At 38.8% G+C, this 288358-nt stretch overlaps 3 protein-coding genes across 6 annotated transcripts; 1 reads left to right on the forward strand and 2 right to left on the reverse strand.

Moving 5' to 3' along the window:
* Positions 1-30341: 30341 nt before the first annotated feature.
* On the forward strand, positions 30342-117609 carry GLS (glutaminase). Of its 2 annotated transcripts, XM_068966998.1 has the most exons (18): positions 30342-30739; positions 47260-47356; positions 47710-47831; positions 52196-52325; positions 53286-53365; positions 58125-58288; positions 62300-62358; positions 69957-69989; positions 70074-70132; positions 74056-74122; positions 74674-74724; positions 77229-77405; positions 83393-83524; positions 84434-84526; positions 113664-113725; positions 114335-114411; positions 114497-114560; positions 117247-117609. In XM_068966998.1, exons 1-18 carry the CDS (start codon positions 30342-30344, stop codon positions 117401-117403), a joined length of 2022 nt encoding a protein of 673 aa, XP_068823099.1. In that variant the 3' UTR covers positions 117404-117609. The 2 variants fall into 2 exon arrangements, with proteins under 2 accessions (XP_068823099.1, XP_068823100.1); XM_068966999.1 differs by lacking the exons at positions 113664-113725; positions 114335-114411; positions 114497-114560; positions 117247-117609 and adding an exon at positions 85568-85904.
* A 3602-nt stretch (positions 117610-121211) lies between these two features.
* On the reverse strand, positions 121212-161916 carry STAT1 (signal transducer and activator of transcription 1). 2 transcript variants are annotated; one of them, XM_068967436.1, is made up of 25 exons: positions 161790-161916; positions 161336-161488; positions 158283-158411; positions 157267-157411; positions 155900-155998; positions 153541-153630; positions 152448-152526; positions 150848-150939; positions 150507-150658; positions 145970-146128; positions 144194-144286; positions 142159-142218; positions 140166-140195; positions 139979-140072; positions 138651-138692; positions 137044-137127; positions 136318-136416; positions 135116-135251; positions 133678-133727; positions 132882-132976; positions 131650-131795; positions 129958-130143; positions 128630-128705; positions 127654-127753; positions 121212-123611 (listed from the first exon to the last, which is right to left on the reverse strand). In XM_068967436.1, exons 3-25 carry the CDS (start codon positions 158408-158410, stop codon positions 123597-123599), a joined length of 2250 nt encoding a protein of 749 aa, XP_068823537.1. In that variant the 5' UTR covers position 158411; positions 161336-161488; positions 161790-161916; the 3' UTR covers positions 121212-123596. The 2 variants fall into 2 exon arrangements, with proteins under 2 accessions (XP_068823537.1, XP_068823538.1); XM_068967437.1 differs by lacking the exons at positions 121212-123611; positions 127654-127753 and having other exon boundaries at positions 128626-128705.
* Positions 161917-173862: 11946 nt separating this feature from the next.
* Positions 173863-275854, reverse strand: STAT4 (signal transducer and activator of transcription 4). Of its 2 annotated transcripts, none has more exons than XM_068967039.1 (23): positions 275727-275854; positions 274306-274450; positions 217763-217861; positions 215158-215250; positions 214163-214241; positions 211413-211498; positions 209555-209706; positions 207581-207739; positions 206694-206786; positions 203841-203900; positions 203517-203534; positions 203335-203428; positions 199742-199786; positions 189934-190017; positions 188196-188294; positions 184364-184499; positions 182558-182607; positions 182226-182320; positions 181075-181211; positions 180550-180741; positions 178844-178910; positions 177805-177913; positions 173863-173949 (listed from the first exon to the last, which is right to left on the reverse strand). In XM_068967039.1, exons 1-23 carry the CDS (start codon positions 275852-275854, stop codon positions 173923-173925), a joined length of 2247 nt encoding a protein of 748 aa, XP_068823140.1. In that variant the 3' UTR covers positions 173863-173922. The 2 variants fall into 2 exon arrangements, with proteins under 2 accessions (XP_068823140.1, XP_068823141.1); XM_068967040.1 differs by having other exon boundaries at positions 177805-177922.
* Between the last annotated feature and the right edge of the window lie 12504 nt (positions 275855-288358).

Here is a 288358-nt window from a genome sequence, read left to right on the forward strand (position 1 = left end):
ACAGTGACCCTGCTTCGAATTCAGGAGTGCATGGACCATGCTGGTATTACTCTGTCTCCAGTGACTAGGCACATGCTGAACACATAGAAGGCCCTCGAAGGAATGATGAGTTGAAAAAAAATTCACTCCTTTCTTCTAGTGTGATAGCCACAGCTCTTGGTCATTCTTCCTCTGAACCATATTCAATAAACTCTGATTGTTAATAACAAGGCATCAGTATGCATTTATTGTGTGCTAGGTACAAGATGACCATTATTTCATTTGATTATTAAATCAATCTCATGGCACCAGCATTATTACCAACATTTTCAAATAAAGAGGCTGGATCTTAGGTCAGTAATTTTCTCAGGATATCATGGTACTGAATAGCAAATCTAGGTCTCTAAGACCTGGGTCTACTTATTGAGTGCCTGGTAGGAGTGAGGCATAAAACCAGGAGATAGAGACTTCCATAAGACAACCCTCTGCCCTCTAGTGGGAGAAAGGGCCACAAGCCATTTCTTTCATTATTAAAGGGGCTGTAACAGAGGTAACAAGGTAGCAACTAGCAGAATTTAAGGACTTAATCCTATAATGATAGAGGGATCACAGGATTTATATGTTGGTTCTCCAGATTCCCAGAGGCAAGCAAGTTATGTAAGATGAGCAAAACCACCATATCTGGGTGTCCACCACTCCTGACCCCAGGCATGGGTTCTCCTCAGTCAGCAGGCCAGCCAGTGTATATTGAACAGCGCTCCTGAGCCTTCACACAGCTTACCCCGAATGTCCCCAATACAACTCTTGCATGATGGCTTTACTTCACACCCTACTGCCACCAACTTGAAAATCTCCCTGTTATTTTCAAAGAGTAACCGAAAGGAGTGCCTCTCATGGGAGAGACAAATTAAGTCTTTCTTCTCCTGTTTGGTTCCCTCCTGCTGATGACCATGGCAACTGAAAAAACCTGGTTTCCTTAAGAAACCTGCCACCACCAGCTCTGAAGACAGTCAACCATCAGGCAAGTCAGGGATGCCACTCTTAATCCTACCTTTACCCCCTGCAGAGCCATGGGAAGGGGAGGAAGCCCCCTTCTACAGTAAACTGGTCTCCAAGACCCCCCACTGCTAGCACTCAGCATCCCTCAAAATAGAATTTCTTCTTCTCTTTATCACCTTCAAGCAAAAGCTTTTTTCAACAGAGAGAATAAGCAGCAATTCTCTGTGTGTTCCCTATTCTGTTTATATGCACCTAAGAAAAATGTTTTCTTCCCCTACTGCTGAAATACAAGTAAACGTGTACACACACACTCCCATAAGTAATTTAGAGATAAAAGCTAGCCCAAAGCTTACAAAATCAGCCTTTTCCTTTACCAAACCAGAGTGCTTAATGTCCCATTCAGGTTAATGGTACTTGCTCTTTATTTGTGTAACTAAAAGAAACAATTCTGTTTTTTACCCCTAAAACAAAGAGACCATTTACATTAAAGATGAATGAATATTTTTACTCATAAAAACCAAAAACACAAACACACACAAAAAAAAAACAGTTCACAAATTTTGAACTTCATTCTCAGCCAAGACACTCAATTACATCTAGGTAAAGAAATGAAGAATTGGGACTATTAAGTTTGGTGGTTAAAATCATAGGGTAGCAGAGCCAGAGTTAGAATCTAGGTTTTCTGATGTCTAGTCCAATGCGCTTTCTTTGGGGAGAGAGGGGGAGGAGGTTAAGAGAGAGGTAGTGTGGTATTTTTTCCTCTTTAGGAGAAAGAAGAATGGATTTCTCTGTTCTCATGGTTAGTTTTTGGTTAGTTTTTGGTCATCTGCTTGGTATGTGTCATTTCTGGCTCTTGCATTTTCAACACAGCCGACCCTTGTATCCTGAGCTAAGAGGGTCCGTGGTTTTCTGGAATGCTCAACACGGGCCTCCTCCGGAGGGAGAGCTGCACAGCTCTCCTTGTTCTAAAGTTTAACCATTTTGTTGAAATAGTTAAACTCTTAAAGCTTGTTTTACTGTACCCTGAATTGTATTTAAATTACTTTCATTGTTTTCCTTTTCACTTCCTGTGTTCTGGTTTTTTGAAGAAACTGACCATGCAATGCTCCACGTGGCCTAGACTCATTTACTTACACTCCCTTATAAATCACAGTTTCTCCAGATTGTCATTAATGTTCAAACCTTTTCCCTTACTATGGTTGCTTACATATACTACCAGAGGGCCTGGAACATTTCGCCAGTACTAAGTGCAGTGTTAATATTCTGCTCAGTCTCCCTCTCCTAGGTACAGAGAATGGTTTCTTTTCCTCACCTTCATTGGGAAATAGAAACCTATGCATCTGCCAGCTTCACAACACTCTTGGCCACTCTGAGTGTGATGTGGGAAAAAAAAAATGTTGAGGGTAGGTTTGTAGCAGCTGTTTCATCACATTCTTGTGAAAATGCCTGCAGGCAAGGACTGCTCCACTCAAGGCACAAAAAAGCTTTATTCAGTCCTGGTAAATTTGCCTTGGGAGATCCCTGTTAGAACGCAGGGTCTCAGACTTGACCATGCACAAGAAACACCTGGGGGTGCAGACTCCTGCATTCCATGCACCCCCCAAGAGTCCAGGATTCTCTCCAACTAGGGGAGAGCCCAAGAACCCTTCAACAGCACCCAGGTGACTCTGACGCAGTCTGCACAGAGCATTCTTTGAGAAATACTGATTGGGGTTTTAGAATTTGGTTCATTATTATTTTAAAAATCTTTTTTTGTAAAACTGTGGCTGGATGGCCAATTTTGAGGAATGTTAGAGGCAATTAACAAATAGATAGGGGAGTGGGCTATATTTCTCAAGTCCCTTCCTTCTCACCTCTATGATTCTACTATTCTGTACTTTTGGGGATTATATATTCTACATCTGAATCCAAGGTATTTAGCCACAGTATGGAGAGATTTCTTGGCATCTTTTTCTCCCTGCTGAAACTCCTGCAAGATGAAGGGTTGAGCTAAAGTATAAGAAATGTGTGAATAGAAGCATTGATACCTTACTGGAGTTACTCTTTGCTTACTAAATAAAACCACAGACTATGGTCTCTCGTCATTCTCATCTTCTGGGCAGTTTGCTTGGTTTTACAAGATTAGGACTGAAGTGGGTAGTTTCTGTAAATAGAAGCAGAGAAGGAATGTGCCCTGAGAAGTGAGGTGAGTGTTAGAATCCAAAGGGGAGGGTTTGGAACATCAGAACAGGGCAGGACTCACTCACTTATGGGTAGAGCAGACAGATCCTCTGTGGTGTGATTTTTAGAGGAGACAAAGACACTTTGGTATGAAATTTCTTTATAGGGGTTTAAATGGCTGAATGCCAAAACCTTGTACTTTGTAAAGATAAAACTTAAAGATATCTGCCTGAAAGATGATTTCTTAAATTAATACGATTATACACAAAGACTTTCCATGAAAGTTTCCAGAAAGCTATTTTTAATGTAGAGAGGGGAAAACTGCCATAGAAAGTTGGAGTGGAGGGGGGAAAGAAAATGAATGAAGTAGAGTATTAAAAAAAAATAGATCACTGTTATACCATGACTGTTCTGATTCTGTTTACCTTATTCAATAGGAAAGACACAAAGCAGAACTCTGGAGACAAGGACTGGACAATGTGGACACCTCAACCAGTGGAAGAATAGAAATTCTGAGTAAACTTAAATTACAAATGGCCCTGACAAAACAGATGCCACTGTGCTCTCATACTTCAGAGGAAGGGTCTCAGATCCTCACTCAGAGGAGCCTCAGACCTGATGGTTAAATGCTAACATATATTTAAACACAAACATGGAAGTCTCTCCAAGAACGTCCCTAGGACCTATCTTCCAATTTGGAAGTTTTGAAACAGAGAGAGTCTAAAGGATGATGTGAGACCAGGATGGGGAGATGAGCTTAAAGAAAAATCAAAGCCAGATAAGAGGGAAGACTCAAAATGGATAAGAAAATGCAGGAGAGACTGTCAATCTAGATAGACTACCAAGACCAGAGAATGCAGAAGGGATGGTACCCAGCACAATGTTTGGCACTTAAGGACATTTCATTAAGGACCATGGAAGGAAGGAAGGGAAGACAGGGTTTCCTATTACCAGCTTCCTGAGTTGTTGGAAGAGGTGGCAGGAATAAAGTGTGCTCTTGTGACTAAAAGCAAAATGGGGCCAAATCTAAAACCCGGACAGAATGGGATATTAGTACTTCCCTTCAGAGACCTGTGCAAAAGCAGAAGTCCAGAAACTAAAACAGGTAGCTTAGCTCATTGCTAAGTGATCCAAAGCACATGTCACACAGACTAGATGCTAGGTACAAAGATAAGCCTGGCAGGGTCTTCTCTGCTGAGGGCTTAGGAGAAGTAATACCTTTGTTGCAGGAAGGCGGACCCCTTCCAGGGCCCGAAACTGGGCTCTTGTCTAACACTTGGAAATGAATTGTCCGAGGAGACACATGTGCTGACAAAGCAAGAGATTTTATTGGGAAAGGGCACCTGGGTGGAGAGCAGTAAGGTAAGGGAACCCAGGAGAACTGCTCTGCCACATGGCTCGCAGTCTCGGATTTTATGGTGATGGGATTAGTTTCCGAGTTGTCTTTGGCCAATCATTCTAATTCAATCTTTCCTGGTGGCGCACGCATCACCCAGCCAAGATGGATGCTAGCAAGAGGGATTCTGGGAAGTGGACGGACACATGGTGTCTCCTTTTGACCTTTCCCAAACTCTTCTGGTTTGTGGTGGCGTATTAGTTCAGTATTCCTTACCAGGATTTCCTGTCATAGAACAGCTCATGTGAATGGTTACTAAAGGGCCTGGCCAAGGTGGGCCGTTTCAGTCAGTGTGCTTCCCCTAACACATTGAGGAAGTACTTGTGACTTATCTCTTCACAGCGGGGCATTCTTGCACTTTCTGTGACTTTCTGTAGAAAGAGGAATTCAAATTTGAACTTCACAGAAAGAGGAGTTCAAATTCTGTAGAAAGAGGAATTTGGGAAGGAGGAGGTACTGGGGCCACCAACTATGAAGAGAAGAGATAAGCCACAAGTGCTTCTTCAAGATATTATTTCTCCCAAGGCCTCAGCAGAGAAGACCCTGCCAGGTGTATCTTTGTACATAGCATCTAGTCTGTGTCACATGTGCTTTGGATCATTTACCAATGAGCTAAGCTACCAGTTTTAGTTTCCCGGGTTGTGCTTTTGCATAGGTCTCTGAAGGGAAGTACTAACATCCCATTCTGTTTGGATTCTAGATGTGGCTCCTTTTTACTTTTAATCACAACGGCACACGTTATTCCTGCCACCTCTTCCAACAACTCAGGAAGCTGGTAATAGGAAACCCTGTCTTCTCTTCCTTCCTTCCATGGTCCTTAATGAAATGTCCCTAAGTGCCATGGACTGTGCTGGGTACCATCCCTTCTGTATTTTCTGGTCTTGGTAGTCTATCTAGATGGACAGTCTCTTCTGCATTTTCTTGTCCATTCTGAGTCTTCCCTCTTACCTGGCTTTGATTTTTTCTTTAAGGGTCCTCTCCCCAGCCTGGTCTCACATTGTCCTTTAGCCTCTCACTGTTTGGAAACTACCATTGTGGAAGGTAGGTCCTAGGGACGTTCTTGGAGAGATTTCCATGTCGGTGTTTAAATATACATTAGCACTTAACCTCCACAACTGACTGGTCCCAAATTGGGAAAGGAGTACGACAAGGCTGTATATTGTCACCCTACTTGTTTAACTTATATACAGAGTACATCATGTGAAATGCTGGGCTGGATGAAGCACAGGCTGGAATCAAGACTGCCAGGAGAAATATCAATAACCTCAGATATGCAGATAACACCTCCCTTGGCAGAAACTGAAGAGGAACTAAAGCACCTCTTGATAAGGGTGAAAGAGGAAAAATGGCTTAAAATTATCTTAGAAACTCAACTCAAAAAACTAAGATCACAGCATCTGGTTCCCATAACTTTATGGCAAATAGATAGGGAAAAAGTGGAAGCAGTGACAGACTTTTTATTTTTGGGTGCCATAATCACTGTGGACGGTGACTACAGTTGTGAAATTAAAAGACACTTGATCCTTGGAAGGGAAGCTATGACAAACCTACTCAGTATTATTAATAAGCAGAGACAACACTTTGCCAACAGAAGTCTGTATAGTCTACAGTTTTTCCAGTAATCATGTACAGATTTGAGAACTGGACCATAAAGAAGGCTGAGTGCTGAAGAATTGATGCTTTTGAATTGTGGGGCTTGAGAAGACTCTTGAGAGTCCCTTGGACAGCAAGGAGATCAAACCAGTCAATCCTAAAGGAAATAAATCCTGAATATTCACTAGAAGGACTGCTGCTGAAGCTCAAGCTCCAATACTTTGGCCACCTGATGCAAAGAGCTGACTTATTTGAAGACTCTGATGCTGGGAAAGACTGAAGGCAAAAGAAGGGAGTGGCAGAGGATGAGATGGTTAGATATCATCACCAACTTAATGGACATGAATCTGAGCAAACTCTGGGAGATAGTGAAGGGCAGAGGAGCCTGGTGTGCTGCAGCCCATGGGATCGCAAAGAGTCAGACACAACGTAGTGACTAAATAACAACACATTAAGATTAGTTTTTCTCTAGAACCATTTGTTGAAGTACAGTGGGCAGGACAGAAGAAAGGAATTGAGTTAAAGAGGAAGTATAAAGAGGACAAAAACAAAGGTACAGTTTTTGATGGAGGTATTTTCTTTCTCTTTGCTCCTGTCTGTTGGCTCAAGAAGAGCCCTCAAAGTTTTACATCAGGCTGGCTACAGCAATGTGCTTCAATTTTTCAGGGACAGATCTTCCGCTGTATCTTTGTATGGACTTTATTAATTAGTAAATCTTTAACTCCAGCAAAAAGCATTCCTTCTCTACATCAGACTATGGCCCTGAGGGGAACAGTCATGCTATCCTGGCTCTTATGAACCTTAGAGTCCAGTAGGGGAGAAACAGTCACGTGGAAGTGGAAGTATTAGTCACTCAGTTGTGTCTGACTCTTTGTGACCCAATGGACTATAGCCTACCATGCTCCTCTGTTCATGGGGTTTTCTAGGCAAGAATACTGGAGAGGGTTGATATTCTCTTTTCCAGGGATCTTCCTGACCCAAGGACTGAACACAGGTCTCCTGCACTGGCAGGCAGATTCTTTACCATCTGAACCACCACGGAAGCACTGAAACAACTTGTAGCCCACCACTCAGAGTCAAACTGTTGCCTCTAAGGCCCTCCTAAATTGTAGTTTGGAAACTGTCACTGCTTTTGCACATACTATTCCCTCTGCCTGAAAGCCTCACCTTTCCTGTTCATTGCTGATGAAATTTTACTCTTTAGATTTCAACTTAAATGTCACCTATTCAAATATGTTTGCTTGTTAAGAACTCTCACACACCTGTTTTTTCTTTCAAGCAAATGGATAATCCCATGTGACTGTTTAATACATATTTGAGTATGTATGAAAGGCAGCAGTTTGACTCTTAGCATGGGCAAAAGCAGTGACAGTTTCCAAACTACAATGTATGAGGGCCTCAGAGGCAGCAATTTGACTTTGAGTGGTGGGCTATAAGCTGTTTTTGAATAGCATTTTACTTATTTATAATATATCAATTGTGCATATATATATATATATATATATATATATATATATATATATATATATATAAAATGGGCTTGATGCATATTAAAAGATAAAGCCCACAACTCTCCCCTTGTGCTACTACCATGCAGGAACCATGAAATAGGTCTCGCTTATTTGGAGACCTGAAAGAAGGCAACTGTGGCCAGAGCATAAACCTCAGTGGGAGGCTGGCTGAAGATGTAGCTATAATTTCAGTGCAGTTCACTTCAGTCCAGTCACTCAGTTGTGTCCGACTCTTTGTGACCCCATGAATTGCAGCACACCAGGCCTCCCTGTCCATCACCAACTCCCAGAGTTCACTCAAACTCATGTCCATCGAGTCGGTGATGCCATCCAGCCATCTCATTCTCGGTCGTCCCCTTCCCCTCCTGCCCCCAATCCCTCCCACCATCAGAGTCTTTTCCAATGAGTCAAATCTTCACATGAGGTGGCCAAAGTATTGGAGTTTCAACTTTAGCATCAGTCCTTCCAAAGAGCACCCAGAACTGATCTCCTTTAGAATGGACTGGTTGGATCTCCTTGCAGTCCAAGGGACTCTCAAGAGTCTTCTCCAACACCACAGTTCAGAAGCATCAACTCTTCGGTGCTCAGCTTTCTTCACAGTCCAACTCTCACACCCATACATGACCACTGGAAAAACCGTAGCCTTGACTAGATGGACCTTTGTTGGCAAAGTAATGTCTCCGCTTTTTATTATACTATCTAGGTTGGTCATAACTTTCCTTCCAAGGAGTAAGCGTCTTTTAATTTCATGGCTGCAGTCACCATCTGTAGTGATTTTGGAGCCCCCCCAAAATAAAGTCTGACACTGTTTCCACTGTTTCCCCGTCTATTTCCCATGAAGTGATGGGACCAGATGCCATGATCTTCGTTTTCTGAATGTTGAGCTTTAAGCCAACTTTTTCACTCTCTTCTTTCACTTTCATCAAGAGGCTTTTGAGTTCTTCTTCACTTTCTGCCATAAGAGTAGTGTCATCTGCATATCTGACTGAGGTTATTGATATTTCTCCCAGCAATCTTGATTCCAGCTTGTGCTTCCTCCAGCCCAGTGTTTTTCATGATGTACTCTGCATATAAGTTAAATAAGCAGGGTGACAATATACAGCCTTGACGTACCCCTTTTCCTATTTGGAACTAATCTGTTGTTCCATGTCCAGTTCTAACTGTTGCTTCCTTGTCGGCCTTGTAGGGAAGATTGCAAATTTTTAAAAAAGTTCTATCCTGAGTGTAATGGGAAGCCATTAAGGGTTTTAAGCTGCAGAATAACATGTTCTGATTATTAGCTTAAGGAGATCACTCTGGCTTCTGGATAGAAATGAATTGCAAGGGACAAGGAGCTAACATCTGTTGAATTTCTGTGTGGGCCTGTCTCTGAACAATACACGTGCGTTACTCACTTAATTCCCACAATAGCCCCACAAAGTGAATATTATTATCTTCAAGTTACAAGTAAGGGAACTAAGGCCCTCTGAGGTTATATAAACTGCCTGGCATAGCACAGAGAGAAGCAAAGAGATGAGTGCAATTTGTTTTATTATTGTGAAGTTAATGCTTCAGGCCTATTGTACAGCCAATAAAATCTCAACTATTGTTTTGTCATAAAATTCTGTGGGTAGTTGATAGTCATATCCAGAATGCAGTGATCATGGAAAAATTAATATCAGTACGTGTTATTTTTTTCAGTAAGGGTATTCCTGACCCTGACTATTCATCTGAGAGAGAGTGGATTGAAGCTATTATAGGATTTTGCTCTTAAAACCTCTCTTATCATGGGCAAATGTGCAAAAGACCTCTTTTTACTGTTTTGATCTTTTTGTCAGATTGTTTTCCAGGAAGTGGTTGCTAGGAGGGAAAAGTTTTATTATTTAGAGATAAGTGAAGCCTAGATATCCCAGCACCTTAAAAAATACAAAAAAAAAACCAAAAAACCCTACAGTAATTGACTTGAAAAATATTTTTGTGACACCATTTGCACCAGTCCACCTGCTTTCTATTTACTTGTGGTTATCTCCTTTCACTAATGATTCTCTGAAAGCACACACTACGGTTTGCACCAAAATACTGTCCTGGAGGCTGTTGGAGGGCTCTGCAGGGCTCTGTAGGGCTCTTCAGAGCCAACAGCTGCCTCTAATGACAGTGAGCACGTGCATGCTGAGTGACTACAAGCCCCCTGAGTGTGAATGTCAGATGGCTACACAGTACACGAATTGCCCTTGAACATAGTTGCCTTTACATTCTGATAATGTCTACCACTGGGGGCGAAACCATTGAGATTGAAGTTGTACCAACCAGGTTATAGAGACACTGTTCCACATACTGGGACAATTTTCCACCCAGGCCTTGAGGTTCTTAGCTGTGTATCCCTTTTCCCCTTCCCACACCATTCCTTTAAAGATCTTTGATTATTAACCTAAATATGTATGAACCTTTTATTGCTCTTTCAAAACTGCCATATGCTAGACTCCTTTTATTGCTCTTTCAAAAACTGCCATACGCTAGACTCCTTATATAACTTTTGTCTGGTCACTGGACTTTAAACATTCTTTAATCTTGTTTGACGCTTAATAATGTGTCACCTGCAATTCCCATAATATCTGTTGGTGAAAAAAATAGATAAGGGATTTCATCAGTAAGTGATCAATAATCTCCAGATAAAAGCCATAACTGCTAGTAACCAGTGCTTAGAATCACAGTTTGGATCCAGGTGATACATTTGAGGTCACTTAGGCTAAGCCTCTGGGGGTTCCCAGTTGGCTTAGTGTGTAAAGAATCCTCCTGCAAGGCAGAAGAAGCAGGAGATGCCTGTTCTATCCCTGGGCTGGGAAGATCCCCTGGAGGAGGGCATGGCAACCCACTTCAGCATTCTTTCCTGAAGAATGGACAGAGGAAACTGGCAGGCTACAGTCCATGGGGGTCGCAAAAAGTTGGACACTACTGAAGCAATTGAGCATCCACCACCCAGGCTAAGCTTCCACTTCATAGATGAGGGAACTGAGGCACTGACAGATCAAGGGACTTCCTAGGTCAGCCAGTGAGACAGGCAATGGCCAAGATGGAGCTAAATTCCAGTTGCCTCTTAGTTCAGAAAGCCTTTAGAGAACCATATACATTACTAAACTTTTTAATAAACAATCTGTGAAATGGAGTATTTCCTGCCATATAAATAGACAAGGATGTCACAGCCATCAACTATTTCAACCTTCCAAACATGAATTTCTGAGCCCAACACCCAGGAAAAACAATGCCTGATAACTGGCAGCCATTGAGCTCCTGGCACTCTCTGCTGTGAGCACTGAGCTCAGGAGAATGTGGAAAGATGCAAGATAATAATGTCAGAGAGCTGAGAGGGATATGAAAGGAATGATTCAGTAAGCCCAGACTCTTGCATCCTCCCATACATAGAAAAGCGCTAAATTCCTTGAGATATGTGGTTTTCCTTAATTAGCAATAAATTTCTGATGTTCAGACTACCTGTCCCTTGTTGCAAACTTCTATATAACCTGACTTCTCCCCCTGCCTCCTCGGAACAGCTCTCTCAGGGGCACTTGAGATGCTGTCTCCTGGGCTTGAAGTCCTAAAAATTCTCACCAAATAAAATATAACTCTCAACTTCTAGGTTGAGACTATTTTTTAACTCAATAAACCACAAATTTAGCCTTCAAAGTTGCAAATTTTATTTATTGAATTTCTTACTGTACAAGGACTTGATATTCCTTTCAATATTTGGGCAGATCCTAGCAGGTGAAAGCACTTGAGGAATTTCATTTGGGCTATGTCACAAACTATTTGGGACAAGCAATGATCATGAAGGAGACTAAGTTTATCTCCGGAGTTGCTTTTACTCCCCATCCTCTCCCTTTGGTTTTCCTCTTTTTCTGTTGTCTTAAGATGTGTATCCCAACCTATTCACTGCCCCTTGGCCTTACATACTGACAATCTAGGATACCCCTTCACATCTAGGCCTTTTCTGAACTCATTTTCTCCTCTGCTTACATAAACTTATCTATAAGATATATGCTATCCTCTTAGCTCACTTCTTTCAGGTAGTATGTTACAAAGCTCAAGTGCAAATGAACACAAACGTCCTCCTGTTTTTGTCTATCAAGAGGTAACAAGTTCTCACTATTTCAGTTACTCTCTTGGATTAAGACATTTTTCTAGAAACTCCTGCTAAAATGGAAACAGTTTTAGCTGGGAGGTAAAATCTATAAAGACAATATTGTGTGAAGGCCTACAATTGCACTAGAATTAAGACAAGCCTGTCCTCCTCCAAAATTGTAAGCATTGTCCTTTGTACCATGCCTCTTGCAGTAGAAATGTAATAGTGTTCAGTCTTCAACACCAAATGAAGCTAATATATGCCAAGGCTGCAGATGCCTCTAGTTATTTTTTCTCTATCTGAAACACTAATTGGAGTAGATCATTTATTATGTAACTGTGAGATTAAGATGGATTATGAAGACATCTTTTTCTTGATTCAAATCATATATATCAACTTCAGAGTTAGTTGTGGAAATAAGAACACCTAGTGAGAAGTGGAATTTAATGGAAAAAGCATAAAATATATTTATGTGAATTTATTGATTCCAATATTTTGTGCACACACTTTTAGGTAAATGGTCATTTTATATGTTGACTTTTATATATGTTGCCAATAGGACTGGCATCCCTATGAGCCAATGCATTTTCTCTCCTATCTTCCTCTCATATTAGATGAACTCATTAGGATAGCGCAGCCCCCAAAGCACAGAAGCTTAAAGTGACTGTTTGTTTCTCTGAACTCAGACACAGATAGCAGCCACAAGCTTTGAGCGTTAACAGAATGCCATAGGGATAGAGAGAGTAAAAGATTATGCATTGGCTTTTTAAGCTTCTAACCACATTTTTCTCAACCAAAGCAAGTTGCACTGATTCATCCAACTTCTAGGGAGAAGGGACATGCAATCCTACTCAGGAGGAGACTGGAAATATTTAGAGATTGATACCACAACAGATTGCTCTGAAGTTACCATTCAACTTCACTCTTTTCTATTCTTGACAGAATGCCCTCGTTAACCTCATATAAATAGCAGATACTTTCTAGACTATTCCATAATCTCCTTGAAATAATTTATTTTATATTATCATTACCCACTGAATATACATATGTAAATAATATTCACAGCATCCAGAATACGATATTTTTAATTAAGAGTTCATATATATGTATTTTGTCTACTTCCTTAAACCAAAAGATTATGCCTTATTCATCTCTGCAATCTTAGCTCCCATCATGATGGTTGGCACAGGTAGACCTGTTGCAGGAAAAAGTCAAGTCTAATTCCATGTTGGAACTGTTTCTCTGATTTGCTTTCCATTGCTTTTGTTATTATAATCACACATAATGGTCTGCTCAGAGAATACTGCCCTTCTGCCTGGCTGTTAAAATCAAAGTGCCTTTGTTCAGAATGATGTCCACCCGTAGATGGCAGCAAGGAAGAAATTAACACATTCGCCTGCCTGAGGCTTGCCATTCTAGGAGATATTTGCAAGATTAATGGCCTTTATACTTTGTTTCCTCACCTCCCCACATCTCCGATCTATAAAAGAACCTGGCATCCAGACCCAATAAGATGGTTATTTTGAGACATTAGTCTGCCTTCCTTTCAGTCAGCCAGCTCTAAATAAAGTCTTATTTCTTGCCACAATACCTTGTCTCTAATTCATTGGCCTGTCATATGGCAAGCAGAGTGAGCTTGGACTCAATAGCAGTCATTAAAAAACAGGGTGTTTATAAAGTCCTTTGGCAGTTTGAATTTTTATTAACCATCCTCCTCTTTGTGAAGTATAATAGAGGAGGAATTTACTCGAGATTCAAATAAAATTTTGATTTTTTACTTGTCCTAATATATTTATTTTCCAATTAATAAACTCTTGTGTTACAGTAATCAGCCTCAATTATGTTACTGAAAATGATATTATGCAAAATGATAGTGGTATGTTGAAAGCTAAAAAATTTAAATCATCCTGCCCATTTGGGAGAGATGCACATGAATAATTAGAGTAATAGAATAAATGAAGATATTAACAAAGAAGCCCTGATACAGAATGAAAGAAGCCCTTAACTCTTCTCAGAAAGTTCAAGGAAGGCTTTGCAGAGGAGACAATATTTAAGCTGAGTTCTTTAGGAAACAGATGATACATCCAGATGGGAATGGTCAAGAGAAATAGCAAGGATAAAAGCCATAGAGTTATGAAATGTGTGATACTTTTAAGGCAAGTCATTAAAATATTGAACAGATTATTTCATGTTTCTGTGTCAGTTTTCTCACCTGCAAAATGAGACTGTATGTACCTGGGACTGTAGGTATTGTACGTACCTGCACATCTCAAATGGCTATTGCCATTTCCTTCTCCATCCAAATCATGAAAGTGAAAAGTGAAAGTGAAGTCGTTCAGTCGTGTCCAACTCTTAGCGACCCCATGGACTGTAGCCTACCAGGAAGAACATTCAGGTGCCCAGAAAAGCAGCCCATTGTCTTCGAAAGGAGGTAGGGAAAAATATAAAAGACAAGAAAAAGAGACAAAAGAGGTAGGGACGGAGCTCCGTCCTGGGAAGGGAGTCTTAAAATAGAGAAGTTTCCAAACACCAGGAAACACTCTCACTGCCGAGTCTGTGGCAAGCCTTGGAAGCACAGAGGGCAACATAACCGGAAGGAAAAATAAATAAATAAATAATTAAAACCCACAGATTATGAGCCCAACTTTAACTCCCCCAGCAGAGAAGCAGTGCAGACACCTGCATCTGCCACTAGCAAGCAGGGGCTGGGCAGGGAGGTGCAGGCTGCATTGCTTAGAGTAAGGATCTGGCCTGTATGCCCCGAGGACAATCGGAGCAAACTAACTTGGGCTAGCAAACCAGAGACTGTGGGATAGCTACCACATGAAAAGCCCTAAGACACTGCCAGGCCCAAAACAGAACAAAGGACTGAACAGAACTACCTGGCTGCAGACCATCCCCTTCCGGTGACAGGAAACCAGAGCCGGAAGGGGGCAATCGCAGCCCCAGAGGGACATTATCTACCAAACTGCAAGCAGGCTTCTTTGCTAAGACTTCTTGGGGTTCTGGACAGTCAACATCCTCCTGAGGTGTGCCAGTTGTACACCCAGAAAACCAAGTGGCAGGGACGGGGGAGGCAATAAGTCGCAGTGACTGCGCTCGCCGAACACCTCATCACCTGAGCTGCTCGGACCTGGGAAGGGCACAAAACGCAGGCCCAACCGAGTCTGTGCCTCTGAGGACTACCCGAGTGCCTGAACCTGAGCAGCTTAGACCTGGGAGGTGCATGCAGCCCAGGGCCAGCCTCAAACGGTTCCCGGTGGAGCAACTCAGATGCTGAGAAGTGTGGACAGGGAGGGTACACACGCCATGAGCAGGGGCAGGCCCAGTGTGGCTGAGGCACTGCAAGCACACATCAGTGTTATTTGTTTGCAGCGTCCTTACCTCTCAACAGCACGACTGAACAAGTGAGGCTAAAAAAGGTGTCCACCACTGCCCTCTTTGTGTCAGGGTGGAAATCAGACACTGAAGAGACCAGTAAACAGAAGAAGCTAAAACAGAGGGAACTGCCTTGGAAGTGACAGGTGCAATAGATTAAAACCCTGTCATTAGTACCGACTACATAGGAAGGGGCCTATTCAGTTCAGTTCAGTTCAGTTGCTCTGTCATGTCCGACTCTGCGACGCCATGAATTGCAGCACGGCAGGCCTCCCTGTCCATCACCAACTCCCAGAGTTCACTCAGACTCACGTCCATCGAGTCAGTGATGCCATCCAGCCATCTCATCCTCTGTCGTCCCCTTCTCCTCCTGCCCCCAATCTCTCCCAGCATCAAAATCTTTTCGAATGAGTCAACTCTTCGCCTGAGGTGGCCAAAGTACTGGAGTATCAGCTTCAGCATCATTCCTTCCAAAGAAATCCCAGGGCTGATCTCCTTCAGAATGGACTGGTTGGATCTCCTTGCAGTCCAAGGGACTCTCAAGAGTCTTCTCCAACACCACAGTTCAAAAGCATCAATTCTTCAGCGCTCAGCCTTCTTCATAGTCCAACTCTCACATCCATACATGACCAGAGGAAAAACCATAGCCTTACTAGACGGACCTTAGTCAGCAAAGTAATGTCTCTGCTTTTGAATATACTATCTAGGTTGGTCATAACTTTTCTTCCAAGGAGTAAGCGTCTTTTAATTTCATGGCTGCAAACACCATCTGCAGTGATTTCAGAGCCCCAAAAAATAAAGTCTGACACTGTTTCCACTGTTTCCCCATCTATTTCCCATGAAGTGATGGGACCAGATGACATGATTTTTGTTTTCTGAATGTTGAGCTTTAGGCCAACTTTTTCACTTTCCACATTCACTTTCATCAAGAGGTATTTTAGTTCCTCTTCATTTTCTGCCATAAGGGTGGTGTTATCTGCATATAGATCTTGAGAAATATAAGCCAGAAAAGGAACTCTCCAAAAATGAACTGACCCCACAATACCCACAACAACACCAGAGAAAGTCCTAGATATATTTTTACTATTTTTATGATCATTCTTTTTTTTAACTTTTTAAAAATTTTAAGTCCTCTATTACCCCTTTAATTTTCACTTTTATAACCTACTATTACTTTGCAAAAAAAAAAAGACTCTATTTTTTAAAGCAAACTTCATATATATATATTATAATTTTTGTGACTTTGTATTTTTTTAATTTTTTTTCTGCTTTTCTTTAATATTGTATTTTTGAAATTCCAAACTCTACTATAGACTTTTAATCTTTGCTGTTTGGTATTTGTTATCACTTTTGTACCTTTAAGAACCCAATCTTCAGTACCCATTTTTACTGGCTTGACTGCTCTCTCCTCCTTTGGACTCTCCTTTTTCTCCACCAGGTCGCCTCTGTCTCCTCCCTACCCCCTCTCTTCTCTACCCAACTGTGTGAATCTCTGTGTGTTCCAGACGGTGGAGAACACTTAGGGAACTGATTACTGGCTGGATCTGTCTCTCTTCTTTTGATTCCCCCCTTTTTATCTTCCTAGCCATCTCTGTATCCTTCCTCCCTCTTCTCTTCTCTGTATAACTCTGTGAACATCTCTGAGCGGTGCAGTTGTGGAGTGCACATAAGGAAGTGATTACTGGCTAGCTTGCTCTCTCCTCTATTGATTCCACCTCATCTCATTCGGGTCACCTCTAACTCCCTCCTCCCTCTTCTCTTCTCCATGTAACTCTGTGAACCTCTCTGGGTGTCCCTCACTGTGGAGAAACTTTTCATCTTTAACCTAGAAGTTTTATCAACAGTGCTGTATAGAAGGATAAGTCTTGAGACAAATGTAAAAATAAGACTGAAAACCAGAAGCAGGAAGCTTAAGTCCAAATCCTGAGAACATCAGAGAACTCCTGACTCCAGGGAACATTAATTGAAAGGAGCTCATCAAATGCCTCCATACCTACACTGAAACGAAGCACCACCCAAGGGCCAACAAGTTCCAGAGCAAGACATACCACACAAATTCACCAGCAACACAGGAACACAGCCCTGAGCTCCAATATACAGGCTGCCCAAAGTTACTCTAAAACCATCAACATTTCATAACTCATTACTGGACACTTCATTGCACTCCAGAGAGAAGAAATCCAGCTCCACTCACCAGAACACCGACACAAGCTTCCCTAACCAGGAAACCTTGACAAGCCACCTGTACAACCCCACCCGCAGTGAGGAAACTCCACAATAAAGAGAACTCCACAAACTGCCAGAATACAGAAAGGCCACCCCAAACTCAGCAATATAACCAAGATGAAGAGACAGAGGAATACCCAGCAGGTAAAATAACAGGATAAATGTTCACCAATCCAAACAAAAGAGGAAGAGATAGGAAATCTACCTGATAAAGAATTCCAAATAATGATAGTGAAAATGATCCAAAATCTTGAAATCAAAATGGAATCACAGATAAATAGCCTGGAGACAAGGACTGAGAAGATGCAAGAAAGGTTTAACAAGGACCTAGAAGAAATAAAAAAGAGTCAAATATAATGAATAATGCAATAAATGAGATCAAAAACACTCTGGAGGCAACAAATAGTAGACTAACAGAGGCAGAAAATGGGATTAGTGAAATAGAAGATAGAATGGTGAAATAAATGAATCAGAGAGGAAAAAAGAAAAGTGAATTAAGAGAAATGAGGACCATCTCAGAGACCTCCAGGACAGTGTTAAACGCCCCAACATTCAAATCATAGGAGTCCCAGAAGAAGAAGACAGAAAGAAAGACCATGAGAAAATACTTGAGGAGATAATAGTTGAAAACTTCCCTAAAATGGGGAAGGAAATAATCACCCAAGGCCAAGAAACCCAGAGAGTCCCAAACAGGATAAACCCAAGGTGAAACACCCCAAGACACATATTATCAAATTAACAAAGATCAAACACAAATAACAAATATTAAAAGCAGCAAGGGAAAAACAACAAATAACACACAAGGGGATTCCCATAAGGATAACAGCTGATCTTTCAATAGCAACTCTTCAGGCCAGGAGGGAATGGCAGGACATACTTAAAGTGATGAAAGAAAATAACCTACAGCCCAGATTACTGTACCCAGCAAGGATCTCATTCAAATATGAAGGAGAAATCAAAAGCTTTACAGACAAGCAAAAGCTGAGAGAATTCAGCACCACCAAACCGGCTCTCCAACAAATGCTAAAGGATATTCTCTAGACAGGAAACACAAAAAGGGTGTATAAACTCAAACCCAAAACAATAAAGTAAATGGCAACAGGATCATACTTATCAATAATTACCTTAAACATAAATGGGTTGAATGCCCCAACCAAAAGGCAAAGACTGGCTGAATGGATACAAAAACAAGACCCCTATAAATGTTGTCTACAAGAGACCCACCTCAAAACAGGGTACACATACGGACTGAAAGTGAAGGGCTGGAAAAAGATATTTCATGCAAATAGAGATGAAAAGAAAGCAGGAGTAGCAATACTCATATCAGATAAAATAGACTTTAAAACAAAGGTTGTGAAAAGAGACAAAGGACATTACATAATGATCAAAGGATTAATCCAAGAAAAAGATATAACAATTATAAATATATATACACCCAACATAGGAGCACTGCAGTATGTAAGACAAAAGCTAACAAGTATGAAAGTGGAAATTAACAGTAACACAATAACAGTGGGAGACTTTAATACCCCACTCAAACCTATGGATAGATCAACTAAACAGAAAATTAACAAGGAAACACAAACTTTAAATGATACAATAGACCAGTTAGACCTAATTGATATCTATAGGACATTTCACCCCAAAAAAATGAATTTCACCTTTTTCTCAAGGGCACACAGAACCTTCTCCAGGACAGATCACATCCCGGGCCATAAATCTAGCCTTGGTAAATTCAAAAAAACTGAAATCATTCCAAGCATCTTTTCTGACCACAATGCAGTAAGATTAGATCTCAATTACAGGAGAAAAACTATTAAAAATTCCAACATATGAAGGCTGAACAGCACGCTGCTGAACAACCGACAAATCACAGGAGAAATTAAAAAAAAAATCAAAACATGCATAGAAATGAATGAAAAGGAAAACACAATAGCCCAAAACCTGTGGGACACTGTAAAGCAGTGCTAAGGGGAAAGTTCATAGCAATACAGGCATACCTCACGAAACAAGAAAAAAGTCAAATAAATAACCTAACTCTACACCTAAAGCAACTAGAAAAGGAAGAATTGGAGAACCCCAGGGTTAGTAGAAGGAAAGAAATCTTAACAATTAGGGCAAAAATAAATGCAAAAGAAACAAAAGAGACTATAGCAAAAATCAACAAAGCCAACAGCTGGTTCTTTGAAAAGATAAATAAAATTGACAAACCACTAGCCAGACTCATCAAGAAACAAAGGGAGAAAAATCAAATCAATAAAATTAGAAACGAAAATGGAGAGATCACAACAGACAACACAGAAATACAAAGGATCATAAGAGACTACTATCAGCAATTATATGCCAATAAAAAGGACAACGTGGAAGAAATGGACAAATTCTTAGAAACGTACAACTTTCCAAAACTGAACCAGAAAAAAATAGAAAATCTTCACAGACCCATCACAAGCACAGAAATTGAAACTCTAATCAGAAATCTTCCAGCAAACAAAAGCCCAGGTCCAGACGGCTTCACAGCTGAATTCTACCAAAAATTTCGAGAAGAGCTAACACCTATCCTACTCAAACTCTTCCAGAAAATTGCAGAGGAAGGTAAACTTCCAGACTCATTCTCTGAGGCCACCATCACCCTAATACCAAAACCAAACAAAGATGCCACAAAAAAAGAAAACTACAGGCCAATATCACTGATGAACATAGATGCAGAAATCCTTAACAAAATTCTAGCAATCAGAATCCAACAACACATTAAAAAGATCATACACCATGACCAAGTGGGCTTTATCCCAGGGATGCCAAGAATTCTTCAGCATTTGCAAATCAATCAATGTGATACACCCCATTAACAAATTGAAAAATAAAAGCCATATGATAATCTAAATAGATGCAGAGAAAGCCTCTAACAAAATTCAACATCCATTTATGATAAAAACTCTCCAGAAAGCAGGAATAGAAGAAACATTCCTCAACATAATAAAAGCTATATATGACAAACCCACAGCAAACATTATCCTCAATGGTGAAAAATTGAAAGCATTTCCCCTAAAGTCAGGAACAAGACAAGGGTGCCCACTTTCACCATTACTATTCGACATAGTTTTGGAAGTTTTGGCCACAGCAATCAGAGCAGAAAAAGAAATAAAAGGAATCCAAATTGGAAAAGAAGTAAAACTCACTGCTTGGAGATGACATGATCCTCTACATAGAAAACCCTAAAGACTCCACCAGAAAATTACTGGAGCTAATCAATAAATACAATAAAGTTGCAGGATATAAAATCAATACACAGAAATCTCTTGCATTCCTATACACTAATAATGAGAAAATAGAGAAATTAAGGAAACAATTCCATTCACCATTGCTATGAAAAGAATAAAATACTTAGGAATATATCTACCTAAAGAAACTAAAGACCTATATATAGAAAACTATAAAACACTGGTGAAAGAAATCAAAGAGGACACTAATAGATGGAGAAATATACCATGTTCATGAGAAGAATCAATATAGTGAAAATGAGTATACTACCCAAAGCAATCTATAGATTCAATCCTTACCGAGCTACCGATGGTATTTTTCAGAGAACTAGAATTTAATAATTTCACAATTTGTATGGAAATACAAAAAAAAAAAAAAAAACCTCGAATAGCCAAAGCAATCTTGAGAAAGAAGAATGGAACTGGAGGAATCAACCTGCCTGACTTCAGGCTCTACCACAAAGCCACAGCCATCAAGACAGTATGGTACTGGCACAAAGACAGAAATATAGATCAATGGAACAAAATAGAAAGCCCAGAGATAAATCCACACACATATGGACACCTTATCTTTGACAAAGGAGGCAAGAATATACAATGGATTAAAGACAATCTCTTTAACAAGTGGTGCTGGGAAAACTAGACAACCACTTGTAAAAGAATGAAACTAGAACACTTTCTAATACCATATATAAAAATAAACTCAAAATGGATTAAAGATCTAAATGTAAGACCAGAAACTACAAAACTCTTAGAGGAGAACATAGGCAAAACACTCTCCGACATAAATCACAGCAGGATCCTCTGTGACCCACCTCCCAGAATACTGGAAATAAAAGCAAAAATAAACAAATGGGACCTAATTAAACTTAAAAGCTTCTGCACAACAAAGGAAAATATAAGCAAGATGAAAAGACAGCCTTTGCAATGGGAGAATATAATAGCAAATGAAGCAACTGACAAACAACTAATCTCAAAAATATACAAGCAACTTATGCAGCTCAACTCCAGAAAAATAAACGACCCAATCAAAAAGTGGGCCAAAGAACTAAATAGACATTTTTCCGAAGAAGACATACAGATGGCTAACAAATACATGAAAAGATGCTCAACATCACTCATTATCAGATAAATGCAAATTCAAACCACAATGAGGTACCATTTCACGCTAGTCAGAATGGCTGAGATCCAAAAGTCTACAAGAAAGCTGTGGTACATATACACAATGGAGTATTACTCAGCCATTAAAAAGAATTCATTTGAATCAGTTCTGATGAGATGGATGAAACTGGAGCCGATTATACAGAGTGAATTAAGCCAGAAAGAAAAACACCAATACAGTATACTAACACATATATATGGAATCTAGAAAGATGGCAATGACGACCCTGTATGCAAGACAGGAAAAAAGACACAGCTGTATATAACGGACTTTTGGACTCAGAGGGAGAGGGAGAGGGTGGGATGATTTTGGAGAATGGCATTCCATCATGTATACTATCATGTAAGAATTGAATCGCCAGTCCATGTCTGACGCAGGATGCAGCATGCTTGGGGTTGGTGCATGGGGATGACCCATTGAGATGTTATGGGGAGGGAGGTGGGAGGGGGGTTCATGTTTGGGAACACATGTAAGAATTAAAGATTTTTAAATTAAAAAAATAAATAAATAAATAAATAAAAACAAAAGTCTACAAGCAATAAATGCTGGAGAGGGTGTGGAGAAAAGGGAACCCTCACACTGTTGGTGGGAATGCAAACTAGTACAGCCAGTATGGAGAACAGTGTGGAGATTCCTTAAAAAACTGGAAATAGAACTGCCTTCTGACCTAGCAATCCCACTGCTGGGCATACACACCAAGGAAACCAGAATTGAAAGAGACACGTGTACCCCAATGTTCATTGCAGCACTGTTTATAATAGCCAGGACATGGAAGCAACCTAGATGTCCATCAGCAGATGAATGGATAAGAAAGCTGTGGTACCAATACACAATGGAGTATTACTCAGCCATTAAAAAGAATACATTTGAATCAGGTCCAATGAGGTGGATGAAACTGGAGCCTATTATATAGAGTGAAGTAAGCCACAAAGAAAAACACCAATACAGTATACTAATGCATATATATGGAATTTAGAAAGATGGTAACAATAACCCTGTATGCGAGACAGCAAGAGAGACACAGATGTATAGAACAGTCTTTTGGACTCTGTGGCGGAGGGAGAGGGTGGGATGATTTGGTAGAATGGCATTGAAACATGTATAATATCATATTGAAATGAATCGCCAGTCCAGGTTCAATGCATGATACTGGATGCTTGGAGCTGGTGCACTGGGACGACCCAGACGGATGGTATGGGGAGGGAGGAGGGAGAGGGGCTCAGGATGTGGAACACGTGTATGCCTGTAGCATATTCATGTTGATGTATGGCAAAACCAATACAATTTTGTAAAGTAATTAACCTCCAATTAAAATAAATAAATTTATATTAAAAAAAGAATACTGAGAGACCTACATTAAAAAAATCTTATTTCTAACAATCCGAAGGTTTATGTAAATGTGCCTGCATTTCACTTAGCTAAAATTGGCTCAGGTGGATTAGCTACTGCCCCTGTATACAGAGCATTTCAATTCCAACTTACTGGGCTAAATCATTCCCTAATATAGCCTGGTCTGTTTTATTCAAGTTACCTACTGAGCCTCTGATTGGGGAAATTACTCTTAAAGATTTTTAAGTCATGTGATGTTTTTGCTCCAGGGAACAGGTCTCATGTAGTTACTTGTTCAACGGTTCAAAAGAAATGAGGGCAAGGGCCTCATCTTGCTAGAGGTGTCATCTTATTAACTTATAATTTCTGTAGTCATAAAATTTAACAATTAATATCTGTCCCCAACAGGAATGTTACAAAGATAAAGAACTTCTTTAATTTCAAAAGAAAAAAAATATGTTTTTATTCATATTGTATTACAGAACTACCTTCATATTTATCTTTGATACAGTCAAACACCAAATAATTTTTTCTATCAGTTTTTCAGTTAAATGTTAGTCATTTATACCTTTTGTAAAGCCTTTTTTGTTGGATACATATGTGAAATATATTTACAAGGTAGCTATGTTGTTTTACTGGGCTCGCCCAGTGGCTCAGCTAAAGAAACCACCTGCCAATGCAGAAGACACAAGAGACATGGGTTCAATCCCTGGGTTGGAAAGGTCCCCTGGAGAAGGAAATGACCAACCCACTACAGTATTCTTGCCTGGAAAATTCCAAGGACAGAGGAGCCTGGTAGTCTATATATAGTCCATGGGGTTGCAAAGAGTTGGACACAGTGCAGCATGTGCATGTGTGTGCATACACACACACTTTTTTTTTTTTTTTACTAGTTGTATCACTCAGCATTGGTTAGGCAAAATTTAAAAGGGTTTAAAAGGAAACATTAAAAATTTAATATTAGTTTAGAATATTTTCTACACAATATTTTTAGAGAAAAATATTGGCTTTCAACATTACAACAAAGTGCCATTTCTTTAACTGTGAAATATTTCAACCACAGAGAAAAAGAAAGAGAATATAACAAATACTTGTATATCAACTACCCAAGTACCATAGTTGCTTCAGATTTTAAAAATTATTTTTTAAAAATTCAGTCATTGCAGATACAGCTGAAGCTCTTTGTACATTTCTTCAATCCCATTCCTTATGATATATACACAGAGATAATAACCCCTGAACTGAATTTGATGTTTATCATCCCTATGCTCATTTGAAACTTTAAAAATCACATATGTATACATCTGTAAATAATATATTGTTTTGCATGTTTTACAGTTTTATAATCATATCCATCTGTGATCTGTTTTTGAGGCTTATCCACTTTAAACATATACTGGGGCCATTAAGTTTAGACAATATAGTTTGCCACATGTAAAATGTAGAAATATGATAATTATTTTAAGCCATTCTTCTACTGATAAAACATTTAGATTGTTTCTACAGAGATTTTTTTTTATATATATACATCACACTGTCGTACTCTCTGGGGTGCCTATTGAAACTCTGCCTCATGGTATTGTCACTATGAGAAGCAGTGCTATCAGAAGCCAACCTTTCTTTTGTTGAGTTCCCTCTTGTGACTTATAATCAGACAGAGGGACTCACATGCCAACTGTAAAGGTCAGATGCTTGAAAAGTAAATTTGAAGGAACCTGCTCTATACAGAGAATGAATATTGATTTCTCTTTACCCAGAACATCAAAATACCTTGCTGTGGACTCTGATGCTTTTCTCCCAAGTTTTTGAATTTTGCATTTAGCTCCATAAATAATTATTTCAGCAGAGTTTAATAATTGTTTTCCAAACTGGTAATATGATCTTACCATTTGAAGAGCAGATTGACACAGTCTGGGTTCATTTTTCTTTTTCAGAGCTTAGAAAATGTGACAACTTTCAGATGTTGAATCAACATTAGATTTCAGAGCATAAATCCAACATAGCATAATTGGTATGGAGCTCATTCCTCAAGCTTATTTTCCCCAAAGTGTCCAAATATAAACTTATAAATATCGAATATCTCCTGCCTAAACTTTAGTTTTAATTGTCTCTGAAAAAGAATGCCTATTGTGACTGTTCTCTCAGTGGTACTGTTTCAACTGTGCTAGAGATCGACTGCCAGTTTCCAGAGTTCTCCAGTACTCTCTGTAATTAATATTAGTCTCATGGCTGCCAAGTTTTCATTCAACCTGGATAATGTACAGGTCAACCTAAGTCATTCTATGACAATAACCCCCAAGTTGAAATTACTTACAGTACCGTTTATTTCTCTTTGTAGTCTTTGTTAGTCACAGTCATCTTCAGGTTTGTTCCATCAATCTGGGACCCAGATTAAGGACTCATCCACTCTTCGGACATGCTCTTCATATACCAAAAGGAAAAGAGAGATGACAGAAACATGTGATGACTCCTAAAGTTTCTGCTTAGCAGTGGCCTACATCACTTCCTTTCACATTTCATTGAACAAATCAAGGCATAAGGCCAAGCCTCCCATTCAACAAGGTGAGGAAGTAAAGACTTCCTATTGGGAGAGACAAAAATACTTGGGAACAGTAATACAACCTACCACAGAGGTTTTCAGACTCAAGTAGGTATCCTTTTGACTGACTTTTTGGCCATCTATAAAATCAAACTTTTTAAGGTTTTGCTAATATACAACTTGCTGATATCTAGGATGGGATTTAGTCTAATTTAATATTTTCTATGAATCTACAAAAAAAAAAAAAAAACCAAGAAAATCGCTTGAAAAATCAGTAAACATCTCGAGGCTCCAGGCATATAATTGTGACCTAAGTCTAAATAATTTATAAACCAAACTAACTGAAATCTTTACCATATCACTCTAAATGAAGAAAAATAACTGATTACCACCCCAACTCCTATCCCAGCCATCAGGGGACTCTCAAAAAGATTTCCATATGGTTAGTATTTTAAATGAGACCATTCAAACAATCTCTTCAAATCTGATTAAAATTTTTCTTGCCATTTTTGTGTGATACTGCAAAGAACAGATATTCATTTTAATTTACATAGATGGCAAATGATAGATTTTTAGGTTTAATTGTATGTGACATGTACATTCAGGCCGGTTTAGTTTTGTTTTGCTTTTTGGTCTAGCAATTCTTCATTTAGTACTATTTCTTTTCTAAAAGTTATTTGTAAATAGGTGGTACCCCAGGCACTGAGCCTAGCTTTGCTTAAGCTGTCTTTGTAGTAGTCTATTTTAAGATACTTTGCAAATTATTGCTTTGTTTTCTAAAAATGAAAAAAATTATTTTATTTTGGGACGTTAGCGTCTTCTTTTGCAATAAAGAGCTCATGATCTGCCCTACAGTCAGCTCCACATCTTGTTTTTGCTGACTATGTACAACTTCTCCAACTTCAGCTGCAAAGAAAGAGTTGGGCCATCAAGAAAGCTAAACACTGAAGAACTGATGCCTTCGAACTGTGGTGCTGCAGAAGACTCTTGAGAGTCCCTGGGACTGCAAGGAAATCAAACCAATCAATCTAAAGAAAATCAACCCTGAAAATTCATTAGAAGGACTGATGTTCAAGCTGAAACTCCAATACTTTGGCTACATGATGAAAAAAGCTGAATCACTGGAAAAGACCCTGATGCTGGGAAAGACTGATGGCAAAAGGAGAAGAGGGCAGCAGAGGATGAGATGGTTAGATAGTACCACTGACTAAGTGGACACGAATCTGAGCAAACTCAGGGATATAGTGAAGGACAGAGGAGCCACATGCTGCAGTCCATGGGATTGCAAAAAGTCAGAGATGACTTAGTGACTGAATAACAACAACAAAACTTCTTCTTAAATGGTATTTTATGATTACATGGTTTAAAACAATTGCCTATTTGTATTTACAGTAATAGATGTGACAACTAATCATACTGTATAATAAAATTTATTCACTCATGGGAAAATAATAATAATTATAGCTAAAACAGAATTCAACTAACATTGTTCTAAGTGCCATACATGTATTGATTCATTTAACACTCACAACAACCCTATAAGATACCAGTGCTACCTGTATTATATAGATGAAAGATTTATAATACTTCAATAAAGATCTAAGTTCAGCTTTGGAAAAATAAGTTATGTTTGGCAAGGTTCATCAGTGAGGCTAGGAAGTTGGCCAGTTAAAGCAGGAAACCAAGAGAAGAAAGGGAAGTAGCAGCAGAAGCTTGTTTAGAGGCTTCCTGAGCCTTACTCCATTTTCTAAATAGAAGAATTTCAAACAAACCAACAAATCAAAAAAACTTAGGCAACTCTTTTAAGGTGTTAGTCAAAGGAAAACTATTTTCTATCTAGCTCTAGGTCAACAAATAATACCTTTTAGTTTTTGTGAAGGGCAAGATGTGGAACTTATATATATATTTTCATCGTGAAACATTAGCCTTTTCTAATCTTCAAAAGAGTACAGAAGTTCAGGAACTGTTCTAGTTAGAACAAACACAAAGTGCAAAAATTCCAATTTTTCCTTTCTATGGTTGACTATCTTCTCAATGGCTATGAGACCACACCCCATGGTAGGATAACTGCACCTGTCTAGTAGCCAAGAGGATGTCTAGGAGTAGTCTGACAACCCAAACACATGCTAAACTAAAGAGTCATTTTGTTGGTAGATATTTTGGTAGGCTATTGTATGTGTATAAAATGCTCGTACAGGGATAACTATATATGTTATATGACTTAATAGTCGAATAATTAACCTAATAGAAATGGTAATTAACTCATAGTTCCAAGAAATCATTAAAGATTTTAAAAATTATATAAGATGAAGAAAATAATCAAAAGTATTAATGAGTCACATTTTAATTCAATTTGCTGTCTAACTTTGTATTGGTCTTTCCAAACAAGGGGTTATATTTCAGTGGACTTGAAGCTGTTCTAAGTATTAGGAGTAACATCTGTCCACTCTCACCAGCTCATCCTTGAAAGTAGAAACTCCAGAAAATAATCTCTTACTTGGTTTACTTTCTACATGTGTTAAGTATACTATAAAATATATAAACCTTTAAACACTGGAAAGAATTTTCATAGGAAAAATAGAGAAACTAAGAAAAACCAGGAGGAAAATAATAACTGAATTTGTCAATAGCTTGGATGTCATTCTGAGAAGGGAGGCAGTCAAAACTGATAACTAGTTATATCTGACAGATAGGACAGTATCCAGGTTTATGACATTGATAAGTCAGACTGGAAATATTAGGGAGATGTAGTATTTGCTACTTTTCCTCCAAACCTAATTTCCCTTTTCCTAAATATATTTACTTTGACTCATCAAATTTAGTGACAGGTAACACTAAGTAGTAATAAAAACCATCTAAATGATTTGCAATTGTCTTAACTTGAGGGAAAAAAAAGTATACATATAATAATAGCTTACTCCATATTCTTCTGGTTAAAGAGAGATAAAAAAAACTTAAACACAAGACTGTGACATGCCAGAGGTCACATACTGGTAGGTTCAGCCACATTGCTTAATTACTAATCTAGTGCAATATTTTAAGATTCATTACATTACTAAATCTGATGATCCGTTAATGATGCATGCCCCTGATATACAACATTATTCCGTTAAACTTTGTGGTGGTGGTTTAGTCACTAAGTCATCTCCCACTCTTATGACCCCATGGACTATATAACATGCCAGGCTCTTCTTTCCAGGCAAGAATACTGGAGTAGGTTGCCATTTCCTGCTTTAGAGGATCTTCTGGACCCAGGGATCGAACACCGTCATCCTGCATTGCAGGCAGATTCTTTACGGATTGAGCCACCAGGGGAGCCATATTAACCTTTGTGAATCTATGCATTTAAAACTAATTGTTTCAGGGTATCGCCTAAAGAATTTGGGGGCAGGGGGAGCTGAAAGTGGACTGTATATAGGCTACATAGGCTCAGAGAAAAAGTCAGAGATTATCAGATCCACAGCTCTTTTCCTACAGGTCCCAAAGTAAAAATGGATAAAATTATACTAGGCTGAAAACGATTTAGAGAACAGGATCTGGATGCTTCTATTTTACAACGATGAGGCAGCTTTAAAATAGAGAAGCATCTACAATTTTGCTCTGAAGCAAACTAGTATTAGGGGAATCATTGTTGTTCAAAAGTATTTTTGAGATGTCACTGCACATTTTTAAAAGCAATTTTTCTAAAAGGAAAGCTGTCACGTTTTGGATTTTCCCCTTCTCTTTGCCCTCCCCCGAACTCCAATCCTCCAAATGGCTAAGCCGCATAGCTGAAAGGATTTTGCTCATTTTTTCCAAAACACTTCACATCTGGGCAGTCGCCAACCATGGAAAGTTTCAAGTAAATGTAACATTTGGGAGAAGGACAAGCTCGTCTGGGGCTGCCCTCGCGGGTCCGCGGCCCTCAGAGGCGTCGCCACACGCCCTTACCGGATAGCCGGGGGCCAGCGGCAAACTTGGACAGCCGAGCTTCGATGGCCAGGCCAGCCTCCAGCCACGACCAAGCCCACTGATGGCCGGCCCCTGGGCTGCAGGGGCTCTTACCCATCAGTTGCCCAAACAGTTTGAGGTCCCAGAGTCCAGGAGCCTATCCGTTTTGAAAAGGACGAGACCACTGGCCCCCAGTTTCTATCTGTGGCAGCCTCGGTCCTGACCAGGCCAGAGAGAAGGGGCTACTCTGGAGACCTGACTGCCTCTCCAGCCTCATATGTCAGCTTGATTCCACGCCCCGCCCCTCCCCCTCCGAACCACCCCCACCCACCCCTGCCGCCCATCAGCCGCCTGACACTCCGCGCACCAGGCGCCGAGAGAAATTTGACTGCATCAGTCACCAATCATAAGCGAGGTCGAGGATCTGAGCCAATCGGAGCTGGCGGAGGGGGCAGGCCGTCGGCGTCCTCCCGCCTCCTGGAGGGTGCGCGCGGAATGTCTCGGGCCCGCCCCTGCGCCTCAGCCTCAGTGCGGAGCCCTACGCGGTGGAAGGAGAAGCGGTAGCGGGCAGTCTGAGAAGCAGCGGTAGCGGGCATTCTGAGGAGCAGCAGCGGCGGCGGCGGCGGCGGCGGCGGCGGCTGTGGGAGCCGGAACCACACCCACGTCTCTGCCCCTGTCCTCTTTGCCCTCTGGCCGTCGCACCGGAGCCCGCATTCTCGGAAAAGAGCGGCCGCCCACGTCCGGAGCATCCTCCCCTGTTGAGCGGACGCTGACGGACCCGGCGGTATGATGCGACTCCGAGGCTCGGCGATGCTGCGGGACCTGTTCTTGCGCCCGCCCGCTGCCGGCTGCGCGGTTCTGATGCGGGCGCAGCCCCTCGTCACCCTGTGCCGGCGACCTCTGGGCGGGGGACGAACGGGCCAGGTGGCCGCCGCGCGGCTCTACCCGTGGTGGGGCGGGGGCGGCCGGTCGGCGGGGCCCCTCGCGAGGGGCCTGTCCAGCTCGCCCTCGGAGATCCTACAGGAGCTGGGCAAGGGGGGCACTCAGCAGCAGCAGCAGCCGCCGCCGCAGCCTGGGGCGTCGCCGCCCGCAGTCCCGCAGGCGCCCGGCCCCAAGAACGGCCCGGGGGAGACGGACGCATTCTCCAACAACGAGGGCAAGGAGCTGGTGCCTTCAGGCGAAAAGTGAGTGTCTACTCGAGGCGCAGAAGGCTTCGTCCCACCTGGGTCCCGGGCCCGGGAGGGGCCTCCGGTGGGGCGGGATGGGAGCGGAGGTTCGAGAAAGAGAAAGAGATGCCGGGCGGCCTGCGCCTTCTGCGCCATGTGATTAGGCCCGGCCCCGCCCGCGCCCCTCGCTGGGCCCTTACTTCCCTTCCCAGCCGCCGGGTGGAGCTGCCAAGGGTCCGGAGGACCCCTCTGGTGCCCCCCTCCCCTGACCCCCGTGCTGGAGCTGTGGCTGCGTGTCTGTCCCACGCCGCGCGTGCTCAGCGCCCCGGCTCCGGGCTGCAGTGCCTGGCCGCCCGCCCAACCCTTGGCGGTGATGCCACACGAACATCACCAAGTGACATTTAGGAGTCTGGCGATGGGCAAAGCCTGTGCCTTTCTGACTCCTTACTTCTCTGGGCTCGAGTTTCCTCTCTGCGTATCCCTCCTTCGATCTCTGCCACCATCTCTTGAGAAGCCTAGTGTAGCAGAATATTAACATTTCTAAAGTGGCTTCTTAAGGCTTGTGTAGAGCCATCTGGGGCACCGGAAATAACGTTTCCGCAATGAGATTAGGAGGAAAAGGGTCATGTGGCCTAGAAGACGGGGCACGCAGTACAGACCACCTGTTTGCACGGGGGGCCAACCAGCTTTGGCCCGTCTTGACATCTTACATGAGATGGGCGAGTTTTTGAAAATACATGTGAAAATAGCCAGGATTGAATGTGACTGGTAAAATGCTAACTCTGAAAACGAATTAAGTAGCTTTTGTGGTTTAAATGAATTGTGATAGGGTGATAACTCACCTATTGTGCACAGCACTTTAATCTTTAAACAAAATTGGGGTTTTTTTCTACGCAGTACGTGAGGCAGTTTCCTGGATATTTTGTCTTGCGTTAATATAAATGAACACAGAGCTTTTTTCCCACTGTAGGTAAATATTTACCTGTTTTCTTTTTATCTTACTGTTTTTCTGACTTTGTGCTGACCCTATGTGATTTGTTTTTTGCTCCTGTTCTTATATTGCTATCTTAAGTCAAACTGAAAGTGCCATTCTTATGCTTTAAATCTCAGACCTGGCTTAATGTTTCCTGTAATTGAAATGGGCACCATCCTAAAACATTCGAGCTAAAATTGTTTTCCCAGACTGAAAAATGTTACTTTAAAAAAAATCGCTTGGTGATGGGCCACATTTGTGATATTCTGTGATAAGGATTTTGCGCCCTTATGATTATGGGCAAGTCATTGAACATCCTCAGTTGGATGACCCAAATGTGGACACGTTCTGAAAAGCTAGACTTTTGTCATATCTCTGCATCTTTAACGTTTTTTGGAGACTAGAATTGTGTTTATTTGGTACTCACTTTACTTTTCTAAATTACCAGGCATGTAACTAGTGTAAGTACAGATGTCCAGAGTTACAGAATTGAAAGAAGAATGTGGGTTGTTCGATGGGAACGGCTTTCTCGAGAAAATGTCTTCCATCCTGTCTCTTCAATGGCTCTAGTGTCCCTCTTTTTTTCCCCTTTTTTGAGAAAATTGAGCTTTTGTGATTTACATGTTTTCTAGAAGCTTGTACCGCCATTGCCTTTGAAATAAATCATTTCTTAGCAGTAATTTTGGAACACTTACTTTGTCTAATGCTTATTGACAATTCTACATAAAAATGTCCCTTCCTGTTCCTCCTAGCCCCCAAAGAAAACCAGTCTACTGAGGGACTCCTTCAAGAATATTTGCTCAGATGTCCTGGGAGTTTGAATAGCCAATAAGATAACCTTGTTTACTGTATAGTTCAAAAGAGTCTGTTTTTGACACCAAAGTTTGGAGTAATAGCTAGATAAGTTTAGTAGCAGTCCAAGTATATGATAAACCTGAGAGCTTTCAATCAAGGATTTCAAGAGTGAACCCCAGCTATCTCCTATTTACAGATAAAGTGAAGATTACTGGTTTCAATGATTGTGAAAAAAATTTTAATCAGTTTAAAGATTCTATTTCTTGACTGATCTGGTTTCAAAATGTAGTTTCCTTCCCTTGACTTCATCCATTTTGCCTTTATGAGGTAAACATTTCTCTTATTCTGTGAGGTAAGGTTTCAGTTGATGCTTCCTTTCTTACATTCAGCTTCCAAAGTATAGATCATCCCTCAGTCAGCAAGTCACCTGGGATGCCAGCACTCACTCAGGATTCTGCCAGTTTCTGTAGAGGATTATTAAAAGAAATACCCATGTGAAAAATAAAAGGAGTTTAACATTTGTTATGTATAATTCTTCATTTTAAAAATTACATCATTTATTGTAAAACCTTACAAGGACATTAGCCTTTGAATTTCAGGCCAAATGAAAATTTTTTGTTTGGTTTCTGGAAAAAATTTATGTGAAACTGTGTGATATTATCTGTTTACCCTTTTGCCTTGCTTACCAGTAAGCTCAGAGTGAATTTAATTCTTAACCATAGTAATTTTATTAGTTCACATGGCTGGGATATTTGCTTTTCCTCCTTTCCTTGGTCTTATATTTTATTATCCATGCAATGTTACATTCTGGAAGGAGGTAGAATGTGAGTTATCTTTTTTCATAGTCAAATTCTGAACCATTGTCATCCAAGGCTATGCTATCTCTGTCAACAACTTCAATTCTGGTTTAGGTTACTGATCAAGGTTAAGATTTTACTACTGTCCTAAGTATGTTACAGGAAAATGTAATGATCTCTGCTCAGTTTTCCCTGCAGTGCTCTTATTTAATTTTGTTAGTAGTATTCCATCATTTTGGAAACCGCTTGACACAACTCTTGACTTTTTAAATTGTTCTCTTTTTCTGTGGCTTTTTTCTGGTTTGCTCACTGGGTATAAATCCTGAGGCTGTAAGGCCTCTGCTTTTCCCCCACTTGTCTGCCTTCTCAGCAGCATATCCTCTAATCTTTGTGTAGGTAATAGTTCATTTTTCATCCAAGCTTTGGCTTCCCAGGTGGCCCAGTGGTAAAGAATCCACCTGCCAAGTAGGAGTCCCAGGTTTGATCCCTGGGTAGGGAAGAGGCCCTGGAGAAGAAAGTGGCAACCCACTCCAGTATTGCCTGGGAAACCCCATGGGCAGAGGATCCTGGCAGGCTATAGTCCATAGGGTCACAAAGAGTCATATGCAACTTAGCGACCAAACAACAGTTTGATGACTTCAGATTTAAAATCTTCACCATATATCTGTTCTTTTGTCTCATTTCAACCTATTTTGCATGTTGTTTCAAGATTAATTACAGAGTTATAATCAAAATACCACTGCTTCCAGAAAACCAGTAGTGGATTGGGATGCACATTATATCAAACAATGCTATGTAGCATTTGAGATTTTTGATTAACTTTTATTTTATGCCAATGCTTGCCCAACATGAACATTTTTATCATACTGTCTTCTCTCTCAAGAATGCCATACTTCATTTCTGCAAAATGTAGATGTGTATATTCTCTTAGTGAAGGATCTCTGGGAAGGGTTAGCGGGTGGAGAAGAGGGAAAGTTTTTTAAAGTTACTTTTTGTTTGGGCATTATATTATTTAATTAGAAAAAGAGAAGGATGATTCTGGGAAAGTGTCAGTAGGTGTATGCCCTTTAGAAAATAGGTAATGCATACAGGGTACAATATCAAAAGTACTCCATTAAAACAAGATCATTTTCCCCCTATCAGATTGATAGATGTTAAACTAAGTGATGGAAAGGGTATGGGAAATAGGAACTCTTTACATTGCTGGTGGAAGTATAAATTCAACTATCTTGGAGGGCAGTTTGGTAGTAATCTGTTAAAAGCTGCACATCTTTGACGCAGTAATGCTGTTTGCTCAACTGTATAATTAAAAATATATTAAAAGTGAAAGTGCAAACAGATAATTTCAGTTAGCTTCAAATAGTATGATTTTGTTTTTGTAGTTCATATTTATTCTTAATAAATGGTAGCAGGGAAAGAATCATTACCTCATATTTTGTACGAATTGAATTTCAAAGTAAGGTTAAGTACTTAAGCATTTCAGCAATGTTGAATTAGGTCTACTATGTAGAATAGTACTGATGATGAAGTTGAAGCAATATTGGCATCCCATTCAGGTAATATATTGTTAAATAGAAAGACAGAACCTCTGTTTAAATAGGGGACAAATTCTGTTATGATCCTTTAATCATTTGCTTTTAATTTGTAAAAGTGAACATATTTATAATTCATTTAAATTGAAATCAAGATTAAAAATATATTTAATTCAGTCCCTGGGTCGGGAAGATCCCCTGGAGGAGGGTGGGCAACCCGCTCCAGTGTTCTTGCCTGGGAAATCCTATGGATAGAGGAGCCTGGCAGACTAAGAGTTGGACACCAAGAGTTGGACATGACTGAGCTACTAATAATTTACAATACAAACTTAAAAACCTTCCTTCATAACGAAAATATATTTAATTTTGGGTGTGGGACTTTGCAGTGAACCTTTCATTTTATTTGTGATTTGCTAAATATTTTTTTCTAGATTACAGTTATCAGTGAGTTGTAGTTTTGTTTGAATGCCCAACCATAATATACATGTTAAATTTTTTTGTGGCCTAATGTTTATTTTAAACCACATGCATCTATTTAGCTGTTGATAATACCGGGACATAGTCTGTAATAAACTGCATGCTCTTAATTAATAATATTTAGATGTCATTCACTAAAGGAGTTCCTGAAGTTTAGTCTACTTGAGTTTAGCTTCTTGTTTCTAGGCTTTATATTTTTTATAAAGTCTGCCTACCTAAAAATCAACTAACTTAGGGAGTTAGTCTTTTTTGGTGAAGACATTTGTATGTAGGGAAAAGTGGTGGTGGTGGGAAGTAGACACAATTTTAGTCTGAAAAAGATCAGGGTCACCTTGAAGAGAAATTTGTTGAAGATATATGTGGGTGTCTTCAAGTTTAAAGAAAAAATCAGTAAAAAAACGGCACTACTTCCTTCTTGTGATTTTGAAGTGCAGAAAAATTACAACTGTAGAAACCGAAAGTCTGCCTGTAGGATTTGCATTCTTTAAGCACCTCAGTCTTCAAATTCTTTATAAACCAAGGAGTTGCCTGCGTGTGCCATTTCACCATTGAGTCATTTGATACTAAGAGGAATGTTTAAAGCCAAATGAAGTAACTATTTTTATAAATAAATATCTAACTGTAGATTTCTCTAAGTAAGGTAAATAGTTTTCAGATAGAGATGCTGTTGCTATGATTTTATCCTAGAATCTACTCTGGTATAAATTACTTTAGTTGTGAAACACAGGTGCATAGAACCGAGAACGTCCCTTGGTGATTTTTAAACTTTAGAAAAATTTCATATTTGTACCTTTTTAGGAGTCCAGGTTAACAAAACTGAGGTGTAGATAGATTTTTCGCTAATATTTTTGGCGCAGTATCATGCTTAGAGAAAAGTGGGGAAAAAACTTGTGTTCCATAGAAGTGGAATGGTTAAGTAAATTATGGCACATCGACATGAGAGTTTATTATTCAGTCATTTAACGTGAATACAGATACTTTTTAGGAATATAGGAAAATATAATGTTAAGTCAAAAGTTATAATACAAAATTTTCTATGCAATTTGATGTCAAGTCATCTTAAGCTTTTAAAAAATGCTTAGAAAAAATAGTAGAAATAAGCCAAAACGATGTTAGCAGTTGTTGGTTTGTGAGAACACATGTTTTTCCTGCCTCCATATAGTTAACTTTTAAGATTTCTCATTATGATAACTTCTAATCAGAGAAAGCATTTTAAGTTTGTGTATCTCTACCCTGCTGTCCTGGTTTGCTATCCTGATATCCTTTTTTCTAGTATATATAACAGTATTATTGATTGAAAAATGTTCTGAAGAAGATTGTGAATGGGTTTGTAAAGCTCCTATTATCGGCATTATCCAGTTGTATTCTCTTTTATCCTCAAACATCAAAGTTTTAAATTTCTTAACTGTTTTAGGTGTAAGTCTCATAAAATGTTGCCTGTTTTTCTGCCATATTAAAACATTGTAATGAATAGAGTTTAACATTTCTTAGGTTCACTAGAAGGGGATATTACTATACTGTGCTAAAATACAGTGATGCTCCAAGGCAAGTGTGGCAAACTTTCTCTCAAATAGTGTATATTTTTGGCTTCACAAGCTACCTGGTCTTATTAAAGGTATTCAAAGCATCTGTTGTAGCAAAGAAGGCATAGACAGTAGATTTGAGTAGGCATGGCTTTCTTGCAGTAAAACTTTATTTACAAAAACTGGTGTCCCTTACTGTAGTTTGCTGTTAGTAGCGCTTACACTGAACTGTATTTATTTGTGCAAGATTTTCTCTAATACCCTGGTTTTAGTTAGAATGGTTTGCTCTTCTGTGAATTATTGTTATCAGTTGCTACATTTTGTTCTTGGCCTCCCTGTCTCCAGTTCAGCTATTTTCCCTCATTCTCACCTTCTATACCCAATTCCCCTTACCTTTTCTTAAAAAAATGGGGTAAAATTAATGTAACATAAAATGTACTGTTTTGACTGTTTTTAAATGTACAGTTTCATGGCATTAGGTACTCCCATTACTTTTTTAGAGAACCCAGATAATTAAGCTTTATATGTAAAATATATCTAAATCCTTTATGTCTACATTATGTAGTCCTGAGTGAGTAAAAGTTTATGAGTTTTAGTATAGGAACTTAGGAGGAAATTTATAGGAATGTAATTTACAGGAATTTTGAGTAGCTCAAAAACTGAGAATTAGAGTTGGAAGTGATTTTAAAGACATCTATTTCCACCTCATTTTACATAGGTTATAAACTGGCTATAGTTATTAAATGACCTAACCAAGGTCATGCAATGTTAGGACTTACTTTGTTTTTTCTTCCAGTATTAGGAGATTAATATAACGCTTTATAAGTTTTTAGGTTTAGTATTGAAAGAGACCTTAAAAAGCCATCTCCCCAGCTGACGTTTTTTCCCTACTGTTATACTTGCTACAGGTTGTTATCCATCTGTTTGAATACTCACTGATAAGAGAATTTATTACCTTTGAAGGCAGCACATACCATTTTCAGAGTTACTTTGTTTTTCCTTATGTGTAGCTGAAATCAGCCTTTTGTTAACTTTAACCTATGTATTTTAGTTATTTTGAGGAAGTCATCTCTTGTGTGGTATTAGGGTAATTTCAGTGATAGAATTCACATATCTGTATTTTTACAACTAGAATGACTTGTTAACAGATACTTCCAACCATGGTTGGAAGAACAAACAGAGCTGGACATGTGGGATTGATCTGCCCAGGTCCTCACTCTCACATTGAAGGCAAGCAGATTGTACCCTTGGGTTAGACTCATGAAGTTGTACATGTGGACACTTTGGCAGCCTGGCCACTTCTCACATAAAGCTCACTTTTGTGTTTCTTACTTTGACTTGCTTTTGAATAAATTTAAATAAAGTCCAGCTAAAACAGCTGCCTCATCTCATTCTTGCTTTGTATTTTACAAGATGCAGTTTTAACAAGGCAGAATAACAATTTGGTCATCTAATGTAAGTCGTTTCCCTGTTAGCATTTTGGTTTGAAATTCTTCAATAGGTAAGGAATCTCACCTTTCTTTATTTTGAATAAACTCCAGGTATTCCTCCTAAAATTGAGTGTAACAGCTCAGCACAGCTGGTGTGGCATAGCAGAAAGAGTCTGGGATTAGGAACCAAGTACTGACTTCTAGGACTAAATCTGGTCCACCCACTTGAGTTGTGTGACATTGGCCATATTACTTGACTTTCTCTGTAATTTGGGGACAGTTTACCCACTTTGCTTTATCACTTGGAGTTTTAAGATGAAACAATAGGAAGTCCTTTTAAAGTAAAGCTTTAAAAAATGTAATTTTTTAAAAAAATTCTCTAATACTTAGCCTTGGGGAGAAATGATTTAGAGGTATCACTTTATCAGACTTCAAATGGTATATGATCAGCCACTATGATTTCAGCTTTCAACCTCACAGTTTCAATCTGCCAGTTTACTGGTGTTATGGATGTTTATATTAATCAGATCACTCTAAAATCAAAATAATAAACTGATTTAAAAACAGCTCTAAGTATTTTTTTTCAGATAATTGTTTTAAAATGAAGCTACAAGTAAAAACACCAAAGCATTCTTTTTATTCTATTAGTAGGCATCCTTTTTTTTTTTTTACTTAGTTGAAGAACTTTTTGATTATCTAATAGGTTTACTATACTCTGTTATACATTTGAGTTATATGGAGTTGACAAAAGAGATATTACCCCAGCCTTTATAGTTTGGAAAGGTGAAGTAATATGAAACATTATTTAACAAAATAAGACAAAGTAAGTTGTTTTCTATTTTTTCCCCCTCTTGTTTTGAGTTCATTTTCCTTCTTAGATTTGATAATGGAGTTTTTTTACTTAGAAACTTTTGATAGCATAGATAGTACATAGCCAATTTATAAACTAAATATCAGACTAAGGAGTTTTAATTGTACTTTTGTATTGAGAAACTGGTTGAACAGTAGTCAGAGACAGTGTGGCTTCCTGTTTGCAGAATTGGTAAATTTATAAATTTCTTGATCAGTCAGGCAGTCAGTTCAGTCGCTCAGTCATGTCCGACTCTTTGCGACCCCATGAATTGCAGCATGCCAGGCTTCCCTGTCCATCACCATATCCCAGAGTTCACTCAAACTCATGTCCATCGAGTCAGTGGTGCCATCCAGCCATCTCATCCTCTGTCATCCCCTTCTCCTCCTGCCCCCAATCCCTCCCAGCATCAGAGTCTTTTCCGATGAGTCAACTCTTCGCATGAGGTGGCCAAAGTATTGGAGTTTCAGCTTTAGCATCAGTCCTGCCAAAGAACATCCAGGACTGATCTTCTTTAGAATAGACTGGTTGGACCGGCTTGCAGTCCAAGGGACTCTCAAGAGTCTTCTCCAACACCACAGTTCAAAAGCATCAATTCTTCGGCGCTCAGCTTTCTTCACGGTCCAACTCTCACATCCATACATGACCACTGGAAAAACCATAGCCTTGACTAGATGGACCTTTGTTGACAAAAAAATGTCTCTGCTTTTGAATATGCTATCTAGGTTGGTCATAACTTTCCTTCCAAGGAGTAAGCATCTTTTAATTTCATGCCTACAATCACCATCTGCATTGATTTTGGAGCCCCCCAAAATAGAGTCTGACACTTGTTTCCACTGTTTCCCCATCTATTTCCAATGAAGTGATGGGACCAGATGCCATGATCTTCGTTTTCTGAATGTTGAGCTTTAAGCCAACTTTTTCACTCTCCTCTTCACTTTCCTCAAGAGGCTTTTGAGTTCCTCTTCACTTTCTGCCATAAGGGTGGTGTCATCTGCATATTTTGAGGTTATTGATATTTCTCCCGGAAATCTTGATTCCAGCTTGTGCTTCTTCCAGACCAGCGTTTCTCATGATGTACTCTCCATATAAATTAAATAAGCAGGGTGACAATATACAGCCTTGACGTACTCCTTTCCCTATTTGGAACCAGTCTGTTGTTCCATGTCCAGTTCTAACTGTTGCTTCCTGACCTGCATATAGGTTTCTCAAGAGGCAGGTCAGGTGGTCTGGTATTCCCATCTCTTGAAGAATTTTCCAGTTTATTTTGATCCACACAGTCAAAGGGTTTGGCATAGTCAATAAAGCAGAAATAGATGTTTTTCTGGAACTCCCTTGCTTTTTTGATGATCCAGCGGATGTTGGCAATTTGATCTCTGGTTCTTCTGCCTTTTCTAAAACCAGCTTGAACATCTGGAAGTTTACTGTTCACCTATTGCTGAAGCCTGGCTTGGAGAATTTTGAGCATTCTTTGGCATTGCCCTTCTTTGGGATTGGAATGAAAACTGACCGTTTCCAGTCCTGTGGCCACTGCTGAGTTTACCAAATTTACTGGTATATTGAGTGCAGCACTTTCACAGCATCATCTTTCAGGATTTGAAATAGCTCAACTGGAATACCATCACCTCCACTAGCTTTGTTCGTAGTGATGCTACGTCCATGAATCAAGGCAAATTGGAAGTGGTCAAACGAGATGGCAAGAGTGAACGTCGACATTCTAGGAATCAGTGAACTAAAATGGACTGGAATGGGTGAATTTAACTCAAATGACCATTATATCTACTACTGTGGGCAGGAATCCCTTAGAAGAAATGGTGTAGCCATCATGGTCAACAAAAGAGTCCAAAATGCAGTACTTGGATGCAGTCTCAAAAACTTCACGGCAAACCATTCAATATCACAGTAATTCAAGTCTGTGCCCCGACCAGTAATGCTGAAGAAGCTGAAGTTGAACGGTCCTATGAAGACCTACAAGACCTTTTAGAACTAACACCCAAAAAAGATGTCCTTTTCATTATAGGGGACTGGAACGCAAAAGTAGGAAGTCAAGAAACACCTAGGGTAACAGGCAAATTTGGCCTTGGAATACGGAATGAAGCAAGGCAAAGACTAATAGAGTTTTGCCAAGAGAATGCACTGGTCATAGCAAACACCCTCTTCCAACAACACAAGAGAAGACTCTACACATGGACATCACCAGATGGTCAACACTGAAATCAGATTGATTATATTCTTTGCAGCTAAAGATGGAGAAGCTCTATACAGTCAGCAAAAACAAGACCGGGAGCTGACTGTGGCTCAGATTATGAACTCCTTATTGACAAATTCAGGCTTAAATTGAAAGAAGTAGGGAAAACCACTAGACCATTCAGGTATGAATGACCTAAATCAAATCCCTTATTATACAATGGAAGTGAGAAATAGATTTAAGGGACTAGAACTGATAGAGTGCCTGATGAACTATGGAAGGAGGTTCATGATATTGTACAGGAGACAGGGATCAAGACCATCCCCATAGAAAAGAAATGCAAAAAAGCAAAATGGCTGTCTGGAGAGGCCTTACAAATAGCTGTGAAAAGAAGAGAAGCGAAAAGCAAAGGAGAGAAAGAAAGATATAAGCATCTGAATGCTGAGTTCCAAAGAATAGCAAGGAGAGATAAGAAAGCCTTCCTCAGCAATCAATGCAAAGAAAGAGAGGAAAAGAACAGAATGGGAAAGACTAGAGATCTCTTCAAGAAAATTAGAGATACCAAAGAAACATTTCAGGCAAAGATGGGCTCAATAAAGGACAGAAATTTTTGGTAGTCTCCTCATTTATTGGTTGATTTATATATAACTCTCAACCCTGAAAATTAGGTATTTTAACAGCTCGTGGGTAGAAACAGGCACCCTAAGTCATATATCCTATGCTCTGGCTATTTGCTGTTCTTTGTAAATACCTAGTGAATGTTTACTTTCATTGCTGTGGGCATTCTGTTTCCTTTGCTGATAGTCCTCTTCGGTTGCCATGTTTCCAGCTCCTACCCATCTTTTAAGTCTAGCTCAGATTCCATCCTCCCCCGAAACCGCCTTATTAGTTCATAGTGACTAATTTTCCAGTGATTGGATCCCATTGTTTGTTTCTTGTAATTCCTCATTATGTATGTCTTCTCCTTCCTTTTTAGATTGTAAGCAGGGACTAGTATAATGCTGTACATGTTACAAATGCCAGTTAAATACATGGGATTGTTCTTTTTTTTTTTTAAAGAAATTTCTATGTTTTAGGCAGATATTTTGAGAAGGTAAAGTATGAGAAGGAAGGGGTAAAAGAAGGAACAAAATGATGGTGAAAAGATCTTAAAGGCAGAAATTAAAAAGGACAGAAGAATAAAAGGGAAGAACTTTAAAAGTATAGAACAAGGACTTCTTTGAATTTGCACATCTTCTATGTATACCCATTTTAGTTGTTGAGTGTTATAACTATTTCATGTTGGTAAAAATTCATAAAGGCAAAAGTCGAAAAGTAAATGAGGGAGAATAAAAGGGAAAATTTTTTAAAGTATTAAAAAAGAACTTTTCTTGGAATTTGCACATCTATGTATACCCATTTTAGTTGCTGAGTGTTGTAACTATTTCATGTTTTTTCCCCCTACAGAATCTGAGGGCTTATCACCAGTTGTTGGTACTATAATTTGAAAACCTGTTCAGTTCAGTTCACTTGCTCAGTCGTGTTCGACTCTGGGCGACCCCATCAATCGCAGCACAGCAGGCCTCCCCGTCCATCGTCAACTCCTGGAGTTTACCCATACTCATGTCCATTGAGTCGGTGATGCCATTCAGTCATCTTATCCTCTGTCGTCCCCTTCTCCTGCCCCTAGTCCCTCCCAGCATCAGAGTCTTTTCCAGTGAGTCAACTCTTCGCATGAGGTGGCCAAAGTATTGGAGTTTCAGCTTTAGTTAGCATCAGTCCTTCCAATGAACACCCAGGACTGATCTCCTTTAGGATAGACTGGTTGGATCTCCTTGCAGTCCAAGGGACTCTCAAGAGTCTTCTCCAACACCACAGTTCAAAAGCATCAATTCTTCGGCACTCAGCTTTCTTCACAGTCCAACTCTCACATCCATACATGACAACTGGAAAAACCATAGCCTTGACCAGATGGACCTTTGTTGGCAAACTAATGTCTCGGCTTTTGAATATGCTATCAAGGTTCCAAGGAGTAAGCATCTTTTAATTTCATGGCTGCAGTCACCATCTGCAGTGATTTTGGAGCCCCCCAAAATAAAGTCTGACACTGTTTGCACTGTTTCCCCATCTATTTCCCATGAAGTGATGGGACCAGATGCCATGATGTTCTTTTTCTGAATGTTGAGCTTTAAGCCAACATTTTCACCCTCCTCTTTCATTTTCATCAAGAGTCTTTTTAGTTCCTCTTCACTTTCTATCATAAGGGTGGTGTCATCTGCATATCTGAGGTTATTGATATTTCTCCTGGCAATTTTGATTCCAGTTTATGCTTCTTCCAGTCCAGCATTTCTTATGATGTAATCTGCATATAAATTAAATAAGCAGGGTGACAGTATATGCAGTCTTGGCATACTCCAGTTATGATCTATTTTTTTTGGTCATTAAAACTTAAACACTTCTCAAAAATATCTTATTTACTATGTATTCCAAAAACTACAGTTTTTAGCATTTGAGTTTCAGTGGTGAAGTATAATATCATTAAGCAGTGCCACAAAATGGTATTAAATTTGGGGAAAGAAAGTGTTAGTTGTTCAGTTGTGTCTGACACTGCAACCTCATGAACTGTAGCTCACCAGGCTTCTCTGTCCTTGCAATGCTTCACGCAGGAATACTGGAGTGGATAGCCATTCCCTTCTCCAAGGGATTTTCCTGACCCAGGGATTCAACCTGGGTGTCCTGCATTGCAGGCAGGCTCTTTACCATCTGAGCCACCAGGGAATCCTGGGGAAAGAAGTGGGGAGGGAGGTAATAATGTCAGGAAAGGTCTTTGGGGTAATTTATGTATAGTTGAAAGTTTGGGGAGAACCTTTGCATTTGTTCCCCAGACTATTGAAGTAAATTCATTTTCAGATCAGAGTCTGAGCTTTTAAATGCTCAGATTGATAGATTTTTTTTTTTAATCAATTTTGAACTCTTTTATACATTTATATTTATTATTTATTTTGTGAGCATAGTATTCTAGGGATGACTTAAATATCTCTCCAATGGATAACAATTACTCTCTTGTCCAAAAGTAAGTAAATATTTAGCCTTTTATGTTAGCTGTGGCAATAAACATGGTCATTTTAAATTCTTTGCCCTATCTACCATAAGCTAAAGAACTGTATATTTTATGTTACTTACATAGCTTTTAGGCAAAGCAAATACCATTTACTGGTGGTGTAAATACGTGGAAAGCTTATTCTGCAGTTTTTTGAAGTGATAACTACCACTATCTGAAGTTTACTTAACAAGCCATTTTCTGTAAATAATTGGTATGTTATTTTCCACTGATTGTTTTTGACAGCTGGCTCAATTTTTCTTTAAATATTAAGTCATCAGTACTGTTGAATGCTGCTTAATGGTTTTAGATCAGGTTTGAAGATCTAGAAAAATCATACCTTATAACAGTAATTGCTAGCTAGTAGGTTTGAGAGCCAGCAAAACTGTAGAGGCGTATATTTTGGACTCTGAATTCAGAGGAACAAGGTTTCTAAATATATCTCTACCACTGTGCAGTCTTGGAAAGTTTGTTGACCTGTCTGAGCCTCTGAGAAATGGGGACAGAGTCAGCCTGGTTTTTTTTTTTTTTTTTTTTTTGGTCAAACAGTAAATATATTGAGCATCCACTGTGTACCAGGAACCATACTTTATTTTAATACTTAATAGTATTTTTTGTCATCATTGTAGGGATTGAACTAGAATGCATGTAAAACAGCTAATCAGAATACTTAACAAAAGTTATCCATAATTTTTAACTCTTATGATTAAAATATCCCAAATATATTTTAAAAATTTCTCTAAGAGCCAAGATTGTTTTAAGGAGTAATTATATATCCAGGATATATGTTTAAATTACAATAATCCTATATATTTTTTTTAAAAACATTGGCATGAAATTCTTGTACTTTAGGGTTGACTTGAAAAACAAGAAGCTGGTATGATAGCTTTGAAAACAGTATAAGTGACATTAATGCCAACATTAGTGTTTCTTTGAGGATAAATTTTATATGTGCATGTGTAAATGTACATACACTGTGAGCCGACGCTGTATTCTGTTGTCTTTTAAAATAGAAATATATGGACCACTCTCTAATTTTCTGTTTCTTGAAATAAAGGTAAAGCCCTTTCCAGACATTTTATATACACATACATACAAATACATGCATATATTTGTACCTTTGATTTTAATAAATAGTGATGGGTGGGGAGGGGATTGGTCTACCCTAGATCTATAATTCTTATCACTATAATACATATGACAGTCATGAATGTTCAGAATATTAAACTGTGTTCATTTCAGTTTCAGAGCTCCCCAAAAGAAAATATTTATAGGTTCATTATAGTTTTATCTCAAAACTTTGCAATGAATAGGAAAAAAATTTTTCTCAATCAGTTTGGTTAATCATAGCATCTTATACCCGGAGAAGGCAATGGCACCCCACTCCAGTACTCTTGCCTGGAAAATCCCACGGACGGAGGAGCCTGGTAGGCTGCAGTCCATGGGGTTGCTAAGAGTTGGACACGACTGAGCGACTTCACTTTCATTTTTCACTTTCATGCATTGGAGAAGGAAATGGCAACCCACTCCACAGTGTTCTTGCTTGAAGAATCCCAGGGATGGTGGACCCTGGTGGGCTGCCGTCTACGAGGTCGCACACAGTCGGACACAACTGAAGCAACACAGCAGCAGCATATTATACCAGTTTATTAGTTAATCAAGATTTTAATATATTTTTTATGGTAGCATATTTATTCTAACAGTCTTTATGATTTGTGGCATTTGATGTGTATATGTAAGCCTAGGTCACTTTATAAATAGTCACTACAACTATTGACAATTGAGTACTTTCTGCCAAGCAGGGCACTGAGGGTATTGAATGTGTTAAGTCAACTCACATCTCTCTTTCTCAAATGAGGAAACTGAATCACAGAAAAGTTAAGTTTACCCAAGGTGACTTGACTAGTAAATATAGCTTGAGAACTTGTACACTAATCTTTTCTTAATTACTCTGTTCCTCAGATTTTACAATCAGGTTAATTATTCGAACTATATCTTTATATAACTGTTTATAACAAATATATGACTATAATATATGCGTTATATTCAAGGATTCCCTCAAAGTTCAGTCAGTAACAAATCTGCCTGCAATGCAGGAGACCTGGGTTCACTTCCTGGGTCGGGAAGATCCCTGGAGAAGGAAATGACAAACCAGTGTTCTTGCCTGGGAAATCCCATGGACAGAGGAGCCTGGCAGGCTTTAGTACATAGAATTGCAAAAAATCAGACACAATTTAGCAACTAAACCACAATCGTGTTTTACATATGTATGCTGCTGCTGCTAAGTCTCTTCAGTCCTGTCCGACTCTGTGCGACCCCATGGAATCCCGTCCCTGGGATTCTCCAGGCAAGAACACTGGAGTGGGTTGCCAGTTCCTTCTCCAGTGCATGAAAGTGAAAAGTAAAGTGAAGTCACTCAATCGTGTCCGACTGTTCGCGACCCCATGAACTACAGCCTGCCAGGCTCCTCCATCCATGGGATTTTCCAGGCAAGAGTACTGGAGTGAGTCACCATTGCCTTCTCCGTTACATATGTATAATCATCCTATAAAAAAACAGTGATAACAGAATGAAATATTGACTCTTACTTGAACATTTTCTAGGCTGTATTGGGTGATTGTATATTAGGCTGTACAGGAAGAAATCACCATAACAGATGATTTAGGATTACAAAATATCTGTGTAAATTAATGAACATGTTTTAAATGTGCTTCTCAATGTGGTTTCAGTAATATTGTTTGATTTTGGTAAATCGGCATTTATTAATATGATAGTAGGTCTTGAGGAATCGATCAACTGTAGTCTGCTTCATTGATTATTTTTAAATGGATGTAGCTAAAATCTACTTGAAAGTTCACATAAGAGTTAATTTTGTGTTTTTTTTTCCTCTTTAGTAAAATAAAACAGGGTCTGTTACCTAGTTTGGAAGATTTGCTGTTCTATACAATTGCAGAAGGACAAGAGAAAATACCTGTTCATAAATTTATTACAGTAAGTTTTTACATTTTTCTATCCTAACTTTTAAAAATCAGTAATATGAATCAATATATGGTGATATTGCAATGTAGTTTTAAAGTCATCTGACATGTAGATTCTGACTGACACTATTTCTCTTATTTTCAAATTTTCATCATGCTCATTTCAAGGTAATCAATGAAAGGAAATGAAAGAAACAATGAAAAACTTTTCCAGAAAGAGGGTAATAGTGACACTAAAATGCCATATATATATATTCAGGTCTTGGGTAGAAGTTTTTAAATACAGGAATTAAAAACTTGTAATTGGAATAAGCATATACATTATTTGCACTATGTATTTACAGACTCTTATTTTTTTAAAAACAGGCACTCAAATCTACAGGATTGCGAACGTCTGATCCCAGGTTGAAAGAGTGTATGGATATGTTAAGATTAACTCTTCAAACAACATCAGATGGTGTCATGCTAGACAAAGATCTTTTTAAAAAGTAAAAATTTCTGCCAAACCATTAATGGTCATTTGCTATGCTATGTGGTGTTTTTTTCTTTTAAAACAAAATTGCATCTTTGAAAGCCAGTGCTTCCTGTGTAATTGAAAAAAGAGGGGAGGGGATTTATAAACATGAGTTGCTTAGAACAACTTTGTGCACATTAAAGTTCTGTAATATACTGGGGCTAAGAGTATACCTTGAAACTGTTCTGAGGAAATGTAGCCATGGATGTTTCCAATTAATAATACCTGGAGATTGCATTCAGTTTGAATGGAACACACTCTGTCCTGTTTAAATTGATCTCTAATTCATCTGCATATCTTGCAGCCTTTCTCAGCGTGGTCTCTGTTTCTTTTCTACAAGTTGATTTAGATGACATCATAAAATGGGAAGGCAGCCTGCATTCATTAGGTTTACATGTCTCCATTGTCTGCTTCTCTCTTTGCAGCAAACATAGGCTTACTGCATAGGCTTTTTTTTTTTTTTTTTCAGAATATCTAAAAACTTAATGCTAACTTTGGACATTAATGCCTTGATTTGCTTGAATGAAAATATTTTTATTTTCCAATATTTGCCAATCTTTATTTTCTTTAATGTGTTCCTACTAGTTTGATTGCTTAATAATTTGATAGACAAGTTTGTCATGGAACCCAAGGAAATATATGGTATTTTACAACTAAACTTGAGTGAGAACTAAAATAAAACTGTAAACACTACTGTTAAACCTTGGCTTTTTCCTGACTGTAGGCTTAGGTTGAAAAGAATTCCAGCATCTACCTTGAAAGTTTATTTGTATGTATGTATTTTTATATATTTTTTATTTTATTGTCTTTGGGGGGCTAGATGATTTGTTCTAGATATCTGCTGAAGTATCCTAGAATATTAAGTCATCTGAAGGTATAAGTATTTAACTGAGATCCTTCCAAGTGTCTTGGCATACCATGAAGCAGTGAGTGCTGCCAATTTTAGATCTCTGTCTTTTCACCACATGGTTCTTGATGCTATTAACTCTGCTGACCTTATAAAATGTAGATTTTAGGTTCATGTTGGAATTGATGTTAGGAATTTTGGGTCTTCTGAACCTGTTCTTTGTGAAGGGAAGGAAATAATTTCTAGTTAGCTGTATTTTTGCAGTAAGATTATTTTATTTTTAGTGATCATGAACTCTGTGCAGAGTGCCTTCTGGGGAGTTATTTCGGTATATCTGAAAATAAAAGTTGTCAGACTTGATTCAAAGACATGGTAGATAGGTATATTGATTGTGGGTATGAGGAATTGCTTTGAATTCCTACATGAAAGCAGTATTTTATATCTTTTCAGTACTGGTTAAGGTTTTTTTGTGCTTCATAAACATACTATTGTGTTTAAATATGAAATTTGAAAAAGTAATTTAAATACACTGAGTAAACGGAAAAGCATAAAGTTTTCTACTATATTAAAAATAACAATTAGCATTATTTTAAACACTAATCCAATTAAAAGAAAAACCTGACAATTGTAATATAGGCAGTTCCTAACTTGACAGATGCTTAGTAGTCTATGTGAGCAGGCAGTGGAAAAGTTTGTGTCTATAGGCATATGATTTCTCTTTTCATTCCTAGAATGAGATTCAAAACCTCTGACCGCAGGTGATTGCGTCAGAGAAGTATTTTCTCTGTTTTCAAAATAAGTTTTCTAGTTAGTGTTGCCAGAAATAAACTATCTCAGTTTCATGCAACTGGAAAAGCAGATGTTCCAATGGAATTCATTTTCCCAGAGAAGTTATTTATAAAGAAAGATGAAAAGGTTTGGTTGAAGTCAATGTGTTGACATTTTACCTAAAATACCTTGTTGGTAAATATATATATTCAGCCTTTGAGGGTAATCTGAGAAGCATGTAGAATTTTTCTTTAAATGGGAAAATAAGTTCTATGCATACTTTTGGGGGCATAGTCTGTTTGAAAGTTGGAGACTGCCTGTACCTATCTAGATACTTGATTGATTTTAATGCTAATAGTCTTAGTAGAAGTAGAAAATGTGTGTTGAAAAGGAATACTTTATTTATTCATATATTTTTAGCCATGTAAGTATTAGAAGTATTATCATGTGTGATCATAATTTTTTTTATCATCTTGTTTTGGAGGAAATGAGTGGTAGTCTTTGTATTTATTTGATTTTTCTTTGAAAATTCTTATCGACTATGTTATTTTACTAATGAGAAATTATATTTGAAATATTCTATAAAACAGATGTGCATAACAGTTGTTAATCATAAACATTTAAGTTAAAAGGAAAAGTAAAATTATTTTTACCAGTTTAGGATGAGAAAACTGAACAAAGAAAGCATGAGAAAGATGTCACTTGTTGAAAATCATAAAACACTTACTCTTCATTCTACTTTATATGACTTCTGATTTTCTAGTTAGATTCATGACATCCATATTAAAATAACTCCCAAGAAAAAATTACAGATTGGAATGCTCATCATCATGCAGCTAGACACTCTTCTGAGTGATATTGCCTTGACTGGCCACAGTAATTCACCAATGAAGGCTGTTAGCACGGCTTTACCAGCACCTTCTCATAGAGTAAAAAAAAAAAAAAAAAAATCCCAGTTTCACTGACTGTACAGTTTTTGTATAAAACCTCCTTTTAAAAATGCTGATTAATTTTGAATAGGTAAATAGTAGTAAGGTTAATAATTTTTATTTGTTTGAAAGTCCTTATATTTTCTCATGCAACAGTTCTTGAAAGAAGGAGGATGTAGATTTTACTTGATACAGAATAGCCATTTAAGATCAGGAATTATCAAGTTTTTTTCTTCTAAGAAATGTCTTTCTTATATATTACTTGTAACTCTCATGTGCAAGTTGAATTACTGTTTGATGCATATTAAATATTGTCAGTGATAAAACTCAATATTAGGTAACATTGAAACTATCATAAAATTTATTAGTTTATTGAAGTAAATATTATCTCTTGGATGTCAGTTATTTCTACATGTATAGCTTAATAATGGAAATTAGGATTGTAACTTTTTCATGTTGTAATTAAAGCATGTGTTTATCACTGAAAATAACCTATTTTATTTTAAATCAGTGTTTAATTTTATGTTGATCAAGTGAGTATATATTCTGGATTTTTGTCGATAGTTAAAATGTGATTATCTGGCTTTTAATTCTAATTTGCTATTTCATTTAGAACATCTGAATTCAGATACTGAGATAAAAACTTATCATTTACCATGGACTGAAAAATTGAGAGTGTCTATTTTCCAGCTCTCCTTCTATAGTTAGTGCATGTATTTACTTGCAGGTTACACGGAGTTTTCTTATCTGTAAAATGGGGAAATTAGCTTCTTAAAGGGTTCATCTTTTGAGGGTTAAACAGGATAAATAGTACTTGAAGCTTAGTACTTTTTAGTCTGTTATGGGCTTAGTCTTAGTTGGTAGAACGGCTTGATGCTCAAGTCTACAGTGTCTTCCTTTATCGATTAAGTGTTCTATTTTTCAGCTTTTGAGACTCACTTAAGATGAGCTTAGAGTATATGGTTGGCTATTAACCTATTTATAAAACTCTTCTTTAGGGTTATATTAATAATTGATTTTCTAGCTTAAACTCTTTTAAAACAAAGCAGAATATTGATTCAGATTATTAGATTTCATGCTTTGTCATCCACATGGTTTACCATATCATTTAAATAGTTTTTAACAGGGAAACATTTTTATTCTACAGTGTATTACACATCTTAACAGTGCATAGAATAATGTAAATATTTTAGGTGATTCAAGTAATATAAAGTTATTATACTATTATATATATTTTTTAAAGTTAAACATTATTTTTGCAAGCATTTAAATAAATATTTTATGTTAGAGACAAATCTGACTAAACAAAGTTTTTAGCTTAGAAATGCAACATTTTCAAAATTAATTTATAGAAAATATGTTAAAATATGGAATGTTTAGTTTTTTGTGAAGTTTTTTCTTAAGGGACATATGTCTGAGGTTATTTCATGGAAAAAATAAAGAGGATCTCAGCTATATATTAAGGTCTGATTTTTGTTAACCAGATGTCATGCTGAATGCTTATCATATCTGGTAGGTGAAAAAGTCTTGTTTTTAGATGGTCTTGGTACTTAACCTGGTGGAATGCTCTGTTGTTTTAGTCTTTGATGCAGTTTTTAGGCTATCTAATTTATTTCTTTAATTTGTTCAACAGCTTACAAGCAGCTACATGAAAGGGTGCTTGGAGGAAAGAAAATAATGTAGAAAGAGTATAATTTCTAGAATTTGCTTAAAATGTTGAATTTCTTTATTGTTTGAGTATTTTCCTAATATTGTTATTATTAGCAAGTACTAATTTTTTCTTATATTCCACAGATGTGTTCAAAGCAACATTGTTTTGTTGACACAAGCCTTTAGAAGAAAGTTTGTCATTCCTGACTTTATGTCTTTCACTTCACATATCGATGAATTATATGAGAGTGCTAAAAAGCAGTCTGGAGGAAAGGTAATGTTTTTGACGTGAATATTTTCCTAAACCAATAATTGAATAAATTTAGCTAAACTTGAGGTGTAGAGACTAAAATTACGTGGTTTTGTGTTTTGCTAAGTAAGAAATTTAAGTGAAGCCACTGGATTAAGTTCTTTTAGAGTAACAGAAGTAAACAGAAGTTTAAATTGCTCAGTTTGTCTGACTCTTAGCAATCCAATGGACTGTAGCCCGCCAGGCTCCTCTGTCCATGGGATTCTCAGGCAAGAATACTGGAGTGGGTAGCCATTTCCTTCTCCAGGGGATCTTCTGACTCAGGGATTGAACCAAGTCTCCTGAATTGCAAGCAGATTCTTACTGTCTGAACCACCAGGGAAGCTTAGTGCTTTTGTATTTTTTTTAAGTGCTTTTAAAATATTTCAAATATTATGGTGGTTATTTTCATTAAAAAGAAATCTTTGATTTTCAAACGATTAAGGTGACCTTTATATATTTAATTAATTAAAAAATAACTTCCTGGGAATTTCTGTAGGTATGATATCCTCAAATGTTAAATAAAATGTTTACAGTTTTTAAAATCCTCTACATAATATAAGGGCTATTTTATTTATTCTCGATATTGAAAGTTTTTAGATTATGAAACCATATTATCATGACCCTGATTAAATAAATTTTGTTTTTTTCCTCTTTAAAAAAAATTAATTCGTAGTTCCTCTTAGACTGTGTTTTTTCTAGGAAGAGAGAATGCAATAGAAAACAGATGGTGACAGAGACTCTGAGAGGTCACTTAGATCTCACTTGTAATACTCAAGTCTGTTATGCCCTTAGTTTTTATGAGTATTGTTATAAAAGATACACTACAAAGCCACTGAGTACTATAAAATGTTCATTAGTGGAAGCTAAATTAAGATAAATTTTTTTGATAGAAAAGAATATTTTATATTTTATCTGTTGATTTCTTCCCACTGTTTTGGATAGGTTGCAGATTATATTCCTCAACTAGCCAAGTTCAGCCCTGATTTGTGGGGTGTATCCGTTTGTACAGTAGATGGACAGAGGTAAGTTTATTTCAGATTCGTCAAAACCAGCTCTAAAACTTCAATTTGCTCACTGCATAACAATGAGCATGAGGTAGAGAGGAGTATCTTCTCTAATAGTAATTAGCCTCTTGAGATGACATGAATTCAAGAAGGCAGAGAAGTTTAAATTTTAGTTTAATTTTAAAAACTCAATTGAAATAATACTTTTTACTACATTTTATGAGGCATTTCAGCTACATTATTCACAGTTGTAGTCTTTTTATTTGAATGTTTATTGTTTAAGGAACTAGAGTTACAGATTTGCTTAGGAAAAATAGATTTGGCAAAATATGAAATTACTCACTAATGAACTGACCCCTAGTAGAATTAGTTCACCTTTCTTCACTTAACTTAAGTGAACTGAAGTTCACTTAACTTCACTGGTTACGCATACTGTCATCATTTTTGTTCCTCTTGCTGCTTATATGATTATCATGGTAGTTAAGACAATATAATGTAATGTATAGTCTTTTGCCCATCAGTCATTTGCAAAAGATACAGGATTTCATGAAGCCTATGAAATTTGATTTTCAGGATATAATCACACTGCAGGTATAACCACTGACATCTAAGGATCCAGCAGAATTTTAAAAAGGATAAAAATATGAGGGCACCTCAGAGAGAATAATTTGATTTTAAAAGTCAGTCAAGAGAGGCCCTTGGAAAAATGAACAAAGTTCTGAAATATTTTTTAAAGAATGACCTTTTTATTATGCTGTAAGTCAGACATAAAGATTTATTATGTTTCAGTTTGGTCTTGTCAGTCAGAAAAATTATGCCAAAAAAAGAAAATCATATTTTTTACTCATTTAAAGACTTCAGCTCAGAAATAAAATATTCTGGTTTTTTGTTTGCTTTTTACTAAGGTAATTATTTCTTTTTACATTAAAATATAACTTTACATAAAATGAGATAAACAACTCCTTGGTGTATACAGCTTGGTAAATTTATGTTAGATAATTTTATCCTAAATTTTGTTAAAACTACAAATCATAATATCCCACTTAAAGCTTTTATATGTCTCAAGTGCCTTCATTCTAATAATACTTTTATCAGAATGTATTAGAAAATAAATACTTTTATTTTTTTACTAAATCTTTCTCAAGTATTTACAGTTTTTTTAAAAAATGTGATTTAGTTCATTCATACTTAATGATAAGGAATCCGAGGCCCAGAATTTGTATAAAACTGGCAGAGGTGAACCTAGCACCTAGGTCTCTAAACTTCTAGTCCATTATTCTCTGCGTTATGACATACTTTTATTCTCATCTGGGCCTGTGAAATGAATTAAACACTCATGTGTTGTATTAAATGTTGGGTGCCATGAACAGACACGAATTCATGAGAAGACATGGCTTATCCTATGGAATAAATTCCAGTAGGGAGTGGTATTCCTGTTTTCTTGTATTTGGAGGAAATGGTTTATCATGTAGTAGAAATTTTTATATTTGGAGGAAATTATTATTAGCTAATTCTCATGCATGTCCTTTTTCTTCTTAAACATATTTTGTACATATAGGTGATTCTTTTAGTTTAGCCTTCTTATCCAGAGAAATTTTGAGACAAGACTTTGGACTAGATCATAGGTATTTTTAAATCCAAAGGTAGTAAGACAGGCTTTTGTCAGGTAATAGAATGATTGCCAAGTTGAAGTTATAGGCTGAATTACAAGTTATTCATAAATTTGATAAGAAAAATATTATACTCTTTTACTTAGAAGTGAGGTGTCCCTCTGATGTCTCCATTAACTTCTGATTGTCGAGGGGTAGTTACTATAGTGCCCAGTTTCACTATGAATACGTTCCACTAGAATGAATGTGTGCCTGTATTGTGTTGGCTCATTGATTGGGACACCTGGGATACTTGAGCAAATTAAACAGAGATTGCTGCTCTTGGGGTCAGTCACAATTTTTTCATTTTCAAAACAGTTCTATACTTCATCTGCATCTTAGCAGTTTGGTAACATAAAAAGCTTTCTTTTTGTTCTGTTGTTTATCTCCATGGTGAAATGATTGCCTTTGGTGCCAACTCTATCAAGTTTGTAAAACTGGATGCTATTTGTTTTACTGGGGCTAGAAATTATCAATAGATATGGTTCACAAGAAGAGGCATTTTTAGAGAGGGGCTCAGAGAATGATATTGAATAAACTGAGCCCCATTTAAAAACTAACCAGTTTCAGTTCAGTTCAGTCACTTAGTTGTGTCTGACTCTTTGTGACCCCATGAATTGCAGCACGCCAGGCCTCCCTGTCCATCACCAACTCCCAGAGTTCACCCAAACTCAAGTCCATCAAGTCAGTGATGCCATCCAGCCATCTCATCCTCTGTCATCCCCTTCTCCTCCTGCCCCCAATCCCTCCCAGCATCGGAGTCTTTTCCAGTGAGTCAACTCTTTGCATGAGGTGGCCAAAGTATTGGAGTTTCAGCTTTAGCATAAGTCCTTCCAAAGAACACCTAGGACTGATCTCCTTTAGGATGGACTGGTTGGATCTCCTTGCAGTGCAAGGGACTCTCAAGAGTCTTCTCCAACACCACAGTTGAAAAGCATCAATTCTTTGGCGCTCAGCTTTTGTCGCAGTCCAACTCTCGAATCCATACATGACCACTGGAATAACCATAGCCTTGACTAGATGGACCTTTGTTGGCAAACTGTCTCTGCTTTTGAATATGCTATCTAGGTTGGTCATAACTTTCCTTCTAAAGAGTAAGCGTCTTTTAATTTCATGGCTGCAATCACCATCTGCAGTGATTTTGGAGCCCCTCCTCCCAAAACAGTCTTGACAGTTTCCACTGTTTCCCCATCTATTTTCTATGAAGTGATGGGACCAGATGCTATGATCTCAGTTTCCTGAATGTTGAGCTTTAAGTCAACTTTTTCATTCTCCTCTTTCACTTTCCTCAAGAGGCTTTTTAGTTCCTCTTCACTTTCTGCCATAAGGGTGGTGTCATCTGCATATCTGAGGTTATTGATATTTCTCCCGGCAATCTTGATTCCAGCTTGTGCTTCTTCCAGCCCAGCGTTTCTCATGATGTACTCTACATATAAGTTAAATAAGCAGGGTGACAATATACAGCCTTGACATACTCCTTTTCCTATCTGGAACCAGTCTGTTGTTCCATGTCCAGTTCTAACTGATGCTTCCTGACCTGCATATAGGTTTCTCAAGAGGCAGGTCGCGTGGTCTGGTATTCCCATGTCTTTCAGAGTTTTCCACAGTTTATTGTGATCCATAAAGTCAAAGGCTTTGGCATAGCCAATAAGGTAGAAATAGATGTTTTTCTGGAACTCTCTTGCTTTTTTGATGATCCAGTGGATGTTGGCAATTTGATCCCTGGTTCTTCTGCCTTTTCTAAAGCCAGCTTAAACATCTGGAAGTTCACAGTTCACGTATTGTTGAAGCCTGGCTTGGAGAATTTTGAGCATTACTTTACTAGTGTGTAAGATGAGTGCAATTGTGCAGTAATTTGAGCATTCTTTGGCATTGCCTTTCTTTGGGATTGGAATGAAAACTGACCTTTTCCAGTCCTGTGGCCACTGCTGAGTTTTCCAAATTTGGTGGCATAATGAGTGCAGCTCTTTCACAGCATCATCTTTCAGGATTTGAAATAGCTCAACTGGAATTCCATCACCTCCACTAGCTTTGTTCATAGTGATGCTTTCTAAGGCCCACTTGACTTCACATTCCAGGATGTCTGGCTCTAGGTGAGTGATCACACCATCGTGATTATCTGGGTCATGAAGATCTTTTTTGTACAGTTCTGTGTATTCTTACCACCTCTTCTTAATATCTTCTACTTCTGTTAGGTCCATACCATTTCTGTCCTTTATCGAGCCCATCTTGCATGAAATGTTTCCTTGGTATCTGTAGTTTTCTTGTAGAGATCTCTAGTCTTTCCCATTCTGTTGTTTTCCTCTTATTTCTTTGCATTGGTCGCTGAGGAAGGCTTTCTTATCTCTTCTTGCTATTCTTTGAAACTCTGCATTCAGATGGTTGTATCTTTCCTTTTCTCCTTTGCTTTTCACCTGTCTTCTTTTCACAGCTATTTGTAAGGCCTCCCCAGACAGCCATTTTGCTTTTTTTGCATTTCTTTTCCATGGGGATGGTCTTGATCCCTGTCTCCTGTACAATGTCACGAACCTCCATCCGTAGTTCATCAGGCACTCATATCTATCAGATCTAGTCCCTTAAATCTATTTCTCACTTCTGGTATGTGTCATAAGGGATTTGATTTAGGTCATACCTGAATCGTCTAGTGGTTTTCCCTACTTTGTTCAATTTAAGTCTGAATTTGTCAATAAGGAGTTCATGATCTGAGCCACAGTCAGCTCCCGGTCTTGTTTTTGCTGACTGTATAGAGCTTCTCCATCTTTGGCTGCAAAGAAATTTAGCCTTGATTAAAGCTATGAGTAAAAAGAATGGTGACTAATTTCTAAAAGCACTAGTTCAATTTTTATGTTAGAATCCAGATAGAAGTAAGGAGGGTCATACCCCCTTGTCCTCAGAGGTCCTCAGAGGCAGTTTTTCACATTACTTATTATATAATAATTTTGAGCCAGTCTCTTACTTGAGTACTTGTAAATGTTTGCATTTTTTAAATAAACATATTTATTCTTAATTATTATTTAATGTTCAAGTAAACTTGTAGTTGAATTATGGGAAAGCTGTTGTAAATTAGAATTTAGTTATTACATTTTTTCCCAATGATGTAAATTTTTTATAAATCTACTTTTTAATAGGCATTCTGTTGGAGATACCAAAGTTCCATTTTGTCTTCAGTCCTGTGTAAAACCTTTGAAATATGCCATTGCTGTTAATGACCTTGGAACAGAATATGTGCATCGATATGTTGGGAAAGAGCCAAGTGGATTAAGGTTCAACAAACTGTTTTTAAATGAAGATGGTAAGAATTATATAAAAGTTACTTGGAAAAAGAAATATCTCATTTTCCTGTGTAAATCTAAGTAGTTTTGTGTTTTTTTGGGGGGGGGAGAAAAAAAGTTGGAACATTCATACTTTTTCATTTGTCATGAAAATAGTTTGAAACCCATAGAGATAGTTTAATCACTTACTTTAAAAAATAGTTTTATTTGGGCATTTTTATACCACTGGAGGGTGAGGTAGAGAGTTCTAGGGCAGAAAATAAGACTTTCACTATACAGTTACCCATAGGGGAATATCTTACAAAATCTCAGTGTCTGGAATTTGTTGGTTAGCATTGAAACTAAATGGTATTGGTTATAAAAAATATCATTCTTGGTTATCAATATCAATGTTATCAGTATTAGTTATCATTGAAGCTAAATGATGGGTACATGCACACTTGTATTCTTTTCTTTCTACTTTTGTATATTATATATGTTTGAAAACTTCCATAATAAAAAGTTTTTATGGTGGCCCTTGTAGAGATGATGTTTTTGTTTTTGCTCTTCCATAACATTTAGTATATGAAAGAAATATCTTGTTTTAAATAGTTGGATACTAACAAGTCTAAATAGTTTACTGGAATCCAAAAAAAAAGAGGATGACAAAGGTAGATAGTACTTTAATCTGATAGAGATTTTAAATCTAAATACCAACATATAGATTGGTTTCTATTTTTTAGTCCTTTGGGTATATGCTAGGTTCCGCATGTGCTGAGTTAAAATAGAATTGAAGACAAAAGTAAAGGAATTCAGTGATTGCGACCACTCTTATAGTTTTTTTTTATGCTGGATAAAAAATGAGCATATGCCTTATACTCATTGTTTTATTAATTTTTTTAAGTGAAGCTACAACTGGTATTTTCTTAGGCTTCTTTTTCAGTTTGTTTTGAGGGCAGTTGCATTTTCTTTTTTATTTTACCATAATCTTTTTATTCTGTGGCTTCCCTTGTGGCTCAGCTGGTAAAGAATCCACCTGCAATTTTGGAGACCTGGGTTCAATCTCTGGGTTCGGAAGATCCCCTAGAGAAGTTTCAGAAGTTTACCCACTCCAGTATTCTGGCCTAGCGAATCCCATGGACTGTATAGTCCATGGGGTCGCAAAGAATTGGACACAACTGAGCTATTTTCCGGAGAAGGCAATGGCACCCCACTCTAGTACTCTTGCCTAGAAAATCCCATGGATGGAGGAACCTGGTAGGCTGCAGTCCATGGGATCGCGAAGAGTCGGACAGGACTGAGCAACTTCACTTTCACTTTTCACTTTCATGCATTAGAGAAGGAACTGGCAACCCACTCCAGTGTTCCTGCCTGGAGAATCCCAGGGATGGGGGAGCCTGGTAGGCTATGGGGTCACAGAGTTGGACACGACTGAAGCGACTTAGCAGCAGCAGAGCTATTTTCACTTTCACTTTCAACCTTCTAGAGCCCTAGAGACTGAACCTGATAATGTCAAAAATGAAAGGACAGATACTTGAATATATACAAATACATGTATAAACTAATTTAGCACAGCCTGATTTCTGTATTTTGCTTTCTGTCTGCATGTGGTTTCCCTTTCAGATGGATGTAATACTGGAGATTTTTTGGTTTTTGGCTTCCCTTTGGCTGTGTACTGTTTTTCTGTGACAATAATAATTCTCATTTGGTGTGATCTCAAAGAAAGCAGACTTCTCTTAGCATAATTTGAAATAGGTGAAATCCTCATTGTACTACTTAGACAGTATTCCTGTACTAAGTTTTATTTTAACTTTTGTAACTTGCCATTCAGTTCAGTTCAGTTGCTCAGTTGTGTCCAGCTCTTTGTGACCCCATGAATCGCAGCATGCCAGGCCTCCCTGTCCATCACCAACTCCTGGAGTTCACTCAGACTCACATCAATCGAATCGGTGATGCCATCCAGCCATCTCATCCTCTGTCATCCCCTTTTCCTCCTGCCCCCAATCCCTCCCAGCATCAGAGTCTTTTCCGATGAGTCAGCCCTTCGCATCAGGTAGCCAAAGTATTGGAGGTTCAGCTTCAGCATCAATTTTTCCAGTGAGTACCCAGGACTGATCTCTTTTAGGATGGACTGGTTGGATCTCCTTGCAGTCCAAGGGACTCTCAAGAGTCTTCTCCAACACCACAGTTCAAAAACATCAATTCTTCGGCACTCAGCTTTCTTCACAGTCCAACTCTCACATCCATACATGACTACTGGAAACCTTGTCATTATCATAATCCAAAATGTTAAAGCAGAGCTAGCTACTAAATCACGTTATTGATCTTATACTGAGGAGAATAATGTACTGTTAAGTTACCCAATTTTTTGTCATTATTGTTTTTTAATTAAACATTTTCAACAGTTTTATTGAAATAGAATTCACCTACCACATAATTTACTCATTCAAAATGTACTATTTAATGACTTTTAGTATATTCATAGAGTTGTATAGTCATGACAACCAATCGTGGGATGCTTATCACCTCAAATGATACCCTGTGCCCATTATTAGTCAATCTCTATTTCTCTTCTGTGCCTCGAAACTAGTAATCTACTTGCTGTCTCTATGGGTTTGCCTATTCTGTACGTTCTATGTACATGGAATCCTTATATTTGGTCTTTTATGACTGGCATATTTTACTTTTTTTAGCATATGTTTTTAAGGTGCTTTCATGTTGGGCATATGTCAGTACTTCATTTTTAATTGCTAAATAATATTCCATTGTATGGATAATAGCACATTTTGTTTACCCATTCATCATTTGGCAGGATTTTGAGTTGTGGGTTATTTTTCAGGTTTTTTAACTATTACCAATAATACTGCTGAGAATATTTGTGTACACATAAGTTTTTATTTTTCTTGGTTATATAGTGAGACTGGAATTCCTGGGTTATACAGAAATCTTCAACAGTTGAGAATTTCCTTGTTTAGCTCTAGACTTATCTCACAGGAGATAACTTGCTTAAAATTCAAGGAGACAAATAATGTAGCAATAACTTATGAACTTTGCTAGGTTTGTTAAGTTAGATAGGATCTTGTTCCCAAAGAAGTAAGTTACTACCACAAACAGATAGATTAGGAATTATGCTTTCAAATAAATGTTTGTAGTGCCCCTGTTTGGCATTTGTGCTGTACTGTAAATGACAATATAATCAGCTGAGACTTTGAAATTCTCTTTGTTGGAAGAATTAGAAGAGGTAGGATTTTGGGTGAAGTTAAATTTTAAGTAATTTTTTAATTATACAAAATACTTCCTTATTGTCAGGAAATACAGAAAGCATGGACAATACAACTTAAATACCCTGTAATATTTTTATCCTATATGTATTACTTGTTTGTGTTTTCTTTTTCTGCATGTGTATGTGGAGAAGAAAATGGTAGCCCACTCCAGTATTCTTACCTGGAGGATCCCCATGGACAGAGGAGACTAGTGGGCTGCAGTTCATGGGGTCGCAAAGAGTTGGGACATGACTGACTGACTGAGCATGTACATATATATACACATAAATAAGAAAGTAAAATATTTTCTAAAAGGAAAATTGGGTCCACACTAGATATGCTTTTTCCAAGGTGATTTTTAATAGTAATACTATTTGATTGCTTAGTGATGTGCCAGAACATTTCATGTGTTTTAATTCATTCAAGTACTATGATTTGCTGAGATATTGGTGCTGTTTAGAGATGGGAGAATTGAGGCACAGTGAAATTCAGTTACTTGCCCAGGATCAAATAGGTAGTAAATGGCATAGTTAGGAAATTTGAATGTGCTCTTATACCACTATTCACTGTCTTTTTATATCTGAATCTTTGTTTGCCTGTATAATTATAGTAGCTTCTGAGAAGTGTATTACTGGTTTGATGTGTAAAGACTTAATTGCATTCTTCTACTTTCTACCTCCCACCCCCAAAAAGAATTGTAATAGTGGCTTATATAAAGAAAATAGGTGTATGTTCATGGGAAGTGGTATCAGGTACTTAACATAATTCCGTTGCTTTTATATTTTTCAGACAAACCACACAATCCTATGGTAAATGCTGGAGCAATTGTTGTGACTTCATTAATAAAGGTAAACTGTTGATGTTTTAATCTAGTAATATTTTTAAATACTAAGGCATAAATATGAACCTTATGTAGAACTGTGAAAAGTTTTCTTTTGGTGTTAATCTTACAGTATGAGGTTAGAATTTTTATTTATTTCCAAATAAATGATGTAATTTCAAGGGCAAAACTGAAAACAGATGACTCATTATAAATTCTGACACTCTTGACCTGAAGATCTGGCAGAAATTCAAAAAGAAGTTTCTGTTGAACAGTAGTCACAGTTTTTCTTCTTAAAGTTTTAATATTTTTTTCTTTCTCTTTTTGGCTCTTCTAGAATGAACAGATGTAAACAGAATTAACAGCATGTTACTGTTTGATGTTTGTCATCAGCATATGTAGGGACAAATGTTCTGGTACTTTGTGTTAAAGACAAAGTACATTTACCCTTGAATATTCGCAAGTCCTTGACTTTCATGAACTGTAATCACAATTTTCATTTGAACTTGTTTCATTTGTTTTACTTGAATCGTAAACAAGATTTATTCCAATTATTAAGTTATTTTATTTTATTTTTCCTACTCTTTGGTTTGTTTACACTGTATGTTTTCTTGTTAAGTGTCTAGTTTGCCTTAATAATTGGAAATACTAATGTTGTATTGAATAAGTATTTGAAAATGGTTCTATTTTGTGATACTGCTTAAGTTTTTAATTTCTAATTATAAGTTTCATTTATATTCAATTATGTTTCATTTGTGTTTGCAACATTTATATACTTTCTTCAGTAAATCTGTGCATATCTATTCCATGGTTGAAGATAACATAGCTGTATGGCTTTGTAGATGCATTTCTGAATATGAGATACCTTGGTTACTCAAGGAATGTTTGAATATAAGTTATACCCTTGGCCCAATTAATAAAATTTCATTTAGTTTGTATGCTATAAATTCTCTTAACTCTCATGAATTTATTATTGTTAATCATGAGGGAAAGCCTTTAAAATAGAAGAGTAGTATCTTAAGAATGTATATGTTGTTATTTTGGAGCAAATGCTTCGTAAGTACTGGCCACTTAATCCTTGTAACTCCAGTGACGTAGATATTACATAGCCAAGTATTATTTTTTAATGTAAGTAATTTTAGGCTATGAAAATTTTCAGTTTGCCCATTATAACCTCTAGTTATTTGTTGCTGTTTAATAGAAGAGTTGTCAGTTTGAGATGAACGAAACTATGTTTATTATAAAGTTATGAGTATATGATAGGCATAGTCATGCCTTCAGGTAGCTTCCAGTACAATGTGAGGTATACACCAGTAAATGCACCCTTACAATGAAATACTATAGTGAGAGAAAAGTTTCAGTAATAACTATTCAGATTTGAACATGTAACTTAAACTAGAAGTAAGGAAAGTTATGATAATAAAAGGTATGCATTAGTGGTTAATGAGAAAACCACTAGAATGGTTCTAACCCTTTTTTGGGCCTTCCAGAAAAAATGTTCACATACCATGATTTTATATGAACCGTAGGGAGTTCACAGACCCTTTGAAGCTGACCCTGGATCTCAGTTTAAGAACTTTTACACTGGAGAGAGATTAACATAGCACACCAATAGTATTTTCAAGAAAGGACATATGTAAATGATTAATAGCAGTCTTGCTTAACTGCATGCAGTTAAACATCTTTTGTTTAATGATTCATGGGCTTAATATACTACACTGAAATGCTGCATGTGAGAAATGCATGTCTGGTCATACCACATCATTACTTTATAAGTTTCACTTACCATGTTCAATCACATGCCATAAATTATATATTGAGCCACATTAATGTAAGTACTGAGAAACAGTTCAAAAAACACACATACACAGCATAAGTGTGGTTGTATGTAACTGCATTTAACTGAGTCATCTTGTCTTTACAAATTTGATCAGAAATTTTAAATTTAGAAAAATTTACTGACAAAGTTGGAAATGAAGCTTTGGGGTATGGTTCATATTTAAGGTCACTTTCTTTGAATATTTTTGTTTTATTTTTAGATGGTGTTTCACAAGTTTTATGTTTTTTTTTTTTTTTTTTTTTAAAAGAAGTTCATCTAAATCTTGGAGGAGTAAGCTTGACATACCTCTGTGTAAAATTGTCCCAGAATATAATACTTTTCTTGGACTCTTTTTAAAAAAGAAGTCAAAACTTTTATAAACACCTGTCTGTGATCTCTGCAGATTATATGATCACATAATATTTATGAATTGGTAGTTGAAGCTCAAGTAATAAAACCATAGCTGAAGGGGTTTTCAAGCTCAGCCCTCTTACTAAATAGGTAAAATGAGGAAATAGACTTGATAGGTTCTAACAGCAGTGGACTTGGCTTAAGCTAAATCTCCTGATTTTCTGTTTGCTGTTCATTCACATTCACTCTGCCATTTTTAATGTAACTGTTTGCTGTTTTCTTGATGACATCTTCGTCTTTACCTGGCATAATTAGATTGTCTAAAAAGTTGAGAAATATTATTTTCCTTATTTCACTTATACAGAAGATACCAGTTTATTGAATTAGAAGTCAGTCTCATTTTTAGTGAGTGTGTATAGTCATTCTTTGGACATTAGTCAGTGCTTGTTATCTGTAAGGAACTAGGCCTCTTATCAAGGAGCTTACACTTTGAGTACCTGAAGTGTGGCTCTTATACAGTGGCTACTCAATGTGAATTTTGTTTTTTAACTGATGACCTTAAGGTTATTCTTTCTTTCAAAATTCAAGACTTTATTATGGTGCTATTAAAATATTTTCTTCATGTTATCCCCCTGCCCCCAAACACATAAATTAGTAGAGTCTTTAGTAAGACTCTTTATTTCATAATTTTGTAGTATTGATATTTTTTCCTTGTAGGATTGGTGGTGATCCTCAGGAAATGGGGGAAGAGGCAGAGCAGATGTTCAAAAGGATTAGCAGATTGTGGAAAAAAGGAGGATTTGGACAGAAGGAACCTGTTGCATAAATTCTTAACTACTAAACTTGTAGGAAAACTCCAATATTTAAAATTTTAAACAAAGCTATATAGGTAAATACCTTCATAAAAGAAAATGTCATTTTTGTACTTAAAATGCACATAATTTAAAAAACCATGAAGGTGCTAACCTCTTTCTCTCTGTGGTAGCTGCTAAACTTAAAGGAATACTTTTTGATGCAGTTTGTTATATTTGATGATAATGATAATGTGGTTGTTTGACTTAAAGGAAACAGTAAAAATAAATTTGAAAGCACAGTTGTTCTGGAAGAAACAGCAGTATCCTTACATTATTTTTTAATCTCAGTTTCAGTTTGAAAGTTAAGATCTTGTAATAATTTGATGGCTGGGTGGGAAAATTAGGGCAATGTATTAAAATTATCGCACTTCTGCTTTTTTATTTTAAAGGTAAAGAGTAAATTGCATTGTCTTATATGTTTGTATCTCAGTTCTACTGGTAGTTTCTGGTTTTTGTCATTTGAATAACTTGATTTCTCTTTTTTTTTTTTAGTCCAAATTATTTTTGAGTTTAAAATTTTGGAGGTTTTTTCCTGTCTTTTTTTTTTTCTTTAATTAATCATGCTCCATTAAAAAATCAAGGCAAATTTAGTTAGTATGTATGGAATGTTCAGTTTAGTCATGTTGACCATCACTTGTTACACGGGAGGCAGTTTGTGACTCTGGGGTGCAATGGACGATGCCTTGAACTTGGTAACATTAATAAGAAAGGATTGTAACTGACTTATATTTGCTTTATGTTTATATCAGTAGATACGCTTGGGGTTGGTAATTGGTGTCAATATAATTCACTTTTCTGTTACTTTATTTTTAGGGTTAATCCATGGAAGTACTAGATTTAGAACAGTATTTTTTACATGTAATCTATATTAATCCTCCACATATTATTTAACTTTAAAGCATTTTCTTTGGCTAGATTAAGCTAAATGTTTTATAAAATTTTTAGTTACCTCTTTTTGCCTTTTTCTTCTATGTCTTTTTTCCTTTTCGATTTAATTTTCAATTGGCTTCTATACCTCCATACTTCATGAATGAATCAATTGATTTACAAAATTGTGATTAATGTGTTGACTTTAAATGAGTAATATTAAATTTATTGGCACATGTCCCTGTTTTTAGTGATATTTCACCTATATTGTGATGTATAGTACATGATTCAGTTCATGAGTATATTGCAAAAACAGGTTATAAAACTACTCCAATATATTTATATTAGTTCTTTTAATAGCCAGTGTTAAAACTCTTTATCAAATTTTAATGGCCAGTGTTAAAACTTCTTTATTAAATCTTTATTCATAAAAGTTTTCCTCAATGGAATGTAAATTCTTTAACTTGATAGGTACATTTATCAAAAAATTTTCTGATCTCAGGGTCTGATTACTAACCTTTTCAAACCACATGGCTTGCTTTTTCAAAGTCTTGGGGTAAATGGATTAGATGTTTTGGTAAATGTATTTTGTCCAATGTATCTTTTTTATGTTTTCCTACTGTATATAATATAAAGATATTTATCTAATAATGCTTGTACAGTGACTTAACACTGAAATAAACATGTCCTTGGGCATGGGAATATTTTTCCAAGATATAAAGGGGCATTGATACTAAAACTATCAGTTTCCAAGTCTGTTTCCTTTTGTGCTTTTTCTTAAAATTAATCTGTCTTTGGTCCAGTTTTCCCCACATTTTCCAAAAGAAAGGCATATTTTTCAGGTCCCAAATTTTACTGTGGTACACTGCCTCAGATTGTAAAAACTTCTTGGTCACCATCAGGAGAGAACATTTTGAAAGACTGTAGTTATGGTATTGCTGATGTGAATTACTGTAATCACTATAATGACTGGGAACAAATCTTATATACCAGGTTGTTTCCAGTGTTTGGTGTCAGCAAAAGGGAAGAGGATCTGATCAAGTTGTTAGTTAATAAGAACATTAAGTGTAATTTTTGAAGATATATTTTACTGTGTGACCTTTGTGTGTAATGAGATAGATGTGCAAAGGATTGAATGACATTGTTAAAACCTTTCTGATTTCCGTCTACTCATCTGTTGTCAGCAAGATTTCTCAACTTTTACATCTACAAAAATTCAAAATGAGAGAATTAAACTTTTTATTCTAACAATTAAAATATCCACTATTATATGAACTAATTAAAAATCAGTTACTATTTAAAAAATATTTTAAAGGAACAGTTTTGTAATTATTGTGGGGAATTATTAACAAATAAACATTTTTCCTTTACCTTTATATGAAAAATTTCAAACATAACACAAAATAAACAATAGTATAACCAGCTGCCATCCACCCATTCCTGGCTTTAATTTTCATAACATTTGTTCCTTCAACCCACTGTATCCCGCTACTGAGAAATGATTTTTTTTTTAAAACAGTTTGTTTTGCTTTGGCGGGATGGTACGGGGGTAGGATTTACTCTAGGTTATTTGGTATGTGTATGTGTGTTTTTTTCTAACAACTGTGCAAATAAACTTTATACTGTAAAATTTTCAAAATTAGAATGACATAATGATTACTAGATTGCATATATCCCTGGGGTACATGAAACCTTTACAAGAGATGACAGGGCAAATACATCTTATCAACTTAGATGCTATTTCTAGGTAAATAATAAAAAGAAACATTAATCAAGTACTTTTATGATTAAATGGGGAAGTTTTGAGTAGAGATTTCTTGAGTCAACACAATCATTTAGATATTTTGCCTGTTTGCATAATCTGCCAAAACATTTCAGATAGTTTACCCAAAATGTTATATGATGATAGACATTGACAAATATCAGTTGCTTCTTAAAAATACCAGTTGTTTCTGAAAAATAGCATAGAAGTAAAACCTAATTGTACATTAGTTTAGTAAGCTGCAAAGTAGATCAAGAACATGACTGTAGTCAAAGAGTTGAGACAGTGTTTGTTTTTTTAAAAATTAAACATGACAGCTAAACAAAGAAAGTACAGTTTAGGTCAGAGAATGATAGTTCAATATAATTTGTTTATTTTACATTGATTAATTGTATAACCAGTAATTATCCATGTGACATCCCAATGCAAATGCTGACAATTTTTTCCAAAAGAGTTGTTTTTTGTGCTTTTTCAAAGGTTGAAAAGGTTTTTGTGGTTTAAATGTTGTTACATATTTTACAGCATTAGGATCTATGGAATATTTTGACAACTGCAACAGTTCAATGAAGTTGGTAATTTCTTCTTTTAATTATTTTTCATTGAACAGCTTTGGAGTTACATTTCTACATTTTGATTTCTGGTGTATTATAAAGAAACAAAACTTATAATATGTCAAAGGACACTTTAGAGGAAATACATAGATAGTGATTACAGTATGGCTGTAACTATATTATCCTTAGCTTGTTGAAGCTTTGTTAATTCCTGATTTTGAAGAAATAGTGTGGTGGTCTTTCCAGCTACTGATTTGTATATGTGATTGCACATTCTTTCTCAAATAAGTTGATTTGTTAAGTTTTCAGATTATCAGCCACATCCTAATCCACTTGTACAGTGGAGAATGAACCTGGCTTTATTCAATTAAATAATACTCTGGTACTTCCCCCCATCCCCTTGTAATAAAAGTTTAAATTGTATTGTTTTGGGTTTTTTGATGGCAAAGTTAAAATTTTCCAGTTTTCAAATTTAGTTATCAAATTACTTCATTTTAAACTTGTTTTGAAAATTAGAGATGTATTGTTTCTTTTGGGTGCATATCACCAATTAATACGTTTGATTTCAGATCTACAACTTACTGCTTTGTTAACTTCGCCGAGGTAAAACGAAACCATTTGGCTACTTGAACTGATCTACATTACATAGATTTTTCCTGTTGACATTTGCAGTAGCAGCTAACTTGTCAGAAATAGAAGTGATGAAACAATACATCCTCCATTCTCTGAATTGGCATAATGCTAAATACAAATTTAGCTAATTTTTTTAGACTATGAAATAGATTTTTTTAGTTCAAGTATTGCTATAACAAGTGAGATATTAAAGGTAGAATCTCTCTACATTAGTAAAGTGTACCCAGAATGTATACATATGCTAGCATTGTAAAAGATTAGTTTTGCAACATAACTTATTTTCTAACTCTAATACTGGCTTAAGGTTTAAGAAATACAAGTATTTCTACTTATATTTTAGAAATATAAGTAGGTTGTTCTTAATTGAAAACCATAATATATATATGCTTAATTCTTTGCTAAGGGTGAAACTTTATTTTAAGTCTTTTTTAAATGTGAAATCAAATAATAACATACATTCTAGCAGATTATGGTATTATGAAAGATAAGGGGATTTGAGGAACTTGTATTGAAAATTCTGTAACTTTGGGTTGGGAAGTTATACTTAAAATAAAGCATTCCCTTTGTAATTCAGATCCATTCTCAACATGCAGGTATTAATGTAGGGACATGTTAAAAAAAAGTTTATATAAATATTAAATTTCCTTATGAGTATTACCTAGATTTAAAAGTACTAATGCACAGAATATTAATTATAAAGATAGCAGTTTGGAATTTTAATAATATATTCACTTAAAAGCTTAACTGTGATGGAGTCTATATTAACATTTATGTCTCATTTCTTTGCAGCAAGGAGTGAATAATGCTGAAAAATTTGACTATGTAAGTATAATATAGACTCAGTTTTCATGCTACATTCTCTGTTTTGTTTTTTGATTACTAATAGTTTCTCATTTTGGTTTATAGGTAATGCAGTTTTTGAATAAGATGGCTGGTAATGAATATGTTGGATTCAGTAATGCAACGTGAGTCTGGTTTTTGATTTAGGCTTTTGTGATAGGTTAGATCTCATGAAATTTTTAAAATCTAGGCCACAGTATTTATTGTAAATACTCTTTTCTGACTTAATGTATATATACTTCAGTGTGTTCCCTGGTAGCTCAGATGGTAAAGAATCCTCCTGCCAATGCAGAAGACATAAGAGATGCAGGTTCAATCCCTGGGTTGGGAAAATCCCGTGGAGGAGGGCATGGCAACCCATTATTCTTGCCTGGAGAGTCCCATGGACAGAGGAGCTTGGCGGGCTACGGTCCATAGGGTTGCAAAAAGTCGGACATGGCTGAAGGAGCTTAGCACGCATACACACACACACACATCAGTGAACAAATACTTACTTAGAATTTGGTCATTAGAGAGAAATGTGTGATTTCTAAATCACCTGAGGGAGAACACTTAAAATACCTTTAACTACTTTTTATAGAATTCTTGTGAGAAAGGATATAATTAGAAGAGACCCTTAATTTATGTCTACTGACTGGCACTTTCTCGATTTTTTATTTGCCTATAATGCTTATCTTCCCTCTTGTAATCTCTCTGTGCCTGGCTAACTTGATTTTTGCCCCAACATTTTATTTTGTAATTGAGAAATCAATAGAAAAGTTGAAACAACAAATGATGAAAATCTGGACATCGTTCACTTATATTTTCTGATCCATATTTTGTCTCATTTGCTTTTTTCTCAACCTGTTTCTCTCCTTAGATGGACAGTTTAAAACAAGTGTGCATCTCTTCACACACATACGTGTCAGTTCAGTTCAGTCTCTCAGTCGTGTCCGACTCTTTGTGACCCCATGAATTGCAGCACGCCAGGCCTCCCTGTCCATCACCATCTCCCGGAGTTCACTCAGACTCACGTCCATCGAGTCCGTGATGCCATCCAGCCATCTCATCCTCGGTCGTCCCCTTCTCCTCCTACCCCCAATCCCTCCCAGCGTCAGAGTCTTTTCCAATGAGTCAACTCTTCGCATGAGGTAGCCAAAGTACTGGAGCTTTAGCTTTAGCATCATTCCTTCCAAAGAAATCCCAGGGTTGATCTCCTTCAGAATGGACTGGTTGGATCTCCTTGCAGTCCAAGGGACTCTCAAGAAAGTCTTCTCCAACACCACAGCTCAAAAGCATCAATTCTTCGGCGCTCAGCCTTCTTCACAGTCCAACTCTCATGACCACAGGAAAAACCATAGCCTTGACTAGCCAGACCTTAGTCGGCAAAGTAATGTCTCTGCTTTTGAATATACTATCTAGGTTGGTCATAACTTTTCTTCCAAGGAGTAAGCGTCTTTTAATTTCATGGCTGCAGTCACCATCTGCAGTGATTTTGGAGCCCAAAAAAATAAAGTCTGACACTGTTTCCACTGTTTCCCCATCTATTTCCCATGAAGTGATGGGACCAGATGCCATGATCTTCATTTTTTGAATGTTGATATAAATATACATATATGTGAGATAGTTTTTTGTCTTTTTAAAATGGAACAGTGCTCCTAACCTAGACCCTTGCTTTTTAAAATTTTATTAAGTGGCTTTTTTTTTTTTTTTGTCTTCTCAATGGAATATAAATTAACTTTTTCTGTGAAGGAGGACTAGATAATAAATATTTCGTATTTGTGGGCCATACGGTCTCTGTTGCAACTACTCAGCTCTACTGTTTTAGTAGGAAAGCAAGCAATAAACACTGTGAGGATTTGTTTCAAAAAACTTTATTTATAAAAGCATGGACCAGATCTGGCCCATTGGTATTCCCCATTTTGAATAGGATTGTTTCCTAGTGATTAGACAAGGCTTAAACATTTTTGGCATGAAAACTAAACTAGATGTTGCTTTGTATTTCATGTTGTCTGTCTTAACCAACTTTTATTCATCAGCTGAGTGTCTTTCCCAGGAAGTTTTTTTATTAATCTCATCTCACCTTTCTTCTGTGCTCTCATATTACTGTATTTTATTGAACTTATTTTACGATTCTCTCTCTCTTTGCCTCATCATTGCCATTAGACTTGGACCTCCTTAATTCCTGGATAGAGTGTCTTCCAAATCATTTCTGTATTCCTGTTACCTAGTGGATAGTAAGTACCTGATACAATGTTTGATGAACAGAACTATGTGTTAGGCACTTCGATCATTCCTGAATATAGTTAGTCGCCAAGTATGGCAAGTTGACAGGTTCATTTCCAAGAACTTGGTCATATCCAGCATTGTTTTTCTGACCATGGAAATATTCAGATATGGAGTTAGAAGGAGCTGTCCACCCCTGATCAGTAATAAGAATGTCACATACAGTTCTTTAAGCAGCAGGCTTCTGAACTCTTCGAGGTTGAGCTTTCAAATGTACCACAGACAAACGTGGTACTTCCCAAACTGCTGTTTTCTCTAGGGATCCCCATGTCAGTTGGTATTGCCATCCTTTCTGTAGACTGTGCTAGAAATCTAGGATTTGTACCAGACTTTACCCTGTTTTTCCTCTTCCCATTTGGTTGGAAGATTGCCCAAGTGCTCTTACATTTGATCGTACCTCTCCTTCCACTCCTATCATCAACTGCCTAGTTAAGAGCTCCTGTAGCTCTCGTTAACAGTAGTCTCCTAATAAATCATTCCCCTTTCTTTTTCTCCTTTCCCAAACTGATAGCAGAATTGTCCTTCTAAAATGTAGACCTGATAAGGTAACTTGAAAGCGTTCAGGCTTTCATTTTGTAGGCAATCAGGAGCCATTGCACTTTTTAGCATTTATCAGTTTTGATATTAAAAGACGCTTACCTCTTGGAAGGAAAGTTATGACCGACCTAGACAGCATATTCAAAAGCAGAGACATTACTTTGCCAACAAAAGTCCGTCTAGTCAAGGCTATGGTTTTTCCAGTGGTCATATATGGATGTGAGAGTTGGACTATAAAGAAAGCTGAATGCTAAAAGAATTGATGCTTTTGAACTGTGGTGTTGGAGAAGACTTTTGAGAGTCCCTTGGACTGCAAGGAGATCCAACCAGTCCATCCTAAAGGAGATCAGTCCTGGGTGTTCATTAGAAGGACTGATGTTGAAGCTGAAACTGCAATACTTTCGCCACCTCATGCGAAGAGCTGACTCATTTAAAAGACCCTGATGCTGGGAAAGATTGAGGGCAGGAGGAGAAGGGGACGACAGAGGATGAGATGGTTGGATGGCATCACTGACTCAATGGACATGGATTTGGGTGGACTCCAGGAGTTGGTGATGGACAGGGAAGCCTGGCATGCTGCAATTCATGGGGTCGCAAAGAGTCAGACACGACTGAGCGACTGAACTGAATTGAATCTTGATAATTTGGGTTTAGTCTCCTTTGTTGGTTTGGTATTTTTCCACTCTTTTCCATGAAACTGTTTCCCAGACACATCAGAATGCTTGCATCCTTCAGTGAAGTCCTGTCTTTTATAACTTTGTTCCTACTGTATTATTTGCCACTGCCCAGACTCCCCAGAAATTTGTTAATCCAGCAAATGCTGTTAGGCCCAATTCATGTGTCTCTCTTAGTTAAATGTCCATAGATTCCCTGAGTTGAAATTGACTACTGTTCCTTTAGGGGAGCCAGAAGATACTAATAGTAAATTTTAATAATTGAATATTTGGTAATTTAAAAATTAGCTTCTTAAGTCACAAAATATGAAGACTAGAAAGGGCCTAGTTCATTTCAGTTCTTTTACAGCTGGGAAAATTAATGCAGAAAGAATTATTACTTAAATGACATGCCCAAGGCCACATAGCTGCCCTTTTGACAGAACTGGGACTAGAACCCAGCAGCCTTGACTCTTTCTAAGGGTCAGTGTTCTTTATACTGCACTTTGCTATACAGATTAACCTACAGAACAATCATGCTTTTACAGAGGGTATGTATATAAATAGAGCAAATGTGTTTTTTTTTCTTCTAGGTTTCAGTCTGAAAGAGAAAGTGGAGATCGAAATTTTGCAATAGGATATTACTTAAAGGAAAAAAAGGTTTTTGAATTTTGTTTCTTTTTCAGATTACTCTTTCATTTAATAAAATAGAGATATATACTAAAAACAATAGCTTTTAAATAACCACCTATAACTAACATGCAGAAGGTTTTGCAAAACACTCTTGAATTAATACTATCAAAGTATAATATTATTCAAGCAGGTTGTATTTGGTACCATTCAAATATTTGTCTAGTTACATTAATGCAGATTTTGCATAAGGATTGGTTTATTTTTCAAAAGTATGACCCTTGACTGTTGTCGGTTATACTTGATTTTTAAATTTTAAGTGTCTGGTCCAGTAATTTGGTTCATGAATAATGAATCAATTTATTATTGTCAGTTAAACTAGTATTTTGAAATATATATGTGATATTATTTTGATTTATTCTTCATTATTTTGTCTTTGCACTCTTTTATAGATTGTGTCCTATTTTGTTCTCAATTAGAATGAAATGTGTGTATATTTTAAATGTAATCTCCATGTATCTTGTTTGTGTGCATTTTTTTCCTGTGTGCCTGTGTTTTCAATTGCCCATTTATTTTTTCAGTGTTTCCCAGAAGGCACAGACATGGTTGGTATATTGGACTTCTATTTCCAGGTAACTTACATTTAACTGTATGAACTATGTATATAAGCGGATATATATATATCCACTATGTATATATGTATATAATATGTCACATTTTGCAGAATAGAGATGTCTCTGAAATCTTGGCTCTAGGCTGAGAGAAAGTCATTTCCCATTAACTTTAGAAAAAAAGTCCTTGTTAAATGCAATCTTATGCCTGTAATATCTCAGAATGTAACAGGGAAATGTTTTTTTCTATAAAAATGTTACATTTAAGGAGTATTAAAACTAATGTACAGCTCCAGCAATTGCTTCTTTTTCTTATAAACTGAGCACTGTTTTCTTAGTTTTAAATATTTTTTTGAAAGAGTTACTTGTTTCTTTATCAAAAAGTTTACATTCAGCATTCTAAAGTGGCATATTCTCAGTTTGTGTAGTTCATTTCTACAGTGTCACATAGTGGATTTTCTAATAAGTTAAAGTAGCTTTCCATATTCATGGGGGAGAGGACCGTTTACGTATCTTCCGTGGTATAGAATTGAAGTTAATATAGTCTTCCTTAGAAGAAGGAATCCTTTACCTCCTGTCATGTTTTCAGTTCATTCTTACAGATTTAATACCATTGGTACTTCTATACTTGATCTTAGCCAAGAAGTGATCCATTGGTGTTTCTAATGAGTTTGTAGTGTACTTAGTAGCTACATAGTAACTAATTATTGTTAATTTCTGTGTCACCTAACATTTGCCTGGCTTTACTTTTTAAGCTTCTTTAATTTTAACCTTTTAGTAATCTTAAAGAACAAGTAAGGAAAGTTGATAATGTAGATCTTGATAGAAATCTAAGTCTCAGCTTGTCACCTGCCCAGTGTGAAGAACTATGACTTGGGAATCCAGACTGTCAACAGAAAATCAAAATCTAACCTGGCCACTTTTTAGCCATGTGACTTAGTTTCAGCTGCTGAACCCTGGTTTCATTATCTGTGGCATAAGCTTGATCTAATTTCCTCTATTACATGGATGAGTTCATAAGATGTATGTGAAGTTTCTTTGCGGCTATAACATGTTATATTGAGTTCAGTGTCATATTTATCCAGTGGCCCTTATTTTTTCCCTAGCCTGTATGGATTTCTTCCATATGTTAAAGTTTCTTTTCCTTTGTTACACATATTTGACTGTTACAGCTTAGGTACTAGTAATCTACTGTGAAATTTCATACTTCAGGGCACAAATCAGGAGACAGCCATGGAAAATTTAATTGCTCTTTTGGACAAGGACTGCATCTAACTGAACATCTGTCAGGGTACCAGGAGAGTACTCTTAAATTGGGTTTTGTCAAATTGGAAGTATCACCTTATGACAAACAAAATTTCCATTAATACTAATTATAAATTAGGAATTGGTCATTTGAGTTCAAATATTTTTTTCTTTTAGAAAGCTTTTCATTATTAAATCACCTTTACTAAAAGTTTGCTGTGTGGGTCTGTGTTATAGGTAGATTCAGTAGTTTTGGAGAAATAGAGAAGGGGTTTTAATATAATGAGGCAAAAGTAAAAACCAGTCAAAAAGTGGCCCCTAATCAGTTCTCTGATTCATTGCAATTAATTAGTTTCCCTTATTGCTATTTCCAAACCCTTTTGTGCCTCTGATAGATCTTGAATTATGAGTAGGAATATGGTAAGTTGAGAGGTCAGTCTTTTCTTCTTCCTATCTTCTCTTTCTCTTCTACTTTCGCCTCAGTTTTGGTTGCTGTTAGTGAAATTAAAGCAGCATTTATTTATTGTTTTAGTTTTATGGGTAAATTAGGATTTGGTGTGGTAAACTATTTCCATTATTTTGATTATATTGGAATGCAAAAATTTTACCCTACAGTGTGCTTGGACTTTGCTTTTTTTAATTCATTATACCATATCCAGGAATCATAGTCAATATCAAACAGCTATTTAAATGTTACTAAACAGTGTAAAAGCAACAAATTTGGTTTAGGCACACAGAGCATTCAGGCTAGAACTTAGATTTTTTTTCCTGTAGTCCTTTGTGTGTTGCCATGTGAGAATACTGAGCTTTATTATAGGCAAGATGTCAGACTTTTTTTTCCTTAAAGTAGCAATTTTTCATGTAGATGCTAACTATCATAATACTGATATATGTTGCTTTATTTTAAAAATAGGTCATCCTTTTTTTCCCTGTTGAGTTAAAAATAATTATGTTTATATATCCTACAGAAAGCATTAATATTTAAACAAGCTTGAATATCACACATGAGACAATTTACAGTTCTTAGTGCTAAAGGTCTGGCTCTTCCTATCCTAGCTCTGCCATTGAAAGACTGAATAACTGGTGAATTAGGAGAAACGTTAAAGGGCCTGGAACATTGTTCATATTTAAATCTTTGTGTAATGACATCAGATTATCCCTTTGGAGAAAAGATTTCAGATCTCTATGAAATACTAGATAAAATAGATTGTCTTAGAGGTCAACTGTACTAAAATAATGTGAGTCTAAATTTTTAGAATTTATTTTTTTCTTTCTTTTAGCTATGCTCCATTGAAGTAACTTGTGAGTCAGCTAGTGTGATGGCAGCAACACTGGCTAATGGTGGCTTCTGCCCAATCACTGGTGAAAGAGTACTGAGTCCTGAAGCAGTTCGAAATACACTCAGTTTGATGCATTCCTGTGGCATGTATGATTTCTCAGGGCAGTTTGCTTTCCATGTAAGTAATTGTTTGATCTTAATTTCTCTGGCAGGAAACTAGTCTAGACTAGCTTCTTTTTAAGATGCAGTTTGAACTTTGCCTCTAGAGCTGTCCATTAATTTTAGAGAGAGAGGCTTGTTCTCAAGGTTAATTTGTTACAGAATTAGTAAAAAATAGAGTTAAGCAGTCTATGACATGTTCTTAAGAACTTGAAGTTTAATCTATAGGTACTTTTCACTTTTATTTTAAGGCATTTCACTATAGAAGCTTAGTACAGACTTTACTTTTAGTTACTAGTATTTAATATTGTGGTGACTAGGTACCTCAGGAATTCTTTAAGTTCAGAAAGAGTGCATGCATAACTGTGGTGTTCGGCATCTTTGTTTACAACCATAAGTGTTTTAAAGGATTTAAAGTGTATTCAAGTTAAAACTTAAAAATATATTCCTTTGAGCTCTGTTGTGCATTTGCCACTTGTGAAATGTTAGAGACTTCTCTTATTTCATTCTATATCAAGTTGTAATGCCCTAAAATTTTATTTTGAAAATGTTAAGCATAGAAAAATTAGTGCAATATCATATGATACCACTTTTGTATAGAATCTTAAAAAAAAAAGATACAAGTGAAATTGTTTTCAGAATAGAGAAATAGCCACATAGACACAGGACCTATTTACTGTATAGTACAGAGAACTATACTCAATATTTTATAATAACATATAAGGAAAAAGAATCAGAAATATATACACACACAGACACACACACAGTAAGTCCCCTACATGTGAACAAGTTCTGTTCCAAGAGCAAATTTGTGAGTGCAACAGAGATAGCGTAGGTACCCAAGTAACACATTTGGCTATATAGTACTGTACTATAATAGGTTTATAATATTTGTCATACAAATAATACATAAAAAACAGAAAGTAAAACATTTTTACTCTTACAGTACAATACTTTAAAGTGTAGTAGTACAGTACAACAGCTAGCATACAGGGGCTGGTGTAGAGTGAACAGGCAAGAAGAGTTACTGATTGGAGGAGGTGGGAAATGGTAGAGCTGAAGGATTATCGGCAGTAGGAGATAGAGGGCAAACTGTAATTTCACTCACGTTTGACGTTGATGACACTGGTTCTGGCTCCTTGCTGGAATCAAATGCACATTCACATCTTTGAAAGCTTCCAACTTGAAGGTTTGTATGTAAGGGCCTTACTATATGTATATCTTAAACAATTTGTTGTATACCTGAAACTAACACAACATTATAAATTAACTATTCTTTAATAAAAAATAAGTGTACCTGGCACTCAACTTCAGTAATTATCAATACATGAGCAGTCTTATTTCAGCTTTATTACACCTACTTCCCCTACCCTTTTCATAGTTAAGTATGTAATTCTAAATGATAAGGACTCAAAAAAATCCACAGCAACATTATTACCTATAAAAACCTAAAAAGGATTTTAACCTTTAATATAATGAAAATATTTAGTCAATAATAGAAAAGAATATGAGAAAGAATATGTATATTTATAATTGAATCACTTTGCTGTACAGCAGAAAATAACATTGTAAATCAACTGTACTAAAAGTTTGGTCAGTGTTCAGATTATCTGGATGATCTTGAAAATCATTCCATAGTTTATTTCACTTGAATACAAATAAGGGCTATCCATACATTGTGATTGTTGTGTCTCTGTTATTTTTTTAAAAATCTATACCCTCCCCCTTAACCTACCTCTGTTTTCTTATTTTTAAATGAAAAAAAACTGGATCATTTTTCATGTAGTTTGTCAGAGTATTGATTTTGCTTACTACATCTCTTCCATTGTCCCTGGTATTTGCTGTAAATTAGTAGGTTCCATTCAGGTAATTATTTTGTTTTGCTACTTTTGTGCAAGATTACTTCTAGTAAGAGATCCGAATTGTTAATAAACCATTAGTAAAACACTGTCCTGATGACAGTAATTTTGTCTTGTATCATAGTTGGTGTCAAATTTTACATAATGTAAACTTAAATGTTTTGAAGAGGATTAATTTGAATTAGTACCATCTTATCTCTATTCTTTAGAATTTCTCTCCCAGTATACCACAGAGAGTCATGTTGGAAGAGATAATTTCTCGTTGTTTTAGTCATGAAGTATTTTTTGAAAATAACTTACACTTAAAAGCAATACATGTTTACTGTAGAACAATTAGAAAATATAGCCAAAAAGAGTAAAAATGTGAATGTGTCCACAAGTTAAATTCCTTAGATTATATCTTTCAAATTTTTTTTCCATATTTAAATATATCCCAAGTGTTTTGTAACTGTCTTTTCATTTACTATATTACAAACGTATTGGTAAATATTAGGTTGGTACAAATGTAATTGTGATTTTAGACCCTGAATTTTACATCGTTATAATTAGGCTCAAACACATCTTTATTAATCAAAGTAGGAACCATTAAAATCAACACATTTTTGCCAATGAAAAATAAGTTCATTCCTGTAGTGTAAAAATCCATGCACTGGGATTTGATGAACATTTGGAGAGCATTTTCTGCTTCCTGCTGGTTGTGGAAGTGTTTTCCCTGCAAAAAGTCAATGAGATGCTTGAAGGAGCGGTAGTCTATTGGCGAGGGTCAGGTGAATATGGCGGATGAGGCGAGATTTTGTAACCCATTTCGTTCAAATTTGAAGCCTTGGTTGTACAACATATAGTCAGGCATTGTCATGGAGAATTGGGCCCTTTCTGTTGACCAATGTTGGCTGCAGGCATTGCAGTTTTCAGTGCTTCTTATCCATTTACTGAGCATACTTCTCAGTTATATTGATTTCACCAGGGTTCGCACGAGACCACCAAACAGTAACCATGCCCTTTTTGTGGTGCAAGGTTGGCTTTGGGAAGTGTTTTGGAGCTTCTTCTCAGTCCAACCACTGAGCTGTTGTCACAGGTTGTTATATACAATCCACTTTTCGTTTCATGTCAAAATCCGATCAATAAATGATTCACTGTTGTTGCATAGAATGAGAAGATGACACTTCAAAACAGCGATTTTTTTGATTTTTGATCAGTTCATGAGGCACCCATTTAAGAAATTTTTTCACCTTTCCAATTTGCTTCAAATGCCGAATTCCATAGAATGGTCAACGTTGAGTTCTTGGGCAACTTCTCGTGTAGCTATGAGGATCAGCTTTGATGATTGCTCTCAGTTCAATTCAGTCACTCAGTTGTGCCCAACTCTTTGCGACCCCATGGACTGCAGCATGCCATGCCTTCCTGTCAATCATGGACTCCCAGAGTTAATCCAAATTCATGTCCATTGAGTTGGTAATGCCATCGAACCATCTCATCCTCTGTTGTCCCTTCTGTTCCTGCCTTCAGTCTTTCCCAACATCAGGGTCAATTAAATGAGACAGCTCTTTGCATTAGGTGGCCGAAGTATTGGAGTTTCAGCTTCAACATAGTCCTTTCAGTGAATGCTCAGGACTGATTTCCTTTAGAATGGACTAGTTAGATTTCCTTGCAGTCCAAGGGACTCTCTCAAGAGTCTTCTCCAAAACACAGTTCAAAAGCATCAATTTTTCGATGCTCAGCTTTCTTCATAGTCCAACTGTCACATCCATACATGACTACTGGAAAAACTATAGCCTTGACCGATAGACCTTTGTTGGCAAAGTAAAGTCTCTGCTTTTTAGTATGCTGTCTAGGTTGCTCATAACTTTCCTTCCAAGGAGTAAGCATCTTTTAATTTCATTGCTGCAGTCACCACCTGCAATGATTTCGGAGCCCCAAAATATAAAGTCTGACACTGTTTCCACTGTTTTCCCATCTATTTGCCATGAAGTGATGGGACTGGATGTCATGAACTTAGTTTTCTGAATGTTGAGCTTTAAGCCAACTTTTTCACTGTCCTCTTTGACTTTCATCAAGAGGCTCTTTAGTTCTTCACTTTCTGCCATAAAGGTAGTGTCATCTGCATATCTGAAGTTATTGATATTTCTCCCGGCAATCTTGATTCCAGCTTATGCTTCATCCAACCCAGCATTTCTCGTGAAGTACTCTACATATAAGTTAAATAAGCAGGGTGACGATATACAGCCTTGATGTACTCCTTTTCCTGTTTAGAATTGAGAGATAAATTTAAAAGACTATATCTGATAGAGTGCCTGATGAACTATGAATGGAGGTTCTTGATATTGTACAGGAGACAGGGATGAAGACCATCCCCAAGAAAAAGAAATGCAAAAAAGCAAAATGGCTGTCTGAGGAGGCCTTACAAATAGCTGTGAAAAGAAAAGAAGTGGAAAACAAAGGAGAAAAGGAAAGATATACACATTTGAATGCAAAGTTCCAAAGAATAGCAAGGAGAGAGAGGTAAGAAAGGCTTCCTCAGTGATCAGTGCAAAGAAGTAAAGGAAAACAATAGAATGGGAAAGAGTAGAGATCTCAAGAAAATTAGAGATACCAAGGGAACATTTCATGCAAAGATGGGCTCAATAAAGGGCAGAAATGGTATGGACCTAACGGAGGCAGAAGATATTAAGAAGAGGTGGCAAGAATACACAGAAGAACTGTACAAAAAAGATCTTCACGACCGAGATAATCACGATGGTGTGATCACTCACCTAGAGCCAGACATCCAAATGCAAAGTCAAGTTGGCCTTAGGAAGCATCACTTCCAACAAAGCTAATGGAGGTGATGGAATTCTAGTCAGGCTATTTCAAATCCTAAAAGATGATGCTATGAAAGTGCTGCACTCAATATGCCAGCAAATCTGGAAAACTCAGCAGTGGCCACAGGACTGGAAAAGGGCAGTTTTCATTCCAGTCCCTAAGAAAGGCAATGCCAAAGAATGCTCAAGCTACCGCACAGCTGCACTCATCTCACGCTTGTAAAGTAATGCTCAAAATTCTCCAAGCCAGGCTTCAATAGTATGTGAACTGTGAACTTCCAGATGTTCAAGCTGGTTTTAGAAAAGGCAGAGGAACCAGAGATCAAATTGCCAACGATCATCAAAAAAGCAAGAGAGTTTTAGAAAAACATCTATTTCTGCTTTACTGACTATGCCAAAGCCTTTGACTGTGTGGATCACAATAAACTGGAAAATTCTGAAAGAGATGGGAATACCAGACTACCTGACCTGCCTCTTGAGAAATCTGTATGCAGGTCAGGAAGCACCAGTTAGAACTGGACATGGAACAATATAGACTGGTTCCAAATAGGAAAAGGAGTACGTCAAGGCTGTATATTGTCACCCTGCTCTCAGTTGGTCATTGTCTATTTCTGATGGCCAGCTACTGTGCTCCCTCATCCTCAGAGCTCTCATCTCCTTTGCAAAACTGCCTAAACCACCACCATACTGTACATTCTTTAGCAGTTCCTGGGCCAAATGTGTTGTTAGTGTTGCAATTTGCAACCCATTTTGAACTCGGATAAGAAAATCACTGAAATTTGCTTTTTGTCTAATGTGATTTCCCCTGTCTAAAATAAACAGCAAGTAATAAGTCATTGGGGCTTCCCTGGTGACTCAGTGGTAAAGAATTTGCCTGCCATATAGGAGCCACAGGAAATGTGTGTGTTCAGTCCCTGGGTTGGGAAGATACCTTGGAAGAGGGCATGGCAATCCACTACAGTATTCCTGCCTGGAGAATTCCATGGACAGAGGAGCCTGATGGTTCCTGCAGTCCCTGGGGTGGCAAAGAGTCGGACGTGACTGAAATGACTTGGCACACATGCATGCTGTAAGTCATTAACAACAAAAAAAACCATAAAGCAAGAAATGTGCATTAACATGATGTACAGCATTACCACATTTAAGAATTCCAATATCAAATGGCAGAGTTCGACAATGCAAAACTGCAATTACTTTTGCACCAATCTAATACTTATCTACGTTTTAATGTTGGAATGCTACTGTATGGAAATACACTGTAATATTTTAACCAGTTCCCTTATTGTTGGATATAACTTTTCTTATTTTAAAATGTTAATATAAGTGTCTGTTTTTTCAAACTATTTCAGGTTGGTCTTCCTGCAAAATCTGGAGTTGCTGGTGGCATTCTTTTAGTTGTCCCCAATGTCATGGGCATGATGTGCTGGTCTCCTCCTCTGGACAAGATGGGCAACAGTGTTAAGGGAATTCACTTCTGTCATGTAAGCATATTTTCTTAATGAAAATAGTGATCATGTAAGTTGAGCCGTCTGATGGTTCTACTTTATTACTCATTTCCATAGTTTGACTGTTTGCATTCTCACTGCCAGTCTGTCAGTTACTCAATAGCCATGTTAGTGTTTGCAAAGGAGCTTTAAATTGCCTTTACCAGACAGCTCCCATATAATCATCCTCACAAATTACAAATTTGTTTGATGCTTAAGTTTTAATTTCATGGTTGTAATTAGTTTTCAGTTTCTAAAAGCTCAGCAAAAGACATTAAACTTAGAAGAGTCATTTAGCCCTCACCATAAGTGAAAGATTGAGTCTCTTTTTTTTTAAGGAAATAAATACTGCAATTTAAAATGACTACTACTGTTAACTAGTTCAGTATCTTTATATTCTGGTTTTATTTACATTTACTAATTCCTAGAGTCTGCACTGAGTATTGTAATTTTTTCTGCAGATCTTCCCATTTAAAATACCAGTTTATTTTTCAGTTTTTTTAATATTTTACAAAAACTAGAGAATGACATTGGAGTCCTTATAGATTAAAATACACTGTAACCATAGTATTTCTTTATATTTTTGTGGTGCTATAGTTATTTGATAGAATAACTATTCATGTGGCCTATTATTATAATACCCATTTTACAGAAAATGAAAGTTACGCATTTTGAGTGCCTGAGCCCTAAGGTTATGGTAGTAAATTTTCAAATACCTGTAGTCCATGTCTTCTCATTTTGACTTCGGTCTTCTTGATACATCATGCGGCTTTATTAACATGCAGTGGTACTTTCTAGGAGATAGTAGTTAAGTTGAACAGTATTAGTGAAATTTGTTAAAATATGGAAAAACAATAGCCATTGACTAAGTCAGTTTCTTATTATACCTGTTTTGTTTAATTACAGGATCTTGTTTCTCTGTGTAATTTCCATAACTATGATAATTTGAGACACTTTGCTAAAAAACTTGATCCTCGAAGAGAAGGTGGTGATCAGAGGGTAAGCAAAATTCTTCTTTAGATTATCATGTAACTTTTTTTGAGAGAGGAAATGAGGTTCACCAGTTTAAATAAAACTTACTTTAATTGTTAGTGGCCTCATATTTTTACTAATAACAAATGAATACTGTTGAATTGTTGATGTTATCATCCTGGACATACATAGTAAATATTACTGTTTTATTTAAATTGAAACTGGTTACCCTAGGAGCAGAGTTTCCTCCCCATTTTTCTGCTGTTTTAGCAGTATTTTTAAGAATTGACTCTGTTAAAAGAAAACATATTGGAAAGTGCTGCATGCTATAAAGAGAAAACCTATTTTTGCTCTTAATATTTGTCAGTTATAGTCTCAAATTGAAGTTTATTTTTATGTGGATGGATATGTAAGTGGAAAAGGATTATAGTATTAGTGATAGGCCTTACAGAGCTTCATAGTAAGTTTTATATGTCACTATAGATGAAGTATTTTTCTTCAGAAAGTGTCTAATACAGTGTTCTGACACTGTTATTTTTTTTTTTTTGACACTGTTATTTTAAAGTGATATTTGTTTTTTACCAGTGTGTTTGACTTCATATTTTTGCACATATATACTCGTTTTTAAAGGAGTCAGGACTTAATTTCAGGAACAAGATTTTCTTTTTGTCTTTGTTGTTGTCTACTGCATTAAGGGACTTGTTTTGAATTTAAATTCCTTTGTATCCCAAGTGGAAATGTTTAGAATAAAATTACCTAACTAGACTTGAAGCTAATATATGCAAAGCACTTATAAGTAGAAAAAAATTTTAATACATACCAAGTAAATTTTCCTATCATTAGTTTCAAAGTGACTTTTAATAATACATGAGAATTATTCAAAGCTGACAAAAATAGAAACTTCCATGGGCGTCAACATGAGTAACATGGAGCAAAACATCAGATGGTGGTGGGTGAAAATGCTAACAGATTTTAATAACATTCATCATTGAAAAATACCATTTTATAGCTTGGACCTTTCTTCACTCAAGTGCACTAATAAATTATGTATGTTGCTTGAACAACTAGCATTCCTTTGGACCATTGGACTATGAAAGTCTCCAACAAGAACTTGCTTTAAAAGAGACAGTATGGAAAAAAGTGTCACCTGAGTCAAATGAGGACATCTCTACAACTGTAGTATATAGAATGGAAAGTCTGGGAGAGAAAAGCTAAAGATATGGGTTCTAGTTTCAGAATGTTCTTCATTTAACCTTTCAAACATCTTTAGTTTTTTTTGCATACTATATTTATTGAGTTTTTTGTGCTTTCAACCTTGGGTACTGGAGCCATAAAGCTCTTTTTTTTTTTTTTTTTAATCTTTGTGTAAAGTTAACAGATTAAAAAGTGGATTTGTCAGTCTTTTAAAAAGTATAAATAAAGCAGATTTTTTTTTTAATGAAAGGAAGAATTTCTTTAAATTTTTTCTTGGTGTAATTAAAATTTTAACTATATGTAGTCAAATAATCCTATTTTAAAATAACAAGAGAAATTTGTAATTTCTTGGTTCTGAAACCCACACATTGAACTCATAAATTTCATTACATTTCTTTATTTTCCAGTTTTAAAATTGACATGGTGTCTCCAGTAGCAATACAAAGTATTTCTGTGCTAAATACAAAAATAAAAAGACATAATTATGATTTCCAAATTATTTAATATAGCAGCAGATAGATTTGCTTTACTCTTTTTTGGCTTTAAATTTTTAAAAATTTTATTTAAAATTTTATCAAACACTTTAAAATATCTTTGCTTTTTCACTTTCAACTCCTTTGTTCTGTCAGAATTGTTATGTACAGGAGTGTCTTATGTTACTAAAGCATTCCAGCCAAAGAATTTCCGATGTAAGATAATGACATGTTTCACTGTTAAAAAACCTATAATGGTTACTCAGAAGGAGCAGCAGTGACTGTCTTCAAGTGAAATGTTTACCTGAACAGTTTTATTTTCATATTACCCACGTAACTTTTTCTGTGTTATATTTAAGTGTGAATGGTGAATTTTGGTTTTTAGCTTTTAATAATTATAATAATTTCACAAATGCTAATGAACTTTGCAATAAATTATAATTATATCTCATAAAGCTTGTTTTATTTGAAAGTAGTTAGGAAATGAATTCAGTATGAAGGTAGTAAGTATGCTACTAAAATAAACCTGTTAGATTTTAATCCTTTTGTTTGGTTATAATAATGCAATATTGAGAATCAAAACTTGTTTTTAAGAGGACTGTAGGTTCAACACAGCCTAAATTTGAAATAATTCACAATGTTTAAAGTCTGTCTTGGCAAAGTAATTGTAAAGTTTTGTAGGATCCTATTCATACTTCTTCCTTCCTCCATATACCTCTCTGTTTCTCCCCACAGTTCCCAAGAGCTTCAAGATTTTGGAAGGACAGGGATGGAGTCAGAAGGAGAACTTAATAGTTTCTTAGTATCATGGCATACATGTGGTATAGGGTAACGTCTAAAATAGTAATTACAGTGTAGCAAAAAAATATTTTCCTCGATAGTTTAGATGCAAGTGCAAACACAGATGTAGAAAATCTTGATTATATGAGTTTGAAAACCATGATATTAGGAAAAGAAGTACTCTTCCAAATTTGTTTAAAACCCTTTTGGCCCAACTGAAATATTAAACATATTTTTAAACTAGTTATACAGTAAGTTTTAGAAGATATTAGCCAAGGATTTTATGGCTAATTGTTCCTCTGATGTACAGACGCATATCCTAACTGGATGTTTCTGGTTTGGCCATTTACATGAAAGTGGTGTGTCTGCTCTCTCCATACATTTATACCTTAACTCTGCTATACCTTTGAACAGTGTGATTCGTATTACTTCACAGAGCTGTTTGTGGTTTGGGGACTGAATGTCTTTAATTGGTAGTTTCCCAAAAAAAGGCTCCTCTCTCCCAGGCTCTAATTGTTACATTTTACTGTTTCATTTGGAGTGGGTTTTACTTTATAAAATGAAAATTTCATGTTTCATATTGTATCCACATTTGTACAGATTTCAAAAGGATGTTAATTTGTGCCACTTACTATGTTGATAAGGCTTAAATACACACCAGTAGAGAAGGGTTTTCTAAGCTATTCATCCTGTTAAAGATGAGCATTCAGAAGTTTTTGTAGGAAGGTATAAATGGAAGAAGAGAGAAGATATTGTGAATAGGTCCTCAAACTTTACTTTTTAAAAAAAAGAGGAAAATCTTTGCCAGATTTAAAAACATTATTTTGATTCTTTCAGTATTTTAAATACCTTTTCAAATAAAGTTATTGAAAAGTACCCAGTATTGTTGAATTTAATGTTTTATGCCATTACTGATTCTTGATATTCAAGCATTTTGAAGTTAGCATATTTGTTTTTCTTTTTTTGCCATCATTAACATTTCATTTGAAATGCATATCCTTTCTGAAATACTTTATTTTTAGCATAAATGTTGTGCATTTTATCTTAGTGTTTGGATTAATCCATTTGTGTTATTTAGCTTTCTTTTATTTGCTTTGTATATTAATGTACCTTTTATTTTCCAGTATGCCTACTTTTTGTATTGTACAATAAATTTATTTTAAGCTGATTTTATTGGTTTTTTTTATAAAAGCAACTCCAGCATTTTAAGTATAACAAATGGAATTTTAACTTTAAAAGTCATGCTTTATGAAGATATAATAAAAATGCTTTATAATTTTAGTTAATTCTGAGACTTCTGTGAAGAGAAACTATAGAAATACTCAAAGGCTTCATTTGATTCTATTTTTTAATGTAGTATAGTGTTGGTGGTTTTTTTTTTTTTTACTTTCGGGGAGGATGTTTTTCAATTGGTTGTATTAGAAGTATTTGAATAAAGACTTTTTTCCTAATTTTTTTTTTGTTGTTTTTCCACTTAACAACTTAGGGAAAAAAGCTCTCCTCCATTTACAGATTCTTTCTGCTTTCTGAGCAAGAACATCACTGATTCACTATGTAATTGCTGCTTTATCAGTTGTCCAGAATAGGAGAAATGTTGCTAAAATCAGAGTATTATTGCATTAGAATAGAATTGTAAACCTCAGTAGAATTTATATTGAGTAGAAAAACTGTAAAACTGAAATTCACCTTAACTACTTTATAAGAAATTTAACTTTCAGAAGGAACTTAGTATAGTTCTACAGCATGGTCCAAATTACAATGTATGTGCATCGTAGGTCAAATACAGTACTTTAAGTTTTTGTTTGATGAAATTTTCCATTCATATCCAGAGAAACATCCCAAATATATTGGTGAAGTTTTTAAAACTGTTTGAAGGGGAAATACTGTTGTTTATAGGAATTTCTATTTATCTGTGAGATTTTTTTCCATAATGTTCTTTTGGGACTAGTAAATAGGGAGATCCATTGTTATGATATATTCAGTTTGTAAGTTTGTGATCAGTAGCTTTGAAAGATACATTTGGGGTTGTTTTGTTGGTGTTTTTAGTCCCTTAGAAACAGGTAACTCAAAGAGCTTGGTCTGAAAGTGTAGTTTCATAGGCATGTACTGAATGTATACTGATATTGTCAGTCTGTATCATGATAATTTATATAAATGTATGTGAATGTGTATATAGTAGATGTCTGTTTATTTATGTGTCTTCATCTATGCATTCATATTCTGAAAACCAGTAGCAGTTATTTCTACATAGTATGTCCTGTATAAATGGTTCTTTGATCTAGGTTTTGTTGTAGAAGAACTTGGAATTTTTGCTGACCCAGAACTTATAAAATATAGCATATTTTACTTTTTTCAGTTTACCTTTAAAGATATGTGGTTTCTGTTTTGCTCCCATTCACTACTAGCACTGTCAGAGAGGAGAATAATGATACTGGAGAACTACACAAAAGGGAAAGCAAGAACATCAGATTTCCTGTGGAAGCTGACTTTAGTTTCCAAAATTATTATATGGAAGGATTGTATACAACTTAAATAATGGACTTCTTAGTTACAACAGTTTACTCTATGGAATAATTTTATTCCAAAACTTGTGCACAATTTTTAGTTTTTTAACAAATAACATGCTTTCCATTCAGTTCTTCCTTTACCATTTTATATTCAGTGTAATATTTAATTAAAACCAGATGAATTGGAGGTGGGGCTTGTTATGATTCATCATGCCCCATCCCCCAGATTTTTACTCAGATTTTTTCATAGTAGACTTGTCCATTCACTGTCATGTAGTTCAGAGCCAAAATTATGCGTGAACATATATTCAGGTATATCAAGTTCAACCACTTTTATTTTAAATTGTAACACAGTTAACATTTGCTTTCTACACTGTTTAGAAATGGAAGGAATTTAATTGGACTAAGATTCTTTTATTCCTTTTTTCCCTCTCTCTGCCCCAGTTGTAGTTTATCAGTGTGAATAGCACACAGTGCACATTGAAGAAGTTTAGGAATGGACTGAACTTCTCTGGTGGCTCAGATGGTTAAAGAATCCACCTGCAATGTGGGAAGCCTTGGGTTTGATCCCTGGGTTGGGAAGATTTCCTGGAGAAGAGAAGGGCAGGAATTACACTTAGTTTAGAATTCTTAAAAATACTGTAAATCTAAGACAAAATCTATCCAGTATAAAACAGAGCTCACAAAACTTGATTTTTTTTAGAGTCCTTAAATAGTAATAGAAAAGGTACTTACTTAAAAAAATATTAAATAGACTGATATAAGTCTTTATTTAATGAATTATTCTCTTCCTGTAGTTTTAAAATGTTCCTTTCTAAATTTATGTTTTGTGAGCATATGAAAGAAAGTTTAAGGTTGATTTAGTTTACCTAGGTGATTTGTAGATGGTTTATCCTAGTAATTTTAATAAGTTGTAGCTATGGAGATTTTTGAGATATGTAAAAGATGTAAAACCAGTGAGGATCAAAACTTTTATAATGGTTTCCTAATCCATTTATCTTTAATTAAAATGAATAGAATACTAATTAGCACTTGGCACATTGCATTTTTGGTATTTTGGGCATAATATACAAAACACTTCTTGTTGGGAACTCTTACATTGGTTACATTTTAAAAAAAAGAAGAAGAAGTAATCATCCTTGATTCCAAGTACTTTGATGAACTTGTATGCAGTCCAGCATGGAGGCACAAAGGAAAGAGTAATGAAATGACAAATTCTGGCAGTTGATCTCGTAATTTGGGTATTATTATTAGACTTTAAATTTCATTTACTAATTTGGAAGTATTTTAGTTAAAATCTCAGTGGTAAAGAACAATTTTGGTATACTTAAGTGAGATTTTAATATCTGAGGATCTTATTTTTCTGGACATAGTATTATCAAAAAATAATGATTTAAAAAAAAATAATAATGATTTTTGTTTCATTAAGTATTTACCTTGCTAAAATATTTTCAATCCTAATGTCTCAGCTGGTTGAAATTACCTGTTTGGAAGGCTTAGCTTTTAAAAGGAAAAATTCTTACCTGAAACCGTTTTAAATTTCTATTTATTATATATCTGGAGATTTTTTATATAGTGAAAATCTCTCCTGCCTAACAATTCTACTTGAAACTCTTAGTTATAATTTTAATTCATATCCTATAAATAGCTGAAGAATTCCTTTTATTTTTAAAATACAGTTCAGCTGTTCTAGGTCTTTGTTCTTTCATTTACTGTAGTCTTGTAATTTATTAGAATCACATGGTTGAGCTGGAAAGGAATTGAGGGTTATCTTACCACAAACTCCCATTCCTCCCAACCCTCTTTTCCAGGTAGCACCTTGCTTTCTCAATTAGCACATTACCCCCCCCCCCCTTCGATAGGGTTGGTTTATTTTATGTATTTTGGGACAGCCTTTTATTTGTTGGTTGTTTTTATCCAGTGTGTGTGTGCATGCGCATGCACACTAAATCACTTCAGTCGTGTCCGACTCTTTGTGACCCTGTGGACTGTAGCCCACCAGGCTCCTCTGTTCAAGGAATTCTCCAGGTATAATTGGCAGTACTGGTTAATATGATTGTAAGTTATTTACAAACTAATCATCCCATCATTGTTTATTAAAACTAATTGTATTTTTCTAGTATATAGTTATATGCCACATTTATAAAGACTAATAAAGCTAGAAATGTATGTCACAAGTATACAGTAGTTCTAAAAATAAATCATGACCCCAGAATCTTTGAAAAAACTAAAGGGTAACAGAAATGTGACTTTAAAAATAAATATTGCACCCTTGGCTTTTTAAAATAAATTCCTTTGCGATTAGGCTAAATATATAAGTAAAAAAGATTTTCAAGTAGCAAAAAGGTTATTGGAGTTCCAAAAATATGTTTTCTGGAAAAAAATTTTTTTCCAATTAGCTTTTCCCAGCACATACTGTGCAGAATACCTAGCTCGTTCCATTGTTTCTGCGTTAGATATTTGGTTCTTTGAGTGGCTTCAGAAAAAGGCTCCGTAGTTGCCTGATACTTTATTGTGTGTATTATCCTCAGTATCAGTATACTTCATAGTTGTGGGATTTTTTTTTTATGAAGCAGATATATATTGCTATTCTTGAAGTGCATTAATTTTTTCAAGAGTTGATTTAAGTGTTAAAACTTTATTATTATTCTTTTAAAAAAAAACTACTATTTCTTCTCAAAATTTAAACTTTTCTAGGAAACTCTTCCCCCAAGTTTGTATAAGTGAGAACCTGAACTTTTAAGAGACTGACTCATTCAGTATAAGCTTGCTTGTATTGAATGCTTGCTTTCACGTTATATCTATTAAATTAGAATGATGCTGAAATACTAGCATTGGTTATGCAGATATAACTATTCATGTTCGGGTATTCCATTGTAAGATCCAAATTAAAATAATGATCTTCGGTCTCTTGTTAAACTTTTCCTTAGCTTCAAATGACGAGTTTTCATTATTTTGTGTGTGCCTTTCATAAATCATCACTAAGGATCACTACAATTCGTCCTTTGAGGGGATAACATAAAACTTAAGTCTTTTATCCATTAAGGGAGATTAATGATGTATAGAATTATATCAGTTATTAATTTAATTACACCCAAGGTCTGTTTTGTTTCTTCTTGTAGTCTCTAAAAATTAAAGAATCCTAATTGGAAAACTCAAAATCTGTTAATCTTGAGTATTGTTTCTTTTTCATCCTTTCCTGACAGTAACTCATTTTGGGCTTAAAATGAGATAACTTTAAAAATTATATCAGAGTTGCTCATAAAATGGGCTTTCCTTTTCAGACCTTCATATTGCTGGTAGGTTAATTTCCAAATTGTTTCATGTTGTTAACATTTGTCACTCTACTTTTACTTTCTTTAAAATGTTATTTTTTTAAATTCACAACTGATAAAGTATAAACTTATTATCAATATGATATAACTTGTTGGTAATTTATTTTACAGTTGACTTTGAATACATGCATCTGTGGGTCCAGGTCTGTGTAGAAGATTTATAATTTAAATACAGAAATGAACTAAATAATATTTTCTGCTTTGAGTTAAAATGAATACGTTACAGTTTCTGCAGAATGGAACTTTATTGATATCCTTTGAAATTGTAGGACAAATGATTTTGTTAAAATTCTTTTAACTAATACCATTAACCCACTTTAATCATACCAATAAAATATTTCTGCCTTAATGTTTCCTCTTTTTACCTGAAAGGAAAACTTCAGAGAACAGTTTTCATGAAGCAGGAAGTAGAGCTTAACTTTCTATTACCTGTTGTTGAAGTGTTTCAACTAAAGCATGCTATTACAAGAGTCATTGTATGACATTTTTTCTTTTTCACCTAAAGGAGAAACAAGGGAGAAAAAACTAATTGCAGTGTTTTTAGCCAAGTAATAAAAACTGGAGAAGCTTTGATTTTTGTCTCTGTTGTGCAGTTTTATTTTATATCCACCGTATATATCTGCCACAGAACCATCACTGTTATTTATTTTGTATCCCTTACATGTTGGACTTTGTCCTGTAATGATCTTCTTGCTTTCATGTTAGTATAGATTTACCGTGTGTGTAGGGCCTTTTGGATGCAGAGCTGCTATTGCTTGCATACTGTATTTTGTAGTTTTTGCTATGCAGAAGTTCTTACTCACTGCCATTGTGAGGCTTAGAATTTTGTGTTAGTTAAGAATTTGGGATCTTCTGCAGCAGTTTTTGATAATTGAAACTTTTGGTTTACCTAGCATTTTTTTTCACTTAAAAAACATCAGTGAATGCTGGGCAGTTAGTTGGGCATACAGTTTAAGTGGGTAGCCTGATGTGATATCCTGTGGGCATGAATTTTGAGTTTTGATTTGCTTTTATTTTCATATTTACACACACACTATTCAGGCAGTATGTTAGGTGTTAGAGATGCTGCTGTAAGAGGCAAGGTTCTTCTCCCTATGGTGATCACAATCCATAGAAGCAGGGAGGCTGCCTCCGTTCTCTTAACTCTAGGATTGACAGAGTGGAGTTTTCTGTGCTATATATGAGCAAGCACATTAAACGTCGCTGGCATCTGAATATCCTTGAGCCCTCAAACAAACTTCTAAAACATTTCAGATTTTCAGTTTTATCTATTGTAAGTTTGGCTCCTGTACAAAGAAAAAAATAAAATTGCAAATGTTTTAATGTCACTGTCAGCTTTTTTTCAATAAGTAATGATTATAGATGTTGACTTGTCTATAAATAATGCCAAATGATTTTGACATACAATTTTAAGGCTCAAGTCTAATGTAAGTAAAGGAGGTTTTTGTATATTGACTCAGTCTACCACTTATTATCTAGTATTCTTTTAAAAGTCTCAAGTATTTTCAGTTTGATCAGTTAATAAAATTCACCCTTCAAATCCTGACATCCATTTAAAAATACGATTATCTGTTAACCCACTCCTGCCAAATAGATGACTAAATGTAAGCATAAGAGTCTAAACACATGAATTTTTTTTAAGTTCACTTTAAAACCATCTCATTAAACTTGTTTACTGTATATGTTCAGCAGAATATGTCACTAGGAGAAAGGACTGATTTCAACTATGAAGTAATTACTTGTGTTCCTTCTGATCAGGAAACTCTGCAATAGCGATCTTCATTAAGTTGCTGGCTACAATGCACAAAAGCAAACAGGTTTTACAGAACTTGGGGCCAAATCTAGTGACCATGTTGTAATTAATTTTGCCCTAGACAGCTTCTTTTGTAGAGATGCAATGAAAAGGTAGGAAACAGGTACTACCAGAGAAGTTTGAAAGTGTTTTACAGATAACATACAGAATAGGTGCAGAAGTTTATTCTTTTGTTCATTTGCTTTCATGCAGTAATTACGGAGCAGCCACTACAAGCCAGGAATTGTTTTGTGTTCTGGGCAGGACCACGAGACACAATCTTTTAGACCGTATATACCAGGAGTTAGTATAGCAAAAAACAGCCTAGATAAGTAATTGCATAAGGTGATTTCAAATAGTGTTTTATCTACAAAAAAGAGCGTATGTCACTGTTCTATCTTAATAATTTGAAAATCTCAAACTTTGTTAAGCACTCCCCCAGAAAGCTAAATAACTTCAGTCTGTTTCATTACATTGTTAATTGTTGAATGAAGTAAAAACCTTACCTGGATATCTGGGAATTAATGACCACCTGGACCGCTTGACTTATTCATAGACAGCTCTTTTATTTTTTTAGAATGTTAAAAAGAAATTTTTAAGTACAGGAAGCAATAAAGAACTTCTTTAAGAAGTGATACTGTGATAATAGCCCATCTGCAATATTTCTGCCTGATTCTGATAGACTCTTTTTTTTTGTTTCAGAAGTTGGTTTCGGGGCTCAAGCACAAACTTTTAAAATTTTGTGTCATATTTTTGAAAAAACATAATCAGATGTATATACAGTTGATCTTTAACAACATGGGGATAAGGGTCCCTGATCCTCCCATGCTGTTGAAAATCCACATACAGCTTTACAGTACACCTTCTCTGCCCTTGGTTCCGCATCCATGGATTCAACCAACTGGCAGATTCTATAATACTAAATGCAGTATGTATTTATTAGTGGGGGGGACATACAGATGTTAACGCACACAGTTCAAACTTGTGTTGTTCAAGGGTCAACTGTGTTCACCCATTTTCCCCACCCTCCGCCCCCACCTCTTGGAACCATCAATCTGTCCTCTGTATCTATGAGCTTGTGTTTAGGTTCCAAATATGAGAAAGATTATAGTATTTGCCTTTCTCTGTGTGCCTTCATGTAGTATAAGGCCCTTGAAGTCCATCTATGTTGTCTTAAATAGCAGGGTTTTTTTCTTTTTTATGTTTCTGTAATATTCCTGTGTGTATACATGTGTGTGTCAACAATTTTATATCCACTCATCCATTGACAGACACTGTGTTTCTGTGTTGGCGATTGTAAATAATGCTGCAATGAATGTGGGGGTGCATGTATGTTTTCAAGTCAGCACATTTTCTTCAATAAATATCCAGAAATGGAATTGCTGAATCACATGGTATTTCTGTTTTTAATTTTTTGAATGACATCCATGCTGTTCCATAGTGGCTGTGCCAGTTTACATTACCACCAACAATGCCCAAGGATTCCTTTTCTCTGTATCCTCACCTACTTCTGTTTCTGGTGTTTTTTGTTTTTTTTTTTTAATAATACCCTCTCTGTCAGGTGGGATATTTCATTTTGGTTTTGATTTGCATTTCCCTGATCATAATGCAGAACACATTCTCATGTACCTCTTGGTCATCTGAATGTCTTTGGGAAAATGCCTTTTTAGATCTCATTTTTTAGTTGGACTTTTTAAGTGTACTGTTGAGTTGTATGAATTCTTAACATAATTTGGATATTAGCCCCTTACCACACGTGGTTTACAAATATTTCCTCCTGTTAAGTAGTTTGTTTTTCATTTTGTTGATGGTCTCCTTTGCTGTGCGGAAGGTTTTTAGTTTGAGGTAGTCTGGCTTGTTTATTTTTGCTTTTTAGTGTCAGATTCAAAAAGATCATTGCCAAGACTCATGTCACAAAGCTTACTGCTTGTTTTATTCTGGGAGTTTTATGATTTGGGGTTTTAGGTTCAAGTTTTTAATCCATGTTGAGTTCAGTTTTGGGTATGGTATGTGATAGTGGTCTTCTTTTATTCCTTTGCATGTAGCTGTCCAGTTTCCCTAACACCATTTACTGAAGAGACTCTCCTTTCTCTATTGTGTATTTTTTTGCTCCTTTGTAAATTAATTGACTATATCTGTGTGGGTTTATATCTGGGTTCTACTCTAGTCCATTGATCTCTGTATATGTTTTTATGCCAATACCACCTGTTTTAATTACTATCCTTTTTAATATGGCTTGACATTAGGGACTTTCTCAAGATTGCCCTGAATATTTGGGATCTTTGTGGTTCTGTGAAAATTTTAGAGGTGTTTTTTTTCTGTTTCTGTGAAAAATACCATTGGAATTTTGATAGGAATTGCATTAAATCTGTATATAACTTGGATAAGTATTGACATTTTAACAGTATTTTAGTCCTTGAGCATGAAATATTTTTCTGTTTTTGTTCTCTTCAGTTTCTTTCATTAATCTTGCAGTTTTCAATGTATAGGTCTTTCATCTCCTTGGTTAAATTTATTCCTAGGTGTTTTATTCCTTTTGATGTAATTGCAAATGAGATTGTTTTCTTAATTTCTCTTTTGATAGTTTGTTATTAGTGTATAGAAATGCAACAGACCTTGGTGTATTGAGTTTGTATCCTACAACTTCACTGAATTTATTAGTTCTAGCAGTTTTCTGATGGAGCTTTTAGGGTTTTCTATGTATAATATGTCTTCTGCAGATAGTAACAGTTTTACTCTTTTCTTTCCAGTTTGGATTTCTTATCTGTTTCTTGTCTGTTTGCTTTGTCTAGAACTTCAAGTACGATGTTGAATAAAAATAGTGAAAGTGCACATCTTTATTTTCTTTATGAACTTAGAAGAAAAGCTTCCAACTTTTCACTATTAAGTATGGCATTAACTGTGGACTTGTCATATATGCCCTTTATTATGTTGACGTACATTCCCCACTTGGTTGAGAGGTTTTTTTTAAATCATAAATGGATGTTGAATTTTGTCAAATGCTTTTTCTGCATCTATTGAGATGACCATATGATTTTTATCTTTCATTTTGTTAATCTGGTATAACACATTGACTGATTTCTGTATGTTGACCCATCCTTGCACCCCTGCAGTAAATCCCACATGATCACAGTGTATGACCCTTTTAGTGAATTGCTAAATTTGCTTTGCTAATATTTTGTTGAGGATTTTTGCATCTGTAATCATCATGGATACTGATGTGTCATTTTCTTTTGTTGTGATGTCTTTTGTCTGGTTTTGGTATTGCGGTTATGATAGCCTTGTTAAATGAGTTTGGAGGAGTTCCCTCCTCTTCCAGATGCAAAAGATGCATTTTCATCCTTTTGTTTGCCTTGTCTAAATGTCTGTTAGCTAAACTCAATTTATTAAAACTTTTATAAATCCTGATTTTTCACAGAGATCAAAGTTCTGGGCTTTCATTAATCTTTTTTATGTATAATTGTTCAATGATCTGGAACTTAATTATGCAAAAATGAATGTATCTTTGTTCATATCTGTACTTGTTTTTAGTATAAAGATTTTTTTTTGGAAACCAATAGAATGAGAATGATTCAGTGATTTAAAAAATGAAATATTCTATCATCATTTAGAGCCATTTACAGTTGTCCTTCTATACGTTTGATTTTTAGTTTAATGACAATGTTAAATGTAAGCAAAAAAATCACAAAAACATGCCATTTATACTAGATCATGAAGAAACAACTTTGTTATTAAAGTGTATTTTAAAAAATAGCTTCTTCCTTTCCCAGTGCACTTATTCAGGCAGATGAGTGGTAAATGAATGCATTTTCCATCTGTTTTCTCCCAGAATTGCTTTTATAATAATGTATTATGTATAATGTATTTGTACCAGTAGTGTGGTGCAAAAGTGGTCAGACAGTCGATTTTTTCTGTGAAGTTGCTTTCCCACTTATGTAGCTGTAAGAAAGTGGCTAAGACTCTTCTGGTCTCTAGGTTTTCTCTTCAATATTGTTAGTCCCTGTTTTACTTAGTTACCAAATAGTTCTACATGTCTTCTCCACCAACAATTTTGTTTTCCTTTTATGTGTGTTTTCTCCTCTTTCCTGCTGCTGTATGTAGGTCCCCCACCAGTGTCCAATATTAGATCCCTTTATATAAATTAATATATAACCTTTAAAATTATTTTTTTGTTCTTCCTATTAAGAACTGATTATCTCAGTATTTATTAGTTTTTGTTTAAATCGCGTAACAGAGTTAGTTCAAGGTATTTAGCCGACTTAACTTGGTGGAGTAGCTCAGATTTTATAAAAACCAACATCAGCATTATCTTATTATTCACTCATGAATTAGTTCTTCATTCAGCCAATGTTTATTTATTGCCTATTATGTCCCAGAAACTGCAAAGTGCTTAAGATAGGCAGCAGTTAATGAGACAAGTATGATCCAGCTCTTGGTGTTTGCAGTCTATAAGGGGATGCAGATATTGAATAAAGAATTACTAAAATAATTTAATATAATTAATTTCTTCATACTGATACATGTAGTTCTAGTTTATTTTAACTGCTGTAAAGAAGGTGAAATGGTATATTCTGTGACACTGTTTTTATATACCCATAACAGACTTGATGAGACAAATACACAATGTAGTTAAAGTATAAGAACATACACTCCAGTCTTCAGTGAAGCTCACCTCTGGGCAGAAAAGGAATGGATGCAGGAGAAACATCAACAGTTAGCGGTATCTTTATCTTTTAAAAATACTAATCAAATATGATAGAATAAATGAAAGAAAACTACAGAGTAGAGTGCTTGGAGAGGGTATAACATGAAAACCTCATTTTACCTGGATGATTCAGTATGGTTGTTCTCCATGGAAGGTGATAGTTAAATTTAGAATGAGTTAGAGGAAGAGTTGTTGTTTGGTCGCTAAGTCAAGTCTGACTCTTGATGCCACCCCATGGACTGTATCCCGTCCAAGACTCCTCAGTCCATGGGATTTCCCAGGCAAGAAACCTGGATTGGGTTGTCCTTTCTGTCTGCAGGGGATCTTCCTGACCTAGGGACCAAACTCCCATCTCCTGCATTGGCAAGTGGATTCTTTACTGCTGAGCTACCAGGGAAACCCAAGAGAAAGGGTAGAGTAGGGTTAATAGGATAGTCTGGTTTTAGAAAGGCCCCAAGACAGAAAGGAGTTTAGCACATTTCAGAAAGTGAAAGTAAGCAAATATGGTGAGGCGAGGTGAGTGGAGATAGGCCGTAGATGTGTCTTGGATCACATTATGTAGGTTCACCCTTCTCATATTTTAATATGCATCTGAATTGTTAAGTGTCCTAATTATGAAGTGGAGATTCCTAAAGTCCAACACCGAAGATTGCTTTTAAAATCTGCGTTTTTATTAAGCACCCCAGGTGTTTCTGCTGCAGTTAGTCCTCTGAACACAGTTGGGCAAAAATCTATGTAGGGTTTTATATGCCATTTATATATAGGGTTTTATATCCATATTGGACTATTCATAGTGCAGTTGGAAACTTGAAGACTTCTTAGAAGAGACATGACATGACACTGCTCTGTGGAGAACAAATTAGAGGAAGGCAGGAGTTGAAGTTCTGAGCCCAAAATGAGATGTGGTAGTGATTTAGGATAGAGCATTAGAAGTGAAAAAGGTAGATAATAGGTGTTAGAGATGAAATTGGCTAGCATGTGTTGATAGTATTTGGTGGATGAAAAAGATGAGATATCAAATTGACCACCAGGTTTTTAGTAGGAGCAATAGGGAGGATGCTCCTGCTTTTACTGTGATGAAGAAGTGAACTTTGTGAGTACAGAAAAAAATTAATTTTGGTTTTGATAGTTAAGGATGTTTGACTCTAGAAATCAGGAGTTGATTAACAGTGGTTTAGACATATGGGATTATTTTTCTCATATAACAAGTCTGGGGGTAGACAGCCAGTACTAATACCATCAGAAAGGTATGCTCTGCTGTGACCATCCTTAGTGTCTGGACATTAGACCTTATAGTTGCCAGATAGGTGTTTCATTTTTGGTCTCTCTTGTATGGTCAAAGTAGAAGAATAAAGGAAAGAGTGACACCTAAATCATGTGAAAGAAATTTCCCAGAAACCCATATACTCACTGGCCAGACTAGATATAAGGGAATTTAGGGGGCTAGTTTTTAGTTAAGACTCATAACTATCCCTAAGGAGTAAGAGATTCTATTAGTGCATACTGACAGGGTAGGAAATGGATAATGGGTAGGCAGTTAGCAGTGTGTGAAAGGTAACATCTTTTTGGCATGTCTGTATTTGTGAGATGTCTAAGTAATGATATTGAGTAAGTATCAGATATAGGTCTGGAATTTAGAAGGGTGGTCTAAGCTGGAGATAGAATTTCATGAGGGATCAGCCTGGAAGAGTAGATTCAAAGCTGTGGGGAGGTATGTGAGATTGCTCCAGGGGACAGTGAAATGAGAAGGAACCCTAAGAAACTCCCATTTTAAAAGTAGGATAGAGTAGTTCGGTTCAATTCATTTCACTCACTCAGTTGTGTCCGACTCTGTGACCCCATGGACTGCAGCATGCCAGGCTTCCCTGTCCGTCACCAACTCCCGAAGCCTACTCAAACTCATATCCATCACACTGGTGATGCCATCCAACCATCTCATCTGTCGTCCCCTTCTCTGCCTTCAATCTTTTTCCAGCATCAGGGTCTTTTCCAATGAGTCAGTTCTTTGCATCAAGGGGCCAAAGTGTTGGAGATTCAGCATCACTCCTTCCGATGAACATTCAGGACTGATTTCTTTTAGGATTGATTGGTTGGATCTCCTTGCAGTCCAAGGGACTTTCAAGAGTCTTCTCCAACACCACAGTTCAAAAAAGCATCAATTCTTCAGTGCTCAGCTTTCTTTATAGTCCAACTCTCACGTCCATATATGACTACTGGAAAAACCATAGCCTTGACTAGATGGACCCTTGTTGACAAAGTAATGTCTCTGCTTTTTAATATGCTGTCTAGGTTGCTCATAACTTTCCTTCCAAGGAGTAAGCGTCTTAATTTCAGGGCTATAGTCACCATCTGCAGTGATTTTGGAGCCCCCAAAAATAGTCAGCCACTGTTTCCATTGTTTCCCCATCTATTTCCCATGAAGTAATGGGACCAGATGCTATGATCTTAGTTTTCTGAATGCTGAGTTTTAAGCCAACTTTTTCACTCTCTTTCACTTTTATCAAGAGGCTCTTTAGTTCTTCACTTTCTGCCATAAAGGTGGTGTCATCTGCATATCTGAGGTTATTGATATTTCTCCCAGCAGTCTTGATTCCAGCTTGTGCTTCCTCCAGCCCACATTTCTCATGATGTACTCTGCATAGAAGTTAAATAAGCAGGTTAACAGCCTTGACGTACTCTTTTCGCGACTTGGAACCAGTCTGTTGTTCCATGTCCAGTTCTAACTGTTGCTTCCTGACCTGCATACAGATTTCTCAGGGACAGGTCAGGTGATCTGGTATTCCCATCTCTGTAAGAATTTTCCACATTTTATTGTGATCCACACACTCAAAGGCTTTGGCATAGTCAGTAAAGTAAAAAAGTAGATGTTTTTCTGGAACTCTTTTGCTTTTTTGATGATCAAGCAGATGTTGACAATTTGATCTCTGGTCCCTCTGGCTTTTCTAAATCTATCTTGAACGTCTGGAAGTTCATAGTTCATGTACTGTTGAAGCCTGGCTTGGAGAATTTTGAGCATTATTTTGCTAGCTTGTGAGGTGAGTGCAACTGTGCGGTAGTTTGAACATTCTTTGTCATTGCCTTTCTTTGGGATTGGAGTGAAAACTGACCTTTCCCAATCCTGTGGCCACTGCTAAGTTTTCCAAATTTGCTGGCATATTGAGTGCAGCACTTTCATAGCATCATCTTTTAGGATTTGAAATAGCTGAAAAGTGGCCAGAGAAGAGAAAATCCAGCATAGTATAGTATCAGAAGTCAAAGGAGGGGAGTATTTCAATAAGTTTTGAACCATCATCTCTATCAAAGCCAAATGAGTGTTAAGATAAGGGGTGTCCGTTTACATCAGTTCCTTCCTAATTTTCTTTCTTTTGGTGTTAAACTGTCTTTTTATTTAGTAAATGATAATAGTAGATGGTTGGATTGTTTTATTGTTTGTACTCGGAGAGTAAACTGTTGGTAGCCCATACTGGTGACTTCCTTTTCACCTTTTAAGAATATTTTGTTGGCTTTGAGATTTAAAGGTCAGAGAACTATTTGGAGTAGAGCACGTTTGGCAGCTGATAGATCCAGTAAAGAAGGAAAGTTTGACGTAGATACAGGAGAGTAGAAAAGGCCAATAAAGTGAGACCCCTGGAAAGAGATGGAGCTCTCAGTGCAAGTGGTAGATTAGGCTTGTGGAAGGAGGAGTATCTTCTCCAATAAAGCAGGTCATTGAGCAGCAAGTGGGTAGGTTTGTAGTCATGGTAGGAGGTTGAGAGATTTTCTGTCCATTGGTTTCCATCTTCCTCAGGCATAGGAAAGAAGGCTTTCTGCTAAGAGTGAGTTGTGGGCTTGGCATGAGGCCATGAGATTTCAGAGCATGGAGACGATAGGAAATGTTTGTTCTTGGAGATTGGGAGTGAGAGCTCAGGGAACCATGGTGATGTCAGAATACTATTGAGGTTGGTAGCTGTGGATTTATAGTGATGACAGTCTGTTCTGTCGGGCACCCTGCATCCTATGGCTGCATCCCAAATTTGGGTTGCAGAAGATCAGGCAGAATTTTTAGAGCAATTACCAGAAACATTTTAACAACAGAGTTTGAAATCTACTTTAAACCCTGCCTACATAGAAGGCAAGCTTTTAGGGTCTTTTAGACCTAAAAGGTCTTTTTTTTTTTTTTTTTTAGAATTTGGTTCTATTTAAAGAATTTTCAACTAATATAGATTACATTAACAATTGAATTCTGGGTATAATTTTGTCATGTCCATCCTCTGCCTCACAGAATAAAGTATTACTGATAATTATAAATGTTTTAATATAGGTAAGGGTAAGCAGTCTTATGATATAGTCTAATTATGTGTATATCTAATGTTACTTACTTTCGAGGATTTTGAAAAATCCTATTCTCCAGGAACTACTTATATTGTATGCTGGAGGAACATTGTCTCATAACTTGAATAGTAGTCAAAACATCTGTGAAAGCATTTTGAAAAGTTCAAAGTACTAGAGAAACAGATATTGTTAATGTATCTGTTCTCTGTTGTCTATAAACACACATCTTGAACTTTTCACAATAAAAGTGTGAAATGAACATTAAAGAATCTAGAGAATTAAATATGACTGGAGACCAATGAAAATGACGGATTTTTTTTTTCTCTAATAGCAGTCAGTAAGAATGTATTGTGGTTGGAATAACTGTAGAATAATCATTTATGTGTACATTGGTTGTGGTAGTAGTAGTCAAGGCATGCAAAGGAGTGACAGGTCCTTTAATTCTAAATTGAAATAATTCTGTCTCTTGCTGCCAAAACTTTGTTTCAGTCCTCATCAGAAAGAGAACACTGTCTGGGAACTTGTTTGTATTTCCTTATTTTTAATTTATACCAGTGTAGCATCTTATAATTCCAGTGGCCCTGATCCTGATTTTTTTAAAAGTAATATATACAAACATTCAGTGAACAGTTTATTTCCCTTTTATTCTTATTCTGTTTCTAGTTTCTTTGATTCTTTGGGGTTTTACATACTTGTCTTTTTAGTTAATAATAATTGTAAATAAGCATGACACTTGATCATGCCACAAGTGTGGCACCTTGTTTTCTATCTAAACACTAACGAATGCTAACTAATCTTTGTGGGGTTTTCTAAATATTCATTTGTATAAGGGAAGAAGAGACACAGGAAGATCGTGAATATAAATGAAATTTTGATAGTTTTCAATGCAGTGCAAATACTCTTAGGTCTGCCACATGGAAAATGCACTTTGTTCTTCAAAGGCATAGCTGTCTTTGCCCTGCTTATTTCTGTTTTTCTCCTGTTTGCTGCTTGCTTCTTAATTAGAGTGCTCTTTGTCAGCCCACACAAAGATAGGCTGTGAGTTACTTTTATACTTGGATATAAAAGGAGGGTTGCTTGTGAGCCCAGTGATATCATTTTAGACCATTCATTGGCATTTACCGGAATAATACGAGCCACTGAGATAAGAAGTTATTTGCTGCCAGTGCTGTCTGTAGCAGTCATACTTGCTCTATTCGCATTAACCCAAAACTCATATTTCATTTTTAGAGACTTGAAGAATAAGGATACCTTGTTTTTTTTTCCCCTTTTTTGGCATTGATGTACTGAATTGAATGATTTGTCTTGTTCCCTTATTTTGTCTTCAGTTTAAAAAAAAAAAGTACCTCAACAGAAAAATAGTATCTCTGATTTCTCTATAAATTGCTCTTTAGTTGCTATTTTCTGATTTTCTGTCACAACATATTTTAGTCTTGGTTCCATATTGGTGAGGAAATCTCATCTCAGGTGTTGTCAGGAAATCTCTTGGCCCAGGGAATACTGAGTAGAGCTTGAGAGAACACTGACCCTGGCGTCAGGCAGTCTGGGCCTGAGCCCTCTTTTTGCCACTTGCCAGCACTATTCCCTTGCTCAAGTTCCTTTGAATAATAATAGGACAATAACCCTTTAAAGCACTTATTTCAGTCGAAGGAGAGTAGGTGCTACATATTAGCTGTTTTGCTATAAGTAATACATAATCCTAATTATTTTTTCTCTTTGATATAATTGTGACTTCTTCATTTAAGTGTAAGTAAAATTACTTCAAATTATTCTCCTCATTGAGAAATTTTGAAAATGGTATGTTAAGAGAGTTTATCACTTGACTGATCAAGAGCAAAAATGCAGTGTTTGGAGCTGCCATTTAGAGGTTATGTTTTGTAACTGAAATGTCTATACTCTTTTTTTTTTTTTTAGAGTAAAATTTGTAGTTTATTCTTGTCTACTGAAATTATGGTATGAGAATCTCCTGCATTTATGTAGAAATTTGGAAATATGGACAGGAAATTACAGAGCTGTTACTCACATGAAGGATTTTCTCTTATCCTCTGATCCTGTCAGTTGGATTAGTTCTGTCTCTATATATAGTAGCAGTTGTCCCTTGGTGTCCTCGGAGATTGGTTCCAGGATTCCTCCTTGTCCCACTGCAGATACTAAAATCCAAGGATACCCAGTCCCTTATAGTCAGCCCTTTGTATCCATATATGCGGAACCCATGGATATGGAAGGCCAACTATATATTAATAAATGTGTCTGAATAAGTCATTGGAAAGCTTAGGAACATGTGGCCTCATACTCAGCCCATAATTTTATTTTACACATGCGTATGAATGTTAAACTCAGCAGTAAGAGAAAGAGAATATCTTTGATCACATACATGTTGTAATGGTTTATATTTCTACCCTCGTCAGCAAGTGATTAATTTACATTTGCTGGAAACTTAACGTTTTTCCTCAGCTACACTATATAGCAGGCTTGTATTTTTTAACCTGATCTTAAAAATATTTATGAAAGAAGGCTGAAAATGTATTTTCATTTAGAGGCTATAAAAGGCCAAGTTGGAAGTAAACTTTTAAAACAAAATTGGAGGTGGAGTGATGATGGTTTATTTAACAGATGGAGAAGAGTATCTGTTCCACAGCAACAGATACTGTAGTGAGCTAGAAATAAGAGAGCAGCTTACATCAAACCAAACGTGGTAGCAACAGAAGGATGGATTTTCAGTTACCTGCTTTTTTCATTAAAGCCTTTCCAAAAGGGTGACTTTGTTCTCTGTATGAAGACAGAGACTAATGATAAAAAAAAAGGGGGGGGCTAAACCACAGTTTTTGTGGTTGGTAATAGAATTGGAAATAAAATACTTGGAGTAAACTGTCATGCCAGTGTTATCAGTCTTCCCTCCCTCTCTCATCATCTCCTTTCCTGTCCCTGCTCCTACCCTTCCATGTTTCCTCCCTTCTTTCCAGTATTTAGCAGAGAATCTTTATGGGTTAAAACTGGGTTGCTGGTTAGTCTCTTAGTTGATTTGTATCCTTTGGATAACAGTTTGTGTGTAAGGATTCACGTTATCATGGTCTGCTTGTACACAGTTGGGAATGTATCCCAGCTACATTACTAATTCATGTGCTGTATGGCCTTGAGCCGAGGCCTTTAACCTCAGTGGTAGTAATAAATACCAGTTTATCTATAATATTTTACAAACCAGCCCATCGGAGATGTTTGAAACAATTATAATTTTTTTAATATTTATTTTTTCAAAGTCATGCACTCTATAAATACAAAGTAATATGTAATTCTCATAATTGCTACTTGTACAGAATCAGGGTATTTGGGAGACACAAAAGCCAGACAATTCAGCTTTTAAATAGGCTCAAAATAAATAGGAGAATGATAGGGCTGAAGAGAGGAATGTCATGTTTTAGGCTTGTAAAATTGATAGAATCTATAACTGCTTCTAGCTTTTTTGGGAAAATGTATGATTTTGATATGTCAAGCATGCCTGTGTTAAATGAACTCATGTGAACTGTAACATTTTTGTTCCACTCTTGTCATAACTTTGTACAAATAAACTAAGAAGGTTGTCTGGTTCTGGCAGGTTCTGAGGAAAGATATTTGATAAGGAAAATGTAGTAGTACCGGAAAGTCTGCAATATGAAAGAACTTAACATTTAATTTCTAAATTTTTAGTGGCTGCCTGCCCAAGTGAAGTTTCTTTTTAGTAGGGAGAGGCATACATGAAACAGTCCTTGATTTATATGGACCACTGTTCTGCTGTATAAGCTGTTTTCTTTGTACTGAAGAATGATTCGTCAAAGAACAGGTTCCATGCCTCTGGCAGTTACTGTTAGTTAATTCACTGTTTTGTGAACCCTGGCCTTCTTGACAGGTATTTTAAGATTTACATAACACAGGTATCCATTGGGAAATTAGAATGAGGCTTGATCAATGGTTAGCACACCTGCATCCTTCACAGCAGTTGGCTTAGAGTTGGATGAGTCATCTTTTTTTTTTTCATTTTATTTATTTATTTTTAATTTTACTTTATTTTACAATACTATACTGGTTTTGCCATACATCAACATGAATCTGCCACGGGTGCACACGTATTCCCAATCCTGAACCCCCCTCCCATCTCCCTCCCCATATCATCTCTCTGGGTCATCCCAGTGCACCAGTCCCAAGCATCCTGTATCCTGCATCGAACCTAGACTGGCGATTCATTTCTTATATGATATTATACATGTTTCAATGCCATTCTTGCAAATCATCCCACCCTCTCCCTCTCCCACAGAGTCCAAAAGACGGTTCTATAGATCTGTGTCTCTTTTGCTGTCTCGCATACAGGGTTATCGTTATCATCTTTCAAAATTCCATATACATGCGTTAGTATACTGTATTGGTGTTTTTCTTTCTGGCTCCAGTTTCATCCACCTCATTAGAACTGATTCAAATGTATTCTTTTTAATGGCTGAGTAATACTCCATTGTGTATATGTACCACAGCTTTCATCTTACAGGATGTCCTCCTCCTCTGGTTTGGTTTGTCATAGTAGCCTTTCTAGAGTATGTCCGTTTGAGGAGAATTCATGGAATGCTTTTAACAGACCACAAAGTGGACTGTCCCTAAGGGAAATAACACTCCATCTGCTGTCTCAATACTGTTAAGCTGTTCCATTTTCTTTCTTGGCATTCTACTCATACCTCATTTATGGAAACCTTAAAAATATAGGTGGTTGGTTATTTGCTAGAGTAAAGAAGTGTTTGTACTTCCAATTTTAATTGGTGTTCACTGTACCTCCTAGTGTTTTTCTCTCTTGGAGTGAATGGCACTTGTTTTATATTTCCCTCTGAGCTGAAACATGCTTGTGAATAAAGTGTTGGTAGCATACCCTCAAGAAATTGATTATACTCTAAAATCAGCCTTTCTTGGGCCTTATTAATAAGCAATTTTCAGGAATTCCCCAGTGGTCCAGTGGTTAGGACTCTGTATTTCCACTGCAGAGGACAAGGGTTCAATTCCTGGTCAGAAAACTAAGATCCCGCAAGCCATGCAGCACAGCCAGATTTAAAAATAAATTTTCTTTTAGCACTTTGGAAATATTAAATAAGTGAATAAGTGGTACCTATTACATAAATAAAATATCTTCAAACTTGCTTGGTCTAAATTCAGAATTTTAAAAGGATGTGGTTCATGCAAACAGCCACGAAATACATCAAGGGTTTATTGCTTAGGATAATAAATGTTAAAGCATAAGAACAGTGGGTAGTTAGCATATCACTGGTATGCTCATTGGAATTCTGGATTACTCTTGAGTAGTGGGGGAGATGAGAAACAAATACACTATATGTGATAGTGCCACGGTGAGGCAGATACATGGAAAGAGATGACTTCTGATTTAAGAGATTGGCATGGGTCTTACAGGGAAGGGGTTAAGAATAACACTGCAGTGAAAAATGGGTGGAGAGAAGATGCTTTCAGGAAATTAGTACATATAGCAATACTATAGTTTAGTAGGAGCAGAGGTATCTAACTGATTACGATTACTCCTTGGCTCATGCTGTCACAAAGCCCTGCGTGGGTAACCGGCAACAAGCTACATGGGTAGTAGATGCTAGATGGGATGCTTGGGGAAGGGGCTTTCACGCTAGCCCTTGAAGAAAGGGAAGGATTTGATTAGAAATCTCGATGTTCCAGTGAAGGGGGCATAGGCATAAGATAGAAACAAAGGTAGTAAAACAGACCAGTTTTACTCTGTTGAGTATGAAAGAGACAAAGCCAGCTACATTGAAGAATCTTGAATGCAAGGCTAATGAATTTAAATTATCAGGAATGATTTGGGAACTTCTTTTAATACTCCCTTGCTGAGAAACATTTAATGATCACAGCAGTGTTTTGAGAAGATGATTAGACATATGTGTGAAAGTTTTGGAGGGCGAAAGAAGGATTAGAAGCAGAGGCACCAGTTGAAGTGAAATCGCTCAGTCGTGTCCGAATCTTTGTGACCCCATGGACTGTACCCTACCAGGCTTCTCCATCCATGGGATTTTCCAGGCAATAGTACTGGAGAGGGTTGCCATTTCCTTCTCCAGGGGATCTTCTGGACCCAGGGATCGAACCCGGGTTTCCCGTTGTAGACAGATGCTTTACCATCTGAGCCACTAGGGAAGTCCAAATAAATGTACTGATATTTAAGAAGTAAAAGTCAAGGAGGTAGAAGAATCAATAATGATTATAATTTAATCAAAATGGTGGTAATAATTTGAGTATTTGCCTTGGGAGAGAATATTAATTTAGTCGGTCAACACTTTAAATTGAAATACAATTGACATTTAGCATTGGGTAAGTTTAACTCGCACAGTGTGTTGATTTGAGTCAAATGAGTACTTACGTGTAATAGGCACTGGGCTATAATGAGGAAGGGAAAATACAGGGTCTCTGCCCAGATGGACCTTTTGTTTAGTGAGGGAGACAAGAAACCTCTGTGTGTGAGAGAGAGAGAAAGTACTCTGAAGAGAGAAGTGAGGTAAGGGATAGGAGTGATGAAAAAGAGGGCAGTGTTTTAGGGTGGGTGGAGATACCATTTGAGTAGAGACCTGAGTTATAAGTGAGGAGTGGAGCCTTCTCACCACCTGGGGAAGGAGTGTCCCCAACGGCAGCACTGCACGTGTAGGCCTGAGCACCCCTAGGACCAGCAAGACCACCGCCTGGCTGGAGACAGCTGCAAGGGGCAGCGCTGTAGGGAACGAGATGCACAGTGTAACCAGGGAGTAGGGCATTTAGTGTCCTGAAAGCCATGCTAGAGAGTTTGGATTTTATTCTCGGTTTGATAGAAAGTCACTGGAAGTGCCATGTGTGCTTTCAAAAGATCCCTGTGGCAGCCAAGTTGAACACGTGGAAACAGGAGGCAGTCCTCCAGGTGAGAGAAGGTGGTGACTCAGAGCCTAGGGTGATAGTAATGGAGGTGGTAGGAGTCCAGATATAGTTTGGAGGTGGAGCAAAATTACTTGAGCTAGGTATGGGTTATGTGAAGTGGAATCCAGGAATACCCACAGAGTTTATGTGGTTGGTTTGTGGAAGTTAGAGAAAGCTAGTTCTGCCTGTTGTGCACACCCCTCAGCACATTTGTTTGAGGAGGGCTCCCTTCCTCCCATAGACATACCTGGGCACTGGGCCCCACAGCTGGGGGAGAAGAGCACGAGCTGAGTACCCCTGCTTGGCCAGGTGTACTTGTGGGAGGCTCAGTGCATGCTATCCAGTGCAGCAGCCCTGAATCATGACTGTTTTTGGCCTGAGCAACTAGGTGAATTGTAGTGTCATCTAAGGGACTCGGGAAGAGAAGCTGACTTGAGGTGAGGGAAGGTGGTGGAAATCAAGTTCTATCTTGAGCTGATGTCTGAGATGCATATTAAACATCCTAGAGGCAATGTCAGGTAGACAGATGGATATGGACTTGTGGAGGCCAGGTAAGGAGTCACCAGGGATGCAGACAGGTTTGTTGTTTTTGAGTCTGAAATGACAGCATGACAAGCAAGTGGAGCTCTAGAATTCAGGTTTGAGAACAAAGATTAAAGATGCAGACTGGGAAGTCATTCTGCCCAGAGGGATATATGAAACACATTTGAGGGAAATTACAGTGAAAAACAAGAAGGTGGAGACCACTTTTGGAGTGTTACCAGGCAGTGAAAAGTGGGAAATGACTGCAGAGCGGCCAGCATGGGGGAGAACCTGGTAATCAGCCTGATGGAAGACAAGGAGTGAGGGTGGGGCATGTTGGAGAGATCAGAAAGAATCCAGGCTGAGGGAGGCTGCTAAAGCTTGAGAGTACTACTAAGAGGGAATAGTGGGTGTGAAGGTAATTTGCAGGGAATTAAAAATATACTTTCAGAAAATATGCACTGAGAGGAGGGAACAGTGGCGTTGTGTATTGGTTTTTCAAAATAGGATGGTTGTGTCTGATTAAGGCAAAGATAAGGGAACCAGTGAAGGAGGGACAGAAGAGAGCATAGATACTCTAAGCCAATATTTTGCACAACAGAGGAAAGAGAGGTGAAAATTTATCGTCTTTAATAAAGTTGTGGCTAGGGTCATCTGTTATGGGGTCACCATTGATATTAAAGATCTGAAGAAAGTACGAAAGGGAACCAATAAGGGGGAAGAAATGGTCAAGCAGCAATAAAAGACTGGTTGGAAATGATGGAGAATCATTTGTAATAGTCCATCATGTTTTTCTGTGGGCCCAAGAGCACGAGGGAATTGAAAATTACAAATTGATCCAATTAAGAAAGAAGGGCACCTGGAACAGTGGTTCATAACCCATAGGAGTGCATATCAGAATCACCTGGAAACTTTTTTCAAATTATATCAAATTGAGGTGTGGGAATAGCAAGATTGCAATAGGAGGAGAGATGCTTATATATACTTTCAAAACCTTTTGGGTGATTGTGTTAAACTCCTATCCTGTCTCCATCCCCTCACACACACACATTTGAAAACCATTCTGGACTTGAAAGTAGGTTGACATAGTGCAAGCTGGGTAGGAGTAGTAAAGAGTAGCTGGAAGGGAAGCAAATAGACTGAAAGAGTTGAGTAAGGTTTTCTGGAGGGATCTTAATAACAGTAACTACTGGTGCAGAGGTTAAAGTGTCTGCCTGCAATGTGGGAGACCTGGGTTCGATCCCTGGGTCGGGAAGATCCCCTGGAGAAGGAAATGGCAACCCACTCCAGTATTCTTGCCTGCAGAATCCCATGGACAGAGGAGCATGGTGGGCTACAGTCCACGGGTCGCAAAGAGTCGGACACGATTAAGCGACTTCACTTTCACTAGTAAAATTTATAGGTGGGGTGTGCTTAGCTGGTTAAGTTCCTGTTCTGCAGAACTTTACAGAGCTTTTCATATGCACATGAATCTCTATGAAGGAATTTAGTATTTTAAGAAAATAGCTAACCATGGAACCCTTTTTTTCATGGTACCTTTGGACTAGTTTCTATTAGAAAACATTTTGAAAATGCTGATTAGAGAAGTCCTGCGATAGTTCGTTCCAGTTTAAGAGTTCACAGGTTGTGGGAAAGGGAAGCTGTAGTGGAAAGGTGGCCTGTCCAGGTTAAAATCTAGAAAACACAGCTCCCAGGGTATGGGATCACTGAGTTACTTCCCATTCCAACAGGTCAACTGTTTTCTACCATTGAGTCCAGTGTCAGTTGGATCATCTGTATGAATGTTGAAGTTGAAAGTAAGACAAAAGTGGGGATTTATGAACTATTTACAAACAGTGTATGTCAGTAGTTAGGTTTCTCAAAAACAGTGTTGGATAAAGTCTATGAAAGAGACCAAAATCCAATGGCCTTTTAGGGTAACTAGCCTTTCCCTTAATGAATGACAAGAAAGTGGATATTAAAAGAAGATACACTTTGATGTCTAGAAGCACTCCATGTCAGTGACTTAGTATTCTGGGAATTTATCCACCTTTTGGGCTGAGGCAGAGTCACAGGCTTTGGGAATGCCACCCTGCCCCCATTTGTACTGCCTGGGCATTGAACTGAATACTTCCCTTCCAGGGAAGTGCTTTTCTTACAGTTTGAGATGATTAATACCAAATGTTGTCTCTGAAGATTTCCAAAGAAACCAGTGATTGGTGAGGACATGGATTGTTGGCAGCAATTAGACATTTATATAGCATGAGTTAGTTTTTAGCAATGATGTGATAGGAATTTTATGAGTATACAAGTCAGCTCCCAGCACTGAGATATACTAAATGAAAAAGGTTCCAGTTTTCAGTTGTCCCAACTGTGTGTTTTCCAGGTCATAAGTTTCCATTCTTTTGTGCCAATGATAGCATTCCATTCTTTCCCTCATGTATCTTTAATGTTGGATTTCCCCCCATAATCCTCTATGAAAAAAGAAAAATAACACACATATGCCTCCTTTTTGCTTACAGCAGTATCCTTGTGATACATTTGTGTGTGTGACCCCACTGAAGTGTTCAAAGCACATGGAAATGACTTACTGGTGACAGTTGTGCATTCTACGTATTGATTTTTCTCTGGATGCCTGAACTCTCTTTTCTTCACAGGTAAAGTCAGTGATAAACCTTTTGTTTGCTGCATATACTGGAGATGTGTCTGCACTTCGAAGGTATGTCGACAGAATAGCATATGGTTTACAGATGTTAATGAAATTGCTTCTTGGGAGAGGGCCATTTTGAAGCTAAGTGAAGTTTCACTTACATTTCCCTCTAATAAAAATAATCCAAAGTTATATTAAGTTTCCCCTTCCAGTGCCTTAGTCTTGCTGTAGTCTTTCTTTTTCTACTTCCTACAAAAGCCCAGTTCTCTGTTTTCCCAGGTGGTAACTGTTCAAACAATCTGGCCAATTGGTATTAGTGTTTCACTGGAATTGGACAGTGCCTTCTCAATCTCCCATCTACCCACACTCTCCATCTTTGGAGGTGAGGGAGGTGGGCAAATAGGAACACTTGATGATCTGCAGATCCCCAGGCTGGAAAGGTCACAGAGGACTGTAAACCTGAGATGGCCAGTGTTTCCTCTTACCCAAAAGGAGCAAAAGCTAAAGAGCGGTGAAGTGGCATTTGCCTAAGGCATCATGTACTAGTTGAACAGGGGTCTCCATTAGTGAGACTAGTGAAGGATGACACCTTTCTCACAGGACCTTCGGTTGAACTGATGGAGGAAATGCTACAGAGGCGAATTAATATAATGAACAGCTATGCTTATGAATTTTCAGGTTTGCTTTGTCAGCCATGGACATGGAACAGCGAGACTATGATTCTAGAACGGCACTCCACGTAGCTGCTGCAGAGGGTAATATATGAACCACTTGTTTTGTTTTTTTTCAAACGTAATTCCTACTTAACACTAAAACCTGCTTGTTTTACTTTGTCTGTAGGTCATGTTGAAGTTGTTAAATTTTTGCTGGAAGCCTGCAAAGTAAATCCTTTCCCCAAGGACAGGTGAGCCCTCGTGTTACTTTCTAACATTGGCAGGCCAGGCTTTTTATCATACAGGGCTATAATAGTTAAATGATGGGTGTATTAAATCCACATTGTGTATGTTGGAGATGAACTTGCTTTGAAGCCTTATAAAGGCAACAAACAAAACCTTGTTTTTATTCAGTAGATCATTCTTTCTCCTAGATCCTCTTGTTTACCTAAGGGAGTTCTCTTAGAATTATCTTGGTTAGTCTGTCAGTGAGTATATTGTGTGAGAAAACAAGTCTTGGTGTTTGTTAAAATAGGAATTTTGTTCTCGTGAGGCTTTTGACTACCCCAGGCAGACAAGATAAACATTGCAGGGATATATTAAAATGTGTAAGGAAATTACTGTTCCAGAACTCTATTGGAATTTGTTGAAATTCCTGGATTTGGTTGGAGTCAGTTTTAGAAAGCTTCATGGAAGTTGAATTTTAACCATTGCTTTGGGGAAGAGATGAGATTTGAGGGCACAGAAAGAAGAGAGGGGCAGTCTATCTAGAGTGGAGAGATTAGCCTGGGTATGTTCTGTTCCTCTCTTCTTCTTCCTGGTCCACATAGCAACTTGACATTCATCCTGCAATAAGTCCTGTTCACAAGGTGGATGGTCAGGAGAGGGTTAAGAATGCAGCTTAGGTATATACACACGCTTGAAGTAAATCCTGCACTAATGCACTGGCATGTTATATAACGAGTTACATAACTGGGTGAGTCAGTAAGGAGAATAAAGGCTTAGAAGAATGGAAAAAAATATTTGGTGGGAGAGGTTTGATACGTGTGATTAGGAGTTTGGATTAGATGTTTGAGGACTATATGAAGTAACTTTGTGGAGCAAGTTGATTATTTTCAAGCTATTAGATCTTTCTGTTTCAGTAAAGTTTTACTATTTTTCAAATCAGTGGTTTAGGTTTTATTAGCTCAGCGTGCAGGAAATGCAGGCAAGTTATGACATCAGTGTCTGAGAACTGTTAGCAATTTGGTAAGTGTGGTAATGCTCTGATTACCTAAAGTCATGATCTTTATTGGTAATATTCTAAAACCTCATGTTCGGGAGACAGTTCTCCCATTTATCCCCAAATGTAATGTCCACACAAGCTCTTTCTTCAGAGCAAGGAACTGAAGAGGGTGTTTTCTCCTTGCCCCCAGTATTTATAATCCCAAGTAAAACACTGTTTAACATAGGCTCAGGCTGGAAATATTTACTGTGCTTTGCATGTTTAAGAATCAAAATGTTTTGTTTTGGTTTTTGCCCTAAATCAACCTCTAGGAATGTGAAAGTAGAAGCACCCATCTGAGAGGCAAAAGTTAGCTCAGTAACCAACGTGGTAACTGGTTATTCAACGTTTTGAGAATGTAAGCTAGATGAACACATCTTTGTTTCTCTATTTCATAGAATCAGTATCACCTCAAATTGGTAAAACAGGCTTGAGCAAATTTAGTGTATAGAGTTGATATTTTGCATTACTTCATCGAAAACAAAAAAAGGTAATAGTTTTCCCAGAAAGACAGGTAATTATATACTGTAAATGACTGAAAAGTTACCCCATCACCCTGTTTCAGGTCACTGACTCGCTAATTTAATGAGGGCTAACGTAGAAGTAAAAGGCAACTTAATTCAGCAGTTTTTTGAGAAGCATGTTTGTGTTAAATGTTACATATAAAAGGTTACTTACCTGATTTTAAAAGTTAAGAACAGGCTCTCAAACTATTAAAAAATATTTTTAAATGAGATTACTTAAAAAACTTTAAGTTCCACATTGGGACCCCACTGAGAAGGTAAAAGGTTAAGAACAAAGAAAGAAGGAAAAGCAGAAGCTTGTGAGAGTGGCATGTGAAAAAATGGAATCAGAGAGCCTACCAGCCACGGAGAAGTGAAGTGACATAATAGTAGGGAGAGGATGGAAGAGAAACTTAGTATGTTTGTGAGGAACTAGGGAGGTAGCTATCATGCTCTGTCATTTACTTGGGTTGTCACAGTTATGCAGGGTTGACTGCTCTTCCAAAAGGCAAATTAGCTGATGGACCACTGCTGGCAGCCCTTCGCTCCTCTTCAGTAGTCTTCATCTGCAGGACGCTGAAGAGCACAGCCCAGAGCACACTTCCTGTGGAAAGAGGAGCTCTTCTGGTTGTGGAGTGGGTCCAGTTGAGTCCCTAAAGTCCCATCCTTACCAGAGATGATGAAAATGTCAGCTCCTCTGAGGCCAGTCTTGTTCCTCCAATGTATATTTGAGCTCTAATAAGACTATGGTTATTTCCAGACTTTGTGGAGATTCACTGTGATTTTACATTGACAGGAACACAAATTTTCTATCAAAGGCTAGGGTGATGGATGTTACACAGCTGAGTAGGCTTTTCATGAAGGTAAAATTCAGGAATAGTAGAGGAATCTCTCCTACCTGTCAACACTAGAATTTCCCCTCCATAAACACTTAGTATGAACAAAACCCTTTTGCAGAAGATGGTTTTTCTCTTCCTCCCCATATCCCAACTTGCTCTGAGATCACTTTTTGGATTATAAATCTCTTTCTGCATTTTTTTCAATATTACTTGTAATACTGTGTAAATAGCTAAATTTGAATGGCCCTTTAACCTGCATTTAAAATCTAAGATTATCGTCTTTGTACAGAAATTCTCTAATGACCCTGTCTGTGCTGTGCTACTTGTTTAGGTGGAATAACACTCCCATGGACGAAGCACTGCACTTTGGGCACCATGACGTATTTAAAATCCTGCAGGAATACCAAGTCCAGTACACGCCTCAAGGAGATTCCGACAACGGAAAGGAGAATCAAACGGTCCATAAGAATCTCGATGGACTGTTATAATAGTCTTAAGCCCAAGATTTAAATCACTTACCTATGTAATTGTGGAAAATGATTATGAAGAACGTGTGTATTCCTATCTGGTAGTGATGTATATTTTACAACATTGGTCATTTCAGTGTTACTGGAGTTTCTTCATTGTGCACACAGGACAAATCTGATCTCTTTGGGAAAAAATAGAAATAAAAACAATCTCCCTCCATAATGTGAGCAATATTTACCTCGTGCATTGTATAATTTGATGTAAAAGATACATTTACCAATGCTCGCTTTACTGTGTGGTCTTCATGATTTTTGTGTATTTTGTGAATTTTACAGTTTATGGTGATGATCTGCTGATATGCATTTATAAATTAAACTCTATTGTACAGTCTGTCCAAATGGGTCAAGGCTACCTTTAGGCAAGACAGTGTAATTTTCATGACTTCAAATACAGATTTAGTTTGAGTGAACAACTATATGTACTTATGGTTATGTGTTTAAAATGTCTCCCATCACCCTAGCTTCATGATGTGACTCTAAAAATTATAATAATTAACAACTGTTAGTAGGATAGACCAATTCTAATTAGACTTTATCAGGGAATCTGTTTAAGGTATGTTTGGTGACCAAAACGTTATGTGTGAATGTAGTTAAAATATTTTGGAAAGAATCTCCTTTTTCTATATCCCCTTAGACCAGCTTCTTTTCCCAGACATTTAGCTCTTTGCCTCTTTTCTTTAGCTGGGAAAGTGGGTGCTGGCATACTATGCAGTTTTCATTTTTCCACAATAAAACAGAAAATGCCTCCTGTATCTGGCATCCAAGCTGTAACTATGCCATTTGTCTACAGGAGATGAACCAGAGACAGATTAGTAAGCTAAATACAAATTATTCCAATTCGTCAGCCAATAAAAGGAAGGAATGTGCTCCGACAGCTCTTTAAGAAGATATTTTTCAGCTTTCAGGATAAATTCAGACATGCTCTAAGCTACCAAAGTTATTATGAAGGTATGGGAACTGCTACAAATAACATTTGTTTTAAAACCTGTCATTAAAAGTCTGCATCACGGTATCTATTCTGTTTAGGGGATCAGTAGATTGTTCCCATTTTCTCCTGACTTTCTACTGTATACTTTTGGTGGACTTTACAGTTTAATAATAAGAAAAGGCTATTTCATTTTAAATCAAAATCCGTTATTTGTCTTGGGGAGGAATTGCACATATACATTATCCTGTCGTACCTCAGAGGTATAAAAGGGTATGTTAATGAGGATTTCTGAAATTAAACACACACACACACACACACACACACACACACACAAATGGACTTCTCTGAAGCTGTATTTAGTGAAATGAGCAGAATCCTCAGCTACATGAACGCTGGCTGTTATGTTAATATAACAAATTCCTTTTTCTTCCCCTTTCTGTCAGCACACACTGCTGCTTCCAGGCTTTATCATGCCCAGTGGCTGCTATCCCACTCCAGCAGCCTCCAAATGTTTCAATTACTGCTCCCAGTCTAAATCAGTAACTTCTGCTATTATTCCTTATTGCCTAGGCAGCACCTCGGTAGGTGGAACATGGCGGGTGTTCCTTAACGGAGCTGCATCAGGCACGAAGCCATTCTCAAGTCTGAGCTTCTGTGTGGAGTATGGTGGGTGGGCGTTCCTGCCCCATGGGTCTATCAGACATGTAGACAGGTAGTATTTGTAAAATGCTGCAGAGGAACAGCATTATTCCCAAAGATATCATGGGGTAGACACTCTGTAATTGAAATTATTTGAAATAATTGCTCCAACAGCAGCCTGCTCTCTGTGATTTAAATGAAACATTAAGATAGTTCAGTTACATGACTTGAAGACTGCCAGTGATTTTGAGAACTTTTGTTCTGTTACTTGGGAACAAAGCGTTTTCCTCTTTTCTCAGATCAAAACTATTCTGTGCAATCTTTGTTGTTTAGTTAAATGTGCCCTTATTTACACATGATGTTATTTATGACTGTAGGCTGGGTCTTGCTCTGGCTATTTGCTATTGGCTGGTAATAATAATGAACACATTTGACTTAAATGCTTTTAATTGTACTGTTAACTGCTGCCATCACTATGCTCCAAAGATCTTTTTATTCTGGCTTTAGGATCATATGTGCTTTTTCGGTACCATAGAGCTCTATATGGTGGTGTTTCTTTAAAGCTTTGTGTACACTGTTGTTTTTGCTGGTCTCTGTTCTAATCTCATATCTGAGTGTAATGTGCTGTACCCCACTGCTGCCCATCCTGCCCTTCAGCTGCAGAACTGGATCAGCTATTGACCATTTGATGCTCTTATCTGCCTGGCAGGAACTGAATGACCTGATGCTGGATTTAGATTCTTTCTGGGGATTATACAGCTATGAATGTATTTGCTTCCAGAACCTCCCAAAGTGAATCTAATCTTAAAACTATAAGTTGTAAGTATTCTGAAATTGAAAAATATTTATTTTAATTGAAATCAGGTAGTGTTGCTTTTTACAGCTTAATAAATACATGTATCAAAAAAAAATGATTCTTTAAAAAAAAAAGTTTTCTCTTACATCACTGGGTTAGGAACTCCACTGAACATAGGAACTACGTCTAGGCATTTTTCATGCCTCCTATGGACCCAGGTACCATGCCAGTAGTAGTTACTGCAGAAACTACTGCAGTAGGGTTACTGCAACGATTAGGATGAAAATTCTGTAAGCAGTTCATCCCTGAGAGTGAGAAGACGCACAGGCATGTTTCTAGGCCTCTTAGAAGCTAACACTATTGTTTCACAGGAGGTGCTCAGTAAATATTTGCTACACTGAAATTTTTCACTAGGAGGGTTTGAACCTCTTTCAATGAAAAGAGGGTATTTTCACAAATGTCTTGATGTCTGTTGGGGGAACTGAACTCAGTGCTGCCACACTCCGGTCTAAGCAGGACCAGCTGGTAGTGGCAGCCCCCACCTGGTCCATGCATGTATGGAATGGCATTCACTCCCAGAGCCAGAAAACCCTGGTTCAGGGTCACATGGTCGTCTAACCACAAAGAAGGTACATAAACACCACAAATGCCATGGCTGTCCATTTTCAACAATCACAGTTGTTTGTCACAAAGTAATCTGCTTTGCTATAGCAGTCAGTTTGTCTATATTACTGACATTTTACAACTGGAAGAGACATCCAAAATCTCCACTCACCCTTTCTTGGATGAATGCCATTACTTTGAAATTACGTATATTTTTGTATAACCTTGAAATTATTCATAGCTTTTGGCTATGTTTGCTTCACAAAAGCTTTCTTAAGTTTTAATAGGTAAGATGTTTGTACTAGACACGATCCAGTATCTCAGACCATCTTAAGTTCCACAAAACCAGAGATCTTTGTCTGTTTTACTTTGCCAACTTAGTTTCCCAAACATCTAGTATAGTTCTTAGCCCATAGCAGGTGCTCAACATATATCTGGTGAACTAATAAATGAATCTTACTAAGCAGAAGCCACTCAAGTAAACAGCCCTTACTCTGGGCACAGCATCCGAAAGTACCAGAACTTTCAAAACCATTTCTGGTTTTTTCTTGGGATAGTCAGATGTGAAAGGAGTACTTTGTTCAATTAAGACTTAATATTCCATTTCAGCTTACAGACAACAAATAGACTTCCATCATTTAATGCTATTTACTGCCACTTCAGAAAACACTTTCCTGAAAAGGGAGAAATTTGTCCTAAGTGGTACATAAAGGTTCTGTGCTTATAAAATACCGTACCAGAAATACTCTTAAAACACACAAACATCCCTTTACCAGGATCTACTCAGTGACTTCTTACAATGATCAAATACAAAGAAATACAAACATAACCAGCTAGGCAGGGCATTTATCTGTTGTACTTCATTCCCTGGAGAAATACACTCTTGATGTTTGTTATGAAAAAATTTGATATTTCCTAGATATAAGTACTTCAGACAGGGAGATGAGAATGGTCATATTCGCTATGAGGCCGGAATTCAAGCTTATACCACCATTCCCTGTTAGCTCAAACGGTTGAATCTAACCTGCCAATTTACGTCTAACCTAGTGATTCTTCTATTATACTATTTTTTCCCCCAGCACTCAACGCCTTTTAAGAGGATCACAGCTTTCTGGCTTAGAGCATCTTTGGAGAGAAAAAAAAAAAAATCCCAGCTTTTCGTGTGGGTGCAGTAACTTCTCAGGAAGTAATATCTCACCTCATCAAGGAGGTATAGGTTTTAGATGCTGCTATGGAGACAATAGTCATTTTACATGTATTTTAAAATTAAAAACACATTATAGCAGTATTGAAATTCATTTTAAAATACCAAATTATTTCTGCACTTGGAGGCAGCTGTGGTGGTCACCAAGACCAAAGGATTTTCATTTGTTTATTTATGGTACTCTATGACTTCTCTCAGTAATGTTTCTTCTCTCATCTCCTCCACTCACCTACCTTAATCAGGGTAAGAGAAGGCAACACTTAGGAAAACGATATTGATCTTTTTTAAAAATAAGGAGTGACATTTTTATGTTTAAACATATGATGAGAAAAACATCAAACCTACACACAATGCCAGGAATGTTTAAAATCTTTACACCAAATATTATTTATAACAGACTATAAGTTTAATACTTTTAAAAAGTAAATAAAATCTCTGGACGTGCAGGAAAAGGAAACTATGCCAAAGCATTTTTAGAGGCCAAAAATATACCAAATAGCTAAATAGCATGAATTAGAAACACCTTTTTAAACTGCTGTCTTTGTTCCTTTATCATTTTAATTTAAAAAGTCAATGCAAACTCAATCAGGTTCATGTCAATCATCTTATGTAAAAACTGAGAGGAGGTTTTAATTTGTGTTTAATAAAAGAAAGTACCATGTGCATATTATATTTAATGTAATACACATACTTTAGCTTTAACTGTAAAACAGACCTCAAGAAAACTTTATCCCTACCGGAAAAATACAGTATTTACATAAAAATATGATTGTGGTGGCGATAGCAGAAAAATATGATTCAGCTGCAGACAGCTGTTTGTGAAAGTTATCTAGAAGACCTCTGTCAAACCCACTCCCTAAACCACTTCTGTGTATGTCAGTGCTAGGGAAGGGGCAAGGTAACACAACACTTCACAAAACGTCGTGCAGTCCAAAACAGGTCTAGAAAAAGCACGAGAGAGAGTGGAACCATCTGTAATGTATTTGTGAGAGAAACACATTTGCCAGTGAAAATTACGCAATTCTCAGTGCAGTTACACAGGATGAGTTTTCAAATTACTGGATTCTCATAATCTCCACTTCTTAATGATTTGTCAGTTACTATTTTTTCTTCTCGATTTGAAAATTTTGACTAAACAATAAAGACAAGTGAACTCATGAAACATGCATTAAATTTCTGAGTTTGTTGACATCTACAATTAATTTCAACTTTTTGAAAAAATAATAGGATTTGCCTTAAGAGAGCTGTTAATAGTTTGGCTACCTTGATAGAACTGTGAAGACAGTTTGATTTACTAACTTCAATTTCATGATGAAGGCAGAATATATTCAACTTTGGTATTAAAAGCTGAAATGGAAGATACTACTCATGAATTTGGAAAGTTTACTTCCTTCTGTTGATATTAGGCAGCATCATAAAGCCGTAACAAAAGCTAATTCTTCCAAGAGAGAATCTCTCTCTAGTTTTCAATGGCCAGTGTGGAAAATATAATAACACACATAACTTTTATCCTCTGCCCAGATACAGGACAGCTTTGCACTATTTCACAGGCAAGCCACTGGCAAACTTAAGGCTATATGTAAAGCAGAACAAATAAGAATAACCATATGATCTATCCAACCACCTGTAATAGTCGGGCCCTGACTATGCATAGCTTCTGCTACATGCTGCTAAATGTCTCACCTTTCCTAAAGTACTCTCATTCTAGTCCTGATGATTTTGGTGTACCAGGATGTTTTTCATCTGTAAAACCCTCTATGTGGAGAAGGCCTTTCAATTTTACCTTCAATAAGATGCATGAAGCCCTTCAGAGTAACAGATGTTTCTGAATTAGGGAAAAATCCACTTGCTATCAATAGGTTGCAGCAAATCTGTTGGCCTTTCTTTAGTTTCCCTAGAAACACAGGATGTGAAGGAGCACAGTAGCAGAAGGGAATCACAGGTGGGAAGGAAAAATGTCTCCAGAGAAGAGAAAATTCATGCTCTAGACCGCATTCATCTGTAAGAGAGAAAATGTAGTGAAATTACTACACTGGTCCTGTAAAACGCAGACTCATAGCTAACATTCCTTATGTGTCCTACAATAGAAAGACATCCCCCAGCAAAAAACCACCATGGGATTAGAGGGCCTGCAGCATGTGCTATCCGTTTTCCTAGCCTAATCGAGACCTTTTATACCACCTAAGCTGATGGATTATTACTCTGCAGCCTACCGGCTTAATTCTGTCAATTCATCCAGGCTGTATAAAGCTTTCTGCTGTTGGGCAAGTCTGGGGACTGAGCAATGTGGCAAATCTGCTCATGCAAAACAAGGGTGAGGCAGTGCTGAGCTGCACGCCAGAGGGAGAGATGGACCTGGGAGAAAATGACGAATTTTCCTTAAAGGCCACTCAGTAGGAATAACAGATGAAGGAGTTTCAGGTACTGGCTAGACAAGCAGAAGGCTTAGGAACTCCCCCAGCCATGCCTCTGGCCCAGCTGCCTCCAATAGGGCCGTTCATAGATCCAGAACTGCTCATCCACAGTACACAGCCTGAAACAAACATCCCCCCTCACATCTAAGCTGGGCCCTCCCCTTATTCCAGGTGCTCTCAACCAGGGGTGATTCTGTCCTCCGCAACACCTGGAGACATTCTGCATTGGCACGACTGGGTGTGGGGGTGTGGGCTACCGGCATCTAGTGAGGAAAGGCTACGGATGCCGCTATCCATTCTGCAATGCACAGGACAGCCCCACCCAGGGAATCATTCACCCCCCCGCAAAACACCAACAGCAACACAGCTCTAGACTACATGCCTCTTGAAAACTGAGTCCTTTTTTAATCCCAAGCAGTCAATAGTGGGTGGTACATAGTGGGTTCCTAGGAAAATATTTTGGATTGAAAAGCACAATGAAGGTTTTGGCCCTATGTTTCAGTCTGGCTGAGAGTGAAAATATGTAGATGGTGGTCTTTGGAGAGACAGAGACAGAGAAAGCAAGTGAGCAAGGATTCAAACCCTGTTACTGTGTCTTACCAGCTGTGTGATCAAGCCATGTTCCTTAACCTTTAAATCCCAAGCTCCTCATCTATTTGAAGAAGACAAACAGTCCCTAACAGACTTGTTGTTGAAAGGCTTAAATTATACAGCATATGTAGAATACTTAGTATGTGCTATGTGCTTAGTCATGTCTGACTCTTTGTAATCCCATGAGCTGTAGCCCACCAGGCTCCTCTGTCCATGGGGACTCTCCAGGCAAGAACACTGGAGTGGGTTGCCATGTCCTCCTCCAGGGGATCTTCCCAACCCAGGGATCGAACCCAGGTCTCCCGCTTTGTAGGCAGATTCTTTACCAGCTGAGCCACCAGGAGAGCCCAAGAATACTGGAATGGGTGGTCTATCCCTTCTCCAGGGAATCTTCCCAACCCAGGTATCAAACCAGCATCTGTTGCATTGCAGATGGATTCTTTACCATCTGAGCCACCAGGGAAGCCCAGAATGCTTAGTATAGTCAATGGAAAATAGCAGACAATTAATAAATGTTCCTACCAATATCAGCACTGCCCAAAGGCCTCCAGGAGAGGAGCCTGGTTCTCATGTAGTCCTCACGGAAAAAGTTTACTGTACAGGAAAGCCAGACTAAACAAATACTGCAGTCAGGCTACAGAGAACACTGGTGCTCTGTCTCAGAAGGCTGTAGTCCTCCGGCTCCGGAGCGGCACCAGGCGTCAGCTCCAGTGCCTGCTGCTCCAGAGAGACAACCCCCAGACACACCCAAACACCAGCCAGCTCCATGAAAGGTCTATTTCAGAGCATACGCCCTAACTCCAAGACTGGATGCTAGAAGGAAATCGGGCCATGGTGGAGGACAATTTGGGACAGACAAGGTGAAGTCCAGCCAATTCGGAGACAGAATCCAACTGTTATTTTGTCTCACCAGTGCTGTGCCCATATGAGAGCCTGTTTTAGCTCTTAAATCTTCCATGGGTTTAATCCGGAGATTTGTATGTGTGCCTATGTGCAAAAATAGATTTTATTCTACAAATGAAATGAATAAAATCACCTGGAATAGAATGGATGGCTCCTGGGCAGGGGAAGTGGGGATCCAGAGCCATAAAGCCATTTCCTAGTATTTATTTAAAGTAAATAGCTCCCACTGTTGTTATTCCCAGGGCACAGAGAAGCACAGAGAAAGCAGTCATGCTGCATGCACAGATGGAGGGGACTAATCCATCTTATTTTCTCAAGGTCGCAGGGGATAACGGTGTGACAGAGGTGGAGTTCAGATTTCCAAATAACAAACACAAGCCTCTCCCCCAAAGGTTATGCTGCCTTCATCTTAATAAACCAGAATAGCACACACTCAGTGTCAAGTGCCAACAGCTTCCGTGGGGTGAAGGTTTTAAATGAATCAGAGATGAGCTTTCTAGGTGAGGGGGGTCTCAGGAGAGTAGACAAGAACATGCAGTCCAGAGGCAGCCCAGGGGGATTCAAATATTCATTCCCTCATTTACTGACTACCTGATCTTAGGCAAATTTGTTAATTTTGGAAAAATTTTTTGTCTACATCTATAAAATGGGAAAAATAATAATATCTAAGGCAGAATATCGGTATGAGGACTAAGTTACTATCAGTAGCATGTCCAGTATACAGTAAGAGCTTAACAAGTGTCACCTATTAATAGTGATGATGATGCAACCCACTCGGGAACAACAAACAAACACACGGTTGTTAGGTTCTGTCCATTGGTCTTACAATTTCTGAACAAAGCTTTACAGTTATTCCAGTTTTGTGCTGGGCTCACAGAGCACTTCAGAGCAGAGTGGGGAGCTACATTCCAACAAAGAATGCAACGTTATGCTTGTAAAAGTTTCGTTTTTCACTTGCCAATAGAACTATTTTGCTATTACACTACCTAAGCATTTTTCCAAGTAATTTTTTTCAGCCTCAACAATCAGGAGGGTGTAAGAAAGCACAGCCTCTAAAGATTTTAGCCCGTACTTCTGCAGGTGAGGGAAAAGGATAAGGTTACATGCCAGAAACTTGAGTCTAAACAGATACTACTGGTGACACACAAATGCATTCCCTGAACTCAAGGATGTGTGACCCTGAACGTCGAAAGATAGCGCCCTCTCAACCAGCATCTGCTCCCTCCTCCGCTTAATGCAGTCTGTGCCAGGACCACCCTCCCCCTCACCACCCCCCAAAGCCCCCACCCCTGGCCCGGGCACACAGCAATAAAGACAGACTGGGGATGACTCAGAGAGATTTTTTTTTCAATTAAGAAAAATTTTAAAAAATGAACTGGAATAGCTTCATGTGGAAAAGAGCTTAAAATTAAACAGCATCAGAAAACATCCAGCCAATAAAAAAATAAAATTTTTAAGAGGAAAGATTTCAGATTTCAGGCAGACAATACTCTTTGACACTGTGAAAAACATTCTCCCAAAAAAAGAATCACTCTTTTGGTGGCCAGCCCGGTCCTTATCCTTATACTGACCCTCATGACAGGATTTCACTCACAGTATTCATGACTGTATTTCATTCCTTGAACTTTTTACTCTTGACAAGCCCTTCACAGCTCCAGGTGTGAGCAGCACAAGTTAGCTCTCAAACATAAAGCAGGTGAAAGTGTTTCGTTGTGGCTCACCAAGTCTCTACAAAGATTGCAACTACCAAGCGTTAGTCTCCTCCCTTCCTAAAAATAACACCTCTTCACTCAGACACAGGGCTGAAACAACAGGCCAAAGGAAAACATTTTCTTATCAGGAAAATCTTAGTTCCTTTATATATGAGATTTCTACGTGGATAACTTTAAAAGGCAGAGGGTGAATTTTTAAATGTTTGAAATATTATTTTGGGGAAGGTGCGGAATTCCAGAAATAAAGATCTTGGTGACAATGTAGCTTGTTTAAACACAGCAGGCTCCAAGTTGTCACAGCTTATCTAGAAAACATCCTTCTGGGCCCCTTCCGAGAGCTCACAGAGGCCCAGGGTTGGCCAAGTGCCTTCCTGGCCTCGGAGAGCTAACACTGAGAACGTCCCTGTGTGATGGTACTCACCATATCGAATTCTACAGAGCCCACCATCCGAGACACCTCGTCAAACTCCTCAGGAGACATGGGAAGAAGGTTGTCTGTGGTCTGAAGTCGAGAAGGGTGACTAAAATGGGGGAGAAAGAAACAGGAAATGTTGACATCGAAATTGTGAAAGCAGTACCACCAGCTTGGCCATTTTCATCTCTGGCCTGTGACTGAATCAGCGCTTTAGTTTTTTATTTCAAGAGAAATGTGTGCACTTGTAAGGTACATTTGAAAAAGCAAGGATCTCAAGCGGTTCATGTCCCCAGCCCGGCCCCTTATGAAGCACGTTGGACTCTGGATATGTGAGCGAGAAATAGCCAGTCTGGGTCCTGCACCGCTTCTGCCTGGGTAAACCTGGGTGCGAGCGTGTGCAGCGTGTCGTCTACCCTGGCCCAAGAAGCGCCAGAGGAAATGTCTGGGGAGTCCCTCATCCCTACCTTGAGGTTTGTATGCAGATAAAGCTGCTCCAGAGGGTTTTTACATGAAGGCTACATCCATTCACCCCAAGACAGTGCTGCAGGCCAAATAACTGACAATGACTTTTCCAAAATTTTTTCTACCTTTTACAAAATGAAACAACAAAATAAAAGCAAGCGGACAAAAAAAAAAGGTATCTCATTACTTTGGCCTTTTCTACATTTAAAAAAACTGCTTTCCCACTCTCATCAATTTTTGTTCATTTTATTTACACTCTTTCAAAATATCAGTTTGGGGAGAACTAATATACCTTAAATACAACCTTGTTTGGTTTTTTTTTTTTTAATAAAGGCAGTGAAACGCTGACAGGGAGTGACACAAGGATCTCTAATTAGGATCTCTCCAACAAGTCCAACTGTGATGATGACAGCAGCAATGACAATGGAAAAGCAAAGAACAAGCATCTTCAACAGGCCCCAGCCAGGACAGGGGGCTTTTTTGAGGGTTTTAAGCATGTCACTCTTCTGTGTTCACTTACACTTCAGACACAGAAATCAATTCAGTCTTGATGTATCCTGTTCCTTTAGGGCCATCAAGTTCCATAGGCTCTGGGGCTAGAAGCAAACACATCGTGGACACTTCCCATTAGCAGATATCACACAAGAACAATCAATGGGGACGTCCCTGCTGGCTCAGTGGTAAAGACTCCTGAACCGGGAGGATCCCACATGGTGAGGAGCAACTAAGCCCACGCGCCACAACTAATAAGCCTGTGCTCTAGAGCCTGGGAGCCGCAACTACTGAGCCCGTGCACCCGAGAGCCCATGCTATGCGAAAAGGGAAGCCACCACAATGAGAAGACCATGCGCTGCAACTGGAGAAAAGCCTGAGCAGCGGCAAAGACCCAGCACAGCCAAAAATAAATCCAAGAAAAAGAACCACCAACTTTTTCTTTGATCAAGACTGGATTTGTTTTCCTTGGCAGTGAGGTAAGAGTCCCTGCCTGGGTCACCTGAACTGTGGTATGGATGCAGAAACAACGAGAAGAAAAGGGGAGGTACGTCCTTCTGTGCTGAGCACAGACAAGATGGGGGAGGCTTTTCTTCCCAAGGCCCGAAGCCCCACAGAAGCTGTATCTGGCTTATGGTCCTGGCCTGGCTGGTGTCACAGACACATCAGTCAAGGTGAGCTGGGGGCATCTTCTCCCCAAGTAATTGTGTTAATACTTGTGTATTAATGGTAATACACAAGTGAAATAACTGAGCCTGAAAAACCATTAACTTTGTTGGCATGTCCTAAAGCAGGTGAGTCTAACGTCCCCTTCCTCAAGTATGGCTGAGGGAAGACTGAGCAGTGGAAGACCTGTGTGCCGAGTCCAGACCTGCTCTCAGTGAGGAGACCTAGTAACTTACTGGGTCACCGTGCAGGGACCACTGCTCTTCACCTAGGCCTCCGCCTCCTCAATTTCAGGCATGGGACGACATACATCAGGTGACGGTCAAAGGTCCTTTTCTCCCTTCCACTCAGAGAAAGTAAAAAATGTAACAAACCCAGAAGACCAGAAATGGACTTTCCCAACACCCCTAAAGTCAAAGCTCCTTTCTAACTCTCTGTATCAGGCCAAACAATGTATCATGTGTCAACTGTACTATGTTTTGAAGGGCTGCTTTTACCAATTCAAAAGGGATGGGCTCGTAGAGTTTATGCCAGTGCCCTATACTTACAAGAAGGCAAGGGCAGTGTGGAGGAGTGGGATTAAAGCCTGTCTGAAAACCTCTGGACAAGATGAAGGGAGAACACAACCATGGCAAAAAGTAGGCTGTGCTATGACTCAGCAGGCAACTCCTGTGCATTCTCCCCACTTACCTTCCTTTGGCCTGGAGTAGTATTTTCCAAAGGCATGGTCTTTATCAATATTTGGATACAGAAATTTCAGGGGATTCTCTGGAATATTTTCAGCAGCCATGACTTTATAATTGCGAATAATGTCAGGAAAAGTAACCGCAGAAAGTTCTTTCTTTGTGTAGGGTTCAACCGCATGGAAGTAAGGTTCTAAAAGAAAGAAGAGCAAAGTGAGTCCCAAGGAATAGCCCAGAACAACAGAGGAAAGAGACAAAACACTGCAGAGTTTATGGATTTAACAGAACCTGGTAAGAACTAAACATAATCTAGGAGTTTCATCGCAGTGTGTGTAACTGATTCATTTCTAAATAAATTATTATCCTTTCATTAAGGCAGGAAAAACAAAGGCCATCATCACTCTCAATAACACTGCATTTGTCATTATTTACTTAGACTTGTAAGTCTAGTCAAAAAAATTTTATTAGACACCTATAAAATAACTAATTACCACTTGGGTCTTCTTGGCTCAAGCCACAGATTAGGTTAACAGAAAAGCTCACTTCTTTTCATATTGAAGAATGAAAATAAACGATGATAATACAAGAAAAACTTTTTAAACAAATCAAAAATGGACCCTATGCTATCTTTTTCTATAATTCTGAATGCAAAACCACCCAAACTTTAATTTGCTCCTGGTCTTAGTTCCAGACTTCACTGAATTCCTGCTTCCTAACTGATTCAGGATCTCACTTTGGGGCTCATATTCCAGAGGTCAGGTGCTTTAGGGACTCTGCTCCTGAACTTCAGACCAAAGCTGGTGCTGCCCTGCTAAGACTGCCCAGTTGTCAGTGGTGTGCATCTCTGCCTGCTTTGCTAGCTCCATCTCTCTGCAAGTTCCAGAAAGAACAACCAGGGGAGAAGCAGAAAAGGCAGGCTCTGCCATTACTGTCCTCCCTCCCTGGGCTCTAATCCCAGCTCTCTTGTTTTTCACCAGAAGAAAAAATAAATACAACTAGAAAAGCATCCCATCTTATCGCATCTTCTAACTGAAAGCAGAAGTTACTGGAATAGTTCAGTCTTCCCTCCAATCCTTCAAACAGAGCAAACTAGAAGTAACGGGGAAAAGTCACCAGTTTGTCTTTAACCTTTTTTCATCGCCACCGAAACGTGTTTCTTATTCCCCAGAAACCTGTTTTGTATACTTGGGTTTTCGAAACTGTTTTGCCATGGATGCACTGCATCAGATAGAAACCCAAGATAGAGCCCAGATAAACGTGCACCTGCTCTGTCTGAAGGCAGGGTGGAGAACCAGTCCTGGGACCCCCTCAAACGACCAGCCCTCATCCTAGCACATCCACATGTGATTCCCCTCAGTGGGTCTGGAAGCTTATGCCTGCACACGATGGGTTTCCTCCCAACATCTAGGTGCCAGTCATAGTGACTCACATTCTTCACCTACAGGTATCAAACCTGAACAAGAGGAAAGAATGTGACCTTGTGTTTTAAACAACCATTATGTGCACAACAGGTTCCAGGCAAAGAATCCCACAAACTCTTGGGTATGCAATAAATCCTATTAGGGAAGCTCAACTGGGGTAGGGTACAGGAGCTGCAATTTTACGTCACAGGCTCATTATTTGTACGAGCTGATCTGCAGCAGAGGAAGGGCTTGCACCTGTGGGTCAAATGGGGGTGTGTGCAGGAACCCTGGCTTACCGCCTCCATTCTGGGACCGTTCCACCCACGTGAACGTGATCGCCCCTTCCCGGCAGCTCTCGCTGAAGCGCAGCAGGAACGTCCCAGGCTGTTGGTCCTTCAGCAGGGCTCGCTCTCGCTCCTTGCTAATAAAGCCCACGATACACCTGGATGCGGAAAGGGATCAACGGAGGCACTCTGAGGTTCGGTCATGACTCTATCATTTTCCTGCTCACTTACCAACTAAGATGGCTACAACGTGACAAGAGAACACAGGATAAAGATGTATTGACTATTTTAGATGCTTTAAAATATATTTCATTGACACTTCAGGAATCATTTCAATCATACGTATATATGCTTAACTCCCCCAAAAGCTCATTAAATGAGCTTTAGATGCCAATAGATGATCAATAAATACTTTCTGGAGTAATGAGCCTTTCATTTTCACTTGGTGATTGAAAATGTCTGAATTTATTTATCTTTTACAGTGAAAAGGAAAGCTCAGACAATCCATTTTCATATTCTTAACTTCTGACCAAGTTAAAGTCTTTGCTGAAATCTCAACTGACTCTGGGAATAAATTAGAAACAATTTACTGAGTTGGGCTTCCCTGGTGGCTCAGTTGGTAAAGAACTGCCTGCAATGGAGAAGATGCACGTTCGATCCCTGGGTCAAAAAGACCCCCTGGAGGAGGGAATAACAACCCACTCCAGTATTCTTTCCTGAGAAACACCAAGGACAGAGGAGTCTGGTGGGCTACAGTCTATGGGGTCATAAAGAGTGGGACACAACTGAGCGACTAACATTTTAAACTTACTGTGTTAAAAACAGCTTTTTCTTCCTTACTGGGAGGCAACAAAGAAGATGCTCAGGAAACTTTTGTACAATGAATGCATGCATGGCACTCAGGGTTTTTAAACTCAGCTTTGAATATGGGGATATGTGTGTACCCATGGCTGATTCATGTTGAGGTTTGACAGAAAACAGAATTCTGTAAAGCAATTATCCTTCAATAAAAAATTAACTAATTTAAAAATGCATATACATTTATTATGGAAGTATAAGTTTAATCTTATGAGGGCCTACTAATGAATCCCTGAAGGGACAGCCTGTAAGCATCTGTTTCAGTGGGATGCTCACAAGTCTCGCCAAATAATGAAGTCTGTCTTGGTCAGGACTATCTCAGCCTTGCAGTAACGGAGGCTGTGCTCAACATATGCTTCAAAAATGCATCTATCTGTGGCCCTTACCCATCATTCCAGAGAGCAAGCAGGTGTTTTTTAATGAGTTCAAGGATGCTTTCGATCCAAAGCCAGAATGGAAAATTTTTATCATTTATATTTTCCTGCCAAGTAAATAGATGCACACATTAGAAACCAAGAAATCCCAAACTCTGACCTCTGGTCTCCTCCTACCCTCGGGTTTTAGTTTGCAAAGACTGCCCAGCTGCCAAAGTTAGCATTGTCTCCTACAGACCTGTCCCTCCCCTTCTTATCGGCTTTCAGACACCCAGTTCTCCACTTCCTGAGCCAGACTCTGCTTCCCTCTCCAAACATTAGTGACCCAGCCAGGGCATGACCTCTTGGGTGATCACAGTGGCTTCCCACCGCTGAACGCCAGTAGCTCGAGCTTGTCAGCACTGTCTGGTGACCGTTGTAGGGTCTGATTATCACCCCCCTGAACTGGGCCCCTGCTTGAGTAGGCTCAGGGATGGTCATCTGGCCCACAGGCTGTCCACGCCAGCACAGAGCACACGTTATGCACGGACGGGGCTAACATGCTGCCAAGCCAGGGCCCAGTGTGAGCAAACAGAGGACTCATTTCGGATGTGAGAGAATGTTATCATACAGACAGGTGCTTCCTGTCAGACTCACACTTGGAGCCTAACCTTCGCGCTGAAGGAAAGTAAACAACTTGTCCTAGGGGTTCCGTGGGCTAGAGGAACCTGCCAAAGCAAGCATGGCACAGCCAGCACCGTGTTGAGAAATCCAAGAACCCTACAGAGAGCAGAAAGTACTCAGAGTGTAAATCTGAGACAGCACCCACCTTACAGAACCTTGTCCACGGTATCAGACCATCGGGGCCGGCGTTGGGGCCTAAACAAATAAAAACAAGGTTTTTCAGGAACTGGGAATCAATTCTGAAGCTCTGGCTGGGCTGATGGCTCTTGTATTTGCTCTCAAAGAGCCAACACTCAACCAAGGCAGGGTGTATGTACACAGTCAGTAGTCTCAGATCACTAACACTAACTGCCTGTGCTTTCTGGAGAAGCCTAGGGTGGTCCCTGCCTGTGCAATGTCACTTGCCATTCCTCCCTCTCCTTCCTTACCAGGCTCCTCTCCCAGTGACCCTGCAGAGTTTTTTTCAAGTGCAAACTAAGACCAAGAATCACTTGCAGGTGATCGATTTAACTGACACAACTTTATAAGCTTATTTTAGATATTAATTAGGTATTTCCTCAACGTTCCTCCACAGGCTCAGGGAGGCAAATCAAAAGGCAAGTGAGAGAAATGAAAGGGGAAGGAAGACTAGGGGTCATCATCTGCACAAACCAAAACGGCTGAGCCATGAGAAGTGGGGAGACTGACACCGCTCTGTGAAGATAAGCCATTACAGGCAGGAAGGGTATCTGTCTTAACTCTCAGCAAACAAGGAAATGGAATAAGGTGACTCCTTACTTTTTACTAAATTGCACAAGACCCCCACTGTGACAGCTACATGCCCAAGAGAGGACAATGCTGAGAGCTATCCAGTTTTGGAAAAGTCTACTGATGCCTGCAGGACAGGCAGCTCTGCTGTACAGAAAGCAAATCTGGGAAAAAAAGCCATCTGTGGGTTTAAAAATAAATAGTTGAGATACTCCCATTCATTGAAGATCTGACCTTGAGACTGGTGGGTCTTAGATTTGCTTAGCGTAGAAGACTAATAAATCCATGACGTTAGCTACTGAAAGGGAATTCTCTATCTTGGTCTGGACCCTGCCCATCAGGCGGTGCTGATCATGGGTGTCCCCTGATGTAGACAGTGTCTCCTTCCATTTGGGCCACCTGACATAAGAGATCTGGGTGTGTGCTGTGGGGTAGGTGGCCCCAGGGCCTGATTCTTACAATATTGGGGGCTTACTTTTTTCTCCCCAAGGTTAATCAGACTTCGTCTTTCTCAGACTTCACCTTTCTCCAAGAATTTATTTTAGCCACAACTAATATATTTTACATAACTCAGAAATCTTTCCCTTAGGAGCCTTGCTCAGAAATGTTAATATGAGATAATGGGAAAATGATTCATTTAAATCTATCAAGTCGGTATCTCATTCTAAAGTGAGGCATCACTCTCACTTAGCTATAATAAATGGCAGCTGGAAAAGCCAATAGATTCCTAACACTCTCCTACCTTGAAGATAAAGAGCAAAGGGGGGAAAGGAGAAGTCAAGATATTTTTTATGAATTCTGATCGTTGGTTACATAAAAAGTGAATATGCTCATACCAAGAAGTTTCTCCCCCAGCATGTTCAGCTGGTCCACATTGAGACCTCTTTTGGTGACAGAAGAAAACTGCCAGCTCAGCACCTCTGAAAGCTGAGACCATCGTGCACAAGGTGGGTTCAGGAAGAAGGACAGATTCTAGGGAGAAAACACCGAGAAGCTAAAAGCCACTGATGAGTCACCAGTCACAAGCTCAGCATGGAAACACGGATCTGTGCCAAAGTTTAGTTCTAGTCTATGACACACATATTTTCACAGCAGAAGAGAAATAGTTCTCACTATTTGCAGACTCATATCTGTGCATTTTTCTACTCACTAAAATTTAACCCCCGAATCAATATTCGTGGCACTTTGGCACTCATTTGTGGACATACCGAGGCACAGAGCCGTGAAAACTCTGAGTCGCCAAACATGTGTTTCCGGTTGAAGTCAAACAAAGCTATGCTCTGCCTTCCTGTTTCAGCTCTCACACTACACCCAAGTGTCTTCTTTGAGATCTGTTTAATGCTGTGGTCTCTGCATTTCTGTAGGTTTTTTTGCTGGTGATTTCATTTTTAAATATGCCCCTCAAAGGTGAGTTGAAGTGCTGTCTAGTGTTCCTAAATGCCTTAAGGAGCAAACGCACATGATATATAAGTTCTGTTCAGACTGAGTTATAAAGCTGTTTGCCATGAGTTCGATGTTAATGAATCAACAAGTATGTTAGGTAAGGGATCTTTGAACAAAACAAGGTGATGTATTGATCTGCAGATGCAAGGGTTTTGCCAGAGGCTGACGGGAACCCATACTTCCCTTAGGCACAGTGATTCAGTATCCGCTAAATCAGTGTTCACAGTGACTTCAAAGAACCTAAGTACAGTGAATAACTAGAATCAATTGTAACTAATAGACCATGAGTATCCGCATTCTTAAGAACAGAGCCTGCTTGTTTAGCAAGTGTATACATTTTTAAAAAAGCATAACACAAAATCATCTGTTGCCCAAGCTTATTCACATGGAAGGAAAACCACGATTTTTAATTTCTAGTACATACACATGCTTCTGGAATGCTTCGCTATTCCAGAACTACTCAGCTCCTTAGCCGTGAGTTGAGTTGTGCCACTTTTCCCCCAACATCTGGCCCATATAGGCTCTTTCAAATATGCAGAACTAGAGCAGGGGCGGTCTTTAAACCCTGGTATGAAAGTAGATGTGTTTTCCTTACCCGGGGTTCTGCCACCAGCATGTTGTACCACAGGATAGAGGCCCAGCCACTTGGGAGCTGGCTGACATTGGAGATCACCACGACAGGTAGAGAGGTCGTCTACAAGATGACAAAGACCTTGAAATCCTCGGAATCCCAGAAACAGTACCTGCAGACTACTATGCAGCCTCACAGACTAACAAGGAACCCTGTGTACATTTGCATAATTTTATTCTTAAAAATTAAGAATGTAAAGGTACAGTCTTTGGTTTTTAGTTGAATTTATCTTTGACATATATTTTCAATTAGAAATAAATGTCAAAGCTTCTTATAAAAAAATTAACACAGGGCATCTCAACTGGAACATCTGGCTTATTGGAGCATCCCTTGTGGCTCAGCTGGTAAAGAATCCACCTGCAATGTGGGAGACCTGGGTTCGATCCCTAGGTTGGGAAGATCCCCTGGAGAAGGGAAAGGCTATCCACTCCAGTTTCCTGGCCTGGAGAATTCCACGGACTGTACAGTCCATGGGGTCGCAAAGATTCGGACACAACTGAGCAACTTTCACTTCAGACAAAGGTTAACTAAGTTCTCTGGCAGACTGAACCATGAAATTAGCATTGAGAGAGTAATGGCTGAAAACAGCAGTGTTTTTTTAGCAATTAGATAAGTATGTCTAAAATTAAAGTACATGCATCAGTTTAAAGTAAAAATAAAGTTTCCCATCCTGGAACATGTAAGTCCTACCTCCAGGTCAATGACCAAACCAGGCTGGCACAACTGGGTTTCAAAACTAAGAGAGTGAAGCTCTTCAGTGACGATGAGAGGACCCTTGAAAAAGAAAACGGGAAAAAAAAACGAACACAGTGATTGGTTCATTGATCCTGCAATCAGCAAGAAACTACTAAGCATTTTAACAAGCTCCAGAAAGCATGAACCCAATCAGGCACAATTTAGAAGATTCTAGCCCCACTCCAGTACTCTTGCCTGGAAAATCCTATGGACGGAGGAGCCTGGTAGGCTGCAGTCCATGGGGTCGCTAAGAGTCGGATACGACTGAGCAACTTCACTTTCACTTTTCACTTTCATGCTTTGGAGAAGGAAATGGCAATCCACTCCAGTGTTCTTGCCTGGAGAATCCCAGAAACGGGGGAGCCTGGTGGGCTGCCGTCTATGGGGTCGCACAGAGTTAGACATGACTGAAGTGACTTAGCAGCAGCAGCTTTTAATAATCTCTCCCAGATTTAATTATCCCAAGTATCTCAGTGTTCCCTCAAAGACCAGATTTCTAATATTCTGGCAAGGGTTATGGATTAAGGGGAAAAAAATGTCTTTAGGGAAATAGCAACTTCTAATGAGTTTATTCACAACCTAAGGCTTCCCGGCCCTCAGTCCCCTCTGCCCACCATGGACCCGCCTGGCCTGGGCTGCACACCTCAGGCTGACAAGGGGTGGAAAGTGTACACATGTTCCAAGTGTGATTATCTACCAGGAGAGCAGATTTGCATAAGCCTGGCAGGTTATAAAGTGCCTTGGTTGGTTTGGGTAGAAAGCTTATTGTGTTCCCAGTGCCTTCATACACATTATCTAATGTGAGCCTCACAACAACCTTAGAACCAGAGAGGTGTGACTCCATTCCTGCTCCCGGGAGAGGAAATTAAGTCCCTAGTTGGTTACTAAGAGTCAAGATCCAAAAATGAGGTCTGGTCAGGCCCAGGCGGGCACCTGTCCCACAGCTCCACACGCCCTCTGCTGGTTGTGGTAGGGAAGGACAGAGCGCTAGGCAGGCACAAAGAACAAAATCCAACCAAACCAAAGCAACTCCAGCCATTCTGTCCTCTGCCCATGGTTCATATCTGAATGCATCCCAAACATAGCTCTTCAAGGACAAGCTGTGACGAGGGCGCTGACAGAAGGATAACGGCACTGGACAGGGCACACACAGTTTTTGGCAGGGCAGTCATGAAGCTGGCCTCCGATTCCAGCTTTGACAATTACTTTCTGTGCATGCTTAGCTAACTCTTGCAAACTTCCTGCGGTCCAATTTCCTCACCTGTGAAATGTGAGTAACACAGGAGCCCACTGTACCTATTCTGCTGGGCTGCTGGTGAGGGTCCAGAAAATTCACAGGCAAAATCCCTTGACAGCCAGAAAGCACAAGCACAGAGTGGTTCTACTGTTGCCACACGTGCACCACGCCCCAGAGCTTGTCTGCCACTCTCGCCTGCTGGTCTTCCCACTGCTCAGCCCTCTGTGAGCTGTCCCTGGCCACCCGGGACCCCCAGGGCCATGGAGCCAAGCTCACCAGACAGAGCTGCTAGTTAAGAGACCAGTCACGACAGAAAAAGACTTACCTCATTAGTTCTGGCACCGGCATTTTTTTGTTCTTTCAGTTGCTACAAAAAAAAAAAAAATCTTAGTAAATAGCTATATAATAATCCTCAAAGTTGCTACTTCCATCTACAAATCAAAACAAGTGGGGACTTGGAATGAAGGAGGTGAAAATATTTTGAGGATGCAGAACAGGAGGTGCAGTGACCCTATGGGGGTTTATGAGGTGGAGGGGGAGTGCCTTTCCCCAGCGTCCTGACACCCTGCAAACACCGCAGGGTTCAGAAGGAGCCAGGGAAGTGGAATGCTGCTCCCTCCCCTGGGCAAGCTTGTCCTGAACCATCCCCATCACCTTCCCCAGCTGTGCCATGCTCCCCAGGCTTTGCAAGCTTGTCCTGAACCATCCCCATCACCTTCCCCAGCTGTGCCATGCTCCCCAGGCTTTGGGCACAGCTTCTCCCACCTCTACTTCCCTCAGCAGAATCTCCCAGACAGGCCTAGTGTCTTAAGCCTCTCAGACCATCGTTTGAAAAGGTCTTCAGTCATGTAGGTTTTAAGGAAGCAACTCAGAGCCCCCGGAACAGCTCTGGACACCCTCAGACTCCCCGGTTTGGACTGAGGCTCTCACTTAAGGTCCAGCTTCCTAACCATGAGTTTGCGGGCTCATGAGATGGCTGCCAGTGAGAAAAAGGGTGCCTTGAATCTCCCTGCAGGTTCCAGGCCAGGAAGTGCATAGGGCTCAGCACCAACACATCTGCAGAATACCTGCCAGCCCCGAATCTCCAGGGAGAGGGGAGAAGGCACCACCCATATAAACCCCTCTGCTGGTTTCCACTGCCCGGTGCCCGGGCCTACTCCTCTGGAGACAAAGCGGTTGAGACAGTGGTTGCAGGCAAGACCCCAGGAAGGAAATGGTGATGAAGGGGCCCAGGAGAGACCCCTGGGGTCTGCCACACTTGGAGGGGGGGAAGCACCAGTCAGGATGTGGGGGAATAACGACCTTCAGGAAGATTCCAAGAGTCTAGAGTGAGTGATCACTGAGGTCGTCGAGGGGCCACATGCAGAGAGCTTGTGTGCACACTGGTTTATGGAATATTTTACTGAGCTCACTTCCCCCCAAAGAAGGTATGTCTGAGAGAGAGACGGGCAGAAAGAGAAAGTGAAGAGCCCTGGGACAAGGAGAAGGAGCCAAGATTCTCAGACTGCTGCTGAAGTCACCAGCCACAAACTCTAGAAGTCTCCTCCCAGGGAGACTTCCCTCTACATCACATATGGCACAGAGTGCCAGTCCATTGCAAATAAGTCCTGATAAGCCAGACACAGCAGAAAAGGGGGAGATGGGTCTCCCTACCAGGTGTCGGAATTCTGCCGCCAGACTCCCGTTGGTGGACTCTTCCATGTTCATCACCTTCGTGTGAGTGCCCAGAATGTTGAACTTCCTAAACCTAGACAACACAGGCAAGGGATACTTAAAAGGCTGGGAACTGTTAAAGCAACGCCTAAACAAAGCAGAGAGCAAAACAGAGTGCAAAACGTACCCTTTTACTGTATTTCTCTCATTCACATCTCTGCAAGAAAACAAACAAAAAAAAAGTAACCATACATGTGTATTTAAAATGTGAAATTCGCATTCACAAACATATAAAAGTATTAAGATCAATAACCAATAAATCTATACCTGTGGGTTTTCTTCCCTGTCATTCACTCAGTCCGTCAATCAACCCACACCAGCACTGCCAAGTTTTGCTGGGTGACCTTGGGCAAGTAAACTGAGCCTTACCTTTTCTCTTCTGTACATCCTGCTAGCAGCACCGACCACACAGCACACCGGGAGGAGGAAACCAGTTAACGGGTAAGGACAGCACAGACACCCTCAGGAATGTAAGCCTGAGTTATCACAATTTATGAGCAGTTACTCCCTCTGCAGGAAGCAATGAGCTAAGCCCTGGGGACTGAGCAGAGAGCACTGCTCTGGGCTACAGAACTCAGAGGACCCTCCAAAGAGACAGCTCGAGTTTTATTTTTGCTCTTTATTAGTTTTAATGCTTTCATGAAAGTACCTGAATAGTCAATTATTTGGGGAAACTGCCAAGTTTTAAATCTGAGGTTAAAGTTTTGACAGACCAGAATCATATAAGTTCAGCAATAATGTTGTTATATTCTGGACAAATAATGTATGTTAGGGGCAGGCGAAGGTCAGAGACCATTAGCGCACACCCAGTTAAATGAGTTAGCTTCCTTTCCTGTCCCAACTAGACATGCAATGCTTTTGTGGCTGATAATCACTGTCAGCTATGACAGTGACCGATTTTCCTGTCAAAACTAAGAAGAAAACTCAGAACTGTAACAGACAGAAAAGACAAAAAGGCAAGAACAAACCGAAAGAGATACCGAGTTAAGCAGACTGTGGCAAAACTGTGGCAGCCACAAAATTCTCTGCAACTCTTCCTTTAAAGACACAGAACAGATTTCCTTGTCCCTTGAATATCAGGGGACTTTGACTTGCTTTTCCAGACATGATGGATGGGAGCAGTGCTGTGCAAGTTCCAAGTCTAGCCTAATAGGCCCAGCATGCTGCTGCTTAGACCCACTTGGAACACCACTGCCATGTGAGGAAGCCCATGCTGGCCACTCTGACAGCCCCACGGAGAAGGGCCCAGTTATCCCAGCCAAGACCTCGGACATATAATGAGGTCACGCTAGACCACCCAGCGGCAACCAGGCCAGCTCAGACTAGAAGGACCACCCACAGTTCACAGAATAATAGAAATAATACGTTTCTGAGTTTAAGCCACTAAGTTTTGAGGTTATCTGCTATGTAGCAAAAGCTAACTGATACACAGAAAAACCAAAGAAAATGGGAGGAAAACAAAGGTACAAACAAAGAGGGCTATAGTTACAGGAATAGAAAGAGACAAAAGCCAGAGGAAGTGACTTGGAGCATCATAAACGGTTTTGAAACTTAGTCAACACACCAACAAAAGCATTAAATATATCAAGGGGGGATGGTAGGGGCTAAGCCATCTTGTTGCTTAATGTAAGTGCCTAGGTCACTGCTAGTTTCGGTTCAGGGTCTAAGGACAAAACAGGATAGACCTGCTCCATTTAGACCTCTTGAGAGCCTGCCCATTCCTGGATCCCTACTGTTCAGAAGAGACAAGTGTAAAGCCAGCAGGCTCCATACATGCCCCCCAAAATGCCATCAGTTTCACTCCAAAAACAAGCCCACACTGGCCGAAGAATCGGGTAGCCTGGAGCCTGACCAAGTGCCTCTTCTCTGGGGCTGGCCTAGTTGAGGTGGTAGCTGCTTGGAACAAGCACATACGCATAAAATGCTCTCACACTTTTGTTCATTTGTCATCTAAAAAGGCACACTGCTACCAGCTCTTAGAGAAAGTTCCCAAGACCCAGGAATCACTGATTTAAATCTGCTAGAATCACTAACAGCCCTGCTGCATCAGTCCATGTTTGGTTAACAAAACCAACGTTTCAATAGTATATGTATCTTTGATAATATTAGAGATATCTTACTTGTCAAATAAGACTTTGACTTTCAAGTTATAATTCAGCTCTTGCAATTTCACCAGCAGCCTGAAAAGAAAAATAAAAGTCATAATTACTTTAAAAAATTATCTATTACAATTTACTTATTATGCCAATTCCATATTGATAAACATTTCAACAACTGCCACCCCATCCAGTTTTTGGTTATTACAAACAATTAAATTGACATCCTTGTATGTCTACTTGGATTTTTTTTTGTTAAGTGTATTTGTAGGATAAATTCCTAGCTATGAAATTGCTGGGACAAAACTGTAATATTAAATTCTGACAGCAAGCAACAGATTTTATATTCCCACCAAATGTAGTGAGGGCACTTGCTTCCCCATTTTGCCTCCCCAATGCTGGGGTTTATCAAAATTTCTATTTGGGGCTAATTCTGTAGGTAAAAAATGGGCTTCCCAGGTGGCTCGGCACTAAAGAAACTGCCTGCCAATGCAGACGTAGGTTTGATCCCTGGGTCGGGAAGAGCACCCGGGGAGGAAATGGCAACCTACTCCAGTATGCCTGCCTGGGAAGTCGCGTGGACAGAGGAGTCTAGTGGGCTACAGTCCATGGGATCACAAAGACTCAGACACGACTGAGCAACTAAACAACAGAGGTAAAAAACAGCAAACTTTACCCTTTACCAAAACTTGTACCTAATGCTTAACCTGTTGGGAGAAAATAAAAACTCTGACCCATAGTCAGGAAAATGAGGGTCATCTCTCTAACCACTCCAGGCAGTGTGGAAAGATGGAGGGCCAGAGCCCTGGGCTGAGACTCCAGCGTGTTTCTGTTCTGACGAGCTGGAGGCCCGGGGAAGAGCCCCTCACTGGCTGGCTCCCTTTAGTCACGCACGTGATGGGATGAGATTGCTCCCCTTGCCAGCGTGAGTTCTGGGACCTTACGGGTGTCAGAGTCTGGTGCTGGAGCACTGGTAGCCGAGACGCAACACCTGTGGGCCTAGCTCAGCAGCACCGTGGAAAAATGACTGGGGCCAGCTCTGAAGGTAAGCCCAGCTCTTCCGAGTCCAGCTGCTCATCAGTAGAGGAAAAGCTATTAATAAATGAACGCAGCCATGCAACCAAAGGAAGTAAAGCTGGACATTCTCGTATGGAAACATTTCTGCAATTTATTACGAAGGAGAAAAATAGTCTGCCAAACAACAGAGAGCAGAACTCTGGTTTTTAAAAATGAAATATATCATGTCATATATACTTTCACAAGTCTATGCATGAAAAAACACATGTATATAAAAGTACAATGTATTTATTTATATATTCCTGTAGACATGGACAAAATTCTGGGAGGACTTACACCAGGCTGCTTACTATGGTAGTCTACAGATATTGAGATCACATACAACTCTGAGAATCTGACCAAAGTTATGCACACACTCACCAGAAAAATGTACCAGTCATTTACACACACTGTATCCATTTCAGGGGGAACATAAAGCGCAGGTTATAGGCTCACGCTCAAGAGGGGATGAGGCTGCTGGGAACTTTTACTCTCTACCATGTGCAGAGTTCTGCACTTTTGAATTGCTATTTACAGTAAACATTCATTATACTTATAACTAGAAAAAATTGTGGTGTGTGTGTGTACACACACATCTTTGTTATATTTCTAGTTGAATAGAAAGACTCTTAGATATTCTAAGTAAGAATTCATATTAAAATACCTACTGCAAAATTCCTCTAAAGCACCCCCCTATATAACCATGTTGTGGAAGGAAGCTGGGTCACAAACTTTGTGATAGGACATGTGGAAAGAAAGTGAAAGTGTTAGTCGCTCAGTCAGGCCCGACCCTTCACGACCCCATGGACTGTAGCCCTTCAGGCTCCTCTGTCCATGGAATTCTCCTGGCAAGAATACTGGAGTGGGTTGCCATTTCCTTCTCCAGAGGATCTGCTCGACCCAGATGAACCCAGGTCTCCGGCATTGCAGGGAGATTCTTTATCATCTGAGCCACCAGCAAAGCCCTTAAGGAGGTGTGGGGGTTCCATCTTTTCTTTATTACCTCAGTTTCACAGTGAATTGGACTCCAGTCTTCAAGACCAATGGCCTCTGAGGGTGAGTTGGCATGCAGGGCTGTCTTTCCACCACAAATGAGCTGTAAATACCCAGCAAAGGATATATTAGCATTTCCATTAAAGTTGAGGCAGTAAAAGTTATTTTCCCTAAGGAGGAGAGGGGGCTTAGAGGGCACGATCTAAAAAATAGTTGAAAAACTTCTAACCAATTGGATGAATAAACTGAAGTTTTACAGTCGATAAAGACATCCCCAAGTCTAACAGATGCACTCAACAAAATCAGTAATTGCAAAGAGCTGTGATACTCTTCAACAATGAAAAGTCTCAACTGGATTCTCTTCATTTACAAATTTAAGAATCAAATTTGCTCACTGACCAGTGTGGTGATCATTTTGCAACATACGCAAATATCAAATCACTATTGTTGTATAACTAAAACTAATATAATGTATCTATCAATAATACCTCAATTTGAAAATAAAAAACAGTAACAAAAACAAATTTTACTATACTTGAAAATGAACCAAGTAGCATACTGCTTACCACCATGCTTTGAAACTTAAATTTTAAACATCCTTTGGAAAACTGCTATTCTAGTAAAATTATTTAGCAATATTTATTACCTAATAAACACTTCCAAGTATTAATTTTAATTTAAAAAAAGAATGAAATCTGCACTCCAAAACCCAAGTAAATGTCCTTGATTATTTCAAAATCAAGGTAGAGAGTAAAAGTTGAGTGCATCAATTTCAAAATCCAACATTTGGGCATTCCTGTCTGGACATTAGCCACAGGGAACATAAATTTTTATTATGTCAAGTTAGCATTTAAAATCTGCAATATGAACTCTACTCTTCTACTCAGGGCCATTTATTGACCTACTAAGCGCACTGGGAACACCTAGCCCTGGGTAAGGCACTACATAAGGCCCTGGTGGTAGAAGAAGATGACAGAGGCACCTCTCTGTCTACGAAGACCTTCCGGTTTGCAATAAAGGTAACAGAAATGCATAGATAATGATACAACCAAAATCCAAAACAGGAGAATAAAGAATGAACTGTGCAACTCTGGAAGGGAGATAGCATCTGCCCAGGAACTCTGGCCAAAGTTTCATGATGGGATATACGCAGAAACATTGAGGACGCAGGTTCTCAATGAGCTCCCAGAGAAGAAAGCTCTGAGGCAGAGGAAATATTGATGGGAGAGGCATGGAGAAGCAAATGTCCAGGGTGGGCACGAGGTCAAGTCGGCCTGGAAATGGGGCATGTCTAGAAGCTAACGTGGAATGGCTGGTGAGGGCCAGGCTGTGCAGGTGGGGCTTGGGTAACTGGATGAGGGGCTCCCCTCAGAGTGGCAGGTGATGACAGATCAAACAGAACTCTGCTATGGCAGAGTACAGGGTCACAGGGACGAGGGAAGAAGGGACTGGGGTGCAACCATTTGAAAAGCTACAATGCAAGAGTTCAGTAGAGAGCTTGAAATATGATGAGACCAAGGACTAGGCAAGAGAGGGCAAATACAAGTTAGACTCAACAGGTCTCGGCACAGATTGGCCAGGGAGAAGGAGACAGGTTACCAGAGTAGGAGGTCACAAGAAAAACATGCCCTTGGCATAAACAAGGGATTCAGGAAGACCTGGTTCAGGGAAGCCATAAACATTTTTACATATCCTATTAAACCCTTCTAAATTATCTGAATTACCATAAAATTTTCCTTTGGGTAAAATAACTGCAAAAGGTGCAAAAACATCTTGCTCAAGTTACCTCTGAATGAGCTGCTGGAAGAGGTTGAAGGTGCGGTCCCATAAGGCTTGCTTGTTTTTGGTGATGGGGTCATGTTCATAGGTGTATTTCTGTTCCAACTCTTCAAGCTTTTTAAGCTGCTGACGAACCTGCTGCAGACTCTCCGCCACTATAGTGAACCTGGGAAGGTACAAGCCACAGAGTCTTCATCAGAAATAGCCCCAAAGCAGTCTGGATTCAGAGAATCATGGAGACCAACAAGCACTGTTTACAGACAACACGTGATGTTATCTGCCCAGCTCTGCAGTGCAGGGAGAAAGAGAGAACAAATCTTGTCTTGGTGTAAAGTGAAAAAGTGAAAGTGTTAGTTGCTCAGTCGTGTGAACTTTGTGACCCCATGGACTGTAGCCCTGCCAGGCTCCTCTGTCCATTGAATTTCCCAGGCAAGAATACTGGAGTGGGTAGCCATTCCCTTCTCCAGGGGATCTTTCCTGACCCAAAGATGAAACCTGGGTCTCCTGCCTTGCAGGCAGATTCTTTACCATCTGAGCTACTAGGAGTCGTTATTTGTGAGAAAAAACTAACACGCACTGAGTGATTACAGCCTAAATAAAAACACCTCTGCATCCCACAGAGATAGACCTAAGGAGAGATGGGGGCAGGTGGGGGGAGTGGAAGCTTCTAGGGCAGTGATCCCCAACCTCTGGGGCCTAATGTCTGATAATCTGAGGTGGAGCTGATGTCATAGAAATAAAGTGCATGGTAAATGTAATGTGTTACTGAATCATCCTGAAACTATCCCCCCACCTTGTCTGTGGAAGAACTGTCTTCCCAAAAACCAGCCCCTGATGCCAAACAGTTTGGGGACTGCTGTCTAGTGAATCTTGGACTTCAGCTGAGTTATGAGATAACTGGGACTTAAAGGCACAGGGTAAAGGGGGCGAGGTGCAGAGGGAGGGGACAAGAAAAGGCAGACACTCTAGGAGGTGATGTGGCGGCAGTGAGGGGCCCCTGCAGATTTTATATCAGGGCAGTGACACTGTGCAGGGAGGAGCAAGAGGGAAACCTGGAATCAAGGCAGCAAGGCAGAGGGGGGATGTAAGGTGGGTTAGGAGGAGACGAGGGAACAGGGGTTATTATGTCACTAACCTGAAAGGAGAGGCAAGGTGCATAATCTAATCATTATCAGACACTCAAAATATATGTATAAACCAAGGAGGAAAGCTACCGACTCCTCTCAGGTTCCTCCATCCTGACAGTAAACCAAAGGTGATGGAGGAGTGGCCTGGCCTGGAGTGATGATAAGAGCATCAACTCCCCAGTGAAAAACATCTCGTTTGGTTGGTGTTCTCATTCCTTGAATTCAAGTCACAGCCAAGAGCAAAGCCCATGGGTGTGAAATGAGAGGCAGGATAACAATGGCAGGTGGGTGTGTTCTACAAGGATTCTAACCCAGTGATTCCCAATCCTGTTTGGGTCGAGGGACACAAGAAAATGCTGACAATTCTTGCACAGCACAGCGGGGGACAATGGAAGGCATTTATATCTCCACAAGAGATTCCATGTGGCCTAAGATGACCATAGGGTCTCTAGACAGCGGCGACCTCACCGGGCTCCCGGGTAGGGGGCTGGGGGGAACAGCAATCCAGAAAGTCATCTCATGAGATCTTTGGTCCTTGGGCCCTTCAGAGCTGTTTCAAGCCACCACCCACTCCTGCCCACTGATTCTACTGCTTCCATCTGGTCTGCTCAGATCTGTCGGACTCTGCTAATACTTTCAGTTCAGTTCAGTTGCTCAGCCATGTCCAACTCTTTGTGACCCCATGGACTGCACCACACCAGGCTTCCCTGTCCATCACCAACTCCCAGAGCTTGCTCAAATTCATGTCCATCAAGTCGGTGATGCCATCCAGCCATCTCTTTGTCGTCCCCTTCTCCTCCTGCCTTCTATCTTTCCCAGGATCAGGGTCTTTTCCAGTGAGTCAGTTCTTCACATCAGGTGGCCAAAGTATTGGAGTTTCAGCATCACTCCTTCCAATCAATATTCAGGACTGATTTCCTTCAAGATTGACTGGCCTGATCTTCTTGTAGTCCAAGGGACTCTTAGGAGTCTTCTCCAACACCATGGTTCAAAAGCATCAATTCTTTGGTGCTCAGCTTTCTTTATAGTCCACCTCTCACATCCATACATGATGGTTGTGAAAAACCATATGGTTTTAGAAAAACCATAGCTTTGACTAGATGGACCTTTGTTGGCAAAGTAATGTCTCTGCTTTTTAATATGCTGTCTAGGTTGGTCATAGCTTTTCTTCCAAGGAGCAAGCATCTTTTAATTTCATGGTTGCAATCACCATCTGCAGTGATTTTTGAACCCAAGAAAATAAAGTTTCTCACTATTTCCATTGTTTCCCCATCTATTTGTCATGAAGTGATGGGACCAGATGCCATAATCTCAGTTTTTTGAATGCTGAGTTTTAAGCTAACTTTTTCACTCTCCTCTTTCACTTTCATCAAGAGGCTCTTTAGTTCATTGCTTTCTGCGATAAGGGTGGTGTTATCTGCACATCTGAGGTTACTGATATTTCTCCTGGCAATCTTGATTCCAGCTTGTGCTTCATCCAGCCCAGGAGTTAGCACGATCCATTCTGCATGTAAGTTAAATAAGCAGGGTAACAATATACAGCCTTGACATACTCCTTTCCCAACTTGGAGCCAGTCTGTTGTTCCATGCCCGGTTCTAACTATTGCTTCCTGACCTGCATACAGATTTCTCAGGAAGCAGGTCAGGTGGTCTAGTATTCCTGTCTCTTTCAGAATTTTCCACAGCTTGCTTTGATCCACACAGTCAAAGGTTTTGGTGTAGTCAATAAAGCAGATGTTTTTCTAGAACTCTCTTGCTTTTTTGATGATCCAGCAGATGTTGGCAATTTGATCTCTGGTTCCTCTGCCTTTTCTAAATCCAGCTTGAACATCTGGAAGTTCATGGTTCACGTACTGTGGAAGGCTGGCTTGGGGAATTTTCAGCATTACTTTGCCAGTGTATGAGATTTTGCTAGCATGTGAGATGAGTGCAATTGTGCGGTAGGTTGAACATTCTTTGGCATTGCCTTTCTTTGGGACTGGGATGAAAACCGACCTTTTCCAGTCCTGTGGCCACTGCTGAGTTTTCCAAATTTGCTGGCATATTGAGCGCAGCAGTTTCACAGCATCATCTTTTAGGATTTGAAATAGATCAACTGGAATTCCATCACCTCCACCAGCTTCGTAGTGATGCTTCCTAAGGCCCACTTGACTTCACATTCCAGGATGACTAGCTTTAGGTGAGTGATCACACCATCATGGTTATCTGGAACATGATCTTTTTTGCATAGTTCTTCTGTGTATTCTTGCCACCTCTTCTTAATATCTTCTGCTCCTGTTGGATCCATACCAGTTCTGTTCTTTATTGTGCTCATGTTTGCATGAAATGTTCCCTTGGTATCTCTGATTTTCTTGAAGAGATCTCTAGTTATTCCCATTCTATCATTTTCCTCTATTTCTTTGCACTGATGATTGAGGAAGGTTTTCTTATCTCTCTTGCTATTCTTTGGAATTCGGCATTCAAACATCCCCAGAGCAGACCACAAATACAGGCCTTTCTGTCTCTATTCTATCCTCAGACTTAAATAGAAAAATCAGAAAAATGAATCTCCATTTAAATAAAGGGCCTGCCTGGCTCACCAGTGTCGACTGGGAAAGTCCTGGAGTTCCCAGAATAGTATGGGAACCTCCACGACCAGGCTCCAGCCTCTTGTCTGCTCTGCTTTCTTCCTTCCCTATCTGGCTTCTGACTCTCTAGCCATCCACTGTAAGAACTTCAGGCCTAGGTCCTTCCCTCTCTGCTGCTTCTGTCCACACCTTTCTCCTCTCTGGTCTGTGGTTTTTTCCTGTTCACTCCTGAGTCAGTGCAAGACCATTTTGTCTCCTTTATCTTTCCTGGTGACTCCTTCTTCATCCTCCATGGACTCTGAACGGTCTCTGTTAGAATCTTGGCAATCTTTCACCAAGTAGTTATTACCACATCCATCTCCCGTCTCCCCAGTGAAAGTTCTTTGCTGGCAACAACCAAGAGTCATTCACCTTGTGTCCTAGGTGCTAGCCCAGTGCCTGGCATACTGCATGTAATGAATATTTACCAGATGGATGATGGAATGAATGGCCCACAAACTGTTATTTCATGTAAGCCTGGAAAATGCCTCAAGCCCTTTCATTTTGAAAAAACACTGGGACTTACATTGTTAAATGTGTTGTGTGATGACCATGTCACTGGTGTGTTGGCAGTCAAGTGACACGCCCCACGGTACGTGTACAGCAGGGAGAGGAGAGTGCTCCACACCAAGCTGAGCGTGGCCACAGGCATGACTAACACTGTGCTTTTCAAGTGAGTGTTTCCAGGGTAAGAAGCAGCTGGATTACATCCAACTCCAAACAGAAGTTTTCACAGGGTCTGTGCAACTAACACAGCTTGAATGTTCACTCTACAAGCTTATGCAGCTCACCAGTCAGCTGCCACTCTTACCAATTTTGCAGCTGATCCAGGCAAGCATTGGGGGGCCCCCCAATACAGGCACTCTGCTGTCTCCGCTTCCACTCCACCAGTTCATCATTAATCAGGGCTTTCTGGGTAAGTTCAGTGGCATTCAACAACTCTATTATTTTAAGAACGACTTCCTAAAGGGAGAGAAAGACACATAGTGAAATAAACACATCTTTAATCACAGAATTTTGTTCTTTCCTCTCAACTGGAGCACTAAGCCAAGTGGTTATAAAAAATAATTTTTGCCTCATTTCTAAATTTCAAGTTCATTATTTACAGTCTCTGACAAAAGTACTGTGTTATTCTAGAATGTGAAATGCTACCTTTCTCTTATTGTCCAGCATTAAGTACATCTTCTGGAGTAACAACTGCTCTTGTTTCTGATCATTCTTTGCCACGCCATTGGTTTCATGTTCTGTGAATTGGGAGAGACAGCAGATAAACAAAAATGTGAGAGAAGACAAAGCCAACTGAAGGCAAGATTCACATACATTTAGGGAAAATATGACCCAAGTGCTATCTGAAGACAGGTCCAAGCTTGGTCTTCTTCAATCACTATTGAGCAAAACAAAAAAATACCAGAACAGGACACTCTGAAACAAAGTCCTTGCTTTCAATGATTCATGTAAATGAGAAATAGTACTGTCTGGTTCTTAAGTCACTGTCAGAATATTACCTCAATGAATATAAAGGACAAGATTCAAAACCTCAGTTAAAAAAAAAATGATATAAAGCATCTCCGTGGCTTTGAAAAAGAAGGAAACAATTTGGAAACGTGTCATTGAGGTTTCTTTCTCTCATATTTTTATTCACATTATTACAAATAATGTTTTCATTTTATCACGATACCCTCAAAGGACTGCTCAGGTAACAGCAGTACTCTGCACACTTTGAGGTTATTTGCAGTGGACTTCCTGTCATCATTAAAAACAAGCAACAACAACAAAAGAGAGGTACAACTGCTTTAAAACAAGGAGGAAATGCTGAACTTCACCTACGGCATGCACACACGGAGCTGGCACATTTGCAGAAACTTTGGGGATAGGGTAGGGACTCCAAACACCTACCCATTCATGCCCATCAGTAGGTGGCGCACAGTAAGTGACTGGCGCATAACCAGTGGGTGTCAAAGGGGGGTGATTTTGTCGCCCAGAGGTCACCTGACAACATCTGGAGACAGTTTTGAAATGGCAACCCACTCCAGTATTCTTGCCTGGAAAATTCCATGAACAGAGGAGCTTGGCAGGCTGCTGTCGACAGGGTCACAGAGTCAGACAGGACTGAGCATGCAGTCACACACACCGGCAGCTCTACTGCCATCTCGTGGGCAGAAGTCAGGGATGCAGCTAAACATCCTACAATGCCCAGGTTGCTGTCCTTCAGTCAGTCGTGTCTGACCTTTGCAGCCCCACAGACTACAGCCTACCAGGCTCCACTGTCCGTGGTTATTTCCTAGGCAAGAATACTGGAGTGAGTTGCCATTTCCCTCTCCAGGAGATATTCCCAACCCAGGGATCAAACCCACATCTCCTGCACTGGCAGGCAGATTCTTTACCACTGAGCTATCAGGGTATCTCACAATGCACAGGAAAGTCCCCAAAACAAGGTTGTGTGTGTGCTCAGCTGTGTCTGACTCTTTGCAACCCCATGGACTGTGGCCTGCCAGGATCCTCTTTCCATGGGACTTTCCCAGCAAGAATACTAGAGTTGATTGCCATTTCCTCCTCCAGCAGAACAAGGTTATCTGGCCCAAAATGTCAATAGTACTGAGGTTAAAAAACCCTGGTCTGGTCATCAAGAAGTCAAGACTGGTAATTAAGTCATAAAGTATTTGGTAAATATGAAGGAGTACTTGCCTTTGTTAGCTAATGTAGGCAGACAAAATTGCAGGCAATGGACACTGCTTTAAATGTTAATTCTTACCTCTGTTCTGCAAGGTTTTACATTTAAAGTCATATTCATCTTGCAAATCTTCTAGGGTCTTGATTTCATGTTCAATACTCTACAAGTAAAGATGTAAACAAGTTTTCCACCGTACTCAGAACAAAGACTTTAGGAAACAAATTATTGTTTCTATAGGACCCAGAAAATTAGGGATACAATCCTGCTCTCTCGAAGATGAAAAAGATTCGTAAAATCCTGCTCTCTCAAAGATGAATAAGATTCATAGAATTCTAATAATGAATAATTTCTACTTCATTAATAAGTATATAATAATCTTTTTAGAAAATAAAACATATGCCTATTTCTGGACTGGGCCACTTGATCTCGACTCATTTAATGAAATGTCTCCCTCAGAGGCAATAAAGTAAAGTTGCTTCAAAGAACCTGTTTGATAAAATGCCATCTGTAGCACAAAGTCAAGGTCATGTTGGTGTGACCCAGAGACCCACAGGAGAGTGGGCCTCTCAGCAGAAAGGCCGCTTTCACAGACCCAGGTCCACGGCAAAGCTGGACTCCTCACCCTCTCCACACAGCCCCACAGTGGAGGGAAATGAACACATACCACCAAGGGCACCACTCCCATAGATGGGCTGGGAAGTTCTATCTTAAAATTATTGTGGATGTTTTATTCTAATCAGAAATTTCCTTCCCTGAGATGTTTTTGTTCCCCTTCCAAGCCTTGGAGTAAAACAGGTGTTTGAGGAAGACTACATTTATCCTGGGGTTCTATGTAACCCCAGGAACATGCCAATTTAAGACGTGAAGCCATAAAGGGCAATTTAGAGCAGCAACAACTAGTTTACTGGGTGATGGGGCAAAGTCCACAGTTACTGCATGATCTTGCCAGGAAGGAAAAGATAGCTCCACGTTCGGAAGTTATAACACAGGCCATAAATATCTATCTGCTCATTGGTTGCATCAACTTGTTTACTTAGAGACTGGAATTTGGGGGAAACTTCTCAACTACTTAAAAAACTGAAATCAGTTAAAATGTTTACAGTAGGGCAACTGAAACTTTTATCCCCCCTACAAAAAGTTACAGAGAATATGTATGCACTTATTCAGCACTCACCATAACTTTGTCTTTCACATTTCTGACTTTGCTGTCAAGCTCCTTCTGTTTGTCTAACATTACAGTGCTCTGAATATTCCCGGACTGCGCCTGTAGCGGAAGGTACGCGGTTAGCAGCCATGACTTCCTCTGTTGTATTTACCTGCTGGTTAAGCTCCAAAGTCAAGTCTATACCCTGTGCCCCACCTAACTCTCAGACCTTCCAGAAGCTCCTGCAGGCTTCCCACATGAGTCTGCACAAGAAAAGCTCAGTTCTCAAGGCCCTGCAAAGTGCCGGTAAACTGTGAACAAGCCGAAAGAAAGACTAGGCTCAATTCACATCTAAACTAACCAAACAGTGTATCTAGGATTTTCCATTAGTTCATACAGTTGCCTGGGGCCACACAGGAATTTATTTGAGGGTTTTTCAAATGCTGTAGAGAAGATTATTCTTATTTACCCTGTTCTTATTTATCTCAAAGTCATGCAATTCAGTGTGGTCCCCAGATCAGCATCACCTTACCATCTGGGAGCTTGTTGGAAATACAGAATCTCAGGTCCTAATTTGATCACTGAATCAGAAACCCCATTTGGACAAGATTCCAGATAATTCAGAGGCATATCAAAATTTTACAGAGAAAGACAAATATCACAAGATATTGTTTGTGGATATGTGGAATCTAAAATAATGATCTGATACCCCCAGACATCCAGGACCTTCCCCCAAAGCCCAAGAAGGCCTTGCTTCTCTTGGTGGCTGCTGTGCAGTCGACTAATCTCCTCTGAAGGGGTCACTGATAACTCAATGTCCTCTGAGGGGCTTAAAATAAATCAAAAGCCGACAAGCCTTCCAAACACAAAGCACACCCAAGAGATGGGGCTGACCTGGCAGAGCAGGAATCACCTCCTTCACTTTCTAGCGCTGCCTCGGGGCCAAATATGAGGCGGGAAAGGTTTAGGTACCCCAAGGTGAACAGTTTACTCTCCTGCCGTCTCTGCTCTTGGCTGTCCACTCAAGCCCATCTGAGATCATAATGCTGTGAGAATGAAAAACCCACATGACAATCAAAATTTCCTGCTGAAGGTCTCCCAGGTGCAGGCCATACTGAAGAAGACACACCTCTCTCAGAGGCAGCAATGTGGCCAGCTTTTCCTCTTGACACTTCTGTTTACTAGGATGAATGAGCCAGCATAAGCTTGCAACCAATAATACGTATCTTTAAATGCTTACTGCAGCAAGGAGCTTTCGGCGTGACAGGAGCTAAACACCCAGGAAGGCAGCAGAGTCACAGGCACTGGGCAAATGCTCAGAAAGTGCATGGAAAATGGCATTCCCTGTCTCTACTTAAACTCTCTCTCTCCACCCCAACCTCCCAATCTAACAGCTCACTTTATTAGTTACTCCTTAGAGAAATTGACATAGGAAGTATTCCACTGTGTATTCTGACCTTCTCCCCCGATAATGGAATGATCTCAGCCAGAACAACTCAAACCACAGTGGTTTCACTGTCTGCTGGGTTGTTCCCACCACCCCATCAATGAAAGGCATGAATAAATGCCACTGTAACTTCAAAAAACTGAACCCTAATCACCAGGAAGGTCTGTATTAGGATTAGTAAAATTATGATTTTAAAAACCTTGGTTATGGTATAACTCTGACTCATTCACTGTTTGGATGTCTTAGATACCTAACAGATATCTCAGTACCATTCAAAAAGCTGCTGATTTCCCCATCAACCCATTCTTTTCTAAAACCTATTGTGTCCTGCCAAAAAACCCTACTGTCTCTTTCCTATCTTCCCCAGCTTAGTAAACAGTATCTCCAAGTGACAGTCACAAATCACAGTCATCCTAGACTCTCTGCTGCTTCTCACTTCCGCATCAGATCCTTCAGTGTAAGCCGTTTTGGTACCACGTGCAGAACATAATGGAAGCTGCCCACGTCTTCCCCCCTCCACTGACTGTGCCTCGACCTCACATACTTCCCCTCTGCTCCCTCAGTCTGTTGCAAGAGCCCACTAGACATCTGCTGCTTCCTTTCCTACCCTGCCACCTCAGAGATGACGCCTGACCCTGATCTAAAGAAACAACCCAACACTCCACTACTGTCCACATTGTATCATGCTTTATTACCTTCACAGCAACTATCACGACCTGAGAAGGTTTTTCAAACCTAGAATGACTTCTACTATAATAGGATCCTTTCTCAAAGTCTGGGTCTGTAACATTTTGATACTTATTTTTCCCCACTTCTTGGGGGCAATAAAATCAGAGAGCTAGTCACCACTGCCTTGAAACAGGGCCTCAATAAAACTTGTTGGATGACTGAATGAATGTTTATTGCTTTATTATCCTTTATGCTCAATTAGGAAAAAAGTACCTGGCTGATTCTCTGGGCATGATCCAAGATCTTTCTTTCCTCCTTCAGACAGTTACAGATGATCATAGACATCAGTATTGGGTCTTCCTGAAAATTATCCTAGACATGGGTTGTTAGAACAAAAGTGAATTAATCTTCAGAACGTTTAAACCACTGTGTAATATACACGGAAATGAGTTTGTTCATACTGCACTTACTAAATCCTATATAAGCTGTTTTTGGTAACATCAAAATATTCTTTACACATATTATGACTAAAACTGCTTTAACTGTCCAACTACGTGCAGGTTCCTAAATTAATTCTTGATTAAAAAAACAAGTATTTTTGTATACAGTTCCTGTAACATTTTTCGTTTTCGTTGCTCTTGGGCCCAATTCTCTTGTTACGATCCTGAGACAATGCAAATGATATAAAAGTTATCCAGATTATTCCTCAATTAATCTGATGGTCTCTGTTTTGAATTAGACCAAACACATTCTTTTCAGTTTTTCTGCTTTCTTGTCAAAGGTAGTTTGCAAAGTACTGGCAATTGTGCCTCTCTTTATAACAGGTATAATCACGTCAACTCTGTAGGAGACAAAATTTCTGTAAAGTTAATCTGGCTTTCCCACTCACTGGTATTATAAAATCATATATACATTCACAGAAGTGGGGGGAAGCTTCTAATTAAGTTGAACAGTCTGGTCGTGTGGACTAAAACAAGACAATGATAGTACTCACCTCCATTAAACAGAAAAATTCCGTTAATACTGAAATAAAAACAGCAACCAGGCTTATGGGGTGCTGAAAGTACTTATGAAGAACTCCTAAAACTCTGACGTATACTGTCTCCTGCCTGCAACTCCCTTTCACTTTTTCTTCCAAGGGAGGGCAACTCCAGCAGAAGCAAGGCAAGGCGGGATCCAGGGCCAGTTCACCACCTCACTCCTGGGCCTCAGAGGCATCAAACCTTTCTGGACTTACTCTTCATCTGTCTACCAAGCACTCAGACTGGACTCATCACTAAAGTTCCTTTGAGCTTTAACATGTTACTACAGCTCACTGCTCTTACCATATAACCCTTTTTCTTAATGACTTAAATATCAACAACTTTAAATAAGACAAGACTAGAGCACCAAATTTCTCTCAGAACTACTTATGCCTAAGTGATAGCCTGAAGCTTGAAAATTCCTTATGTTTACAAAATGAACTGATATTTTATTTTACTTCTGCTATAAAGTATTAGCCACATAAAGGCAGTTTATTGATAGTCTCTGTAATTTCCTAAATACCAATGAGAATGTACTCAATAACACTTGCTGAATGAAAAAACCTCTCTATGTAAACCTGGAAACATTTCAACTAAAACACAAAACAAAGGTCATACCTGAAGGTTACGCTTGCTTTTCCTTATGTTATGTTGCAATAAAAAATTATTCTCCAAAGAAAAGCGACTGTATTGATCATCCAACTGCGATAGTAGGTCATGAAAACGGATGGTGGCAAATGAAACATCGTTGGCAGCATGCTCCCTAGGAGAGTCAAAATGTACACATTTTATTTAGATACTACTTCCCTTGAGGCACAGTTGGTAAAGAATCTGCCTGCAATGTGGGAGACCTGGGTTCAACCCCTGGCAGAAGGGAAAGGCTACCCACTCCAGTATTCTGGCCTGGAGAATTCCATGGACTGTGTAGTCCATGGGGTTGCAAAAAGTCGGACACAACTGAGTGACTTTCACCTTTAAACCAACAAAATAAACATCGTTTTCCATAATGAAATGATTAAAAATAACTTAAAAGTGTTTTCCTGGGTTTTATTCCCTTCTTTTGAAACTGACAATGCTTTTAGCAGCAGGGAGTATAGTATTTCTTTTATATAACATTAGCATGAACAATTCTAGCATGCCAAGCTTGTGCATAAAGCTATCAATGGTGATTATCTCTGGAGGCAAAAAATCAACAGGAGTCTTCACTTTCTATGTCAAATACTTTCAGAACACTTAAAATATTTGCAATGAGCTAAACAATAAATTTTAAAACAGAACATATATCAGTTTTAAGAGCAATTTCCTTAATTGCATTACTTTATACTTCTCATAAGTGTTCTATAACCTGAATCTTACCTTGGAAAATAATTTGTATCAGCATCATGTAACTTGTCCAAAGCATTTAGGAGGATGTATAATTAAACTAAAAAGTACATCAAATTAATGACTAATGCATTTAGCTTTCTAGAGATACATGACATTTTTCAAGTCAACACTCTTTTTTTGCAACAGATAATCCCAATGGCTACTGATGAGATTCCTCTGCTAGTCAGTGTAGTTCCAAGTCATTCAGTCAACAAGTTATTTTAAAAGTGTAGAAAAACTCCTCCTTCTGTCAGGTGAATTTTCCTTACCAGTCTTGCTTTTCTAGCCACTGTGCCAGATATTGTCTGATTTCCATGGGAAAACTGTCATCATAGAGCTGGTGAACCTGCTCCAGGTATTTGGACTCAAGCTGCTGAAGCTCGTACCACTGGGACATCCTACAGGGAAAGAGAGCACAGATCATAAACGGAAGCCCACAGCTCCAAAGAAAGCATGTCTAACATTGTGCTTCTTCTATATATCTTGCTTAATCAAAACCATAATTTGTCTCAAATATACTTTTCAAATGGATGTCTATATTCTAAAACCTTTTTTATTTGCATTTTGGGTCAATATTTTTCCTTCCCCATAAAATACATGTTCAGGTCTTTGCTCAAATGCTAATGTATCAGGCAAGTCTTCTTTGGCCACCTTATTTAAACCGACCCTACCTCTCACCCCAGAAAATGCTATCCCTCCTCCTTGATGTACTTTTCTCCATTGCCCTTACCACCATCTGACCTAGGACATATTTTCTTTTTTATTTTGATTACTGTCTGTTTTTCCCACTGAAGGGAATGATTTGTCCGGGATAGTGGTAGTGCGAGGTTGGGGAGGGTTTTTCACTGAAGTATCTCCAGAACAGTGCTGGGCATATGGTAGGTGTTCACATGCCTTTAAAATGAATCTGCACTTTTATTAATAAGTGGAAGACACTATTTGCTTTAAGATAAATTGTATAAACTTTCCCCAAAACTGCTCTTAGAAATTACAGAACATTTGTAATTTAACTCAAAGGACTTTAAACTGGTATTCTATATATCATGATTCACATGATTAAAATGAATTACTTTTGTTATATATCTTTTAAAAGAGATATTTTCTTCGTCTACTGCACACAACAAAGTTGCACAAAATTCTTAAATCTCTGTAATAATTTTTAAAGACTGAAACTACATTGTTATATGCAATTTGAAAAGATAAGGCAAGAGTATCTCTTTAGATAACTGTAAATCAACTTTCAGTAGCCTTGAAGATTAAAAATTAAAACAAAAACCTGATTTAAGGAAGTCTGAACATCCATCAGGAAAATGAAAAGCCTCCCTTCATCATAGTGTAAATTAGGACTTATCAGGTTGACCAAAAGGTTCATTCAGGTTTTTGCAACCCAATATATCAGCACACAGCTGACAATATTCTGAGCAGATCTAAGTGAATCAGGCCTGAGGAAACGCTCTGGATTTTCAAGCAGGGCATGGAAGAATGTATGCATGCTTGCCAGCAAGCACATGTGTGCAGGCATGAAGTCATGTCTGCTTCACAAATTTCCTTCCACAGAAAGGTAAGCATATGGTGGGGTCACAAAACTAGTTAAGCATCACAAAACATCAGTACAAACGAACCCAAGTCCACACTTTTGGTATACTTGCTGTAGCAATTTGATTTTTCACTTCAAATTTATCTTACCTGAGTCAAAGACTGCAAATTTGCAGTGCTCTCCCTCCCTGCTGCTGCTGCTGCTGCTGCTAAGTCGCTTCAGTCGTGTCCGACCCTGTGAGACCCCATAGACGGCAGCCCACCAGGCTCCTCTGTCCATGGTATTTTCCAGGCAAGAGTACTGGAATGGGGTGCCATTGCCTTCTCCGCTTTCCCTCCCTACTAAGTATCTAAAAAGGATGTGCCTAAAGCAAATACACTGGCCAGACGGTCAACCAGCAGGGGCTGCAACACTCTTCTTAGGGTGAGTGACCACAGGTGACTCACTTTTCTATCAAGAGGGTGATTGTTAAGACTGCATGAGCTAATACAGACACAGCACCTGGCACAACGCAGGCGATCAATAAACTCATGCTAAAAAATCCAGAATCCACTCCATCTTCTCGCAAAACTTGGTACCAACACGGAGTGGCAAGACCATCCCTCAATCACCTGACTTCTTCCTTTCCAGTCTCAAGACATCCTGCCTCCATGCCTCCAACACTATTTCCCAATCTAGCCTTCTGCTGCACACGGGTTTTGACCACATCATTCTCTTGCACAAAATTGCTAGTTTGCCCACTATCCCACTGACTTCCACTCTGACACTATTTTCATCCATTCACAAAGCAACTCTGTCACCAAATTATCTACTTTTCTTCCCCTGGCTTCGCCCAACATTTCTGCTTTGCTCCAGCTGTCACTCACTCTTGAAAACAGCTTCCTCATAAATGTTTGCCTCTTTAAATTTTACTAGCATTCAAAGACAGGTACAAATGCTACTTATTCCATAAGCTAAGACATACCCAGAGACAATTAAGCTTTCATTGATTTGTGCCTCACTGCATTTTGTATCTCTGTTTGGGTGTCAGTCCCTGTTTTCCTTGGTGGCTCAGTGGTAAAGAATCTGCCTGCCAGTGCAGGAGATGCAACACACAGGTTTGATCCCTGGGTCAGGAAGATCCCCTGAAGTAGGAAATGGCAACCCACTCCAGTGTTCTTGCCTAGAAAATCCCATGGAAAGAGGAGCCTGGTGGGCTACAGTCTACGGGGTCGCAAAGAGTCAGACACAGCTTAGCGACTGAGCATGCACACTGACACCCTGTCTTCCTTAAAAAAACTCTATGATGTCTCCCCTAAATGATGTAAGCTTCAGATTTGCTGAGACTGTCTTTTTTTTTTTTTTCCTTTTTAAACATCTTCTGCATTTTGGACAGTGTCCTGCACACAATATATACTCAACAAAAGTCTGTTGAACTGAAATCTAATAGATGGAATTAGAAAGTAAAGGGCAAACCATATTATGGTACAACAAATTTTAAGTCCTGCATCAAACTGCAAACTGGATTGTGCTTGGGGCTCAAGTCTTATTTCCGTCCCATAAAAACAATCTATCCGACTTATACAAACAATATTTAAAGCACAATCAATCACACCTATTTTTCTTCCCCCAAACTTTTGGTACGAGTCAGAATTTTTTAAAGGCGAACTATATTTTTTGGGGATCTGCAGGAACTAATAGTCACTTTTACACTTCACGAGCACATTAAGTTCTTTTACCCTTAAAGAGATATATAATTAAGTTCCAAAGTCACATATTCATTCATTTCCGTTAACATTTACTAACCTTTCACCTTGTGCCCCAGAGAAGGGCTAGGGATTCAACACAAGCAGCAGCTACACACAGCACGTCAGATGCCAAGACTGTTGGGTCTGCATGCACAGGGTGCGTCTAGCTTAGACAGCTCTCTAGGGGTGGCACAGGGCAAATGCAAACTTTCTGCGGAGAGAAGAAAATACGACTCTGCTGGAAGGGGAGGGAAAGAGGTAAACGGGAAGATGCATTGTTGTGGGGGAGGGGCGGGATTCTATTCCACATTTTTTTACTACCAGGGCACGACTGACTGGGGCAACCGTGCCATCACCGGAAACAACACCTAGGATACGCGTTCTTTTCCAGATGAGGGATTCACCTGCCAGCACTTAAAGGCTTGCGCTCGTTGGGCATCCGTTTACTGGGCCCCGACGAAGCCGCTCCAGGCGCGTCCCACCCAGGCACCCGGAACCTCACGCTCACTCACTCTGCGCGCCGGATCCCGCAGAGATGGGCGAGAGCAGAGCCGTGCCTCCTCTCCCAGGTCGCCTCCGCTCTATCTGGGGTCTGACTCGCGTCGTCCCGAGTGCGGCAGGATCTGTCCGCTAACTCAGCGCAGAAAAACGAAAGTACCAGCGGAAAGAAAAGGCAGATCCTGACGCCCCGCCTCCTTCTGCTCCCGCCTATCATCGGGCTGCTACCGCGCTCGGCCAATCGGACACGGCTGTTCCCCGTGCGCATCGCCTCCCCCGGGCAGCTGCTCTGCCAACCCGCTGAGTCTTTCCTTAGCCTTCGGGTAGGGCTCGTATCCGGAGGCCTCGAAGCTCAGCTCTGTGTTGCAAGTTATGGGTTATGTTTACACATACTTTAGAGAACAGCTAAAAGGAAGTTATGTGTTTGCAGAGGCCCAAACTGGGAGATCCTTACATTAGCCCCAAATCTGAAAATTCGAGGCAGAGGACACAGGTGGGACATTGTCGTTCTCGAATCTCAGCTTAGCAGCTGACCTACCTCCACATTGCTAAACCCGGAAGACGCTTTTCTGTCCTCATGTGACCACTCAGAAACCTGCGCAGCTGACACCTCCATTCTTTAACACTTCTTCGTGGGCCATGATGACAACATATCTTCCTTGCTCCTTCCTATCTCTCTGCTATTTCTTTCTCCATCTCTGCCACCAAACTGCTCAGTGTTAAGTGTGGTCATGATACATATTTGGTCTACTTTACCTACACTTCTCAGGTTGTTCTGCATTGACCTCATCCACAGCATCTGTGTCCTAGATAATGTAGAACTTCTACACCAGTACCGTGTCCACACGACTCCTCTGAGCGCTACACCCACTGTATACAGCCCGCATTTGACTTTCCACTTGGACGTCTGGTGAGCTCTTAAAACTAATTATGTTCAGAACCATCCATCATTTTTCTTCTTAAACCTGCCCTTTTTCTAGAAATAACCCGTGCCAGAAAATTAGGAGTCACCTTTGACATTGTCTTCTCACCACCCACGCCCACACTGGACCTCAAGCCTTGTTGATTTTTCCTCCTAAATACTTTTCAGGTTTCGTTGCTTCTGGTCATCTGTGCCATTCCCCCCTTTTCTCTCATTTGGATCTTTGCAGTAGATTTCCCAAATGGCTGCCTCACTTCAGTTCTTAACTCCCATTTAATCCATTTACCCTATAGCAGTTTGACTGTTTTGTTTTTTAATTGCAAAGCAGATCATGTGTTTGCAAACCTGAAAATCCTCTGATGACTTTTTTGAATAAGATCCAAATTTCTTAATGTAACCTATAAAGCCTTGGTTTCCCTATCACTTTCTTTAACCTCATCTTGTGCCACTCTTTCCTTATTTAAGCAGGTTTTTGGGTTTTTTTTCCCTGCAAATAAGACAAGCTGTTTCTACAAACTCAGGGTCTTCTCACCAGCAGTTCTCCATTTGGAAAACCCCTTGAGCCAATGCCCTTCTCCCAACTTCTTGCTGGCACTTATTTTTTTGTTGTTAGCCACATTGCTAAGTTGTGTCTAACTCTTGCAACCCCATGGACTGTAGCCTGCTAGGCTCCTCTGACCATGGATTTCCCAGGCAGGAAAACTGGAGTGGGTTGCCAATTCCTTCTCCAGGGGGTCTTCTCAACCCAGAAAGCAAACCTGTGACTCCGGCACTGGCAGGCAGATTCTTTACCATTGAGCCACCAGGGAAGTCCCAACTCATCTTTTATGTCTCCACTAAAATCTAAATTTAAATGTTACTTCTCCAGATAGGCATCACTGAGGCAAGCCTAGAGTAGGTCTTCTTGGAAGGTATGCACATAAAATCAGTTGGTTCCTCCAAGTATTTAATAGATGGAACTTGAATCAAGCCTAGAATAATAAGGCAATTTAGGGTGGGAAAAGGCTGTAAATAATTTCCCAGACATATGTTTATATGTGGGCTTCCATGGTAGTTCAACTGGTTAAGAACCCACCTGCAAGGCAGGAGACCCTGGTTCGATTCCTGGGTTGGGAAGATCCCCTGGAGGAGGGATAGACTATCCACTCCAGTATTCTTGGGCTTCCCTGATGGCTCAGCTGGTAAAGAATCCACCTGCAGTGTGGGAGACCAGGGTTCCATCCCCGAATTGGGAAGATCCCCTGGAGAAGGGAAAGGCTACCCACTCCAGCATTCTGACCTGGGTTGCAAAGAGTCAGACATGACTCAGTGACGTTCACTTTTCATGATTATATGTGTGTCTGTTGTAGTTTTCTCCATTCTCATACCTATATGCTCCTTCTTCTTATCACATGTTCACCCTCACAAAGCCAATATTGAACTGGTGATAACAATGACTCTTGGTACCAAAGTAGCAGCCCTCTGTGTAAAAATATGCTAGGACTCCACCCTCCAAAAAGTCCTTCCCCTCCTACTTACACCCTGCACTAAGGGCCCACACAGTGTTTGAGAAAAGCTGACTCTAGGACGGGTAGATAATATGTTAAACATATATATTTTTTCTGGTATTATAAAATTTACACAGAGACTAGCTTCAGTCTTGACATGTTGATATCTGCAAGTAGGATGTTTCTCTTTGGCTCTCCACATTCTGGTTGTCATCAAATTCTATGGAAGGTTCCTTCCCTATGTCTTTAACTGCCTTAATTTTCCCATCATTGACGATACCCCACTGTAGGTCTTCCTCAATCTAGAACTGGAAGATGCCAGTTACGCTACCTTTTTCCTGTCCCTTTGCCCTCCACTGTACTCGCCAAATTGTTGTTTAGTCACTCCGTCAAGTCTGACTCTTTTGCGACCCCATGGACTGTAGCCTGCCAGGCTCCTCTGTCCATGGGATTTCCCAAGCAAGAACACTGTAGTGGGTTACCATTTCCTTCTCTAGGATATCTTGTCCATCCAGGGATCAAACCCATGTCTCCTGCATTAACCGAATTAAATTCTCTCAAACACCTCGTTTATAGTCATTCCCTGCTTAAAAGTCTTGGCAACTCTCATCGCATTTATGACAAACACAAACTTTGCCTGCTAGTCTGGACCCGCTACAGAATGTCCCTAACATGTTTCAGGGTGGTGGGTTACTTTTATTATAATTTTCTTTTCTTCCAAAAAGGCCCATTACGGGCACTAGTACTTTCGTAATCCAGACACCCTCAAGAACACCTTGTGAGGTTGTGTGCTTTCAGGCGAGCAGCCCAGGGCCCGCCCAGGATGAGGTACACTAGAGGAGGTGCCAACTGTCAAACGCTGAAAAGTTTCCAATAACAGCCTGCCTAGCGCTCGGCGGGAGGGAGGCGACTGCTCGGAAGAGCCGTCCCACGTGCTTTCGGGGAAATAGCCTGGGAGCGAGAAGCAGCAGGACTGAGAGGAAACCGAAAAGCGAAAGTAGAGACGGAGGGAGCAGTACGCAGGCGCGGCCCAGGGGCTTTCCAGCTGACCGCCCGCTGCGCCGCGGGTACCGCCCCCCTCGGCCCTCGCAGCCTCCGGGAGGGCGACATCCGTACATTGCTTAAGGGGCTGGAAAACTTACCCTATTCTCTTCCATCTTTCCTTTCTTCCGGTGGTCTGGAGCTGTCAGGTTTTTTTCTCCCTCACTTCTCTATCCACACAGTCTGCACACATGCTAGCTCAGACCTTACTAGTCTTTCAAGCTCTGACCGCCACCCACCTGGGCTAGTTCCCCTTTAACCAGAAATGGGGTGGGGATGCGGGGAGGCTGGCTGTTTCTTCAACTGTCCTTTTCTAGATCTGCCAAGAGGACTTGCCTTTTTTCCCTGGCGTCTTCTCACCGCCCCCACCTTCCCCTTTCTGGTGATTATACCAGCGGGAGTAGGAAAGAAGTGTCATGAAGGAGAACAATCTAGTCACTGGACCATGATTTCGAACCTTTGGCAGGCCCAGGAAAAATCGTTTTGGTTCAGCCTGCTACCTGTGTGACTTATTGAATGGTTCTAGGAGGCATGAACTGGATTGTTTAGACTCTGCTCAACCAACTCTTAAAGGGCTGTATCTGCTTAGGGGACCAACCTAGGACCTCCAGTGTGTGAAGGGACCCACCTGACTGAACCACTATCTCCAGACCTCCTGAGAGTGAGCCCCAGTCCCCAGAGCTGCAAGAACACTTTACATAATTCCAAGAATACAAATGGACATCTGTTTCCCCCTCTTAGTAGAGGACAGGAGCCAGTATATAATTTGCAGGCTCAGCACAAAATGCAAACAAGTAGCCCCTTACTCAGACTTATAAAGAATTTCAAGAAGGCAGGCAGAGCACCATACCAGGCGTGGAGCCTCTTGACTGTTCTGCCCTGTACAGATGCGCACAGTTGCACACCCATGAGGTTCCTAATAGAGGAATTGCGTGGAGGGGAGATTTCTTCTGTAGAGACCTCCTTACATATTTGCTTAAATGAAAACTTAGATATAGTGAAGCATTATAACACCGCTCCTTCCCAAAGCATTTGCAATAAAATCCAGTGCCTTCCTCCTTCCCTGTAGCGCCCTACACCCTCTGATCTTGTCTCTTTCTCCTGCACATCTCGTCCCTCTTTCTCCATGCTCCTCTGTGCTCCACACTCTGTAGCCTCTTTCTGTTCCTCAGGTACCCCAGCTTTTACCTGCCTGCATCCTAAGAATGTGTATGCTCTTCCTGTGTTCCCAGCTGTGGAATGAACTTGCCTCTTCTCATTCTTTAGGTCTCAGCTCAGATGTCATTGCCTCAGAGAGACCTCTGACCATTTCTTTCAGTTACTCTATATCACATTTACATTCTTCACAGCACTTGTTAAATCTGTCCTTCATTATTTACTTGACTGTTTTCATCTCTCCTCACAACCGGAGGGACTTTGCGCTGTCTCATCTCGGGTTCCGTGAGAGAATTAAGCCTAATGCCCGAGGCATCTGTGTATGACTTACCTTCTCTCCTGTTTCTCTAGAATGGCACTATGTACTATCCTTGGGAGAATTGAAAAGATAGTCAAGCAACTCACTTTGTGTCTTTGGGGCTCAGGTAGGAAACCCTAATTGCAAAAAGCAATGCCTTTTTAAATAAACAGCGCTGGGATAAGGACTCACAAGTTAAGTCAACCATTCAGACTTCAGCACAGGCTCCAAACCTTTTGAGCCAGAATTGAGGGCGAGGAGGATTAAGAACAGCTGTATTCTGAAAGATGTGCGTGAGAGCACTACTTCTCCACACCCCTCAAACTTTTCCATCTCCGCCCTGTGTGGATGGCCTCTGGGGTTCTTTCCATCTGCAGCAGCCTGTGAGACATCTAAATGGATGACGGTCAAGCCTAAAGTCGGAGAGTGTTGTGTGAGATTTTTACGGGGCTGGGAGTAGTAAAGGCAAAGAGTTTAATGAAGGGGAATTAAGGGTAAATTTCAGGAACATTTGATTCATCTGTGAGTAAGCAGATGCTTGGGATGTTAGGCACACATAAACACCTAAATTAAAGGGAAGTTACAGTGAGCTAGTGGACAGTCTGATTCCAGAGCATTTCTATTGTGTTTGAAAGTCATGAATGAGGTGAAGTAGAAAAAACGTCCTATGTTTGAGCAGTGGCAAGTGTGTTTTGATTAATCAATTTGAAGTATAATATTTGAGACTGTTCCACAATTGTAGAGTTTGAAGGATTATAGAGGAAGTTCTAGCTTTCAGGCAGATCAAGGAGCAAAGGAAAGAAAAAGAACGAAGTATTGCTCTATATTTCCTTTGGTTCAAACACTGAATCATTAACAAATATTTGTTAATACCAAGAGGCGCACTATGGTAGATTTTAGGGAAATAACTGTGAACCGGGCGTTCTTGGTCCTCGTACATACAGAGCTTGCTTAAAGTCTAATGAAGACAGATGTTTGCCAAACATTTACAACCAAGGTGGTAAGAGTGGTGCTGGGTGAGGTGGAGGATATGGAGGAGGCATGATGTGAGCTGAGCCCTACACATGTGTACCTGCATGTGTGTGTGTGTGTGTGTGTTGGGCAAGAAGGCTTTTCAAAGCCTGAAAGATGTGTGAATGTTACTGAGATGAGATGGTAGGTGGGTTGGGGTTTGAGATCTGAGAGGATACAGCAGAGGGAGGCAGTAGTAAGTATGAGCCATCAAAGAAACTAAAAGTAGTTCAGTCTTATGTATATTTTGAAGGATTAGAAGCTATTGTTGGGGAGAAATGTTGACAAATGAGTTGAAGACTGAGAAGAGACTAGAGGATATATGATTTTGGAAAGATCTATTGAGAATTAGAGCCTTCATCCAGAGCTGGGATTCTTAACTAATTTTTTTGTGCCGTGGACCCCTTTTGGCAGTCTGATGAAACCTATGAACTCTTTCAAAGATTAATATATTTTGTTAAATAAAATAAAACACGTAAGATTAAACAGGAAAACAACTACAATGAAAGAGATCAAAATATTAATACCAACTTTGCGATAAGTAATATAAATGCTTCTTTATTAATGGCATCGAGTAAGATCTAGCAGTAGGTCTGGATGAATGCAATTTCAAAATTATGCTTAGCATAAGCAATATTTTGAGATAAGTGTAACAACTGTAATGTGACAAAAATGTGGTGTGATTTATGGTTTGTTATCTTTACTCTTAATTGAAGGAAACTCTCTAAGTTTCTGTTTGAAGTTTGGGAAAATAAAGCTCTCACTTTGCCATTCAAACTCCAGAATTCTATCTTTACACCCAGGTTACAAACTGTCAACACATGGTGCCATGAGCCCTTTGAAGATCTTAAGCAGGAAGGTAAATGATCTGATTTATTTTAAGTAAAGCCCTCTGTCTACGTAGGAGGCCACCCAGAATTCACTGTTGTATTTACTCTAAGGATATTTTTATGAAATCTAGCAGTAGGTCTGGATGAATGCAATTTCATGATGTTTTTGTAGTGCCCTCTTTGTGAGGACTTTGGTGGAAAAATATTCTAGGTCTTACACATCCATACACATACAACTGTATGGGTTTATTGGAAAAGGGTGAATTTTATTATGTGTAAATTATGCTTCAGTGAGCCAGACTTTTAGAACTGCAGTCAGTCAAATCAATCAGTGTTTACAGTTCATTTGAAAAAAGTAAAAAGAGTCTGACAGAAATTGGAGTGTGTGCACATGGAGGGCAGTTTTCTCAGTCTGGACAATGATTGTCTGCTGCTGGAACTCCTAATTCCGTGCCTGCTACTGCAGGGAAAGCATGGGCCTCCTGCACCACCTGAGGGACAGAAAACCCCCTCAGCTTTCCCAGATGTGGCTCCTTCTTGATGGTTCCTTGGGGAGCCTTCCTGACTACATTACAACTTGAAGAAATCCACTGGCAGCTGCCTTCTTTAACCATTTATTCCAGATAAAGACATTGCTATTGAGTACAGTTGGTCAAAGTGTGTGTTGACATTACAAGGAGTTTGCAATGGAATTAGGAAAATGGACATCTGCGATAGGTCTTGGATGGTTGAGGGGAGAAGTGAAAATGATTAATACTTTGAAAATAAATTTACATTTTGCTTCTCTACATGCTGCTTATTTGCTACTCAGTTCAGTTCAGTTCAGTCGCTCAGCTGTGTCTGACTCTTTGCGACTGATGAATCGCAGCATGCCAGGCCTCCCAGTCCATCACCAACTCCCGGAGTTCACTCAGACTCATGTCCATCAAGTCGGTGACGCCATCCAGCCATCTCATCCTCCATCGTCCCCTTCTCCTCCTGCCCCCAATCCCTCCCAGCATCAGGGTCTTTTCCAATGAGTCAACTCTTTGCACGAGGTGGCCAGAGTATTGGAGTTTCAGCTTTAGCATCAGTCCTTCCAATGAACACCCAGGACTGATCTCCTTTAGGATAGACTGGTTAGATCTCCTTGCAGTCCAAGGGACTCTCAAGAGTCTTCTCCAACACCACAGTTCAAAAGCATCAATTCTTCAGCACTCAGCTTTCTTCACAGTCCAACTCTCACATCCATACGTGACCACTGGAAAAACCATAGCCTTGACTAGATGGACATTTGTTGGTAAACTAATGTCTCTGCTTTTGAATATGCTATCTAGGTTGGTCATAACTTTTCTTCCAAGGAGTAAGCGTCTTTTAATTTCATGGCTGCAATCATCATCTACAGTGATTCTGGAGCCCCAAAAAATAAAGTCTGACACTGTTTCCACTGTTTCCCCCGTCTATCTCCCATAAAGTGATAGGACCAGATGCCATGATCTTCGTTTTCTGAATGTTGAGCTTTAAGCCAACTTTTTCACTCTCCACTTTCACTTTCATCAAGAGGCTTTTTAGTTCCTCTTCACTTTCTGCCATAAGGGTGGTGACATCTGCATATCTGAGGTTATTGATATTTCTCTCGGCAATCTTGATTCCAGCTTGTGCTTCTTCCAGTCCAGCATTTCTCATGATGTACTCTGCATATAAGTTAAATAAGCAGTGTGACAATATACAGCCTTGACATACTCCTTTTCCTATTTGGAACCAGTCTGTTGTTCCATGTCCAGTTCTAACTGTTGCTTCCTGACCTGCATATAGATTTCTGAAGAGGCAGGTCAGGTGGTCTGGTATTCCCATGTCTTTCAGAGTTTTCCACAGTTTATTGTGATCCACACAGTCAAAAGCTTTGGCATAGTCAGTAAAGCAGAAATAGATGTTTTTCTGAAACTCTCTTGCTTTTTCAATGATCCAGCAGATGTTGGCAATTTGACCTCTGGTTCCTCTGCTTTTTCTAAAACCAGCCTGAACATTTGGAAGTTCACAGTTCACATATTGCTGAAGCCTGGCTTGGAGAATTTTGAGCACTACTTTACTAGCATGTGAGATGAGTGCAATTGTGCAGTAGTTTGAGCATTCTTTGGCATTGCCTTTCTTTGGGATTGGAATGAAAACTGACCTTTTCCAGTCCTGTGGCCACTGCTGAGTTTTCCAAATTTGCTGGCATACTGAGTGCAGCACTTTCACAGCATCATCTTTCAGAATTTGAAATAGCTCAACTGGAATTCCATCACCTCCACTAGCTTTGTTCATAGTGATGCTTTCTAAGGCCCACTTGACTTCACATTCCAGGATGTCTGGCTCTAGGTGAGTGATCACACCTTTGTGATTATCTGGGTCATGAAGATCTTTTTTGTACAGTTCTGTGTATTCTTGCCACCTCTTGTTAATATCTTCTGCTTCTGTTAGGTCCATACCGTTTCTGTCCTTTATCGAGCCCATCTTTGCATGAAATGTTCCCTTAGTATCTCTAATTTTCTTGAAGAGATCTCTAGTCTTTCCCATTCTGTTGTTTTCCTCTATTTCTTTGCATTGATCGCTGAGGAAGACTTCCTTATCTCTCCTTGCTATTCTTTAGAACTCTGTATTCAGATGCTTGTATCTTTCCTTTTCTCCTTTGCTTTTCGCTTCTCTTCTTTTCACAGCTATTTGTAAGGCCTCCCCAGACAGCCATTTTGCTTTTTTGCATTTCTTTTCCATGGGGATGATCTTGATCCCTGTCTCCTATACAATGTCAGGAACCTCCGTCCATAGTTCATCAGGCACTCTGTCTATCAGATCTAGTCCCTTAAATCTATTTCTTCCACTGTATAATCATAAGGGATTTGACTTAGGTCATACCTGAATGGTCTAGTGGTTTTCCCTACTTTCTTCAATTTAGTCGGCAGAAAAAAATATTGTGTAAATGTGGTCTAGATTCCCTTCACATTGCATTTCCATCTCATGCAGCATACCCTATCCTGATCTAAATATGTATCCCTAGGAATTCCCTAACAGAACCCTATTACTCCCACAAAGATGGTTTTTGGAATGTGAGACTCACACCCCTAAGGGTGTGAGTCTTTACCCTGGAGTCAAGAACTTGATTTTGATTTTCTGAATCTAAATTAAAAAGTCACTTATTGGACTCATCCTTACTATGATTTCTGCCTCTGTTATGGGGAGGAAACTACAAATGTTCTTGTATATCAACTAAGGTGGCTGTGACCACATATGAAACCTTGACATTCTTCTGCCAGGCTCTCTATTTACAAGCTTTTCAAAATTTCTTCTGAAATGAGCTAAGAGTCATCATACTTTTTATATTTTCCACAGAATAAAAAGATCCTGCAGCATTTTTTGATATCTAAATCCAACTATTTATGAGTATTTCCTGGTAAGGAATTACCTCCTTAAAGATAAAACTATAATGTTCATTTTATAGTTCTAAGGGCTTCCCTGGTAGCTTAGACAGTAAAGAATCGGCCTACAATGCAGGAGACCTGGGTATTCTTGCCTGGAAAATCCCACAGACAGAGGATCCTGGTGGGCTACAGTTCATGGGGTCACAAAAAGTCAGACATGACTGAATGACTAACACTTTTGGTTTCACTTATAGTTCTAAATATTTCCTCCACTTCTGCTGTCAATTAATATATTTGAATTTCAGAGAACTTGGCTTGTGGAGAGAAGTAGAGACTGGAAAATGCACCTTGAATTAGCTTGTGGTCCTACATCAAACTGACACCTTCACCCAAAGAATACTGTCAAGAGCTTGCAAAAGAGTAAGAGGAGTGGCCTTGGGACAGGTGCAAAGTTTCTCCCATAGAGTAATCTAGGATCATGTGGGTGGGTATAAAGCATCAGAGATAGGATGGAGCTCAGTTGTGTCCAACTGTTTGCGACTCTTTGGACTGTAGCCTGCCAGGTTCCTCTTCTGTGGATTTTTCAGGCAAGAATTCTGGAGTGAGTCATCGTTTCCATCTCCAGGGGATCTTCCTGACCCAGGGATCAAACCCACATCTCCTGCATTGCAGATGGATTCTTTACCTACTGTGGCATTGGAGAAGTCCAAGGGAGAAGGCAGGTTATATTAAAAGCTTTTTTTTCTTTGAAATCTTCTCCATCAAACATTAGCTTCTTCTTGTTTGACCACCTAGAAGATGGGAAATGGGTGAGAGAACTTAGAGAGGAGTCCCCCACAAGGAACTGTCATCTCTGACTGCAGTCAGGGTTTACTTTGGACACCAGCCTCGGGACTTTAGGTAGCTGGTCATGGCTGATACTTCAGTATCAGGACTTCCTCACCTGGTTCAGCAGCTTCTCTGGAGCCTGGAGACATGGAGAGCTCCCCAGGGCTCAGGCACTGGGAGGGCCCACACTGTTACTAGGGTCAGCAGCTGGGCAGTGGCACCACTAAGCATCCAGTCCCGGCAAAGGAAAGATCAAAGTAGATCTGTAGCCCATATACATATATTATCATTCAGTCAACCACTCCCTTCCTGCATCACCAAGGATGGAGCACCTCATCCTAAATTCCTTCCTCCAGGCTCAAGTTGGATTCATGAGACCAGAGACCATTAGAGCTGGGAAGGACCATAGCCTACCTAGTCCAACCTCTTCTAGAGGTGAAGAACATACAACCCAGCGATCAAATTACTAACCAAGGCCAGTGTTGTTATTTTCGTCTTGGTCTTCATTTCATGGGAGTTTTACCCATACATCTGCTTTCAGTGTAATTTGCCTGAAATTTGCCACCGTGGATGACTCTGGATCCTTCCCCCTAACAGGAGAGGTGTCCCTGGCAGTGATGCCAGCAGCTGTGAATCCTGAAGCTGGAACAGTGCTGACACGGCATCCAAGAGGCTTCCTAATTCACCTGGGAATTGCTGCTGTTAATGCCCTGTCGTTGCTTCCATCTTGTATCCAGTGTGATGACTCTTACTTGCGAGAACTCAGGACATTCGCTTATTCAGTTTCCATCAAGCCTTCCTGCTGGTTTGTGAGTAATGTGTATGTGACTTTGTTATTTTTCACTTATTGTGCAATCTTTGCACTTAAACCTTCTAGAGTCAAAATCATAAGTAACACAACAGAAAAAAAAAAAACAGAAATGAAACACATACAAATGAGTCTTTCATTAATATTATATTAACACTTGTTTCTTAAAGTGTTTTATCTCACAAGTTTATCAGAAGCTTGGGTCTCTAGCATTTCAATGACATTCCCATTTGGGTGTATCATAAGACTGAGAAGAAAGCTTCATATTTAATCATTTCCTGGAAACTGGTATATACAAAGCTGAAGAAACCAGATATGATTGTCGGCAAAGATCAGTCTTTAAAACTTTTTCATTAGCTTCCTTCTTTTGAGTGTCAAGAGTTTATCTTGTCATTCGGCAGAATAGGGAGACTTCATCTAAAATTGAAAAATGAAAAGAACCTTGGAGCAAACTATTGGTTTGCAAATATGTCACCGTTTCTTAGGTAAACATTCTCTTGTCTACTATATACATACTTTACTGCATTATCTTTCTCCCAATTAACTACAGTACTTGCAAAAGTAACTGAGGTTGGTCAATCTAAAATAAAAGGCATTTTTTAAATAAATAAAAGCTATTTTTAAGAAGGCCTATTCATCCCACAAAAACATAATGAAGAATTGAGTGTAAAATGTAACAAAAGTTCTCTTATAACTGAATGATTTAAGGATGACTATCACTGGAGAGTAAGTTTTTCATCCCTGGAAATTTTCAAGAGAAAAACTAAACACCACTTGATTTATAGCCAGATATAAATTTCTTGGGGCCCATGGTCTCTGCAAGACGCTATTATTCTGATGTACATGCATCCTCATGTAATTGGAGTTTTGAACTGCTTGACAATATTGGGGGACAATAATAGACTGCATCCTAGAGCATATAGTTGCACTTAACACTATGATTTAGTTCTCAAAAAAGCATTTTTACGCTGCTATTGATTGTTGTTCATATACTACTTGAAGAAGCTCCCAGGACAGGACAAATGAGGCAATAATCAAGAAAAATTGGCATTTTGGGTGCTTGAACTGCTAACATAAATATTATACTAGACTTACATATCTAATGACTGATATGTGTTATCTCCTAAAGGGGGGACAGTGGTAGGGACTGGTGGGGCTGATGGTGGAAGTAGGGATGAAGTGTACTTCGGTGGGGAGGTATACGGGGATATTTTGCCTTTGGGCAGCTTTTGATGGGAGACCTTAAAGCAGTTCAAGTCAGCATAGGTGTCTGCTTTCAATGCCCACAGTAAGAGCAACACACAGAACCATATAGACATCCCTTGTATTAGGTCCATGAATCAAGGCAAATTGGAAGTGGTCAAACAGGAGATGGCAAGAGTGAACGTTGACATTCTAGGAATCAGCAAACTAAAATGGACTGGAATGGGTGAATTTAACTCAGATGACCATTATATCTACCACTGCAGGCAGGAATCCCTCAGAAGAAATGGAGTAGCCATCATGGTCAACAAAAGAGTCCAAAATGCAGTACTTCGATGCAATCTCAAAAAGAACAGAATGATCTCTGTTCATTTCCAAGGCAAACCATTCAATATCACAGTAATCCAAGCCTATGCCCCAACCAGTAACACTGAAGAAGCTGAAGTTGAATGGTTCTATGAAGACCTACAAGACCTTTTAGAACTAACACCCAAAAAAGATGTCCTTTTCATTATAGGGGACTGGAATGCAAAAGTAGGAAGTCAAGAAACACCTGGGGTAACAGGCAAGTTTGGCCTTGGAATACGGAATGAAGCAGGGCAAAGACTAATTAGAGTTTTGCCAAGAGAATGCACTGGTCATACCAAACACCTTCTTTCAACAACACAAGAGAAGACTCTACACATGGACATCACCAGATGGTCAACACCGAATCAGATTGATTATATTCTTTGCAGATAAAGATGGAGAAGCTCTATACAGTCAGCAAAAACAAGACCGGGAGCTGACTGTGGCTCAGATCATGAATTCCTTATTGCCAAATTCAGACTTAAATTGAAGAAAGTAGGGAAAACCACTAGACCATTCAGGTATGACCTAAATCAAATCCCTTATGACTATACAGTGGAAGTGAGAAATAGATTTAAGGGCCTAGATCTGATAGATAGAGTACCTGACGAACTATGGGCAGAGGTTCATGATATTGTACAGGAGACAGGGATCAAGATCATCCCCATGGAAAAGAAATGCAAAAAAGCAAAATGGCTGTCTGGGGAGGCCTTACAAACAGCTGTGAATAGAAGAGAAGCGAAAGACAAAGGAGAAAAGGAAAGATATAAGCATCTGAATTCAGAGTTCCAAAGAATAGCAAGGAGAGATAAGGAAGTCTTCCTCAGCGATCAATGCAAAGAAATAGAGGAAAACAACAGAATGGGAAAGACTAGAGATCTCTTCAAGAAAATTAGAGATACCAAGGGAACATTTCATGCAAAGATGGGCTCGATAAAGGACAGAAATGGTATGGACCTAACAGAAGCAGAAAATATTAAGAAGAGGTGGCAAGAATACACAGAAGAACTGTACAAAAAAGATCTTCATGACCCAGATAATCACAAAGGTGTGATCACTCACCTAGAGCCAGACATCCTGGAATGTGAAGTCAAGTGGGCCTTAGAAAGCATCACTATGAACAAAGCTAGTGGAGGTGATGGAATTCCAGTTGAGCTATTTCAAATTCTGAAAGATGATGCTGTGAAAGTGCTGCACTCAATATGCCAGCAAATTTGGAAAGCTCAGCAGTGGCCACAGGACTGGAAAAGGTCAGTTTTCATTCCAATCCCAAAGAAAGGCAATGCCAAAGAATGCTCAAACTACTGCACAATTGCACTCATCTCACACGCTAGTGAAGTAATGCTCAAAATTCTCCAAGCCAGGCTTCAACAGTATGTGAACCGTGAACTTCCAGATGTTCAGGCTGGTTTTAGAAAAGGCAGAGGAACCAGAGATCAAATTGCCAACATCTGCTGGATCATCAGAAAAGCAAGAGAGTTCCAGAAAACATCTATTTCTGCTTTATTGACTATGCCAAAGCTTTTGACTGTGTGGATCACAATAAACTGTGGAAAATTCTGAAAGAGATGGGAATACCAGACCACCTGACCTGCCTCTTGAGAAACCTGTATGCAGGTCAGGAAGCAACAGTTAGAACTGGACATGGAACAACAAACCAGTTCCAAATAGCAAAAGAAGTAAATCAAGGCTGTATATTGTCACCCTGCTTATTTAACTTCTATTCAGAGTACATCATGAGAAATGCTGGGCTGGAAGAATCACAAGCTGGAATCAAGACTGCCGAGAGAAATATCAATAACCTCAGATATGCAGATGACACCACCCTTATGGCAGAAAGTGAAGAGGAACTAAAAAGCCTCTTGATGAAAGTGAAAGTGGAGAGTGAAAAAGTTAGCTTAAAGCTCAACATTCAGAAAACGAAGATCATGGCATGTGGTCCCATCACTTCATGGGAAATAGATGGGGAAACAGTGGAAATAGTGTCAGACTTTATTTTGGCGGGCTCCAAAATCACTACAGATGGTGATTGCAGCCATGAAATTAAAAGACGCTTACTCCTTGGAAGGAAAGTTATGACCAATTTAGATAGCATATTCAAAAGCAGAGACATTACTTTGCCAACAAAGGTCCATCTAGTCAAGGCTATGGTTTTTCCAGTGGTCATGTATGGATGTGAGAGTTGGACTATGAAGAAAGCTGAGTGCCGAAGAATTGATGCTTTTGAACTGTGTTGTTGGAGAACATTCTTGAGAGTCCCTGGACTGCAAGGAGATCTAACCAGTCTATCCTAAAGGAGATCAGTCCTGGGTGTTCATTGGAAGGACTGATGCTAAAGCTGAAGCTCCAATAGTTTGGCCACCTCATGCGAAGAATTAACTCATGCCAAAAGACCCTGATGCTGGGAGGGACTGGGGGCAGGAGGAGAAGGGAACAACAGAGGATGAGATGGCTGGATGGCATCACGAACTCGATGGACATGAGTTTGAGTAAACTCTGGGAGTTGGTGATGGACTAGGAGGCCTGGCATGCTGCGATTCATGAGGTCACAGAGTGTCAGACAGGACTGAGCTACTGAACTGAACTGTATTATGCTCATGAGTTTGTTCTGACAAATGTGTTGTCTCACTGCCCCGGCATATCTTCACCCCCCTTTAATTCACACACCACCTTCACTCCTGAGAAATGCCCTTGACAGCAGTGAAAAGAAAGGGAACATACTGCAGTTTCGATTGTTGTGGGACTCAGGTTTTCTCTCAGCACTGCATATACACTTGGCGACATGGGAAGAAGGTCTGATGGAGAATGTGGCTCTGTAGAATCACTTCGGCTTGAAGAGGTAACAGAGTAAATATTGAAGAGGATTAAACATAACAGCTTGTGGTGACTTACTGTGTTAGCAACTGTTAGGGCCCAGAGGAAGCCACCCCAAAATGTGCCTCAGTGGCATATTGGTTATTTTGAATTAAATGATTTAAGTTACTTTAAAAAGATGCAAAGCAGGAGGGACACTCAGACCCTTGTCTCTGCCTCCTGAGAAGCAGGAACTAAGTCTCTTCTGTGAGAGGAGCCCTCCCAGTTCTGGAGGTAGAAGAACATCCTTTTTGCTAGAGATAGGGGATTCATTTGGGCCTAAGAAGCCTGTACAAGCCTGGACCTTGTTACTTCTTTAATTTAATATCCCAGACCCAAACTCTGTTTAGATTCTTTACTACTTGAGCACCCAAAGCGTAAGTATCTTTTTCCTGTCAATTCCTCATAAAGTTATTGATTTTTTGGTGTGCAAAAAGTATAAAAGCTCCCTGTTTCGGCCACTTCTTAAGTCCCATTTCTATGAGAATTCTATGAACATCAATTAAAATGTTTTCCTTTTTCCTGTTAATCTACCTTGTATCACTTTTATTATTAGTCCAGTCACAAGAACTTGAGGGGGTAATTTCTACCTCCCCAAAAGAACCTTTTTAGGGTTTCTTTTATTGTGACACTGAGATTATTGAATTTCAAATAATTCATCATTTGAAAACAGAGCACTCAGCCCACTATGGAATAAATGGCATATGAACTGAACTGAAAGGGCAACATTAGAATTCCTTCATGATGGACTGTGGTATATCCTAAAGACTTATGGGTTAAAGAAAATGGGACATTGAGCATTAAAATGCTTTATTCTAATTTAGATGTATGCTGTTTTATCCTTAAGTTTCCAGCTTTTTTGATAAGTTTAATAATAATTATCTTATATGTGGCTAAGATTACTTACATTGTTGAGATGGGGATAAAAACAGAAGGGACATAACCTTTGTCTCCCTTTTCTGTTGGTCTTGAAACTGGAAAAGAAAAGCATGTTGGGGGAAAATATTATTATTGATAAAATTATAAATCTACAAAAGGTTCAGTAAATGCTAAAAGGAAGAGAGATAATATAATTGTTTCGTGATTCACATTTTTCAGTTGAATAGATGAAACAACATTTCACATGAGCACAAAATGTGCAAGAAGAGAAAAACAAATCTCTTGGCAGGCCTGATCTAACTTTACATATTAATGGTCTGAAATAAGTGAGCAAAATTGGGAATCAACTATATTACCTGTTCTCCATGTAGTATTTAAGTTTAATTATAAGGACAGATATATTCATGGATTGGGGATTTATAGCAATGTAGTTCTTTTCATTAAAACTGACTCCAACTATAATATTATAATGATACAAAGTTTTGAAGCGCAGACTTCAGTGTTAAAAGTACAATATTACTGCATTGTAGTAGCAGTAATATTGTGTGCAATCCTCACCCTCAAATTTCTCTGGTTTACTCTATTGATCCAGTTGTAAGGACCAACTGTAATTTTTCAAGTGTAATCTGTTGCATTGACATTTATTATTTCATTTGATCAGATATAGAAACAATTAAAAGCCTCAAGGTTTTTGTGGCTGTTGTCTTTTGCTAGTTTCAGAAGGGGATGAAGGAGGGTGGCAGCAAGTCACTGCCGTGAGTGACAACTGTACCATATTCCTCAAGATGATGCTCATATATTAAGTTGCTATGGATGACTGTTTTAATGTCTTGTATATACTTCTGGGCTTCCCTGGTGGCTCAGACAGTAAAGAAACTGCCTGCAATGCAGGAGACCTGGGTTTGTAACTTGGGTCTGGAAGATCCTCTGGTGAAGGAAATGGCTACCCACTCTAGTATTCTTGCCTGGAGAATTCCACTGACAGAGGAGCCTAGCGGGCTACAGTCCATGTGGTCACAAAGAGTCAGACGTGACTGAGTGACTGACACGTTCACACATTCACATATATACTTAATTTAAAGAAACAGAACAGTAAACATATTACAATTCGCTAGTTCATGAATGTTCTTTTCACGTATCCAACAAATATTTACCAAATGCCTATTTTGTCCAGGTATCGTTTTCAGCCCTTTACATACAACCAGGAAAGGCAGGCATGTCAAGACTTGTTATTGATAGGCTGGAAGGTGGGGATGAAGCATAAAGACCCCCTTGTCCCCTCCCTGGCAAAGGAACAACAGTCTCTGAGTTGTGAGACTACAGTAAGTAGAAAATACAAAGCTCATCAACTCTGAGCTTCTTTTGTAAGAAAGGAAAACAGCCTTGCCTGACTTTTAACAGCTTTCTAACCATTACTTCTTCTTTCTTTTCTCCTCCCCAGGCATAGAGGTGAAATTGGTGCCACTCCTACTTTAGAAGGGAGAAAAAGGAAACTATCGGTGGCTGAGAAGCTCCCATAGCCATGGTGAAGTCTAGCTACTGATTACTAACCACTCTGCTAGCTGGACAATCCCTGCTGTTCTTTTCAGGAACTGCTCACACACTACTTCATTTCTAAGGCTTGATCTTATAATGATCAAAGTCAAATAAAGAGAGGAACTTCATTTACTTTACTCCAATCTGAGATTGTTTTCCAAAATCTTAAGAAGAAAAAGCAAATGGAAAGAAGCTAACCTTCGCATGGCTGGGAGCTGTAGTGTTTACCGAAGGCTTTGTCTTTGGGAATATCAGGATAGAGGTACTTCAGAGGGTTTTCGGGGATGTTTTCAGCCATAATAACCTTGTAGTCTCGAAGGATATCAGCAAACGGCAGAGCGGACAGCCGGCCTTTGTTGTAGGGTTCCACGGAATGGAATCTCACTTCTCCTGGAAAAAGAGAAAACAGAGGTAATATTCAGGATCCTGCAAGCATTCTTTGTGGCCATTTTTCCAGCCTACGTTCTCTTCATGTCACTGGTTATAAAACAAGGCCAGCCCTTCTCTACATCTGTAGAATACAGATGGCCACACGATAGAGGACACCCACATAGGCTGTGAGAAAGTCATGCTACATTCTTCTGGAACAACCGTAACAATTAATATTCAAACCAACTGAACACATGAGAAATAGAACAACAGGCCACACACTTCTGAAGATGGAAAGACCAATAACCAAACTCAATGCTAATTTCACATGAATAAATAATAGTGAGCATGTACCATTTTCAGAATGGTCCACCCAGGTGAAAGTTATTCCTCCAAGGTGGCTTTCACTGAATCTTAACAAAAAGGTCCCAGGCATTTTATCCTTTAGTAAGAGTCGTTCCTTTTCTTTGCTAACAAAGCCCATGATGTACCTAAAAATAGAACATGGCACAGTTTCATCTGATCAAAGAATATAATTTGTTGCATTCACAAAGAACAGACCTGAATTTATTTTGATATAATCAAAAGTCAATAATGTCTAAAATACTCTTATACAGATTAAATATCAATATGTGATGAAGAATGTAAGAAACTGCAACTATTTTCCATTCTATGACACTAAATATGCTTACAAAGGAAAGAAAAGAAAAAGTGACTACTGCAAACAAAGAAGCTATGAACAGTGGAGTGCATGCATCTTTTCAGGTTAGAGTTTTTGTCTTCTCTGAATATAAGCCCAGGAGTGGGAATGTTGGATCACAAGGAAGCTCTATTTTTATTTTTTAAAGAAATCTCTACTATGTACAACAGTCAAGATATGAAAGCAACATAAGTGACCATCAACAGACAACTGGCTCAAGAAGATGTAGTATAATATATATATATATCATATATATAAAACATATATATGATATATATACATATGATGCAATCTTAGCAATTTAAAAATGAAATACTGCAGCAACATGGATGGATCTAGAGAATATCATACTAAGTGAAGTAAATCAAACACAAATATTATATGATATCACATATGTGCAATCTAAAAAATAATATAAATGAATTTATTTACAAAACAGAAACAGACTCACAGATATAGAAAACAAACTTATGGTTACCAAAGGGGGAAGTAGGGTGAGGGGATGGATAAATTAGGATTTATGTTGGAATTATCATATACACACTACTGTATATGAAAGAAATAACCAACAAAGACCTATTGTATAGCACATGGAACTATATGCAATATTTTGTAATAACATATAAGGGAAAATGATCTAAAAAGGAATATATATGTACAACTGAATCACTGTGCTATACACCTGAAACTAACAAGATGTAAATCAACTACTCTTCAATTTTTACAAAACTGACAGTATAAAAATAAGAATTGAATGAATTCATAATGAAAAATATAATCTTCCATATTATTCCATGGAGCTTACCCATCAATCCAAAGGGGAAGAATGTGTTTCTTAATTAGGTCTAAAATTGCTTCAAGCCAGGTCCAAAAGGTAAATGATTTACCAGGCAAGTGTTCCTATTGGAATAAACAAACATGTTAGGACAATAATTGTGTCAACAGTAATCTTGGTATGATAGTTCAAGTTACTTTTTCCAGTGAAATATTTATTTTAAATGAGAAAACACTTTTGAGGTTCTTCTTAAAATAACCTTATCAAGAAAACCCTCAAAATCTCAAATTATGATAATGGAGGCTTAAAAAAGAACACTAAAAAAAAAAATGTAAATGATACTATCCTTTCCCCATCTGTACCTTGCAGAACTTGGCCCAGGTGAGATGACCATCATTGTAGCTAGACTGGACTAAAATGAAAGAAAAGAATGAGATTGAGATTTTTATTAAACAGTTAGACTCTTCAATTTGGTGCTCAATTTGAATTGTCCTCCCCCAAGCATTTCCTAAGCACCTGCTATGGGTTTGCAGTGTGTTTAATGCTAGAAACAGTAAAAATAACATGTCATGAAAATTTTTATCCAGGAAAGAAACTCTTCGATGGAGGAGCTAAAGATAGCCTTAGGAAGTGGGTTGGTGTCTAGAACCAGGCCTCCATGAATGGATAGGATATAAATTGTCAAAGAAGGAAGAGGCCACTCCAGTAGCAAGAATAATGTAGGTTGAGGCATCGTGGATATGAACAAGGCTTATATATGAGACCATAAGAGCAGCCTAATGTTGGTAAATAAACATTATAAAATAAATCTGTGAAAGCCAGATTGCCAAGAGTCTTGAATATTATCAAGAAAAGAATGAACTAGAGATCCATTCAGCAATAAGGAATCACTACCAACTTCCGATCCAGGACAATGAAAAAAGAATTTCTGTCTAAAATTGAAGGAAATTATAAGAATAATTTGATAAAGATCTGAAAAAATATGGCTGCTATTTATACTATATATTTAAAAGCTTTATTCACTCATTAACAAATATTTATTGAATGCCTGCTAGTGTGGTTTATGAATTAAATAGGATCAAAAACAATATTTACATTAAGTAAATTTTGTAATGTTCCCAATTTATTTAAACATCAAGTGGTCAGATAGTAGATCCAAGGGCAACCCAGCATCCCTTTTAAGTCAAGTTTATCCAAATCACACATGACTCACTGCTGCTAATCAAATACATCTTTGGCTGTACTTCAACTAGAAATGTATACAAATTCAATTTTAACTCTTTTCTTGGTGCTAAATGTGTTCACCCTAGGTTTGTCAAAACATTCATATCTTCTAAAATTCTTTTAGAAAAAACTTACACTGTAGTCACTATATGGAGTACCAATGACTACTTTGCAAACTTTAGACATAGTCGTCAAAACTGAAATTTTCCTGCTATGAAGAATTAACTATGACCAGGCACTTCCCTGGTGGCTCAGACGGTAAAGAATCTGCCTGCAATGCAGGAGACCCAGGGTTCCATCCCTGGGTTGGGAAGATCCCCTGGAGAAGGAAGTGGCTACCCACTCCAGTATTCTTGCCTAGAAAAATCCATAGAGGATACAGTCCATGGGATCCCAGAGTCAGACATGACTCAGTGACTACCACTTTCACTTTCACTTTGGGTAGTTTTTTAAATTTCAAATAAATTTCCTGACCCTGGGATCAGCTGTTTTCCAGTTGGTTAATAACCACTGTAATATTAATACGAAAGATCAAGTCACCATTAAGGCTTCACAGTACATTCAGTGGAAATGGCATAAGAATATCCTAGAGACTGGAGTGCCAAGTAGAAAGGAAGGTACTTTAGAACTGGACAGTCCTGGCCTGCATCTTGTTTTTACTACGTAATACCTGTGGCAAGTCATTTAACCTCTGAACTTAGGTATCCTCATGTATAGAATGGATAGAATATAAACAATAGAATAATGAGTTATCCTCAATATTCTGCCTTAAGGAATTTCTGTGAGAAGGAAAATGTAGCATTTAGCCCTATATCCAGCAATATAGTAGGCACTCAATAAATTGTGATGAGCATTATTATTATTAATAGTAATATCACCCTCATTCTTTAAAACTCTTGAGTACCAGAAACAGGGGCAAGTCCTCCATATATGCCAGCTCTTACCTGTTAGCTTCTCGGCCAGCATGTTGAGCTGATCTGAGTTCAGGCCACGACCAACGTATGATGAAAACTGCCAGCTCATCACTTCCAGGAGTTGACTCAAAGTGGCAGATGGAGGATTATTAAAGAAAACCAAGTTCTGAAACAGAGTTGTATTGATGATTGTATGTATTAATCACACTGAATGTGATTAATTGCAGCTCAATATATAAGGTTCCTGATTTAAACTTTTCAGGTTAACCTAAGTTAACAATACAAATCTATTGTCTCATCTCTGTTGTGCTTTTAAATTGACTGATTTTGTCTTTTTCTAAAGAGTTCCTGGTTCTTTGAGTCTAATGTAATATATGGTTCTATCTTATCCCTAAAGGAATCATTGGGCAGCTCTTTAACTTTCCCTGGACTATAGACTATCAATCAACTCATACAAGTACTTAACACTGTCCAACAAATAACTAAACAGATACTCTCTTCTGAAATAATATTAATCTTTTAAAAAATATTTATTTTTGGCTGTGCTGGGTCTTCACTGCAGTGCATGGGCTCTTAGTTGCTGCAAGTAAGTAGTCTTTCTCTAGTTGTGAACGGGGGCTGCTCTCTAGTTGTGGCACACAGGCTTCAGCAGTTGTGGTTCACAGGCTCAGTTGCCTCAAAGCATATGAGATCTTAGTTCCCAGACCAGGGATCAATCCTGTGTCCCTGGCATTGGCAGGTGGATTCTTAACCATTGGACCACTGGATGAGGGAAGTCCCCTGAAATAATATCAATCTTAAACCAAACTTGTATCATGATATTTAATTGGTTTATCATGGGTTGCTGCTGCTAAGTCGCTTCAGCCGTGTCCGACTCTGTGCAACCCCATAGACGGCAGCCCACCAGGCTCCCCTGTCCCTGGGATCCTCCAGGCAAGAATACTGGAGTGGGTTGCCATTTCCTTCTCCAATGCATGAAAGTGAAAAGTGAAAGTGAAAGTGAAGTCGTGTCCGACTCCTAGCGACCCCATGGACTGCAGCCTACCGGGCTCCTCCGTCCATGGGATTTTCCAGGCAAGAGTACTGGAGTGGGCTGCCATTGCCTTCTGGTTTAGTACAAGTTATATCTTGATCAGAAGAAGCATTCCAAAGCACAAAAATAGTTAAGTCCCAGGCTAAGGAAAGGAATCCTATAATATGAATTCATAATTAACTTGGGACTCCTGTTTTAGGATTCTCTTTTCTAATATTGTTCTAGACAAGAGGATCTTTTGTATGATCAACTGCAAAAGATCAACTGTTTATAACAGCAACTGGGTCAGCAATGGCAGAACAGAAGACTTCACCTCAGATTACTGGAAAGGAGAAGGTGAGAAAGCCAAGAAAGATATTTTAAGGAAGAAGGTGGGGGAGGAATTAAGAAATCCTTTGCAATATGGGGAGAAGGCCTTTGGCAGACATGAACCAAGCTGGGCAGCAAGAAAAGAAACCAATTCAAGAGACTTCAGAAGGTGGGAATAAAAGAAGACATGGCATTCTGTAAGAAGGAGTGAGAGACAGGAGAGGGAAGAGTAGAGAGAAAGAATTTCCTTGAACATGATGATTATATCTGGACAAATGACCAAAATGCATAGAACATAATTAAGATCTAGGAGCTTAGGTTTTGAAGCGGAATAGTTAAGAGAAGCCAGAGTTAGCTGTTATGCTGAACTCTGTAAGCTGGCTGTGCATTTACGTGTTAGGAGCTGTATATGAAATACATCTCCAGGTTCCTCATCTAAAACTAGAGCAGAATCTGAGATGCTAAAGCAGACATCTTTGGTGGCTTTCTCATAGAAGAAGGATGCTGAAGAAAGCTAAGGGTGGTGGCACTGCACTCTGAGGCTAGTCCATCTCCTTCTTATATCCTGGAATTGGATGAAATATTCTAAACGTGTAGTTTCTAATGGAGACATTAAATCTCAGAAGTGTTGGCTGTTATTGACTTTACAGACCAGGTAACTTTTCAGAAATATTCTAGAAATAACTTTGGGAGAAATATCAATAACCTCAGATATTCAGATGACACCACCCTTATGGCAGAAAGCGAAGAACTAAAGCACCTCTTGATGAAAGTGAAAGAGGACAGTGAAAAAATTGGCTTAAAACTCAAGATTCAGAAAATGATTTTAAAGTCATGGCATCTGGTCCCATCTTCATGGCAAATAGATGGGGAAACAATGGAAACAGTGTCAGACTTTATTTTTTGGGCTCCCAAATCACTGCAAATTAAAAGGCACTTGCTCCTTGGAAGAAAAGCTATGACCAACCTAGACAACATATTAAAAAGCAGAGACATTACTTTGCCAACAAAGGTCCATCTAGTCAAAGCTAAGGTTTTTCCAGTAGTCATGAACAGATGTGAGAGTTCAACCATAAAGGAAGCTGAGCGCCAAAGAATTGATACTTTTGAACTATAATATTGGAGAAGACTTGAGAATCTCTTGGACTGCAAGGAGATCCAACCAGTCCATCCTAAAGGAAATCAGTCCTGAATATTCATTAGAAGGACTGGTGCTGAAGCTGAAACTCCAATACTTTGGCCACCTGATGCGAAGAACTGACTCATTGGAAAAGACCCTGATGCTGGGAAAGATTGAAGGCAGGAGGAGAAGGGGATGACAGAGGATGAGATAGTTGGAAGGCATCACCGACTCAATGGACATGAGTTAGTTTGAGTGAGCTCTGGGAGCTGGTGATGTAGAAGCCTGGCATACTACAGTCCACAGGGTTGGGAAGAGTCGGACTGAGTGACGAACTTTTCTAATGAGTTCTGTTCTTCTCACTGCAGGCTGAGAGGAAGCAAGGCACAGGACACTGTGCACAGCCTTCCTCTCTGCAGTTAATCTGACTCAGATGCAGGGCACCAGAGGATGAGAAGTTACAAGGCTGAGGCATTTTCTATGCTGTTTTCTTATTAAGCACATTAGACAAAAGGGAGGGAATGCTTGGAGCTGACTCATTATGACTATTCCTACTGCTAGGACCCGAGGTAGACAAATTCTTCCCTTTGGAAGGCACATTTACTTTGCATCAAGAAGAAATAGTTATCTACATCTGATCTATTTTCTCTAGACCTTGGTGGTTTCCAGGACAACACACTGGGGTTTTGTTAAGAGAGAATGGAGGGAAATCCTGACTCATCTTTTTTGCCACGCCCTGCCTTCGTGGTCTTAATAGAAGCTCTTTTAAGAAGTGCTTCTACTCTCTACTTCCTTTGAAACTTGAGACCAATTTTTCATCCATATCTTAAATAACCACCAGATGGCATTAGAAGCCAATTTGAGCCTAGAATGGATTTAAATCTATAATCAACTTGAAAATCTGTAGTGTTGTTAGGTGAGATTGGTGAAAATGCTAGTCACTTATTTGAAACCAATTCTCGACCTTTGTGGAAGAGCCAGTGTGGAGAGGGTGTGGCCAGAAGTAGTTGAGGAGGTAAACACAGCAGTCAGACCTCAAATTTTGGAGAAGGGATTCTCCAGAGTCCAGTGAACAGAGCAACTGGATGTCCCTAGAACCCTCTGTGATGCACAGAGTTGGGAACTGACCAGACCTCAGAAATAAAGAACATCTGTATGTCACTTCTGCTAGCCAGAACTCTCTCATGGTCCAAGTATATCAGAACATGTTATTTGAAATATGACACAAGGGAGGAATCACACAACTGAATATATTGGAGTTTTGAAATAAACAACCCACAGAGATATGCCAAAATTTATACACACACGTACACTCATACCTTTTGGGGCACATGGGTTTTGTTGACCATAAAACAAACCAAATGGAATTAAAGGGGGAGAAACAAGAATAGGGTCTCTACCTGGGAATCGTTGGTTGACACATTGTACCAAATGATGGATGCCCAAGCATTAGGTAACTGACTGACGTTGGAAATCATCACCACAGGTAATGAGCAGGTCTGGTTTTTTTTTAAAAGAAAGGCACAGTTATTACAGGTAGTAGCATCTTACATTGATTTTATACTTGGGTCTTTCCCCTAAAGGGCCGTCTCAAGTCAACCCCACTCCTCCAATACTGGTGTCTACACTGCTTTGGTGCTAAAATGATTCATGAAGGCAATGGAACCGTCTGAGCATACATGAGTCAAAGTACAAGGAGCAAAGAAGCAATAAAAATAGGGATCCTTTCAGAGTGCTTGGTCAGTCGGCTCCCATATCTTCCCTGATATTATGTAGATATTTTTAACTTTCTTGTATCATGTACTGCCAAAAATATAAGTAGAGCTTGTATTGACTTAGCAACTTTCTTAATAAGTTACATCAAAGAATCTAATTTAAAATTTATCTCTGGAATGGATTAATATATTCAAATGATGATCTAACATCTCATTAATGTCAGTATCAGATATGGGGGTTTTAGAGGGAGAGGTGCATGACCTTGGAATACAGAACACTATGGGAGATACAGCTGCTGCCTCTATTGTCATAGCACTCAGCTTAGTACTGTTGGTGCTAACGATTTCAACCTTATGGAACAAACAGGCTTCACAGATTCATCTGGGAAACTAATCAACTTACATTAGTCCCTTCGCATTAACAGAAGTTATATTGTTTGTAGACAGTGAAATGCCCACTTGAGGAACTCAACAGCTCATGGAAGCAGACATTTCGGGAAAAGGGATGAAGGAATCTCTGGAAAATTTTATAAATATGTTCACATTCATTAAGATACAAGAGTGAAGGCAGAATGCTAAGATAATCTATTCTACAAATAGGACCATATTCAGGTGTATGAAGTTGTGTTTATCCATTCATGCACTCATTCATTCATTTACTCAACAAATGTTGAGCATCTGTTATAAGTCAGGCACTGTGCTGGGCACTGGTAATGGAAGGATAAAGGTGTGATATCCTGCCTTCAAGGAGCTCATTGTTAATTATGTTCAATTTAATTCCCCATTTCTTGATTCCTTCTTTGAGTTCAATGGTGATTGTTGTCAGAGAATCAAAACAATGTGCTATTAATGTTCCTATCATTGGTCTTTGCTCATCACACTATAAATACCTTTCTTCTGAGGCAGTTTTATGTACAAATTAAAATTTTGAAATCATACATGACATGATTCAAGTATATTTACTTCTCTTTAAGCTTTCCACTGAGTATCTGCAACTCTGGGAATCCCAGAAAACAAAAAAATATACAGTCTCAGCAACAAATTATTCAATATGTATGAATTATAATGACTGAGGTTTTATCATTTATATATATATATAATTTAAAAATTATTTTTTGGCCATACCACATAGCTTGTGAGATCTTAGTTTTCTGATCAGGAAACAAACCTGGGCCCTTGGCAATAAGAGTGTGGAGTCCTAAACACTGGACAACCAGGGAATTCCCTTATCATTTATATTTAATCAGAACAATATATGCTGACTAATGAGTGAATATTTCACATATTGATTTCCTAAATTACAACAAAAATAATGAATAAGGAATGTACTAAAACCTAGAAAATATTGGGTTTTCATCTTCAAATACTAACCAATTCCTGAAAATGTTATTAGTAAATACTAAATATTCTTTGAAACACCTACCTCCAAATCTATGGTCAGTCCATAGAGGCAGATCTGTGTCTCAAATGTTATGGAATGAAGCTCCTCAGTCACCATGTGACAGCCCTAAGGGGGAAAGAAATAAATTGTTATCTTACAAATGCATACATGTGTGTGCTAAGTCGCTTCAGTCGTGACTCTCTGCCACTCTATGTATGGACTGTAGCCCGCCAGGCTCCTCTGTCTATGGGAATCCTCCAGGCAAGAATATTGGAGAGGGTTGCCATGTCGTCCTCCAGGGGATCTTCCCCACCCAGGGATTGAACCTGTGTCTCTTATGTCTCCTGCATTGACAGGTAGGTTCTTTACCACTAGTGCCAACTGGGAAGCCTTCTACAAATGTGTATAGTTGTTACCTATTATTAGATGTGCTTTAATAAAAACTAACAACTTTTTAAAGTATAAAGTATAAAATACCCTCAAACATCTTCTGTTATGGAACATTCCTTATTTTAAAAAGTCAAAGGATATACAGAGTTTGAGAAATCTTCCTTTACACAAATGAATGATATTGTTTCCAAAACAATTTCTAGCTTCAACAATTCCAGCGTATTTTCATCAGTTGAAATCCAGATAAGTTGCTCTTTATTTTTACTTTTGGAAATTTGTCCTTTTGACTTATCAGCTATTGACAAAAGAAAGCCAGATGTGTGTAGCTATAACAAAAACAAGTCAGTATCATAATGGATTTTTTTTAAGCAATATCAAACAGGGTTAAACATGGTTAAGTGGGAAAAATATGTACTTTCCTCAGCTTCTTCCAGAAACTTCAATAAAGTAACAACTGGGGTTTTGTTTACTTTCCAATAAAATAAAACTGTAGCCTAGGTCTGGGAGTGAAAGCTAGGGGAGTCTGGAGCGAGGGTGGCAGTTAGGGGCTGTTTCAGAACCAGGGGTGGAAGCATTGAGCCCCCAGAAGCTGGAGAGTGAGGGCTGAACAGGAGGGGTAGTTACTAGCCTCAGCCTAGGCAATGAGGTTCCCAACTTCCCTGACCCTGGTGGGGTTTTGGTTAGTTAATACATCCAGTGCTTGCATTACTATGATTATAAAAAAAATGTTAACAGTTGAACCATGTAACAGTATAATTGTATTTCCATTCTTATATTATTTTTAGTTTTCCCTGGACTTATTAGTTGCCTCAGACTTTTTACTTAATCAATTTGTTTTATCTACCTGTTACTAATGTAACCCCAAACACTGAATATATTAAATAAACTAAATGCTATACAATAATATTGTAAAAAATGGGTAAAATTCATGTGTATGAAGAGCTGGTATATAAGAGCCATAGTTTAATTTAAAATAGATAACCATCAAGGACCTATTGTACAGAACAGGGAACTCTGCTCAATATTACATAACAACCTCAACAGGAAAAGAATTTGAAAAAGAATAGATACATGTATATGTATAACTGAATCATTTTGCTGCACACCTGGAACTAACACAACACTCAGGGATCGAATCCAGGTCCCCTGTACTGCAGGCAGATGCTTTCACCATCTGAGCCAGCAGGGAAGCCCCTAATCAATCATACTGCAGTATAGAATAAAAAGTTTTTAAAAAAGAGAGCCACAGCTTAATCTTTTTCTAGGAATAATTCAGAAGTATAGAAAATAAAAATATCAAGAAATATCAGTATGATCTTAACATAATATTTAGAACTCAAAAAGTGATCACCTCCGAGGAGTGGGTTTGGAGTGGGAAGGAGTGGGACAAAAACTGCTGTTTTTCCCAGGATGAAATCTGACAGAAACTTGCTGTATGCCAGAACCAGCAGTACTGTCATCATCTAAGAGCTTGTTAGAAAAACAGCTTCTCTGGCCTCTTTCCAGGCCCACTGAACCAGATTCTGCATTTTAACAAGAACCCCAGGTAGAATTTATGAGGCAATTATTCTCAATATGATGTATCCACATTGTGTTTAGTCTCAAAAGGGATGTAGAAAAATTGGAGATGATATAGAAAGCTTAAATGATTTAAAAAATAAGTCCTGTGGGAACATATGAGCAGAAGTGGAATTATCTAGATTAGAAAAGTCAGGGTGGGGTTGTGGGTGGCTGAGTCAGCTCTGAAAGGGAGCTCTTGCTACTGAATATAGTTAATAACAAGCTGGAGTCCTTTTGTGTTAAATTAAAAAAAAAAGTTCTAATATGATGATATGAATGACAACTACAAGAGGAAGACTTTATTGACAATGCTGCTGCTGCTGCTAAGTCGCTTCAGTCGTGTGCAATCCCATAGACGGCAGCCCACCAGACTTCCCCGTCCCCGGGATTCTCCAGGCAAGAACACTGGAGTGGGTTGCCATTTCCTTCTCCAATGCGTGAAAATGAAGTCGTTCAGTCGTGTCCACCTCTTAGCAACCCCAAGGACTGCAGCCTACCAGGAGGAACGTTAAAATAGGATTTGTTACGGAGAAAAACTCCTCTTTCCCTTGGGCCAGAGCATTGTGGTACCTTCCAGTGCCTGGAGGTGGTTAGATTGACTCAGTGAGACTGCTTCTTACAGATTAGTAGAAAGTTATGTTACTGAAAGTTCTTTTGAAAATTCTTAGACCACCCCTAAAATTACTCCAAACTCACCAAACAACCAGCCCCCTCCCCCAATTTACTTATTATGTAGAACTAAATTGTTCTTCCTTTGATTGACCATGAGATAAAACGGTCATCTTTAGGCACCAAGTTAACAAAAACCACATTTTTTTAAAAAACAACAGAAAATCTCACTGCCCTCTGGGAGGAGGTGTTTACACTATGCAAAGTGAGGCAACAGAAGAATCCACAAGCCCATGGTCACTAACGGGTGCCACTCACATTCTCACTGAGTTCAGCGGTGGAAAGGATACAAGCCTGTGTTTGTACATTTGAACAGAACATTTGAGAGGCCTGCAGCAAGCACACAGAGGGAGACCACATACCATATGTCTAAATATTTAGCCTTTATAAATCAAGTTAACAAACGTTAAAATATGGGCTAGTCTCCTGCCTCAACAGCTAAGCTTTCACATGACCTAATTGGCCAGGTTTTAACTCCTCAAAGTCCTGCTGAAATATGCTGGCCTGGGGAGAGCATGACCTTCTGGGACCACTCCCATCCTTCTTTCTTCTTCCTCTGTGAGGGGCTGACCTGACAAGTGTGGCCCTGAGGCCTCTCCTCATGCCTGGAAATGTTTGCACTGACAGTTTCATCTGTGCTTGAGAGAGCAGACCTGGGGAAAAGGCCTTGTACAGCCCTGAAAGTGGGCTTGAGGTCTTCTGGGCTGGGAATCCTGAAGCCCTGGGCTCTGGTGAGCACATGGCCTTGACTACCCAGACATCTCTCTCTGTGGGGAGGGCCACAGTGGGAGGACTGCCGAAGGGAGGCTTTGGATTTCTTATCCCTCCTTCATTCTAATCTCTGCAGTTTAATTTGTTTAATTAAATGTGTGTGTGTGTGTGTGTGTGTGTGTGTATAATAACAATTCATCATGGATATAATTCCCTCACACCTTTGGGTTATGGCACTTGTGTGCTCACTAGTCCAAGTGGCAAGAGTCTCTCAAAGTGTGAGAAATCAGGGCTCTGCAGAGCAGTGACACACAGGGTTGTCCATTAACTTTGGAACAAGACTCTGTACTTTAAATATTACTTTGTTGAACTGTAATGTGGATGGTGAGAGGTTTACATAGGGATTCAAACTAATTTCCAGTGTTTGCTTTAAACTTTTGATGCAACTGTGAGGTACATTTAGAATGCAATTCAACAAAGAAGCTGACATCAGCTTCAACATGTCTATCAACAATATACAGGACTGGAGGAGAGCAGCTCTGACAGAAGACAGTGTCATTAGCTTTCCAAGCTTGCATGGCCACCAGTCATAGTCTTTATTATTTTATCAGTGCAGTCCAAGCTAGAGACACTATTCAATCTCACATTCCCAGGGTCCATTCCTTACAGACTGAAAATATCATAGATAAGATGTACCATTAATGTTTGTATTAAAAGCCATTTCAACCATCTGAGTTGATTATAGATTTAAAATATCCATAGTTTTGATATTTATATTAATGACATTGATGATATAACTGGATAGACTGTATGGCACTTTTAAAGAAAAGTACCCACTGGATAATCTGCTAAGAAAGTGAAAAACTGGCTAAACAACCTGACCAGGGCTCCACCTAGGGAAATATATGGAACCTAATGAAAGGCAGGTATAGATGTCACCATATTCTTTTTGTTACCTCTGTGCATGCATGTTGAGTCACTTCAGTCATGTCCAACTCTTTGCGACCCTATGGACTATAGCCAGCCAAGCTCCTCTGTCCATAGGATTCTCCAGGCAAGAATACTGGAGTGGGTTACCATGGCCTTTTCCAGGGGATCTTTCTGACTCAGGGATTGAACCCATGTCTCTTATGTCTCCTGCATTGGCAGGCAGGTTCTTTACCACTGCACCACCTGGGAAGTCCCCAATAGAGTAGGACATTGTTGTTTATCTTGCTCATCTCTTAACAAGCCATAATCTATGATAATATTGCACATGGAAAACTATGTGGAATAGAAAACAACTGCAATAATCCATTCGCTTAATGAGTATTTGCTGAGTCCCTATCATGCGTTAGACCCTGGCCTAGAACCTGGGAAACAATAATAAGAGGGGAAAAAATGGTACAGTCATATGAGAGAGAGATCTTAATCACAGAATCATAGGAAATAAATGTAAAGCAACAACTAATTCTCAATCCATAAAATAAAGGGAATGTATGGAAGGTATTGCCAAAAAAAAAAAATCTATGTTTCTAGTGTTATTTGTGCACCAGTCTTTGTCTTTAAAAAGCATTGCAACACTTAAATTAGTTCAGAAGGCAATCGACTTCCTGTGAAAATGCTTGAGCCAGTTGGAGTATGAGTGGTGGATCTGTGTTTGAGAACACTGAACCTTGAAAGAACATCTGTTTGGCTATTTTGTTAAATGAAACTCAAGTCAGCCAGGCTTTACTAATAGCTTCTTTGTGCTTCGTGACTTTCCACCACATAAACAAAATTACCTAACACCTCAGTCTGTGGCTAAAACTGTCATTTATCAGTTAAAGCCTACTGACAGAACAAACTCAAGAGACTGCAATTTCAGCCTCCCTGTTCAAATAGTTTCTGCCATTTCAACAATCACTCTCAAGCCAGATCTTAGGACCTCCAGGAAAGGCTGCTTCCTGGGAATGTTTATTTTATAGAGATAGACTGAAGCTTTCACCAAGTTTGGCAACTTGCTAGACGATGGATTCTTATCTTCAGCATGATTATTGCAAGGAAAAAACAAAGGTGGGAGGAAGAAGCAGTAATTGAAAACCTTGAATTTGTGACAGCATGTCAACAGATTCCTCATTCCAAAGAAAATCTTTTAAATTAAATGCATTTTGAAAAATTACCTGATTCTCTGCTGCACTTCTGAGGATTATAGAATCTCTGTCAAAGGAGTTTCAGACATTGTGTAGTCTAATGGTTCTAAAATCTTTTTTTTTAACCCTGGAACATGTTCTTAGAAGTAAATTTCCCACCTGGACCCCTATCTGTAAAATACTTAAAATAGGGCTGATTGATTGAAAAAGGGGTGGGAAGTCCAGAGCTCCACCGCTCACCAAACCAAAACCAAAGAGGGGACTCCGCTGGTCTTCCTAGCCTTCTAGGGACAGCATGGGTCTAGAGTAACTTCCTTCTTTCACCCAGTGCTCCTGAGAGGAGCCCCTGCGCATCCTGAAGTTCACTTCTTCCCAGATAATCTCAGAGTCAAACGCCAGGGGGCGCTGAAGTTCGAAAGAGGTTTGGATTGGCAGGCTTGAGGAAACTGTCATGGTATGTTCTCAGTCATTTAATGAGTATTCAATCTAACCTCTCTAATGTAGGAGAGGAGGACGAAAGTTGGGGAAGTTGTAGGGCAGCAGGCATTCGGAGTAGACATGCAAGCCTATAAAAGGGGTGTACATAGTGGTCTGAGGTTTCATGGACCTGGACCCAGAAGAGGAGCATGCTCAGTGGCCCTTAAAGGGAATGTTTCCAGCAGAGCACCTGGCAGGTGGGCAGAGAAGGGATGTTACAGATTCGTAGTTTATCCTAAGCCAGGAACCACCTTTAGAGTCATTTCCACACCTGTTACAGAGGGGGCAGCCTGGAGGGCTGATCAAGAAGCCCATGGCAGACAGCTGCACAGCACATTGCAGTTGACTCTCACACACTTCATCTTGTTTGGTCCTCACAACTACCCTATGAAGTGCAGATGAACATGAAACCATTTTATAGTTAAGGAAGTTGGGAGTTAGTGAGGTAAAGTAGCTGGTGTAAGGTCAGCTGCCTGTAAGAGGCAGAGCCATCGGCAGTGCGAATTCCACTACCGTACCAATGTGCACAGGAGATACAGGAGCAGCAAGAGTTTTCTTGGGAAGCATGATTTTAAATTCTTCTAAACTTTGTAAGGATTCTGGTGTGAGGTAGCTACATGATTTCTGAGCAGGTGGGTAAAGTGAGGAAAACAGTAGCTTAAACAGAGGAAAGAATGAGATGCTCTCCACAAACCTGCAGAGATCTTTCTTATAGGAATCCCAGCAAATGCGTGTGTGTGTGTGTGATGAGATAAAGAGGTCAAAGCAGAGTGACAACCATCAAGGCCTCTGTGTGTGTGTATGTGATGAAATAGGTCAAAGCGGAGTGACAACCATCATGGCCTCTATATATGTGTGTGTGTGATAAGAGGTCAAAGGGCAGTGACAACCATCATGGCCTCTGTGCATGTGTGTGGGTATGTGTGTGTGTGTGTGTGTGATGATATAAAGAGGTCAAAGCTGAGTGACAACCATCATGGCCTCTATATATGTGTGTGTGTGATAAGAGGTCAAAGTGCAGTGACAACCATCATGGCCTCTGTGCATGTGTGTGGGTATGTGTGTGTGGGTGTATGAGTGAGTGTGATGAGCTAAAGAGGTCAAAGCGAGTGTCAACCATCACAGCCTCTCCCAGGGAAGGTTTTGTGACTCCAGAGGCAGCGTGGCACAGTGGCCAAAAGCATGGACCCAGGAGCCAGATTGCTGAGGTTTGAGTCTAAGCCCGAGCACTCAGTGCCTCAGTTTCCCTGGCCAAAATAAGAATGACACTAAATCATGTAGCTACCTCACACCAGAATCCCTACAAAGTTTAGAAGAATTTAAAATCATGCTTCCCAAGAAAACTCTCGCTGCTCCTGTATCTCCTGTGCACATTGGTACGGTAGTGGAAATGGCACTGCCAATGGCTCTGCCTCCTGGCACTGTTGAGACAGTTACATCAGTCAATGCCAGCGAAGCTATTAGACAGTGCAATACAGAGTAAATGCCACACAAGGATTGGTCAAGTAAGTTCTTATCAGGCTATGAACTCCTGCTGCAGGTACATAGATAAGCGATAAGCAACAGCTACTGTTTGAAATTTGAAAATGAGGTTATAACATCCTGGCTTCCCGTTCTCCCTAAATTTTGGTTACTGCAATTCCTGGCCCCATGACTCTGTGAATCCCACTTAATCACCAGATCCTCCCCTACTCTTTCCTGACTTTCCTTTTGTCACCCCTAAGTTTGGCCAAGCTCCTGACTCCCATCTCATCTTTCTGAGTCCACTGCATATATTGTGTGACTTTTCAATGGTTCCTATAGCACATACAACAGCATTCAAGTCTATGGTTTATTTTGAATGTACCGAGGAGTCATATTAAAATTCTGTCAACAGGGGGAGCTCAAAGAACAACTTAAAATTATCCAGTTCCAGCAAACTTGCGGGGGAAAAAAAGAAAATCATTCTGATATAACTGCATGATTTTGTTATTAATCAGAAAATGAGAGGAAATAAATTCAAAATGAGATAAATAGGCAGTGTTAATGAGACATTGTTTTTCTATAGTGGAAGCTGATTTACTTAGATCTCTGTCTCTAGAGAAATTCAAGTAGATTCTGATTTTACATTCACAAAGATGACAAAGTACTGAAAAATTCAGCTATTTAATTTATTCCCACTTGATTTGTTTTCCTTAAGAAGAGTTTAGAAGCCTTGTGCTTAGTAAATACTATTCAGAGAGGTCACTGCATGAAATGCTGTTTGCAACTTCAGTGAAAATTCCAAGATTTGTGAAACAGACTTTTATTTGTAATGTGCTAATGTTTTAATTAGGAAGTTTAGAAAACCTTTATGGATTTCTCTAAGGTGGGAAGAATACCCCCTATTTGTTTGGTTTATTAGAATATTCTTAAACTCAAAAGCTTTGTTCCTGTTGTATCTGGGCTGAGAAACCTGTTTGACAGTCTGCTGTAAGCCAAGGTTGTACCTTGGGAAGAAAGCTTAGCTCATCCTTGGTGGAGTGGCAAAAGAACTTTAAGACATGGGTAAGAGAATGACGAATTCTTGGAAGGGAAAAATGTAGAGCATGAAAACTGTTGTGATGGGTCTTTGTGGTTTTGTGGGGTGGGCTAGATTGGCTGTAATCGAATGCTAGATTTATAAAGTGTATTTTCTTCCAAATAATTTGAGGAAATTTCTCATAGAGTTGTAACACTAAAGCTAGGAGATTTAATCCATACCAACCATACCAGAAATAAGCCTCATTGCTTTCTAATTGCATCATGTAGGTGGTCTTACACACGCAGTTTCTCTGAGCATGGAGCATTGGGCATTATGACTCGATCTCTTAGAGGAAAACAATGCAATATTTCTCTATCAGATCATTTGCCAAGGGTCATATTTTCAGTCACTGTCAGAATGGACTCAAGCCCAGGTTTTCTAATTCCAAATACGTAGGGGATAGAGAAATGCCCTAGTATCTGCTAAGTTGCTTCAGTCGTGTCCGACTCTATGCCATCCCATAGATGGCAGCCCACCAGGCTCCCCCGTCCCTGGGATTCTCCAGGCAAGAACACTGGAGTGGGTTGCCATTTCCTTCTCCAATGCGTGAAAGTGAAGTCGCTCAGGCATGCCCCACTCTTAGCGACCACATGACTGCAGCCTACCAGGCTCGTCTGTCCATGGGATTTTCCAGGCAAGAGTACTGGAGTGGGGTGCCATTGCCCTAGTATCTAGGTCAACTAGATAGATGATTCCCAAAGCCACTTCCAATTCAGGATTTGGCAACTCTATTATCTACTGACAAACTCGAACACCTGGGCTGCATCAGTTTGTTCTTTTAATCGATTCATCCACTGAAGTGCCAACCTTAGATATACGAGTGAAGTAATTGATACCATAAAGTAATAGAACTGTTTTTCACTTGTGATTTTCACATACTCGGTCATGATGTTCCAAGACTTACCTCTTACCTGTGGAAAATGAGTGATATTATGATATTCTATAATAATGAACTGACTAAAGAAATTACAGCAATACAATGCAACCACTTTAAATCATGTCCTCCAAGAGTAAGTTAATGGAAAACTGTTCACTTCACATTGCTATGTGATGGAAAGCAGGTTGTGAAACATTGTGTGTATATATACATTTAAAGTAATGTATACATATAAAGTTTAGAATGATGTGAACCAAAACATTAACAGTTGTTTGCTTAGGAGGATGTTATATGCAATTTCTGTGCTCTTCTTTTTAAAACAAAAGTTCTTATACAGTTGGCAATTATCAAGTTTTACATTTGTAATTAAAGAAACATGAATTTGATTTTATATAAAAATACAAAGGGCAGTTTAAGAGCTTTTGCCTTTTCATACCATTCATGAGTTTTGTAAAAATAAGACATTATAGGATTATTTCCTAGAAAAATGCCTTTGGAGAAAACATTTCCTACCTCATTTCCTTTGTTTCCAGCACTAGACTTCATTTCCTTTGGCTGCTGTGGAAAAGGAAACAACAGTGTTTGCATGGAGAAGCATTATCTGCTAAATACCAAGTTGGTTGTACCTATTATAGTGGTTTTCTCAGTCAGAATTTTGACTTCTAGAACGGTAAGCCAGATGTCTTCTAACACACTGAAACCTAACATAGCTGCCCAGATTCAACAGAAAGAGCTTCCTGTTTCATCTCATGGGACTCCATGTCAGGAAGTTTCACTGAGATAAGGGAGCAAGCCGGTATAAGACTGTTTTTCAGCCACATTTTGGAAAGAGGAAATCATATTGGGATGTTTTAGAATATATTCAGCACTCCTCTGTACCTGGAAAGTATCATCTGAGCTAAGCCATGACGATTCTCAATGCCTATGAAATCATGTCTAACACACAGGCCTGGGAAAATAGACACGGGCCAGTTCGCACATGGCGTGGTGAGATACTAAATGCCATGAGAGGAGAAGACACAAAATGTTCATGACATAGACTACTCAGTGGGAAAATAGGACAGAAAAAAAATTAATGTGTACAATCTGATCCACTTAAAAAAAAGAATATATACATATATATATTATATAGTGAAAGTGTTAGTTGCTCAATTGTGTCTGATTCTTTGTGACCCCATGGACTGTGGCCCACCAGGCTTTTCTGTCCTTGGAATTCTCCAGACAAGAATACTGGAGTGGGTAGCCATTCCCTTCTCCAGAGGATCTTCCCGATCCAGGGATCAAACCCAGGTCTCCTGTACTGCAGGCAGATTCTTTACTGTCTGAGCCACCAGGGAAGGTCTATATATATGTATACATACACATATACATATATATATATATGAATGAAAATGTAAAAATAAGGATTTCAATAGTGTTATGTCAAGGTGTTGGGATCATATAGGTGGTTTTTAATTTTTAAAATTTTGCTTCGCTGATTTTCCATATTTACTTTGGTATTAAAAATTGATAAAAGGTATTATATAAAACGTAGTATATGTGAAAATGCTTTGCAACTAGAAAAGCATCATGAAAACTAAAGTTTTGTTATTTTATATTTTATCCTTCCTGGAATAGAGACTCGACCACTTTTTGGTATGTTTCTTGTCCTTCCTTTTTCAAATGACTCTTTTGGGAGACAGGTATCTCTAAGTTAAGAGCCTTTTATGGCTTCACTTATTAGCCATCATTGGCCATTAGTGAAAGTTTCTTGAGAATAGGAATTGAACTTAAGCAAAAAGAGTGCTAGTTATAAGAATGTATACGAACAAAGCTAGTGGAGGTGATGGAATTCCAGTTGAGCTATTTCATATCCTGAAAGATGATGCTGTGAAAGTGCTGCACTCAATATGCCAGCAAATTTGGAAAACTCAGCAGTGGCCACAGGACTGGAAAAGGTCAGTTTTCATTCCAGTCCCAAAGAAAGGCAATGCCAAAGAATGCTCAAACTACTGCACAATTGCACTCATCTCACATGCTAGTAAAGTAATGCTCAAAATTCTCCAAGCCAGGCTTCAGCAATACATGAACCATGAACTTCCTGATGTTGCTGGTTTTAGAAAAGGCAGAGGAACCAGAGATCACATTGCCAACATCCACTGGATCATGGGAAAAGCAAGAGAGTTCCAGAAAAACATCTATTTCTGCTATATTGACTATGCCAAAGCTTTTGACTGTGTGGATCACAATAAACTGTGAAAAATTCTTCAAGAGATGGGAATACCAGACCACCTGACCTGCCTCTTGAGAAATCTGTATGCAGGTCAGGAAGCAACAGTTAGAACTGGACATAGAACAACAGACTGGTTTCAAATAGGAAAAGAAGTATGTCAAGGCTATATATTGTCACCCTGCTTATTTAACTTCTATGCAGAGTACATCTTGAGAAACGCTGAGCTGGAAGAAACACAAGCTGGAATCAAGATAGCCGAGAGAAATATCAATAACCTCAGATATGCAGATGACACCACCCTTATGGCAGAAAGTGAAGAGGAACTAAAAAGCCTCTTGATGAAAGTGAAAGAGGAAAGCGAAAAAGTTGGCTGAAAGCTCAACGTTCAGAAAACAAAGATCATGGCATCCAGTCCCATCACTTCATGGGAAATAGATGGGGAAACAGTGAAAACAGTGTCAGACTTTATTTTGGGGGGCTCCAAAATCACTGCAGATGGTGAGTGCAGCCATGAAATTAAAAGACGCTTACTCCTTGGAAGAAAAGTTATGAACAACCTAAGATAGCACATTCAAAAGCAGAGACATTACTTTGCCGACTAAGGTCCGTCTACTCAAGGCTATGGTTTTTCCTTTGGTCATGTATGGATGTGAGAGTTGGACTGTGAAGAAGGCTGAGAGCCGAAGAACTGATGCTCTTGAACTGTGGTGCTGGAGAAGACTCTTGAGAGTCCCTTGGACTGCAAGGAGATCCAACCAGTCCATTCTGAAGGAGATCAGCCCTGGGATTTCTTTGGAAGGAATGATGCTAAAGCTGAAACTCCAGTACTTTGGCCACCTCATGCGAAGAGTTGACTCATTGGAAAAGGCTCTGATGCTGGGAGGGATTGGGGGCAGGAGGAGAAGGGGACAACAAAGGATGAGATGGCTGGGTGGCATCACTGACTCGATGGACGTGAGTCTGAGTGAACTCCGGGAGTTGGTGATGGACAGGGAGGCCTGGCGTGCTGCAATTCATGGGGTCACAAGGAGTCGGACACAACTGAGCGACTGAACTGAACTGACTGATATATATGATCACTCATCATTACATTTAATTGATTTAGCAGTCTCATACAGAGGGATTCAAGGATTCACACAAAAAATAAAAACTGAACACCAGTATAAATTTTTGTATGCAGCTATCTTTCTGCTAACATAAATTTTATCTTTTAGAAAGTAGACCTCTTGAGGCTGCTTCAGTGGTCAACATTCAGGTGAGGTACCTTCTCAATGTTAATAAGCCAGGTAAGAAACATGTTTTTGGCTAGACAAGCAATAGGGTGTTTGGGAATCTAAGAACTATGTGACGAATTAGAAAGGAAGCAGGAAGAGAACTCCAGATTAAGAAGAAGTAGTAAAAACAAGAAGTAACAGGATGAGGCTGGGTCAGAAGCTTTCTAGAAATGCCAAGGCCAACTGTGTGCATCTCATACCTGAAACCATCCTATTTCCCCAAGCCAATCCTCCTAAAATGACAGAGATTTTAGCCAGACCTGCCATTATTGGGTATCAATTGGAGAGATTTTTAAAATGAAGCCAGGAATGCTTATCTACTTTCAGACATATTATCTCTGTCATCATGACCAAAATATTTTTACTAATTAAGACATATATTTAGGTGCAACATCACCATTGTTAAGAACGCAGACTTTCTGAGTTAAGGTTCAATTTTTTTTTTTTTTTACCACTTTGAATTCTTCAAAGATGGCATGTTTTATTTCTCAATACGATCCTTAATTCACATAAGAAACACTAAAGAACAAAACACATTAAATTATAAGGTCTATTAGTTTAGATGTGTCTGATTTGGAGGGGTTGGAGGGGAACTTGGGTCCTTTCACTACTTAACTCACCAAATGTCGAAATTCTACAGAGAGACTCCCATTGGAAGATTCTTCAATGGACATGGCTTTGACATGAGTTCCACAAAGTACAAATCTTCGATTGCTAGAGAGGAAATCTTAGCTATTTACAATGGTCTCAGGTAAAAATGTATTTATGGGAACAACAAAAAAATCTAAAGTAAATGTCTTACCTTAGAGTTGAAGCATTCCTGTAAAACCAAGAAGATTCTTTAAAATGAGTTATTTAATAGATCTGGAAAAAGACTTTTCTATGCTACTTTAGAGGATGAGGATAGTATATAAAATTTCATTTCATTTCTTTATATTAAAATTTATAAAGTCAGTCTTCATTGGAGTTCTGTTCAATGTTTGAACTTTAAAGTCAAATATTGAAGTACATTGATACATTATGTTAGAGAAGTAAAATTAAAAGTTAAAAATTATCCTATAAAATAAGGACAATTCTTCTTGAAGTCTTACAGTTTCATGTTTCAAAATGGAAATTAAAAACTTACTTGTCAATTGATGCTTTCACCTTTACCTGATAATTTAGTTCTGGTAATTTTATTAGCAGTCTGGAAAAAACACATAAAGAATTAAAGATAAAAATTTTCATGGCTAAAAGCCTTTTTATATGTAAAGATTTAAATATATTTATGCCAAATATATATAAATCAAGCTCACATTATTTCCAGTCTTATGTTCATGTGTTTTGAAAATGTCAATTCCTCTTTACTTTGTCATTTTACTAATATTGACATCACCCACTTAATAGAACACATATTTGGAAAGTATTTTCATGTTGCGTTAGTTGATGTGTGTTAGATAATACATTGGCTAGATCAGAAAAATAGCTACATATTTTGGCTAAAGCCTTAATTTGGGTTAGACATATAAATAAAAGAAAAAACTTTTGTAAATCTATTTGTGTGGATTCATTTAATTCTCATATTATTAAAAAATTGTAAGCTTAGTAAAACTAAATGTTTTGATAACTGTTTTATGGTAAAATACTGAGAAAGACTAGGACCCTGATAGAATACGGAAAATTCCACTTCAAATGCATTTGCAGACTTTAAAGATATTACATGTAAGTAACAGCAAAAATTTTATAACTGAAAAAGACCTAATTTCACACAAACAAATGATTAAAGGTCAGAATAACAATTCCTTTAAATCCTTCAGGTGTCTCCTTAGCTTTCCCCAAACTTCCTAAGCTGTACCCTCTGACATAACCTCTCTGCAGGTTCAGTTTAGTTTCAGAGGTATTCATTCAGTCACTCACTCATTCATTTACATATACACTCATCCCAAACATTGTTTATTCATGCAGCTGCATTGAGCTTCTTATATAAACCCAGTACAGCCCCAGGCAGTGGGAAACTGGCATAATGAAGATTAAGGAAGGAGCACAGTAGACATGGCGATACATCAAAGGAAGAAGTCCAGCTAAACAGATGAAATTTAAAGAATGGTGGTAAGCAGCTGACTGACATTAGAGAAATATAACCATAGATAACAAACAACCCAAACAAAACAGAAAGAATGTATCAAGGTTTCTTAAAAATCCTGCCAGAACTGGTTTTGGGCTTTGGGATATGATAATATAGCTGCTGGTAGTGAGGAAGTCATATGAAGTAAAATGAAATGATTTCCCTTTTTGCCTTCCTCTCTATCCTGTATGAAGAAGGATCTGACTCACTTTAAGTGCTGATGACAAAAGGGAGTCCCATGTCACCTCTTTCCTTTGAAATAGGAGGATGAAATGCTTTGGTAGAGTGGGGTTTTAGAAAAAATCTTCAATACTAAGTAAAGGATCAGCTGCCAAGACAGTGGGGGAATTGGGTACAGAAAAGAAGAATGGGGACTGAACAGTTAGATGGAAGAGGAGGGCAGAATACCCTTGCCAGGGACTAATGGTCTATGCCTCTGGCAGTCAGTTTAAACAACCTGCCAGGTGATGCCCATTCAAGGACCTCTTCCACTCAGAATTCTTTGTTGAGCAATCCCTACTCATCTTCCCTTTTGCCCCAGAGAACATCTTAGACTGAATATATCACATACGGGTGTCTCAAGGGGAAGCGGGATATATGCACTACCCCTCTATCCTACTTTCCTTTAGTGTTACAATTTTCTGGGTTATATAGAGATGTGGGGATGAGAAAGGAATACATTTGAAAATTAGAAAATTTTAAAAAGAAACCTGGTTTTTGTTTTCTATTTTTGTATCTTAGTGTGGTGGTGCAAATTCACACAAAGGAAATGATTCAGAATTTCAAGTAGGGTTTCTGAAATGCAAATGAAAGACAAATGCCTTCCTTTAACAAATGAAGTTCCTAGGTGATGGATGTCAACTAAACTTACTGTAATCATCATTATGCCATTTATGCACATCAAGTCTTTAGGCTTAAACTTACACAGTGTTGTATGTCAATATGTCTCGATAAAATGAAACTGAACTAAAAATGGAGTTTCAATAGTGCTCTGTGACCAAGGATGCTATCATGGGATCTTAACTACCATCTACCATGGCATCACAGCCTCCTGTACTGGTCTGGAATTTCAGCTTTTCAGAGATGACCTAGTGATTAGGAATTTAAAGCTTTGGGACTTAGAGATTGAAGCATGATGACAATATCTTTGAAAGTCTGAAGTCAAACTCATTATTTTAAAAATGTCATTAGGAAAGCTGTATGTGTTAGTTTGCTCATGAAAATGAAAAGAATCACATACATAGATAAAGCAGCAACAACATAATCATTTCTCTTTAAATCAAGTACATAATAAGGATGTGCTGAAAATCATGGTGTTGAGAGTTTTCATGGAAAATTCAGTAAGCTAGCTTCTGGGTGATCACAGGTAAAGAATGTGCCACTATATGCCTGGATAGGATATTCGAACCTTCTACAACCTGTTCCAATCCATCTTCTCAATTCTCTCTCTCCCCGCTCCCCATGCTTATAGAACAGTGACTCCTTATTTTAGAAAGTCCTTCTTTCTAATAGTGTCTCTCTCACACCCCTGCTCTTCCCTCAAGGTCCTTCCTCACAGTGACCACAAGCATTCTCTAGGCTCCCCAGTCTTCTTCTCAAGTCAATCTTCTGAGCAATTAATCCCATGTCATCTGAAATTGTGACTTCATACGTTCATGCTAATAACTCTCATGCCCTCATCTTCATTGCTCCACTCTTTATTAAGTAGGGCTCTCACGTTAATATTTCTGTGGGTATTTAATTTACCATAGCTGGGCATGCAGGAGTCACTCGATAAAGAATAGTTGCCTGAAAGCCACATTGAAAGAAATGAGCCTTAATTACACAGTGACCATAGCACCATAAATATGAAACAATAGAATACATTCTGCCTACCTTAGCTTTACTGTAAACTGAATCAGAGTCTTAAGTACCATCGGCCTCTGAGGGTGGGTTGGCATGCATGGCTGTCGTTCAACCACAAATGAGCTGGGGTCAAAGGAAATAAAGCGTGTCATTTGAAAACACTGAAGACATTGACAGGCTGAAAACCACAGAGTAACAGGATGCTGTCCTCTTATAAAATAAAAATTTTCTACACTTATAAGACATTCAAACTCCCATTAGGCTCAAATCTTTCCAAGACGTCACATAAATAATTACCTGGAGATGGGAAATGCCTAAAGATTTCCGTAAGTAACAACAGTAAATAATTCTTAATTATTATATTTAGGTCAAGAATAAAAGCCCCAGTCTCTTTTTATCATAATAAACATCAAGTAGAAAGTTAATTTCATGCCATTTTTGACCTAGATATCAGGATTTCTGGTACACAGTAATATTTTTTTCTTTAGATGAGCTTATAAACATAAACATATTCTCCACCCTTTATTTCTTGAATATGTATTGATACTTGAGTAGAAATCCTTGAAATCGTTTTTTCTAAAATATGAAAAATGAACTTTGGGTGGGCAACATGGTGACTCATGAAAAACTGGGTTAGGTGGTGGAAGAAGTGTTGATGAATAAACAGTGATGAGTAAAAAAATGTTTCTGGAACTCTCTGGAGCTTTATTCACTGCACCCTAAAGCTCATTGTTTAACACTTCTCTCCCATTCCTTCATCTGAATACCAAAACCAAACCAGGGTGTCCTCCCAACTACATAGAACTGAAGCTGCCAGGAGGCATCTAAACGGATAACACTTGACTTACCCTCTTTTTTTAAGCTGAAGTATAGTTGTACAATTTAAGTTGCAGGTGTAGAGCAAATTGTTGACTTACTTCTTAAAAAGGTTGTAGATCAAGAAGGTGACTCTTTCTAGCAGATGTGGTCTTTGCAGTGGGATAGGATCTCCTTCGTATGTCATTTTCGTAGATTGCTCCTCTAATTTCTCCAACTGCCTTCTGAGTTGGAACAGACTTTCTGCCAACAGTGTAAAGCTATTGAACAGTCAATGAAAAATGCAGATAGTTTTTTTTCTACTAAACTCCACCATTTTAACTATTTAGCAAGTATTACTAAATAATTATTAAATGAATTAGTCATTTAATTCCATTAGATTAGTGACAGTGTTTTTTACATTTATTTTCCTAACACAGTTTTTCTCTAAAATGCTGATAGATGTTAATTGTTTTCAATGTTTTAAAACTTTTACCTTCAGTTTTATACAAATCATTTAGAAAATTTTGTGAATGTCTGGGTTCAAATTCCTTTGTTTTTAAAGTATTTTTATGTATTTGGCTTCACTGAGTCTTAGTTGTGGCACACAGGGTCTTTAGTTGCAGTATGTGGGAACTAGTTCCCTAACCAGGGATCAAACCCAGGCTCCCTGCATTGGGAGCACAGAGTCTTAGCCACCGGACCACTAGGAAAGTCCCCCCAAATTCCTCTTATTATCTTTTTTAGAAGTCTATTAAACACATATATTTTTAAAAGATGGTACTCGCTAAAGGGCAAAGAGAGCAAATTTAAAACTTTAAAAATGTATTTTATGAAAAAAAATATATTTTATGAAGAATCTTATGTGTAAGAATAGTGATGGAAAAAATAATGTGACCTCCCTCCATATATATTAGTACAAGTCCTAAATATTAACCAAAAGATTGTCAATGGATCTTTCTGAAGAAAATTATCTGCTTAGAGTTTTACACCTTGGATCTCACTTAAGAAATGGAGGTGGCAGCTTGGGCTGGAAGTCTGGGAAAGGGGGAGATTGAAAGGCACACAGAAAGGGCCTCCAACTAAGAGGAGGCAGACGTCTCATCACACTTACCTAAGTCCATGTGCCCTGACAGCAGCTCTTTCTAGTTAAACTTTATTCCCCACAACATGGTAGAAAGAACTGTCAACCCCTTACTGAATTTGGCATAAACACCATTTCTGCTATGCTCTCTATTCCTCCCTTTATTGTTTATCTTGTGTTCACAACAACAGTGAGGTTAGTGAATCAAAATATTTCCCCAAGGAAATCAACAAATTTTAAAAGGAGCCCAGTTACTTTTCTTGAGAAGTAGTCCTGGAAGTGCAGAGCTTTTAGTGCAAGTGTGCCCAGTTATATGTGTTTTCATCGCATTGGATTGTACCCCTGGAAAGCAATTTTCGATTCAATCAAAATTTTTCCTTCTTTTTCATCATATTTTCTAATTGCTCCTTCACTCAGAGAATTTTCTTTTGCACTGATGAAGGGGAAAACCCTATAAACCGTTGTTTAGTAGAAAGGATAATATCTGTACATGATTGTACGCATGTGTACACAGGCAGGGGATGCCATGTTGTATTAACCACTTGAGATTTGTCATTTAACTACAAAAACAAATCATTTTGTTAAAAACACAAAACCAATGCTTAGTTTTATGTGGACATCTTAAGATACACATTTTAAAAATGAGATACAGTGTTTGAAGCCAGTGCTTCTCATACTCTTCAAGAAAGTGTATTTATTGATGATTTGAAAAAAATTCATTTGAGTCTTTTAAGACTGCATGTTGACATATTATATATGAGAAAATGAGCAATTCTTATGCATTCTATAGATTTCTATAGATGCTTTATTTTTCTCCCCCAAGGAATGGGAATTCAGAACACTTAGACAATTACATCTATTTGTATTCAAGAGTTCCAGCTGCTCATAAACCATCAACAAGCTGAATGAACTGACGCTAAGGTCTAAGCCTGCCTTCTCCAGCTCAGCGACACTGAAACTGTGTGTGTACTTCCTGTGGTTTTCACTAGAAACTAAAGTCAGCGCGTTTTACCAGTTTTGAAGCTGGTCGAGCCCATTGTGGAGTGGACCTCCAATGCAGGCGATTTGCTGTCGCCTCTTCCAGTCTTGCAGCTCCTCCACCAGCATGCTGTTCATTAACAAGTCCGTCTCATTCACTATTTGTGTCATCTTACTCAGGGCTTCCTAAAAACAAAAGTGACTACTGAGAAGATTCTTATGACATGCAACCGAAGTCACTCACAATTCAATCTAGAATACAGTCTGCCTAACCTGGGAGATAAAACTTTGGGTTAAAATTGTGACCAAATATTTTACCAAATACTACCTTCTATTTGCCATAGGACTGCCTTTTCAAATAATTTAATTATGGCAATTCAATAACATCATGAAGAAAAAAGCATGATCACAGTTACTATTCTCATAATATCTCACAATAGCCTCATGTCATTAATATAAATATGTTGAATTTGTAACTCCTGTGACAATATTGAATCCTGTAGTCATAGAAGCCATTTATCTGCTTCTTAAAAAGCCATTTATAAATTGAATTTACATTCTTATAAATATCTTAATGCATTAATTCTTAAATGTACTGACTAAAATTTGAGCCTCTCTGTGTTAGTTTTTGGGCTTCTCAGATGGCCCTAGTAAAGAATCTGCCTGCCAGTGCAGGAGACTTAAGAGAAGCAGGTTTGATCCCTGAGTTGGGAAGATCGCTGGAGAAGGGTATGGCAACCCATTCCAGTAGTCTTGCCTGGAGAACCCCATGGACAGAGGAGCCTGGCCCAGCTATAGTTCATGGGGTCACAAAGAGTCAGACACAACTCAAGCATTATAGCATACACAAATGTTAGTATTTATCATCACTTTATCTGGGTTTGGGGAAGCATAGTGGGAGAGGATAATTTTCAAAGGCTTAGGGATTAGAAGATGTGAATTTCTACCCTGGCTTGGCCACAGGCTATGTAATTTGAACAAGTCATTTTACTTTGCTTTCTCATCTATACATTCAGGTTAACGGACTGAATTATTTCTGAGGTTCCCCTTCTCCTTAAAATTTTATTTAAAGTAGAATAAGATAGCATGCATAAAATGTATAGCATAGATTCATTATGTATAAAAGTATTAAGCTTATCTTACATATTTAAAACCTGACATATGGTTGTTTAAGTTTATAATTGATTTAGGGTGAAAATAATTTTACATTTATTTGTGCTTACACAAATTCCTGCACAAAAAAGTGAAGCCAACCTTTTAGAAATAAACTATCGATTTCAGTAACTGGCTAATTTCAGTTGTGTCTCTTTTCAAAGAGAGATAGAATTGAAATTGAGATATTTCCCCTCTTTTAAAATATTTTACTGAACCAGAAAAATATCCTTCCTCTCCTTGGGAAGAGATGAGATTGAATATGTTCAGGATTCAGTGGACTATTCTGAAATCTACAAAATTATTTAGTACGTCATTTCTCATAATAGAAACTGGGACACATTTCTGCAATAAAATTTTAGTAGTCATCAAGTAATATCTTAATTATACATGTACAGTAGAACATATCTCAGCATATTAAGTACAGCAACTAAAACAGTCATGTCTGAAATAATGGCAAATAAAAACTGGGTAAAATGTTCTTGAAATTAATGGTAGCTATAGTACAGTTACCACATAAGCAGAATAAATAGACTCTAGAGACAGTCTGCTTTGTAAACTTAGGTAGAGAAGCATGGCAAACAGTATGATACTCTTCCTAGAAACATTGCATAAGTGGAACTGATAAAATCATTCAGCCTAAACAGAACTGATAAAATCAAAGAGCTTCTTTTCAGTGAGACTAGATATACAAAAAGGAGAAAAATAGACAAAAGGCCAAATTAGAGTTCTTCACTAGCCTTTCTTTTGAAGTCCAGGCTGTTCAGCATTTCCTGCAGAGTTAAAACTTCCTGATTCATTAGGGCACTGTTCTTGTCACCCTGATCTGTGAAGAAGAGATCAGATTTAGAGTCCTCTCCAAGGAAAAGGTCTTTGACGTGAAAGCCAAGCTGGCTGTAACCTGCCATCCTAAGATCCAGGATGTAAGAGCAGAAATGGGGCCATTAATGATGAGCTTGGAAGTAAATCCTTGACTGCTCATATTGCCAGGAAGGATTACATCCAAGCACGCCAGAGATGAACTCTCTATCTTACAAACCTTGAGAGAACACCATTCTTCACGATATTCCTTTTAGGGGCCGGTAGAGAGGAGATACAAACGTTTTTCTAATGGATTCTTTATTAGATCATCTCTACATTGACAATGACTTTGGCTGGTTGGCATGTGTAGGAAAGGAAGAGGCCTTTCTTTGTGCCCATGATTAAATCATATTGACCCCTCCTGATGTCTTGACTCAATCTCCTGCAAGGGTTGTACTTTTATACACAGTCTCATGAACTAATAATGACTATATCCTTTGCTTTCTCTTTTTCTTTGCAAAACAAGCTAGACTCACAGTGAAACCAGAAGTGGGAGTTGCAAATTAAGAAAAATCTCTGGCTGAAAAAACCCCAAATGATTTATCCTCTTAAATGGAAAAAGTACAATAAACATCATATTATTTAATTTGAACTTAAAAATGGATTGGTATACAGTAGGTGACTATTTATACCAACTGTTCATTACCTAAATGAAGGTCTGGAACACTGATAGGGCTTCAGTAATTGTGAAAAAAAGGCTCCTGAACAATGTTGTAGCAAATTTCTTTACAAAATAGCACTGGTCTCCAAGAAGTATTTCTGGCTGTATTAATTCACAAATTCACTAACTCCTAGATCCCATGTATAGCAAACTCTTGCTTAGACAGCATTTTATGAACTCAAAACTTAATCAGCTAATACTTTTCATTCTTCACCAGCAAGGATATAACTTGTTTCCCATGTATCTTTCGTTTCACTTAAAACATTTCCTTTCACTTATAACCAACAAAATAAATACTTGGTGATTTAAGTGATAAAATAATCATTTTTATTCTTCATACTGCTTATGAAGTACTGAAAGATATTAAAGTAACTAATTGTAAAATAAGTTCAAAAATAATGTTATTGTTATAATTTATTTTATCATATTCTAATTCATAAAATTGGTAGTTCACATATGAAATTTAAAGTGAGGCTGCTTTCGATGAAATGTAATAGTTGATTAAATGTGCAGTTGTTCTAAACCTTTTTAAGATCATGAACCCCTTTGATAATATAATCTGACGACACCTGTGTTGTGCAAATTTCTCCAAAGGAAAAAAAAATTGTACATACAAACAATTATGCACGTACAAAACTGTACACACAAACAATTGTGCATACAAATTCATGAACATACTTATAACATAATAATCAACATTTCATGGGAGTCAAGACATCCTGAAGGTGCCAGGAGAACATGTCACATCTCACCTATGCCAGGAAAAAATAATATCCTCTCTTTGAAATATTAGATAGGAAGTTAATAAGCATTTGATCACAATCATCCATATTATTTCCTTCCAGATAAATTTTAAGCTAGCATTTCAATAGTTAAGGATGATTTTGTAAATCATCTATAAAAAGAATTTATATCTAATGTGTTTTTAAAAATTATTTTAAAATAATTTTAGAATTACAAGAAGTTACAAAAAATAGTATAAAGTTCCCATATAGACTTCACACAGCTTCCTCTAATGTCTTACATAACCATAGTACAATGGTCAAAGCCAGTTGATTAACACTGGTACGTACAATCCTATTAACTAATCTAGACCTGATTAAAATTTCTCTAATTGTTCCACTAATTGCAGTGCACTTTAAGTGACCAATCTATTATTACTTGTAAATCTTAGATCTTTGTAAATATTCTCATTCTTTCCTTATATTTCTTTAAAAACACCTAATTGTAACATTGCAGGCAGACGCTTTAACCTCTGCACCACCAGGGAAGCCCCAAACAACTTCAATATTTAACCACAAAGAAATAGTGAAATAAATTGCAGTGTTCTTACATTTTGATATTTATATAATTATTGAAATTATATATGTGGAGATTCTTTTAATCTGAGGAAATATGTAAAATAAAAGTTTAGCTTAAAATGCTATTCAAAAACTATGTGCAAGTTGATTTCATTTTTTGTAAATAAATCTCTATGGATGTATTTTGAACATGTAGAAAGGGCTGGAGGAAAATATGCTAGCATTTTGATGGTGTTTTTGTGTGATTTTTAAATTTGTAATTTTTTTCTACTTTCCCAATTTCCTACAGTGAATAACATTTCTACTTTTAATTTTAAAAAATTATAGTAAAAAACTCACCTAGAGATAATATTAGTAATTTCCTGATCATAATAGACAATTATTAATCCTTTTCTTAATTATGATAATGATATTTTGATTCTACAAGAAAATGTTCTTAGCTTTTGGAGAACCATTCTGAAATAGGGGTTATTTCTCATGAGCTTTATAATTTGAATAGTTGGTAAAAAATACATATTTATATGAAGAGAAAAGGAGGAAGTAAATTAAGTTCTCTTCTCCTGCATTCTCTCTTCAAAAAAAAAGGGACTAATTTATCAATTCTTTCAGGAAAGAAGAAACCCTAGTCATGTCCCTTTGTGGAATTGTAGACAAAATAAAAACTTACCCATTGTCTGAATTGTTTTATACCTGTAATCAAATTCATCTTGTAGATCTTCTAAATATTTGGTGTCTTGTTCTGTCATCTTTTTACAAAAGAAAACATACTCTGTTGTTGCAATTAATCATGCCAATGAAATAATACCATCCATCATCAGTATTTCAAAATACACTGTTTAGTGCTTCCAATCTCCAGTAATATCCCAGACTAATTATATATTATAGAACCACAATTTCTAAAGAGCTAATTCCCACGAGAACTGAATATCTCTGGAAGAAACAGACTGAAGTTGCTCTTCCATTTTCTCTTCCTGAGTGTTTGTAAATTTCAGCATCTTGTCTCTCATTTCTCAGTAAATTCCAAAGGATGCTACTAACATATTTTTTATAATATGGATACTTTATCCACTTAGCTCCATATAGCTCTGTATTAATGTACCAACTATCTTTTTGCTTAAAGTCTCCTTTATCAAAGGACATATATGACAATACAGTCTATATTTTTTCCTCTGAACCTCTTAGAAAATATTTATGCCTCCTCTGTGTCTCCTGTTCATTTCTGTCTTTGAAATTTTTGGTTTTACTCTTCTCCAAATCTAGTGATGTTTTCTGCTCAGACATAAAGATGTCAGAATCTAAGCTAAAGGCTTTTCATATAGTATTAAATCTCATGTAGTCCTCCCAACAAGCCTGTTAGAGTGGTTATTCTTACTTCTACAGATGAAGAAGCAGAGGCTTGGAGATGTAAAGTAACTTACTTGCCTGAAGCCACATGGCTTCTCATTGATGGAGACTGGTATGACTCCAATTTTCAGTAAATTGAAGTTCAACGCTTTCCCCAAAGAAATCTTTTCTAATATGAACATAGTGTGTGAGAGATATTTATCTTATAACCAAGTACCCCATGACTTCTGTACACAGTAACTTTGGGCACACAAGAGAAAGGTGCCTAGAATGGGGACCACTGCTCGCCTTTTCTACCATCTATAAGAGATCACTCACCTGCACGCTATTTTTAATGGCAGCCACTTTGTGCTCCACATTCCTCTGTCTTTCTGAAACTGAAGAACTTTGTAAGGATTTCTCCAGAGGTCCCTGGAAAAACATTTTGAAATTTCAACATATTAAAATTTTTTTTTATATGGACCATTTTTAAAGTCTTTATTGAATTTGTCACAATATTGCTTCTTCTTCTTTTTTTTAATGTTTTGGCTTATAGGTTGCAAGGCATATGAGATCTTAGCTCCCTGACCAGGGATCAGACTTGTACCCCCTTGCACTGAAAGGCAAAGACTTAACCACTGGACTGCCAGTGAAGTCCCTGAAACTTCAACATGTTGATGAAACAGGCTTATGATGAATGTAGTATATGTAATATACTTTGAACTGAGGTCTGGATCAGTATGATATGAAATATTCTACAGCCATTAAAAACCATGCTGTAGAAAAATATTTAATGACATACGTGTATGTGTGCTAAGTTGCTTCAGTCTTGTCTGACACTTTTCAACTCTTATGGACTACAGCCCACCAGGCTCCTTGTCCATGGGATTTCCCAGGCAAGAATACTGGAGTGGGTTGCCATTTCCTCCTCCAGAGGATCTTCCCAACCCCAGGATCCAATCCATTTCTCTTGCATCTCTTGCAGTGGCAGGTAGGTTCTTTACCACTAGCGCCACCTGGGGAGCCCTTAAGGACATACGAGTAGTGTTAAAGTATGAAACAGAGCGAATTATAAGACACTATATGTTTGTGATCTTTGTTGCTTGCGTATGTATGTATTTACTTATAAATATCTAGATGTATGTGTACACATGTAAACTCAAGCACATGTGATTAGAAGAACACATACACCAAAATATAATCATTTGTTATCTTTGAACAGTGAAATTACAGATGATTTTATGGTTAAAATTTTTTTTCCTGTTTTTCTACATCAGACCCATGTGACTTTTGAGATTCTATAAGATGTGAAACTACATTATGTTGTACTTGAATTCAGAATTAAGGATGTTGAATCTGCCAGGATGAAATTTATTTTTATTTTGGAACAAAGAGAGTTTGCTAAAGAATATGTAAAAATGTTAGCCTGGTTAAGTATTAATGGAAAGACTAACCAGCTACTCCAAGCCATGTTTCTTGGCCACTCTAATAACCTATCTGAGTTTGTTCTTGAGATATAACGTTTACATAGATGGCTAGAGTTGAGAGAATGTCCATAGACCCTTCACCTTATACTTGGATAGGGAGGTATGGTTAGAAAGGGTGATGACTAAGTAGAGAATGAGTCCCCGAACCTCAAGTGGAACCCACGTCCTTAACTTTCAATCAAATGTTCTTTCAACTATATCGCATTCTTCAGATGATTTGTGAAATTGCCTCTCTCTCATTTTGGCTCCCATTATTTCTGTGTGTGTGTGTGTGTGTGTGTATGTATGTATCTCCATATATTGCCTATTGCTTTGACGTTTATAAACCAGTGCTTCTTTTGTGGTAGTATGTAGTACTAGAAGATTGAGGAATGATTTTGAAGAGCATCTATTCAAATAAATGTTTCTAACTTGGCTGATATCTGATATGTGAAGAGAACAACAACAATAATACACACTCACACACACATATATAATGACTAGAGATAAGAGGGCTACAAAAAAGGACAACTGAGAATATATGAAAATATCATATATTAGTAATAGAACCTTAATGTTCATCTAAATTTTCACTGAATCAAACTATGTTTACTTTAGAAACTTACTAACTTTAGATTCTAAAATTAAAGATGATACATTCTTATTCATATCTAAAAAATAAGAGCAAGTTGTTAAAACTTCATACTTCTCTAGAAACAACCATAAACTGACAGCAAGCAAATCTGAGAATTTTTAATAGTTGAAAAAAAGATAGTTTTGTTGGATCTTCAAAAATAAATACAATAGTGTGAATCACTAAATTATTCAGCATGACATTTGGAAAGCTGATTATCTACATGCTCTTTCCTTTTTAAGTGGAGTATTCCCAAGGCCTTCGTTAACTCCTCTACTTATCTTTGTTGTGGACTCTGAATTCATTCAGCATAATGGGATAAAATGTACTCTAAAATATGGCAGGGCAGAGCACACTGAAACAGACAAGAAGTATTTATGGAGTTTCTGTAAGACAAAATTCCTGCTTATGGACTAGTTTCGACCTGTGGTGTAAGAAACTGGGAAATACTGAAGGGTTTCGAGCAAGATTGTCCCTGAGGATAAACATGCTGAAAGAAACAGAGCCTAAATGGTACTTAGGAATTTAGCCAGGAAGTGGTTACTCTGTTCCTCAGCTGATATTGTAAGACCACAGATCCGTGTGTGAGCAGTGGAAACAGAAAAGAATGTATAAATAAGATTCTAGAAACAAATTCTGGAAAGACTTGGTAACTATCTCAGTAAGAAGGCAGAGAAAAGAGCAACTATTCAAAGATGATCCCAAGAACCTTGATTCCAATTGGCTGAACAGATGATGGCACCATTAATGTAGACAGAAGAAGACGGTTGGAAAGAAGATTAGAATTTCTGTTTTAGAAAAATTGAGTTCTTGGTGAAAAGATTGCAACTCGAGAAACCATTACCTGAACAGGCATGTTGGCAGCAGCCAATATTCTCCTCTCTTCCCTTAAACAATTTGAAATAACCACAGCTACATGCATTGGGTTTCCATGAAATTTTCCCTGAAAAAAATTGAACAAAAACAACATAAAATCTTAAACATATACATCACTATTTGAAGATTAAAATAACCTCCCAATAAATATGTGAAATTGTTTGGGATTTGTTTCAACTATCTATTCTATTATAAAGCCACAGAAACTTATATTGTGAGTGTAGACATCTATGTAACATATTGTTCTGTCTCCAGAAGTTATTCTTAATAATTAAAAATACTTCTTGAGCACCTTTGTAGGAAAGGCTCTGAACACACATTCAGAAGGATTGGTTTACCTGGGGCTTAGGATAAGTTCTACAAAAGGTACTTCTTTGTAAATTATTATAAGGAACCATGGTGGTCCCAGCTGTTCGTTTGTTAACTCTGTTCTTCATGACTTGTTTAACACATTGTTTTTGGTCCCTGTTTGATGGTCTTTGTATCAACTAGCTCATAATTATGTCAGTATGCTAGAGCAACCCTCCAGGTGGCTCAGATGGTAAAGTGTCTGCCTGCAATGCAGGAGACTTAGGTTCGGTCCCTGGGTCAGGAAGATCCCTTGAAGAAGGAAATGACAACCCACTCCAGTACTCTTGCCTGGAAAATTCCATGGACAGAGGAGCCTGGTAGGCTACAGTCCATGGGGTTGCAAAGAGTCGAACACTAGTGAGTGACTTCACTTTCACTTTCATTTTAATGACATCTAAGCATATACATGTTTTATTACCAATGCTAATGTAAACTGAAAGCCCGTGGGCCTAATTCAGCCATAAGGCATGATGTGTAAGTTGAAATATTGTAATTCCTTCAGGAGAGCTTGTACTACACCAAATTGCCATAATATCCATCACTGAATGACCCAGGCACTCATTTCCTTTACCTGCTAGGCTCCTATAGATGTCTCTGTTTTCTTGGTTTACAGGACTAATTTGAACAGCATCGTTTTAGTCAATAGTGTTAAACTTTGTTACTAGACCTCTCCATGGTAGTATTAACAGGAAGCACAATAAATGTAAACAAATGCATTTATTTTTTTATTTAGTTTCCTTCTGCCTCCTCTCTGAAGGAGGTGCTAATTATCCACAAAATGGCCAAAAGATCAACAGTAGAAAAGATAAAATAACAAACCACAAAGTGGAAAATTAATAATCAAAAGTAGATTATACAGACTAGTAAATCAAAGGGTATTTCTGGGAAAGAAATGGGGTTATTGTTTGTAAACATTTTTATGGCCTTGACCATTGCTACAATTTTATTAGATGATGCTTTCTAATTAACATTTCTATTGGTAAAGTTAGGGTAAACACCAAGTATCTGGTTTCATATTCTATTGTTTTCAAAACATTTTCCCCCTTTAAATTCAGAAAACTCCAAAAGAAATAAACAAAAATGAATTGACAAAAACTCTTAAGAAGTTAAAATTATCCTGTTCATTAAGCTGGGATACTAAAAATTCTGATTTCTGCATGCTAACAATTTCAGATTCTCCTTAGTTTGAATTTATTCCTGTTAAAATTTTCTTATCTATTGATTTTTCCCCATATACCTTCTATTGAACTCTCCAAGAAAAGCTTTGTTTTCTCATTTTGCCCTTATTTTCAAAATATTCCACTGAAAATAATAAAGGGTTTCTCCCAGGACTAGTTTGTAGGCTCTGTTATTTATGTTAAGTTGAAAGATTTTTCTATCCAAGATCAGGAGTTCCTCTAAGATCCTAAGGATCACCACTATTTGTTTTTCTCAGTGTTGTAGAAGTTCTTCATTGTTGATCATTCAGATACTATCTTTCAACATTTCTCAGCTTCTTTGTCTACATTTCTTCCTTTTTCTTTCCTACTTGAACTTCTTTTACCTTCCCTTTCACATTTCAGTTTCCCCCCTGTGAGGTTACATTATTCATTTTTTTTTTTTTCTGCTTTGTTAAGAGCAAAGAATCACAGTTTTTACCCAGGCTATCTTTTCACTTTCCTTTTGTATTTTCCCAAACCTTTATCTCACTTAAATATATGAGATGAAAACATCTTATGGAAAATTGATCACTATAGATTCAAAACAAAATTAGCACTTTTTAAAATGATCAGGTAAATTTAAAAATTTTATTTTTTATTGAAGTATTGTTGATTTACAATGCGGTGTTGGTTTCAGGTGTATAGCAAAGTGATTCAGCTGTGTGTGTATTAAAAGATGTAGTTATGTTCATTTTTCAGTAGTTACTGTGTATATGGGCCATGGACACTCCTCTTACCCAGAAAGCAACAACAAAAAACAGAAATAAAAGAACAGAAAACCCACCCCTAAGTGTATGTTGGTGGATGGAAGGAAGGAAGGAAGGAAGGGAAATTACCCTTTTTCTAGCGTGTGTGTGTGTTTCTCTTATGTGTGTGTGCTGTGTGCTTAGTTGCTCAGTCGTGTCCAACTGTTCACAACCCCCATGGACTGTAACTCACCAGGCTCCTCTGTCCATGGGGATTCTCCAAGGCAAGAATACTGAAATGGGTTACCATACCCTCCTCCAGGGACTGAACCCAGGCCTCCCACAATGCAGGTGATTCTTTAGCGTCCGAGCCACCAAGTTGGAGAGATGAAGGGAAATTACCCTTTTTCTAGTGTGTGTCTGTTTCTCTTATGTGTAGGTATTGCAAATACTTTCTATCTCTGGCTGTCTTTTCACTATCTCTTAGTGTCAATAAAAAGAAGTTTTTAATTTTAGTGAGGTCAAATTTATTAATTCTTTTGTTTATAGTTAATTTTTTATGACTTAATCTTTCCCTAATCTATAGCCATGGAGACTTTTCCATATATATATATATATAGTAAGCCTTTAGAGTTTTTCCCTAATTGTAATTCACTTGGGGCTTATTAATATGAGTGGTCCCTTTCACTTTTTTATATACAAATATTAGTTCCAATGATATTTTTGAATATTTTAATTTTTCACCTCCACTGCTGGGTGAATTGTCATAGCCAAGTGCCCATATATGGATGGATTGGCTTCTGACTCCATTCCACCTTATGGTTCTATCTGCTTTATCAACAGACCGTCTTAATTACTAGAGTTGTATAACAAGTTTTTTGATGTCAAGTATAACAGGCTTTCTCTGCATTTTCACATAAATTTTAGAATCACTTCATCAAGCTACAAACACACATACACACAACCCTGTTGAGAATCTGAATGGCACTAAATCTTTAGATACTTGGTATCTTTATAGTTGTGTTCTAATCTATTTATTTAGGTCTTCTTTAATGCCTATTATTATATCTTTCCACAGAGATCTTACACCTTTTTTTTAAGCTTATTTCTATGTAGTTGGTATTTTTGATAATGGATAGTATCTTTCTTTCTTAAGTGTTCTCACTAGTATGTAGAAATATATTTTACTTTTATATATTGACTGAATCCAGCAGTTTTGCTAAATTCCAATAATTCTAATAATGTACTTATAATATCTCTTACCAAGTATAAAAATTTATCTGTAAATTCTTTTGGATTTTTCTGCAAATACGAATCAAATCTTGTATGACTATTGATAACATTTCTCCCTTTTTCTTTATCTAATTTCCATAGAATTTCACCTTTACATTATGACTTGTTTATAAATGCATTGGTTAATTTCCAAACATAGGGATTTTCTATTATCCTTTTAACTAATTGTTATAGATTTTTTAAAAGTCTGATCAGAACAGATTTTTGAATGACTTCAGTCACAAAATTCACTGAGAATTGTTTTGTGGCCCAGCATATGGATTTTCTGTAAATATTCCATGTGAGCTTGTAAAGAATGTGAATTCTGTGGCTGTTGGGTGCAAATGTCTCATACATGTTCATTAACCTAACTTTAATTGTTTTGTTTAAATTTCTGTATCCTTGCTGATTTTTCTCTCCCTCATTAATTTTATCAAATATTGAAAATGGCATGTTAAAATCTAGTTTGTGAATTTTTCTTCTTGTGGTTCTTTCATACACATTCATACTTGTTATATATTACTAGTCAAATCTTTCATTACTATGAACTGATCTTTATCTTTAAGAATGCTTTTTGCCTTGAAACAAAAATAGTATAGGCCTAGAAGTGGGATTGCTGGATCATATGGCAACTCTATTTTTAGTTTTTGAAGGAAAATCCACACTATCCATAGTGTTCTCCATAATGATTGCACCAATTTACATTCCCACCAACAGTGTAGGAGGGTCCCCCAAATAGATCCTTAAAAGGATTAAGAGTGTGAGTTTGGATTATGCAAAGCAGTGTAAATGATAATAATTAAACACATAATTTAATTTTTCTTCAGTGGTATCATGCTGTAAATTAAGGGCATTCTGTTCAAAGGTAGCAGGAAGTTTCTGATAAATGTATATTGTACATCTTAATAATAGTCCTGTGCAATGCATGATTCATTTCCTCCAGCCTGCTATTGTGCTGATATTTTATTCATCATGAAGCATTTGGTGATTTCTCTTACCACTGTTGCTCTGTCTATGATAGGCAATCCTTTTGCACGAGTCTCAAAAATAAAATATAATTCAACTTCTAATAGTGGGCATCTTCTTCCCTTTCTTATATCTTGTAAAGTACTTTATTGTTGCTTTCTAAGAAAACATGGAATTTAGGACCATCCACCTAGTGACAATTAACTTGCTTAACAAATATCAAATTTATGCGTTGCTGATTTGTTCCTGTCCCATTCTGCATGTGAGCAAACTCCAGGAGATGGTGAAGGACAGAGAGGCCTGGCATGCTGCAGTCCGCGGGGTCACAAAGAGTTGGACACCACTGAGCAATTGAACAACAACATTCTGCATACATGAATTTCAATCCTAAATCACAGTATTATATTAATGACACTTAAACAGCAATTAAATTCATTGTCTGTATCAACAGTGCACACAGTTCAACCAAAGTGACATGAAGAGCTATGACTTAATTTTACCTCACAGGAAATGGCCATAACATTGTGACTGCTACCTGACAGTAGTAACTAGAGATGCTGTTGATCATAAGATGCATTTTGATTTCAGAGACGTTAAAACGCAGGAAAAAGTGTTTTAGAATCAACGTGCTCAGTTGCTCAGTCGTGTCCGACTCTGTGACTCTGTGGGCTATAGCCCGCCAGGCTCTTCTGTCCATGGGATTTTCCCAGCAAAAATACTGGAGTAGGTTGCCGTTTCCTCCTCCATTAGAATCAACAAATGTGCTATTTTATTATTCTTGCTGCTTTTGGCTAAATTCCTTGGCTTTCCTGCAAATTTTTCTTCTAGTGCTTTCCATTTAATCTCTAAATTCGACCTGTCATTAAACAATGACTAGTTTCTCTGCTCTCTTTTTCCCAGATAGTCCAAAGAATACCAGAGTCAGAGGTAAAGGAAGTGATAAGGCTGCTCAAAACGATCTCCTTCATTCGGGTGGCATGAAATCTGAGATTTCATCGCTAGACTTTCAGTCTTCCCAAGGATCCCCTTTAAAATGCAAAGACATAAGGGAGAGTTAACACTGCATTTACGTAATTCCCTCTGCACTGTGAAGGATTTATCAGATGTGCTCTCTGACTTCAGTGACCTGGCGCCTGCAGGCTGAGTGTAATGGATTCCAGGGCAAATAAAAGGGGAAGTTTCAGGACAGCCTTGAAAGAAGGAGGCACAGTAACTAAAGGGGATGGAGGATTCTGAATAAATGTGTAACCAACAACTGTCTGAGCCTGGGTTGATCTAGGAGCTAACCCTGAGACAAAGATGCCAGTGCAAGAAGTATAACTGAAAGTTCATCCCCCGAAACAGTTATGGGAGTGGGTCAGTGAGATGAAGAAGAGAAGGCATCCAGTAAAGGGTATGCCACCCAGCCATTGGCTCAGATGGGCTGGGAGCCTCCAGGATAGGACAGAACATGTGCCTTAGAGTTATTTGGGCTTCCCAGGTGGTGCCAGTGGTAAAGAACCTGCTTGCCAATGCAGGAGACAAGTGTAAGAGACGTGGGTTCGATCCCCGGGTCAGAGAGATTCCCCTGGAGAAGGAAATGGCAACCCACTCCAGTGTTCTTTTCTGAAGAATCCCATGCACAAAGGAGTCTGAAGGGCTATGGTCCATAGGATCTCAAAGAGTCGATCATGACTGAACTGACTTAGGACAGCACAGCACAGATTTATCTATGCCAGGGAACTGGAGTATTTTTATATCAGCTTTTGTCATTACTAGCCCTAAAGCAAAAACCCACAGATGCCGGCACTTTGAAGTCCACTCAACTGAACTAAAGCCATAAGGTCCAAGGGGCTATGGGCAGGGCAGCCTCTATCTCTGCTCTACCAGCTTTCCTCCTAACCTCAATTTCAGAAATTTTCAATTTCTTACTTTTTTAAACTACCTGCAACCACACTACAGTCAAATGTTGATATTTCTTTTTTATGGTATCTCTGAGATATGAAGCAGTTATTTCCAACTACTGGGTAAAATGTTTTCATTCATGTTTTTATTGGCAATCTGCAATCTACTGCACACTTCTGGCTGCCAGCTCACACTATCCCCTTTTATCATCCTGAATACTGCTGTTAAATCATGTTTATCCTTGCTCCTTACAAGCAGCAAACACACTGGCCATGACAACACACTCTCAGCTTCAGCTTCTTATTATTTCCTTCTCTTTGTTCTAAGCACATGATTTTTCTTAAAGGCTTTTCTTAAGATTTCCTCACTAGAATTATAAGGATATGTCTAAGGTGAAAAAAAAAAAAAACTAAATTGAAGAAGACCTAATCCAGTTGTCTTAAGGCTGATTTAGACTGGCCAGTCTAATAGATTTAAAAAGCAATTCTCTTTCATGATAATTAGAACAATAATGAAGTACCACTCCACATCTGTTAGGTTGACACTGACCACACCAAATGCTGGTGAGGATACGGTGCCACAGAACTGTCAAATGTGGAAGACACTTTGGCAGTTTCTTACAAAGCTAAAAACACCTTTATCATACAACCCAGCAATCATGCGCCTAAGAATTTACCCAAATGCATTAAAAGCTTATGTTCACGCAAAAATCAGCAAATGTTTATAGAAACATTATTTATAATTATCAAAACTTGGAAGCAACCAAGATGTCCTTGAAAGGGTGAGTAGATAAGCTGTGATTCGTACCTCCATGAGGGCTTCCCTGGGGGCTCAGAAGTTAAAGAACCTGTCTGCAATGCAGAAGACTCAAGTTCGATCCATGGGTTGGGAAGATCTCCTAGAGAAGGAAATGGCAACCCACTCCAGTATTCTTGCCTAGAAAAATTGCGTGCTAAAAATAGGAGCCTGACAGGCTACAATCCATGGGGTCGCAAGAGTCAGAAACGACTTAGAGACTAAACCACCACCACATTTCTATGATGGAATATTATTCGGTGATAAAAAGAAATGAGCTTTCAAGCTACACAAAGACATGGAGGAAATGAAAACATTACTACCTGAATACTGTAAGGCAAAACTGTGGAGACAGTAAAAAGATCAGTGGGTGCCAGAGGTTTGCAGGGTTGGGTAGAAGGATGAATAGAAGGGCAGCACAGGAGACTTTCAGGGCAGTGAAACTCATCTGTATGATACAGTAATGGTGGATAGATGGTATAAGGCATATGTTAGAACTCAAAGAACCATGTAACACAAAGAACAAAGGGTAATGCAAGCTATGAACTTTATCTAATAGTAATGTATTATTGTTTCATCAGTTACATCCAATACACTACACTAATAATGCAAGATGTTAACAACAACGGAAACTCTCTGGTAGGGGCAGGGGGAGAGGCTAAGGTAGTATTTGGGAACTCTGTACTTTCCATTTGATTTTTCTGTAAACCTAAGACAGTCCTAAAAAAATTAAAAAATCTATTTTAAAAAAACATCATTCAGAAGTCACAGTTTTCACATATCCTTATGCTTTTCCTTTGACCAAGAAAGAGAAAATTCAAATGACAATAGTTGCCTGCCTCTGTAGTTTAGCTGGCTTTACATTCTCTTGAGAGAAGTGGGAGAAAATAATAGCAAATGAAGCAACTGACAAACAACTAATCCCAAAAATATACAAGCAACTTATGCAGCTCAACTCCAGAAAAATAAACGACCCAATCAAAAAATGGGCCAAAGAACTAAACAGACATTTCTCCAAAGAAGACATACAGATGGCTAACAAACACATGAAAAGCTGCTCAACATCACTCATTATCAGAGAAATGCAAATCAAGACCACAATGAGGTACCATTTCACACCAGTCAGAATGGCTGCGATCCAAAAGGCCACAAGAAATAAATGCTGGAGAGGGTGTGGAGAAAAGGGAACCCTCTTACACTGTTGGTGGGAATGCAAACTAGTACAGCCAGTATGGAGAACAGCATGGAGATTCCTTAAAAAACTGCAAATAGAACTGCCTTATGACCCAGCAATCCCACTGCTGAGCATACACACCGAGGAAACCAGAATTGAAAGAGACACATGTACCCCAATGTTCATTGCACCACTGTTTATAATAGCCAGGACATGGAAGCAACCTAGATGTCCATCAGCAGATGAATGGATAAGAAAGCTGTGGTACATATACACAATGGAGTATTACTCAGCCATTAAAAAGAATACATTTGAATCAGTTCTAATGAGATGGATGAAACTGGAGCCGATTATACAGAGTGAAGTAAGCCAGAAAGAAAAACACCAATACAGTATACTAACACATATATATGGACTTTAGAAAGATGGTAAGGATAACCCTGTATGCGAGACAGCAAAAGAGACATAGATGTATAGAACAGACTTTTGGACTCTGAGGGAGAGGGAGAGGGTGGGATGATTTGGGAGAATGGCATTGAAACATGTATACTATCATGTAAGAAACGAATCGCCAGTCTATGTTCAATACAGGATACAGGATGCCTGGGGCTGGTGCACGGGGATGATCTAGAGAGATGATATGGGGTGGGAGGTGGGAGGGGGGTTCAGGATTGGGAACTCATGTACACCCATGGCGGATTCATGTCAATGTATGGCAAAACCAATACAGTATTGTAAAGTAAAATAAAGCAAAAATAAAAATTTTTTTTAAATGTTTAAAAAAAACGAAAAAAAAAATAAATAAATTCTCTTGAGAATCCCTTGGATTGCAAGGAGATCAAATCAGTCAATCCTAAAGGAAATCAGTCCTGAATATTCACTGGAAGGACTGATGCTGAAGCTGAAACTCCAACGCTTTGGCCACCTGATGCGAAGAACTGACTCACTGGAAAAGACCCTGATGCTGGGAAAGATTGAAGGCAGGAGAAGGGGACAACAGAGGATGAGATGGTTGGATGGTATCACCGACTCGATGGACATAAGTTTGAGCAAGCTCTGGGATAGACAGGGTAGCCTGGCATGCTGCAGTCCAGGGGATTGCAAAGAGTCGGACACAACTGAACAACTGAACTGAACTGAAATTTTCTCATCATCACAAAGATTTTCTTAATAAAAAAAGAAGTGAGGTATAGATTCTCCATGGATACAAATTATTAATGCCCCATTTCTATTTATGCTAATAATAATACATACATCTTAAACGAACTTAAAATTAGCTGTAGATGTAAATAGTTTGTCTTGGTTTACTTTTTTTGTGTGTGTTGGTTTATTTTTTAAACTAAAGAAAATACTTCTTAAAGGCATAATCCTTAAATTCTGAGTCTATTTCTGGTGCCATGTTCTGTGTCTGTGAAGGCTTAGCTTATCCTAGACAACTGCTCCATGAAGCGGTGGGAGAATTCTCTATATAAAGTCAGGGGAACCTGAGTTTGTGGTTGGCACTAGCTGTGTGACCTTAGGCAAGGGACTTCTTAACCTTCATTACTCTAATTGCTCCTTGAAAGTGAAAGTAAAGTCACTCAGTTGTGTCCAACTCTTTGAGACCCCATGGACTGTAGCCTACCAGGCTCCTCCATCCATGGAATTTTCCAGGCAAGAGTACAAGAGTGGGTTGCCATTTCCTTCTCTAGGGGATCTTCCTGACCCAGGGATTGAACCTGGGTCTCCCGCATTGCAGGCAGACACTTTACCATTTGCTCCTTAGTCAGCTAAGATAACAATACTGGTATCAGAGTCATTGTGAGGGGCATGCCAGACAATTGAGAAAGAACTTTGTAACTTGTGCATGCTCAGTTGCTTCAGGCTCCTTGCGACCCCTCGGACTATAGCCTTCCAGGTTCCTCTATCCATGGGATTCCCCAAGCAAGAATACTGGAGTACGTTGCCATGTACCTCCTCCAGGATCTTCCCAACCCACGAATCAAACCCACTTTTCTTGTCTCCTGCATTGGCAAGCAGGTTCTTTACCAGTAGTTCCACCTGGGAAGCTTGTAAAGCAGGTAACTTACAAAGTGCTCTAAAAATAAGAGAGTTATTTTTGCTGTCTCATGGGGGTGTTACTGCTGCTGCTGCTAAGTCACTTTAGTTGTGTCCGACTCTGTGCGACCCCAGAGATGGCAGCCCACCAGGCTCCCCTGTCCTGGGATTCTCCAGGCAAGAACACTGGAGTGGGTTGCCATTTCCTTCTCCAATGCATGAAAGTGAAAAGTGAAAGTGAAGTCTCTCAGTCATGTCCGACTCCTAGCGACCCCATGGACTGCAGCCTACCAGGCTCCTCCATCCATGGGATTTGCCAGGCAAGAGTACTGGAGTGGGGTGTTAGAAGAGTTTAAAGATCATAAACGGTAAATCAATGAAAAGAAGATAAAAATCTTCCTTTTAGTTTCACAAAAAGGAAGAAAACTGACTAAAAAGCCAATAAAGACCAATTTGTTTTCTGGGAAATATACTATACTTACATGAATATAAAAGAAACTCCAAAAAAAGATAGACTATGTATGGGGGACTTTCAAAACATTAAAGAGCAGGGACTTTCCCAGCATTTCTTTAGGATTAACTTGCACATGTGCACAAATACATAGCTGCTTTAAATTTTAAAAACCAATGCATACAAGCTAGCAATAAGAAATAATAATACAGTGCTCCCACCTGAGCATAATTCATAGAATCTTTGGAAGATAATAATCAATACTACATTTTCTAAGCAAATAGAAAGGCCTGAGAAGGAACATGATAAACTCTCATTAATGATCATCCTTGGGGAAAAGAAATTGGGGGGGCTGGATACTTTCATTTTATCTCGATTCTTTGGTATTGTTGGAATTTTAAAGATACTTAAGTGTGTGTTACTTTTATGATTAAAACAAAACAAGTAGTGATAAATCACTCATATATACTTCATACCAGATCTTTCTCTTGGCTTGATTTATGCAGAGGTTTTTGTAAAAGATGAATGTTGGTTTTGAAAATGTGTCATTCAGGTGAAAAGAGAAAAAAGGAGAGTCAGAGTCTAGTGAGATCATTATAGTGACTAAATTTCAATGCTCTTGGGGAACTCACAGTCTTGTAATTAAGAGATAAATGAATTGCTTAATTCAAAGTGACAGGAACAGAACAAGGTAGATGCTAACAAACTCTACTTATCATTTATATGTTTGAACATAATAATACTAGAACCTGCCATTTACTGAATACCTATTATATGTAGGGTGTATTATAAAAGGTGACAATAGTCTGCAAAGGTACCTTTTAGGAAGCCCAGAGGTCACGTTATTTGTGAACGGCACTGAACTCTAAAGTTAAGGTGAAGGAGTGCTTCAAAAGACAGGTGTATCTCATTCTATAAACCATCACCTTTCCAAATCACTACTTTTTCAAAATGCATTTCTTATTTAACTGGACCCCTCAGTCTCAGCTGCATTCAATTTTACCCTCCCTGAAAATTATCTTTATTATATTTCCCATGATAAATCTGTTCAAGGATTAACCATTCTTTATGGAACCTCAAGATAGTTGCAGTGGTTAAACCAACCAACAGAAAATTACTATGTGTTTGATTGTAAAATTATTGAATCACATTTCCTGAAATGACTTCAGTCTTCATAACCTCTGGTTACTGTACTTGCTATTCATACAGGCAATCTGCCATGGACCCTGAGTGCTCCTGTGTGATCTTGCTGGTGTGCCAAGAATACAAAGCCTTGACCACTCATCACTCGTCTCATTTTGGGGGGGGGGTGTATTTGCAGCAGGCAGCCTTAAGTTATGTGGTAATGTCTCCGTCTAGAGCAGGCTGGCCTCGCCTTGCTGTAAAAGCAGTGAATTCCTCAAGTTCAATGTTCCTCTCCTGTGATACAACCCATTGAGTGTGTTGACAATCATGGTGAGCGCCCTGTAGTACCTGTGTTACTGTTGTAGGACCCAGAGGACAAAGGAAACTAATGCAAATGAGCCTGAAGCTCTGATTACTACTTTTGCCATGAATAATAAAATCTTTATTATCCGGAAGTCTCAAGTCTTTAACTGGCACAGGAAACAATAAGCTCATTTGTTAAAGAAAAGGGTAAAATTCCAGATCCTCCATGCTTCTCAATACCAATTTGTATTATAAACTTGTAACATTTCCATTATTTGTTCCTATGTCTTATTCCAAATCTATACTGGCATCTTGCAAAAGATGGAATTGGCTTTCTTCAAGACAAATCTTGTAGCAGCAGTCGCCTTACAGGAACCTTGTAAATGCTTGCTGAATGATCAAATGAGAAGATAAGTAAATTACAGTAATTCCCTCCTAACTGAGAAAAAATAGAAAAAGCATATTATTCGATCTCAGTGTTAGCAAAGAGATTGTCTTTAAATTCTTCTGGAGTTTTTATTAATCACCTAACCCTATTAACCAGGAATAGAGTCTTGAGATTAGTTGGAAGAGGATAGCAAGGTATGAAATACTCCTGGAGATGGTGAGTTTGCTTCAAAAAGCCCTGGTGAGATCTTCATCCTGGTTGACCACTATCACTGGTAGTGAGGCTGCCTTGGGGAGATTTGAATAGCAGGGATGATGCTCTGAGAGTCTCCTGCTCTGTGTATGGTAAGACACATCCTTTACTTATAGTACAAGAATTGATGTCCTTTGCTTAGGTCTAGTAGAATCCTTTAGTCACCCTTCCACCTTTGCTCTCATGATAGCAAGAATACATCACCCTTATAATCAAAGAATATTTAGATGAGACTATAAAGACAAGAAAATGAAATACTAAATGTTAATACTGATAAAGAAGGTATACACACATCTCTCTTGTTGATATGTCTTTATCTAGAAAAAATAAGAAACTAATAAAAAATTCTAGAATGATAAACAAGATGACACTTTTTTCTACACTGGTAATAACCATCTCAAACTGAAAATGGAAATAATATTGCATTCAAAATAGTAAGAAAATATTTTTAAAACTTAGGAATAAATGTAAAAAGAAAGGTACATGTTTTACATCAATTAAACTAGGGTCATACTGAAGACTGTAAAGATCTGAAAAGGTATAAATTAAAAACAACATAAAATAAACATAACAGAATTTTAGGATGTGGGACTTTATCCTAAAAATGTTAATTATCCCAAAATGAATACACATTTTTAATGCAATTGCAGTTAGACTTCCAAGTGTTGATTTTGGAGAGTTTGGATTGAAAGAAAGAGGTAATACAATTCATATGAAAGAAATGTTTCACAACGGTTAAGAAAATTACAAAAGCTACTTAATTTTTCAGTGCTTAAAATATATCAGGGAATTTTCTAAGTGTTCTATGTTTTATTTCACTTAATCTTCACAACAATTGTTTGTGATCAATGCTATCACCCTGGTTTTACAGATAGGCACGATGAGAGAGAGAGATGAAGTAGCTTGAAGCCAAGGTTCAATCTGACTCCAGAGTGTGTGTTTTCAACCAATTAACCACCAAGTCATTGTCACCAAGTTGGGGGGAGAAGGACTTGCCATACAGGATGCTGAACTATACTACAAAATGTAGTATATTTTAAATATACTATGTAAAATACTTTATAATCATTAATTTTGACATATATCTAGACTAGCAGAGCATAACAAGAGAGTGGTAGAGAATTATAATATAAAAAATGAACATACAAAAAGCATTTCAATTCAGTGGGGAAATATGATTATTTAAAAGTCTTGCTGGTATAATTGTCTATTAATCCAGAAGAAAAGTTGGATCTTTATATAAAGAATTCTAAGTAGATTAAAGATAATTTTTTTAAAAGTAGAATAAGTCAGGAAAACATGTATAATTTAGGAATTGGGAGACTTTTAACCAAGGCTACACTCCCTGAAACTATACAAAAATATGAATTTTTCACTACATTTAAAGATTTTTTTGGTATGGAAAAAAGATGTCATAAAGCCAAAAGACATATAGTAGATTGAGGTAATTATTAGTAACTGTTATTTAACATGAAAAGTATTCTTAGTGTTTTTAATATATAATCATTTGAAACTGATAAAGGATAGCCCAATAGAAGAAAGTGAATGGAAAATTGACAAAAGAGCACATCTAAGTAACAAATAAATATGAAAAAGGATGACCAGCTTCACATGTAGTCAGAGAAAAGCAAGCAAAGTAAAGAGAGATATTATTTCCTGACAATCAGGTATGCAAGATGAAAAGAAATGAAAATTCCTACTATTAATGGAGATATGGGAAAGAGGGTCTTCATAGACTTTGCTGATGGAAATGTGAACTTTACAACCTACTTAGAAAGCAATCTTGACAATGTCTATTAAAATTCAACTATATCTTTGGACTAGAAGGTCCATTTCTAGGAATCTATCCCATAAAAATAAGGGCATTAGCCCATAGGGACACACGCACCAGGTTGTTTGTTACAATACTATGGTAGAGAAAAGCTGGAGGGAGAAGGGGACGACAGAGGATGAGATGGCTGCATGGCATCACTGATTTGATGGACGTGAGTCTGAGTGAACTCCGGGAGTTGGCGATGGACAGGGAGGCCTGGCATGCTGCGATTCATGGGGTCGCCAAGAGTTGGACACGACTGAGCGACTGAACTGAACTGAAAGTGCCTGCTCCACTCATGGGAATGGCTCGATAAAGTACAGCACATCCACTTCATGGACCATTTGCTACCATTAAGATCTAGAGATTTCTGTGATGTAAAGTTTAGAAAGTAGAGAAGTGATTAACACAGCTTCATTTTTTTCATGACAAGATCCTGTCTTCTCATTTACAAAATTTCAGAGAACATACAATGTTCATGGGGATAAATTACATATGTTCTTATTTTATTTAGAAATGAGATATAGGTATGGAATAGTGCCCATTGATGTTAACACTGATGTCTTTGCGGGGTGATGGTGTGGATGGGGGTGAGGAAAAAGAGAAATCTGTAATAAAAAAGCAGTGTATATTATATCTAATTTATGGTAGACTATATGTGAATGTGCAGTATAAAGATGAAAAGATAATGACCAAAATGATAGCGGTAGTAATTTTATTTTGGTGGAATTTTAGGGAATTTTTAGTTTCTTCTTAGATTTTTCATTATTGTCTGAATTTTCACAAAGACATGTTATTTAAGCAATTAGGGAAAAATTAGAAAGCTATTTCCATGATATCAAAAAAGTCCATTAGTAAAAGACTTTTAAATTAATTTACATATAGTGTGAAAATTGGAAAATTAGACCTCTTACATCTAGAAGTGGAAAACCATTCCAATCGGAAGAAATAAAACCATTCTCTGAAGACTGCTGACACTTATGAAGCAACCCTCAAAGTGACCATTAAACATTTTCCATTGAACAAAAATCCGGAATCTATTTGAATTGTAGCGGAGGCATTAATACTGTTCAGCTACTGAGAGAAATGGAAACTGAAGGGTTGCTAATAGCTCATGAATAATGGAAAGTGATGCCCAAGTGACTTATTACTCAACTGTGACCATAAGTTGGTTTAGAACTGGTCAGAGCCAGTTCTAAAACTGGGAATCCTAATGTTGGTTTACAGATACCCAGAGTGACACTTCAAAGTGGTCTTGAGGCTTAAAATGCAAGTCACAATAACATGTTTATATTTAAAGGGTCACTTTCTTTCAAGGCCACATTAGTAAAGATACTAACCTGGTGGAACTTGTCCTTCAAGGCCTTTAAAGCTGACTGGCTCTGACTTCCGGAACTATTTGTACCATCAGCATCCATCAAAATGTATTTGTCTCATTCCTACACTCCTTGCTCATGCAGTGCTAATAATCAATGTAATTGCCTCTTTTTCCTATCATCTTGGATGAAAACTCCTATTAAGCTGTACAGGTTTACATAGTTTACTACCTGAGGGCGTGAATCACTTGCGGTGCTGAAGCCAGGCCATTGTGGAGACATGGTTTACGCAGAAGGCACTGGAAAGTCCTCAGCATCTGAGGTCAGAATCAGGGTTTTACCCAGCCCCACCATTAACTGTGACATTAAAAAAAAAAAAAGCCACTTTACATTTCTGAACTTTGATTTTTCTCCCCTTTAAAATCTGTACCCTGCCCTCTTAAGTTGTGAGAATCAAGTGGGATGTTCAGAATATCCGAGTCAATCATTAAACAAAGGTCAATTATGTTTTGCTCAGATTGCAGAGGCAAAAATATCCTTTGAAGAGGAATTTTTAAGTGCAAAGATACTAATACTAATAAAAGATACCCATAATCACAAGATCTAGAGATAACTGGTATTAACATTTAATGTGCCATTTAGTTTATATTTTCCATGTGCAGACATTTACGAAAACAAAATTTAGACACACTTTATATATTATTATATATCTGCTTTTCCATTTAATTGATAATTAAATTACAATGTCATTAAAACATCTACAATATCATTTTTAATAGCTGATGAATGGCTACTTTAGCCCTAATCTATTGAATAAACTCTCCACTGTTGACATGTAGATTATTTATAATTTGTCACCATTAAAATGCTGTGATATATTGATTAAACGAACATTGCTAAATTACAGTATTTAGATCTTGTTCATTTATGGTTTTCCTACTTGATATGTCAGAAACTAAGAGAAGTTTATTAAAGTGTTTCACTTTGATGTCTCATTTCTTCTTGTATTTATAATTTTTACTTTATATTTTGATTCAATACTATTTGGTGCATACCGATCTGTGAATGTTACATTTCTATTTGAAATTGTCTCTGATAAAATATTTGTCCCGATTATTGCTTTTGAACTGGAATTTGACATTGTCTAACCACCTCAGAACCACCAAGAGGATTAAATGTTATACATTCGGAGTACTAAACCAGTGTCAGCTCATTTCTATTTTATCAGGATCAACCTGGTGGCTCACAGGGTAAAGTAGCTGCCTACAGTGCAGGAGACCTGGGTTTGATCCCTGGAGAAGGAAATGACAACCCACTCTCTTGTCTGGAAAATCCCATGGACTGAAAAGTCTGATAGGCTACAGTCCATAGGGTTGCAGAGTCGGACACGACTGAGCAACGTCACTTTCACTTTCATTTCTATTTTATTATTTTTATTATAACAATCTATAGTGACCATACTCTCTTTTTGTCTGCATTATTTTTACCCAAGCTTTTCCTCCTTATACCTCATTTTGGGCTTTCCCAGGTGACTCAGTGGTAAAGCATCTACAATGCAGGAGATGCAGGAGACCCAGGGTTGATCTCTGGGTTAGGAAGAGCCCCTGAAAGAAGGAATGGTAACCCACTCCAGGATTCTTGCCTGGAAAATCCTATGGACAGAGGAGCCTGGCAGGCTACAGTCCATGGGGTGGCAAAGAGTTGGACATGACTTGGTGACTGAGCACACACATATACCTTTTTAGGCGTTGTTGGTAAATAGCATGTCACTGAATTTTCTGTTTTGAAATCTGAAATTTCTGTTTCTAAATAAGAACTTTCTTACCCTTAAGAAGAGTTCAATCCACTTGCATTTACTGCCGTATTTATACGTTCAGTTGTACTCTGTCACCTACTTTTCTATTTCCTTTGCCTGTCTTTTGTTATAGATAGCCCATACTTCTTTTCTGTCACCTTCTCCACTATTTGGGAAGGTACAAATACTGTTTTACATGCTTATAGCAATTATCATTGAATTTATCAAAAGTTCTTTTGTGCCCAGTAGTTCACAGCCTAGTTTCCACCACCGTCTCCAGGCGGATTACCTCCCACCCGCCCCATACCCCTCTGTGCACTGCTGCATTGACAGAAGAGGAGGTACAACCCCCAGTCTGCACCATCTGTAATTCCACCATTTTCACTTGCACCAATCACAAGATGCCTTGACTGTATGACACTACCATTGAAACTTCATTTTAAGTATCTGAAGTAGAAGTTAATTTTCATTATTTTGAAATTCCCATGTCAAAAATTTACCATGCTTTCCATATCTAAATGATTTCTTTATCATCCCAAGAAACTATTCTAGGGATGCTGGAGCAGCCGTGAAGAGATGCCCCACCATCCAAGGTAAGAGAAACCCCAGTAAGGCAGTAAGTACCAAGAAAGGGCATCAGAGGGCAAATAGACTGAAACCACAATCACAGAAAACTAGCCAATGTGATCACATGGACCACAGCCTTGTCTAACTCAATGAAACTAAGCCATGCCATGTAGGGTCGCCCAAGATGGACGGGTCATGGTGGAGGGGTCTGACAGAATGTGGTCCACTGGAGAAGGGAATGTCAAGCCACTTCAGTATTCTTGCCTTGAGAACCCCAATGAACAGCATGAAAAGGCAAAAAGATAGGACACTGAAAGATAAATTCCCCAGGTCGGTAGGTGCCCAATATGCTACTAGAGATCAGCGGAGAAATAACTCCAGAAAGAATGAAGGGATGGAGCCAAAGCAAAAACAATACCCAGCTGTGGATGTGACTGGTGATAGAAGCAAGGTCCGATGCTATAAAGAGCAATATTGCATAGGAACCTGGAATGTTAGGTCCATGAATCAAGGCAAATTGGAAGTGGTCAAACAGGAGATGGCAAGAGTGAACATCGACATTCTAGGAATCAGCGAACTAAAATGGACTGGAATAGGTGAATTTAACTCAGATGACCATTATATCTACTACTGTGGGCAGGAATCCCTTAGAAGAAATGGCGTAGCCATCATGGTCAACAAAAGAGTCTGAAATGCAGTACTTGGAAGCAATCTCAAAAATGCAGAATGATCTCTGTTTGTTTCCAAGGCAAACCATTCAATATCACGGTAATCCAAGTCTATGTCCCACCTAATAACGCTGAAGAAGCTAAAGTTGAACGGTTCTATGAAGACCTACAAGACCTTTTAGAACTAACACCCCAAAAAGATGTCCTTTTCATTATAGGGTACTGGAATGCAAAAGCAGGTAGTCAAGAAACACCTGGAGTAACAGGCAAATTTGGCCTTGGAGTACAGAATGAAGCAGGGCAAAGGCTAATAGAGTTTTGTCAAGAGAACACACTGGTCTTAGCAAACACCCTCTTCCAACAACACAAGAGACTCTACACATGAACATCACCAGATGGTCAACACTGAAATCAGATTGATTATATTATTTGCAGCCAAAGATGGAGAAGCTGTATACAGTCAGCAAAAAGAAGACCAGGAGCTGACTGTGGCTCAGATCATGAACTCCTTATTGCCAAATTCAGACTTAAATTGAAAAAGTGGGGAAAACCACTAGACCATTCAGGTATGACCTAAATCAAATCCCTTATGATTATACAGTGGAAGTGAGAAATAGATTTAAGGGACTGGATCTGATAGAGTGCCTGATGAACAAGGGGGGAAGGTTTGTGACATTGTACCAGAGACAGGGAGCAAGACCATCCCCATGGAAAAGAAATGTAAAAAAGCAAAATGGCTGTCTGAGGAGGCCTTACAAATGGCTGAGAAAAGAAGAGAAGCAAAAAGCAAAGGAGAAAAGGAAAGATATACCCACTTGAATGCAGAGTTCCAAATAATAGCAAAGAGAGATAAGAAAGCCTTCCTCAGTGATCAGTGCAAAAAAAAAAAAAATAGAGGAAAACAATAGAATGGGAAAGACTAGAGATACTAAGGGAATATTTCATGCAAAGATGGGCTTGATAAAGGACAGAAATGGTATGGACCTAACAGAAGCAGAAGATATTAAGAAGAGGTGGCAAGAATACATAGAAGAACTGTACAAAAAAGATCTTCATGACCCAGATAATCACAATGGTGTGATCACTCACCTAGAGCCAGACATTCAGGAATATGAAGTCAAGTGGGCCTTAGGAAGCATGACTACGAACAAAGCTAATGGAGGTGATGGAATACCAGTTGAGCTATTTCAAATCCCGAAAGATGATGCTGTGAAAGTGCTGCACTCATTATGCCAGCAAATTTGGAAAACTCAATAGTGGCCACAGGACTGGAAAAAGTCAGTTTTCATTCCAATCTCAAAGAAAGGCAATGCCAAAGAATGCTCAAACTACTGCACAATTGCACTCATCTCACACGCTAGTAAAGTAGTCCTCAAAATTCTCCAAGCCAGGCTTCAGCAATACGTGAACCATGAACTTTCAGATGTTCAAGCTGGTTTTAGAAAAGGCAGAGATCAAATTGCCAACATTCACTGGATCATCAAAAAAGCAAGAGAGTTCCAGAAAAACCACCTGGGAAGCTCACTTCCCACATTACTTATTTATTCTCCATACTATCAATTATGTCCTTTCTTACGTCCAATATGTTTTTTGTTCTACTGTTTCTCTTTTTCCCTCCTTAAAATCCCTTCCTATATCTCCTTCTTTTCATATTATATGTTTGGAATTTGTATTTAAACCTGTTTATCTCTTTTATATTTCTGTTGTTATTTTATACACATGGTTTCCTGAAAAACTTCATATTAGTAGATCATTTTCAGAAGTATGTGGGTTTTTTTTTAAATACATTCTTTTGAGCTTGCCAGTCTCTTGTTATGAGGATTTTTTTCACAAGATTCAAGCATGTATCTTTAGGCAGTGTTTCGATGGATGAATATGGGGTTGATATTCCTAATTTAGTTTTATTTATGTGTCTGATACTGTAAAGATTTTACTTGTATTTTTGTATTTAACTATCCAGTTGTTTTAGGTTTTAATGTTGTATGTCTTTGTCCTTTTCTCCTCTAATGTATTTTATCCAGAAGCTTGGAGAGATTTTTATATACAATTGTAAACTTGAAGTCTTCATTACCAAAGTCAAAGGCATGATTTCCAGGCACTATGGTAAACTGGAAAGAAAAATCTTTAGGGATGTGCTGAAATTTAAATCTCTTGTCAGAGTTCCTAAAAGCAAAAATAGAAAGCCCTGTTTCTCTTGCTTATAGGGTTGCTTCTATTCCAAGCTGAAGCATAATTTGATTTTTAAAAATTGCTTGTCACTATTTTACCGTATTAGTCTCATGATATAGTAATATATCCTTAAGGTCAATTAAGCTCTATTTTAATTTGAATGAATTTTCTCAGACATTGGGGAATCTGTAGTTTTTCCCATGCATGTTTTTCATCACCCCAGTCTTTCAAATATATGTAGTTTCATTTGCACATTTCTGATGAGCAAACTAGATTTGAGAGTATGAGTAATGGGTTGCTAAGTTTTCTAAGTATCAGAGCCTCTATAATAGCTTTTTGATGTAATATACCAAGGAAACAACCATGTAATCTCCATTTTGTGAAAAAAATACATGCATCCATCTCTAATACATTTCAAAAGATAAGAAGAAAAATACCAAAGTATCAACCATGGTTGAAATCTGCATGTTAGCATTATGGATGGTTTATTCTCTGCCATATTTTTCAAACTTCTTATAATTAATATGTATTACTTATATAACCAAAGTAAAAATTACTCTATTCTAACTGAACAAAACTTTAATGATGAAGAAATTAAACCAATGAATTTTGCTTTTCCCATGTTCAGTTCCAACTAACATTAATTTTCTGTTAAAGGATAAAAGTAGATTGTGGATACAAAATTTTAGTGGTCATTTCTCACTCAGTTACCAAAAAAAAAAAAGGCATTCACAATAGGCATATGTGAAAAGATTTTGCCATACAGATTAATGCTGTGCTTTTCAGACATGAGCATTTTATGGACCAGAAACAGTAGAACTTTCGGTGGCTAATATAAAGTTGCAAACTTTTTATTCTGCTTAAATGAGTATATAAGGTAAGCTTCACAAATATTGCCATGCACATCATCAGTTCACGAAAACAGAACATTCTATCCCAAGGATACAAAATGTTACAGAATTTTTTAAAAATCCCTTAAAAGGAATAAATTTGACTTTGTAAATTTTCTTATTTTGCTGCTCACCAGTGAAGATTTTATTAAGGATGGGCCCTAACTGATGCTTGATGCTTCCTGGACTAAGACTTGGTTCTTCTGGTGACTAGACAAAGAAGTCCCAAAGGAATCTTACCTGGCTCCATAGAGATAGAGTAATGGTTGGTATAGAAGCAGGTGTTTGAGAAGGAAAGGAAAAATCAGACTTGGTGTTATTTTCATGGAGAAGACCTATCGCCCAATGTTTTTTCAGTTCCTCATAAATTCTATTGATAAAATATATCAAATACATATTTAAATCCCCATATAATAAATGATAGATTGTGGAAAAATAGTTTTCAAAACCTAACACTGTGATGGATAACTAGCTAGAATCCAAACCTCATCACCTCTACCATGACCAGCCTTGTTCAGTATGGCTCAACAGTGTGATCTTGTTAAAAACTAAGCGGGATCAAACCACTCCACAACCAAAACCTTCCAGTGGTTTCTCATTTCAAAATAAAAGCCACAGTCTTTACACTGTCCTAGCCAAGCCAAGGTCATGAGTTCATGGGTACATATGTCCCAATTATTTTTCATTGTCATTAAACAGTCTTCAAAAACATGATGTTAAATAAATGTGTGTTACTGAGTTATCTGGCAAGGCCACAGTGATGGTACTAGTTTCCTGTTATGAATATTCAGGGTGTTCCTGATTTCTAAATGGTAGTATTCACTATCCTTGCTAATCAGTCTTCCCAGGTGGCTCGGTGGTGAAAGAATCCACCTGCCAATGCAGGAGACTCAGGTTTAATCCCCATGTTGGGAAGATCCCCTGGAGTAGGAAATGGCAACCCACTCCAGTATTCTTACATGGAGAATCTCATGGACAGAGAAGCCTGGCAAGCTACAGTCCATGGGATCGCAGAAGAGTCGTACACGATTGAGCAACTGAGCGTGCATGTGTGCACACACAGGCATCCTTGTTAATAATATGAACGGAAAATAGCTAACTCCTAGCTTCTGGAGGGGGACAGTGCTGGCATCAGCAGAGAGGCTTATGATAGTCTAGGTGTATCACTGGGATTTGCTGTGAGCTCTGCAGAAGAAAGATCTCCCATCAGCTTTTCTGTTACTGAGGAATTTTGATCAGGTCATTATAGCCTCATGGGTAACATTAAGAGTTGGATTAAATGATGTTAGAATTCCAGTTCTCCTAATTTTTGTTTTGTTATTAACAGGTCTCAAGCCAAAAATAATTAGCCATCCATTAGAACACAGATATTACAAAAGCATTTGTAACCCTTGGGGTCTCATTTGTGCTTTTGTGGCTTTGCTGGCAAATAAATCACTCAGTACTGGGAACTTTTCCAACTTGGCAGAGCAGGAGACAAATCAAAACACATGCCTAATTCTGTTTAAGTTTTATGGTTTAGTGACTGCATAGGAAAAAAATTAAAATGTTTCAAATTTAAGGAGCTTTCGGAAAAAAAAATGTGTATGAGTCAACAAATCATTTTAGGAAAAGCAAACATACATCCTTCAGGAGCAGAGCAAGACTGCATTCGTGTGACAGCATGCCTATGCCCAGCATTAGAATTAGGCCAGATCCCGTTAGGAATATTACAGTATGTGGTGTGTATGCGTGCTAAGTCCCTTCAGTCATGTCCATCTCTGTGTGACCCCATGGACTCTAGCCCACCAGGCTACTCTGTCCATGGGATTCTCGAGGCAAGAATACTGCAGTGAGTTGCCATGCCCTCTTCCAAGGGATCTTCCCGCCCCAGGGATCAAACCTGCATCTCTTCTCTCCTGCATTGGCAGGCAGGTTCTTTATCACTAGGGCCACCTGGGAAGCCCACAGTATATGGAGCCACCTCATTTTTATGAGAGAGCATTCCTGAAATCCTCTAGGCGAGGAAGATATTGTAAAGCAAACTGTACAGGATGTTGCTGTCTGAAGAGGCGCCATGCTTAGAGCTCGGTGATACATCTATTGTGTCAGTCAAGTGATATTGGATTTGATAGTGATCTGCTGATCAGCATATCTGCTGAATTCAAGTACATCTATACATTTAACACCATCAGCAGAAACTTGTGACTGCACAGAATATAGGGTTTTGGGGAGGCGGGTTCTTTCTTTCTTTCTTTTTTAACGCAGTGTTCAGGGAGGTCAGTAAGACAAAAAGTGTTCAAAAGTTTCAGAGGGACTTCCCTGGTGGTCCAGTGGGTAAGAATTTGCCTTGCAGTTCAGGAGATGAGGGTTCAGTCCCTGGTTGGGGAATTGAAATCCCACATGCCTCAGAGCAACTAAGCCCATGAGCCCCAACTACTGAAGTCCACGTGCCACAACTAGAGATCCCAGGTGATGCAGTGAAAATCCCGAGTGCTGAAACTAAGACCTGACACAGTCAAATAAATGCATATTTAAATATTTTTTTAATGTATATACATAGACCAATTTTGAAAAGTTTCAGAGATCAACTTTCTTGTTCTGTGAGATCTGTAGTGTAATGCGTGCATGCTAAGTTGCTTCAGTAATGTCTGACTCTTTGCGACCCTATGGACTATAGCCCACCAGGCTCCTCTGTCCATGGGATTCTCCAGGCAAGAACACTAAAGTGGGTTACCATGCCCTCCTCCAGGGGATCTTCTTGACGAAAGGCTCAAACACACATCTCTTATGTCTCCTGCACTGGCAGGGAGGTTCTTTACCACTAGCACCACCTGGTAAGCCTGTAGTCATTTTTCATCCCCAATGTCAGATCTACTGTGATGACCTCAATATGTACTGCAAGCATGTTTATGAGCTGAAATTCCCCCAAATCATCTTTATTTCCTCTTTGTAATTATCCTGCCTGTTACTAGTCTACCGTGTCATTTACACTCAGTTCTAGATATGGCAATATTTATAAAATAACACATATTGAGGGATTTTTGAGTGCCAGGCACTGTTCTAAGCTCTTTAGATGAATTACATCCTCTAGCCCACAACAGCCCTATGATAAGGGGTGTGGCTGTACCATTGATCAGGCAGAAATGCAGATATAAGGATAGTGAGGTGCAGAGGGATTGAGTAACTTGTCAAAGGTTACACAGCTTGTAAATCAGAACCAGGAGTCCATCCAGGTAGTCTGATTCATGAATGCATATGCACTTAAAGATTATGCTGTTATTTTTAAATTGTCCCCACTTCTTAGTTTAGTTTTGATATATATATTTGAAGGGCAGTGATTATGGCTTAGCCACTTACCCAGGTTAAGCAGAAATATTCAAAGTATAATTCTGTTTTTCATTGTCTCAATCTGAATTATTATCCACCCTTCCTGCTGTTCTACTGTCTGGTCACAGAAAGAGAATCTCAATGATAGCTCTAGATTTTGATCAGGTATTTATGATGTGGGGACGTCACACATTTTCTATAGGCTGAAGCATCCCAATTTCTATAGAATATTTCTTACTTGATCTATGCCCACATATTACAAAAAGAGGTAGTTTCTATGATCTCTGAAAACAAAGAGGTAGTTTCTATGATCTCTAAATTATATAATTTATGAAGCATACAAAAGTGAAATAAAGAGATTATCATTTAATTTATGGAGATGTAACAGAAAAAGGGGAGCTTATTTATCTGTAAATGTAATGATAGCTGCAGTGCTGTTCTACACAAATATCTGTTCTTTTGGAAACAGATACTTTTTCACTTACTTGCAGTGATGCTTTGAGAAACAGAATCAGAAACTGATTTTGGTGTGTTCAGGATAAATCAGTCAAATATGAAATGAAGAGGAGGCGGTGGGGGAAGAAGAAAGGGACGTGAAATAAGGTTTATTTCACTTCAGTTTGTGCATGCAAGTTATACGAGGCTAAGCAGATGAATTTTTCTTACTTAGCAAAAGGAAACCTTTCGGTCAGCATCAGCAAAACAGGGGTGATGAACAGGCTAAAATGAGAAAACAAAATTGTGTCTTGGGACCATGATTCTGTGGTTGGACCCAACAGGTTTAAACCAGCCAAAAGGTCACAGCCAAAGCAAGTGCTATTCACTAATGGAAACTCCCCTAAAATTCTAAAACTCTGGGTACATACCCTTAAAAATTTGATAGAGATTCACTAACAAAATAGCTTTTTAAAATTGAATTTTCCATGTCTACTAAACTACCTGAAAAATAAGACTGCATGTGACAAATCTTTTTCCATTTGGCAAAAGCAGAAACCTCCTGGTTTCTAATGGAAAATTACAAAATATTAGCTTTATTTACTTTCCTATTTGTCAAAGGCACTCTCCACCTTTCTGAATGGTTCACATACTGACTAGTATTAGCAATCAGCAGTGTGTTTCTGCTCCTGAGAAAAAGCAGCGCTTTTAGATACTTGTTGAGTGGTGGTATGCTGGGTATGCAGTAAGCACTTTCCCTGATTACCTGTGGTTCTCACACACACCTTGGGAGGCAGGTGGATTTATACTCATTTTACAGATACAGAAGAGAGGCAGAAAAGAAGTTCTGATGAAAATTCAGCTTTTCAGTAAATTTATAAAATATAAAGAAATATTTTTAAAGAGAAGGAGCAAAGCCTGAATGATGTTCTCCATTTGTGCAGCTAAGATGAGGAGGCTTTTTGAGGGGCAGTCATACAACAAAAATCTGTTGAGTACTACGTGCTAAGTCCTGTGTTCTGTTTGTCTGTCCTCCGTTTGATCTCATTTAGTTCTCTTCGAAGTTTCTATCGTGTATACTATCATGTAAGAATTGAATCGCCAGTCTATGTCTGACGCAGGATACAGCATGCTTGGGGCTGGTGCATGGGGATGACCCACAGAGATGTTATGGGGAGGGAGGTGGGAGGGGGGTTCATGTTTGGGAACACATGTAAGAATTAAAGATTTTAAAATCAAAAAAAAAAAAAAAAGAAAAAAAAAAAAGACGAATGCCATGAATCACTAGTTCACAGAGGGGGAAATGAGCATCCCCAATTAAAGTGGCTTCCCTGTTCACTGACCTTGTTAGAAGCTGACCTGAAATCCAGACCAAATTTTCCTGTTCCTCCAGAAGTCTTTCTATCATGGTGAAGGGAGAAGGTTACACAGGTTGGCCATTCTTTAAGTTTTATGTTGCATTGAATTTATCTTATGCCAGCGGTTTTTAAAATGTTCTTGAGAACATTTTATTTCTCAGTCCTGTTATTTTCCATGTCCTACTCCATCCCTCAAAACAACCCCAGTAGTTGTATGTGTTTATGTTTTCATTTAGAGTTCAATTCTGGCTTTCTTGTTTGGAGTGGGAGCAAGTGCGGTCGACGGAGGCTCAGCACACACAGAACAACCATTGGCGGCCAAAGGACTAATTGTAGACCCAGAAATATTGACTAAGGAAACCTATTGATGTTGGCAACAAGTTTGCCATTTTTCACTTTCTCACTCAACATGGTCAATTTTCTAAGACTTAAAGTCTCACAGAGTCTCTTGATCAACTCCCTGGAAATAAATATTCTGACTTTGCACAATGGCAAGGTACTTGGTTTATTCATCACTGACTTTGAGGGTGTGTCAACACCCAAGCTATGCTACACGGCCTTTGATAAGCTATTATATTTCCCAGGCGGGGGGGCCTATTCACAAAGAAAGATCACAATTAGCAAACCTCTGGTTTCTAATCTGAGCAGTCACCTTCCACCAAAGATCCAACAACTAACAGCACCATCTACAAGGCCCCTGCAGCAAATGCCAACCACACAATAGCCTCAGTCTCCCCAGAGAGACAGTGCTTCATGCCTTTCCTGGCGTGGACAGTCTCTCCCAGTCCTCAGTCTGCACAACTATTTGCCAGTGCTAGGATAAAAAGGTCCCGTTCAGGCATTTATTCAACAAGTATTCCAGCCCTAGTTTTGTGCCTGTCTCTGTGACAGGTGATGGGAGGAAAGTATATGAAATGTGCTATACCAGGAATGGTAAAAGGAGTCCTTATTTTCCCTGGGCACCTAAAGAAGTCTCTAGAAAAAAGGACTTGGGACGGACAGGGAGAGGAAATATGATTTTAAAGTGGGAACATTTATTGGCCACTTACAACTATATTATCAAGGAAAAGATGTATGTTTTTCAACAGATACAACTGAAGCACTGGATCACAGAGTGAGTTTTCATAGTTCGTAGCACCATATTAGATTAATTTAATTATAAACATAATATTTCAAATGCAGAATTTTATGCACAGAATTCAAAAATACAGATTTTATGTGCATGCCTGTGAGGGTAAAATTTCAAAATTAACTTATGGCTTTGAAAGACCAGAGAGATATCACATCTGGGAGACAAACTCTTATCCATCCTGTGCTCTCTCCCCTCGTAACTCTCTATCTTATTCTTTTTCAGCTTAGACATCTACTTAATATTTCAGGGAAACATGGCATGAGTATTAAGAAAAATATAAATTAAGGATCAGAATATCACAAGTTTTAAGAACATAATTTGCTTTTGTACTTCCTGCATATTCTAGAGTATGGGAAATTATTAAAACTTATCATAGACCAAACTTATTACAATATGTCCATGCTGCTGGAATACTACTCAGCAACAGAAAGGAATAAACTCGAGTAATTACAATGCATTAAAGATGCCATGGGGTCACAAAGAGTCGGACACAACTTAGCGACTGAGGGTGCCAGTTTAAATGGACAGTACAAGGTGTGGTTATATTTACATAAAAACGCAAGGGTGTCCCTGGTGGTCCAGTGATTAAGAATCTCTCTGCCAGTGCAGGGGATGGGTTTGATCCCTGATCCAGGAAGAGCCTACATGCCACAGAGCAACTAAGCCCGTGTGTGTGTGCGTGTGTGTGTATGTGTGTGTGTGTGCATACACTCAGTTGCTAAGTCATCTCCAATTCTTTGCAACCCCATGGACTGTAGTCTGCCAGGCTCCTTTGTCCATAGGATTTTCCAAGAAAGAATAGTGAAGTAGGTTGCCATTCTCCAGGGGTTCTTCTCGACCCAGGGATTGAACCCAGGTCTCCTGCATTGGCAGGTAGATTCTTTACCACTGACCCACCTGGGAAGCCCAGCTAAGTCTGTGTGCCCAAGCACCACAACCACTGAGCCTGTGCTCTAGAGTCCAGGAGCTGCAATGACTGACCCCACTGCTGCAACTACTGAAGCCTGACGGCCTAGAGCCCATGTTTGGCAGCAAGAGAAGCCACTACAATGAGAAGCCCAAGAGCCACAAAGGAGAGGAGCTCTGGCTCACCACAGCTAGAGAAAGCCCATGTGCAGCAACAAAGACCCAGTGCAGCCAAAAATAGTAAAATAAATAAATTAGTAAATCTTAAAAAAAAAACCAACTTAATTCTATTTTAAAAGAAAAACAACCTCTAAGAAATGCAAGCTAATCTTTAGCATGCAAAAGGAGATAGGTGGTTTCCTGTGGAAGGAACCCAGGGCAGGAAGGGGTATACAGGAGGACCCAAGGAAGTTTTTAGAAGTGATGATGAATATGTTCATTATCTTGACTGTGGTAATGGTCTCATGAGTGGATACTTATGTCATAACTTCTCAAATTGTACACTTTATGTGTTTACTATATGCCATTATGCCTCAATATTATTAAAACTATCATAAACTATATTTTTCAGGGAAATATAAACTCAGAATTGGGGAAAGTACCTATGTGTGTATGCTATTTGAGGCACAGTCTTTAGAGTCAGAAGAGCTGAGATTGAATCTTAGTTCTCTCACCTCCTAGCTGTGTGACCTTTCTACGCCTCAGTTCTCTCATCTGTGAAATGGGGAAAATAACAGTAGCTACCTCGGAGGATTGTTGTGAGGATTAAAAGAGCTAATGAAAGTAGGTATCAGAATGGACTCCACATACACTCAGCATGCACCGTTATTCTAAGATGTATTCAAGAACATGGAGGAACATGTATGGACATGTAAGCAGATAATGTGGCACAATCGACATAGAATATAGGATAGTAATGAACCTAAAAGAAGCAATGAACTGATCTATGAAAAATGAGACTTTTGTTATTACTGTTATTACTTTCTCAAACATCATCTTAGTTTTAAGAGCCATGTGAGGTAAGGCTTATAAGTACCCCCACTCTATAGCTAAGAAAACTGAAGCAGAAGTGGGGTAAGTCATCAGCTAATGAATGGAACACAGACACTCTCACTTCAAGTCTAGGGCTCTCGAGCACCTTAAACCTGAAGAAATCACAAGAAGGAAATTCAAGGTCATTTCTCAAATGTAGTTAATAAGTATTCTGGGACTCAGAGTAAATAGACAATTTGTAGTCCTATGTCTATATCTATGTATTTGTAGAGCAAATATTAAGGAAAAGCATCTTTCTCCCCTGCACCCCACTGCCAGTCCCCTGTGCTCCCTCATGTGAAGAGCACACATATAGTCCTCCATTGCTCTGACCCATCTTCCCAAGACTCAAGTGCATGAGTCAAGGGTGACCACAAATCACCTAGTCCAGGTTCCTATGTCTCTTCACATTGCTTTCCTACCTCTGTGCCTTTGCATACATGGATTTGTACATCTTTCACACCTCTGTTTATGAAAATCCTGCCAATGCTTGCAGACATTACTGATGCAACTTATTTATTCATTCATTCATTCATTCCACAAATTTGTATTAAACAACAGGTATTGCCAGGCACTGATCTGGATGCTCAGAAAACCACACCAAACAAGCATCACCTCCTCCATCTTTCCCTTCTTTGAATCTGACCTTCACTTTTATACTGTGAAGTGAAATGAAGTGAAAGTGTTAGTTGTTCAGTCCTAGCCCACTCTTTGTAACCTGTGGACTGTTTCTCCAGTCCAAGAATGCTCCAGGCAAGAATACTGGAGTGGGTTGCCATTCCCTTCTCCAAGAGATCTTCCTGGGATTGAACCCAGGTCTCCCGCACTGCAGGCAGATTTTTTTACCATCTGAGTTACCAGGGAAGCCCTATATTGTAGTTGTTCCTTTAACCTTAGAGCTATGACAGGTTCAGGATATAGCACTTGAGATGTGGGAGACAAACTCTTATTTGAAATGTATTAATTTAAGAGAAAGGAAAGTGTTGAATTTGATACAATTTTTAAAAAGTTTGATGTAAACAATGCTCAGAAATTCACACAAGGGAGCCGAACCTGAACAAGGATGAACTGGTTTAAGAAACTCAAGGAAAGTTTTGGCCTCCCCAGAGAGATGCAAGAAGGCAACTAGACGTCACTGGGGACAACCCTCACCATCTCTTGTCATTTGGAAGAGGGATTAAATAGGTTAAGGACAAGAATTAAGGAGTTTCAACAAAAGAACTCGGGAAATAGTATCAAGGAAAATAATTACAGAGATCAGTATAATGAAAATCTGTGTAAATTTGAAATGTTTTTAAAAGCAGCTTTTCACAGAGAAAGTTCTCCTCAAGAGCCACAGAGAATGCTGTATGAACGTTAGAGGTTTTTAAAACAGAGAAAGTGAGTTATATAGAGAAAATGTTTTCATACGTATTTTTACGTCTTTTTCTTCTGCCCAGAACTGCCACAGACTGGAGGTTCCCCTAGACTCTAAGGCCTAGAGTTTATGGTTGATCAAATCTGATGTTTAAAATATACTGTTTCTTAAGAAAGCTGTGGTCTGAGCAAAGGTGTGATATACAGGAAGCTGCTGTTAGAATTTAGTCTGGGTCACAGTTGTTTTACAACATAGGTAGCTTTTTAGACTTCGTTTAAGCAACTAAATTGCAATATAGACAGGAGAATAATTATCAGTGAAATTAATGAAATACCCCCTAGCCTTAAGTGTTGTTGTATGTAATGCTCGGCTGCTAATAGCATTTCTAAAATTGAACAAGACATAAAATTTTTAAAAATGTATAGCCTGAAGTTTTTTCAAAGTCATGATAATGAGACCGTTAACAAACAATGTTCAAAACCAACACAGTATTGTAAAGTAAAAAAATAAAAAAAAATTTTAAAAACTAATTTTGCTGGTTATTTGTTACACACATATTCATTTTTCTTATGGTCTCTTCCATATCTAAAATATTATTTTTCTAGGATGCCTATACATATACTGTGATAAATAGATAATATAATATTCTCTGTGTATAGTATAGATAGTAGGAAAAACAAAAGAAGAAACAATATGTTAAAAAAAAAAAAGCATTTAAAAGTTTCTCTCTTACTGTTCTTTTATCACCTCCTCCATGAAGTTCAACAGGAAGTTACAACTCTCAGTTGCATAATTTGTGTTTTCCATTTTCTGTTTTTCAGCTGAGCCTTTATTAGAAATATGAAGTCAGTTCTAGTGAGAATACCACGACACAACTTATCACATATGATGTCACCTTCGTCTCAGTCAGAGCCCTGGGGCTCTCCCTACTAAAATATATCACTAAATAGTGTTATTAATAATGCCCTCTTGAAGGGTAGAGAAATTAGAGATTCCTTTGGAGGAGGAGACAGCAAATATGAAAATAGAAGAGGACAGAGTTCTGCTTTCATTCAATTTAGCAATGAACCGGCATTTTGTTGGGTCAGGGGAAGGTATGTTCCCACCCCTAATGGCAAAATTTCATATGCTTTGTTTTCAGCGTGGTCATCATTGCTACTCCAATTTTGGGCTCCAAAATCACTGCGGCTGGTGACTGCAGCCATGAAATTAAAAGACACTTGCTCCTTGGAAGAAAAGCTATGAACAACCTATACAGCATATTAAAAAGCAGAGACATCACTTTTTCAGCAAAGGTCCATCTAGTCAAAGCGATGGTTTTTCCAGTAGTCATGTAAAACCATGACATCGTGGTGTGAGAGCTGGACCATAAAGAAGGTTGCATGTGAGAGCTGAACCATAAAGAAGGCTGAGCGCCAAAGAATTGATGCTTTTGGACTGTGGTGTTGGAGAAGATTCTTGAGAGTCTCTTGGACTGCAAGGAGATCCAACCAGTCCATCCTAAAGGAAATCAACCCTGAATATTCACTGAATGGACTGATGTTGAAGCTGAATTTCCAATACTTTGGCCACCTGATGCAAAGAGACAACTCATTGGAAAGGACCCTGATGCTGGAAAAGATTGAAGGTAGGAGGAGAAGGGGGCGACAGAGCATGAGATGGTTGGATGGCATCATTGCCTCAATTGACATGAGTTTGAGCAAACTCTGGAAGATGGTGAAGGACAGGGAAGCCTGGCATGCTGCAGTTCATGGGGTCGCAAAGAGTTGGACACGACTGAGTGACTGAACAACATCATCATTGCTAGTATTATTTTTTTTGTTCTCAAAACTGATGTGGTAGTATACATTAGTTTGTTTGATTAAAAGGTAAATTTGTTGATATTTTCCTCTATATTCTACATTTTTTTGACAAGCATGGAAGTGCATTACTTTTATAAACATTAAAAAAAAAAATTACCTGGTTTTCAATTCTTCCAACACTTAAGGAACATCTGCTATGTGCCAGAGATTGTGCTAAGTAATGGGGAAGTTGAATAAAACACAATTCTACTGTCATATAAATTCAGTTCATCAAAAAACAGTTCACTAAAAGATCATCTGTTAAAGTGATTTCAGGCTGGTTGCTCTCAAAAACTCACAATCTAATAGAAAATATAGATATGTAAACAGCATGACATGTCTGCTTTATTAGTGGTGTGAACAAAGATACTTTTCAAAGCCCAGAGAAGAAAATAGCTCTTCTTAGGTGTGAGAGATTAATCCAATGAGAGAGTATGAGTTGATCTGGGCTCTGAAGCAGGAGCTGGATTTAATCTGTATTGTGTCCTCTAGTTTTTCTTCATGACTTCAAGCAGGATGATGAAAAGGGTAAAAGGCTAAACTCTAGGTTTTGTTTCAAACTAAGCACTGAGGTGTACTTCCTTTTAGTTTATGTGCTTTTACCTTGTGCTTATAAGAATTTTTTTTTTCATTGAAAGGCATTTTACTTTAAATACAGTAGTATGTACATGTCAATCCCATACTCCTAATCTATCCCTCCCCACTACCCCATAACCTTAAAGTCTGTGAGTCTGTTTCTACTGTGTAAATTCATTTTTATCATTTTTTTAGAAGTATTTGAACACAGCCTCCTCACACGTACAGCCTCACTGAAGCAAAAAGAGCAACTCCATCCTCCCAGCTCCATAATTTCTTAGTTAAGCGGACACAGCCCTGAAGTTGGATGAGTTTTAAGTCCTGACCTCACTCAATAAGATGCCTCAACTGCACCTGGAGTAGTCATGTGTACACTGGACTCTCCCTTGTGGCCAGTGGTCATGTCTTGCCTCATGATGTCAGATAGGATCATAAATAATGCTAACCCAAGAGGATGAAAAACTGGATATGTCTCGGCTGAGGAAGGGTCAGGGCTCACAGGCAGGTAGGACTTGGCACTATCCTGCAAGCCATGTGGTACGAACCAAAAAAAAAAAAAATTGTTTAAAAAAAAAAACAAGAAAAACACAGCAGCTGTTGGTCCCTAGGACGACTTACTGTGACTTGTAATAAAACAACCTAGGCAGTCTCACACCAGGACACACAGTGTCCTACAAGGGATCCCTGTTTGTCCCCCAGTCTCATGCATTTGTGCAAGGCATAGCCTGTCAACCATACTTCAAGACTTGGAAAGTTCTACTGTTTTGAAAAGCATCTGCATTGGCTTTGTGCTTAATGCTACTTTATCAGACTCCCCAAAAGCCTATGCATCATTTTTATCGTGTCTCATTAGGGTCTTTATTCACCTGTGTACAGTTGGACAGAATGATGCTCCCACTGTAGCAAAATTGCAATAGCTTATAGTTCCATGTTTCCAATGAGGATCTTAGGCTACATTTAACTCTTTGGGGGCCCAGGCTGGTACATAACCTTGGTCCTCAGAAATACTGACTTCCTACCAATGCACAGTGAAGAATTCCTTAATAAATTAGGAATCATTTTATGTACATTATACCAAGAATATAACAATTGTATACATCAATTCTTGAGGGATCCAAAAATGTACTCTGATTCTACATACTAGGTCTTCTGTTGCCTTTTCAAGCAGGATTAAGTGAAAATGCCAGAGAAGGTTGTGTCTTTTATGTAGTAGTGCTTAATTCTTGCAGGAATAAGAGATTGGTCAAATGGAATTAATGGACCTATGGTCATGGAACCCACGTTCAAATGAACCTTATGATCATGAGATAAACTTTGAATGATACTGGATTATCAGAAAAATAGCATTTGCTTGGAATGTATCCTGCTTATAATGTGAAATACTTAGGTAATGGCCGTGACTGACAGATGGAAATCTTGATGGTTCCTTCCACTGTTTCCATCCCCAAAGCAAGACAAGTACACATGTACCCTTGGTCCATTGGTGTTGACAAGAGGGAAACAGTTTGATAATGTAATAGTTTTAGACCTAGGATCTGGAATCCCCTTCTCTACAGGATCATACTGGCCACTACATTCCAACCTGGACTCAAGCCGTCATCAGCTGGTCTTGTTGATATACAATTACTTTGCAATCTAAAGTTTACATAAAGAAGAATCAGCTTAGTCATAATAAAAAAAACTATAGCCCAACTAAAGTTGAGAAATGTTAAAAGTTGAGAGTAGTATAGAAAATTATCTTCTAATAAAATAACTGATTTATAATAAAATAGAAGAAATAACCTCAAAGAATTAGAAAAGTTGTTCTTAAACACACTGCATTCAATTAAGACAAAGATGGCATATTTTAGGAATGGTCCATAATGGTTGAAGCCTACTCACAGATTCAGCTCCAGTGTAATTACTTGCAATTACTTATTTAATTTCCATCTGCTCTGGTAGATTATACACACCATGAAGTCAATATCCCCAACATCAGCAGACTGCTGACAAATAACCTCCTCAATGCATACTTGTTGGATGAATGAATAAATGAAAGTAAATTTACTCCAAGTTCTCATAACGGATGACAACGGATTTGAGGGAGATGGTAAATAAACCCTTGGGAATCATTTCCACTGGAAAAGCAACTCACTTATCCCCTACATTTAAAGTGGCAAAAAATAATGAAATCTATTATATGTGAGATCTACACCTGGTTGTTTTGCATTACTTTTGATGAGTCTCCATCTTGGCTACACATTATAGTCATCTGAGGAGGTTTAAAAAAAACCCAGCTGAAACAATCTCTGGGGTGGGGTTGGCTGAGCATGGTGAATTTTTCAATGTGTTTCTGATGATTCCAATAAGCAGGCAGTGTTGGGAACACTGATGGAAAGGCACTCTTTCCTAGACTTGTCTGATTATAAGAATCACCCAGGTTGCTCAGTCTGCAATCAGCCCGAGTGGTTTTTAAAACTTTGCCAGTTTGGAAGATAAAAAGTGCCCTCTGTTTTGTTTTGACAGAGAAGCACTCATTTCTAATTCTTTAAGTTCATTTGACTTCAAATTTCAGCTTCTACAGACTTGCAATGCTTCTAATTTAGTGTCAACACAAAAGTAATTTACTTCAGGATTATATTCCAGGCTATCCTGGGGCATTTCTTCCTGTCCTGAAACAATATTTCTACAACTTTCATAAGACTGTATCTTTATTACTGTAAGTCAATGCCAATCTATCTAAAGTAATTGCAGCATGTGATTATCAGGGTAAGTTGTTTGGACAGAAAGGGCTGGGGGAGTGGAGAGGAAGGAGAAATCAATGAGGATTTTTAATGACACAGAAAGAGGTCTTGGACTGGAACTTAATAGATGATGGAAGGAAAGGGGGGCAGAGGGCAGGGCAAGTCATGAGCAATGCCTCTATTCTAGGCATATGAAACATTCATAAACTACACCCACCATTATTCATATTGTCTTCTGTTGCTTCTGCCTGGAATGCGTTGCGCCTTTGTAAACTTTGTGAATCCTATCTTCCTATCTACATCCCCAAACCACATTCTTGACCTGCTCAGTCAGAATTGGAAGTGGGTGCTAGAAGTTTTTAACAAGTTCCCCAAGCGATTTTTATAATGGAACGCTAATTTAGCATGATGAATCTTTCTACACAATTCAAGAGGAAGATAGATGGGACAGAATGTCCCCAAAGAGAACCAAATGCAACAAACAAGTGCTTCTGTCGAAATAAATCAGATATACCATTTTTCATTTATCAGCCTGGCAAAGATTAAAACACTTTGCACCACTCAGCAATGATGATGGAATGAGCTTTTACACACTGCTGGTGGGAATGTGAATGGTACATTACTAAAGGACAATTTAGCAACTCTGATCAAGAGCCTTGACATTTTTCATACCCTTTGACATAATAATTCCACGTTTAGAAATTTACCCTAAGGCTGTGGTCTCAACCCTGCAATTTATCAGAATTCACTTGTGAGTCTTTTATATGAACTACAGATTTCTGGGCCCCACTCCAGGGAGATTATGATTCTGTCGATTTGGGACAAGGTCTGGGAATCTGGGTTTTGAAAATACTCATGTCAATTGGACTTTTTTTTAAATTTCAGGTAATAGAAAAGTTAAAAATTGCTGACAGCTCCATATTCTACTTTCCCTCACTCCCTGTGGGTAATACACAGAATATGTTGTTCTGCATTTTCTTCACCTCATAACATATATCATTATTCCACTTCAGCATATTCAGATCTAATATTTTAATAACTGTTTATCCAGCAGAAATAATTCAACTTATTTAAGAATTAAGAGTTGGACTATAAAGAAGGTTGAGTGACAAAGAATTGATGCTTTCAAACGGTGGTGTTGGAGAAGTCTCTTAAGAGTCCCCTGGACTGCAAGAAGATCAAACCAGTCAATCCTAAAGGAAATCAACCTTGAATATTCATTAGAAGGACTGATGCTGACACTCCAATACTTTGGCCACCTGATGCAAAGAGCTGACTCATTAGAAAAGACCCTGATACTGGGAAAGATTGAGGGTAGAAGGGGATGACAGAGGATGAGATGGTTGGATGGCATCATTGACTCAATGAACATGAGTTTGAGCAAACTCCGGGAGATGGTGAAGGACAGGGAAGCCTGCATGGAATGTTGTGCTGCATTCCATGGGGTCTCAAAGAGCTGGACACAACTGAGTGACGGGACGATGACAAAAGAATTGAGATTATTTAAAGATGGACATTTGAGATCATTTTCACATTTTGCTATTATAAATAACAAAACAATGAACATAATTGTATGGATATCCTTCTTTTTACCTGTGTAAGAACTTCTATAGGATAAATATCCACAAATGGAATTCATGAGTTGCATTAAACATTGATACTGACAAACTGCTTTTCAAAAATGGTTTTACCAAATGAGGCAAACACACCTACTTGTTCCCCCAAATTCCTGCTTCTTTTCTCCCCTTTGAAGTGTGAAGTGGCAGTCCATCCAGAGATTACACTGCTTAGCATTCCTTGCATGGTGTGGAAGGTGTGTAACTAGTTCGTGCTAATGGGATATAGATATACTGTGTCATTTCTGGGCCAAGGAATGTTTGATGTGGCTGTGAGTTCACGCTCTTTCTCTTTCTCCAGCTCCTGCCTATCTCTAAAGAGATCCCTTTGGAATAGCCAAGCCCTGTGTGGAAGGAACTTGGATCCCTGAATTGTAATGAAAATGAAAGCCACCCACTTATCTACAGACTAACCAATACTAAACTGTTATGCGCATGATAAATAAAATCCTACTGTCTGATAGTTTAATAAAATAACTAGTATTATTCTCATTAATATATCAGTTTACATTCATGCCAGCAGTGGGTGTATTAAAAACAACAACTCTATAAATGATTTTGATGCATAGTGTTAGAACCCACCATTTAACAGAATAATCATAAATGTGAATGAAACTTTAATAACAGATATGTGTACTTTGGGGCTTTCCTGGTGGCTCAGTGGTAAAGAATCTGCCTGCAAAGCAGGTGACGTGGGATCCATCCCTGAGTTGGGAAGATCCCCTGGAGAAGGAAATGGCAACCCACTCCAGTATTCTTGCCTAAGAAGTCCCATGGACAGCAGAGTCTGGCAGGCTGCAGTCCATGGGGTCACAAAAAGAGTCAGACACAACTCAGTCACTAAACATGTGCACTTCACTTGTTATATTGGTGAAAAATAAGGAAAAAGTAGTAAATATCCAAATAATAGGTGAATACAAATAATGCTGAAAAAGAATATTTAATGGCATGGAATGCTATTCCATGGTTGGTTGGTTGGATGATTATTTAACTGTATTAAGCTTCCCAGGTGGCGCTAATGGTAAAGAACCCGCCTGCCAACGCAGGAGATTCAGGTTTGATCCCTGGGTCAGAGAGATCCCCTGGAGAAGGACATGGCATCCCATTCCAGTATTCTTGTCTGGAGAATGCTCATGGACAGAGGAGCCTGGCAGGCTGCAGTCTACCGGGTCTCAGTTGGACACGACTGAAGCAACTTAGCGTGCACACATGCATGCAGGCTTAGGAAGGATATAAAACAATATCAATTTTTTTAAGTTAAAAGATATATTTGAGTGGAATCATTGGCAGGAAATATACTATAATATACTATTTTATAATACTAACATGTTAACAATAGTTATCAGTTAAAGATGGGATTACAGATGATTCTTTTTTCCTTTTTATCTATGTTTTCTAAACTTTCATTATTGGATATGTATCCAATACACAAATATTTTTGTGATAAAAAATAAAGTTCTTTAAAAATCAGTAGTTATAATATTGAACTACATCAACAGAAAGATATAATCTATAGGAACTCAGAGATAAACCACCTATAAGGCTCTCGATGTGTTGTTTGAGGCTTAATAACTCAGGAAAGTTGGCTGCCTCTGAGAGGAGACCTGAAGCTAAAGTGTTCACATGCTTATTAAAAGGGCTCCTATAGAGCAGATTACCAACAACTGCATGGTTATTAGTTGATTTGCAAGGTTGGAGTTTAGGACCAATATATAGAGCTAAAGAGTTAAAGACATGGGAAATTAATAGGGCCCCCAATCCAGTTTGTTTTCTAATTCATGGAGAACTATTTTTAAAAAATAAAAATAGATATTCTTCCATTCAGTGATAAGTTCTTCCATTCACTGACAAATGAACAATGGGAAAATGGGTTTAATTTATAGCAAAATGACAAAAGAAGGCATTTTCTGATAACCAGGTTGGTACTGGAAAGCTACAAAATTTGTTCATGCAGTAGCCTTCCCTAGAGATTTTAAATAACAGGAAATAGATTGAAGTGGTTCAGCTGTGGTTTTAAAAACCAAAGGGTGGGACACCATTGGTAATGTGTTTTTGCCCTTTGGCTTCTTGCTTATAGATGAGAATATAGGAGGGGGAGAATGAATAGTGTTTGATAGCAACACAGCACTTTAAGATGATAATTATAGCACTTAAAATGACAAGCAAAAAACAGACATGAGGTTTTAAATTTCATTATACTTGTAGAGATGCAATGGAGTGAAAACTGCAAACTAGATGCCCCGTTCTAGAAGACTGGGTAAAATACTGCTAAGTCACTTCAGACGTGTCCGACTCTGTGTAACCCCACAGACGGCAGCCCACCAGGCTCCCCTGTCCCTGGGATTCTCCAGGCAAGAACACTGGAGTGGGTTGCCATTTCCTTCTCCAGTGCCTGAAAGTGAAAAGTGGAAGTGAAGTCTCTCAGTCGTGTCCAACCCTCAGCGACCCGATGGATTGCAGCCTTCCAGGCTCCTCCGTCCATGGGATTTTCCAGGCAAGAGTGCTGGAGTGGGGTGACTTTGCCTTCTCTGGGGTAAAGTAAGGTACATCCATAAGATAGGAAAGACCTACAGAAGAACGTAGGTGAAAAACATTGCCAGGAGAAATGAAAGATTTAACCATATGGATGTTTTAGGTGACTGCCAGAAGTTTGGGGGTACTGGAAGAGTGGGGAAGTTGCAATTATGTACAGCAAGATTGACTATAGTGAATACTGTATCAAATAATGGAAATACACTAAGAGAGTAGATTTCTGGTGTTCTTGTCACACACACGAAAGTGATACCTGAGATAATTCTAGTTAGCTTGACTGCAGTAATCTTTTAATTATGTACATGTATATCAAATCATCATACTGTGCATATTAAATATATATATATATATATATATAAGAATTAAAACTCTAGACTGTGGTTTTGTATCCTTTCCTCAAAAGTTTCTCAGCTTTTTCTGCTTCTGGTCCCATCCAGTCCAAATTCTTTCACATGTACAACACACTCTAAAAAAACACATCTTCCCAAACCCAATCCCCTTCATCTTTAGAAACTGGTGATTTCAGCAAGAAAGTTTTATTATCAAAGTTGAGTTTAAGGATGCTAAACTGCAATCGCAATGATGACATGACATTTGCTCCATTTATTTAGGATACTGATTGTAGCAAGGAGAGATTCACATTTTCAACATCAACTACACTGTTTATTAAATGAGACACTGAGCCCCTACTATGTGCTGAGCTTGTGTTAAATTTTGGGAATGCAGAGATGAACATGCTAAGGAGATCACAGCTTTGTGGAGAGAACAGGTAAGTATGCAGACACATTAGTTCTAGTGACTTTCCATTAACTTTCTGCTGCACTCCACTAGAATTTACCAAACTTATCTTGTTATCCCACTTCCTGCCCCAAATGTAATCATTATGCATCAACATCATACAGTAACCCAGACAAAAACTCTCAATCATCTCTGATTTCTTGCTCTGCCATCTCACACATTTCATATCTATCCACTCATTAAGTGATACATTCTTTTACCAAATTATCTCACAACTCCAGCACATTTTTTTCACCCTTGTCATTGCCCAGCTCAACATCCCTTGAACTACTGCAGTAATGTCCGGACAGGTCTCCATGCCTAAGTGGTCACCTCTGCCACTCTATGCTCCACACTGTTGCCATGAAGCCTCTGTCTGTCTATCATCTCTACCTCTTTCTCTGGGAAGACTATTTATTGTTGAGAGAAGGATACAGAAGAGTCTAGAGGAGGAGAAACACTGAGTTGATGGTATACTGAACTACAGAGAACCAATGAGATATTAATTTTTCCCAAAGAAATCTTGACAGAAATGAGGTAAGTTATGAAAACCTGGTAAGTAGAAAAGGCAGTGGCTGGTTTTTATTTTAGTTTGATATGACACTGCTTATTTTCTTATTTCCACATCTTGCAACTGAGACAGAGATGACAGATTAAAGGACAGAAAACAGGCAGGTTCTTGACTCCCCAGGCACACAGGAGGGTCTTCATTTTTCTGGTAAGCATAGTTCCTGGCTGCCTGTACCATGTCAGCACCTCACTGTGTACTCAACACACAGAAGGTGATGTCATTATGTTCTTGACCAAGGCAGCCAATCACAGGATTACTGTTTCCACCATTTCCCTATCTATTTCCCATGAAGTGATGGGACCAGATGCCATGATCTTCATTTTCTGAATGTTGAGCTTTAAGCCAACTTTTTCACTTTCCTCTTTCACTTTCATCGAGAGGCTTTTTAGTTCCTCTTCACTTTCTGCCTTAAGGGTGCTATCATCTGCATATCTGAGGTTATTGATATTTCTCCCGGCAATCTTGATTCCAGCTTGTGTTTCCTCCAGTCCAGCGTTTCTCATGATGTATTCTGCATAGAAGTTAAATAAGCAGGGTGACAATATACAGCCTTGACATACTCCTTTTCCTGTTTGGAACCAGTCTGTTGTTCCATGTCCAGTTCTAACTGTTGCTTCCTGACCTGCATATAGGTTTCTCAAGAGGCAGGTCAGGTGGTCTGGTATTCCCATCTCTTTCAGAATTTTCCAGTTTATTGTGATCCACACAGCCAAAGGTTTTGGCATAGTCTATAAAGCAGAAATATATGTTTTTCTGGAATTCTCTTGCTTTTTTGATGATCCAGCGGATGTTGGCAATTTGATCTCTGGTTCCTCTGCTTTTTCTAAAACCAGCTTGAACATCTGGAAGTTCACGGTTCACGTATTGCTGAACCCTGGCTTCAAGAATTTTGAGCATTACTTTACTAGCATGTGAGATGAGCGCAATTGTGCAGTAGTTTGAGCATTCTTTGGCATTGCCTTTCTATACCCTGATTTTTTTTTTAAGAAAGTGGTGTGAGAGATAAGTGTCAACTGAGCAAATCTTCTGTCTCCCAGGTCATTTCTGGAGAAATCAGTAAGATAAGCCCAGAGAGGAATTGGTGACTTGGTGAGAAAATAGCTTCTTCCCCAAACAATGAACTTTTCATTGACAAATTACAATTGATACCTTTAAAGTTATTTGGATCAATTAAAGGCAATCATTCAATGCCTATGAACCAAGAACTTCCCAGCTGTTGCTAGTGGTAAAGAACCTACCTGCCAATACAGGAGACATAAGAGAGACAGGTTCTACCCCTGGAGCAGGAAATGGTAACCTACTTCAGTATTCTTGCCTAGAGAAACTGCATGGACAAAGGAGCCTGGTGGGCTACAGTCCACAGGATCACAGAGTCAGACATGACTGAATTGGCTTAACACACAGGTACTATGAACTAAATCTAATTACATACTAAGTTTAGATAGCAACTTGACCATTATTCACTCAGATCACAGTTTTAAAACTAACATAAAATGGTTTCTTACAAACTTGGATTATACTGACTAACTTGTTTACAAGTGGATGGTTTATTTTTGCTCTAATTTTTATGCTTTTACTAAACTTGTACAAAAATATTTAAAGCAGCAAACACTAAGGTAACAAACAAGTCTTATAAATTACCTTGGTTTTTACTAAGTATCTCTTTAGAAAGTTTCCAGGTCACAGTGGATTCAGAAAAGTTTAACTAAGGTTTCCTATAAGTCTGCATCTCCATGAGATGGGAACAACTGAAAAAATAAACTAATTAAAAAAAAAAAACTGCTGGCAGAATGATACAATTATTCCACTTTTAAGATGAACATCTGCTCAGCTTTTTCGTCAGTCACCATGATGCCACCAGCAAATGGAACCCATGGATAGTAAACATCAGCTTATGACACTTAACATTTTCATATCCTCTGCCCCAACTGGCATCTGGGTCTCTCCACCCACGTTCTCAATGGTGAGATTAGTCATCATACTAGGGACTATAGAAATCTATTTCATTATATTCTTGGGGGTGACTGCTCTCTCTGGGCTTTGGCAGCTCCTCTAAAAGTTTCTGTTACAGTCTGTCAAGCTGACAGACTCAGGCCTTGTCCCTATGCCTGGACTCTTCATGATAGCTCTTGGATAAATTTCATTAGCTTCATGTTTAGTTTTGGGACTTCTCTGGCAGTCCAGTGGTTGGAACTCCACCTTTCATTGCACGTGGGTGCGAGTTTGGTTCTTGGATAGGGAGCTAAGCTTCCACATGCCTCGGGAGCAAAAAAGCAGAGAAACATCTTTAAAAAACCCAGAAACAATATTGTAACAAATTCAATAAAGATTTTAAAAGTTGGCCTACATCAAAAAATCATTAAAAAAAAAAAGAATGTTTTTTTTATAAATTTTCTTTCCCTTGGGAACACTATAGCTAGGCTTTATATTAGGGGAAATAAAACTTATCCAATCACTAAATTTAGATGATTTGAGAGGAGGGAGAATAGGGGCTGGAATAAGGAAAGAAAAAGCTTTAAGTCTTAGGATAATTCTCCAAAATTATTTTGCCTACAGCAGATAAGGGATGGGTCTTTCTAGAGAGAAAGATTGCTCTATATATGTTTTCAAAAAAAACCTACATTCATGTCCCACGTGCTTAAAAACCTTTGATGGCTCCCCATTGCCAAAGTCCAAACTTCTTCAGTTCAGTTCAGTCAGTCAGTCATGTCCAACTCTTTACAACCCCATGAACAGCAGCACACCAGGCCTCCCTGTCCACCACCAAATCCCAGAGCCTACCCCAAACTCATGTCCATTGAGTCGGTGATGCCATCCAACCATCTCATTCTCTGTCATCCCCTTCTCCTCCTGCCCTCAATCTTTCCCACCATCAGGGTCTTTTCAAATGAGTCAGCTCTTCGCAACAGGTGGCCAAAGTATTGGAGTTTCAGCTTCAACATCAGCCCTTCCAGTGAACACCCAGGACTGATCTCGCTTAGGATGGACTGGTTGGATCTCCTTGCAGTCCAAGGGACTCTCTAGAGTCTTCTCCAACACCACAGTTCAAAAGCATCAATTCTTTGGTGCTCAGCTTTCTTTATAGTCCAACTCTCATATCCATACATGCTGCTGCTGCTAAGTCGCTTCAGTCGTGTCTGACTCTGTGCGACCGCATAGATGGCAGCCCACCAGGCTCTGCCGTTCCTGGGATTCTTCAGGCAAGAGTACTGGAGTGGGTTGCCATTGCCTTCTCCCATCCATACATGACTATTGGGAAAACCATTGCCTTAACTAGATGGACCTTTGTTGACAGTGTACTGTCTCTGCTTTTTAATATGCTGTCTAGGTTGCTTAGCATGGCATTCAAGGTCCTCATCAGTTCAGTTCAGTCACTCAGTCGTGTCTGACTCTTTGTGACCCCATGGACTGCAGCATGCCAGGCCTCCCTGTCCATCGCCAACTCCTGGAGTTTACTCAAACTCATGTCCACTGAGTTGGTGATACCATCCAACCACCTCATCCTCTGTTGTCCCCTTCTCCTCCTGCCTTCAATCTTTCCCAGCACCAGGGTCTTTTCAAATGAGTCAGTTCTTTGCATCAAGTGGCCAAAGTATTGGAGATTCAGCTTCAGCATCAGTCCTTTCAGTGAATATTCAGGGCTGTTTTCGTTTGGGATGGACTTGTTGGCTCTCCTTGCAGTCCAAAGGACTCTCAAGAGTCTTCTCCAACACAACAGTTCAAAAGCATCAATTCTTCGGCACTCAGCTTTCTTTATAGTCCAACTCACATCCATACATGACCACTGGAAAAACCATAGCTTTGGCTAGACAGACCTCATACAAGGTCCTCATACAACCCCCTTTTAATGGTTGAAGTGCCAGGCTTGTTTGAGGGATGGGGATTCATTCCCCTGTCGTGTTCCTGCTCCTGCTTTTCCTGTGTACATGATTCCCTTCCCTCCCTTCTTCTTGTCAGAGTTCTGAATCATCCTCTTAGAACCAGCTCAAATGTTCCCAACTCTGTTGCGACTGTAAGAAATCCAAATCATCATTTGGAATTTAAATACATATGGACTATAAACAAATAATTATTTCATAAGAAGGAAAGACCAAATCGTTATGGACACTTGATACACTGTGAGAGAAGACTTAATAAGGAGGGAGAGCAATCCTGGCAGGCCTGGATAAGATAAGGGCTTGGAGGAATATGCAAAAAATGATCCATGAATGAAGTCTCAGGTGGGTGGGATCTTGAGTTGATCCCCTGGGATTTCCAGTTTAGTGTGATGTGCATGAGCATTGTGATGTACACTATCCACCTTTTGTTGGCTGTCCCAGATTATGCAGCAAACAAAATTCTGACACTGAACTACATTTCATCTTAGATGGCATGACTTGCAGGTCTCTTAGCCTTTGAAATGTGAGCATTGTGATACTGGCATCAGGTAATTATCTCAGAAGGAAAATAGGGATGTGTCCTGAGGATTTGGGAAAATAACTGTGGCATGAAAATGGCAAATTGGCTGCTGTCCATATGTAGAAAATAACCTGAAGGACTGAAACTTTCATTTGGCTCCTTCAGACTTGAGAAATCTGTATGCAGTTCAGGAAGCAACAGTTAGAACTGGACATGGAACAACAGACTGGTTCCAAATAGGAAAAGGAGTATGTCAAGGCTGTATATTGTCACCCTGCTTATTTAACTTCTATGCAGAGTACATCATGAGAAACGCTGGACTGGAAGAAACACAAGCTGGAATCAAGATTGCCGGCAGAAATATCAATAACCTCAGATATGCAGATGACACCACTCTTATGGCAGAAAGTGAAGAGGAACTAAAAAGCCTCTTGATGAAAGTGAAAGAGGAAAGCAAAAATGTTGGCTTAACGCTCAACATTCAGAAAACGAAGATTATGGCATCCAGTCCCATTACTTCATGGGAAATAGATGGGGAAACAGTGGAAACAGTGTCAGACTTTATTTTTTGGGCTCCAAAATCACTGCAGATGGTGACTGCAGCCATGAAATTAAAAGACGCTTACTCCTTAGAAGAAAAATTATGACCAACCTAGATAGCATATTCAAAAGCAGAGACATTACTTTGCCGACTAAGGTCTGTCTAGTCAAGGTTATGGTTTTTCCTGTGGTCATGTATGGATGTGAGAGTTGGACTGTGAAGAAGGCTGAGCACTGAAGAACCGATGTTTTTGAACTGTGGTGTTGGAGAAGACTCTTGAGAGTCCCTTGGACTGCAAGGAAATCCAACCAGTCCATTCTGAAGGAGATCAGCCCTGGGATTTCTTTGGAAGGAATGATGCTAAAGCTGAAACTCCAGTACTTTGGCCACCTCATGCGAAGAGTTGACTCATCGGAAAAGACTCTGATGCTGGGAGGGATTGGGGACAGGAGGAGAAGGGGACGACAGAGGATGAGATGGCTAGATGGCATCACGGACTCAATGAACGTGAGTCTGAGTGAACTCCGGGAGATGGTGATGGACAGGGAGGCCTGGCATGCTGTGATTCATAGGGTCGTAAAGAGTCGGACATGACTGAGCGACTGAACTGAACTGAGTTGACACTGACTGGCTACACCGGGCTTTGTTCAGATTGGAGGCTGAGGTCACCTGTCGCCTCTCTTGTATACCGTGTACAGAGGGGAAGGAAGAGGAGTGAACTAAGAAAGCAGCACGAGTTAGAGGAGAGCATCTGGTAGATTCAGAGCCACTCAATAGTTTAAAAAAACCCAAACTTATTTCTCCATCATATTACACAAACGTGCTTCTAATCTTCCACCTTGTCATGTTAAAAATCTCACTTTGCTCGGTACTCAGAACCAACAGTAGGGTTTTTACAGACTGGACCAGAAGGAACCACGGTTTACCCAACTTTAGAGGACCTTTAAACCCCAACATGTATTTTTGTTCACGCAAATCCAAACACCTCTGACAAAGAGGCCACAAGAGTGCAGAGAATAGAACATGTCAGGTGTGGTTTGCACTTGCTAGTGCTCCCTCACACATAGAGTCTAAAACTCTCACTAACAGACTCATTACCCTGGTGGGTAAAAAATGTTCTGTAGGTGATGGGACTACTAACCACAGAGTTGATCACCAAAACCCTGAACTCAGCCTTCTAATGAAGGTTTTTTGTTTTTTTTTAATCAGACAGTTTGCTATTGTCTGTTTCCCCTTACTTCCAGATACTAATTTGTGATGGACAGCCATTGAGGCTCCTGTAAGTTAAAAACAAAACATAGGAGGTGTGTATTTTTTATACTGTAAACTTCATGACTTCCTCCAATTGTATTCCTAGTGCTTAAGATGTAACTGATAATATAATAAGAATTTGTCTAATATTTGTTGACCAGATAATAAGATTGGATATGTGATATTTGTAAAATATTCAGTACAAAGTGACAAAGTATGAAAATGGAAAGATAGAGTCATTTACCAGTTACAAACAGTAACAAAAAGAAAGCCACACAATAAAATTTCAAAATGCAAATATAATAGATGAGTCAAAGAGAATATTTTATATGAATTTTTTAAGTTGAATTCACCAATATTATTTTGTACTTATGCTCCTCACAACATAGTAACAAATGCACAAAGCAAAAACTCCTAGAAGTTTAAGAGTTGATAAACCCCAATAACAGAGAAAGATTGACTCAGTATACTGCTTTCAAAAATCAATGGGATTTTCTAACAGGTTGCCCTGATTCTTTCTTGACTAACTACAGTTCATTTAAAGATCAGAGAAAGCTTTGAAAAACAGAAATCTGTTCATATCACACCTTTGCCCAAACCTCTCAATGGATCCTCATCATACTCAGAATAAGACTCAGAATCTTGACCAGGGCCCACAAGATTCTATACAAGGCAGCCCAGGCTCACGTCTTTGATCTCGTCACTTTTTTATTTCATGTTTTAGATACATCCTTATAAAAACTATAGTTTGTCTTAGAACTGCTAAGTTTGATCCACACAGTGAATAGTTTTTTCTGATATATTATTGCACATTTTCATCCTTTCATGTACTCTATTTTTACTTTTTTGCAGTGAAACTTTTGAAATTTTAACATGTGTGCTTACCATCTGTGTCTGATTTCCTTTAGTAATTCCTTCTGTGAGCATACCATTGTAGATTTTATATAGTATTATACAAAACTTTTAATTTTGCAGAATGATTGAGCTGGGTATAGAATTCTAAGTTTTTGGATATTGTATTCTAGTGCTGTGAAGATATTACACTCTTATCTCACTTGATACTCTTTTAAATTTGGCTTTCAGTTTTTCTCACTTCTAAGTAGTTAATACATTTGGGCTCTCTTGCCACTTTCAGGATCTTTTCTTTCTCTCTGGTGTCCTATACTTTCTTTTTATTTACTATGTTTGGGGTCTGTATTTCTAGAGTCTAAGGATATATGGATGCAAGAGTTGGACTGTGAAGAAAGCTGAGTGCTGAAGAATTGATGCTTTTGAACTGTGGTGTTGGAGAAGACTCTTGAGAGTCCCTTGGACTGCAAGGAGATCCAACCAGTCCATTCTGAAGGAGATCAGCCCTGGGATTTCTTTGGAAGGAATGATGCTAAAGCTGAAACTCCAGTACTTTGGCCACCTCATGCGAAGAGTTGACTCATTGGAAAAGACTCTGATGCTGGGAGGGATTAGGGGCAGGAAGAAAAGGGGACGACACAGAATGAGATGGCTGGATGACATCACCGACTCGATGGACGTGAGTTTGAGTGAATTCTGGGAGATGGTGATGGACAGGGAGGCCTGGCATGCTGTGATTCATGGGGTTGCAAAGAGTTGGACATGACTGAGCGACTGAACTGAACTGAACTGAACTGAACTGAAGGATATATGATGGGCTTCCCAGTGGTGCTAGCAGCAAAGAACCTGCTTGCCAATGCAGGAGACATAAGAAACTCTCATTCGATCGTTGAGTTCGGAAGTTTCCCCTGAAGGAATTCTTGCTTGGAGAGTCCCATAGACAGAGGAGCCTGGCGGGCTACAGTTCAAAGTGTCACAAAGAGTCAGGCACGATTGAAGTTACTTGCCACGCATGCACATGGATAAATGACAGGATATATGACAGGCACCAGTTCAGCTCCTACTCACAATTCTGTTTTATAGTTAAAACTTTTTTTTGGTTCTATGTGTGTGTGTGTATGCTCAACTGGTTCAGTCATGTCTGACTCTTTGTGACCCTATGAATTGTAGCCCACTGGGCTCCTCTGCCCATGGGATTCTCCAGGCAAGAATACTGGAGTGGGTTGTTGTGCCCTCCTCCAAAGGATCTTCCTGATTCAGGGATCAAACCCGCTTCTCCTGCAGTGCAGGCAGATTCTTTACCATTGAGCCACTGGGGAAGCCCTTTGGTTCTATAACTTGCCTTAATTTGTGATAAATTTATCTATGCATTTAAAATCTGTTACATTTTACCTAGCATTTTAATGTATTTTTAGTGAGACCATTTTTGAGTTTAGCTAGCTAGAAATAGAAGTCATAACTGGACTAATGAAACATTTAGATTAAATATGAACAAGAGCACTCCATATTAAAGTATATAGAACATTTCTCTTACTCAAAAATGTATAGTGTTAAATTCATGTATAAGGGAAAAAAGGCTGGAAATTAAGCATTTGAATAAAGAAGTTAGACAAAGAATAAACTAAACTGAAGAAATTAGATGGATATAGAACCAGATTGGTACATGATATATGTCCATTGGGCTTCCCAGGTGGCTCAGTGGTAAAGAATCCACCTGCCAATGCAAGAGACACAAGAGACAAAGGAGATGCAGGTTCAATCCTTGGGTCAGGAATGTCACTTGCAGGAGGAAATGGCAACCTACTCCAATATTCTTGCCTGGGAAATCCCATGGACAGAGGAGTCTGGAGAGCTACAGTCCATGGGGTCAAAAAGAGTCATTGGGCGTAACTTAGCAACTATGCATACATGCACGCATGTGTCCATAACAAGTATGGACAAGAATACCAGAATTCTTACTCTACTGGGAGAGTATAAACTTGTATAACTATTTTCGGAAAACAATTTTGGCATGATCCAGTACAATTAAAGATATACATAACCCAAGATTCATTGTTTCACTCCTAGGTCTATGTCTCAGAGAACTGCATGCACCAAAGGGCACACACAAGAATAGTCAGACCACAGTGTCTGAAATAGCAAGTGAAGTGAAGTGAAGTGAAGTCGCTCAGTCGTGTCCAACTCTTTGCGACCCCATGGACTGTAGCCTACCAGGCTCCTCCCTCCATGGGGTTCTCCAGGCAAGAGTACTGGAGTGGGTTGCCATTTCCTTCTCCATGGAAATATGGAAATAACCCAAGTGCCCATCAACAGTAAAATAAATAAACTATGACATAGTCACACAATGGAATACTATGTAGCAATGAAAATGAATGAACTACTGCTATATACATCAACATGGGTGAATCTCAGGAATTATGTTGCACGAAGAAAAGTCATGAAGAATAAACATGTGATCCTATTTAAGTGAATAGGATAAAAAATGTGATCCTATTTACATGATATTTGGTAACTTGCAAACCTATATATCACCTAAAGATGCCAATATATGGGAAACTGTAACAAAAAGAAAGAGACTGATAAATGCAAAATTTAGATTAGTGATTACTGCGAGTGGGGAGAGAGCAGAGAGGAATTGGGGGTGGGGAAACAGGAGGCTGCAAAGATACTGATAGCAACTGAGTATAAAATGTCAAAAATAGCCTGCTCTACTATCCATCCATATATATATATATACACACATACATATATGGAATGAGAGAGAGAGCGATGTTAGGAATGATGTTTATCAAATATTAATATGGTTATATCTTAGCAGTAGATTTTGTATTATTTCATTTTTTTTTTGCATATTTTATATTGCTTCAATTTTAAAAATTATGAATATGCACCATTTTAATTATTTTAAAGTCATTTTATCTGAGGAAAAGAGACAGTAAAAGGTTGCTGGAAGCTAAGTGTTTGTGCCTCCCCAATTCATATGCTGTAACTCTACCCCCTAAAGTGATGGTATTTGGAGGCAGAGCCTCTGATAAATGATTAGACCGGAAGGGCAGAGCTCTCTTGAATGGGATTAGCATTCTTTTAAGACAGAACCTAGAGAGCTTCCCTGTGAGGTTACAGTAAAGCTGAATCAGACAGTGAACATGCCAGCACCTTGATCTTGGGCTTGCTGTCCAGAACTGTGAAAAATAAATGTCTTTTATATAAAATTTACTCAATCAACTGTATTTTGTTATAACATCCAGAACAGACTAAGACCCAGACAGGAAGATGAATAAACAAAAGAGATTTTAAACTGAAAATCAAAGAACAAAGATCCAGTAATAAAATTCCAAGGTACTAAAAATATGTTAAAAACTCAACGCACAAAAACCTGCACATAAATATTAATATGAGTTTTGTTTATAATTCCCCAACACATATAAACACATTGTAGTACCTCCATAAAAAGGAATTATCATTCAGTGATTTTTAAAAAGCTACCAAGCTACAAAAAGCCACAGAGGAAACTTAAAACATATTAATAAATGAGGAAGGTCAATCTGAAAAGTACACATACTGTATGACTTCAACTATATGACATTCTGAAAAAGGTGGAACTATAGAGTAAAAAGATTAGTGATTGCCAGGATCTTTGGCATGGGGAGGGAGGGAGGAATAAATTGGTGGAGCAGAGGAAATCTTTAGGGCAGCGAAACTGAAACAGCGGATCCAACACATCACGCACTTGCCAAAACCTCCAGAATTGTACACCACAGAGAGTAAATGCTAATGCAATCTTGGACTTTAGTAACACTGTACTACAACAGGTTCATCAACTGAAACAAAATACAAAAAATTGCCAGATAATAAGAGAAAGTAGGGAGAGGCAGGTGGAGAGAGAACATATACAGAATTCTACTTTCTATTCAGTTTTCCTTAAACCTAAAACTGCCCTAAAAAAGAAATTCTATTAGTTTAAAAAATAAGCCCCAAGAACAGAGTGAAGCGTTCGAAATATCTGGGCCAGATATTTAGCTTTATAAAATCCTAACACAGTCCTTACCACATGTTCTACAATTTTTTAATGCTCCTAACATCCTCGTGGGGTCAACACCACTGTGATTCCACTCATACTGCTGAGGAAACTGAGGCCAGAGAATGTGATCATTTTGCCCTGGGCCACACGGCAAGCAAATCATAGAACCAGGATTCAACCCAATACAGTCCCACCTCCTGATCTTGATCTGAGGCTGGCTCCCCTTAAAAGGACTAAGGTAACCTGGGCATCAGTGTTCACTGCTTCCAACTCAGAGATTGCCTTCACTCTTGGTTCAGTGGTTTTGTTTAATTTGTATTTTATAACAAGCCATTCCAAATTTTTATCAGAAGTAGGTGGGATATAAATAGTAAATTAAAATATTGAAACTGGAGACCTCAGTTGCTCTGACAACAGCTAAAATAAATTTACCTTACACCTGCTTAGTTCCCCTGGGACCATGTTGTTTGATCTTTTATGCTATGAAAGTTAAAATAGATTGCATTTAAAATCCCATAGGATGAAAATGTTCAAACCAAATAAACATAGTGTCAATATTCTTTCAGCAGCAGGTTTTTCTTTTTATTCCTTCGTTTTGGGGGAGGGGATCTTGCTTTACCAAAAACATTTGTCTTAATTGGTGATGTTCTTTATCACTATTTTCTATTGTTTTGAATTAATACAAATTTCAATAAGTATAGTTTATAAGACAAAGGAAGAGCAAGTGGTTTTGTCCATTCAAAATACCCTAACCAGCCAAACTATTTTTGGAGTTTCTAGTTTGTTTCCAGTACCACACTGGGTACTGGAGGGAAGAGGAAGGTCACAAAATGAGCTCAGATTTTTACTTTCAAAGAGTGTGTGACCTTCTTGGATACATCCCCCACAGATGAGAGGCTGGTTATCTTATGGCCCATGCTCCATGGGGAATAAGAAAAAGCGGTATAGATGAAGGTTCCCTTGCTGCCCTGGGGCCTTCACAGGTCCTCTAGGAATGACTGGGAGCTGGGATGGAGGAAGAGAGAAGGCAGAGCATTCCTGGCCACCAGATTGTCACAGACAAAGGCTCAGAGTCATTCACGAGTGAGCTTGCTGTGCTCAGGAACAAGGAGTAGACCTCTGGTTTCTAGGGCAGGAATGTGTGGGGGAGCTTGGGGCAGTTTTTTGAAAAGGTGAATAGAGACAAGATGCTGCAAGGTCTATGACATAAGCAGAGACGTTTGTGCTTGAGCTGAAATGTGACTGGGAATTACCACGGGTTCTTGGGCTCCCTCACAATCTTATCCCCACTCAGAAAAATGATGGGTTGGACACTTACTCCTGAATAACACTAAGAAGATCTTGTTGTTTTCTCTATCAACAACAAGGTCCATTATTGAAAGCCTTTTTTTTTTTTTTTTGCCAGAATAAAAGCTCCAGTTTTTCTTATAATCTCAAATAATTATCCTCATTTACATGAAAAGATATCAGAATTTAGAAAAATTAAGTGACTTGCCTAAGGTCAAATTTTGAGACTCAGAATTTCCAAAGACCACGAATTGCCCATTTTATCCATCTATGTCCCTCTAGCAAAGACCAAGGGTCAGTAAACTTTTCTATAAAGGGCCAGATAAGTATGTTTAATACAGACACACACATATACACAAGCACACATTTTTAATTCAGGCTGTGGGTCCATACAGTCTTTGTCACAACCGCTCAACTGTGCCAGTGCAGTGCGAAGACAGCCAGAGTCAATACATAGCTAATTAAGTAAGCTACACTCCACTAAAATATAGAAATTTGAATTTCCTATAATTTCCATGTCACAAACTTATTTATTTTACTTTTAATTTTTTAAACACTTAAAAATGCAAAAATCATTCTTAGTCATGGATCTTAAAAGCACAGGCAACAGCCACATTTGACTTGTGGGTACCAGTATGCCAAACCCCTGTTTTAGGTCCATTGGTTAGAACAATAGCAAATGAAGCCAAGATTAAATGTCTTATCTCTGGAAGAGATAGTTTGCTTTACACTGTGAAAAACTCTGTTTTGCTGGCAACTAGTTCATTTCCTACCCAAGTCTCTTGCAAATTTGTAGGGGATTACAAAGGCAAAGATAACAGTAAAAGGACAATGAAAAAAAAATCCAATCCTAACAACAATAAAACATTAACAATTTAAAAAACAGCAATCCAAACAACAATAAAAAATTAGTATCTATTTCCCTCTCACAGATGTTAGTAATATCAAGAACATTTCTATTATAGTCTAGGAAAAGTCTTCTAAAAATGCATTCATTGTAAGTTTGAGGTTCTAAAGATGTATCACTAAGAAATGGTACATGTACATTTCATGTTCTCTAATACGTTGTATAGGCACTTTGTAAATATTAGAGCAGTCCATGTTCCGAGTTTGCTTCATTAGCATCTCTGCATTTAGGTCAATAATAGCCTGCTCTTAATTCTTTAGATCCTTGTTTCATTTATTCATTCACCTGTTTTATCAATGAATATTACACATCTACCGTATGTCCAGCTTTGTGGTGGTCACTGGGAATTCAAAACTGAATGTTAAAGTTCTTGCCTTAAGTAACCCACAATTTGAGGGAGAAGAAATACAGAAGTAACACTAATGTGGAATACACTAAATGCTACAGTACAGATGAGTTGCAGTTGTTATGGGAACACCTTGATGAACTTTTGGAATGAACTTTTGGAAAGGGAAGCTTGGATGAACTTTTGGAATGGGAAGCTACAGGACACCAAAGAATGCTTTCGAAGGTGAAGTTTGAAACAAATCTGGAAGAAGACATACAACCATAATGCCTCCACCTATGATTGAGAACAATACCAACTCTGATTTGTTACATACAAGACAAAGACAAGAAAGGTTTGGAGGGACAGCTGTGAAATGAACATCTTTCAGATCCCTGTCCCAGACTCTCATCAATTTGATCATAACTAGTAAACAGTCACATGCAAATCATACTCTCCCCTTTGTGGGCATCTTAAGATTCAAAAGTTGGTAAAAAACAAACGCTGGGTAATGAAATAAAATTGAGCACAAAATGTAAAGTCGTAAGAGAATTCAGCTTTTTCCCTTTTAAATCTGATACAGAAATACAATAAGACTACATTTTTTTAAATTGAATTTAAGACATATAAAGACAAAAATTTTGAAAAAGTAGAATACATTCTCACCTGAAGGACTTTCCTAATTCTTTTCAGATTGTGAATTAAAAGTAGGTTTTTCTCTTTGGAAACACGGCCTAACTGTTCATCCAGTTGTATTAACAAGTTTTGAAGGAGAATCGTTGCCATAGTTTCATTGTTAGATGCTGCCTCCCTAAAATGCAAAAATGTTATTACACAGCGGGAAACAACTTATAAAAATGCCTACTTTTTACCATAATCATTTAAAAGTGATAAATATATCCCACAGTGATAAGCATTTAATGGTTTTAAAAATTAAATTGTATACACATGACAGTATATTCAACATCACTAATCATTAAGGAAATGCAAATCAAACCAGGAGATACCACTTCACACCTATCTGGATGGCTATTATTGAAAACACAAGATAAGTTTTGGTGAGGATGTGAAACTGGAACCTCCTTGTATATTGCCAATGGCAGTGGAAAACTGTACAGCCAGTGTAGAAAACAGTATGGAGATTCCTCAAATTATAAAGATAAAATTACATACAATTCCACTTCTGGGCAGATACTCGAAAGAACTGAAGCAAAGACGAGTAGATAATTTGTACATCAACATTTAAATCAGCTTTATTCACAATAGCTGAAAGAAGAAATCACTCAAATGTTCATTGAAGGATGAATATAGAAATGTAGTCTATGCATACAACAAAATATTATTCAATCTTAAAAAGGAAGGAAATTCTGATACATGCTATATGAATGAACCTTGAAAGAATATACTACATAAAATGTTGGTCACAAAATAACTAATTTGGTGTGACTACACTTATATGAAGCACCTAGGCTACTTAAATTAAGAGACAGAAAACAGTGGTTGCCAGGGGCTGGGGTGGAAAGAATGAGGGGTTATTATGTAATGAGTACACAGTTTCAAGATGAAAACGTTCTGGAGATGGATTGTGGTGATGGATGCACAACAATGTGAATATGCTTAAGGCCACTAAGCTGAACACCTAACAAATGTTAAAATGGTAAATTTTATGTTATGCATATTTTATTACAAGAAAAATTTTAAGAAGACAAAAGCAAACAAAAAATTATTTATACAAGGTGAATGGAGCTTCCAAAAATGTCTGTAAAACATATTAAGAAAAAAATGTTTATTTTATTGAGTCTATGATGGAGAATTGATATAAACAATAGACTTACTTCTTGGCTTTTTAATACTTAGAAAATCACTGGGGGTTGGCTTATAAAAAACAAAGCACTAGAACCATAAAGTTTGAATCTACAATGGATGAAACCAGGAAGGACAATGATTCTTCTCCCTTAAGGAAGCTTTCCAAAGCCTCAAAGAAAGTTCTTTACCTGAAAAGAATGTATCTACTGAGTTAAAAGTGGACCATAGAGTAAGTCCATGTGTAAGTCCTCTAGGGAAAACACAATAACGTTTGATCCTACCAGTCCTGATTTTCAATCCACTGGGCCAACAGATGCCGAATTTCCATAGGAAAGTTGTCATCATAGAATTGATCAACTTGCTCCAAAAATTTTATTTCTAACTGTTGGACTTGATTCCACTGAGACATGCTATAAAGAAGAGGAAAAAATAGAACTTAAAAATAATGTTAATTAACAACTATGGTACATGTTTTCTTTTCCTTTCTTTTTTTTGGATTTCGGACAAAAACAATGTTATCCATTGAGTAACTGGAGAAAAAAAATTTATTTTATAATCACTCAAAGAAAACAGAAACAAGAAACTGTTTTCAATCCAAAGATAATGCAGTTCTGAGCTTTTTTCTAAGGCATTCCTAAGGAAGGAAAAAGGATTCTTTCTCTACCCCAAGCCATACTTTTCTTTGTTCTAAAAGAAACGTCTGATCCACCTTCTCTAGAAAGCTTTCATTCCCCCTCAAAACCTCTCACATCTGTCTACACAGATGTGTATTCTCAACAATCTCCTTCCCTAGTCTGTGCTCCCTCTCACTATTAATTCGACTTTGAGCAACGTGAAGACAAGCAACAAACTAAACTATATCTCCTAAGATTCTCTTAAGGCTTTATATGTGCTGCAGCACCAGTCACTCAGCCTTTCCAACTCTTTGCGACTTCATAGACTGGAGACCACCATTCTCTTCTGTCCATGGAATTCTCCAGGCAGGAATACTGGAGTATGTTACCATTCCCTTCTCCAGGGGATCTTCCCAAACCAGGAACCGAACACGGGTCTCCTGCATTTCAGGTGGATTCTTCACCATGTGAGCCACCAGGGACACTTGATGTGAGGACTGCCCAATAAAAGCTTCTTTTATATGAAACTGTCCAATCCCTTTTTATTTCAGATCTGTCTGGCTTCTAGAGTCAGTCATATTCCTAGACTTCTAGTCTCAGTCTTACCTATATAAAGAGTTTCCTGTGGGCTTTTCTTTCAGTTCAAAATACCTCTGAACAAAGAAATATTTTCATTTCTCTCTGGAATGATCAACTATTGCTGGGCAAAGCTTTTAAAGTCTCCTTTTAATCCGTCTCTGATGTGTATCTGACAGTGGTTAAACCCTCAACATACTGAAGAAGAAACCACTTGATACGTAGTTGGCAGTGTGTCATAAAACAAAAGTCTGTGTTTCCCCAACATAACCCCATTCTGTCCAATTTAGAAGTTTTAGACGTATTTCTTAACTCAAGGAAATGAATATGACATCTCTCCTTGAAATTACAGTATTTTATTTTTCCCAAAGTCAAATTTTTTATTGTTTTGTCACTAATTCTAGATCAAACAAAGAAACCATTTATGTGATCAATCACAATGGTGTTTCAACTTACCTTGTAGGTATATTAAGATTTCCTTTTGCTTACAGAACATTATGATGAGAAATTTCTCAGGTTTCAAAGGGAACCATTTCAGGAGCACCTTTTGTATTTAAAAAAGATTAATGCCAATGTTTTGCTAAAAGAAAGTGACTGGAAAAAATTTTTTCACTTTCCTATCACTTTATATTTATACATATAATCCTAGGCGAAAGTGCTCAGTAAGTACTCATTAAGAGAAGAATGAGTGGGTCTCTGGATGCTGTAATTGGCACAGGTGGCTAGTATTATTCTGGCTTTAAAATGAAAAAAATAAAAAAAAATCCGAGGGACACATAGACAAAATGACTCTTGCCCAAGACACACAGCTCCTAAGGAACAACCTGAGGTCTCCTGACACTACACATGGTTGTCTCTCCTGATGCTGGGTGTATACACATTTGTTGCCATGCTACTATCCCCATGGCTCTGCTCTATCAGTTTATTCTAGTAAATGACAAAAGAACAGGTGCTGAGAATAGCATTACAATTGTAACTGCTACTATTGTTCAATCTCTGCTATGATCTGGATGAAAATCTATTTTCTAACTAAGAATTAACTGGACTGAACCCATCCTAAAGTTAGATCACTCCTAGTATCTGAGTCCACCCTTCAGAGAGCTGAACACAAGGCTGAACCGGGGAAAGACAGGTTTATAGACTCAGGACACTCTTTTCTGTTGCAGCCTCTAGTGACGCCTTTAAAGGACCTAAAAACACCTTCACTCTCTAAGGGCTAATTCTTCCCATCCCAAGAAAACTACCGAGCATTTCTTTTGAAGACTGAGCGCCTGCCTAGTCTCTTTGAATGCCTGGCCCTAGAAGAAGCCTGATAAACGGGCGTTTTGTCCCACGGCCTGGGGGCTAACGCTGCCGCTTTGGGGTTCTGTGAAAACGGGGCGACTTGTCCTAAAACATCACTGCTCTTATCAAAGCCTCAATCACTGGCTACCTCAGTTGCGAGCTTCTGGCTGAAACCCAGGCAAGCAATCTAATGCCAGGCATGAGAGTTAAGACCAGCTGGCTAAGAAAGTGAAGCGGGGGGCCACACTCGGCGCGGACCCACCCCCGCTGCAGCCACAGCGGTCGCACCCACCCAAGTTTACGGTCTCCGGGGCAGAGTGCCTGGAGAGACCCGCGCCACCGCGCACCTTTGAATCATGGAGTCGACCGCTTGTTTCTGAAACTACTCTTCCTCAGCTAGGACCGTGAAGTAACTGTCAACACAGCACGGGCGCGGCAAAACTTCGGCAGCGTCCTGCAGAACCACGTCCTGGCCCGCCCTCCTCCAGAGCAGCCACGCCAAGGTGCGGTCTGCCTCCTTACCTGGCTCCCTCTGCCCGCGTCCCAGGCGGTGCTCAAGTCCACGGTCGGAATCGCCCTGCACGGTCCCCTAGGACCTAGCCGCTGACGCCTTCGTCAGAGGGGATTTGCATTTCTCCTCCTACTTGAGGCTTTCCTGTGCGTCAGTGTTAGAACCTCCGGTACTTTACTAGGGTCGTTCCCACCCACTGCCTATTCTAGAAACGCTGAAGAGCAGAAACAGGTTGAAGCCACCACGCGGGGCGCCCTCTCCTCATCCCCATCAATCACTCCAGCCACTCCCTGTGGCCCGAGGGTGTCAGAAGAAGGGGGTGGGTGGGGGCCACACGCTCTTTCTCTTCCGGTTTCCCCAGACTGAGAGCCCCTGCAGACTTACTCGTGCCGCGCTTAGTCGCTCAGTCGTGTCCTACTCTTTGCGATCCCATCCATGGACTGTAGCCGGCCAGGAGGATTCTCGAGGCAAGAATACTGGAGTGGGTTGCCATGCCTTCTTCCAGGGGATCGTCCCAACCCAGGGATCGATCCCAGGTCTCCCTCATTGCCAGCAGATTCTTTACCGGCTGAACCATCAGGGAAGCGCAGACTTACTTGCCCCGACCTAAATTCCAGGCTTCCCGGCTTCCTCCCTACAGACTCCACTCACCACGGCGGGAGCCAGCCCCAGGAATGAAAAGGGTGGGTCGCCAGGACGAAAACAGCCAATGGAAGACTTCACTGTGCGCGGATTCTAACAGAGTCTGCTCACCAGCAAGACAACCTCACCCAGCGGCTGGGACCAGCTCCTGCGCAGGTGGACACCTGCCCTTACCAGCCCAGAATCATCCTCCCCTACCCAGTAGCCACGCCTGGTTGCAGGGGGATGTGTTTCTCCCTTTGTGAGGTGGACTGGTTCTAGAACCCCAGAGCTGGAGGGAGCCTTGGCCTCATCTGGTTCTGACTCCTCTTTTCTATCTGAAGAGACACGGGGCCCAAAGAGGTGACCCGAGTTACTCATTGATTTACCTGTGAAGACTGGATAAGAACCTGGAGGGTTCAACTACCTCCTGAGTGCTGTTTTCTTTTCATCTCTGAGCCAGATGTTAACATCCCCTGACATGCAGTAAGAGTTCTACAAAAGTTCAGGAAAATAGACACAAAAACAAAAACGGACGACGGACTAAGGAGGTAGAAAGAACAGAACGACTCAATCTGTTTCTGTACATGCCTAGAGAGATCTGCCAAGGTCAAAGGCCTTGCTTCACAGCATGGTGCTAACCAGCATCACAGAGGATTCTCCTCCTCTTTCAGGAGATATCATCATGTGATTAAATTGACCACCCCTCTCCCTCACCTACAAAGAACAAGTCAATCAACCCCAAAGTCAGACATCTAAATTCAAAGTCATCATCTAAATTCATTTGTCAGGTAGAGCTGGTCCTGGCTGCTTGCTCACTGGGTGGTTTCCAGGAGCTTATGCTGCTCTGTCCCCACCTGAAGAAAGTGCCTCACCTGGGCTGTTCCAGCAGTCATGGGACAAAAGCCTGGTTTCCTTCTGGGGACACAGACACTGCCTATAGGAAAAAGTCCAAATTCTCGGCACTCAAAGTTCTGTTCAATTTGGTCCTAACCTCTTTCAGAAACTTCTCTCCCCCACCCTCCTGGCCCACCCCGAGAACCCATGATCTGATGTAGATCAGTCTCCTCTGCTCTCTAGATTATCCTCTCATATTTCAGTACTGATGCTCCCTTCAGCTGTAGTTTCTTCCCCAACTTGTCTACTCACTGAACTCCTCTCCTTCTCAGTAAAGATTTCACTGATGACTCCAACCCTGTAAGCAATTTTTCCCTGACTGAATTCTGATCATGTCCAAACTAATACTGTCCAAGAGAAATAAAATGCAAGCAACATATGTTCACTTTTCTAGTAGCCACATTAAAAAAGGAAAAAGCAACAATTAAATTACTTTTTAATACTGTAAATAACCCAATATATATAGAATATTAACATTTCAACATATAATCAGTATAAAAAGTTATTAATGAGAGACAACATTCCATAAACAAAAGATCCCAGTATATAGCACGGAGAACTATATTTAATATCATATATATGTATATTATATACAAAACTGATTCACTTTGCTGTGTACCAGGAACTAACACAACATTGTAAATCAACTGTACTTCAATTTTTAAAATGTAAAGAAAAAAGACTGAGAGACAATATTCCTTACTTCATACGAAATCTTTGAAGTCTGGTGTGTACTTGCCATTTAGTTAGGAGTCTCCACATTTCAAGTGCTTAACAGCCACATGTGGCTAGTGGTTACCATATTGGACAGTGTAGAACTAGCCCACTCATTTAACACTTTTCACTTCCTGCCTTACAACATTAGTCACATTGGTTTTGTGGGTCTTTATCATCAGTATAGTCAACTATTGAGTGACTGCTATAGAAAGCTGAGAGTTTTTTCCCTTCTTTTAAAAACCTCACCTTGGGATACTGCCAGTAGTATGCCAACTGTTTGGTCTCAAGACACCTTTATACACTTAAAAAAATTGTTGACAACCTCAAAGAATTTTTGTGTATTTCTATTCTGTATTTATTTTTAATTATTGTGCTCAAAATTAACTCTGAAAAAAAGTCAAAACATCTATTCACTTAAAATTATAGTCATAAGCCCATTATGTGCTAAACATTTTAAAAGGGAAAACAAGCATATTTTCCAACAGACAGGCAAAATAGAAGATTGGCGTTGATTTACGTTTTTAAAAATCTCTTATTTGAGATTTTAAAAATGTCTTATTTGAGAAAAGACAGCCTCTTCTACATTTACTTTATTGCAAAATATTGTTTTGCTTAAAGTATCTGAAGAAAATCTGGACTCACATAGATATGTAACTAGAACATTTTAATAGCTTTTTCAGATAATGTTGGTATTCTTCTTTGGTACCACACCAAAACTCAACAAGTGGTAATTCCTTAAGAGTTAGTTGTATTGTGGAATGTGAAGCCGTATCAGCAAACTTTACATATACTGTTACATTAAAATCCATTGGTATACCCTGTTTTTTGTAATATCACACATTGTTCAGTTTGGAAAATATTGGTTCACTGAATGACACAACTCTTCCAAATGCTGACACATTTCATCATACAATAACAGAAAATCACGGTAGTTAACATCACCACTGATGTCTTTAGAAAGCTATTTTAAGTATTGTTGTTTAGTCGTTAAGTTGGGTCTGACTGTTTTCAACACCAAGGGCTGTAGCCCACCAGCCTGCTCTGTCTATGGGATTTCTCAGGCGAGACTACTGGGGTAGGTTGCCATTTTCTTCTCCAAGGGATCTCCTTGACCCAGGGATCAAACCCGTGTCTCCTGCATTGGCAGGCAGATTCTTCACTGCTGAGCCACAGGGAAGCCCCATTTTAAGTATAAGAAAGCTGTTAAGTTCATGATGACAGATATAAGTTTTCCAAACTTGCTTAAAAGCTTCTGTTTTGTTAATGGCAACAGATATTGCCAACTATTTTTCTTGAAGTGGTAGCCACTTTGTTTTCAGGAAAATGTCTTCCAAATATCCAAGTCTTCATAGCCATACTCAATCATTTCTTTTCAAGTAAAAACGGCCAGAACAGTGGGTGGACAACTTAAAGAATCACATAATTGCTTTTCTTTGAAGTGATCATTGTATATTAGTATGTGTATGTCCCATTTCATCACACAGAATATTAAAGAGGCATGGATTCAAGATCTGAGATTTTGGGAACGCATGTACACCTGTGGTGGATTCATGTCAATGTATGGCAAAACCAATACAGTATTGTAAAGTAAAATAAGGTAAAAATAAAAATTTAATTTAAAAATAAATATAAAAAAATAAAATAAAATAAAAAACAAAAAAATAATATGTTTTCCTGCTTATTGAAAAATTTTAACTCAAACTGGCATTTAAAAAATTTTAGGGGCTTCCACTGTGGTCCAATCGTTAAGAATATTCCTTGCAACACAAGGGACACTGATTTGATCCCTGGTCCAAGAAGATCCCACATGCCACGGAGCAACTAAGCCTGTGCACCACAACTACTGAGTCCTCAGGCTGCAACCAACTAGAGCCTGTGCTCCACAACAAGAGAAGCCACCACAATGAGAAGGCTACACAGCACAGCTAGACAGTAGCCCCCACTCTCCAAAACTAGAGAGAGCCTGTGCACAGCAACAAAGAGCCAGCGCAGCCAATAAATAAATAAGTGAATAAAAACTGAAGTGTGTGGTGCTGAAGAATGCAGCGAATACTAGGATAATCTGGCACCACAGCCTTGGTTCATTCTAAGGCACCAAGATTACCCATCATGGATTTGGTGCAATCAGCTTAGATGTCAACAAAGTGAAAAGGCAAACCAGTATTATTACGAAATAGTGCTACCCTGGAGGACAGCCTGAAAAGATCTGGAGGACTACTCTCAGGGGTCCTCAGACAACACTTTCGGAATCCTTGCTCCATGCACCATCTCCTGTCTACTGTAGTCAGTTACCCAGAGTTATGGATCATGAGGGAATCTCCACTCGAATGAACAGTCTCTTGGTTTCAAACATACACTTAAATTCTGGTTCTTTTCCTATTTCATGAACTAAGCCAGGCTTCTGGGAAAGGGTATCTCTATATCCCCCTTGCTTCTCTTTCTTAGAATAAAATCTAAAAAGCTAGATTCCCAATTTCTTGACCCTATGCTGGTCTTGGCCTCATCAGCGCCTCGTCAGAAATAAAACAAAACAAAAACAGACAACTTCAAACCAACCTTCCCCAAAATAATTCAAATCAAACAAAAGCATTCTAAAGTGAAATCCCCATAAAGTTTCCCAAACCCAGAGACCTTCAGAGATTTGTCTCTGCTTTAAATTGTCCCCTAACTGCTTTCTTATAAGCCCTACTGCTGTGGGGTTTTTTTTTGCCTCATCTTAAAATGGAAATACCAGATTATAAAGTTCCTGAAATATAGATTCAAGTGCTCATTTTGCCACTTTCTAGCAGTACAAAGTTGGATTAGCTACCTAACCTCTGAGTTCTAAACTACCCGTAAAAATGGCAATATCATAGCCCACACAAAATTGCTGAGAAGATTCAAAGGTCTAATGTCAGGAATGAGATAAGGAAAAATGCTCAGTAGCTGTCATGAATAGAGTAATAAACATAGACAGATTGGAAGAAACTGTGGAGGTCACTAGGTTAATAAACTCCATTTTCCCTTCCCCCTGGTTGTACAGACAGGATTTCAAATGGAGATGGGATGAAGACAGGTCAGGTGAGGTAAGCAGGTTCACATCTGTAAGTTGGTGGCAGAGAGGATTCAGTCCGTTCTTCTGACTACTTTTTCTGGTAAACTCAGGAGACATGTTTGCTTTGGAGGCCATGAGACAAGGAAGAGAAGGGGTGTCACTTTCCCCCCACAGGATACAAGCCAACTCCACCTTCTCCCCAATTCCAAAGAACATAAACATTTGTTTGTTTTGATTTTTGTGTTGGCACCTTACCTCTCTGTCCAAGCTTCCTCTCTTGTGTGTCCCAAGGGGACAGGGGTAGGTTAGAGCTGATTGGACCAACAGAATACATACACAGAGAAAGATACACTGGATTCCAAGGTAGCTAGTATCAAATGAGTGGTACACACGATTATTGGAACAAGGCAGTCTGGTGTGGGTCTTACCAGCTCATCTGTGTAGGTCACTCAAGCTCAATCAAAAAGCAGAGACAATGCCTTGTGCTAAGGGTTTCAGTTCAGTTGAGTTCAGTCGCTCAGTCGTGTCCGACTCTTTGCGACCCCATGGACTGCAGCATGCTGGGCCTCCCTGTCCATCAATTTACTCAAACTCATGTCCATCGCATCGGTGATGCCATCCAACCATCTCATTCTCTGTCGCCCCCTTCTCCTCCTGCCCTCAATCTTTCCCAGCATCAGGATCTTTTCAAATGAGTCAGCTCTTCCTATCAGGTGGCCAAAGTATTGGAGTTTCAGCTTCAGCATCAGTCTTTCCAATGAATATTCAGGACTGATTTCCTTTAGGATGGACTGGTTGGATCTCCTAGCAGTCCAAGGGACTCTCAATAGTCTTCTCCAACACCAGAGTTCAAAAGCATCAATTCTTCAGTGCTCAGCTTTCTTTATACTCCAACTCTCACATCCATACAAGACTACTAAAAAAACCATAGCCTTGACTGGTTGGACCTATGTTGGCAAAGTAATGTCTCTGCTCTTTAAGATGCTGTTTAGGTTGATCAATACTTTTCTCCCAAGGAATAAGGGTCTTTTAATTTCATGGCTGCAGTCACCAACTGCAGTGATTTTGGAGGCCAAAAAAGTAAAGTCTGCCACTGTTTCAACTGTTTCTCCATCTATTTGCCATGAAATGATGGAACTGGATTGCCATGATCTTTGTTTTCTGATTGTTGAGCTTTAAGCAACTTTTTCACTCTCCTCTTTCACTTTCATCAAGAGGCTCTTTAGTTCTTCTTCACTTTCTTCCATAAGGGTGGTGTCATCTGTATATCTGAGGTTATTGATATTTCTCCCGGCGATCTTGATTCTAGCTTGTGCTTCATCCAACCCAACGTTTCTTATGATATACTCTGCATATAAGTTAAATAAGCAGGGTGACAATATACAGCCTTAACGTACTCCTTTTCCTATTTGGAACCAGTCTGTTGTTCCATATCCAGTTCTAACTGTTGCTTCTTGACCTGCATACAGATTTCTCAAGAGGCAGGTCAGATTGTGTGGTATTCCCATCTCTTTCAGAATTTTCCACAGTTTATTGTGGTCCACACAGTCAAAGGCTTTAGCATAATCAATAAAGCAGAAACAGATGTTTTTCTGGGACTCTTTTGCTTTTTTGATAATCCAATGGATGTTGGCAATTTGATCTCTGGTTCCTCTGCCTTTTCTAAAACCAGCTTGATCATCTGGAAGTTCACGGTTCACATATTGCTGAAGCCTGGCTAGGAGAATTTTGAGCATTACTTTACTAGTATGTGAGATGAGTGCAATTGTGTGGTAGTTTGAGCATTCTTTGGCATTGGCTTTCTTTGGGATTGGAATGAAAACCGACCTTTTCCAGTCCTGTGGCCACTGCTGCGTTTTCCAAATTTGCTGGCTTATTGAGTGCAGCACTTTCACAGTATCATCCTTTGGATTTGAAAGCTTAATTGGAATTCCATCACCTCCACTAGCTTTGTTCATAGTGATGCTTCCTAAGGCCCACTTGACTTCACATTCTAGGATATCTGGCTCTAGGTGAGTGATCACACCATTGTGATTATCTGAGTCATGAAGTTCTATTTTGTACAGTTCTTCTGTGTATTCTTGCCACCTCTTCTTAATATCTTCTGCTTCTGTGAGGTCCATACCATTTCTGTCCTTTATTGAGCTGTTTCATTGCATGAAATGTTCCCTTGGTATCTCTAATTTTCTTGAAGAGATCTCTAGTCTTTTCCATTCTATTGTTTCCCTCTATTTCTTTGCACTGAAAACTGAGGTAGGCTTTCTTATCTCTCCTTGCTATTCTTTGTAAGCCAAGGGCTTTGTAACCTAAGGGCTTTGTAAGCTAAGGCCTTACTACGTATCTTAAGTCCAATTCCCAATGACAGTGCTCCCTCTACTGTCCCCTCTAAAGAACTGCAAATTATAAATCTGCCTCCACCCCACCTCCCACCCCCTTATCCACCCAACCCCTCCCCGACCCTACAGTAGACCTTTTTTTCGGACACCTGTTGCGAGGAACCGACTCACTGAAATAATGGCTGTCTGGGGAGGCCTTACAAAGAGCTGTGAAAAGAAGAGAAGCGAAATGCAATGGAGAAAAGGAAAGATATAAGCATCTGAATGCAGAGTTTCAAAGAATAGCAAGGAGAGATAAGAAAGCCTTCCTCAGCGATGAATGCAAAGAAACAGAGAAAACAACAGAATGGGAAAGACTAGAGATCTCTTCAAGAAAATTAGAGATACCAAGGGAACATTTCATGCAAGGATGGGCTTGATAAAAGACAGAAATGATATGATCTAACAGAAGCAAAAGATATTAAGAAGAGGTGGCAAGAATACACAGAAGAACTGTACAAAATAGATCTTCACGACCTGGATAATCACGATGGTGTGATCACTCATCTAGAGCCAGACATCCTGGAATGTGAAGTCAAGTGGGCCTTAGAAAGCATCACTATGAACAAAGCTAGTGGAGGTGACGGAATTCCTGTGGAGCTATTTCAAATCCTGAAGGTGATGCTGTGAAAGTGCTACACTCAATAAGCCAGCAAATTTGGAAATGCAGCAGTGGCCACAGGACTGGAAAAGGTCGGTTTTCATTCCAATCCCAAAGAAAGCCAATGCCAAAGAATGCTCAAATTACCACACAATTGCACTCGTCTCATATACTAGTAAAGTAATGCTCAAAATTCTCCTAGCCAGGCTTCAGCAATATGTGAACCGTGAACTTCCAGATGATCAAGCTGGTTTTAGAAAAGGCAGAGGAACCAGAGATCAAATTGCCAACATCCGCTAGATCATCGAAAAGCAACAGAAAAGAGAGTTCCAGAAAAACATCTATTCTGCTTTATTGACTATGCTAAAGCCTTTGACTGTGTGGACCACAATAAACTGTGGAAAATTCTGAAAGAGATGGGAATACCACACAACCTGACCTGCCTCTTGAGAAACCTATATGCAGGTCAGGAAGCAACAGTTAGAACTGGATATGGAACAACAGACTGGTTCCAAATAGGAAAAGGAGTACATCAAGGCTGTATATTGTCACCCTGCTTATTGAACTTATATGGAGAGTACATCATGAGAAATGCTGGGCTGGAAGAAGCACAAGCTGGAATTAAGATTGCCGGGAGAAATATCAATAACCTCAGATATGCAGCTGACACCACTCTTATGGCAGAAAGTGAAGAGGAGCTAAAAAGCCTCTTGATGAAAGTGAAAGAGGAGAGTGAAAAAGTTGGCTTAAAGCTCAACATTCAGAAAACGAAGATCATGGCATCTGGTCCCATCACTTCATGAGAAATAGATGGGGAAACAGTGGGATCTGTGTCAGACTTTATTTTGGGGGGCTCCAAAATCACTGCAGTTGGTGACTGCAGCCATGAAATTAAAAGACGCTTACTCCTTGGAAGAAAAGTTATGACCAACGTAGATAGCATATTTAAAAGCAGAGATATTACTTTGCCAACAAAGGTCTGTCTAGTCAAGGCAATGGTTTTTCCTGTGGTCATGTATGGATGTGAGAGTTGGACTATGAAGAAAACTGAGCGCCGAAGAATTGATGCTTTTGAACTCTGGTGTTGGAGAAGACTCTTGAGAGTCCCTTGGACTGTAATATGATCCAACCAGTCCATTCTGAAGGAGATCAGCCCTGGGTGTTCTTTGGAAGGAATGATGCTAAAGCTGAAACTCTAGTACTTTGGCCACCTCATGCAAAGAGTTGACTCTTTGGAAAAGACTCTGATGCTGGGAGGGATTGGGGTCAGGAGGAGAAGGGGACGACAGAGGATGAGATGGCTGGATGGCATCACCAACTTGATGGATGTGAGTCTGAGTGAACTCCGGGAATTGGTGATGGAAAGGGAGGCCTGGCATGCTGTGATTCATGGGTCGCAAAGAGTCGGACATGACTAAGCGACTGAACTGAATGGGAAATATAGAAGGTAGGAAGAAACGGGACAGCAGAGGATGAGATGATTGTATAGCCTCACTGACTCAATGAACTTGAGTTTAAGCAAGCTGGTGGAGATAGTGAAGGATGGGGAAGCCTGGCATGCTGCAGTTTATCGGGTACCAAAGAGTCTGACATGACTGAGCCACTGAATAATGACAACTTTTGCAGCTCTAACTCCTTGGCAGACAAGGGCTGAGAACTTTACATGCATTGTTTTACCTGATC

This window comes from Capricornis sumatraensis, chromosome 3 (assembly GCF_032405125.1).
Source record: "Capricornis sumatraensis isolate serow.1 chromosome 3, serow.2, whole genome shotgun sequence".
Taxonomy (NCBI): Eukaryota; Metazoa; Chordata; class Mammalia; order Artiodactyla; family Bovidae; genus Capricornis; species Capricornis sumatraensis.

Bases quoted from the DNA above. Each gene is read 5' to 3' on its own strand.
- GLS (XM_068966998.1), top strand. From the start codon at position 30,342: ATGATGCGACTCCGAGGCTCGGCGATGCTGCGGGACCTGTTCTTGCGC. The intron at 30,740-47,259 runs GTGAGTGTCTAC...TTTCCTCTTTAG, and splicing joins CTGGTGCCTTCAGGCGAAAA to TAAAATAAAACAGGGTCTGT. The intron at 47,357-47,709 runs GTAAGTTTTTAC...TTTTAAAAACAG, and splicing joins CTGTTCATAAATTTATTACA to GCACTCAAATCTACAGGATT.
- STAT1 (XM_068967436.1), bottom strand. From the start codon at position 158,410: ATGTCCCAGTGGTACGAGCTTCAGCAGCTTGAGTCCAAATACCTGGAG. The intron at 137,128-138,650 runs GTAAGTCTTTTT...TTCTTTTTCAAG, and splicing joins CCGGTGCCAGAACTAATGAG to GGTCCTCTCATCGTCACTGA. The intron at 133,728-135,115 runs GTATGAGCATAT...TTATTTGTTTAG, and splicing joins GCTGGGGGAGAAACTTCTTG to GCCCCAACGCCGGCCCCGAT.
- STAT4 (XM_068967040.1), bottom strand. From the start codon at position 275,854: ATGTCTCAGTGGAATCAAGTCCAACAGTTAGAAATAAAATTTTTGGAG. The intron at 182,321-182,557 runs GTACAGATGGGG...TTATTCCAATAG, and splicing joins CCTGGGCCAAGTTCTGCAAG to GAACACTTGCCTGGTAAATC. The intron at 178,911-180,549 runs GTTAGCTTCTTT...TTTCTTTTCCAG, and splicing joins CAGCTCCCAGCCATGCGAAG to TTTCAAGACCAACAGAAAAG.